This window comes from Stegostoma tigrinum, chromosome 6 (genome assembly GCF_030684315.1).
Source record: "Stegostoma tigrinum isolate sSteTig4 chromosome 6, sSteTig4.hap1, whole genome shotgun sequence".
In the NCBI taxonomy this organism is placed as follows: domain Eukaryota; kingdom Metazoa; phylum Chordata; class Chondrichthyes; order Orectolobiformes; family Stegostomatidae; genus Stegostoma; species Stegostoma tigrinum.
In genome coordinates, this window is record NC_081359.1 from 78,231,769 (window position 1) to 78,520,126 (window position 288,358).

At 41.3% G+C, this 288,358-nt stretch overlaps 2 protein-coding genes across 7 annotated transcripts; one reads left to right on the plus strand and one right to left on the minus strand.

Moving 5' to 3' along the window:
* Positions 1-32,704: 32,704 nt before the first annotated feature.
* Positions 32,705-158,113, minus strand: lnx2a (ligand of numb-protein X 2a). 6 transcript variants are annotated; one of them, XR_009445853.1, is made up of 11 exons: positions 157,977-158,113; positions 117,994-118,511; positions 75,619-75,863; positions 52,394-52,593; positions 49,349-49,717; positions 46,539-46,688; positions 43,568-43,745; positions 41,061-41,292; positions 38,471-38,629; positions 34,943-36,964; positions 33,431-33,525 (listed from the first exon to the last, which is right to left on the minus strand). XR_009445853.1 is itself a non-coding variant. In XM_048532412.2 (10 exons), exons 2-10 carry the CDS (start codon positions 118,392-118,394, stop codon positions 33,390-33,392), a joined length of 2,070 nt encoding a protein of 689 aa, XP_048388369.1. In that variant the 5' UTR covers positions 118,395-118,511; positions 157,977-158,113; the 3' UTR covers positions 32,705-33,389. The 6 variants fall into 6 exon arrangements, 5 of the variants coding, with proteins under 5 accessions (XP_048388369.1, XP_048388368.1, XP_059502668.1 ...); XM_048532412.2 differs by lacking the exon at positions 34,943-36,964 and having other exon boundaries at positions 32,705-33,525; XM_048532411.2 differs by lacking the exons at positions 34,943-36,964; positions 157,977-158,113 and adding an exon at positions 156,986-157,101 and having other exon boundaries at positions 32,705-33,525.
* On the plus strand, positions 157,266-191,485 carry si:ch211-140b10.6 (protein POLR1D-like). Its single transcript, XM_048532415.2, has 3 exons — positions 157,266-157,698; positions 180,148-180,222; positions 190,463-191,485. Exons 1-3 carry the CDS (start codon positions 157,673-157,675, stop codon positions 190,746-190,748), a joined length of 387 nt encoding a protein of 128 aa, XP_048388372.1. The 5' UTR covers positions 157,266-157,672; the 3' UTR covers positions 190,749-191,485.
* The last annotated feature ends 96,873 nt before the right edge of the window (positions 191,486-288,358 follow it).

Sequence of the window (288,358 nt, forward strand, 5' to 3'; positions counted from 1 at the left end):
TCTTGTTAGTGAAAATGTTGCTTACAAACAATGACTGGAGAAATACTTCTCACACGAAGGACTTTTGCACTCAGATATGCAGGAGAGGTCATGTGAGATGGGGATGTAGGAGGTGAGTTACAGAACAGGTTGCTGAAGGTAGGGAAAGGAAGACTTTGACATATTTCTTCAGAATCCTTTTCTCATTCCTTCAGAAGATGAGTGCATCACCTGGTTGGTTTGCATTTATTGGCCATCCCTAATTGCTCAGAGAGCAGTTGAGTCAACCATATTGCTGTGGGTCTGACATCACATGTAGTCTAGACCAGATAAGGATGGCAGTTTCCCTCCCTACAGGACATTAGTGAACCAGATGGGTTTTTATGGCAATTGATAATGGATTCATGGTCATCATTAGATACTTAATTCCAATATTTTAAAAATTGAATTCAAATTCCACCATCTGCTGTGGCAGGATTCGAACTCACATCGCCAGTGCATTATTTGGGGTCTATGGATTAACAGCCCAGCAATAATACCACTAGGACATTGCCTCCCATTTCACATGTAAGAAAGATTTTATCATTTTTTAAGATCCTAGAAACTGGTTTGGAAGAAAGAGAAGTGGTCAAAGGGACAGCAGAATCTACTCAAGATTTGCAACTCATGCATTATCCTCAAAACACCAACAGTAAGTATCTAACTCACTCCCAAACATTAATTAATTAATGAGCTATGGTACAGATGTATTTGGCAGGGCAGGTTTTAATGAGGCATTTGGAGGCCTGCTGCAACCAGAATTCAGAAAAGGATTCTGATTATTTCTCCTCAATTATTGTTATTAAAAGCAATTGGCAGCAAGCCTCTGGCTTGTGTCTCTTTATATTAATGAATCTCTACCTCCATCTTCATCTTCCTCCCATCTTGTGAGAGGATGTTGAGATGAAGGACTCTCCATTTGCTTCATATTCATACTCCAGCTTGATACCGTACATAAATGGGTGTGGCCAATTACTTTTTTCATCCTTCCAGTGAGAGCCGTAGTATTCAGGCCCTACTGCTGCCTTTTACCATATGAATAATATTGAAAACAATTCCAGATATTATCTGAGATAATAGGAACTGCAGATGCTGGAGAATCCGAAATAACAAAGTATAGAGCTGGATGAACACAGCAAGCCAAGCAGCATCTTAGGAGCAGGAAAGCTGACGTTTTGGGCCTAGACACTTCATCAGAAATGGGGGAGGGGAAGGATGTTCTGAAATAAATAGGGAGAGAGGGGGAGGTGAATCAAAGATGGATAGAGGAGAAGATAGGTGGAGAGGAGACAGACAGGTCAAAGAGGTGGGGATGGAGCCAGTAAAGGTGAGTGTAGGTGGGGAGGTCGGAGGAGATAGGTCAGTTCAGAGAGGACGGGCAGGTCAAAGGGGCGGGCTGAGGTTAGTAGGTAGGAAATGGGGGTGCGGCTTGAGGTGAGAGGTGGGGATAGGTGAGAAGAGGAACAGGTTAGGGAGGGGGGGATGAACTGGGTTGGTTTTGGAATGCGGTAGGGGGAGGGGGGATTTTGAAGCTTGTGAAATCCACATTGATACCATTGGGCTGCAGGGTTCCCAAGCAGAATATGAGTTGCTGTTCCTGCAACCTTCGGGTGGCATCATTGTGGCACTGCAGGAGCCCAGGATGGACATGTTGTCTGAGGAATGGGAGGGGGCATTGAAATGGTTTGTGACTGGGAGGTGCAGTTGTTTATTGCTAACTGAGCGTAGGTGTTCTGCAAAGCGGTCCCCAAGCCTCCGCTTGGTTTCCCCAATGTAGTGGAGGCCACAACGGGAACAGTGGACGCAGTATACCACATTAGCAGATATGCAGGTGAACATCTGCTTGATGTGGAAAGTCTTCTTGGGGCCTGGGATGGGGGTGAGGGAGGTGGTGTGGTGGCAAGTGTAGCACTTCCTGTGGTTGCAGGGAAAAGTGCCGGGTGTGGTGGGGTTGGAGAAGAGTGTGGAGTGGACAAGAGAGTCACAGAGAGAGTGGTCCCTCCAGAAAGCAGACAAGGGTGCGGTGGGAAAAATGTCTTTGTTGATGGGGTCGGATTGCAGATGGCAGAAGTGTCGGAGGATGATGCGTTGGATCCGGAGGTTGGTGGGGTGGTATGTGAGGATGAGGGGGATTCTTTTTTGGATATTATTGCGGGGACGGGATGTGAGGGATGAGTTGCGGGAAATGCGGGAGACATATTCGAGGGCATTCTCGACCACTGCAGGGGTGATGTTGCAGTCCTTGAAAAACGAGGACATCTAAGCTTCAAAATCTTCCCTCCCCCACTGCATCCCAAAACCAGCCCAACTCATTCCCACCTCCCTAACCTGTTCCTCCTCTCACCTATCACCTCTTCCCACCTCAAGCCGCACCTCCATTTCCTACCTACTATCCTCATCCCACCCACTTGACCTGTCCATCCTCCCCGGACTGACCTATCTCCTCCCTAACTCCCTAACCTACACTCACCTCTACAGACTGCATCCCCGCCTCTTTAACTTGTCTGTCTCCTCTCCACCTATCTTCTCCTCTATCCATCGTCTATCCGCCTCCCCCTCTCTCCCTATTTATTTCAGAACCCCCTTCCCTCCCCCATTTCTAATGAAGGTTCTTGGCCCAAATGTCAGCTTTCCTGCTCCTAAGATGCTGCTCGGCCTGCTGTGTTCATCCAGCTCTACACTTTATTCCAGATATAATCCCTTTTGCCAGCAGCACAAAGGAGCTGCTTCATGAGCATGGAGCCTGAGTATCATTAATATACATTGCACTCACGTATTTCAAAAGAAACATTTTTTTTGGAAATGGGGCTAATATACTCTACCTGATAATGAATCGCACTTAACTTCAGATACTGCTGACAGAACAGAATCATTCCCAACTAGGTGGACCACTTCCCTAATTAACACCCTGTAAAGAAAGAGAATTTATCTGTCCTTGATGCGTCCCAGGTGCCACATCAAGAAGCCTTCTGGACCATAAGGTCAGAAAAAGAAAGTTATAATGGTATTAAGTTAAGCCTCTGACCACCTCAAAACATCCATGATGTTTATTACGAATAAGGCACTTCTGGTGTCATGGAAATGCAGCAACCAATCTGCACACAACAAACTCTCACAAAGAGCAATGTGATAATGGCCAGATCACCTGCTTTAGTGATGAGGATTCTAGGATTAATATTGGCCACAATACTAATTTAATAAAGTTCTCCTTTGAATGAATGTCATAGGATTGCATATGTCCACCTGAGAGAATGTTAATTGACTGTGTTCAGTTTGTAAATATCCATCTACACATCATGATTGGCATTCAAATCTGTTCCACAGTCAAATAAATTTTATTAATACCTGTAAATAACATCATGCACAAAGTTCAGCTATATGACAGGATCATTTGGAAACATATGATGTAAGGAGTTGTTGTTATAGACAAATGTTTCACCTCTCAGCAATAAACATGGCATATAATTCAGCTGAAACGCAGCAACATTATCTCACAGATAATAAAATGTGAGGCTGGATGAACACAGCAGGCCAAGCAGCATCTCAGGAGCACAAAAGCTGACGTTTCGGGCCTAGACCCTTCATCAGAGAGGGGGATGGGGAGAGGGAACTGGAATAAACAGGGAGAGAGGGGGAGGCGGACCGAAGATGGAGAGTAAAGAAGATAGGTGGAGAGAGTGTAGGTGGGGAGGTAGGGAGGGGATAGGTCAGTCCAGGGAAGACGGACAGGTCAAGGAGGTGGGATGAGGTTAGTAGGTAGCTGGGGGTGCGGCTTGGGGTGGGAGGGAGGGATGGGTGAGAGGAAGAACCGGTTAGGGAGGCAGAGACAGGTTGGACTGGTTTTGGGATGCAGTGGGTGGGGGGGAAGAGCTGGGCTGGTTGTGTGGTGCAGTGGGGGGAGGGGACGAACTGGGCTGGTTTAGGGATGCAGTAGGAGAAGGGGAGATTTTGAAACTGGTGAAGTCCACATTGATACCATATGGCTGCAGGGTTCCCAGGCGGAATATGAGTTGCTGTTCCTGCAACCTTCGGGTGGCGGAGGCTTGGGGACCGCTTTGCAGAACACCTCCGCTCAGTCCGCAACAAACAACTGCACCTCCCAGTCGCAAACCATTTCCACTCCCCCTCCCATTCTCTAGATGACATGTCCATCATGGGCCTCCTGCACTGCCACAATGATGCCACCCGAAGGTTGCAGGAACAGCAACTCATATTCCGCCTGGGAACCCTGCAGCCATGTGGTGTCAATGTGGACTTCACCAGTTTCAAAATCTCCCCTTCTCCTACTGCATCCCTAAACCAGCCCAGTTCGTCCCCTCCCCCCACTGCACCACACAACCAGCCCAGCTCTTCCCCCCCACCCACTGCATCCCAAAACCAGTCCAACCTGTCTCTGCCTCCCTAACCGGTTCTTCCTCTCACCCATCCCTCCTTCCCACCCCAAGCCGCACCCCCAGCTACCTACTAACCTCATCCCACCTCCTTGACCTGTCCGTCTTCCCTGGACTGACCTATCCCCTCCCTACCTCCCCACCTACACTCTCTCCACCTATCTTCTTTACTCTCCATCTTCGGTCCGCCTCCCCCTCTCTCCCTATTTATTCCAGTTCCCTCTCCCCATCCCCCTCTCTGATGAAGGGTCTAGGCCCGAAACGTCAGCTTTTGTGCTCCTGAGATGCTGCTTGGCCTGCTGTGTTCATCCAGCCTCACATTTTATTATCTTGGAATTCTCCAGCATCTGCAGTTCCCATTATCTCTAACATTATCTCACAGGTCAGACCTGATACTTCAGAGCACCTTGCCTCATCAAAGTAGCATTACCTCACACATTTTGTCACTAGCATTTAATCTCAAAAGGAGGATAAGTTTTAACTAGGAAACTGGTAAATAAGGAAATAGTAAAATATTATGCTCTGCTATGGAGATACCTCCACCGTTGGAAATACGTTAGTCAAATTTCATAACTCAAGAAGTTTTCAACCAGCTCAGAAGGAAATATACATGCAAAAAAAAATTGCTACAAAAGCCCAATAGGTCTGGTAGCACCTGTGAAGAAAAACCAGAGTGTTAACTTTTCAGGTCTAGTGGCCCAGTTCTGAGGAAGGGTCACCGAACTCGAAACATTAACTCTGATTTTTCTTCACAGCTGCTGCCAGACCTGTTGAGCTTTCCCAGCAATTTTTGTTTTCTTTTCCCGATTTACAGCATCCACAGTACTTTCAATTTTTATTAGGAAATATATGCAACTAGTTTTGCATTTTAAGTACATTTTTACATTTTAATATGCATTTAAACCACAATATTTTATTTTAAGAAGACTTCTGATTTCAACTTTAGTTTGTTCTAATTTCAAAAGCAAAGTTTTCCCCAGATTTGTATCAATTGAAATTTGAGATTGGGTAATTAGTGAATTCAGATGTGCAAAACATAATGTCCTCAGATAAAATTAAGTCGCCCTGATGCTTAAATATTGTAATTCACAACAAGTACATTTCCACTGAATATTTCAAAATAAATTAAAAGTTCAAAATTCTCATTTCCATCAGACAGTTGGAATTACTCTGAAAGAGGTGACAGAGGATCAATACAGTACACTTGTATTCATCTCATTACACAAAGGATGATCTTGTTTTCGAGAGGGTTCAGCAGAGATTTACAAGAGTGTTCCCTGGACTTGAAAAATGTAGTTATGAGGGTAGATTAGATAGGCTGGGATGATTCTTTTTGGAATTGAGAAGGCTGAGGGGAGTTTAATTGTTTTATATTGTTCGAGACATAGAAACCATTGCCTTTTGTTTCCCATCCCTAATTGCCCTGGAGAAGGCGGTGGTGATCTGCTTTCTTGAACGGCTAGAGTCCATAGATGTAGGGATACCCACAGCACTGTTGGAAAGGGAGGTAGGTCCAGGATTTTGACACAGTAACTCAGAAGAAAAGGTGATATATTTTCAATTCAAGATGGTATTTAGTTTGGAGAGCAAGTGGTGGATCTCTATTGCATCTGCTGCTCCTGTCTTTCTTGATGGTAGACATCATGGGTTTTGAAGGTGCTGTTGAACGATGTGTGTCCTGACATGTGCCTTTTAGAACGTAGACAGGGAGACAGTATTTAAGCTAGGATCCACAGCACGATTCCTAGCATCTGAACAGCTCTTGTAACCACATTATTTATATGGTTAGTCCAGTTCCAAGTTCTGATCAGAAGGAACTTGCTGAATGTTGATACTGGGTCTCAAAAATGATTATGCCATTGAATGACATGAGGCAATATTTAAATTTTCTTTTGTTGGAGATGGTCATTGCCAGACACTTGTATGGTGGAAAAGCTGAAAGAACTATCGATGTTGTAAATCAGAAACACAAACAGAAGTTGCTGGAAATGCACAGCACATCTGGCAGCATCTGTGAAGAGAAATCAGAGTTAATTTTTTCGGTCTGGTGACCTTTCCTCAGAACTGATGGTAGTTAGGAAATTGTCAGTTTATATGCAGAGGCTATTGTGGGGGGAGGGGGTGAGAAGTAAATGATAGGTGGGGACAGAACCCAAAGGGCAGAACAATTGGGCAAAGGAGTGGATAACAATCTGGCTAGGAGGGTGAATAGCTGTTCATGGGGATTGTTAGTGGCTAACAATAGGTAGTGTTTAATGGCAGAACTGTGTGACAACAAAGCCTAGTGTGTGGGGTGGGGGGCTAGCTCATGGGAGAGTTCAGGCCCTAAAATTATTGAATTCGATATTGAGTTTGGAGGGCCGTAGGGGGCCCAAGTGCAAAATGAGGTGTTCTTCCAGCTTGTGTTGAGCTTCACTGGAACACTTCAGCAAGCCAGAGACAAAGAAGTTGGCCGGGGAACAGGGTGGTGTGTTAAAATGGCAGGCAACAGGAAGCTCAGGATCATTTCTGCAGGCGGAACATATATATTTTGTGAAGCAGTCACCCAGTTACACTTTGTTTCCCCAACGTAGAGGAGACCACACTGCGAGCCATGAATGCAATAAACTAGAATATGCGCAGTGCAGGTAAAGTGCAGCTTCATCTGGAAAGTATGTTTGGGTCCTTGGATACTGAGGAGAGAGGAGATAAATGAACAGGTGTTACATCTTTGGCAGTTACAGGGGAAGGTGCCATGGGGCTAAAATATGCAGATGACATAACACTTAGAAGAAGCAGCTGAAGATGGTTGGGCCTAGGAAACAACGTTGAGCTCTTGCACTGATGCTCTGGAACTGAAATGACTGACCTCAAACAACCACAACCGTTTTCCTTTGTGGCTTTGTATGACTCCAACCAGTGGAGAGTTTTTCCCTGATTTGCATTGACTCCAGTCAATGGAATCTAAACTGAGGTACACAAGGGTTTGGAGAGCTGGACACAAGGATTGGGAAAGATCTATCTTCCTTAGCAAATTTTAATCATTGACTAATGGGCGCCAGTTTAATGGATTGATAGAAAGATTAGAGGAGAGTTCAGGGATTTCTTTTTACCCAGGGGGTGTTTAGGATCTGGAACTCACTATCTGAAAGGGTAGCAGAAATCCTCAACTCATTGAAAAAGTGTCTGATAGTAACCTGAGTCCTGTAATCTCCAGTGATTTGGATAAAGTGCTGGAAAATGCAATTCGTCTAGATGGTTCATTTTGTATAAGGTACAGATATGATGGGCAGAGTAACTTCCTTCTGTGCCGTAAGTGCTTCTACATTTTGCAAATACTCCAAATATCTGAAAAGGAAAAATGTGCAGGCATGTAGGGGGAGGGGACAGGAGCAGAAGTTTGTAAATTGCTCCTTAAGAGCGCCAGCAGAGTCACAATGAGTCAAGTGGCCTTCTTCTATGCTGTAGTGAGTCAATATGTTATAATTAATTTAAGAAGGGGAACAATTCTATTCCTTGCCCCATTCCTCTTGGTTACCACAAGGTATGAACTGAAAAAGAAGGTGATATTGCATATTATATATACATAGAGTGGAATCTTACAGGGATCTGAGTGATGTGGGCTGGGGTAGGATTGATGGAAGAACTGGATTAGAAGCCTGATGAGGCCTATCTTGACATTGGGAGCACCTTGTTGCATCTTTATGCTTTTCACAAGTGACATGTGCAAGATTCTGGTTAGGTGAGTTGCTAATTGATTGTGATTAAAGCTTGTAAAAGCGTTGTTGACAGTCCAAATGATCTCAGTTATACTTAGATTTCTGCCTTAACAAATATGTCAAACAACAGGCATTGAGAAAACTCAACATGCAAACTAGAGCTGGTAATTGGTGACTTCATTTTACAGCATTTTCGAAAGGGCCTGCATGTTGGATTATAAATCTTTGGACTCTGGACATCAGAAACATCTCAGGGGCCTCCTCACCAAGCCCCTCCAATCACTCCAGGTATATACAACATAAACCCAGTAACATGCATGACGTAGGTCTGAAGAATTATTATAGATAGCAATAAGAAACAAACAATATCACAAAATTTAATGCCATAAAATAAAACAGCAAACGGTAAGGCTGAAAATTGGTGTCTGTATAGTTAGTTCCAGCCCTATGCGAGCTGATTCAGGAGTTGAAGGTGGTAGCCAGTTATTGACTACAGTTTACATAGCTGATGTTACCATGGATTGGAATATACAATGTGCAGATTACAAGTTCAGTCGGTGGTAACATGGATTTGATGGTATACTTACATTTTGGGCTTTGCCACTCTCATTATCAATCTCTAAAAGAAGCACAGACGACCATTCATTTAGTTGAACAAGGTAACCTCCAAGAGCTCCTTTTAAAGAGATCACCATTCAACTTACAAGAGATCTGCTTCTAGCAATCTACTTGAAAGCACTGAGTTAATGATAGTATGATACAGTTGGACGAATCTATAGAAGTTCTTTCAGTTAGAAGAGAATGTTGCTGGACCTTTGGATGGAATAGCATGTTTTGAAAAGCATCTGAATACACCATCTGCCAACATACAGTTGCAGTTTACCTTGGGTGGTACAAGAAAACTGGGAACAGTCCCTGTATTTGAAAATGGAGGCCAATAATTTTAATGCGTTGGTCTGTCTCCTACCTCAATATTTAGGGGGAACTCATTTGCATAATTAGCTCTCCAAATGGGAATGTGCGATAGAGAGTCTATTGCCTCATCAGCAAATGCTCTCAGATAAACCTTCATTGTGGAAGAATAGCAGGAGGATGACTGAGACAATGACAGGTAGTAGGAGTACAGCAGAATGATTCACTTGACAAAAACAAAATGCTTTTACATATCTTTATGGTACTGGCCACTGGTTAACTATCTATCCCCTAAATGTCTAACTGGAGCAAACAGCACAAAGATTCAAGGAATCCTAATTTTTTTATCAGGCTCCTTTAACAAATTTCTCGCCAGTATATGCAGGTATTTAATTTAACCTCAATCTCATTAAGTGAATTGGAGAAGGCAATGAGGAGGGCAGTTAGGTAGGAAACTAAAGAAAGATGAAAATCCAAGGCAGTGTGGAAAGGGGTGAAGCAGGCTAAGGCAGTTAATCGAACGATCTTGATCTTAGTGACAAAGAAGGAATAAGCAACTTGCACTTACTGGAAGAGGTAATGTTGCAGGAAAAGGGGAAAAGAGGCTGAAGAAGGCAATTTGCTCCAGAGAAATTAAATGAAGCATTCTCTATGCAATCAAGGATGTCAAAAAGTTTTCATAGCATGGAAAAAAGACTGTTGCTGCGTGTATCCATACTAGTCATCTAGCATTTGTCTATGCTGATCTTTTTTTCTGCAATGTCCTGTAGCCTTTTATGCATTGGCCTTTCAAGTAGTGATTTAAATACTTCTTAAATGGCTTGAAGGTTCTTGTCTTTACCACCCTTTTAGAGAACAAGTTCCAGATACCCACCATCCACCCTCCGAGTGAAAAGGCTCTCCCTTCTATTCCCGGTAAACCACTTGTTCCTTACCTTAAACCTGTGCCTCAGGTTATTAATGTTTCTACCTGGAGGAAAGGTTTCTCCCTGTCTACCCTATCCATGTCCATCAGAACTTTGCATACCTCAATGCATAGTCATCTTCTTTCAATACGTCACATACCCCTGAATATTTTGTTTCCAGTTTGATCTATTTGTAATGGCTATAAGATCATACTATTAATTTGTATTTGTGCTATTAATTCAATTTTTTTCTGTATACTATGCAAATTCAAGTAAAAAGCCAGTAATTTTACCTTTTTACCATTTCCCCCCTTGGCCCTATTTACTACTGTTTTTCTTTGTTTCTATACTTTGCTCCTTCCTGTACCACATTAGGGATTGTTATTTCAATAGCTGTCATATAACGCTGTCATATCTTCCAGCTTTGTCAGCCTACATTTCTCCTCTTTCATACAGTCCCCCACACCTAATTTGTTTAAAGGCCTTGAATGTTGTGTTTGTGCTTTTATTTGAAGTAAGTTGTGGTATTGAATTGTCAATTTGGACATTCTTTTGGGAGCTGTTATATTTTGTAAATAATCCTTTACTGTGTACACAAAAAAAAGTACCAGATTGGCTGATTAGACGTATTCTCACCTGAGTCAGAAGATTGTGAGTTCAAGCCTTGTTGCAGGACTTCAGCTTAAAATCAAGTTGATACTTGCTTCAGTGCAGTGCTGAGGGAGCGTTGCATTGTTAATGGTGACATTTCTTTGGTAACATTTTAAAATGTTAACAATTTATTCAAATTAATTTGAAGGACCCAATGCAAAAACAAAAGTAGTGAATAAGGGGCAGTACAGTGGCTCTGTGGCTAGCATTGCTGCCTCACAGCGCCAGTAATCCAGGTTTGATTCCAGTCTTGAAAGATGTCAGCGTGGGTTTTCACATTCTCCCTGTGTTTGCATGGGTTTTCTCCGGGTGCTTCAGTTTCCTCAGTCCAAAGATGTGCAGGTTAGGTGGATTGGCCATGCAAAATTGTTCACAGTGTCCAGGAATATGTAGCTTCAGCAGATTAGCCATGGAAAATGTAAGGTTATGGGGAAAGGGTAGAGGTTTAGTCTGGGATGATCTTTGGAGGATGGGTGCTGTTTCGTTGGGACAAATGGCCTGCTCCTGCACTGTAGGGATTCTATGAATCTAAGATAAGCAAAGTTACATAGTGGGCTGGCAGCCAACATAAAAAGGTGTCCCAACATCTTGAATAGACATATTATTAGTAGCTAAAAGATTAGTAGGGACGATTACAGACCAAAGAGAAAATTTACGTGTGGAAGCGGTGGCCATGGCAGAGGTGTTAAATGAATAATTTGTATCTATCTTTAACAAAGAAGGAGATGCTATCCAGGCCATTGTGACAAAGGAGGTAACTGTCACTAGAAAGTTTCAAAATTGCTAAGGAACAAGTGTTGGATAGACTGTTTGTACTTAAGTTGACACAGGACCAGATGACATACATTAAGGGGCATTGAATGAAGTGGATCTTTCAGTTTTCTCTAGAATTGGAGTAAGTGCCAAAAGACTGGAACATTGCAAATGTTACAGCCTTGAAAAGAAAGATGTAATGATAATCACAACAATTACAGACCAGTTAGTTAAACTTCAATGGTGGATACACCCCAAGAAACAATTCATAGTATCCTTACAGTGCAAAAAAGGGCAATTCGGCCCACTCAGTCTGCACCAACCCTCCAAAAAGCATCTCACCTCCCATCCTATCTTCATAACACTAAATTTCCCACAGCTAATCCATCTGGCCTGCACATTCTTGGTCACTACGGGAAAACTTAGCTCGGTCAATCCACCTAACCTGCACATCTTTGACTGTGGGAGGAAACAGGAACACCCTGAGGACACTGACGCCGACACGGGAGAGAATGTGCAAACTTGACACAGACAGTCGCCCAAGACTGCACTTGAATCTGGGTCTCTGGCTGTATGAGTCAAAAGAGCTAACCACTTTGGTGGTACAGTGATTAATCAGCATACATTAGGAGCCACACGGAAAAAGTTCATTAGGAAGAGTCAGTATGAATTTCGGAAGAGAAACTGTACTTGACTCACTTGCTGGAGTATGTTGAGAAGGTAACAGAAAGGTTCGATCAGAGCAGCACTGTTGAAGAGGTGCAAATGGACTTCCAGAATGTGTTTGATACTGTGCCACATAACAGACTTGATAGGAAAGTTATAGGTCAGGAATAAAGTGGACAGTAGCAACGTAGATAGAAAAATTGGCTGACTGATGGGAAACAGAGAGTAATGGTCAATAGACCTTATGGGCTGGAGGAAAGTTTATAGCAGTATTGAAATGATGACTTTGATACATTTTACTGAAATAGGCCTTGGTGTGTAGGGGATAATTTTAAAATTTGCAGATGACATAACACTTGGAAGAACTATAAACTTTGAAGAGAACTCTGTAGAATTTCAAAAGGACATAGACAAGTTGGTAGAGTGGGCAGATAAGTGGCCGATATGTTCAATGCAAAGAACTGTGAGGTGATGTATGTTGGTCAGAAGAACATTAAAAGACAACATAAAATAGGGGCTACAATTCTAAAGGTGGTGCAAGAGCAGAAACATGATGGTGTACATGTGCACAGTTCATTCAATGTGGCAGAAGAGCTGGACAGGGTAGTTAAGAAAACATATAGTATCCTTCTCTCTATGGACATAAAATACACAAACAAGGAAAAAATTTTGAACTTGGATAAGACACCTCTTAAACCTCAGCTGGACTATTGAGTACAGTTGTCCACATGACATTACAGGAAAGATGTGAAGGCACTGGGAAGAGTGCAGAATGATTTTCAAGAATGTTTCCAGAGTGAGGGACCTCAGTAATGAGGACAGACCAAATAAATTGTAAATGTTGTCCCAGGAGAGCCATCTAAACTACTGACTGTGACACTTAAAAAAACGATTGCCTCAATTAGAAACAATAGAGTCATAGAGTCATTCAGCACTGAAACAGACCCTTCAGTCCAACTCATCCACACCAACCAGACTTCACAATCATTTTTACCAGCTTTGGCCCATATCTTTCCAAACCCTTCCTATTCATATGCCTTTTAAATGTTGTAATTGTACCCATCTCCACCATTTCCTCTAGTAGCTTGTTACACACACACACACACACACACACACACCCTCCATGTGAAGAAGTCACTCCACAGATCCTTTGTAAGTCTTAGCCCTTTTACCTGAAACCTCTACATCCTTTAGTTTTGGACTTTCCCACCGTGGGAAAAAGACCTTAGCATTTCGCCCTATCCACGTCCGTCATGAATTTATAAACCTCTATATAGTCACCCCTCAGTCTCCAACGCTCCAGGGAAAAATGCCCAGCTTAGTCAGTGTCTACCTATAGCTCAGGCCTTCCTTGTAAATCTTTTCTGTACCCTTTCAGGTTTAACAATATCTTTCCTCTAGAAGGGTAACTAGAATTGTATGCAGTATTCGAAAAGTGGCCTCACTAATGTCCTGTACAACTGCAACATGACATCCTAACTCCTCTGCTCAATGTTCTGATGAATAATGACAAGCGTGCCAAATGCCTTCTTCACCACCCTGCCTGCCTGCTACTCCACTTTACTATGCTATACAAATGCACCCTGAGATCTTTTTGTTTGGCAACATACCCCAGGGCCCTACAATTATCTGTATGAGTCCTGCCCTGGTTTGCCTTACCAAAATGCCACACCTCACATTTATCTGAATTAAACTCCATATGCTAGTTCTCGTCCCATTGGCTTAGCTGATCAAGGTCCCGTTGTACTCTGAGTTAACTGGTCTAAATCCAAAACAGTGACTTTCCTGCTTCTCAGATGCTGCCTGACCTGCTATGTTCCTCCAGCTCCATTCTGTATTGACTCTGATTCCGGCATCTACAGTTCCTGCTATAACCTTTTTCAATGCCCACTACACCACCAATTTTGGTGTTATCTGCAAACATACTAACCATACCTCCTATATTCACCTCCAAATAATTTACATAAATGGTGAAAAACAGTGCACTCAGCACTGGTCAGGTGCCTCAATGGTTAGCACTGCTGTTTTTGCATGGGTTTCCTCCGGATGCTTCAGTTTCCTCAGTCCAAAGATGTGCAGGTTAGGTGGATTGGCCATGCAAAATTGTTCACAGTGTCCAGGAATATGTAGCTTCAGTGGATTAGCCATGGAAAATGTAGGGTTATGGGGAAAGGGTAGAGGTTTAATCTGGGATGATCTTTGGAGGATGGGTGCCGTTTTGTTGGGACAAATAGCCTGCTCCTGCACTGTAGGGATTCTATGAATCTAAGATAAGCAAAGTTACATAATGGGCTGGCAGCCAACAGAAAGAGGTGTCCCAATGTCTTCAGTAGATGTGTATTATTAGTAGCAAAAAGATTAGTAGGGACGATTACAGACCACATAGAAAATTTACATGTGGAAGCGGTGGCCATGGCTGAGGTATTCATGTGCCAGGGACCCAGGCTCAATTCCACCGTTGGGTGACTGTCTGTGTGCAGTTTGCACCTTCACCCCATGTCTGTATGGGCTTTCTCCCACAGTCCAAAGATTTGTAGGTTTGGTGGATTGGCCATGCTAAATTGCACATGGTGTCCAGGGATTTCCAGGCTAGGTGGCTTAGCCATGGGAAATGCAGGGTTACAGGGACAGGGCAGGGGGATGGGTCTGGGGTGGGATGCTTGTTGGAAGGTTGTTGTGTACTTGTGCTGAACGGCCTGCCTCCGCATTGTAGGGATTCTATGATTCTCTGATCCTTGTTGCATATGCTAAACAATGGATGAAGCTTAAAAACAGCCTGAGTTGTATTGAAAACAGGCAAAAATGATAACATACTAGCTGTATACAGCAGAATCAATTATCAACTGAAGGCACATACGAAAGACCATTGTTTTGTTTGAACAAAATCTCGATTAAATTCTCTTAATAAAAAGTGAAATACTGCTATGAATATAATGAAACAGAATTGGCATGTTAGAAATGGTGAGGTAATGTCTTTAGGGGTAGACAAGTGATAGAATGTGAAGTTATGCTCTTTATTTAGTCAAAAGGCAATTCAATTACCCCGTGATTAAATAGTATGCTCTTTAGTCATATTAAACCATGAAAGATTATCTGACAAATAATTTTGAAACGATTGATGGATTAGCATGCTATTTCTAGATAGTAAATCATCATCTTTATTCCACAAACTTCTTGTATCACCAGTTTATGAGCAAAAATGAAAGTGAAATGGCAGCAGAAATATGGACCCATAAATTGTTTTCTGACATCTTAAACAATAAATTGTTCTGAAGGCACAAGAACAAGCACAATATAACGTGATAGTGCCAGGATTAGGATATATATCATTTCACATAAGTACAGTATGACTTATTAATAAGAACATATCAGGCAATTGTTGCAAGAACGAATCCACAACTACACAGAAATTAAGTAATTACATTTATGATTCATTAAATATGGAGTACTATCAAATATTCCAAGTTTGTATTAATAATTTTCAAGATTTTCTATAGAAATATCATTAATTGCCAGTCAAACAGTATCTGGCTTTGAATAAAGGAAATACTTTATACCTATACTTGGCTTAGGTTCAAACTACAATTTGAATCAACTCTTAACAGCATTAGAAATATACACTGGCCAGATATTACTAACTTCTAATGTTTTTATGTACCTTAATATTTAACTGGGTTGAATCTCGAGATATGACACATCGCAGAATTTTCTGGAGCTACTAAAATACTGGATTATCATTTCTTAGCACCTGCTCAAGGCTGGCTGCTCCATACCTGTTAGTAGAAAGATTAGGATTTACCATTCAATTTTGTAATTAGTGAATTTAATTCTATCAGCATGATTGTGTTATAACTGTTCTGGAGACCTTTTGGTGAAATAACACTTTATTAAAAGAATAAGAAAACAATTGCCTTGTTGCTGGAGGAATTTTTTGTCTCAAATTTGCACTGGCTGAAAATGGAGCTCCCATGATGGATTGTTTTGTGACTAACGAGTTTTGAGAAGATTTGTAGCTCAGGTTGAGGTTCTGGATGTAAGTTTGCATGCTGAGCTGGAAGGTTAGTTTTCAGATGTTGCGTCACCTTTTTTTTATTTGAAAAAATATACTTTATTCATAAGATGTACAAAAAATTAAAACATATTTATACACCTACCCAGTCATGCAAGCCGCTCCGGGTTACCCAGGGGGTACGTACACCAACTAAAGGAAAAAAACAAAGAAGAAAAAAAACAAAGCAAAGAAAATACCCCGGCAGTCGTCACCCCGCACAGTCCCAGTTGGCCCCCGACCAGTTGGGGAAGGCGCCAGCTGGGCCCAGTTACCAGATAGGGCCCCTTTTTCTATTCTGGACGATGGGTTTCATACGGTGATCTTTCCCCACCGCACCTTGGCAGCGGCTGCCCCTAGCTTTAGCGCGTCCCTCAGCACGTAGTCCTGGACCTTGGAGTGCGCCAGTCTGCAACATTCGGTTGGGGTCAGTTCTTTCAGCTGGCAGACCAGCAAGTTGCGGGCAGACCAAAGAGCGTCTTTTACCGCATTGATGGTCCTCCAGGCGCAGTTGATGTTGGTCTCAGTGTGCGTCCCGGGAAACAGCCCGTAGAGCACGGAGTCCCGCGTCACGGAGCTGCTTGGGACGAACCTCGACAAATACCACTGCATCCCCCTCCTGAGCAGAGGCACACTCCAGAGGGAGGTGATCGACAGTTTCGTCCCCCCCGCAGCCACCTCGAGGGCAGCGTGCGGTGGCGCAGAGATTCCGGGCATGCATAAAGGATCTCACTGGCAGAGCCCCTCTCCCCGCCAGCCAAGCAATGTCCTCGTGCTTGTTTGAAAGTTCTGGCAATGAGGCATTCTGCCAAACGACTTTGGCAGTCTGCGTGGGGAACCACACGACGGGATCCACCCTCTCCTTTTCCCGAAGGGTCACGAGGATACTACGTGCTGACCACTGCCTGACGGCCTTGTGGTCAAAGGTGTTTCCTTTCAAAACTTTCTCCATGAAGGACAGGTGGTACGGGACGGTCCAACTACTCGGAGCGTTCTGCGGCAACGAGGCCAGGCCCATCCTTCGCAACACCGAGGACAGGGAGAACCTCAGTAAGTAGTGACACTTGGTGTTTGCGTACTGAGGATCTACGCACAGCTTGATGCAGCCGCACACAAAGGCAGCCGTCAGGGCGAGGGTGGCATTCGGTACGTCCTTTCCCCCATTTTCCAGGTCTTTGTACATGGTGTCCCTGCGGACTCGGTCCATCCTCAACCCCCAAATGAAGTGGAAGATGGCCTGGGTGACCGCAGTGGCGCAGGTCCAGGGAATAGGCCAGGCCTGCGCCACATACAACAGTACCGAAAGCCCCACGCACCTGACAACCAGGTTCTTGCCCGCGATGGAGAGGGACCGGAGCATCCACCTGCCCAGCTTCTGCTTCAGTTTGGTGATACGCTCCTCCCAAGTCTTGGTGCACGCCCCAGCTCCACCAAACCAAACACCCAGCACCTTCAGGTAGTCTGTCCTGACGGTGAAGGGGATGAAGGAGCGGTCGTCCCAGTTCCCGAAGAACATGACCTCGCTCCTACCCCTATTGACTTTGGCACCCAAGGCCAGTTCAAACTGGCCGCAGATGTTCAACAGCCTACTCACCGACCGACGATCGGTGCAGAAAACGGCGATGTCGTCCATGTACAGGGAGGTCTTGACCTGAAGGCCTCTGCTGCCTGGGATAGTCACGCCCTTCAGGCTCACATCCTTCCTGATGGGTGCGGCAAAGGGCTCCACACAGCACATGAACAAGGCAGCAGAGCGCGGGCAGCCCTGCCTGACTCCAGATCTGACGGGAAAACTGTCCGCTTCCCACCCATTGATCGAGACTGTGCTAACGATGTTGGTGTAGAGCAGCCGGATCCAATTGCGGATGCCCTCCCCGAACCCCAATTTGTAAGCATGAGAGACCCTGTTGAAGGCCTTCTCCTGGTCCAGGCTGATGAGGCAGGTGTCCACCTGCCTGTCCTGCACGTAGGCGATCGTATCCCTGATGAGCGCGAGACTCTCAGCAATCTTCCTGCCCGGCACAGCACAGGTTTGGTTAGGGTGAATCACCGACTCCAGGACAGACCTGACCCGGTTGGCTATGACCTTGGCCAGGATTTTGTAGTCCACGTTCAATAGTGAAATGGGACGCCAATTCTTAATTTCTTCCCTCTCCCCCTTCCTCTTGTAAATGAGGGTGATGATGCCCTTCCTCATGGAATTGCACATTTCCCCTGCCCGAAGCGCACTATCGTACACCTCCAGCAGGTCCTGGCCGACAAGGTCCCACAGAGCGGAATACAGCTCAACCGGTAAGCCGTCGCTCCCGGGAGTCTTATTCCTCTCCAAGGACTTGAGGGCTCTGGTCAGCTCGTCCAGGGATATTGGCCGGTCCAGCCACTCCCTCGTGCCGTCGTCTATGACCTCCGTCATAGACGACAGGAACGACTCGGAGGCTGTGCTGTCTGTGGGCTTCGTGTCGTACAGTCCGGCATAGAAGGATCTGCTGATCCTCAAAATGTCGGGCCGAGACGACGTCACCGAGCCGTCGTCCTCCTTCAGCTGGCTAAGCACAGAGCTCTCTTTGTGCACCTTCTGAAAGAAGAAACGCGAGCACGTCTCGTCCTGCTCCACGGAGCAGACCCTGGACCGGAAGATTATCCTGGAGGCCTCCGCGGCGAAGAGCGAGGCTTGCTGGCCCCTCACCTCGCGGAGGTCCTCCGTGACATCGACCCCCATCAACTGCAGAAGGAGCAGGTTCTGCACCCTTTTCTGGAGTCACGACAGCTTTCCCCACCTCTCTCTCGCCTTCCGAACACCCTTGAGGACAAAGAACCTCTTGATGTTCTCCTTCACTGTCTCCCACCAGTCGCCTGGAGACTCAAAGAGGGGTTTCACGGTTCTCCAACCGGCGTACTCCTTCTTAAGCTCCTTGACGTTCTCTGGGGTCAACAGAGTTGAGTTGAGCTTCCACGTCCCCTTGCTGGCCGGCTGGTCATCCTGTAAGTGACAGTCGGCCAGCAGGAGGCAGTGGTCAGAGAAGAACACCGGCTCGACGCTGGTGGACCTGACCGAGAACGCCTGTGACACAAACAGGAAGTTGATCCTTGAGCGAATAGACCCGTCTGGCCGCGACCAGGTGTACCTCCGCTGCGCTCCGTCTGCAGGGGTGCTGAAGACGTCAAGCAGCTTGGCTATAGAGGTGGCCCGCTTCCCCGCAAAGGTTGCAGCTTTTTTCTTGTGGGCAATCCTTTGTAAGGTGTCCCTCCTCCCTGCAGTTGGAATCTGGACGTGACGTCCAGTTGACTCCCCACACCCGCTGTCCCCACGCCGGATCTTTCATCTGCATCGATGATGCAGTTGAAGTCTCCGCCTAGGATGACCAGCCTGGACGTAGCCAGCAGGGGTGGAAGCCGCTGCAGGACGGCCAACCGCTCACTCCGTACCGCTGGGGCGTACACGTTGATCAGCCTCAGGGGAGCGTTCCTGTAGGTGACGTCAGCCACTAGGAGGCGCCCCCCCCACCACCTCCTGAACTTGAGAGATGGTGAAGTCGTGCCCCCGCAGCAGAGTAGCCAGGCCCGAGGAGCGACAGTCGTTACCCCCCGACCAGATCGAAGTCCCACAGGTCCAGGCGCCGGACCATTTCCCGTACCTGCTGAGGTGCGGTATCCTGCACTCCTGCAGAAACAGGAGGTCCGCCTTGACGGTGGTCAGGTAGGCCAATGTGGACACACATCTTGCGGTGGACTTGATGCTGCGCATATTAATGCTCGCAACTTGTACCCCCATTGTGGGCAGTGACCGTAGTATCTTCCCCAAGTCCAAGGTCCAGCTCCACTATCTGTCCCTTCATGCCCATTGCTTGGGCTAACTGCTGGACGCTCTCCGGGCTCAGGAAGCCGTCTGTGCTGCCTTCTGGGTGGCATCCCTCCGTTGGGGGTACGGAGGCAGGAGAGTCCGGCTGTGGGTCAGGCTGGAGATGTGCTGTTTCCTCCTTCCCGCCTGGAAGTTCCGGGGGTCCCTCCAGTGCCCCAGCGGCACGTGACTTGGTGTCGGAGGGAGCCTCAGGACGCCTCCCGTCACCTGGAAGTGTGGTGCTGCTTTCCTTCTCCCTTGAGATCTTTAGCTTCTGCTTCGGGCAGGCCCTCTCCAAATCTACCCTCGTCAGAGGAGCTCTTATAGCCCCCCTGTAGCTGCCTCTTCCCGCCTGATGGTTGTGTTCCTGGGCCCGCTGACGCACCTTCCTCCTCGCTTTCTGGACCGGCGTCCACTCCCCTGGGTCGCCTGTCGCCACCTCCATCGACTCCGGGTTGTCGACGGGGAGCGGAGCCTGCAGGGGCGCTTTGCTGGCCTCGGGCCCATCCTGAGGGGCTGGGCCCTCCTGCACGACCTGGCCCTCCTGCACATTAGTAGGGTCCTTGCAGGGCCCTGGTGCCTTCCTCTCCTCCGGGGGGGCTGGCCCCGCATTGCCCCTGCCGGCGACCTGGGCATAGGTGGTCCCCCGCCGCGGGCATGCCCTATAGAGGTGGCCCGCTTCCCCGCAAAGGTTGCAGCTTTTTTCTTGTGGGCAATCCTTTGTAAGGTGTCCCTCCTCCCTGCAGTTCCTGCAGATGGTGGCTTTGAAGTCGGCCGCCACGTGACCTGACCTACCACAGGCATGGCAGACTTTAGGTTGCCCTGCGTAGGTCAGGTAGCCCTTGCTCCCGCCGATCGCAAAGCTGGACGGCAAGTGTATGATGTTCCCGTCCACGCCCATCCTCAGCGTCACCTTGACCTGCCTCTTACTGGTCCAGATGCCAAAGGCGTCCATGATGTCAGTTAGGTCCCCTTCCACCTTCACGTACCTTCCAAGGAAGGTCAGGACATCAACTGCTGGCACATGCGGGTTGTACATGTGTACAGGCACCATACGGCTCCTCTGCGCTGGCATCACGAACAGTGGGACAGCGGTCAATACAGAGAGGGGGCCCTCACCTCCTTTCCCCTTGAAAACCTCCAGGAAGCGCTCGCAAAGCTTGGCACTCCTGAAGGTCACATCGTAAAAACCTCCTCTGGGGAAATCCTGCAGGCAGTAAATTTCCACAGCAGCGAACCCACAACAGTCCAACAGGACCCTCTTCACGAAGAAGGTGCGGTCCAGAGGTGCACCTTCATCCACCTTCTTCACGGAAACACAGATGGTGTTCCGGACCCCCTGACCTGGGGCACGAGCACTTGCTGCAGCCATCGTTGCAGGTTGGCTGCTCCCCGAACCAGCGTTAGGCCGAAGCCAGCATTAAGATCTACTGGTTGCAAGGGTGCACGGCCAACTTGGCGTCTTCCTTCCACCTCCAACACAGCGCTCTCCTCCTCTCGGTCCACAGAAGAGTGGGTCTTTATTTTGTTCCAGATGTAACCTGGTTCACTGAGCTGGAAGGTTTGTTCCCAGATGTTTCGTCACCTTTTTTTTTATTTGAAAAAATATACTTCATTCATAGAATGTACAAAAAATAAAACATTTATACACCTACCCAGTCATGCAAGCCACTCCGGGTTACCCGGGGGTACGTACACCAACTAAAGGGAAAAAAAAACAAAACAGAGAGAAAAAAAAACAAAGCAAAGAAACCGCCCCGGCAGTCGTCACCCCGCACAGTCCCAGTTGGCCCCCTGACCAGTTGGGGAAGGCGCCAGCTGGGCCCAGTTACCAGATAGGATTCTTTTCCCTTTTCTGGACGAGGGGGCTCATACGGTGGTCTTTCCCCACCGCGCCTTGGCGGCGGCTGCCCCAAGCTTTAGCGCGTCCCTCAGCACGTAGCCCTGGACCTTGGAGTGCGCCAGTCTGCAACACTCGGTCGGGGTCAGTTCTTTCAGCTGGCAGACCAGCAAGTTGCGGGCAGACCAAAGAGCGTCTTTCACCGCATTGATGGTCCTCCAGGCGCAGCTGATGTTGGTCTCGGTGTGCGTCCCCGGAAACAGCCCGTACAGCACGGAGTCCCGCGTCACGGAGCTGCTCGGGACGAACCTCGACAAATACCACTGCATCCCCCTCCAGACCTCCTGCGCATAGGCACACTCCAGAAGGAGGTGATCAACAGTCTCGTCCCCCCTGCAGCCACCTCGAGGGCAGCGTGCGGTGGTGCAGAGATTCCGGGCATGCATAAAGGATCTCACTGGCAGAGCCCCTCTCCCCGCCAGCCAAGCAATGTCCTTGTGCTTGTTTGAAAGTTCTGGCGATGAGGCATTCTGCCAAACGACTTTGGCAGTCTGCGTGGGGAACCACACGACGGGATCCACCCTCTCCTTTTCCCGAAGGGTCCTGAGGATACTACGTGCTGACCACTGCCTGACGGCCTTGTGGTCAAAGGTGTTTCCTTTCAAAAATTTCTCCACGAAGGACAGGTGGTACGGAACGGTCCAACTACTCGGAGCGTTCCGCGGCAACGAGGCCAGGCCCATCCTTCGCAACACCGGGGACAGGTAGAACCTCAGGAAGTAGTGAGACTTGGTGTTTGCGTACTGAGGATCTACGCACAGCTTGATGCAGCCACACACAAAGGTAGCCGTCAGGGCGAGGGTGGCGTTCGGTACGCCCTTTCCCCCATTTCCCAGGTCTTTGTACATGGTATCTCTGCGGACCCGGTCCATCCTCGACCCCCAAATGAAGTGGAAGATGGCCCGGGTGACCGCAGCGGCGCAGGTCCAGGGAATAGGCCAGGCCTGTGCCACATACAACAGTACCGAAAGCCCCTCGCACCTGACAACCAGGTTCTTACCTGCGATGGAGAGGGACCGGAGCGTCCACCTGCCCAGCTTCTGCTTAAATTTGGAGATACGCTCCTCCCAAGTCTTAGTGCATGCCCCAGCTCCACCAAACCAAACACCCAGCACCTTCAGGTAGTCTGTCCTGACGGTGAAGGGGATGAAGGAGCGGTCGTCCCAGTTCCCGAAGAACATGACCTCGCTCTTACCCCTATTGACTTTGGCACCCGAGGCCAGTTCAAACTGGCCGCAGATGTCCAACAGCCTACTCACCGACCGACGATCGGTGCAGAAGACGGCGACATCATCCATGTACAGGGAGGTCTTGACCTGAAGGCCTCCGCTGCCTGGGATAGTCACGCCCTTCAGGCTCACGTCCTTCCTGATGGAGGCGGCGAAGGGCTCCACACAGCACACGAACAAGGCAGGAGAGAGCGGGCAGCCCTGCCTGACTCCAGATCTAACAGGAAAACTGTCTGATTCCCACCCGTTGATCAAGACTGCGCTAACGATGTTGGCGTAGAGCAGCCGGATCCAATTGCGGATGCCCTCCCCGAACCCCAATTTGGAGAGGACGTCCCTCATGTAAGCATGAGAGACCCTGTCGAAGGCCTTCTCCTGGTCCAGGCTGACGAGGCAGGTGTCCACCCGCCTGTCCTGTACGTAGGCGATCGTATCCCTGATGAGCGCGAGGCTCTCAGCGATCTTCCTGCCCGGCACAGCACAGGTTTGGTCAGGGTGAATCACCGACTCCAGGACAGACCTGACCCGGTTGGCAATGACCTTGGCCAGGATTTTGTAGTCCACGTTCAAAAGTGAAATGGGACGCCAATTCTTAATTTCTTCCCTCTCCCCCTTCCTCTTGTAAATGAGGGTGATGATGCCCTTCTTCATGGACTTGCACATTTCCCCTGCCCGGAGCGCACTATCGTACACCTCCAGCAGGTCCTGGCCGACCAGGCCCCACAGAGCAGAATACAGCTCGACCGGTAAGCCATCACTTCCGGGAGTCCTATTCCTCTGCAAGGACTTGAGGGCTCTGGCCAGCTCGTCCAGGGATATCGGCCGGTCCAGCCACTCCCTCGTGCCGTCATCTAAGACCTCCGTGATAGACGACAGGAACGACTCGGAGGCCGTGCTGTCCGTGGGCTTCGTGTCGTACAGTCCGGCATAGAAGGATCTGCTGATCCTCAAAACGTCGGGCCGAGACGACGTCACCGAGCCGTCGTCCTCCTTCAGCCGGCTAAGCACAGAGCTCTCTTTGTGCACCTTCTGAAAGAAGAAACGCGAGCACGTCTCGTCCTGCTCCACAGAGCGGACCCTGGACCGGAAGATTATCCTGGAGGCCTCCGCGGCGAAGAGCGAGGCTTGCTGGCCCCTCACCTCGCGGAGGTCCTCCGTGACATCGACCCCCATCAACTGCAGAAGGAGCAGGTTCTGCACCCTTTTCTGGAGTCGCGACAGCTTTCCCCGCCTCTCTCTTGCCTTCTAAACACCCTTGAGGACAAAGAGCCTCTTGATGTTCTCCTTCACCGTCTCCCACCAGTCGCCTGGAGACTCAAAGAGGGGTTTCACGGTCCTCCAACCGGTGTACTCCCTCTTAAGCTCCTCGACGTTCTCTGGGGTCAACAGAGTCGTGTTGAGCTTCCACGTCCCCTTGCCGGCCGGCTGGTCGTCCTGTAAGTGAAAGTCGGCCAACAGGAGGCAGTGGTCAGAGAAGAACACCGGCTCGACACCAGTGGATCTGACCGAGAACGTCCGTGACACAAACAGGAAGTCTATCCTTGAGCGGATAGACCCGTCTGGCCGCGACCAGGTGTACCTCTGCTGCGCTCCGTCTGCAGGGGTGCTGAAGACGTCGAGCAGCTTGGTGTCCTTCACCGTGCCCATCAGGAATCTGGACGTGACGTCCAGTTGAATCCCCCCACCCGCTGTCCCCACGCCGGATCTTCCATCTGCATCAATGATGCAGTTGAAGTCTCCGCCTAGGATGACCGGCCTGGACGTAGCCAGCAGGGGTGGAAGCCGCTGCAGGACGGCCAACCGCTCACTCCGTACCGCTGGGGCGTACACGTTGATCAGCCTCAGGGGAGCATTCCTGTAGGTGATGTCAGCCACTAGGAGGCGCCCCCCCACCACCTCCTGAACTTGAGAGATGGTGAAGTTGTGCCCCCGCAGCAGAATAGCCAGGCCCGAGGAGCGACAGTCGTTACCCCCCGACCAGATCGAAGGCCCACAGGTCCAGGCGCCGGACCATTTCCCGTACCTGCCGAGGTGCGGTATCCCGCACTCCTGCAGAAACAGGAGGTCCGCCTTGATGGTGGTCAGGTAGGCCAATGTGGACACACATCTCGCGGTTGACTTGACGCTGCGCACATTAATGCTCGCAATTCGTACCCCCATTGTGGGCAGTGACCGCAGTACCCTCCCCAAGTTCAAGGTCCAGCCCCTCCATCTGTCCCTTCATGCCCATTGCCCGGGCTAACTGCTGGACGCTCTCTGGGCTCAGGAAACCGTCTGTGCTGCCTTCCGGGTGGCATCCCCCCGTCAGGGGTGCGGAGGCAGGAGGGTCTGGCTCCGGATCAGGCTGGGGACGTGCTGTTTCCTCCTTCCCGCCTGGAAGTTCCGGGGGGCCCTCCAGTGCTCCAGCGGCACTTGACTGGGTGTCGGAGTGAGCCTCAGGACGCCTCCCGTCACCTGGAAGCGGGGTGCTGCTTTCCTTCCCCCTCGAGACCTTTAACTTCTGCTTCGGGTGGCCCTCTCCGAATCCTCCTCGTCAGAGGAGCTCTTATAGCCCCCCTGTAGCTGTCTCTTCCCTCCTGATTGTTGCGGTTCCTGGGCCCGTCGACGCACCTTCCTCCTCGCTTTCCGGACTGTAGTCCACTCCCCTGGGTCGCCTGTCGCCGCCTCCATTGGCTCCGGGTTGTCGGGGGGGATTGGAGCCTGCAGGGGTGCTTTGCTGGCCTCGGGCCCATCCTGCAGGGCTGGGCCCTCCTGCACGGCCTGGCCCTCCTGCACATTAGTGGGGTCCTTGCTGGGCCCTGGTGCCTTCCTCTCCTCCGGGGGGGCTGGCCCCGCATTTCCCCTGCCGGCGACCTGGGCGTAGGTGGTACCCCGCCACGGGCATGCCCTATAGAAGTGGCCCGCTTCCCCGCAAAGGTTGCAGCTTCTCTCTCGTGGGCAATCCTTTGCAAGGTGTCCCTCCTCCATGCAGTTCCTGCAGATGGTGACTTTGCAGTCGGCCGCCATGTGACCTGACCTACCACAGGCATGGCAGACTTTAGGTTGCCCTGCATAGGTCAGGTAGCCCCTGCTCCCGCCGATCGCGAAGCTGGACGGTGGGTGTGCGACATTCCCGTCTGCGCCCATCCTCAGCGTCACCTTGACCTGCCTCTTACTCGTCCAGATGCCAAAGGGGTCCACCATGTCAGTTAGGTCCCCTTCCACCTTCACATACCTTCCGAGGAAGGTCAGGATATCAACTGCTGGCACATGCGGGTTGTACATGTGTACAGTCACCATACGGCTCCTCTGTGCTGGCATCACAAACAGTGGGACAGCGGTCAATACAGAGAGGGGGCCCTCACCTCCTTTCTCCTTGAAAACCTCCAGGAAGCGCTCGCAAAGCTTGGCACTCCGGAAGGTCACATCGTAAAAACCCCCTCCGGGGAAATCCTGCAGGCAGTAAATGTCCGCAGCAGCGAACCCACAACAGTCCAACAGGACCCTCTTCACGAAGAAGGTGCGGTCCACAGGTGCACCTTCATCCACCTTCTTTACGGAAACACGGATGGTGTTCCGGACCCCCTGACCTGGGGCACGAGCACTTGCCGCAGCCATCGTTGCAGGTTGGCTGCTCCCCTGAACCAGCGTTAGGCCGAAGCCAGCATTAAGATCCACTGGTCGCAAGGGTGCACAGCCAACCCGACGTCCTCCTTTCACCTCCAAGACAGCACTTTCGTCCTCTCAGTCCACAAGACAGTGGGTCTTTATTGTGTTTGAGATGTAAGCTGGTTCACTGAGCTGTAAGGTTTGTCCCCAGATGTTTTGTCACCAATCTAGGTAACATCATCAGTGAGCCTCCAACGAAGCGCTGGTGTTATGTCCCGCTTTCTATTTATCTGTTTAGGGTTCCTTGGGTTGGTGATGTCATTTCCTCTGTTGGTGATGACATTTCCTGTGACATGTTTTGTGACTCTACCTTATGCATGTGGCACCATTGTCATTGACAAAGTTGGATGCCAACACCATGGAAACAACAGCAACATTTTATGGAAAGTGGAGGTGTCATTGCAGTCAATTTGACCAACAAGTGTTTCAGGCAGAAGAAGGCAACCCAACTAATACTGAGCACTGTCAACAGGACATGTACAGTAGGTAACCATTAAATCTAATTACATTAAGGATGGGGAAGTCTGGGCAAATCTGCATCATTTCATTGTTTATCATTGTTCAAGTTGACACCTTTAGCTGTTATTCTGATAAAGTCAAAATACTATTCAAAATTGCTGTACAAGCACCAGATGCAGCACAACAATGTGCTCATACTACTAAATTCATTGGGAAATTTGTTGAAAAGAAATTCACAATGAATGATGGCAGATGCTGGTTAATATACGTGTGAAGTAACAAAATCAGAAATTACTGAAAAAACTCAGCAGGTCTGGCAGCATCTTGGAAACATATTTAACATTTTGAGTACAGTGGCCCTTCTTCAGAACTGATTGTAGCTAGGAAAAGGTTGGCATATGGGGAAGATAGGATGAGAGGAAGGGGAAATGAATAAAGGACAGGTGGATACGGGGCCCAGTGAGACAGAAAACAGCTGGGCGGAGAAAGGAATGAGTAAAGATCAGCCTGGGAGAATGAATAATTGCCAATGGAGACCATTAGTAGCTGACAATGGGTTATTAATGTAGTAGCCCATGTGATGACAAGGCCTGTTGTGTGGGGATTGGGGTAAAGACATGAGATAAGATTCTCAGGGCCCAAAATTATTGGAAGTAATATTGAGTCCAGAAGGTTGCTGGGTTCCCAGGCAAAAAATGGGGTATTGTTCTTCCACCTTATGCTGAGCTTCTCTAGAACACTGTAGCAAGCCAAAGACAGAGAGATTGCCCAGGCAGCATGGTGGTGTGTTGAAATGGCAGACAAACAGAAGCTCAGGGTCATTTTTGCAGACAGAACATAGATGTTCTGCAACGCAGTCACGTAGTCTGCGCTTTGTTTTCCCAATGTAGAGGAGTCCACATTGTGAACAGTGAATACAGGAAACTAGATTGAATGAAATGCAGGTAAATTGCTGCTTCACCTGGAAGGTGTGTCTGGGACCTTGGATAGTGAAGAGGGAGTAAGTTAACAGATAGGTGTTACATTTTCTGCAAATGTATGGAAAGGTGCCATGTGGCTGTGGGGAGGTATTGGAAGTGAATGAGGAGCGTATCAAGGTGTCTGGAGAGAATGGTCCATGCGGAAGACTGACAAAGGAGGGAATGGGAATGTGTGATGGTGGTATCCAGCTGCAGGTGGCAGAAATGGTGGCTAATGATCTTTTGGATTTGGATGACAGTGGGATGTTAGGTGAGGATGAATGGGACCATAATGCTGTTGTGGGAGGGACGGGGGAGAATGAAGGCCAAAGTGCAGGAAATGGGTAGCGCACAGCTAGGGGCCCCATCAACCATGGTGGTGGGGAATCCTCAGTCAAGGAAGAAGGTGGACATTTTGGATGGCCCCTTGTTGAAGCTGGCATCATTGGAACAATTGAAATGGAGATGGAAAACTGTGAGAATGGAATGGAAGGAGGCATGGTGTGAGGATGTATAGTCAAGCTGACTGTAGGAGTTGGTGGGTTTGTAGTAGCTATTGGTGGCTAGCCTACCCTCAGAAATTTAAACACAGATGTTGAGGATGGATAAGACGAAGGTGAAAGCAGGGTAGAAATCGGAAGCACTATTGATGACTTTTTCCAATTCCAGTTGAAAGACGGAAGCAACACTGATGATGTCAAAGATGTTCTACAGAAACAGTTGTGAGCGGAGGCTAGAGTAGGGCTGGCACATGTGAAGAACCTTTTCTCAGTATTATGTGCATGATATTCTCTACTGAAGTTAGGACATGTTGCTAAACTGATGATACTTAGAATATAGAACATAGAACATTTCAGCACAGTACAGGCCCTTCAGCCCTCGATGTTGTGCCGACCTGTCATAGCGAGCTCAAGCCCATCTAACCTACACTATTCCATGTACGTCCATATGATTATCCAATGACGACTTAAATGTACCTAAAGTTGGCGAATTAACTACCATTGCAGGCAAAGCGTTCCATTTCCTTACTACTCTCTGAGTAAAGAAAATACCTCTGACATCTGTCCTATATCTTTCACCCCTCAATTTAAAGCTATGCCACCTCGTGCTTGCCATCACCATCCTAGGAAAAAGGCTCTCCCTATCCACCCTATCTAACCCTCTGATTATTTTATATGTTTCAATTAAGTCACCTCTCAACCTTCTACTCTCGAATGAAAACAGCCTCAAGTCCCTCAGCCTTTCCTCATCAGACCTTCCCTCCATACCAGGCAACATCCTAGTAAATCTCCTCTGCACCCTTTCCAAAGCTTCCACATCCTTCTTATAATGCGGTGACCGGAACTGTACACAATACTCCAAGTGTGGCCGCACCAGAGTTTTGTACAGCTGCAGCATAACCTCTTGGTTCCGGAACTCTATCCCTCTATTAATAAAAACTAAAACACTGTATGACTTCTTAACAGCCCTGTCAACCTGGGTGGCAACTTTCAAGGATCTGTGTACGTGGACACCGAGATCTCTCTGCTCATCTACTCTACTGAGAATCTTACCATTCGCCCTGTACTTTGCTTCTGGTTAGTCCTACCAAAGTGTATCACCTCACACTTGTCTGCATTAAACTCCATTTGCCACCTCTCAGCCCAGCTCTGCAGCTTATCTATGTCTCTCTGCAACCTACCGCATCCTTCGTCACTATCCACAACTGCACCGACCTTAGTGTCGTCTGCAAATTTACGAACCCATCCTTCTACGCCCTCATCCAAGTCATTTATAAAAATGACGAGCAGCAGTGGACCCAACACCGACCCTTGCGGTACACCACTAGTAACTGGTCTCCAGGATGAACATTTCCCATCAACTACCACCCTGTCTTCTTTCAGCAAGCCAATTTCCGAACCAAACTGCTATATCTCCCACAATTCCATTCCTCCGCATTTTGTACAATGGCCTATTGTGGGGAACCTTATCGAACACCTTGCTGAAATCCATATAGACCACATCAACCGGTTCGCTCTCATCTACCTGTTTGGTCACCTTCTCAAAGAACTCAATAAAGGTTTGTGAGGCACAACCTTCGCTTCGCAAAACTGTGCTGACCATCCCTAATCAATTTATTCTTTTCTAGATGATTTTAAATCCTATCCCTTATAACCTTTTCCAACACTTTACCAACAACTGAGGTAAGGCGCACTGGTCTATAATTACCAGGGTTGTCTCTACTCCCCTTCTTGAACAGGGGAACCACATTTGCTATCTCCAGTCATCTGGCACTATTCCTGTAAACTTAGACATAGCTGTGCCTAGTTAGTAATTTTTATTGGACAATGTTGCTCCAGATACTATTTTCAAGCTGCTAAATTGTGATGTACGATTTGCAGCCTCAAGTTATACTTCTGGTTGTACCTTGCTGTTACCTCTGCAGCAGTGCAGTATTATTTTTCCTGAGTATACTAGGAGTAGGAGGGTGCTTCTGTTCTCCACCAGTGTTGAAATGAAATGAAATTACAAAGAATCCAGGTGATTTACTAATCTAAATAACTAATTCTTAAGTGGAACTTTACTGTTGTGTTATTTCTACTGCAAAACTTCAAGTGGTTAGAGACTATACAGTTCTGCACCTGCTTTTAGTGTAACGTGTCAGACTAATGGAATATATTTCTGCATTGATACATATCCAAAACTGCTTTGTATTGATGGGAAATGTGACATGATGGCACTGCACATCTGCTTCAATATGTACTGACACCTGTTACTGAAAAATGCCTGTTTCCCATTTTATTTTAAAGCAATGTTGATTTGGTGGCCATCTTGTTTACTCGTGATAGATATCAACATTCCTAATATCTAATTTTTCCTGCTGCATTGCATGATCTTTGATTCATTCAGGACTATAAATGGACTTCCAAAGACCCACTGTAATAATAAATCTGCAGAACTTTGGACCTGTTTTCTCTCTTGGAATTTATGTATTATTTTTGCACTTACATTATTTTCTGATATAAATACAGAATAGTATAATTGTTGGAATCTACATACATTTATCACATATAAATCAAACATTCAACAATCCAGGTCCTAGTAAGTGAGTAAAATAAACACAAAGCTTTAAATCATTGTTTTTCCATTTTAAGTTCAATTGGATTAAAAGAAGCAGCTGGAATGAAGGGTACAATCTTGTACTCCTGAAGGTGGCAAGCTTGGAACCAGGAAGGGCACTCAATTAGGCAAGATGGTGGTTTACCCCAAAGTCTGCTGTGTTATTAACTCCAGTTGAATTAAAGTGGCACTTTGAGGTCGATATTTGTTTGTCCTAGCTGCTACCGTTGAGGTCCTTAAGTAGCCAATTAAGGATACATAGAGTCCTCAACTCAGCTGGGATTAATCTGTTGCAAGTGGGTTTGTTGCCATGCAACATTCCTGACAGGTCAGTTGTCCAATAAAAATAAAACGTTCTGGAGAAAGATGGAAGATTGGAAAACATTTGTGGAGAAAAACCCAAAGTTAAAATTTCAAGTCTAATTTAACGTTTCCTTGAAATATTAACTCTGTTTCTCTCCACTGAAGTTGCCAGACATGCTGAACATTTCCAACACTTTCTTTTTATTTTAGATCTCCAATATTCACAGCATTTTACATTTATTTTGTGTCAATTGTGCATTCAGCTTATCACCTTGGTGGTGCTGCTTCTGTCTTGGTTGACAGGAGGGAACTGCAGTGGCCTCTGATCCATCTAATTTTTCTTCCTGCGAAGCCAGATCCCCAGAAACAACTTTACCCCACCTCATGAACCCTCAAAAGAATCAGTTACCTGATTATGGAATCCTCCATGATCATGGGTGATCTTCCATCAGCAGCCATAGCCTCCTCTGGTGGCCTTACCAGTGCCTGATTGGTGTTAGATTGGGTGTGGGCGTTCCTTAGAAGAGGCACTGTGAGTCTCTTGTTGGCTGTTCAGTTGGCTGATGAGACTCCTATTGCCCCAACAAGTTTCCATCTGAAAGTTCAGCCACCAATTGCATTCTGCTTTTGTGCTATTCTTACAACATGAAAACTTAGAGATGGAGAAAAAAATTCTGAATGTAAAATGTTTGAAATAAAAACTGAAAATTCTGGAACATCAAAATTCAATTAGCATCTGCAAATGAAGAAGATTTTGCACAGGACCCCTGGAAACTTAGAATATCGGTGTAGCAGTAGGTCACTTGGTCTTTTGAGTCTGCCTCCCCCATTAAATGTGATCATGGCTTATCATCCAACTCTGTATCATGTTCTTTTTACCTCCACGTATGCTTTGATTTCCTTAGTCTTAAGAACTATATCTACATCTTTCTCAAAAGTCTTCAATATTTTGGCCTTCGCCGGGATATAAATAGAGTAGGTTCTGGTGAGGACCACAAATCAAATGTTAACCAAACATTTTTAACTCTTGACTGAACATTTTTGTTCACTAGTTTCCAACAGTTTCTATTTTGTTTCCCAATGGAAAGGATACTTTATAAGTAATATTGCAAACAGTAAACTTAATCAAATAAAGGCACAGATATAGTAACAAAACAGGTTTTCTGTAACAGATATAATTGAAAAGTATTTATTTTGGATCAAAATTTTTGACTGTAAAATCTCCCTTTCAATATATCAACAAATAAAATGTTAATGTCTTTAAGCCAACTGTTTTAATGAGGTAATAAGACAGCAATATATTTAAGAAATAGTTTAAAATAGAAAACAAAAAAAAAAGGCACTCTTAAAAGCTTGACAGTAAGTGTAGGACTTTGAACCTCAAAGACATTCAATATTGAAACTGGATATAATATCTGTGTACATCCGAATATCTCACATAGACACATATCCTACACCAAACAGCCTATTTTGGAATCTTAAGAGCTTTTAATGCAAGTGTTGCTAACAATTTCATTACAACAAATATGTACTGTAGTAGGAAGTAAGTACACCTTAAACATTAGCAAAATTCTGCAAGATAAATTAAGACATTAGCTAAAGGCTGCTATTAAAATGCATTTGACACGAAAACCGCACTCATGGTTATAAGATGTTTGAAAGTCACTGGCTGTGCTGTGGCTGTCTGATACTTGTTCAGCTGGTAAGACTTTTTAGATCTATGCATAATGATAGTATTTGATTACATAATTTGTTGTAACCTTAAATCAGCTTATCTTTACTTTAAAATTTTACCAAAGAATACATCATAGTTTTATATCCTGCTGGTCACTGATTGATAGAAATAGTGAATCTTTTCATATTTGAATCCAACATTCTTGCACAATCATTATTCTTAATCATTTGGCTTAATTTAAATAAGGCTTCCAGGCCATGATATCACTGTTAATGTAACTTTGTTTCGCTGTTCTTTCAGCATTGGGACAAGCGCTGAATGGCTCATGCCTGTTGTTGAGAGTCCATTCACTGCTACAATCATATCACCACACCTACGGGAAAGAGAACAAATAAAAATGAATACCTGTGAAACCTGATCATTTATAAGGAATGACAGGTTGTAGCATTGTAGGCATACTAACAACTGCACTCAGCTTCCACATAGATAATGTAATTGTATTATCCTATTGGCCAACCTGGGATAATTTAGAAATCTAGGTGTATTTACTCATTAGTTAATGCCCTTTGTTTTCTGGCATCTGTGCGGTCACTTCCAAACTAATGTCCTGCCAAAAATTCCGTTCAGTAATAGCGCTACATAGAATCTTACCTGTACAGTGGGTGACAGTTGTTTGGAAATCCTGCTTGCCACACAAAGTGAGTTCCTGTATATACCTAACATACTTTAGTAGCAGAATTCAAAATGCTTTTTTCCCCAAACTGAAATGAAAGATTAGTCTTTAAATTTGGAAAGAAACAAATAGCTTGGGAAAATATGTACATTTATATAGAAATGCGGCATTCAGGCCAATCTGTCTATTCTGGGTATTTTATACACCATGTTAACTTTCTCCATCTGTCTTCCCCTACCCCTACTGGCATAATCCTCCCTTGTTTTCTCCCTCGTGCACATACCTAGCAACCCTTTAAATGCATTTATGCTATTTTTCTCAAGTATTCTTTGTGTTAATAAGTTCCATATTCTAATTACTCTGTGGGGAAAAAAATCTCCAAATGTTTAATTGAAGTACTAAATGATTAATTTTATATTTAGAGTCCCTCCTTTTGGTCTCTTCCACAAGTTGAAACATCTTTTCTCTGCCTACCCTTTCAAAATAGTAAAAACTTCTACCAGGTCACTGCTCAGCCTTTTCTTCTATAGAGAAAAGAGCTATAGCTCTTAAATCTTTTTGGATAGGAAACAGGAACAGATAAGTACACAGCACGTGTTTAATTTGAAAACTGTTACTACGCGCCTTCTTTGTAATAAGATTATGGATAGATGATGGCAAACAGCAAGTTACATTGTTCATTGAAATACATACTAGCTCCATCCAAATATTACTGATTGATGAACAATCACCGCACTTGAAAAGTTTACTCTGCTTTCTTCCATCAGATGCTGCCAGACCTGCTGATTCTGCGAGCAATTCAGCTTTTGTTTCAGATCTCCAGCATTAACAGTTCTTTGTTTTATAAAACTAACTGACTAATGGAATTGGGAGAAAAATTGCATTATTTCATAAAATGCTTTACTTAAAATTTAAATGTGAAAGCATACAATGTATCAAGTAGTCACTGATTCACTGACACCCTTTGGCTCTCAGGTGGGAGAGCATATTAACTTACTGATGGGTATGGTGTTGTAGTAGCAAACAGCCACAGATTTTGCTCTTTTAGAAGGCTTCCCTCAGGCACAGGACATTATTGACCTTAACCTTATCATTTTACGAGCTCTGTTTTACCAACCTGACACCTTCACTAACAAGAAGTCCTTACGTTTCCTCAATGTGCAGGTTGTTTGTGATCACCATATGTTTTTTTGCAAGTCCGTGCATAGTACCCTGGTTGCTTCCATGAATCATTCATACTGAGGAATTCCCATTCGACTCAGCATTTTCAGTCACTGAAAAATATTCATACTGGTGTCCAGGGTACTTGAATATACCTCAAGGAGGTGGCTAATTTTTTAATTGTAAAAATACACTTTATTCATTAAAAATACGTAAATGTATTTTTATATATGTACACACAGTTATTGAAGCATTTTTGTACAGTCCCTTTACACACGTATAACAAACAAACATTGGATTTTGGCATTCCCTACAATTGCAAAAAATTCCCAAGGCATTTCTTACTTATAAAGGACTACATTTACATACTTTTGAGGCACTGTGAGGGCCTGATAACTAAACAAACCCCCAATGAACTTCAGCAGAAAGACCTTAAGCAGTGGTCTTTCCCCACTGGGCCTTGACAGCAGCTGCCCCAAGCTTTAACGTGTCCCTCAGCACGTAATCCTGGACATTGGAATGTGCCTAACTGCAACTCTCGGTTGAGCTCAACTCTTTGCTCTGGAAAAAAACATGTTTTGGGCAGACCAAAGAATGTTTTTCACCAAGTTGATGGTCCTCCAGGTGTTTTCGAATATTTGTCTTGGTGTGCGTCCTGTGGATCAGACTGTAGGCCATAGAAACCGGTGACACAGAGCTGCTCAGGACAAGCCTCGACATAAACCACTCCATCACTCTGCAGACCTTCTTTGCAAAGGCACATTTCATTTTCAAGGGTAGTGTGCAGTGGAGGAGTGTCTGGGCGTGCATTAAGGACCTCACAGGTCATGCCCTTCTCACCACCAGCCAAGCAACATCTTGGTGTTAAAAATCGAAAGAACTGCAGATGTTGTAAATTAGGAAATAGCAATATCTTGATGTTTGTTGGAAAACTCCTGTGATGAGGCATTCTGCCAAATTACTTTGACAGTCTGCTAAGGGAACAACTTGACAGGATCACCCTCTCCTTTTCTCACAGGGGTCTCAAGGACACTACATGCTGACCACTATCTCATAGGCTTATGGTCAAAGTTATTTTTCTTTACACATTTTTTCACAAGGGACAGATGATATGGAACGGTCCAACTACGTGGAGCATTCTGCAGCAAGGCCGGGCCCATCCTTCATAACATCAGAGATAGGTAGAATCTCAGTACATTGTGACACTTAGTGCTTGCGTACTGAAGGTCTATGCACAGCTTGATACAGCTGCACACAAAGTGACCATCAGGATGAGAGCGGTGTTGGGTACGTTCTTTCTCCCTTATCCAGAATCTTTTACATGGTGATCCTTTGTATATAGTCCATCTTTGACCACAAAATGAAGTGGAAAGTTGCCCAGGTGACTGCAGTGATGCAGGGTCAGGGAAAAGGGCAGACCTGCGCTACATACAACAACACTGATAGCACCTCACACTTGATGACGAGTTTTTAACCTGCAATGGAGAAGGAGTGGTGCTCTTATCTGCCAAGTTTCTGCCTCACCCTGATGGTAAGCTCCTCCCAAGATGCTCTGACACCTCCGAACTATATATCCAGCAACCTTAAAGGAGAATACTGCTGATGTCCTCCAGGTCATCGGATGCCTTTTGTTAAGTTTTGTTTGGGCTCCATTTGTCACTAACTAAAATGGGGGAGAAACTTGGAAATTGCATGTCCCTCCCTTGAATATGGCATTTTCCATTTTTGCAATGGAGTCAGATCATGTTTCTGGCATGCATGGTCATGGAGATAGTTGGCCATTTAAATCATCAGCTGTCTTCATTCAAGTTATATTTTTGCAGCCCAGGTCTGTGAAGTGTAAAGCTTGTAGAGTGTACACAGTAACATGTAGGTTTAATCTTTGTGCATTCCTTTTGATCGCAAGGTACCCCTTTAGGGAGGTAAGGCATCTCTTTGGATATGGTCCAGAACACTTCTGGGGTTGGTAAGGTGCCCTCTGGAATTGTTAAAAGTAGGCATAAATACATAAACTCATTAAGTGCAAACTTACTGAAAGCATCAACTATCCTATCCAAGTTAACTGTCAATCCCAACTGCCAAGAGGACCTGTAATTGTCCTGCCCTTGAAATCTTTGGGAAATATATACAGAATGATAAACATATTGTTGTTTGCTGTGTCACTCTAATTGCTGGCATAAACCTGTGGGCTTCCAACACTAGATTAGTACTGCCTGAGTGATTTCATAATCATCCATTAACATAGCAAGGTGCATTCTGTACCCTATTTTGATTCACAGTCCAAGCAGTTGTTGTATTGTTGTGGGAACTGGGAACTATGAATTTCCAAAGCTTGATGTTATAAAAGATTATGCATTTGAATTAAACGTTTGTTAGTCTAAGGCATCATGAAGTTGAAGAAATATAAATGCAATGTCATGAATGACAGTATTATTTAAAATGTTGTGAAGTCTGCATTTGACACTTAGAAATTTATTTTATCTAAGTTCTGCATGGATCCTGAGGCCTGCCCATTTTGAAATACTGAATAAGTTCATCTTGTGGTATAACAGCAAAGGAGCTATAAAAGGGCCACCGGAGTGGGTAGAGGGGCATAAATTGGGAGGGAGGGTGTGAATGGTCCTGCAGGGGTATGTGTAGATCATATGGTGCTATGGTCATGGCAAGTGTGGAGAGTGAGGGGTGAGGGCTGAAGGAATGTTTTGCGCTTTAGTTTAAACAGTGCCAGAACTCCACGACAGGTTTTTCACTCAGCTGACCTCTGGACCCGGTCTCCTCCTCACTACTTCTGGGATTACAAGCCCAACTGCAAATACATGTCACACCTGCAGACTAAAAATCGGATATCTGGGCAGTCATTGTTACAGGTCAGATTTGCGTAGCCAGGAATTCTCCTGATTCTGTATGCACCCAACTTAGAAACAAAATTACAGGACTATGAACCAGTTAGAAAATTCAAACATAAGCTACAGTTACAAAAATTTTTACCACATGATCCTGAATAAGAATATTGTGATTTTGCAGCATAAGGAATTTGAAATGCTGTTGATTATTCACTAGGAATAAATTTGAAAGTTTCTAATACTCAGTATTATGAATTAGGTACACGATGTGATGTTTCAGAAAATCTGTGCATCAACTAATTTTCATGAAAGATCACATTAGTTGTATTGCAACACTTTAGGAAACAATAGTAACTGATGAGTTTTTACATAATGCTCTTTTGTACTAATTTTAAGCAACAATTTCTTGTAAACAAAATATATGCAAAAAGTGTAAGGAGGGAAGGGTCGTTTTAATTTGATGCTTAAAAATTTACTTTATATCATTACTCAATTATTAGTGCTATTGTAAAGAGGAACACATTTGGGTGTTTATTCTGCCTCAGCAATGAAAGAGCTAATCACATGCAGAATTTTTAATTTTAAAATGGAGGCTTTGCCAAGGTGATGGTTCCAAATAAAGACAAAGAAAGCTTACTCACCTCAGTCTTCCATCATAAAAAGCTGGTGTCCCAAATACAATTGTTTTTATAAAAAATGGCTGATTGCAATGATTTTCTTCATAACCACCAACAATACTGAAGCCCCAACTTCCTGAGTTACTCCTCCGAAGAACAATATCATGATTAGTATGAAGGGTGCTGAAAAGAAATGAAACATTACAATGAATACTAACGATAGCTCCATTATGTTTTCACTTGACTGTTAAATATTCCGTATCCTTGACATCTAAGTCAGTTTTCAGGAAGACAGGAAGGAAAAACAAAGCACAAACAGGAAGAAAAGAAATGCGTCTCTTAAGTGAATATTAAGATTCTGGAAACTGGAAAAAAAATTCAAAATGTAAATCATCCTCAGCTGAGTGATTTAAGCCATAATTCTTTCTTTCAGTGTGCAGATTGCTCCATGAGGCAACTTTGTGGCTGTCCTCAACTGAAATCTACTTTACGTTTGCTGATATGATAGCAAATCTTAAGGAGTATTTTTTACAAAGGCATTCTACCTATCACAGAACGGCAAAGAAAAATAGATTGCACCATGATAACAAAGTGTGAAGCTGGATGAACACAGCAGGCCAAGCAGCATCTCAGGAGCACAAAAGCTGACGTTTCGGGCCTAGACCCTTCATCAGAGAGGGGGATGGGGAGAGGGAACTGGAATACATGGGGAGAGAGGGGGAGGCGGACCGAAGGTGGAGAGAAAAGAAGATAGGTGGAGAGTAGAGTATAGGTGGGGAGGTAGGGAGGGGATAGGTCAGTCCAGGGAAGACAGACAGGTCAAGGAGGTGGGATGAGGTTAGTAGGTAGGAAATGGAGGTGCGGCTTGGGGTGGGAGGAAGGGATGGGTGAGAGGAAGAACAGGTTAGGGAGGCAGAGACAGGCTGGGCTGGTTTTGGGATGCAGTGGTGGGAGGGGAAGAGCTGGGCTGGTTGTGTGGTGCAGTGAGGGGAGGGGACGAACAGGGCTGGTTTTGGGATGCGGTGGGGGAAGGGGAGATTTTGAAGTTGGTGAAGTCCACATTGATACCATTGGGCTGCAGGGTTCCCAAGCGGAATATGAGTTGCTGTTCCTGCAACCTTCGGGTGGCATCATTGTGGCACCTCAGGAGGTCCATGATGGACATGTCATCTAAAGAATGGGAGCGGGAGTTGAAATGGTTCGCGACTGGGAGGTGAGGTTGTTTATTGCGAACCGAGCAGAGGTGTCCTGCAAAGCAGTCCCCAAGCCTCCGCTTGGTTTCCCCAATGTAGAGGAAGCCACACCGGGTACAATGGATGCAGTATACCACATTGGCAGACGTGCAGGTGAACCTCTGCTTAATATGGAAAGTCATCTTGGGGCCTGGGATAGGGGTGAGGGAGGAGGTGTGGGGGCAAGTGTAGCATTTCCTGCAGCACCCCTGGATTGCACCATCCCTGGTTTAGTTAGTCTAAGTCTTTTGTGCCATAGACCTCAATCATTGCTGAAACACATAGAAAGACATGATTGATATGAAATGTTGAAAGTTTCTGATCATCAGTGCAGTAAGAAGTAACATTTTGATTTGTGAGGAAGGGGTTTAATGTTGGTATAATACTACCCTGTCAAAGGACAAGCAATAATAACACTTTGGGAATCAACTTCTACTAAGACTTAACCATACAACTATTGTGATAAATTAATGGCCAGTAGCAGAAGCTCACCATAGAAAATTAGTTTGTAAAAGTTTAGAAATTCCTGTACAGGATACATTATTCATGAAGAAACAGAACAATTATTGAGTGCAGGAATGAAATTGAGTTTACCCTTCGAGTTCATAAAGAAAGAAAACAAGGACGATCCCCAATGAAACTTGGCAGAAGATTATGGCAAGTTGCTACTAAGCAACATATAAATTTGAATGGAAGCAAAATACTAATGAATCAAGAATGTCCATGAGCCAAAGGGCTAACCCACTGAAGAAACATTATTGGGGTGGATGCAAAACTTTCAACACCAGGCAAGGACAAGAGTATGAGATAACAAGGTGTAGAGCTGGAGGAGCAGGAAGGCTGACGTTTCGGGCCTAGAACCTTCTTCAGAAAATTTCTGAAGAAGGGTCTAGGCCCAAAACGTCAGCCTTCCTGCTCATCTGATGCTGCTTGGTCTGCTGTGTTCATCCAACTCGATACCTTGTATTCTCAGATTCACCAGCATCTGCAGTTCCTACAATCTCAAGGACAAGAGTATTTTGGTTTGTCCGCGGTCAGTGTTCTTTTCCTCTCGTCACAATTGGAGTCTTGGTTAAAACACATTGATGGGGAGTTGTACCAAATGTACCAACTTGGCAAATGCAATCCTATGCTTGAATATGTCAAACAAATTGAAAATCCTCACCATGCAACAAGAAATACCAATTTCATGCACTTCCTTGATATGTAGCAAATATTGAAAATGAAGAACTGGAGAAATTTAAGCAACCATATACCATTCAAGGAGTCTTTATACTTTTTGGGCAGAAATGAATTTATAGAAAATTTCTTCAACGTTTCTCAGTTAACATTGAAAAAATCTGATCATCTGTTTAACTTGATTGAACACACAACTCACTCACCTTGGCAATCCTAACCACATGACCCATGATGGTGACCAAGTGGTATCATATTCATTCTTAGTGTTTGTGCTGAGTTGCTCATCTGCAATTTGACCCTGCTCTTCTATTGTTTGTACTTCTAGTGCCTTTAGTATAACAACTGGCGAAGCAGCGCTCGTTTTTAGTGTGGCCACGGCTTCACTGTGACTCAGACAGGTTAGGTCAATGCCATTGATGCTTAGTAGTATATCTCCTGTTAAAATAACCAGACTTACTTTCAACTTTCTATGTATGTTAGCTTTGGGATACTTGCATTAAATTACACAAATCTTAACTTTTCATGTCTTCTGATATTTTCACAAGATCATTCTAGAAAACATTTTGGAACTTGCATCAACAAAAAATAGTTATCCACTAACTTGGGAAAATGTTACTTTTAATTTTTTACTGTGACAGAAACAAGAGCTGCATTGTTGCATTGATTCCTTTGGAGAAATGAGGAGCTGATTCTTTTCTTAACAGTCAGCATAATCGACTCAACAAATACATTTCAGAGCAGAAAAGCTGATCTTAATACATGGGGCTGTATTTTACACATATTCAAGATGTATTGGCAGTGTCAAAGTTAGGGCAGGTTCAGTTGTTGGCATGTCCCATACCACTTCATGACCATCAGGCCAATAATCAGGAAGAAAGTTCTTCTTACAATAGCTACTGGCCAGTCAGAAGACCAGCAGCTCTCTTCTGCCAGCAATGCCACTGACAGGGGTCCTGCTGCCCTGTAGAAGATGAGCCAGCGGAGCTTGGATGTAGGTAAATATGCACCGGAATAGCAGGTGTGAGGGGAAGTGAAATGTGAGTGAGGATGGACTCTGATGGGGACAGGTTTCCAACAAGTCACTCTGCTCTCTCTTGCATCTCTCTCGGCTTGCCAGCTTTTACTAGGACATGGCACTGGTGTCCCATCACCACAGGCAAGTGCTGAACAGCACTTAAGGACTTCAATTGGCATATAGGCAAATAGCTACCCGCCGCAATTCCCACTGCAGGTAAAATATACTCCATAGGAATGAAAGATACCAGCCATGACCTCAGTCCTCATTATCAAGTTTTGGTGTACACTGTAACAAATGAATGCTCTATCAGCCTTTACAACAACTGCTGAAAAATTGCATTAACAAAAGAAAAAATTGCAAATGTCAATCACAAGCAGCCATTCAAAACAAGGCTTGTACAATAATAATGAAGGGCATGGGACCACTCAATTTCTTTCCCTGTTCTCAATTTCAAAATATGTTGGGTGAGGCATAGTTTTGTTGTAATGTCACTGGACTAGGGATCCAGGGATTCCGGCTAATGTTCTGGGAACATGGGTTCAAACTACACCATAGGAGATGGTGAAGTTGAAATTCACTGAAATCTGTAATTAAAAGCTAGTCTAAAAGGTGACCATGTAACCATTGTCAATTGTCATATAAAAAACATCTGGCTCATAATGTCCTTTAAGCAAGAAAATCTGACCTTACCTGGTCTGGTCTGGTCTACTTAGAAATGTGGATTCTTACTTCCATTTTAACAGTTCTTTCAGAGCTGATAGAGGAAGGCAAACCATGCCCCTTTTCACAGCTGTCAGCACCTGTATTCTCAAATGCAAAGGTCTTGACAGGCACTGGGAGTGTACTGGGAGGGCAGGGTACTGGGAGGATAGGGTGCTAAATAGGTATAGAGCTATGAAAGTAGGGTGCCAGCTGGGGATGGAGTAGAGTACTAGGTGGATAGGTTGCCTGGGTAGGCTTGTGCTAGGTCGCAAGGTGGCAAGGGGGCAAGGGGTGCAGAAAAATGATGCATTCTTCATAGTAGATTAGGATGTGCAGGAGAAATCCAGTCAGAGGGTAGGCTGGAGTTGGGAGTAGAGGGGAAGATGAGTGAGGAGGGTGGGTGTTGGGCCTGAGGTTTCAGATCTGGCAGCAGGAGGGGGTTAGGTCATATTAACCCCCTGTGCAGGTGCAAGGGGGTTTAGGGTTCATGTATTTGGCAGCCTGTGAGCTACATATGGGGTTTGTTTAACAATTAGTCATAGTCTAAGCTTTCCTTGATAACTAGTTTCCTCAATTTCATTGGGCCCATCCAAAGTCTCTGGTTAAATGGAGAGTTTGGAGGTAGAGGAATTGCAGAAGGTCCAATTTCCTGGGCAATTCCTCTATGTTGGAATAGTTCCCTATATATATCACCATGTACACTGGCATAACAATAACTATCTGGTTAGTGGAAAATCTGCCCAATACTTTACCAGGCCTACAGAAGTTATAGAAAGTGAAATTCATACATACATAAAAATCTTGAGAATAGGAGGGTTAGTCAGCATTGTAATTTCTTTGAACTGCACTCAAATTCTAGGGTTAAGCATGGCAAGCAGAATTTGGTCAATTCCTACTCTGCATGGTGTTAACAGGTATGCTACATAATGTAGATATTAAATTGAATCACCAACTAAGTTCCTGTGGAGCTCTGGCAGTGTGTAATCTTACCACGTTTGATCCTTCCTTCTCTGTAAAGGCAGCCATGTGGCTGTACACTGGTGACAAAGATTGGCAATTCACCATTTTTGCTGCCCCGTCCTCCTGCTACAGTCATTCCTAAGGATTCATGAGGTTCTTTCTTTACATTGATCTGTTTTTCTTGACAAGTAACACATTGGGACAGGTCCTGCGGAAATAGGGAAAACTTTTGCTTTCATTCAATGTTTTAAAATATTAAAAACAGGGGGGCATCATGAATGAAAACAGAAAATGCATGAGAACCTCAGCAGATCTGGCAGCATCTGTAGAGGGAGAAATAGAGTTACATTTTTGAGTCCAATTTGATTTTTCTTCAGAAACCTCCGATATTCGCAGTACTTTGTTTTTATTTGAATCATCATGAATACATTTTTACAGATTCTAAATTATTTGAATTCTACCTTATTTTTACAACTGCTTTATTTAACTCAGGTTAGGAGAGGCAGTGACATCATAGGAATGTCACTAGACTAGTAACCAAGAATGCTAGGCTAATGTTCAGGGGACATGGGTTTGAAGCCTACCATGGTAGATGGTGAAAAATGAATTCAGTAATATCTGGAATTAAAAGTTGGCCTCTTCGTGACCATGTGACCACTATTAATTATTGTAATAACCCATGTGGGTCACTAATGTCCTTTGGAGAAGGAAATCTGGTACATGCGCCTCCAGATACACAGCAATGTGGTTGACTCTTAAGTTCCCTCTGGGAATCAAATGTTAACTGAGCTATCAATGCCCACACCTCATGAGTAAATAAAAGAAACTCGTTGATCAATTCTAATGGCTCAATAAACTATCTGCAGCTTTTCTTGTGGTTGACCACGCTATCCTCCTCCAAAGCCTTCCTAATGTCAAAGTGGGTGAGATTACCTCCTCTCGATTATATTCCTATCTTTGGACTAGACAATCTCCAGCATTAGCCTTTTCTGTGAAACACAGTTCTTCTGAAAGGTTGCCCAAACATATGTTCTTGATTGTGTCCTATTTCTCATCTATACAATGCATTTCAGTGACATTATCTGAAACCACATCAGCTTCATGAGTACACTAACAATACTCAGTTCTACCTACTAATAATTCTTATGACTCCAACATAGCATCATCTTTGTCAAATTGTGATTCTGACATCCAGGACTGAATGAGCAAAATGACCTTCAATTAAATACTGGCAAGACTGAAAGCAATGTTTTTATGTTGCGAAGTCAATTCTTAGAATCAAAGAAACCCTACAGAGTGGAAGCAGGCCATTCAGCCCATCAAGTCTGCACTGACTCTCTGAAAAACATCCCGTCCAGACCCACACCACTACCCTATCTCTGTAACCCTGCATTTCCCATGGCTAATCCACCTGGTCTACATATCTCTGGACACTATGGGCAACTTAGCGTGGCTAATCCACCTAACCTACATATCTATACATTTAGCTAATAACTCCATACATCTTTATGGCCACTGCTTGAGGCTGATGCAGATCTTTCAATACCTTGTCATCCTATTTGACACTGAGATGTTGTTCTGACCCAGTATGTGTTCCATCACTAAGGTCAACTAATTCTACCATGACATTATCTGTCTCCCTTTACCTCAGCTAGGTGTTAGGCGATGGCCTAGTAGTATTATTGCTAGACTATTAATCCAGACACCCACGTAATGTTCTGCGGACCTAGGTTTGAATCCCACCATGGCAGATGGTGAAATTTGAATTCGATAATAATCTGGAATTGAGTCTAAAGATGACAATGAAATTGTTGCTGGTTGTCAGGGAAAAACCCATCTGTTCACTAAAGTCCTTCAGGGAAAGAAATCTGTCACCCTTACCTGGTCTGACATACATGTGACTCTGGACACACAGCAATATGGGTGACTCTTAATGGCCCTCTGGGCAATTAGGGATGGACAATGAATGCTAGTCTAGCCAGCAAAGTCCACATCCCATGAATGAATAAAATAATACTAAACTTTGTACCTCAAAATGTGTTTATTTCAAGACTCTTCAGTCATCTGCCAGCTTTCTCATTTTGTGAACATGAGCACACACAAAACTCCATAGCATGTATCCAAATTCACATCAAGATCTATTGGCTCATCATTGTCTACAATTGTGCACTGCTGACCTACACTGATTCCTAGCCCAGCAATGCGCTTGAACCCTTCCAGTCCTGTAGCCTTCCAACATCTCTGTGCTCCTTGAATTTGGTCTTTTGCAAATCCCCAATTTTCATTACTACACCATTCATTGGAATGCCTTCGGCTGCCATGATACTAAGCTCCTCATTTCCCTCTCTGAACCTCTTTTCTACTTTCTCCTCATAAAGATACCTTTTAAAATCCAACTCTAATAAGCTTTTGGATATCTGTTCTAGTACTCTGTTAGATGGCTGGTATCACATTTTGCTTGGCAATAGTCCTGTAAAGTGTCTTTGGACATTTTCCTAACTGAAAGGGGCTATGTCAATATAAGATGTTAATAGTTACTGATTTTTTATTTTATGGCCCATTCTCCCTGTAAAGGGGATCATAACTGTCAGCTTTCCTAACAAAATTAAGACTAAAAGAAAATTTAACCAAAGTTCAGTTATTTTTAAGTTTGGTATTAGAGAATGCAGGACAGGTTCTGAAATAATACTCAAGTATACAGTGATATTCTATAGATCACCATGGACACACAAGTTAGATTTGAGCAATGAAATGTATCACATTGGGAACTGTAAAGTAATTCCTAATGGATGAAGAATATTATCTTGGATGATTACAAATTTGAAGTAAATAATTTTAATTGAATATTTAATATGAAGTGATTGTCAAGCATACTAAAGCTAATTGAGATCATTTCAGAACCATTTTTATAATGCAGCTAATTAGTTAACATCTAACATGTTCATATACTATATATCATGCATTTTAATGAAATTGATCACTGAATTATTTTCCCACTCACCTTTTGAGTACTAAGTCTGCTGTGGTACAAGAGCTGGGTGTGCTGGGGCAAATGCTGATTACTTGTGAGAGATCCTGGCTCTCGAATAACATTAGAAAGCTGTTCATTTGTTCTTCTACAGACTATGAAATGAACTCTCTCGCCACTGGACTGATAAATATGGAAATAAAACATTTACTTATGTATTATTATATTTAATTTTCTGTACTATTCAATAATTCTTAGAATGAAAACATCTTGCAAGTGATGATAAAAGACAGAAAAAGTAAAACATGAAATTATCGTAATCCATTACATGCCCTTCCATCTCAAACACAATAAAAACAAGATTCAAGTTGCAACGAAAGCCTTTTCTGACTCTTGTACCATTCCAGTTAATATGAATTTTGGAGGATCAATTCAACTCCTAATTGACGTAATCCTCCAATGCTAGGAGTGGAAGTTTATTTTTGAGGTGCGTATTGGGAGCTTGGCCTTATCGGTGGCTCAATGGTTGGCACGCAGCCTCACAGCACTAGGGACCTGGGTTTGATTCCAGCCTCGGGTGACTGTCTGTGTGGAGTTTGCACATTCTCCCCGTGTTTGTATGGGTTTCCTCTGGGTGCTCCGGTTTCCTCCCACCGTACAAAGATGTGCAGGTTAGGTGGATCGGCCATGCTAAATTGTCCATAGTGTTCAGGGGTGTGTGGGTTATAGGGGAATGGGTCTGGGTGGGATGCTTCAAGGGGCGGTGTGGATTTGTTGGGCCGAAGGGCCTGTTTCCACACTGTAGGGAATCTAATCTAGTCTAATCTAATCTAAACACATCAATGCCTGCCCGCAATAGCTTCATAGTGGAGAATCAGGATGGGCTGCAATCAGAGATGGCGTTCTTGTTAGCAATCCTGAGGCAGAAATGGAAATTGGCAGGGTGGCAATGCAGCTAGGTTAAAACAGCTACCTGTGTTCTGTGGCACACTGGACCAGTTCTGGTGATGGCTGAGACTTCTCATCTTCCTCACCTGTGAAACTTCTCCTCATCATTGAATCCCCTTGAAACTCCCATAACTCCTCAGTCCTCTAACATCTGTATACCACTCATTCCCAATACCCCCATAACTTCCCATTAAAAATAATCAATCACTCAGTATCTACCATATACAGATCACACATGATTTATTATAATATTGGGAGGTACTTGACAAGCTCACAAAACTGTCAAAATAAACCATCGTTCAAAAGCTCCTTAAATAACATTGCTGCCATAACTACTCATAAATCAGCCAAAATGATCAAGTACAGTCTCTTGAACATGTGTCAACACCCTGCTGAGCAAAATTCATAAGTGAGCTGAAAACTGCCAAATAGTCATAATGAAATTTGACTGTATAACTGTACAAACAGCCTCCGATGTGTAGAATTAAAGGTTTGAAGCTCAGCCAAGCATGCAGTATCAAATTCCTTTCAATAATGATTGTAACTGTACCAATAAAAGCTCCACAGCTGATTACATTGAAACATTCAGAGCCATCTTAAAGCCCAGCCTTCTGTCTAAGCTCAGAAACAATCAAAGAAATTTGACTGTTAATACAAGATGAATGTCACTGAAAAAATGAAGGCAAAGGGGAGAACTGACACCGTTACTTCTGAAGTTTAATGATGTGTAATGCAGAAGATCATTAAGTTACTGTTCAATTTAGTGGTCACCTACCTTTTCAAAACAAAGCCCTATCATCAACTATTGTATTATAAACATATATTACTTATCAGGCAGCATTTAATTAAGACATACAAATTCCTGACTCAAAACCAGCAACGCCCACCAACAGTTCATAATATTCTAAGCTGGTGTGAAGTACAGTGCCTTCAAAAGTTGGACCAAAAACATGACAATTGAAGAAAGTTTTGAAATGAAAACTGCAACTATGGAGCCAGTAATGTCAGGATAGCAAGATGTGGGCTCACAACCAGCCTTCCTATTTAATGATGTAAAAAAATTGCGTGTAATGGGAACGGTAGCAAGAAACTCAGAATCAAGTTCTGCCTGCTGTTTTCAAAAGCCCATCCAAAGTGGGTCTGGCATGGGAAAATCTAGCCCAAAGTGTCCACTTGCACGATCAGTGCATTTCTCATAGTTCAAATAGCTTTTGGCCTATTTCACAAAATATATTCTGTTGTCTTCTTTATTATCTCAAACTGAAAAGGAAAAAAGAAACTATGCTGTAAGTGTCCAAATTTTAACAGCCTTGTGGATTTATTGGAAGTAAGTCAGTGTATCAGAGTGATTGAATCAATATAGTTCATGTAAGAAATGTCATGCTGGTACTACGGGAGGTACTTTGCTGATGTTAGGACTAATGTATAATGTAGGGACAGAGTGGAGTGAACTTCAATCTACATCTGGTTGTACTAACACTGTTCTAGAGATTGTTTTGTGTGCTTAATCCTGCCCTGGGAATATCAGGATACCAACACTCAGTATCATTGATTTACAGAATAATTCATTAGCACTTATAATTCATTAGCACTTATGTCTCTTGGCTTGATGAGCACAAAAAATGCTTAAAAGAAAATAAAATTACTATTAAAAACCTGAACAATAGTTGCACCAGGTTTTACTTCACCATGTTCTTATTGTTTGTTTATTATAAAATCGTGTCATATTTTTGTAAAACTTCCAATTACACAAGATTATACTTTTGGTTTTATTTTTGTCATTGTTCAGACCATAATTACAAGTAGCACTGCAGTGTGGAGATGAACATCCATGCAATGTCAAGCTAATTATGTATGTATACACCCACATATCTGATGCAATAAAATAATTTTACCTGTATAATTTGAGCTGCAACTTCAGGTGTTCCATGCTTCAAGTCATGTCCATTTATGGCAAGTACCTGGTCATTGCTGCACAATCTCCCATCCTGGGCAGCCAAACCACCTTCCAGAACATCCAGGATGAAGATGCCTGCTTCATCTGTCCTACGAACTAACTTAATACCAAGTTGTTCACTAGAATCTCTTTTAAACAAAGTCACGTGTAAGCCATTTTCTCTCATGCAGCTGCCATCAGGGTAGATATTTGTTCGAACACCAAAGCGTCTCTCCCTTAGAACAGTGAGATGTAGAGTAGAGCAAGGCTGTGTAAACACAGACCTCGCATAGTTGTGAGGTACATTGCTGATATCAACACCATTCACCTGGAAAAATGTTGAAAAAAGTTTGGCATTCTATTTCATGCTTACAGGATATTAACAAAAGCATGATCAGCACAATAAAACATAGCAATTATTGCCTTATGAAGCCGTACATATATCTCATATCACGTTTGTTCAGTCTAAAGGTAGGATTTTGGCTCATTTTCTGCTGATTTTGTTCATTTGGAAGGGAGAACAAAATGAACAGTATAATTTAATGGAGTAAAACTGCAGAAATATACAAAGCAAAGGGACTTGTGAATATCTGTGCACAAAACACAAAAAGCTAGTACACAGGTGCAGCAGATAATCAGGAAGGCTAACAGAATATGGCCCTTATTTCAAGGATGAGAGTATAAGAGTAGGCAAGTCTTACTGCAACTGCTGGTAAGACTACATCTGGAGTACTATAAACAGGTTTAGTCCCCTTATTTAAGAAAATATACTATTTTAATCAAGACAGTTTAGAAAAGGTTCACTAGCCTGATACCCAGGTTGGAGGAATTGTTTTATGAGCAAAGGTTAAGCAAGTTGGGAGTCTATTCAGTGGAACGTAGAAGAATGATAGGTCAACTCATTGAAACATATAGGATTCTGAAGGGGTTTGGCAGGACAAATGCTGAGAAGATGTTTCTCCTTATGAAAGAGGGTACGATTAGAGGGCATAGTCTCAGAATTAAGGAGTACCAATTTAAGACTGAAATGAGGTGGAATATTTCCCTTAGAAGGTTTAGAGTCTTCAGAACTCCTTGCCATAGAGAGCTGTGATTATTTTGATAAAGAGATCAACAGGAGAATCATGGATTATGAGGAAGGGGGAGGAAAGTGGACACGAGCGTTAGATCAGCCACAATCCTGTTGAATGGCAGAACAGGCTAGAGGGGCTGAATGCCCTACTCCTATTCCCATTTCTTAGGTCTTATGGCCTTTTAGTCCTGTGTCATTTTCTTACAGTTTTTGTCCTGGTGACTTGCCATTGCCTCTGCTCTCAGCGACAGATGAATGAGATGAGTGTCAGGTCTATCTTAGCTGGCACAGGAATCAAACTAGCCCTATTGGCACAGTTCTGAACCATACACTAGCCATCTGAGCATCTGAGCTATCAGTAAAAAGTTATCAATTTATAACCTCCAACCTGTAGATGGGAAAATAATTGATGAGGAGGATGTAACAGAATACAAAGGGATATAGATTGGTTGAATGAATGAGCAAGAATGTGGCTGATAAACTACATTGTAGCAAAGCACAGAGCTAACCATAGTGTGATGCAAAAAAAATTAAATTTACATCAGGTTTGACTGTCACAAAAAAAAGTCAGAAAGTCAGCTATTTCCTATAATGGATAACCAATCTGCAACAGTTTTGCATTAGGCAAAGTTGTAAATTATGTCTTGGTTTCCTCATTTTAACATTGATTTTCGTCTCCAAATCTAATGTAAGAAAAACAGAACTGCTTTAACACATGCACAATTGTATGGTACATGTGCTAAGAGGAATGTCATGCCTAAAGATCAAAAGCACTTATTGGAGTTTCAAGGCTGCTTTATGTTTCAAAGGGTTACATCTAGTTTTATAGCCTAGCCAATATTTTAATCATCATAATTTCTGAACAAATATCTTTTGGTCAGCTTTCAACAGGTTTGTGCAGTTTAATTAGTGTAGGAAGTTTTAACTTTGTTGATAAAGTGGATTTAACGGCTTGGGACAGAGTGGGGTAGAGGGGTAGTGGCATGATAATTATGTCACTTCAATGGTAATCCAGAACTCCAGGTTAATGCTCTGGGTACATGGGCTGGAATCTCACCACTGCAAATGGTGAAATTTGAATTCAATACAAATCTAGAATAAAAAGATAGCGTAACAGTGAAGATTGTGATAAAGACCCTTCTGGTTCACTAATGTTAATTAGGAGAGGAAATCTGCTATCCTGACCTGGAATGGCCTACATGTTACTCTATACTTTAGAGAATTAGGAACGGGGAATAAATGCAGACTGTGCCAGCATCAGCCACATCCTGTGACTGAAGAAAATGACTTAAATGTGTGTGCGAGAGATTGAGTCTACAGTTTGCTAATATGAAAGTTTTATAATTCACCTATTTCTCACCTCATTAAAGCATTCACTCGTTGAAAGGATCTAATCTGATATACTGCTCCAAGTAACAATCTGTTGACAAGGTAATTTCTAATTAATTGGGTGCTTGGTAATTCGGATATTCAAAATGATAGTTCATCATAATGATAAGGCAATGATTTAAATTTACCATCGTTCTAGTATCAAAGGGAACATTAGAATATTTATTTTGACATCCTAACTGGAAATTGGTTGGAGCAGTTGATAAATGGAGAAAGTGTTCTTGACAAAACATAGCAAGAATATTGAGTTTAACTGCATCTTATCCTGAAACAAAAATAGAGATTGCTGGAAACGCCCAGCAGGTCTGGCAGCATCTGTGAAGAGAACTGAGGTGTTTTGAGGAAGGGTGACCAGATCCGAAACATTAACTCTTTATTTCTTTTCTCACTCACTGCCAGACCTACTGAGCTTTTCCAGCAACCTCTAATTTTTATTCTGATTTACAGCACTCGCAGTACTTTCAGTTTTTACATCTTATACTGAGCCTAATTTACTTTCAAACAATTCAAAATAGATCATGTAAACAATTTTTATCTCATTACCTGCAATATTTGATCACCAGAAAGAAGCCTTCCATCTTTTGCAACAATACTATCTTGGTAAACTTCCTGAATTACGATATTTATTAAGGGGGTTTCATTTCCACCTACAATACTCAGACCTAGCTCCATACAGGGATCGACTCTGTGGATTTCAATACTGGTAATCTCTCCTTCAGGCAGACTAGGGAGCTTTGATAGCGCTGCAATTAAAAACAATTCAAACAAGTACAATTAAACTACTAACTCAATTTTTTAGTAAATTATCACTCAGTGTTTTTAAAATTCTTTCTATGAGTAAGTTTATACTTATAGTTTAACTACACAGCAAAGCACATGGGATGGAGTGGTAGTTTATGTTTTTAAATTAGTTGCTTTCCATTTTTTGGACATATATCCAGAAACGTACCATGTGCAAGTCTAATTCTTTGCCAAGCACAAGGAAGAGAGGTTATAATGTAAATTATCACAGGACATAATCTTAATTAATTTGGAAGAGTATGCAGAATCATAGAATAGAATGATAAAATCACTACAGTGCACATAGAAGTGTAATAAAATATTCTGCATGAGACTTGGAGAGCAAAATTTTTAAAGCTATTGGAATAGAAGAGATTACAGTGAAATAAATAGGACAACACAATTGGGAGTGAAAAGAAATGAACATAATTATGACAGATTGTGATATGTAAAATACAATTTTACAGTGGGCAGGGGATTAAAAATATTAAGAGGTTAACGTTGTGTGGAGCTGGAGGAACATAGCAGTCCCAACAGGAAATGTCAACTTTCCTGCTCCTCTGATGCTGCCTAGCCTGCTGTGTTCCTCCAGCTCCACACTGTGTTATCTCTGACTCCAGCATTGTCAGTTCTTACTATCTCTGAGAGGGTAATGTTAGTCTTTTTCTTTAGAAATTGAAATGTACCAGAATAACTGTACCAGAATTGAATGGAAGTATGTGAATGCTCCAGTATGTTAACTAAAATCAGGCAAGCAATAATAGCAAAATGATAAGTGACATGATATAATAGCATTTACAGAAAACAGGGATTAAACATGAAAAGTACTAGGAATTTAATACTTCTGGATGTAACAGCCAGATTTTGAGGTCAGCATCAAAGAGACGGCACTTAAGCTGATAGCAAAGAAAACTCCTCACAATGATCTTTCCCAAAATCAGTTTGAATCTGGTGCCAAGTCAGGGTAATATCCAAGGCATTAGATTAGATTACCTACAGCGTGGAAACAGGTCCTTCGGCCCAACAAGTCCACACCGCCCCATGAAGCATCCCACCCAGACCCATCCCCCTACACCCACACACTCCTGAACACTATGGGCAATTTAGCATAGCTAATCCACCTAACCTGCACATCTTTGGACTGTGGGAGGAAACCGGAGCACCTGGAGGAAACCCACGCAGACACGGGGAGAATGTGCAAACTCCACACAGACATTAGGTCCACATTAGCAACACCAATATCAGAATGCAGCATAGTTAGGCAATCACACTGACGTACGCTAACAAATAGTAAACCAGAAAGCAAAAACAACTGAAATTTTCCACTTTTGATTAAAATTTTACAGACAGCACAACTGATTATTAAGGACTGGACTTGGGATTGAAGCAAAAACAGAAGTGGACTTTTAAATGAAATTTTAAACAAATATTTTCATGATAACAGAGAAACTTAATATTCAACAAATGTAAAATTAGTTTTTCACGTACAACAAAGCTGTTCAGCAATTATTATGCACATAATGGGCAAAATCTTATTTCTTTCAGATTAAGTGTGGATAATCAATCAATGTGGATTACGTTTTTGCCACGTAAGTATGATTATCTAAACTCATCATATATGTGTGCATAGTAAAAACATGAAATTTTACAAGCAGTACTGAACCCACACTAGGACATTCTGGATTCTAACTTAAGGACGCATGGTTTAAAGGCATTCAGAAAACACCATACTGTCTGCAACCCAGAGTATCATTCAACCTTTGCTTATCATTCTCATGCACCCCTGAAGTTGTCAGAGGCCAGGTAAAAATAGCACCACACCAAGGAACACCTCTGTAGGAGGTTCTACTGAAGGCTATCCAGGACACAAGGAAATTTATTTTTGTCAGGGATGACAATAGGAGGCCAACCTGACTGATGAAGCCAGTTTGATCAGAGGTGGTTCTGGGGATCAGTGGTTCATGAGTACAGAAGAGAATTTGCTTCCAGTGCCAGAAGAGGATGTATAATCTGCTGTGGTCCACCAACATTTGTACAACTGTCTACTTGCTATGTCATGTCAAGTTTGCCCGACCAGAGGACTATCACACACAAGATTAAGTGCCTGGGATCTACATCAGATGCCTCATGTATAATCAATCTCTGTCACTGCACTGCAGCTACCACTGTAGCTTGACTGGCTCTACAGTGGTACTGTCTCTCACACATCTGCTAGGATCTGGACTTAAAACACAAAGCAGTTAAAACATTCAACAGCTCACGTGTCAACATGTCACTGATCTCGTTTCACAAACAGGAGTGCATACACATTGAGAGATAATAGGAACTGCAGATGCTGGAGAATCCAAGATAATAAAATGTGAGGCTGGATGAACACAGCAGGCCAAGCAGCATCTCAGGAGCACAAAAGCTGACGTTTCGGGCCTAGACCCTTCATCAGAGAGGGGGATGGGGTGAGGGTTCTGGAATAAATAGGGAGAGAGGGGGAGGCGGACCGAAGACGGAGAGAAAAGAAGATAGGTGGAGAGAGTATAGGTGGGGAGGTAGGGAGGGAATAGGTCAGTCCAGGGAAGACGGACAGGTCAGGGAGATGGGATGAGGTTAGTAGGTAGATGGGGGTGCGGCTTGGGGTGGGAGGAAGGGATGGGTGAGAGGAAGAACAGGTTAGGGGGGCAGAGACAGGTTGGACTGGTTTTGGGATGCAGTGGGTGGAGGGGAAGAGCTGGGCTGGTTGTGTGGTGCAGTGGGGGGAGGGGACGAACTGGGCTGGTTTAGGGATGCAGTTGGGGAAGGGGAGATTTTGAAACTGGTGAAGTCCACATTGATACCATTAGGCTGCAGGGTTCCCAGGCGGAATATGAGTTGCTGTTCCTGCAACCTTCAGGTGGCATCATTGTGGCACTGCAGGAGGCCCATGATGGACATGTCATCTAAAGAATGGGAGGGGGAGTTGAAATGGTTTGCGACTGGGAGGTGCAGTTGTTTGTTGCAAACTGAGCGGAGGTGTTCTGCAAAGCGGTCTCCAAGCCTCCGCTTTGTTTCCCCAATGTAGAGGATGCCACACCGGGTACAGTGGATGTGGTATACTGCATCCACTGTACCCGGTGTGGCTTCCTCTACATTGGGGAAACCAAGCGGAGGCTTGGAGACCGCTTTGCAGAACACCTCCGCTCAGTTTGCAACAAACAACTGCACCTCCCAGTCGCAAACCATTTCAACTCCCCCTCCCATTCTTTAGATGACATGTCCATCATGGGTCTCCTGCAGTGCCACAATGATGCCACCCGAAGGTTGCAGGAACAGCAACTCATATTCCGCCTGGGAACCCTGCAGCCTAATGGTATCAATGTGGACTTCACCAGTTTCAAAATCTCCCCTTCCCCAACTGCATCCCTAAACCAGCCCAGTTCGTCCCCTCCCCCCACTGCACCACACAACCAGCCCAGCTCTTCCCCTCCACCCACTGCATCCCAAAACCAGTCCAACCTGTCTCTGCCCCCCTAACCTGTTCTTCCTCTCACCCATCCCTTCCTCCCACCCCAAGCCGCACCCCCATCTACCTACTAACCTCATCCCATCTCCCTGACCTGTCCGTCTTCCCTGGACTGACCTATTCCCTCCCTACCTCCCCACCTATACTCTCTCCACCTATCTTCTTTTCTCTCCATCTTCGGTCCGCCTCCCCCTCTCTCCCTATTTATTCCAGAACCCTCACCCCATCCCCCTCTCTGATGAAGGGTCTAGGCCCGAAACGTCAGCTTTTGTGCTCCTGAGATGCTGCTTGGCCTGCTGTGTTCATCCAGCCTCACATTTTATTATCTTGCATACACATTGAATAGCTTCTCACCAAAGGCTTGTACAGGGTAGGGCATGACCTCAGAACATGGTTGCAGGAAGAACCCCTCATAGAACCTTAGGCACATGCATTGTCTAACAATTTAGTGGCTTGCATCAACTGTAGTTCTGCAATGACATGGAGCTGCCTTTCATTAAGAACACTTTGATACTTAACATTACCCATTCCACATTGTTCTTTTCTTACTAAGAACACACCAACAGACAATTACTACCTGTATCTACAAATGTAGCCATAGTGCTCACATACCATGCTAATGCAACAACACTGCTCTTCTTCAGGGGAGGAATGTGCATACCAATACCCCAGCACAATGCGTCTGGAGAGTAAGTCACATTTTCATATTGAGGATACCTTCCGTTGTGTTGTGTGACACAATTACCATGCCAAATGGGACAGACCTCAATCAGAACTAGCAATTCAAAACTGGGCAACCATGAGGTAACGTGGGCCATCAGGAGGAGCAGAATTATATTGAATCATAATTGTTAATCAATCTCCCACTCTACCAGTAGTGCCATCGAGTTGGGCAATCAAATCTGATTCATTGAGGGGTGTAGGAGAGCTTGCCAGGTGCAACACCAGGCATACATAAAAAATGAGGTGTCAGCCTGGTGAAGCTACACACAGGACAACTTGCATGCACAACAGAGGAAGCAGCATGGAATAGACAAAGCTGAACAATCCAACATGCAGATTACATCTAAGCGTTGCAATCCCTCCACATCAAGCAATCAAAGGCAGCAGTCATTTCCATAAGTACTCCCATTCTTAATAATGGGAGAGCCCAGTAATCAATGTAAAAGATAAGGTGGACACATTTGTATCCATCTTCAGCCAGAAGTTTCACGTGGATGATTCATCTTGACTTCCTCCTGAATTCCCCAGCATTACAGATGTCAGTATTTAACCTTTTCAATTCATTTCACATGACATCAAGAAATAACAGACGACACAAAATATTGCTCCTTTAAAAGTTCTAGGCTGAACAACACTCCAGCAATAGAACTGAAAATTTGTGCTCAAGAATTAGCTGGGCTCCTAACCAAGCTTTCTCTGCACAGATACAACACTGGCATCTACCTAGCAAAATTGTGCAGGTACGCTGTGTCCACAATAAACAAGACAAAACTAACCCAAACAATTGCTCCCCTACCAGTCCACTTTTGATCAACAGTAAAATGATGAGAGGTTCACTAACAGTGCTATTAAGTGGCACGTGCTCAGCAATACACTGTTCATTGGCCCTGGTGAAAGCTAAACTGAACAGCTCTTAGTTCATGACTTCTTTACAGCCTTGATCCAAGCATGGAAAAAAGAGCCAAACTCCAGAGGAGATATAAGAATGGCTGCCTCTGACATTAAGGCAGCATTTGACTGAAAATGGTATCAAGAAGCTGTTGCAAAATTGAAGTCAATGGGAATCACTGGGAAAAATATCCTGAGAGCGCAGAGGGATTCTGTTCTTGAGCATGAGTCTCAAAAATGCTGTCCAGCCAGCATCATTGAATTTTTTTTTAAGCTGGTGATGGACTAATTTTTTCTTACAAGGTTACGAAGGTTATTAGGGATAGTTGGAAATGTGGTAAAAACAGAAACAGATTGACCATCATCTTACTGAACGGCAGAAAGGCTCCAGGGCTTGAATGGTCAACAATGGCTCTTCATTTGATTGTGATCATAAAGTGGGGAGAATGGGGTAGTCAGTTGTGAGAATGTATATTTTACCTTAGAATTTGGAAAATAGTTTGGAACAACAGAAAAAAAATGGAAAATAAGTGATTTTGATTTTTGGATAAATCATATACTTTTTCCGAACTACAACGTGATGAATAGATAACACAATGCATAAATCATCAAGTAAACATGGTTATTTTTCAATTCTCTATGGGAGTGCTAACAAAAAAGATGTTTTAGTTAGATTGTTAGACTCACTCTCAGCCAACAACTCTTCATTTCTGATTGAAATAAAAAATATTTCCTGTCAATTTGTCACCTGGTGGCTGAGCACCTGTCACTTACCCATCAGCCACACGCCAGGAAATCAAACTTGGGTCAACAGGAAGTGGAGAAGAGCATGTCAGAAGAAATAGCAGGGATAGTTAAAAATAATTCAGGAACTTGCTGAAGCTACGAAACAGGACCACATGCATGCTAATCAACAGGTCCAGAATGCTACCAACAGAGCTAAGTTATCCCACAAGCAACAAATCTATAATAAAAATATTATTGTTATGTAAGTATAACTATCACATGAAATGTCCCAAGAAGCCTTACCAGAGTATTTTCAAAGAAATTATGTAATAAGGAGATATCCAGTTAGATGACCAAAAGGTGACCAGGAAAGGACAAGGCCAATCGAGGCATTAAATATTCTTGATTTGCTGACAGTGAGAGAGGTTTGGGGACAGATGGAGGGTACGATCTGATGGAGATGGTGGAAAACACCCCTAGTCTTCCTGGCTGACAAGCAGAGCTACAAAAAAAAACAAGTCATCTATTGCATCTGACTGCTCCTCTCACCCTTTAGTTGCTGAGTTTACTGAGAACTAGCTTTAAATTTAATTCACTGCCAAGATAGCGAGAATGAAATCTCATTGATCTCCTTAGGGGAGAGAAGATCAGGAGAAAATCATGAAGGGCTTGGACAGAGTAATTAAGAAAAAATGGATTCCAGAGTTAAAATGAATGCCAAAAGAATTGGAAGCAACACAACAGCTTTTTTACAAAATGAGTGGTTAAAGTTTGAAATGGTCTGCCAGATAGGATTTTGTAAAGGAACAGAATTAGCTTTATTGCTCTTTGAATAGTAATACAAATTCATGGGCTGAAGAGCCTCATTTTACGCTATTCTCATCCATATCAATCTGATTTGTGGATTACAATTATGGATCTGCCTTTGTACAGTAGATTACTTTGGTACTCCAAAACACACTGCAGTCAAAACAGAAGTAGACATGTTTAAGGTGAGTTAAAACATAGGTTTCATAAGAATGCTATTCAACTCCCCAAACATCTTCTCACTCATCATGAGTTCTGGGGTTGAAATTCTCCTCAGAATTTACAACACAAAAATTGGCTATTGGTTATGACTGTCACGAATCATACATTTTCATCTAACCCCAAAAAACTTATGCTTCAGTCAGGAGTATGGTAAAACAGACAAAGTAAAACAAATAAAACATTACCACAATATTCCAACGTATTGAGAGGATTTCATACTTGCTTGCATGTTGTGCTGAGAATTGATTTGATAGCAAACTAGACTTTTTTCCAGATTGTGAGAATCAAACTAGATGATGCACCACAGATTTAACGATGAACCATTTCTGATGATTACATTGTTGAGGATCTTGTTATACTTTATAGTAGGCATTTTTAAAGTCAGAATCTGATTTGAGTCTAAATAATATGTCTTTAGCTTATAGCTGAAGCAAGAAACATTTTACTGGAAGCAGTAAACACATGGTATACAGCAATGTGTTCAAACGACGCAGATACTTACAGATCAGATAAGATTGAATCTCAGAACTGGTGGATATTCATCACTAATTACTGGAAAACATGCAATGCTACTTGCAAAAACAAAATGCACTGTTCATACTTGGCTAACCATTAAAATTTATAGCAGGCCATGATTTTCTTTCAGTTTGCTACCATGCCCAAACAAAGCACAAACAGTATTCAATGAGAAATTGTGTGAATTGTCAAAACATTAATTACTATTACTATGTGCAGGAGACAAGAATTCTCTAAACATTTAAGCACTATTTAGATGAGCACTTGAAACACCACAAGGCTAAGTGTTTGAAAATAAGATTAGAATAAAGGATGTGAATAGCCTTGTTTGCTATCTTTGATATTTTTCACCAGATACCAGTAAAGCTCCATGCATGTTGAACTCATGCCTTCTTTGCACAGCAATTGCTATGGAGCTTTAACACTCTGCCACCATAGTATTAGTCATGTTCTGGATAAATGTATGGACAGCTGAATGTGGTAAATGTCCCCTTGGGTGGTTTGGACGGATCCTAAAATATGGAAGTCTCAGTCTGTTGTAATTTTAATTTCTATGGGATGAAGTTGTCCAGTCCAGCTATAGTCAACAATAGCTGGGAAAAATCTAATAGTTTGCCTGTGAAGCATAGATCGTGATTCTTCACCTGCACAAAACTTTTCTTCCACTTACACAATTAATTCCCTCTCTTTTCTTACTCAGGCAAGGCAGCACACAACAAATCTTCACAAAGAGGCTGAGACTCTCAGTTCTGTCTGTGCTTCTGAGGAGGACACCATGAAATTCTCACAGAATAAATTGCTAAGTCTTCCACCAGCTCAGAGACTTTCACCTCAATGCATATTCTATCGAGATTAGATTCAGGAGCACATTCTGGTGAGCACGTAACTGAAATATCTGTGCAGCCAGTAGAGGAAGAAATGACCCAGATCTCTGGTAATCTGAAAACTGCCAGAGAGCAGGCACCTGCTCAGCTCCAGGCAGAAGGGCTCCCATAGTCTTAGCCATTATTGACTTTGTCAAAATGTACAAATAGGCACAGGAGTTGCATGCGTGTTTGTCAGAGACAGTCAGCAAATTGGATCAAAGGATGAAGAAGTCCACTAACATCACCTGTACTGTGCTGGCTTCAGCATTATTGCATCTGACTGACCCAAAATAGGCAGTGATGCTCACCATGGAGAGACAATATCAACCACTCAGTCTGCCAGACATATGCACAAACTGACACTGCATTATTTTGGCTGTAGGTGCTCTGCAGCAATGACAGGGAGAGAAGAGGCGAAAGACCTCAAATTCACTCCAGGTGTCCTTTCCTCTCAGAGATGGGGTGGTATCAACAGGGACTACAAACAAACCAGAAGCTTCTTTTCAGGACACTCCAGAGGTCTCTGGTCCCTCCACCTCCCTCAGGACTATGTTTCAGAAGCCTGCTGAAATCCAAGTTAAGAAGAATGAACCTGCTTTGGGCATACAGTGTCTATGAATTTTTTTGTTGAAAGAAACAACGTATTCTACAGATTGAATGTATTCATTGAACTGCTGTTGTGTCTTTTTTTATTAGTGAAGTCTCAGTTCTCTCCCAAATCTGGAAGTTTCTGCCTGATATTTTTGACCAAACTTGATTTTGAGAGATTCGTTTACCCAACTTGACAATATCAACTGTTTGGATAGTGATATTTATCTTTGCCTTTTACAGTTATTGCCTCATAGCTTTCTTCAGATAATTCTTGATTTGTATGGCTCAGTATTACAGTAAGGAAAATTCCATATTTCTTTCTTATACATAATAGTAAGGGTGTAAAAATTGGTCCAAAATCACTTGCAAAATCATGGTTTAATAAACAAGATATTGTCACACATATTGGTATTGAATAGTACATGCACACTGCAATGTGCAGAAAGCTGAACTAAACCCAATAAGACACAAGAAATTTTCAAATTAGGAAGTAAAATCTGTTAAGTATTAAATTTAATAAAATAGAACACATATTTCATTGTGACCTACTTAAGCATGGGTTTTAATGCAAAACATATTTCAAATATAAGGCTTCACATTGTAAGATTCCCATTAGCTATTACACATTGTTACAAATACTGAGGTATTTTTCATGCATTTTTTTCCTCGGTAACTGACATTGCTAATGTCTAAAATAAGGACTTAAACAAACAATTACACATTATTATATGCATTTATTCAATTCCCAGTTGCATCACAAATTTTTATGTGTACAATTTGGTATTCATCGTAAAACCTAAGCTTGTACTTGATACTTGTTCCCAAACCTGATTTAGCGAGTATATTTCATCCAATACCACAGATTGCATCAGTATAATTCAGTCAGCTGTACTATTCAGATATCTTTATTTTCCTCAGAGTACATGGGGAAGGCAATGGCCTGGTGGCATTATTGCTGCACTGTTAATCCAGAGGCCCAGACAGCATTCTGCAGGCCTGGGTTCAAATCCCGCCACAGCAGAAGGTGGAATTTGCATTCAATGGAATATCTGGAATCAAGAATCCTATGATGACCATGAATCCATTGTTGACGGCCAGGGGAAAACTCACCTGGTTTACTGGTGTCCATTAGGGAAGGGAACTGCCGTCCTTACCTGGTCTGGTCTACATGTGATTCCAGATCCATAGCAAAGTAGTTGACTCTGAACTGCCCTCTGGGAGATTAGGGATGGGCAATAAATGCTGCCTAGCCAGTGACACCCTCATCACATGAATGAATAAAGCATATCATTTCCAATATTTTTTTCTCAAAAACAAAGAGTGGATTTTAAAAGCTTTGCTGAGGTATTATTTGCAAATTACTTTTGATTTTAATCAGAGACACTTCTGTGTGAGACAGGAAAATGACTACTCTCATTACATACTTGTTATGGATCTTGTTTTCCGTACAAAAGTGGATTAAAAATAGATAAGGAAAAGAGGGGTAAAAGACAGAAACTGCTAGAGTTGAATAAACAGTAGAGAGAAAAAAAGATGGTAATTCTAACCCAGTGCTTGATAAACTGGAAGCTTTATTGCTGCAAAGGACAAATATTACCCTGCAGAAGGATTTAAGGAGTTAATTGCAGGAAAAATTATGCTTTAAACAGATAGCTAATCCTGAATGTAACAAGGAACAGGGGAGCTTCTTCTGATAAGAAGGCAAGTTACAGGCTTGAGGCCTCCAGAAATAATAATCAATGTTGGGGATAAAAGAATCTATTGAATCACCACAAACTTGAAAGAGAAAACATTGTATAATAATCCCAACACCAGATCAAGTCAGTTGCAGAACTTTAAAGATCAACACTGCATAAGGATTGAACTCTGGACACTTCTAGAGGTGGATTGCTATAAGTGTAATCCTGGCCAGAGACCATTATTAATCAGGTAATAGCCCCAAGTTGGGTTGTGAAGCTTAACCTGTTTACTTGAGAGGTCTTATTTTTGCTGCTGTATGCCATTAAGTACAAACTGTTTCAGTACCTGATTGTCTATAAGATTTTTTTAATAAGTAGCCAAATTAAAGGTCACTATGTGGTGATTTACCCACAGCAATAACTTAATTTAAAAGATCTGGAAATCAGTCAAGTTACTTGATCAAAATAGGAACGAGCTTTCTATTTAATTCCATCAAACTAATATACTAGTACCTTTGTGCAAACAAAGCCTCCTGATTTCACATTAAGTAATCTAATTCTGATTTTATGACTGCAGACTGGGCCTTACGAAGCTAACATGGATCCCACTATCGGAGCCGAAGGCAGTTGGCGATTCAGTTTTAGTGGAAGCCATGCTTTACAGGTCACAGCCAATTAACTGCTGCCACCTTATAATGGTCCTGCTGAACTGGGACCTACAAAAGGTTCGTGAACACAAAACTTGAAATAATTAAAGGGTGATAGATGAAAGGAAATCCCTCTGTGGAAATCATTTGAGTTGAGGTGTCAGCCTTCCCTGCTCATGTTCCCTTGTTGTTCTCCTACCAGGGTTGCTGCTGGGAGGCCGACTTCATGTAGCTGATGGCCTCCTCACATGTTGGAGATCAACACTGTGTTGGTATGTTTTGCTGACAAACTGTTAAAAGGCTGCAGTTGAGCTTTTAATCATGCAAACTGGCTGATCAATGAAGGAGTTGGGCAGTTGACTTGCTTCCAGTCTTGTTGTAGGTAAAATGATGGCAGGATCATATTGGGAAGCTGATCCAATGCTACTTCCTGCCGGTTTCATTCTCCTGTCTCCTGGAGGCCAGTATCGTTCAGCTCATATCTCGTTCATTTTTACCACAACATACCAAATAATTCTGCAGTATCTACGCCACTGAATCACTATTATTTTAAACGTTAGATTGTATTTAAACACATATTGGATTACCTCACCTAGTAAAGTTCAAGGCTATGAGAAAACAAAACATTGCAGATGCTGGAAATTTGGAATAAAAACAGCAAAAGGTGGAAATGCATAACAGATCTGGCAGCATTTGTGGAGACAGAAACAGTCACTAACATTTTGTCTTTGAAGTTTCATCTGACTTTATGCAACCTGTGCGAATAGGTTAATCCTTGTTGTATTTGTTGTTAGTTTGCTTAAGAAAGGCAAAAAGGATAATCTGGGAAATTACAGGCCAGTGAGCTTTACAGGAGGGAAATTTTGGAGAAGATTCTTACAGATAGGATTTACTCACATTTGGATAAATATGGACTTATTTGCAATAGGCAGCATGCTTCTTGCGGGGAAGGTTGTGTCTGAGAACTTGATTCAGGTTTTGGAGCAAGTGGCAAAGATGATTTATGAGGGCAGGCAGTATATGTTGTCTGTATGAACTCTAGCAAGGCTTTTGACACCGTCCCTCATGGCAGGCTGATACAAAAGGTGAAGTCACAGGGGATTCAAGATGAGTTGATAAGATGGATACAGAATTGGCTTAGTCATAGAATACAGAGATTAGCAATGGAAGAGGTTTTCCTGATTGGAAATCTGTGACCAGTGGTATTCAGCAGGGATCAACGCTGAGACCACTTTTGTTTGTAATATATATACGCACACATGATTTGGAGAAGAATGTAGATGGCCTGATTAGTAAATTTGTAGGTTACACAAAGATTGTGGGAGCAGCAGACAGTGAGGATTGTTGCCTGAGAATACAGCATGATATAGATAGGCTGTAGACTTGAGTGGAGAAATGGCAGATAGAGTTTAATCGGGCAAATGCCAGGTGATGCGTTTTGGAAGATATATTGCGGGAGGAAAGTATATGGTAAATGGCAGAACCTTTAGGAGCACTGACATAGAGATGGATACATAGGCAAACAGGTCCACAGTTCCCTGAAAATGACAACACAAATTGATAATGCAGTCAAGAAGGCATATGGTATGCTTGCCTTCATTGGCCAGGGTATAAAAACTGACAAGTCATTTTGCAGTTGTACAGAACTTTAGTTAGGCCACATTTTAAATATTGTATATGGTTCTGGTCGCTACACTACAAGAAGAATGTGGAGGCTTTGGAGAGGGTACAGAAATGCTTTACCAGGATGTTGCCTGCTTCGGAGGGTATTAGCTGTGAGGAGAGACTGCATAATCTTGATTTGTTTTCACTTGAACATCAAAGGATGAGGGGGTGACCTGATAGAAATTTACAAAATTATAACAGGAATAGATTGAAATGGATACCTGGAATCTTTATCATAGGGTATAAATTTCAATTGCTACGGGACATAGGTTTAAGGTAAATTGGGGAAAGTTTAAAGGAGGTGTGAGAGGCAGTTTTTTTTACACGGAGGGTGGTAAGTCCCTGAATGCACTGCCAGGAGGAGGTGGATACAATAACAATGTTTAAGAAGAATTTTGACATATATGAATAGGCAGGGAATAGGGGGAGATGGACAGCATTGAGGCAAAAGGTTTTTTGTTTAGTAAGGCATCATGAATTGGCGCAGTCTTAGTGGACTAAAGGGCCTATTCCTACGGCGTACTGTCCTTTGTATTTCCCATCTAGCATTATCTGTAAACGTGAAAAGCTATTCTGTATTCTTCCTTCTAGTCATGAGTATCTATACAAAACTGAAGCCTTAGTAGAGATGTTTGAAAACTTCACCAGAAAACGTATTTCATTCTTAATCGTCATTACCTCCCAATCAATTTGCAATCTATGGTACAAGATTACCTCAAACTTCGTACATAAGAAGCAAAAGGGTAACTAGAGAAAGGGTTGGCCCACTGAAGGACAAAGGAGGGAAGTTATGCGAAGAGTCAGAGAAAATGAGTGAGATTCTAAATGAGTACTTTGCGTCGGTATTCACTGAGAACATGGACATGACGGATATTGAGGTTAGGGATAGATGTTTGATTACTCTAGGTCAAGTCGGCATGTGGAGGGGGGAAGCGTTGGGTATTCTAAAAGGCATTAGGGTGGACAAGTCCCCAGGTCCGGATGGGATCTATCCCAGGTTTCTGAGGGACGCGAGAGAGGATATAACTGGGGCCTTAACAGATATCTTTGCAGCATCCTTGAGCAAGGGTGAAGTCCCGGAGGACTGGAGAATTGCTAATGTTGTCCCCTTGTTTAAGAAGGGTAGCAAGGATAATCCAGGTAATTATAGATCGGTGAGCCTGAAGTCAGTAGTGGGGAAGTTGCTGGAGAAGATACTGGAAGAAAATGGGCTTATTAGGGATAGGCAGCATGGCTTTGCACAGGGATGGTCATGTCTTACCAACTTGATAGAATTCTTTGAGGAAGTGACAAAGTTGACTGATGAGGGAAGGGCTGTGGATGTCATATACATGGACTTCAGTAAGGCGTTTGATAAGGTTCCCCATGGCAGGCTGATGGACAAAGCGAAGTCACATGGGGTCCAGGGTGTACTAGCTAGATGGATAGTGAACTGGCTGGGCAACAGGAGACAGATTAGAAGGGGTAAATTTAAAATAGAAATGAGACGACATTTCTTCAGCCAGAGAGTGGTGGGCTTGTGGAATTCATTGTCACGGAGTGCAGTGGAGGCCGGGACGTTAGATGCCTTCAAGGTAGAGATCGATAAATTCTTGATCTGAGTGGAGAGTGCAGGGAAGTGGAGTTGAAATGCCCATCAGACATGATTTAAATGGCGGAGTGGACTTGATGGGCTGAATGGCCTAACTTCCACTCCTATGTCTTATGGTCTTATGGTTTTAAAAACTATAATTGTGATACCACTATTGAATAAATGAGGGAAAAGTAAACAGAAAACAATTGATCAATAAGCTTGAAATGTGTTATAAGGAAAATAACAGAACCCATTATTAAAGCAGGTAGTGGGATATTCTGAAAACTAACATATTCAAGCAGAATCAACATTGTTTTATGAAAGATAAACTGCATTCAACAAATTTATTTGATACTCCGAGGATGTACCAAGCAGAGCGGATAAAGGGGCAATTACTAGATGTGGCAGATTACAAATTCTAAGAGGTGCCACATTAATGGTTATCACATAAGAACATAAGAACTAGGAGCAGACCAAATGGCCTGTCAACCTTGCTTTGTTATTTAAAACAATCAAGGCTGATCTTGGGCTTCAGTTCACCTCTCTGCTTGCACCGCATTTCCTTCAATTCCCTAAGAGATCAAAAGTATGTCTCTCTCTGCCTTAATTCCATCGATTCTCAGTGACACGAATTTTCACGTATCAGTCCTAAATAATTGGCTCTTCATCCTATGACTGGCTCTGTATTTTAGATTCCCCGACTAGTAGGAACAATTTTTCAGGATTTGGCCTATCAAGCCCCTTCGGAATCTTGTAGGTCTCAATGCTTCTTATTCTTCTAAGCCCTAGAGAATAAAGGTCCAATTTCGTCAGCCTTTCAATGTACGCCTGATCCCTAGGATTAAGTTAGTGAACTTTGCTGTACCACCTCCACGTGTAGAAAGAATGTAAATGTCAGTTCAGGCAACTCAGACTTTTTAGGCAGTCTCACTGGTCTAACATTAGCTACTGAGAACCTCAAAAGAATGAGCAATCTCTGTCAGCATTTATTGCTTAAACAAGCACTTTTCTCTGCCAACTTGATGAACAGGTGCTAACCATAAGAAGAAGTTACAAAAACATGCCTTGTTTCTGGTACTGTACAGAGACAAATTTTGGCTGATATTCCACCAAGTTACAGTAGGGGATCAGAACAAGCATGGTGAAACTTCTAGGTGACATCCCAATGACATAGCATTCCCACATCCCATATCACGAGGTAGCTACCCAGTAGTCTGCACAGGACCGTATTTTCATACATTCCTCATCAAATAACAATTTAGATATAGAAATAATTCGTGCTTAATTCATCCCAATTTTAAGTGAATAACACCATAAATATTTAATTGTGTAAGTGAACTATTTTGTCTTTAATACTCAGGGCTTTATCCATGTTAGTTTATCTGTACCAACAGCTATCTAACACCAGATTAGATTTCTTTAAATGTAATAAGAAGGGGTCTTTATTAACTGCTTTGGAGAAAAGTTTGGATATGTTTATTCAAACATGCTGCAATTATGCATTATATTTTGGAACTGTCTATAAGTTAAGGTAAAATGATGTGTTCCAAAGAACCGTCATATTGGCTCGAAACATTAACTCTGTTTCTCCACAGATGCTACCTGACTTGCAGAGTTTCTCCAGCAATTTTTGTCTTTCTTTCAGATTGCCATTAAAGTTCTGGATGTGATTTGCTCGCTGAGCTGGAAGGTTCGTTTTCAGACGTTTCGTCACCATTCTAGGTAACATCATCAGTGAGCCTCCGATGAAATGCTGGTATTATGTCCTGCTTTCTATTTATCTGTTCAGGTTTCCTTGGGTTGGTGATGTCATTTCCTGCATTGGTGATGTCATCCTGTTCTTTTTCTCAGAGGGTGGTAGATGGGCTCCAAATCAATGTGTTAGTTGATGTTGTTCTGGTTGGAATGCCATGCTTCTAGGAATTCGCGTGTGTGTCTCTGTTTGGCTTGTTCTAGGATGGATGTGTTGTCCCAATCCATCCTAGGACAAGCCAAACAGAGACACGCACGAGAATTCCTAGAAGCATGGCATTCCAACCGGAACAACATCAACAAACACATTGATTTGGAGCCCATCTACCACCCTCTGAGAAAAAGAACAGGATGACATCACCAATGCAGGAAATGACATCACCAACCCAAGGAAACCTAAACAGATAAATAGAAAGCGGGACATAATACCAGCATTTCATCGGAGGCTCACTGATGATGTTACCTAGAATGGTGACGAAACGTCTGAAAACTAACCTTCCAGCTCAGCAAGCGAACTTATATCCAGATCCTCAACCTGAGCTACAAATCTTCTCAAAACTCACTACTTATTAAAGTTGCTGTGATTTCTGGTTATAGGTTTATCTGTAATATTACTGAATATCAAAGACACGGTCTCTAGATATGGGGTAGGCCATTTAGGAATAAGGTGTGGAAAGACTTCTTCACTCAAACGGTATAGAACTTGTGGAATTCTCCCTGAGAAACGGCTGTCGAAGCTAAGCAACTGAATATTTTAAGAAATAGTTGTTGTACCTCAAAACAGCACCAGATTGTGGCAACCAAACACTTTAAACTGCATCTTCAAGATATATGTGATAATAAATAAATCATTCATCATTCATATGTGAATAAAGTAATAATGAGAGAGAGGATCAGCCATGATCACATTGAACAGCAGAGCTGGCTCAAAGGGCTAAACGTCTACTCCTGCTCCTAGTTTCTGTTTCTATGTATGTTTCTTGATCTTCCAGTGTCTGGGAAAGAAAGAGCAGTGGACAAAATTCACTGTGGTTCGTCGTGTCAGGCAGAAGCTTGTGCTTGAATTGAAAAGACCAATGTCAGATTTTTTGCCATGACAGCCAGCCTCTCTGTTGTGGTGAAAACCATAGAATTTGTACATAATTATTCTGTCTCCAGACATGGCATTTCCTATTTTGTGGAGTTGGGGGCATTTCATGCATGCACATCTTATGGAGGCGGCAACCCATTTAAATTTGTAGGCAGCACAAAGCTGTATGGGACGGTGAGCTGTGAGGAGGATGCAGAGATGCTTCAGTATGATTTGGACAAGTTGAGTGAGTCAGCAAATGCATGGTAGATAAAATATAATGTGAATCAATGTAATGTTTTCTACTTTAGTAGCAAAAACAGGAAGGTGGATTATTATGTGAATGGCAAAACATTCGGAAAGGAGGAGCGTCTCCTCATATACCAGTTGCTGAAAGGAAGCATGGAAGTGCAGCAAGTGATGAAGAAGGCAAATGGCCATTATAGAGAGAGGATTTGAAAACAAGAGCAGGATGTCTTGCTGAAATTGTACAGGGCTTTGATGAGACAACACCAGGAATTTTGTGTGCATGTTTGATCTCCTTATCTGAGGAAGGATGCTATGGTAATGGAGGGAGTGCAAGGAAAGTTTATCAGACTGATTCCTAGGATGGCAGAACTGACGTATAAAAAACAAACCAAATCTGCCAGAACTATATACACTGGACTTAAGAAGAATGAATGGAGACTCTCAAAAGTGGGAGGAGGTGGACTACTGGTATTATCACTGAACTATTAATCCAGAGGTCATGATAATATTTTGGGGACCTGGGTCTGAATTCCACCACAGCAGGTGATGGAATTTGAATTAAATAAAAATCTGGATTTAAGAGTCTAATGATCACCACAAATCCATTGCTCACTGTCAGGAAAAGCCCATCTGGTTCACTAATGTCCTTTTCAAAAGTAACTGCCATCCTCACCTGGTCTGGCCTACTTTGGCTCTGGACCATAGCAATGTAGTTAACTTTTTACTGACCTGTGGGGAGTTAGGGATGGCAATAAATGCTGGCCTAGCTAGCAATGGCTTCACCCTGGAAATTAATTTTAAAAAAAGTTGATAATTACCAGAGAGTCTAGAACCAGGAAGCTTATTCTAAGAATACAGGGTAGGCCATTTATAACTGAGATTAGGAGAATTTTTTTCAGCCAGAAAGCAGGGAGTCTATGGAATTCTCTGCCACAGAAAATGCTTGAGGACAAAACATTGGCTGATATCACAAACGTCTAAAATATACTTCTTAGTACTAACAGGATGGGGAGAAAACAAGAACAGGGTAAGAGTTGGATGATTAGTCATGATCATAGTGAGCGGCAGACAAGCCTCAATGTGCCAAATGGCCCACCCCGGCCCCATTTTCAATGTTTTTATCATTAGCTGCTTCCACTAAAGTGGAATTTTGTCAGCTTTTCAGTAGGAAACCCTAATTGTGCAAATTAGGCCAGCCAAGAGCAGCTCTGAAACTTGTGATATACAGCATGAAGCTGGAGGAACACAGCAGGCCAGGCAGCATCACAGGAGCAAGAAAACTGACATTTTGGGTTGGGACCCTTCTTCCGACCCAAAACGTCAGCTTTCCTGCTCCTCTGATGCTGCCTGGCCTGCTGTGTTCCTCCAGCTTCACATTGTGTTATCTCTGACTCCAGCATCAGCAGTTCTTACTATCTCTGAATCTTGTGGACATGTTTGGAGAGCTTAGATTTGGAGAGGTGAAATATCCTTTTGGGTCTGGTCTCAGGATATGATTGGCAGATGTTTGGTGCTTTTGAGGTGGGAAGGGTGCATCTTGTAGAGGCCTTTAGAAGTCCTACTCTTTAAATCTTTGAAAATGAAAGTTCTACTTCACTCTGGCTATTGATGTATGCCTGAGGATTTCGATTACTGGACTACTTCAGTATGACTGATTCCACAATTCCACATGATTACATTAGGGTGTCTTCCATTTGTTTGCTTGACAGATGTGGTTAGAGATGATTTGACGTGACAGTGTGAAATTCATTGCTTGTTATTGGAAAACTTGAATGTTAGTCACAAAGTGTTTTTATTTATTTATTGTCACATGAATTATCATTATATTTGTAACAAATACATGTAACAAAAGTGTTGAACAATGTTGGCACTCTCCAGCATCATCTTAAAACACAGAAATAAAGCATAAAGGTAGAGAAATAAAGCACAAAGTTAGGAAAATAAAGAAATAAAGCTAAAAGTTCAAATTGAAAGAATTAACATTTGGAAAAATGTTTTTTAAATGAGTGACAGTGTGGTTTTTCAACTTGATCAAATCTGCTGCAGAAATTTGCAAATTTATGTAATCGAACCCTGTCTATCTTATCTCTCCATCAATCCTGAGATCAGCCCGTGGTGGATACTAGGTGATTTGGCATGGTTAGCATAAAAGAAACGTCTGGTATATAGTGTACATCAGTTGCATGAGTTGGGAGGGGTGTGAAGATGGGAGGAATACTATTTGTACTTTTAAAAATTAAATTCAGTACAGTCCTGTAACCCTGGGAAAGCCTTCCATGCAGGCCACCTGCATATCTCGCAGCCTCTAATCTTGTTATGGAGTCGCTTGGCCTGTCTCCCAGAAAATCCCACAAATTCAGAACAAAAATCTGATCTCTCAAGCTATCATCTCTTGGATCATGGATCAGGAGATGTCTCAACTTTGCACTCTTGATCTTGGAGTGAAAACCCACACCCAATTTTGAGAGGAGTTGAAATAAAGTAGGAAGATTCAGCTGTCTTGCACTGGAAGCAGGATCTCCAGTAATATAATCACCATGAAGGACAGTTTGGAGTTAGAGATTACTGGACTGTCAAAGAAAAAGATTTGAAGTAAACTTTTTGGAGCTAAGAATTATTTTTTGATTTATTCTAAAACAACTGAACACTATTTAAGGAACATGTGAAGAAAGTTCAAAATATGTCACTATTGCTTGAGAACTGGTTTCTAAAGTGGGTGAATAAAACAGCTTTAAGTTTGTTTTTTTCTGGTTTCATTTCGGAGTTCTGTAAATCCAAGTAGGGGACCTGGGAATCTGTTTCAGGAAACACATTTCAATGAATTGGTTAAACCCTTGAGGGGAACAGTTCAGTCCATGAGGGAAAAAATGAGGAGAGTGAAAAATATAGTTGCTGATGTTCATCAACAGGAATTCAGTACACTAAATGCTTGCTATCCGTGGGGATTGGGGCATGGACTTCCCATGGACAACGAGAAATGTGGATACCGTTCCTACGTACTGTGCCTCAAAAGATTCCATGATCAGAACAGATGAATGAATGAGAAAAACGGTCTGGGCTGGACCTTGCAAGTATGTGGATCCATGGGTAGGGAATTAGTGGATAACAAGGAGTGAGTGTATCAAAGAAGGAAGGAAACATCCAGAAGTGATTGGGCACTGTGCCTGCTCATCCAGATAGCAAGGGTCAAAACAGCAGAACAGTTAGGGGTGGGGAAAGTAATTCTTAGTTGCTTAGAAAGGAACTCCAGATGAGAAAACAGTGGAAGACATGAGCTTAAGAAACCCACGTTAAATAAAAAGTTGACTTTCCTGCTCCTTTCCTTTTCCTCTGATGCTGCTTGGCCTGTTGTGTTCATCCAGCTCTACATCTTGTTATCTCAGATTCTCCAGCATCAACAGTTCCTATTATCTCTTAAGTAAAAAATTAGCTGTTTGTTTGATCAACGAAAGAAAGTTACATTGATAGAAGGCAACTGAACGAGGAACTTTATAGACATGGTGACCCTTCAGTGAGATTTGAGTATCTGTAAGTTAGTTGTTGAAGGTAAAAGGGTTTGAATCTATAATTCCGATATTTCTAATAAGACTCTTTAAAATAATTCTTGCATAGTCATAGTTTGTGATTTTTTTTGTTCTGGGTAATGAATTTTTAGATTTTCTTTTTAAAAGGTACATTGGCAGTCTCTTGTGAATATTTTCAATAACTGGCTACTGTTGTAAACAAAATAGAACCAATGATCAATTAAACCAGGACTAATTCTGGGCTCTACCTTGTTCATTACCACAAGGATCGGTGCTGGGACCCTTGCTGTTTGTTACATACATTAGCAACTTGGATGTGAATGTAGAAGGTATAATTAGTAAGTTTACAGATACATGAACATTGATGGTGTTGTTGATTGTGAGAAGGATGGTCTCAGACACTTGAGGCATTCTGGAAAGTCTAACAAGGGAAGGATACACACAATAAATGGTAGGTCCCAAGGAAGTACTGAGGGAAACAGTGACCTTGGTGTACAAGTCCATAGATGCCTGAAGGCGTTAGCTAGGATAGTGAAGAGGGGCATATGGGATGCTTACCTTCATTAGCCAGCCCATAGATTTTAAGAGCAATGAATACTTCTTGCACCTTTATAAAACATTGGTTAGGCCACTGATGGAATCCTCTGTGCAGTTCTGGTTACCACACTATCAAAAGGATGATTGAGAGATACAAAATTATGAGAGACACAGACACATTAGGTCTTGAGACTCTCTTTTCCATAGCAGACATGTCTACAACTAGACAGAATAAATTTAATGCGAGGAGCAGCTGGTTTACAGGGGATCCGAGAAAACGCTTGTTCATCCAAAGGATGGTAGAAGTGTGGAATGCTTGGCCTGAGAGAGTGGTAGAGGCAGCACATTTAACATGCATCTGGATGTGCACTTAAAACACCAGGCTATGGCAGTAGGCTACGGAGCAAGCACAGGTAAAAGAGATTAGTCTAGTTTGATGTTTATTGGTCAGCATGCACACGGTGGGCTGAAGAGCCTGTTTCTATGTTGTATGATGACTTTATTACTCTGCAGCCATTAGCTTGGATCATAAGGCAGAGGAGTGGAAGTAAGTAATGTAACAAAAAGTGTATCCATGAATCAGCTTTCTTATAGTGGTAGTAAAAGTAAATAGGAAAAAGTTCCTGTGGTTAGAAGTATACTTTGCCAATAAAAGTAGTGTTTAGTCATTGAAACATGTATCTTGTTATGTAAACAATTTAAAAACATAATTCTCATTGGGACAATTTTTCAGCTATTAAATGAAAGTTCGAATTTCTCTAAAAATAGTTATTAACCTCTTCATGGGTCATAACGAAAGTTATAGTCCTGCTGAATATTTCTGTTGAGATTACTTGGGGGTTCTCCAGACTGACTGTTAACATTAACAGAAACTCCAGGTAGACACATAAACAAGCTTTCTACCAACCTTCCACTGAAGTTAGGCTAGCAATTAAGACAATTCCAGAAGAAACTTGAAATGCTGACATCAAATGTTTGGTAGAATATACATGCATTGCTAAAAGTTTGTAGTGCTGTCTGGAGAGCCACTGCAGATTTGAACAGTTGCACAGCTCAAAAACATTAAGAAGTATCATTAATTGGCTAATTTGGTCCAAGGAAGTGAAGTCTCAGCTAGGGTTTAATGTACATGCATTGATAAAATTAAAATTGAAGGCAAAATTTACTGCATTATTCAGACATAATGGAAAATTGTTATCTAAATGTAATCAATAGTCTATTCAATATAGAGTCATGAATCATACAGCATGAAAACAGACCCTTCGTCCAATCAGTCCATGCCAAACTTAATCCCAAATATAATTTTTATATATTCAGAAACTGGAGTACAGAAAGCCCATCAGCTCTTTAATCTCAACAAAAATGAAAATAATATAAAACAAATGGTAAAACTATGATTCTAAATTAACCAAAATTGCTATAATTGGCAATTCAAATCTGCGACTGCTTGACTATACTCACTGTTTTCCTCAGTGCTTCCTTCAAAGGCAAGATTCTCTTGGCTTTGCTCATCTGCACAGAAGGATGCGGCTGAAGCAACATTGTATCCCAAAGTTGCCATTTCAATCTTAAATTGGTCTGTATCCGATGATGCATGCTTTGGCTGCCCTGCTACAGTGGAACTGCTATCCTTTCCAGTCTCATTTTGTAATCTGCAAGACCTGCGTACCTGTAAAGCAGCTCTGTGTTTTGATGCTCCAAAACACCTTAAAAGAATAGAATAAAAAAATTCAGCCAGTTTTTGAAAGATAGGAAATGCTGAAAACCACAGGGTTCCTAAAATTTCAGACAAACATGAACTGTAACGTATAAAGCAATGAATGGATTGGTTAAAAATCAACTCGCAACCATTTAATTTCAATGGCCATTGTAAAAATATGATAGAGCCAAGTAGAAATTAGCAAGTTAACATGTCTAAGTATCTGCAGGTCTGCCTCCAACCCAATAATTCCGAACTAAGCTGCAAGATTCAGGAATGCTGGAATACCTGCTGCAACCGTGAAACAGCACTTGTCTGGCCTCCTTAATGTTTTAACTACTTAATCATTTTATTTAATTACTTATTCCTTCTTTTTATATGCTTTATTGACCTTACTTCAGTTCTTATTCTATTTTAAGCCTTAGGAATACAATACACCGTAATCACTTCCTAGATACTCACTTAACAGATAGTTTGTTCCCCTGCAGTAGGGTAAGAACCTCCCACAGAGTGAAAAAATAAGTAAATGCGAAGGAGTATTTCATTCTCCTTCTCCCTTAACTTGTATTGAGATGCTAGTTACATATTCCGAGACAGATAAGTCACAGGTACAGGCAAGCTGGTCAAAGTTGCTTTCCTTCATTAACTAACATAAGCTGCTCTCAGCTAGAGATTTACTTTTTGCCTTGTTTAAAGCTGAATGAAATTTAGAATTTAACCAGTAAATTGCTGTTAAATAGTTAAATGTGAAAGACAACTAGAATTAGAATTTTAGAAATAGATTAAGATTTCCCTTACCCAACTCTTAGCACTCTGATCAGTTGTGGTCAGTATTCTCTGCGATCACAGAATCATAGAACAGTACAAGACAGGAGGTTGTTATTTGGTCATCAGGCAGAATCTTTGTTTTTGGAGACTATTTCACTCAAAACAGGTCAGGGGTCACTGATGAGCATCTCATGGTCTCAGTCAATTGAAGATGAAAAAGACAGAAGCAAGCTCCATGCAGAAATGAACTCCTCTGCTGAAAGATAACTTTACTGAACTGGGAGTTGGGGATTTAGAAGTCAAGTGCATTTGGATACCTGTGAACTCAGAGAAATTTGAGCAATTAGTAAGCAGCTAAGTGTTAGAGTCAGGGCTCTGGAAAAGTCCTGGTATCCATGAGGAATCAGAAGATGCCGTGTGGTACCAGTAGTTCAGTGCAGCAGAGAGTGAGGGTTGAAAGCTCATGAATAGTAAATGTTTTGTGTAACTTAGTCAGATTAGAGCTCAGTAAACAACTTACGGACATTACTAGCATTGTAAAGTTCAGCTGCAACTGCCAAGGCACAGCAGAGAGAAAGGATTGAAGAATGTTGAAATCTCTTTGGATGCATATCAAGGTTACGTAAAACCAAGCACAGTACAAATATACACATTGTATTATATTAATACAATCTGTTTGTGTGTGTTATGGTTTTTGATTCATCCTGTTTCTCTTCTACCCAGTCTTGGAGGACACTGAGCATCAGGGATGTTCACAGGTACATCATGTGCCTGGAGAACTCAGGATGCTAGTCTCTGCTGCCTTCTGAGAAGAACATAATCTCTGGCAAGCAATCAAAAATGAGATGCATGCATTTGGTGTCTGCCTCAGCATTGTACAGGGCTCTATGTCTCTGCAGTAGATGAATGCCATTTGCCCTCTGCTGTTTTTGGAAAATATGTATAATTCCATATTGATGCTCTACTAATATTTAAATAGGAAATAATTGGAATAAAGCTCACAATAAAGTTTTCATTGAATTTTCTTTTATTTATTTATGAGAAGGCAGCTCAGTGGTTAGCACTGCTGCTTCACAGCGCCAGTGACCCAGGTTCGATTCCAGCCATGGGTGACTGTCTGTGTGGAGTTTGCACATTCTCCATATGTCTGTCTGGATTTCTGCCAGGTGCTCCAGTTTCCTCCCACTGTCCAAAGATGTGCAGACTGGGTGGATTGCCCATGCTAAATTGTCTGTAGTATCTAGGGATGTACAGGCTAGATGGATTAGTCATGATGTATGCAGGGTTGTGGGGATAGGGTGGGTCTGGGTGGGATACTTTTTGGAGGGTCGGTGCAGAGCTGCGGGGCCAAATGGCTTCTATCTGCATTGCAAGGATTCTAACTTGGAGCAAGTTAAGTTTAAAATGGAAGCTTAGTTAGCTGTGCTGGCACTTATTACCCATTTCCTGGAAGTGTTGAGCTACTTTCGTGAACAGTTCAGACCATTTGTTGTAAGTACACCCACAACACGGGATGCTAAATGAAGGAGCATAAACTCTAAATGTTAAAAATCAAACATTCTTTTCAAGGCAGGAATATCTCTCTGCCATAGCTAGCTTCTAGCTCTGAGTATCCACATGTGTTAGTCCAAAGTTATTTTCTTCTTAAATCCAGCCATTATTAAGTACTTTTCGGCTCGACTACCACATTTCACAATTGCCCTGACTTCTTCAGCAGTTATATTATCAGATTCACCTCACTTTGCATCTACATCAGACTCCCCTTGTTTCTTGTCTGAGGATGGTCCATATACCCCTTCACTAAGTTGTTACCCTGTTGTTGAACAAGATAATGATTATTTGCTGTCTACAATCTTGAAGACTACGGGAATACTCCTCCAGGCTGGTCCAAGCAACTTCAGTAGACCAAAGGGTGAGTACAACAAAGGGTCACCAGGCTGTTTCAGGAATGGCAAGACTGACAAATGAAGAGAAACTGGAACGGTTAGGACTCTACACACTGGAGTTTTGAAGAATCTCGAGAAAACTAAAAAATTCTAACAGGGCTGGACACAGTAAACATAGAAAGGATGTTCATGAAGATCGCAGAGTCCAGAGTCAGGAGCCACAGTTACAGATATGGATAGGCCACTTAGGACTGAGATGAGAAATTTCTTCACCCAGAGAATGAGAGCCTGCGAAATTCTCTGCCATAGAAAGCAGTTGGAGCCAAATCACTGAATGCTTTCAAGGAGAACTCAGATATAGTTTTTCCACATAAATCTATTACTGACATAAAGGATGAGCCTCTGGTTCTCTGAACAGTTCTGCCAGTCAAATATCAGCAAATTTGACAGGCTAACTATGTACTTTTAGATTGTTTAGCTTACAATACAGAAAAGTAACTTCTGTATAGAAGCTCTGCATGTTTGAAATGATAAAACTGATTCTCTCAAACCAGTAGAAATGGATACTTTTACACACCAAATTAAATATGTTCCATTGAGAAAGTCTACAAGGACATAATTATTTTAAACGCCAATAGGTTTCAGGTGCCATGAATACAAAATAAACTGGCAGGCCTAAGCACAGGATCTGTTAGCTCCTGACCAGCAGCTGGTCAGCCACAGCTCTGAACTGAGCAAAAGGTGTTAACTTGTAAGTGAACAAAAATTTAGAAAGCCACAGCCAAAAAGTGATTGTTGTGCAGGATTTTGGGAAGGGCTTATGAGAAAGAAGGAAAGACAGTTTGAGTGTCATGAGTGATAGTTTCATGACTTCCCAACTGAAAGACCTAGCCCAGCACTCCAAAAATCTTAATAGCCCAACAGTGTACATAAAATGGTTTTAATAATGTGGCTCTTCAGTGTAGTGCAAAAACACAATAAACACCAGCATACTAGAAGCAACTTAATACATATAAAATCAAATCTTAAGCATCATATAAGACTTGCAACATACATTTCAAGAATTTTGAGAAATACTTTGCAAATGCTGCTTCATTCCTGCCAATTGCTGTCCATACACTCACCTCCACTTTGTACATGAGGAAAGATAGGACGTCTGGCTTAGTTGCCAACCACTTCCTCATTACGGACATTCAATTTTGAAGTCGTCCTGTATCCCAAATTGCTAACTGAATTCATTTACTTGGGCAATTCCTCCCTCTCTTTCCTCCTCTTGCACAGCATTAACATTTTCCAACTAAGTCAGCAGCTGGGCAACAAGAATCCTTATAAACACTGACAATGGGTTAAGAACTTGTGTTTGTTGGCAACTGGAACAGGGAACTCCTTCGATCAATGAAATTTGCTGCTGCAGTGTCAATCATTGGCGCTTTTGTGAGATCTCCAATTGTGTTGAGTGCAGCTGCTTGAGTTTACAGTGAGAAAAGCAGCTGCCAATGATTTTGTGTTCAGACGCAAGCAAGTGCCACAGTTGTCAACAATCATGGAAACTCTGTTGTCTTGCAATGCCAGGGTGCCAGGATTCAAAAAAAGACGAATACTCATGCTTGCCTTTCCATTGTTATGTCATGCTACAGGGAGAATAATGCCAACTTAAAAAAAAGGCCTTTCAAAAATGAAGAGTTCTCAATCACCAGTAGTTTTCCTTTGTACCAGCCAGCCAGAAAAGAGCAAAGTGCAGTCATAAAGCATATAAACTGGTAAGGTGGGGTAAGAAAAGTAGAGCAAAAATTCTTTGTTATGGTTTTGGTCCACTCAATTGTACTTTATATGCATATTTAACTGTGAAGATCTGAAAAGTCTTTGGACTCAAATCTACATTTCTCTCCACAGATCTGCCTGACAAACAGAGCTTTTCCAAGAGCACTTGGTGTTTTTATTTCAGATCCCCAGCATTTGTTGAACTTTGCTTTTATTTGAGCAGTTAGAGATGTTAAGTATGCGGCGGAATTATATCTTATTGAGATGAGATCTCTCAAATAAACTAACTGTAATGAGAACGGTAATTTAAGATTTTTCACTGTCTATTCACTCGTACACTTTGGTTACTGCTTCAGATCCATATTTATCACTTCCATTTCTGTTGATTACTTGTACTCTCTTTTTACCACACCTCTTTCTCTTTCCTTCCTACACTCTTCTCTTCATTGTTTTGATTCCTTTCATTTCTTCCCCTTGAGTACGCTGCCTTTTAAAATCTTTACATCTTTGCTTGGCTCCCTCTAAAATAAGCCTAGAGCTTCTGTCTGTGCCTCATCTAGCATTCTCTGATGGGCCTATTGAGGCACGTGCAATTGCCTTTTCTTTTGCAGCAACAATTCAATTGTCTGCTGTACTTTCTTACTGACCTACCCAGCATACTAATTAGGGGGTTGTTCTCCCAACCTCCTCCTTCCCAAATGCTGACCACATGCGGTCAGCTTGCAGATCAATTACCACCAACCATAATTCTGCATCTTGTTCCAGAACATCCAATTATTGCATGAGAAATCATAGTCTATTGTGGATGACTGATGCAACAGCTTGACTAGGGTGCACTAAGTTCTGGAGTACAAGTCTTCAATACAATTGCCAGAATGTTGTGAGGATCCATAGGCTTTGCAGTCTCCAGTGCTTTTCGCGGTTACTTGACATCATACAGAGGGAATCAAATTGGTTGAAGACTGGAATGTATGATTTTAGTGTCCTCTGGACAGCATTGAGATGGATCATCTCTTTAGCACTTCTGGCTGAAGTTTGTTGCAAATGCTTCAGCCTTATATTTTGCACTGATGTGCTTAGTTTTCGTGTAATTGAAGCTGGGGATATTTGTGAAGCCCCCACCTCCTGTTAAACATTTAATTGTCCATCACCATTCATGACAAATATGGCAGGGCTGCAGAAATTATCTTTGATCTTTCCGTTGTGGGTTTGTTAAGCACTGGCTATCACATACCGCTTATACTGACATGTGTTGTAGCTTCACCAGGTTCACACCCCACTTTTAAGTATACCGAGTCCTGCACCTGGCATGTCCTCCTGTATTCTTCATTAAAGCATCACTGAATCCTGGCTCGATGGGAAATGTAGAGCAGGAGATATAGAGTCACAGAGTTGCACAACATAGAAAGAGGCCCTTTGGCACATCATGTCTTCTCTGGCCATCAAGTACCTATCCATTCTAGTCCCATTTTCCATTGATAGGGTAGATAGGAAGAAACTTTTCCCCTTAGTGGAGGGAGAATCACCAGAGGGCACAGATTTAAGGTAAAGGGCAGGAGTTTTAGAGGGAATGTAAGGAAGAATTTTTCCACCCAGAAGGTGTAGGTATCTGGAACTCAGTGCCTGAAAGCGTGGTAGAGGCAGGAACCATCACAACGTTTAAGAATTATATAGTTGATCACTTGAAGCACTGTAGCCCTTGGTCCACAGCTGTGTGTGCCCCACAGGAAATCAATACCCTGGTGATTTCAGGTAATTGAAATCACCAACTATCTCAATACTACTTCTGCAGATTTCCATAATCTGCCTACAGATGATGTCGTCTACTTCCTCCCCACTATTTGGAGGTCTATAATAATTAAAAAAAAGGTGTCAGCTCCCTTCCTGTTTCTCACCACCAACCACACTGAAGGTAGCAATAGATTCTAATTCAGGAACTACAACTTGATCAAGGGCGATGATGCTATCTGATCAATACTGCTATACCTCCTTTTTACCCACCCTGTTTCTACTAATCCTCTTAAAGAAATTTCTGCTTCCAGTTTCCCAATTTTGTTCACGATATTCTCTGCATTTACTTCCATACAATTTAACCCTGCTCTTATGTCTTTTTTGCCCAGTGGAAGACAACCATTTCTTTATTCACTATTAACATGCAAGCCTTCCCTCACTTTTTTTCCCTCTCTTCCCCTTCTCTTGTTTGCCTCACTTCCAAAACTAGGCCGATTAGCCAACCAACTCCCCTTAGCTCACAAGTTTAAATCCACCTCCAATATACTATTTGCATTCCCAGCCAGGAAATTAGTCCCATTTCTGCTCAAGTAAGACCATAAGACATAGCAGCAGAAATTAGGCCATTCAGTCATGGCTGATAAGCTCCTCAACCCCATTCTCCCACTTTCTCCCTGTAATCCTTGATTCCTTTGATAAGTGTAGCTCATCTCTTCTGAATAGCTTTTGTCTTTGCCAGAAGTGATCCAAATATCCCAAAAATCTAATCCCTCCCTTCTGCACCACCTGTCATGCCACACATTTACCTCCTTTATCTGCATTTGCTCAAATTGTGAAGCTTGTGGCACAGATAGTATTTCTGAGATTACTACTTTGGAGACATTTCAACCTACTCCTTAACTCCTGAACCTGCTGGTAAGGACTTGTAAGTTAACAAGAAACAGCTTTTCTTCCCAGAACTCTCAAAGTTCCATTCTCTAACTTTTTTCTGCTATAAGATGTTCTCGAGTTTGTTTAACTGTCAAAACTAACAACTTTTTCTATTTTCTATTGTTTCACTGCAGACATTTTAGAAATCATTAAAATAAAGAACTGCAAATGCAGTTTATCTTTTCTTCATTGAATATTTCCTTTTATTCATTCATGGAATGTGGGTGTTGCTGGTTAGATGGGTTTTTATGACATCTGATTTGAACCCAGGACATTAATCTAGGATTCTAGATTACCAGTCCAGTGATGATATCACTAATTCACCACCTCCCCTTGCATGGTGAATTGGAAACTAAAAGCTTGCGAATCATTCACCCAGTTGTGATTTTACTTGAATTGGCCAATCAATAGTCAAGGTGCAGGCTTGTCTTTGGTTGGCAAGGTCTTGAAGCTGGAGGACCAAAAGGAACACCTTAACATAAGAAGCAGCAGTATTTGTTATTATGTTCTGTGCTAAGTTACTAATTTAGTGTAAATTAAAATGGGAGTATTGAGGTTAACTAAGCTGTTATGTTTTGAATATCAGAACTTCATTATTGGCTATGGTTCTATTACAATTATTATGCCAAGGTGTTAAGAAAGTCTTTAATTTTGGATAATCTGACTGGCAAATCTGAAGCTTGGCAGTTTTGAATTTTAAATGCCTGATTATGAGAGTTGGAATTAACATTGGTTGTTCCTGATTTACAGCATCCACAGTTAATTCGGTGTTTAATTATCCTGGTTGAACCAGAAAAAGTAATCTTGGGTGTGAAACCTCCTATAAAACCTAAAATGTTTGGGATGACTATAGTCAAATCTGCAATGCTGGCGGTGTTGTTTGGGGAAAGCGGGCTAATAAATTCAATTCAATGTGTCTACGCCTGAACAAACAAACAACCTCAAATGTCACATTAATGGCAAAAGTAATTGTTTTAAGACATATATGTGCATTGAAACTTGAATATTTTTTGTTCAAAGTTTGGGTATAAAAGGTGCTTAAATATTAAAATGCATTCTAGTAGGGTAATAAAGGTTGGTGAACATGCAATATTCTACATGATAAATTTACAACGCTGACTTTTGGTGTAGGTGATGCTGATACTGGGTACTCCAGTGTAAAGGAATTATTTAATTCCCCAACACTGATATAACAACCTGACAAGAGCACACAAGTACACCAAGAGGTAAAGGAAAAAGCACAGACAATAAAGAACAAGTAGCTACAAGAAAAGGATTTGCGGAAAAAAAAATCATGTGGCAAAATGTTGATTAAGGTATACAGCAAGGACATGATTTCAAAATTAGTGGAGTTATCAAATACATTTGAGTACAGGGAAGAGGAACAAGAAATATCTGACTTTGCTGCATGCCTTTTATGCTAGGAGGGCAAGTCATATGCATGAGATTATAACATCACATCACAGCATCTTTAAACAGTCGTTGCAATGGAATTTCCTAAGGGCTGAGGACCTTGCAACATGGTGAATGAGAGGTCAGAGGCCTGGAAAACATCGCCCAGTTGCAATTTTACTCAAATTGGCCAACTACTCGTGAAAGAGCAGGCTTGCTGTCTGAATGAAGTTCTTATATGAAGCCGGAAGGCCAAAAGGAATGCCTTAACCCAAGAAGCAACAACAGGATTGTAGGGACTGCTGCCTGGTTCACTGTTCGTCAGCTCCCTAGTTCTGACACTGGGTTTATGTACGGAATGTGGTGTGGTGGAAAACACTGAAGGCAGATGTTTCCGAGGCAAAGAAAACTGATTTTGTTGAACAAACAAGCAAAATGTAATATACTTACAGAAAACAAGTAGGTAAGTGAATATCAAAATTAGAACCCTCTTGTCTCTGATTGAGACCTTGAGCCCCCAGTTAAGCCTTGCAGCTAAGACTTAATATGGAGGGTAAAATAGTTACAGTGGGTGACTGTTACTTATGCTAATAGGGAAGAGAGAAGAGAGAGTGCGATCAAGAGAAAGAAATAACTAGCTGACCCCAAGCCCTATCTCTCTTCCCTTCTGTTTATCCCACACCATTCGCCTCAAACTGTCCCTTCCCCTAAGACTAACTAAACTGGGTTACAGAGTCTCAGTGACCTTAGGCTCACCCCTAATGTGAAAATGTGATTTTGAATGACTCTTGTCCGTAGTGTGGAGCGGACGAGGGAGTCATGGAGCTCCACAATCCCCTCCAGCCCCACCACACCTGGCACTTTTCCCTGCAACCGCAGGAAGTGCTACACCTGCCCCGACATCTCACCCCCATCCCAGGCCCCAAGAAAACCTTCCACATTAAACAGACGTTCACCTGCACATTTACTAATGTGGTAAACTGTATCCGCTGCTCCCAATGTGGCCTCCTCTACATCAGAGAAACCAAGCGGAGGCTTGGAGATTGCTTTGTGGAGCACCTACTCTCGGTTCGCGACAAATGACTGCACCTGCCAGTCGTGAACCACTTCAACTCCCCCTCCCACTCCTTGGATGACATGTCCATCCTGGGCCTTCTGCAGTGCCACAACGATCCACCCAAAAGTTGCAGGAACTGTTCCTCATATTTCACTTGGGGACCCTGCAGTGCAATGGTACCAATGTGGACTTCACAAGCTTCAAAGTTTCCCTGCCGCGCACCCCCCCCCCCACCTCCCCACACCCCCCACAATCGATTGCATCCCAAAACCAGTCCAGCTTGTCCCCACCTCTCTGACCTGTCCGTCTTTTCTCCCACCTATCTGCTCCTCTCACCTGCACCCCCACCCCCCCCTCCTACCTACCAGCCTCATCCCCGCCTCCTTGACCAGTCCGCCTTCCCTTGACTGACCTACCCACATCCTGATTCCCCACTTACACTCACTTTACTGGCTCCATCCCTGCCTCCTTGACACGTCCATCTCCTCTTCACCTATTTGCTCCTTTATCCATCTTCCATCTGCCTCCCCGTCTCTCTCTCTCTTTATTTCTGATTCCCCCCCCCCCCAAATTTCTGAAGAAGGGTCCAGACCTGAAACGTCAGCTTTCCTGCTCCGCTCATCCAGTTTTACACGTTGTTATCTTGTATATTCCTCAGTCTGGCCCAGCCAGCCTCCTCCTCGCTCAGTTGCTGCCCATAGTTTCTGGAGTCTCAGTGACTTTAATCCAATATAATTTCCACAACTTCTGCCTTCAGAGGGCTTTTAAATCCAGGGTGTGTCCATAAACTGATGGGGATTTTTGCCCCACCTTACAGGATGTTTTTCACATCAGAACCTAAAAATTCAGCCTGTTGTCTTTATCGTTGAGAACTCTTAGAAATGTGTGCAGAAGACAACAAATAATGAGTGACCTCCATTTGGCAAGAAGCTTTATGTAAAGTAAAAATAAATTAAACAAACCCAAGAGGTTTTCTACAACAATGTATGTGTTCTTGACTGATTGTAGTTAAAATAAATAATACTTTAAATCTCTCTCTGCTTTGCTATAGTATGCCTGGACTAGAATGTACCATGTGCCAAACTTTGGAAATTTAATCTACTTTCCAGTGTTGATGTTTCTTGCTTGGATAAGAATCTGCAAGAATACTGCATAATCAAGATATTTTATGTAGCTTCTTTCTCTTCTCATTCAGCAAAATAACAAACTAGATATTCATATCAGTATTGCACTAACATCTTCAAGCAAAACCTTCACATGAATTAGTCTTCAATAAAGGTCGTGTCCTTCCAATACAAAAATTTAGCAGTACCATTCAGTTTGGATGAGTTTTGTACAACTGCCATTTTTAGTTTTTGTTGATAATGTGGACTTGCTAAATATTGAAAGCTGTGGTGAACTTCTATTTTGCTGAATGACATGACGGAGAAATGCCCCCCCATCTGAAGTACTTTCTTAGGAGATGCAACAGGAATTTGAAAGCACCTTGAGCCTTTTTGTGTCTTTCAGAAAAATTTCTTGATTGGATTTACAATTCTGAGATGGGATCCATTAAACCTGCATAAAGTAAGGACCCCGTAATCACCAGTGACATAAATAACTAAAACTATTTTGGTTTGGATGTAAGAACCGAAGACTACAGGGGTCAAACAGAAACAATAAAAAGAAACGGGGAAAAAATCTGCCCTCATATCACAACTTTCACATTGTCAGGACATAAAGTCCGCAACTTGAAGCATTTCCGTCTAGTTACGACTTAATGTGCGAAAAAGCTAGTATAACAAATGTGCTGAAAACAATGTAATTTTTGTCTTTAAAAATTAAACATTATTCTGCAGTGCTATAGATGAATTATACAACGGACTGATTTTAGGAATGTTACGTCTGATATTGATGCAAAACAATTCAGTCACTGAGTTACTGGTCATATTGTCTAAAGATTTGTTACCAGCTTCAAAATTATTACACATTGGCAAAAATCAATAAAGTCAATAGTTCCAGATGTTTGGTATGTATCAACATTATTTAGTCAGCTTTTGTATAGCATCAGTGATATAATGCAGTGTCTTCAAGTTGAGTAACAAATAGTCAACAAAATACAAATAACTTTCCAAAGAGGCTGATTACAATTGTTGTTTGTTTCCTCAAGTACAAAGTTCACATTAAGTTCACATCTTAAAATGATCTCAAATAATCTAATAACAACAATATCCTTTTGTTGTTCTTACATCCTACTCAAGCCACTTGTAGGCAAGGGTTTCATTAACAAAGTCCAAAATGATGCCAAACTCTAAATTTTAAGGGATGATTTTAAAAAGAAGACAAATAGTTGATTGTCTGACACAATGGATTACTGCATTTGAACACCCTTGAAAAACATACAAGTAATACAAATTGATGCTGCTGTTTTCTCTCTCTTCTCTCACATTTTTGACATTTTAATTTACAAAACTATTTGATCAAACATTATCACTTTAAACCTTAGTTTTAAAAATGCATTCCATTATCAAACCCAGAGCAGCTTCCTTCCCTTGTTTTATTTCTCAGCTCTGAATGTAGATTAATGTACACAGCAGATACATACATGTTATAAATGACATCAGAATCTCATTACTAGTTGGAGAGATCTGAAAGGAAGCAAGAGCTCTAACGACATGAATGTATATTTTTAGCTAATATATGAAGTGTTCCTGCAAAAGAAACCCTGGACTCCAGCAGCATACTGTTGGAGACTAATTAGTCCTAAATAACCCTCTAGGCTAGACCTTATAACAAAGCAGAAAAGCAGCGGAAAATGCATTTCCTAAGAAAGTGCTTGAGATGGGGAGCACTTCAGTGTCATGTCATTCACCAAAATGGAAGTTCAACACAGCTTTTAATACTTGCAAAACCAGCATAATAACAATAGCTAAAAACGGCAGCTGTACAAAACCCATCCTAATTGAATGATACTAACATTTTGATGCAAGGCAATTAATTCACTTAGTTATTGGTCATATTTTCTTTATTGGACATAAAGAAGTGACAATGCTTATACTTAAAGAAAATCTCAAGGTTACCTGACGCAAAATAAAACAAAATCTAAGACTCAGCAAGAAATTAGAACTTCATGAGAGAAGCAGAAGGCAGCTGGAACACAAAGTTGGAGATCAGACTGCAGCGAGCAAAGGCCCAAAGCCACTTAGTGGTGAGGAGGCAGTAGCAAATGACAAATGCTTCCACAGCTCAGAAGCATGGAACCCATCCTACTACACAAGGAAACATTCCTGGCTTTGGAAAGACCATAACAGGTCTAGGAATGGGAATAGTGTAAGAAAAAAGTTCATCAGCTACAGAAGTGCTTCAGACTTGGATACCAAGACCAGAAAGGAGCTTAGTCAGTGCGAGGGAGACTTCACCTCAGTGGGACAGTGAGAGAGCATATCTGGAAATTTGGTTCAAAGTAGAAATTTGATGCATTGAAAAGAAGAGTTGTTTTATTTAAGGATTACCACAATTGCTAAAAATTTACAGAGTGGGGTATACAGTGGAGGCTAAGGAGCAAGCTTTTTCCTACTAATTTTGTTTTCAGTCTCCAGCATTAGGTTCTTAATTTTGTGCAGCACAAAGAATAGGCAAATTAGTGAGTGGCATTGCTAGAAACTATGTGTTTTATCATTATTTTATTACCTGGTTTCATCCTTTATATAAAGCATTTTGGGAGGTGAAGGCTATGCTAATTATAAGTTAATGAGTCAACAATTACTTGGATTTTGGTAGTCCAAAATGAGGATGGGAAAAAATTGTGACTATAAGACTTGCTTCCTTTTAGAGGTGTTTTCAGTATTGGAGTTGATTTCCTCAAATTTTAGGAGCAATAATTGCTATTTTATAAGCTGTTGCATTGTTTTGGAACGTTGGCAAAAAAGAAAGACTTGAAAAAGGAGAAAGATAGAGAAGGGCATTGATCACTTGAGAAGTGAATCAAATGGAGAAATAGAACTTCACTGCTGTCTGACCCAGCATTGAATCTGCACAGCTGACTGTTCTGCTATTTGATTTCAAGTATCTCTGGATATCAGAGTTCATTTATGCAAAAATAACAAACAGCAAGATTCACAGCTGACCTTGAAGAAACCTCTGTGGGAGAGCTCACAGTAGGGAAGGAGCTAAGTGGCTGTTTAAAGAGTAACATTACTTTTTTTTAATCTGCAACAGTGAGTAGAGTGGGTACTTTTTTGATTATATGTTTTATTGAGATCTGTCTCTTGATTAAACTTTTAAAAATATAAAATATAGGTACTAAATTAGCATGCAGCAGTACTTTTTAGAGCAGTAAGATTATGCTGTTTTCTGGGTCTGTAGATCATTAAGGTGCAAAAATGGATTTTAATAGAGCGATGTGCTCTTCCTGTCGAATGTAGGAGATTAGGGAGAGTTCACTATTACTGATAATGTCTGCACAAAGAGTGTTTTGTTTCAAATCCCATCGGATCGCATGGATCAGCTGAATGGCAGTTGGAGGCAATGAGGAATTTACAGGAGCTAGGGGTGTGACGGATGGCAGTTGTAAGAAAGGAGATAAACCGAAGATACAGTGAGATCATGCAGGAGTTGCATGTGGCAATCCCCATCTCAATCAAGTATGCTGTTTTGGCAAATGTAGGCAATAATGGACTCCTTTAAGAATGTAGCACCGACAGCCAGGTTTCTGGAACTGGGACTGGCTCTAATGTAACGAGGGGTACACCGTGTTCCAAGTGGTCAACTGTGATAGGGGACTCTCCAATCAGAGGCATAGTCAGATGTTTCTGCGGCCGACAATGAGGCACCAGAATGGTGTTTTGCCTCCTTGGTGCCAGGATCAAGGATATCTTGGAGAGGGTGCAGAATATTCTCAAAGGGCAGAAGGACAAGCAGACGGTCATTTTATACAATGGAAGCAATGACATCGGAAGAGAAAAGATGAGACTCTGAAGACAGAATATAGGAAGTTGGGCAGGAATTTAAAAAGGGGGTCCTTGAGGGTAGTAATATCTGGATTACTCCCAGTGCCACGCTAGCAAGTGTAGGAATAGTAGGATAGAACAAATGAATGTGTGGCTTAGGAGCTTGTGCAAGGGAGAAGAATTCACATTTTTGGATCACTGGAATCTCTTCTGGGGTATAAATGGCCTGTACAAGAAGGACTGTATCTGAATTAGAAAGGGGCTAATATACTGGCAGGGAGATTTGCTGGAACTGCTTAGGAGGATTTAAAGTAGTAGAAATGGAGGGGGTGCGGCCCAGGGAGATAATGAGAAAAGAGATCAGTTTGGCACTGGTAGAGTTGGGAAAAGGAGCCAAGCAGTCAGGGCAGATAGAAATAAAGCAGAGAACAAGAGAGGACTGATAAATTAAACCACATTTATTTTAATGAGCGAGGTCCAACAGGTAAGGCAGATTAACTCAGGACATGGTTGGGAACATGAGACTGGGATATCATAGCAATTACAGAGACGGTTCTCAGGGCTGGCCAGGATGGCAGCTTAGTGTTCCAGGGTACAGATGCTATAGGAAGGATAGAAAGGAGGGGAAGAGAGGAGGGGATGTGGCGTTTTTGATTGAGGATAACATAACAGCTGCATTTAGGGAGGATATTCCTAGGAATACGTCGAGGAAAGTTATTTGGGTGGAACTGAGAAATAAGAAAGGGATGATCACCTTAGTGGAATTGCACTATGGACCTCCCCAAAAGTCAGCAGAAGAAATTGAAAAATGAATTTATAAGATCTGTTATCTGCAAGAGCAGGTAGGGTGGTTATGGTAGGTGATTTAAACTTTCCAAACATAGACTAGGAGTGTCATAGTGTTAAGGGCTTGGATGGAAAGAAATTTGTTAAGTGTGCACAAAAAAAAAATTCTGATTCAGTATGTGGATGTATCTACTAGAGAAGGTGCAAAACTTGAACTACTCTTGGGAAATAAGGCAGGGAAAGTGACTGAGGTGTCATGGGGGAGCACTTTGAGGCTCATGACCATATTTCTATTAGATTTAAAAGGTGATGTAAAAGGATAGACTGGATCTAAAAGTTCAAGTAATAAATTGGAAGAAGGCCAATTTTGACGGTTTTAAGCAAGAACTTTCAAAAGTTTATTGCAGGAGGCAGTTACTTGCAGGTAAAAGGGACAGCTGGAAAATGGGAAGCCTTCAAAAATTAGAATACGACAGTTTAGAGATGGTATGTTCCTGTTACGGTGAAAGGCAAGGCTGGTAGTTGTCGGGAATGTTGGATGACTAGCGAAATTCAGGTTTTGGTCACGAAAAAGAAGCAAGCATAAGTCTAGTCTAGATAGCAGGGATCGAGTGAATTCCTTGAAGCAAATCCCTCGAGTGAATCCCTAAAGACAGTAGCAGTATACTTAATAGAAAGATCAGGAGAGCAAAAAGGGGACATGAGATAGCTTTGGCAAATAGGATAAAGGAGAATCCAGAGTGAATTTGCAAATACATTAAGGACATAAGAATAACTAGGTAGAGAATAGGGCCCCTTAAAGATCAGCAAGGCCACCTACGTGTGGAAATGCAAAAGATGGGGGAGATACTAATTTAGTATTTTGCATCAATGTTTACTGAGGAGAAGGGTATGGAAAAAACAGAGCATGGGGAATTAAATAGCGACATCTTAAAAAATGTTCATATTTACAGAAGAGGATGTTCTTGGCACCTTAAAAAGCTTAAAGGTGGATAAATCCCCAGAACCTGATCAAGTGTACCCAGAACTCTATCGGAAGCGAGGTATATGATTGCTGAGCTTCTTGTTGAGATATCTATATCATTGATAGCCACAGGTGAGGTGCCAGAAGACTGGAGGTTGATTACAGTGGTGCCACTATTTGAGAAAGGTGGTGAGGAAAAGCCAGCGAACTATAGACCATTGAGCCTGATATCGGAGGTGGGCTAATTGTCAGAGGGAATCCTGACGGACAGGATTTACATGTATTTGGAAAGGTAAGGACTGATTAGAGATGGTCAACATAGCTTTGTGTGTAGGAAATCATGTCCCTTTAATTTAGTTTTGTTTTTTGAAGATGTAATGAAGAGGATTGATAAGGGCAGAGCAGTGGAAGGTAGCTATATGGACTTCAGTAAGGCGTTTGACAGGATTGCTCATGACATCAAGGTTAGATTAGACAGAATACAGGATGAACTAGCCATTTGAATACAGAACTGGCCCAAAGGTAAGAGGACTGAGGGTGGTGGTGAAGGGTTGCTTTTCAGACTGGAGGACTGTGACCAAAGGTGTGTCATATGGATTAGCGCTGGATCCAGTGCTTTTCATCATTTATATAAATGATTTGGATGTGAACATAAGAGGTAAATAAGTTTACAAATGACATCAAAATTGGAGGTGTCATGGACAGTGAAGAAGGTAACCTCAGCGTACAACGGGATCTTGATCAAATGGGCCAATGGAGTTAAATTTAGATAAGTGTGAGGTGCTGCATTTTGGAAAGGCAATCATGGCAGGTTATATACACTTAATGGTAAGGTCCTGGCTAGTGTTGCTGACCAAAGAGACCTTGGAGTGCAGGTTCATGGTTCCTTGAAAGTAGAGTCTTAAGTGGACAGGGTAGTGAAGAAGGCATTTAGTATGCTTGCCTTTACTGGTCTGTGCATTGAGTATAGGAGTTGGGAGGTCATGTTGTGACTGTACAGGACATTGATGAGGCCACTTTCAGAATACCATGTGCAATTCTGGTCTACCTGCTATACAAAGGATGATGTGAAACTTGAAAGGGTTCAGAAAAGATTTACAAAAGGTTGTTGCCAGGGTCGGAAAGTTTGAGCTATAGGGAGGGGCTGAATAGACTGGGGCATTTTTCCCCCTGGACCATCAGAGGCTGAGGAGCTAGGTTTATAAAATCATGAGGGACGTGAATAGGGTAAATAGACAAGGTCTTTTCCCCGAGGTTGGGGTGGGGAGGGGGTAGGGGGGCAAGAGTCCAAAACCAGAGAGTATAGGTTTAAGGTGACAGCGGAAAGATTTAAAAGGGACCTACAGTGCAATTTTTACATACAGAGGATGGTGCGTATATGAAAAGAGTTTCCAGAGGAAGTGGTGGAGGCTGGTACAATTACAACATTGAAAAGGCATCTAGATGGGTACATGAATAGGAAGAGTTTATGGGGATTTGGGCCAAATGCTGGCTAACAGGACCAGATTTAATTAGGATATCTCATTGGCATGGACAAGTTAGATGGAAGGGTCTGCCTCTGTGCTATACATCTTTATGACTCTAATAGATTTACTTTTAAAGCACATAATGTGCTGAGATTGCAGAATGTGCAGGCTCCTGGATGCTAATGAGATCTAGGGCAAATACATCTGTGGCAATTGTTTGTGGCTACAAAAATGGATTTAATCAGTGGTCAGGGACACGAAAGTTTAACTGTAGGTGAGGCAGTAAAGGGTCCCAAATGGTTGGAAAACAGCAGTCTCAGTCTTTGCAACTGTCCAATGTGTTTGAAGTTTTCTCAGCTCATTTTACTGACACTGAAGGCTATAGACCGAATGAGGTAATTGGGCATGTACAGGAGCCATTCAAGTGGGGGAGTAAGAGGGAATGTAGCAGTAGTAGGGGGATAGTGAGGGTGATGGATGTTGTTTTCTGCAGCAACAAGAGTGGTTCAAGAAGACTGCGTTACCTACCCAGGGTTTGGGAATATCTGCTCTTGGGCGGAGAAGAATGTTCAGTGGGAAGGGGAAAATCTAGTGGTCATGGTCAATGTCGGTACAATGAGATAGGCTGAACAGGCAAGTGGTTCTGATGAGGGACAATGAGGAGTTAGGTGCTAAGTAAAGAGCAGAACTTCAAAAGGTAATGATTTCTGGGTTACTGCCTGGATTCTCAAGATGGAGGTAGATTGATTCCTTTGCATAACAAGAATCTAAAAGGTCATTGTGAACAGATGGGAATGCAGAAATTGAAACATGAATAGACTAATTATGGTCTTCTTGAATGGTACAGCAGGCTTTAAAGGATTAAATGGCTTACTTCTGCCTCTAATTTTAATGTTGGTAAAGACCATGCGAGTACATTACGTTATGTGCTGAGTATCTTTGCTCGTGGTATGTTGGGCAATGTAGGGAGTGACGAGACAACAGTGCCATTGAAGAAGTAATACAGTCACTTGACTCATATTTCAAAGATCATCAGAATTTAATCTTCAAACATCCTAAATATAATAAAGACTAAGTATAAGTGAAAACATGGATTTTGCTTTCAATGACCTTTATATTCTGGCAGAGAAATGCACTTATGTAAGTTTAGAAAACAAACTGACGGTGATCTGACCATTATTAGAATTATTTAAAAGTAGAGAAAGAGGATCAAATCATGAGACAAACTGAACTGAGAAAAATAGAATCAGATATTTGTGTGTGGAAAAGATGAAGGTCTATGAAGGCCGCCATGTGAGATAATTCTATTTCTGGGTCACAAAGCTATCAAAACTGAGGAAAATGTGTCAAGCATAAGTTGCACAAATGTGAGGGATGTCAATTTTTCTTTTTGTGGAGAAATAAGCAACAATAAAGCAGCTGATATTTGACAATGCTGACAGCCAGCAAAGGGTGAAATTCATAAAGCAACACCACGCAAAGGAGACATAGAATCCATGATCGAGAATAGAATGGATTAGTTGGACCGAAGAGGCTATATCCATAAGACCATAAGGCATAGGAGTGGAAGTAAGGCCATTCGGCCCATCAAGTCCACTCTGCCATTTAAATCATGGCTGGTGGGCATTTCAACTCCACTTCCCTGCACTCTCACCGTAGCCCTTGATTCCTTCCGAGATCAAGAATTTGTTGATTTCTGCCTTGAAGGCATCCAATGTCCCGGCCTCCAATGCACTCCGTGGCAATGAATTCCACAAGCCCACCACTCCCTGGCTGAAGAAATGTCATCTCATTTCAGTTTTAAATTTACCCCCTCTAATTTTAAGGCTGTGCCCATGGGTCCTAGTCTCCCCACCTAACGGAAACAACTTCCTAGCGTCCACCCATTCTAAGCCATACATTATTTTGTAAGTTTCTATTAGATCTCCCCTCAACCTTCTAAACTCTAATGAATACAATCCCAGGATCCTTAGCCGTTCATCATACATTAAACCTACCATTCCAGGGATCATCCGTGTGAATCTCCACTGGACACGCTCCAGGACTACTATGTCCTTCCTGAGGTGTGGGGCCCAAATGGGGCCTAACTAGAGCTTTATAAAGCCTCAGAAGCACATCGCTGCTTTTATGTTCCAACCCTCTTGAGATAAACAACAACATTACATTCGCTTTCTTAATCACGGACTCTACTTGCAAGTTAACCTTTAGAGAATCCTGGACCAACCTCCCAGGTCCCTTTGTAGTTCTGCTTTACGAATTTTCTCACCATTTAGAAAATATTCCATGCCTGTATTCTTTTGTCAGAAGTACAAAACCTCACATTTACTCACATTGAATTTCATCAGCCATTTCCTGGACTACTCCCCTAAACTGTCTAAATCTTTCTGCACCTTCCCCACCTCCTCAGTACTACCTGCCTGTCCACCTATCTTCGTATCATCGGCAAACTTCGCCAGAATGCCTCCGGTCCCTTCATCCAGATCATTAATATACAAGGTGAACAGCTGCGGCCCCAACACTGAACCCTGCGGGACACCACTCGTCACCGGTTGCCATTCCAAAAAAGAGCCTTTTATCCCAACTCTCTGTCTTCTGTCAGACAGCCAATCCTCAATCCAAGCCAGCAGCTCACCTCGAACACCATGGGCCCTCACCTTGCTCAGCAGCCTCCCCGGAGGCACCTTATCAAAGGCCTTTTGGAAGTCTAGATAGATAACATCCACTGGGTTTCCCTGGTCTAACATAATTGCTAACTCTTCAAAGAATTCTAACAGGTTTGTCAGGCATGACCTCCCCTTACTAAAACCATGCTGACTTGTTCTAATCTGACCCTGCACTTCCAGCAATTTAGAAATCTCATCCTTGACGATGGATTCTAGAATTTTAGCAACAACCGAGGTTAGGCTAATCAGCCTATAATTTTCCATCTTTTCCCTTGATCCTTTCTTAAACAAGGTGGCTACAACAGCAATTTTCCAATCATTTGGGACTTTCCCTGACTCCAGTGACTTTTGAAAGATCACAACCAAAGCCTCCGCTATTTCCTCAGCCACCTCCCTCGGAACTCTAGGATGTAGCCCATCGGGGCCAGGAGATTTATCAATTTTTAGACCTGTTAACTTTTCTAGCACCTTCTCTTTTGTAATGCCTACCATACTCAACTCTGTCCCCTGACTCTCCCTAATTGTTGGCATACTATTCATGTCTTCCACTGTGAAGACTGACGCAAAGTACTTATTAAGTTCTTCAGCTATTTCCTTATCTCCCATCACTAGCCTTCCAGCATCAATTTGGAGTGGCCCAATGTCTACTTTTGCCTCTCGTTTGTTTCTTATGTATTGAAAGAAGCTTTTACTATCATTTCTAATATTACTAGCTAGCATACCTTCATATTTGATCCTTTCCTTCCTTACTGCTCTCTTTGTTATCCTCTGTTTGTTTTTGTAGCCATCCCAATCTTCTGATTTCCCAGTGCTCTTGGCCACTTTATAGGCTGTCTCTTTCTCTTTGATATATTTCCTGACTTCCTTTGTCAGCCATGGCTGCCTAATCCCACCCCGGATAATCTTTCTTTTCTTGGGGATGAACCTCTGTGCTGTGTCCTCAATTACACCCAGAAACTCCTGCCATTGTTGGTCTGCTGTCTTTCCCTGCTAGGCTCTGCTTCCAGTTGATTTTCGTCAATTCCTCTCTCATGCCCCTGTAATTACCTTTATTTAACTGTAATCATTACATCCGATTTTGCCTTCTCTCTTTCAAACTGCAGACTGAACTCTACCATATTATGATCGCTGCTTCCTAAGTGTTCCCTTACTTTAAGTTCTTTTATAAAGTCTGGCTCATTACATAGCACTAAGTCCAGAATAGCCTGCTCCCTTATGGGCTCCATCACAAGCTTTTCCAAAAAGCCATCCTGCAAACATTCCAAGAATTCCCTTTCTTTGGGTCCACCGGCAACATTATTCACCCAAACCACCTGCTTATTGAAGTCCCCCATGATCACCGTGACCTTGCCTTTCTGACATGCCCTATCTATTTCTTGGTGCATCTTGCACCCCTGGTCCTGATCACTGTTAGGAGGTCTGTACATAACTCCCATTATAGTTTTTTTGCCTTTGTGGTTCCTCAACTCCACCCACACAGGCCCCACATCCTCTGACCCTAGGTCATGCAGTGCCGTAGATTTAATTTCATTCTTAACTAACAAGGCAACCCCACGCCCTCTGCCCACCTCCCTGTCTTTTCGATATGTTGTGAATCCTTGGCTGTTTCACTGCCAGTCCTGAACTCTCTGCAACCATGTCTCTTTGATGTCTGCCACATCATAATCATTCAAGAGGATTTGTGCTGTTAATTCATCTACATTGTTGCGAATACTACAAGCATTTAAATAAAGTGCATTAATGCTAACTTTCTTATCATTATTGAGAGGTTGGAAATCCTAAGATGTCTTATGCTATCCTTCCTTTTTGCTGTATTCCTAGTCTGCCTCGAGCTTAAATCCACCTGTACACATGCTATCCTGTTGCTTATCTTTCCATTCAACTCCATACTCCCTGTCTCTTTCACTTTCCCTTGCCCCCGACTCAGAAGTTTAAAGTCCTACTGACCACCCTATTTATCCTTTTCGCTAGAACATTGGTTCCAGATCGGTTCAGGTGGAGACCGTCCCAACAGTACAGATCCCCCCGGTTTCAAAACTGACGCCAATGTCCCATGAAATGGAATCCCTCTTTCCCACACCAATCCTGTAGCCACGTGTTTACTTCCCTAATTTTCTTTTCCCTATGCCAATTAGCATGGGGCTCAGGCAGTAATCCAGAGATTATGACTCTTGAGGACCTGTACTTCAATTTCTTTCCTCGTGCTTCATAATCCCTGAACAGGTCCTCTACCCTAGCTTTGCCTATGTTGTTAGTCCCAACGTGGACCACAACAACTGGATCCTCCCCCTCCCGCTCCAATATCCTTTCAACCCGGTCGGAGACGTCCCGCACCCTGGCACCGGGCAGGCAACACACCATGCGGGACTCCCGATCCGGCTTGCATAGGATACTATCTGCCCCCTAATAATAGAATCCCCTAGAACAACTACCTGTCTTTTCTCCCTCCTCTTGAATGGCCTTCTGTACCACGGTGCCATGGTCAGCTGGCTCATCCTGTCCATAGTCATTTTCCTCATCCGTACAGGGAGCAAGAATCTCATACCTGTTGGTCAAGGTCAAGGGCTGAGGCTCCTGCACTCCTGAACTCGGAATCCCCCTACCTGCCTCACTTACGGTCACACTTGTCCCTGAACACTTTCTGAATTTGAGTTATTTAATCTACCGGGTGTGACTGCCTCCTGAAACAAAGTGTCCAGGTAACTCTCCCCCTCCCGGATGTGCCGCAGAGTTTGAAGCGCAGATTCCAGATCATTTAGTCTGATCCGGAGTTCTTCCAGCAACCAACATTTGCTGCAGATGTGATCGCTGCCATTCACAATGGGATCAGCCAGCTCCCATGCTGTTTGACTCTATAATTAGTAACCACACGTAAAAAGATGGGTTGTTAGGGAGTTTATAAAGGGGAAATCGTGTTTAACTAACTTGCTGGAGTTTTTTGATGAGGTAACAGGAACGGTTCATCAGGGAAAGGCTGTTAATAGCAGTGGACATGCAGATTACATCGGTCTGCAAGCTAGTTAAGGGAATGGGCAAATATCTGGTAGATGGAATACATCATGGAAACACGTGAAGTTGTTCATTTTGGCAGGAAGGATAAAAAAAGCTGAGCATTACTTAAATGTAGAATTCACTGCAGACTTCCAAGGTGTAGAAGTATCTAGGTGTTCAGAATTGCTTATGTGCATGTGCAGCTTGCATTTACCCTATCTAGTTCTGTTAGAATTTATTTTTCTAATGAGATCCCCACCTTATTCTTCTAAACTCCAGTGAATATAGTCCTAATCAATCTAGGGTCTCTTCATGCATCAGTCCTGCCATCCCAGTAATCAGTCTGGTAAAACTCTTTTGCATTCCCTCCATAGCCAGAACATCCATCCTCAGCTAGGGACATCAGAACTGTACACAGTACTCTATGCATTGTATCACCAAAGCCCTTTACAATTGCAGCACGTCAACCCAGCTCCTGTACTCGAATCTTACTGCTACGAAAGTTAATGTACCATTTGACTTCTTCACCTTTGCTGCACCTATATGCATACTTTCAGTGATTGGTGTACAAGGACACATGGGTCTTAATGCAAAACCCCCAGCTTTTCCAATCTGTCACCATTCACATAATAATATGCCTTCCTGATTTTGCTACCAAAGTGGATAACCTCACACTTATCCACATTATATTTAATCCGCCATGCATTTTCCCACTCACTCAACTTGTCAAGGGCATTCTATTTTCTAAACTGGATGCTTGAAGTAGATTTTGGCAGTTATCCCTGTTGAAGAATCCGGATAGCTGACCAGATTCACAGCACCCTACAAATGCTACTGTTTTACTTTTTCAAACCATTTTGTAAGCAATTTTCAAAAAATCACATCCAATACAAAAAAAATGGGAGAAGAAGAAGATACCTGATAAAACAGTGTGATGACTGGGGAAAAAAAAATCTAAGAATGATGCTGGAGAAAAGGTCATGAGTTAATTAGATGCTGAGCAGCTACTGTCAGGGATTGAGTTTCAACTCCAGTAATTTTGAAACATGTAAATTCCTAATCTCTCACATTGGAAGCAAGAATTATAAGCACAGGAAGGACACGCGATAAGATAGTGCATACAAGGCTACTCAGTATGATAAAAGGCCATTTCTGTTGGGGGTAGTATACTAACATGGATAGAGGATCAGTTAACTATTAGAAGACCAAATAGGATAAAGGTGGTATTTTCAAGATGGCAGTCTATAACAAGTGGAGTGCCACAGGAATTACTGCTGGGCCACAATTATTTCCAATATACACCAATGACTTGAAAGAAGAAAGTAAATGTACTATAAGCAAGTTTGCGGATGACACAAAAATTAGTGGAAAGACAAGAGGTGAGGAAAACTTAAAGTCAGCAGAGGGATACAGAGGTTAAGTGGCTGGGCAGAAACTTGGAATAAAAGTTAGAAAATGAAAGGTTATGCACTTTAGCCAGAAGAAGAGGAGCTGAACAATGTTCAAATGAGGAAAGACTGTTGAAAGCTGCAGCACTAAGGGATTTGGGGGTCCTTGTTCATCAAATCAGCCAAGTATATCAAGTGACAGTGAGGTAACAGTGATCATTAGATAATAATATTTATGACAATGGTCAAAAATGACATTGGTCAATCCAGAATAATAGCTTGCTAACATACAGCTAACTTCAATGCGCTAGAATAGTGCAGCACCAGATACAATGAAAACAGAGGTTGGTGGGAACATAGTAACTGAATGTAGCCCATTGTTCAAAGAGATGCTTGGGCACAATTAAGGTACATTGCTGCAAATGGGAAAGGTCGGATAAGCAAATATAGAGCTCCCTGAAAGACGACGCAGATAGAAATTAAGTGAAGGAAGAAAAAGTGTGCTTATGACTGGTGTTTGATCGCAAACACAATTGAAAACCAAGCTGAATGGAGAAGGTTCAGAAAGGAGATGAAAAAGAAAATGAAGGAAGTAAAGAGTGGTTACGATAAAAGACTGGCAGCTAACATAGCAGGTAATCCCAAAGTCTTCTATAAAGGACATCAAGAATAAAAAGGTGGTAAAAAGATAAGTAGGTATGATTAGGGTCGAAGAAAAGGGTTTACACTTGGAGGTAAAATATATTTGTGTCTGTCATTACCTTGGAGATGGAAGTTGCCCAGGTTGTAGTGCTAGGGGATGAAACTTTGTCACTAGAAAGATTTGACATTGATAAGGAACTATTAAATAGGTTGTCAACATAATGTTATTATGGCACTAGGGCCAGATGAGATGCATCCAAGATAATGAATTAAGTGAGAGTAGAATTCACAGGGGCACTCACAATTATCTTTCAATTTTCCTAGGATTCAGGGGTAGTGTCAGAAGACTGGCGAATTGCAAACATTTTGCCATTGTTCAAAAGGTTGTAAAGATTGGTCTATAATTGCTGTGTCTGTCAGTTTACGCAATCTGCAACATGGATAACTTACTGATACATGCATCCATGAAAGAAGATTATAACCAAAAGACCAGAATAGGCCTAAGAGAGCTACAGGACACAGAGGTTTGAGAATGTTTGAAATTTCCTTCTTCAAAAGACAGGATGCAGAATCTTTATGTATTTAAAGGCAGAGGTACATAGATTCTTGATTACCAAGGGGATGAAATATTATTGGGGGCGTGTGGGAATGTAGGGTTGAGGTTGAAATTACATTACCCATGATCTTACTGAATGGTGCAGTAAGCTTCAAAGGACAGAAAAGCCCACTCTTGTACTTTATTCATATGTTTGTAGACCTAATGCATAATCAAAAATGTGAGTGGCAAAGCGCAGAAGTTAACTTTTTTTGTCATATTATTCACAATACTGGAATCACAGTGAATTCCAAAAGAATGTTAAGTGAATTTCCATCACCTAGAAACAGCACAGAACTTCAAAGATTCCTTGATATGGTGAATCAATTCTGCGGGCTACTATTGTATTTGGTAGAGGTCAACAAGCTCTTGAGATAGCTTTAAGATCGGGTCAACAATGATGTTAGAAATTGGACCAGCAAAGTGCTTTTGAAAAGATAAAAACAACTCCTAATCTCTTCAGAAATCTTAGACACCATGATCCATATTTTATTCACTGTGTGATGCTGGATGCATCATCTATAGTACTGAGGTTTATAATAGGTTTTTTCAAGTTCATGAAAATTCATTAGTTCGAGGGATGTGATTATCACTGGCATGGACAGCATTTGTTTCCCATCTCTAAATGCTCTTGAACTGAATTCCTTTCTGGGCCAATTGAGGGCAAACATGAGTAACCATGTTACTGTTGATTTGGAGTCACATTTAAGCCAGGTCAGGTAAGGAAGTGGATTTCCCTACATTAGTGAATCAGATTTTTTAAAAAACAATAATTATTGATAATTTCATTGTCAGTGCTACTGAAACTAGTTGGAAATTCCAGAATTATTAACTGAATTCAAATTTCCCCAGTTGGTGTGGGATGTGAACCCAAATCCCCAGAACATTAGGCACAGTCTATGGATTACCAGTTCAGTGACATTCCCACTATGCCACATGCAGTTTACTATGCCACCAGATCACCAGTTGAGACAGAACAATATACATCACAATTGGGAAAGAAACATTCACAACACTATGGGCATGTGACTTTTTTTTTAGATTACCTAAGAAAAAGATTGGTGAAAACTAATGTAGGTCCCTCACAGTCAGAAATGGGTAATTTATAATAGGAAGATAGAAATGTCTGATGAACTGAATTCACGCTTTGCTTCTGTCTTCACAAGGGAGGAGATGAATAACATACCAGAAGTGATGGGGAACTCTGTTTTGTGAGAGGGAGGAATCTGTATTAGTAGGGAAATAATGTTAGGGAAATTGATGGGATTGAAGGTATAAATCTCCAGGTGCTGACAATCTATATCCCAGAGTATTTAAGGAGTGGCCCTAGAAATAGTGATGTATTGGTAGTCATCTTCCAAGACTTGAGACTCTGGAGCACTTCCTATATATTGCAGGTTAGTTAATGTAACCTCCCTATTTAAAAAGGGTGGTAAAGATAAAACCAAGAAATTATAGACAAGTGAGTCTGAAGAAGGATCTTATCCAGAAACATCAACTTGCCTATTCCTCTGAAGTAGCCTGGCCTGCTGCATTCCTCCAGCTCCACACTGTTATATTTGAGTCTGATGTTGGTAGTGGGAAGATGCTAGACTCCATTACCAAGGATGTTACAGCACAGCACTTAGAAAACAGTAGCAGAATCAGATGCAGTCAGCATGGATGCAGAAAAGGGAAATCATGCTTGATAAATTGACTGGAAAAGTCCCACATTAGAAATTAATGTGTAAATTAAAGTGCACAGAATTTGAGTAGTGTATTGAGATGTATAGAAAATTGGTTAGCTGACAGGAAACAGAGAATAGGAAAAAAAGAGGTCTGTTCCTGAATGGTAGGCAGTGGCTCGTGAGGCACTGCAGGGATAGCTACTAGAACCCAGCTATTCACAATAAGTTAATGATTTAGATGAGGGAACGAAATGTAAGATCTCAAAATTTGCAGATGACACAAAGCTGGGTGAAAGAGTGAGCTGTGAGGAGGATGCAGACATAGCATATTATGATTTAGACAGTCTGAGTGAAGGGTCAAATGCATGGCACATGCTGTATAACGTGGATAAATGTCAAGTTATCCACTTTGGTAGCAAAACTAGGAAGTCAGATTATTACTTGAATGGCTATAAATTGAGAGACTGGAATGTTCAATAAGACCTGGGTGTCCTCTTGCACCAGTTGCTGAAAATAAGTATGCAGATGTAGCAGGCAATAAAAAAAGCACTTTGTAGTGAGAGGATTTGAGTAAAGGAATAAAGATGTCTTGCTACAATTGTAGATGGCATTGGCATCACCACATCTGGAATATTATGTCCAGTTTTGGTCTCCTCAACTGAGAAAGGACGTTTTTGCTACAGAGGGAGTGCAGCAAAAGTTCACCAAGTTGATACTTGGGATGGCAGGACTAACGTCTATGGAGAAATTGTGTCAGTTAGAACTGTATTCATTGAAGTTTAGAAAAATGAGGGGAGAATCTCAGAGGCCTATAAAATTTTGAACAGGAGTAGACATGTTAAATGCAGGAAGGAAGTTCCCAAATGTAGAGCGAGTCCAAAAATAAGGGTGAACCTTTTGGAACTGAGATGAGAAGAAATTTCTTCACCCAGGAAATGAATAGCCTGTTCAAAGGTTGAGGCCAAAAATATTATGCGTTTTCAAGGAGGTAGATACAATTCTTGGGGCTAAGCGAATAAAGGGATATGGGAGGACAAGTTGGATTAGAGTATTGAGCTCTGATGAAGGGTCCAGGCCCGAAACGTCAGCCTTTGTGCTCCTGAGATGCTGCTTGGCCTGCTGTGTTCATCCAGCTCCACATTTTGTTATCTCAAATCCGAAAGATGTTGTCTGGAAGGACAGCCAAACTACATTGCAAACAATTCAATAATATGCCACTATTTTGAACAGTGCAAACACTTCACTATTGTGATGATTTACTAATCCCCAATCCTAATCCTCATACTGAGAGCCCTTCTGCTGGATACACTTTAAAGAATTACCAAGGCCAATTAAGAAGTGCAAAGTGTCACGTGAAGCCACAGCAATTAGTCTGGTGTCCAGGCATTATTCACTCTATGGATGAAATTATTTCTAACTGTACTTGTGCCATAAAAAGCCAAGAATAAAAGAAACCACAATTACCTTCTTTTTCATCAAGATCATGGAAGTGACCGAGAATAATTTTTTTTAAACTTTAAGGGAAATATTTTTATTATTGTCATTAAATATTATTGAAGTGGACTAAAGTGAATTATTTCCATAACATTACAGCAGGAATTCCTGTAGAGAATTTGTTCCTCAGATGGGGGATCCTACACATTTTGTTTGTTTTTTTTGAGGTTTATATAAATAATTTAGACTTGAATGTAGACTAGTTGACCAGCAAGTTTGCAGATGATACAAAAATTGTTGGGATGGTAAATAGTGAGGAGGATAACCTTAGACTACAAGAGGATGTGGACAAACTAGTCAGATGAGCTGATCAGTAGCAAGTGGAATTCAATCCAGTTAAGTGAGAGGTGATGCACTTGGGCAGGACAAACAAGGCAAGGGAATACATATGAATGGTAGGACTCTTGGAAGCACCAAGGGTCAGAGGGATCTTGGTGTGCATGTACATCAGTCTCAAAGTATCAGGACAGATGCATAAAGTAGTTAAGAAGGCATGTGGTATACTTGCCTTTACTAGAAGAGGCATCGAATTAACAGCAGAGAATTGTATAAAACGTTGGTTAAGCCACAATGAGAGTAATGTTTGCACTTCTTGAATCCACAGTATGGAAGACGGTGCAGAGGAGACTCACCGGGGTGTTCCCTAGGCTGGAGAGTTTCAGTTATGAGAGATTGGACAGACTTAGGTTGTTTTCCTTACAGCAGAAAAGACTGAGAGAGGACATGATTGGGATGTTTAAAATTATGTGGGGCATAGATAGGATAGACAGGAAGAAACTTTTACTCTTAATGGAAGGATCAATGACCAGGGAGCATAAATTTAAGGTAAGGGGCAAGAAGTTTAGGGGAGACACGAGGAAAAAAATTTTTTCTTCACCCAGAGGGCGGTGAGAACCTGGAACATACTGCCTGTAAAGGTGGTAGAGGCAAAACCCCTAATAACATTTAAGAAGTATTTAGTTATACACTAGCCATGCCAAGGCATACAGGGCTACAGGTCAAGTGCCGGAAAATGGGATTAGAACAGCTCGGTGGTTGTCTTTTTAACCAGCGTGAATGCGATGGGCTAAAGGGCCTTTTTCTGTGTTGTAGATTCAATGACTCTATGATGCTGAAGTGTCTGCAACAGGCCACAAATTGCAAAGGAGAAATTCTAAAGTTTTGCAAACAAATATGACTTTGTTCATGCTGCCAGTTCATATTGCTGTCCTTAAGCAAATGAACAAGGTGAAAGAGGGTCACAAACAATTAAACTTTATTGAGCAAATATGAAAATTGTGATTTCACTTGAGTTCTTGATCCTCACCACTGCAGAGCAAATTATCACTGTTACAGTTGGTGGTAGATCGGTGATAGAGGCCACAGGTTCCATTCGTCTCACACATACTAAAATGTACTGCTACAAAAAATAGCCAAAGGATGGTAAGGTCCAGCAGAGACAGAGACAATCAGGTCTGTAACCTCAACTGCAAGCACAGAGCACATAATGTGAATGCCTGGGTAGAGAGTCAGGGACCAACATAAGGAAGATATAATCCCAGAAAGATTTCATCCAGCTGAGATCATATTATCATGTGTGCTTCTGATATTAGCTCACTATACTACCACGCACACACAGACATGGGCCTTGCAAAATAACAGACTTCACATAGTATTACAACTTTGAACCTAGTGCCTTAATATCCTTAAGCAGAAGGCCAGTAGAAACACTGGCTTATTATTCAAATCAAGAAGGAGACTATACCGAACCTATAGTCACCTAAGAGAAGAATGTTCACACTGGCAAATGTATCCTCAAGCTTTTAAATGTCAACATGCTGATTGGTAAAGATGCCTGGAGTGAATCCTGTGAAGTCTGATAGTTTGCAAGGTCCGTGTCTATGTGTGTGTGAGCCTGTCTTTGTCTGTCCATGTGCCTGTGTGTGGTAGAATAGTGAGCTAACATCAGAAACACACATGATGATGTAATGTTGATGTCAGAGTCACAAGATTAGTGCAATTATTTGGGTAGATGCAGAGCACTAACTTTGTGAAAGTCCTGTATACATCTTTAGTTGTAAGTAAAGGGTTCTTGCAAAAGAAATTATAGAAACCAGCAGCACCCTCTTCATTCGTAAATAATCCTCCACACTATATTCACATGGCAAAACACTAAACAGTAAATTCACAAGGCATGAATAAAACAGCTAAAAATACAAGAACTTGGCCAGTCACTGACGTCGAGTAACATGTGAAGCTCTGCAGTCATGTCTATTTATAGTTTTAAACGATTTCAATATTATCTCAATAATCCATTCTTACAAAAATCACTGCAACAACTTACCAAGATCACTTGGACAGCATCACCAACACTTGCAACCTACATCCATTAAAATAGCAGCAGCAACTTTGTAGATACACCCCCAACAAAACCCCCTAAAAGTCTCACAGCATCCAAATTGAACATATTTTTCCTTCATTGCTTCTTGTTAGTATTTCTACTAAGCACCCCCTCCACTACTAACAGACTTTGGTAGCAGTGTGTACCATCAATAACACTGCAACAACTCACCAAGGCTCCTCATACAGCACTTTCCAAACCAGCGACCTCTAACACCTAGAAGACGAGGACAGCAGTTATACGGAAACACATCTACCTACAAAATCTCCTTCAAAGCAACACACTATCATGACAACATTGCAGTTCCTAGGTCAAAATCCTTGAACACCCCTCCTAACAGTGCTGTGTGTGACCCTACACCTCAAGGACTGTAGTGGTTCTCGAAAATAATTTATCAATATCTTCTAATGGACAAAATGTGGATGGGCAACAAATGCTGGTTTAACCAGTGTTACTACATACCATGAATGTATTTTTTAAAAAATGCCAGTGTAACAGAGGGATCCAGCACACGCAGTCAGTGGCACGTGATGAAGGGCACCACAGGAGATTGCAGGAGTGGTTTGAGTTGGAGATACATATATACATCCCCCTTGGAGAAGGGTGGAAAGTCACTTTGATGCTTTCTTAAGGAGTGCAGAATTTGGAGTATCAGCAATCATTACTGAGTGGATACAAGAGAAGCATGATACCCTTCAAAGAGTACAAGGCTTACTCAGTAGCCTTGGACAGTTTGCTCAGAACATGACCACTGACATCCGCAAAATACATGAGGAGTTATGTTACCTTATCATGACATTTGCATCAGTGGCATACATAGGACAGACCGTAAGAAACTTTTCCCCTCGATGGAAGGATCAATGACCAGGGGGCATAGATTTAAGGTAAGTGGCCAAATGGGTGACTGCAAAGTGAAGCAAAGGCAGCTGCACTTTGAATGTGCCAGTGCCTCTGTGAACAGTGCATTTGTGAAATAACACCCCCAATCCCTTGCTCTCCCTCCAAAGAAAATGCTGGATGCCAGATATGGGGGTGGAATTTCCAGATTGGGGCAGTGGCTTGGTGCTGTGAAAATTCAGGCCCATGAAGATTCTCAATTTAATTTAAATTCACAAAGGAACTGTTCTCCTGGTGTGGGCAACACACATCCCTCAAACAATGGCAGTAAGTAGGTTATCTGCTCAATTATTTCATTGCCTTTCATAGGTGTTGTAGTGTGCAAACTGGCATAATGACTGTCATTAGATATAATGATAGGCATGGCTTTGTCAGGGGGAAGATTATGCCTGACAGATTTGTTTAAATTTTCCAGGAAAGTGACTAGGTACGTAGATGAGTGTGGTGTAGTGAATCTAATTTACGTGAACTTTAGTAAGGCTTTTGACAAATTCTTGCAAGTCATCCTGATCAAGGAGGTAAAACCACTAGTGTGAAAATGAAAAAAAACACTTCTAAAGATTTCCCCATTTTTATGTACATTCACCCTGCCTGTAGTAGCCAGCAATGCAATATATGCAGTAATGTCTCCTTTCTCTAGCATAGACAATGTTCTGCATTTATCAACAAACAATGGCTATTATTTCTGAAAAAAAAACACATGCAGTGTTCAGCTTGATGCTGGTCCTCTTAAATCCACTTTAAAATGTAGAGATGACTGAAAGTTGTTTTGTGATTGAAAGCCTGTGTCCAGTGGCATACAGCAGGGTTTGGAGTTGAGTACTTAGCTGCTTGTAGTGTATATTATTGATAAAGATGTGAATTAGGAGATTTGATCAGTATGTTCACAGATGACATGAAAATTGGCATTGTGGTAAACAGCATGGAGGAAAATGTTAGACCATACAACAAAACAGATGGACCAGTCAGGTGGGAAAACTGTGGCAAATGGAATTTAATCTTAAAAAGCATGACGTGATGCATTTTGGAAAGACAAACAAGGCAGGGGAGTACATGATAAATGGCTAGATCCCAAGATGTACAGAGAATCAGAAGGACGTTAACAGGAATGTCCATGCTTGAATGCAACAGGACAGGTCAATAAGTGGTTAAGAAGGCATTTGGAATAATTACCTTTATTAGTTAAGGCATTGATGACAAGAGGGAGGAAGTTATATTGGGCTTGCATGTAACATTAGTTAGGCAACAGATGGAGTACGGTATGCAGATCTGGTCACCACACTAAAGGAAGGATGTGTTTGTACTAGGGAGGTCGTAGAGGAGAATCACAAGAATGTTGTCTGGTTTAGAGATTTCAGCTTTGAAGAAAGAGCAGGTAGGCTGATTTTGATTTTCTTAGAATAGAGAAGGTTGAAGAGATGCATGAGACAACAGTAACAGCAGAACGGTACTAAACCACAAGGACCCGTGGCCCTCTCTCACCTACCCAGAGGACATTAGTGAAAGACAGCCTCAGTGGTCTATGCATTGCTGCATGTAATGCGTATGTGAGCATCTAGGGTGATCATCATTGAAAAAACGCTCAAGGTCCTTTGGTCCTCTCTCACCTAGCCAACAAATGAATGCATCCATGGCATGAATAATGAAGTAAAGGACCTCATGCAGATGTTGATACTTCTATCAAACCTGGCTCTCCATGGTACTTGTAACTCATTATGTGGAGGCTTCCATATCCTCGTATACTGGAGTTAATACCTGAGCAGCCTTCTTTGGCCTTTGCTCAAGTCTGCCATTAATGGTCAAGTCCACGGTCTCAACACCTTTATTAATTTCCAGCAGTCCTCCAAATGCCAGAGACCTCAGCCAATTCTTCCTCTTCCAACTACATACATCAGAGTTGTGCTCATCAGAATGTGCTCTCTAGGTGGGCTCTAGATACATTATCCGTTGAGGTGAATGACTATGTTGGTCGAAGATGGGGACTAAAGCCCTTTAATGGTGCATCCTCTGAGATTTCTGATTGTATTTCCTCAGAGGTATGCTGTAATGTGGTGGTAGAGATGGAGCCAGGGAGTTGGGCTCTTATTCTTTTGATCCTGGCTTCAGAGTAGAATCCAGAAATTGCATAGCAAAGTACAGACTTTTTTTAAGGTTGTGAGCCTTTACTTTTTCTCAACCCTTCATTAAGATCTTGTTTTATATGCAACTGGGAGTGACTACTTGGAGGATTTTTTTACTAGGTGGCCACTGATATAACGTTCCCTTCAGCTGAGGCCTATTCCCTGCACTCTTCTGCCAGCATGGCAGTGTACATTTTGAGCTGGTTGAGAAACTTTATGTAAAACATTTAATAAACACTTGGTGTTTATTAAAATGTGTCATGGGAACGTTCCAGCAAGGGAAAGAACTTCGTGCTCACCTGCACATAAATAAAAATTCAATGAGCCAATTCAGTGAGAAAAACTACCCAGTTCAAGTCAGGGATCAGTGAACAGGTCAAAAGTCAAATTTTAGTGTTGGAGCAGGAGTCAGAGGCGGTGATTCCATGGGTGGTCAGAAACAGCTGCAGCAGAAGGCTGCTACTTTCAGACTACTGATCAAACAGCTAGTTAGAAACAGCAGGAATAGTTATAAGGAAGCAGAAAGGGTATTGTTATCATTTTCTAAGCATTCAGGGCTCAGACGAAATCCTGAGGAGTTGAGATAGCTACAAAATGCCACTGGCTCTGTATTGGAGAGAACTGGGGGTCAGACGAAATTTTGGGAATCATTGATAGTTCAGTGCAGCTGACAGTCTTGTAAAGCAAGTCCATGGCAGTGGTTAGTCCTTAGTAAGGGGCTCACCTTTGTCCCCCTACAACCACACATCAACGAACTTCCACTGACTGAGGACAAACGGTCAGTCCTTAGTAAGGGGCTCACCTTTGTCCCCCTACAACCACACATCAATGAATACCAGTCACGGTTGGACATGGAGCAGTTTTTCCGCCATCTTCGCCTCCATGCCTACTTCTTCAACCGGGAGCCTAACCCTCCGTCCACTGACCTCTTCACCCGCTTCCAACACAAGTCCTCCTCCTGGGCACCACCCCCAGGCCTCCTACCCTCCCTCGACCTCTTCATCTCCAACTGCCGTTGAGACATTAACCACCTCAACCTCTCCACCCCTCTCACCCACTCCAACCTCTCCCCCGCAGAACCGGCAGCCCTCCGCTCCAACCCCAACCTCACCATCAAACCCGCAGACAAGGGTGGCGCAGTGGTAGTATGGCGCACTGACCTCTACATCGCCGAGGCCAGACGCCAACTCTCCGACACCACCTCCTACCGCCCCCTCCATCATGACCCCACACCCGAGCACCAAACCATCATCTCCAACACCATTCATGACCTCATCACCTCAGGGGACCTCCCACCCACAGCCTCCAACCTCATTGTTCCCCAACCCCGCATGGCCCGTTTCTATCTCCTTCCCAAAATCCACAAACCTGCCTGCCCTGGTCGACCCATCGTCTCAGCCTGCTCCTGCCCCACCGAACTCATCTCCACCTATCTGGACTCCATTTTCTCTCCTTTGGTCCAGGAACTCCCCACCTACGTCCGTGACACCACCCACGCCCTCCACCTCCTCCAGGACTTCCAATTCCCTGGCCCCCAACACCTCATCTTCACCATGGACGTCCAGTCCCTATACACGTGCATTCCGCATGCAGATGGCCTCAAGGCCCTCCGCTTCTTCCTGTCCCGCAGGCCCAACCAGTCCCCCTCCACCGACACCCTCATCCGCCTAGCTGAACTCGTCCTCACCCTCAACAACTTCTCTTTTGACTCCTCCCACTTCCTACAGACTAAGGGGGTGGCCATGGGCACCCGCATGGGCCCCAGCTTTGTCTGCCTCTTTGTAGGTTACGTGGAACAGTCCCTCTTCCGCACCTACACAGGCCCCAAACCCCACCTCTTCCTCCGGTACATTGATGACTGTATCGGCGCCGCCTCTTGCTCCCCAGAGGAGCTCGAACAGTTCATCCACTTCACCAACACCTTCCACCCTAACCTTCAGTTCACCTGGGCCATCTCCAGCACATCCCTCACCTTCCTGGACCTCTCAGTCTCCATCTCAGGCAACCAGCTTGTAACTGATGTCCATTTCAAGCCCATCGACTCCCACAGCTACCTAGAATACACCTCCTCCCACCCACCCTCCTGCAAAAATTCCATCCCCTATTCCCAATTCCTCCGTCTCCGCCGCATCTGCTCCCACAACAAGACATTCCACTCCCGCACATCCCAGATGTCCAAGTTCTTCAAGGACCGCAACTTTCCCCCCACAGTGATCGAGAACGCCCTTGACCGCGTCTCCCGTATTTCCCGCAATACATCCAACACACCCCGCCCCGCCACAACCGCCCAAAGAGGATCCCCCTCGTTCTCACACACCACCCTACCAACCTCCGGATACAACGCATCATCCTCCGACACTTCCGCCATTTACAATCCGACCCCACCACCCAAGACATTTTTCCATCCCCACCCCTGTCTGCTTTCCGGAGAGACCACTCTCTCCGTGACTCCCTTGTTCGCTCCACACTGCCCTCCAACCCCACCACACCAGGCACCTTCCCCTGCAACCGCAGGAAATGCTACACTTGCCCCCACACCTCCTCCCTCACCCCTATCCCAGGGCCCAAGATGACATTCCACATTAAGCAGAGGTTCACCTGCACATCTGCCAATGTGGTATACTGCATCCACTGTACCCGGTGTGGCATCCTCTACATTGGGGAAACCAAGCGGAGGCTTGGAGACCGCTTTGCAGAATACCTCCGCTCAGTTCGCAACAAACAACTGCACCTCCCAGTCGCAAACCATTTCCACTCCCCCTCCCATTCTCTAGATGACATGTCCATCATGGGCCTCCTGCAGTGCCACAATGATGCCACCCGAAGGTTGCAGGAACAGCAACTCATATTCCGCCTGGGAACCCTGCAGCCTAATGGTATCAATGTGGACTTCACCAGCTTCAAAATCTCCCCTTCCCCTACTGCATCCCTAAACCAGCCCAGTTCGTCCCCTCCCCCCACTACACCACACAACCAGCCCAGCTCTTCCCCCCCCACCCACTGCATCCCAAAACCAGTCCAACCTGTCTCTGCCTCCCTAACCGGTTCTTTCTCTCACCCATCCCTTCCTCCCACCCCAAGCCGCACCCCCATCTACCTACTAACCTCATCCCACCTCCTTGACCTGTCCGTCTTCCCTGGACTGACCTATCCCCTCCCTACCTCCCCACCTATACTCTCTCCACCTATCTTCTTTTCTCTCCATCTTCGGTCCGCCTCCCCCTCTCTCCCTATTTATTCCAGTTCCCTCTCCCCATCCCCCTCTCTGATGAAGGGTCTAGGCCCAAAACGTCAGCTTTTGTGCTCCTGAGATGCTGCTTGGCCTGCTGTGTTCATCCAGCCTCACATTTGATTATCTTGGAATTCTCCAGCATCTGCAGTTCCCATTATCCATGGCAGTGTTTGCTTGGTGCAGCTGGGAAATATGGGAGCCAGGTTCAGTGGCAGCTTCATGAAGATAATGATACTGTCTGCGGAAGGCCTGCAGTTAAGTCCTTGAGTAGAGTGTAGAATATAGCCTCAGGAGTCCAAAGCATCGCAATCTTAGGGAAATATGTCATCAGTCATCGAGGAATTTTGTAACAGTGTAGCATCTAAGGGAGTTTCAAAGTTAGATCCTCTAAAGTGCTGAATTAGAATCCCTTAGGAATGAGACAAAGTTTTATTGGTGACCCAGTGTTAGTACTGTCTTGGTGGGTTGCTGAGAAATCCTAAACACATTTGGTATTCCACATACACTGGGAGGTGTTCAAAGCAATGTTATTTATTAACTCATATTCACCTAATGTAAATCACAGATGTTAAAGTAAAACTTGTTCATTCATTGTAAGTTGTTTTACTATCCCAAACTTGTGTAATAAGGTTTAGTTATTTGTTCAAAGTCATGGAATCCTGCAGCTTTATTCTCTTAATCAGCACTTGGGATCTCAAAGTTAAACTTCTTTACACTGGACATGAAAGGTTACTTGTCCATTACCATATCATCACTTAATTTGGTCATCTTATCTGGAGCTGTAACAAATATAATGCTGGAAAAACTATTTGTCAATAACTTAGTTTAGCAAAAGGATAGATTGTTTTTTTTAAATAGTACTTTGTCTTTAGACTACAAAATAGTATTTGACAACATTCAGCTAAATTGTTGTGTCAACAAGGCCATATAACATATATGCTTAATGTTCATTGAATTATGTAAAATCTGTTCTTTGTTAAAATAACGAAAAATGTTAACAAAGCAGATGTCACACAGTAGAAAGCAGCCATTAATTGCCTCATTGTTAAACCACAAAACCTGGCAGCTAACAAGTATCTAAATTGATCATGTCAAGTTGTTTCTCTTCAGTGGAAGTAGTTGGTGAACTATGGATGAAGAAAAGGATCATTCCAGCAGTATACAATAGGTTGTCTTAATATGGTTCACTGTTTCTAACACATTTACTAAAGTATTTGAATATCCACATGGTTCTACATTAGATATAATCATGCCATAAAACGACAAATTTTGTTTATGATCTAGCAGATTGCTTGATTTGATTTAAATAGATTAGCTTCTTTATACAGTCACGATTTAAATTTTTCAGAAGTTACCAGTAGTTACCATTAGTGCCTTGCCATGATTCATACAAATAAACCAATCACATGATCAATTTCAAAATCAAAATGAAGTATAAACCAACAACATTAGTTGTGTACATACTCAGCGAATCAAAATCCAAATTATCATTTGTTCTCCTCTAGGCATGATCCTAGAGTTTCAAACTGATGCTTAAAAATGTATTGATCATCATCGCCAGACCTTGGACTAACATAATAACCGGGGCATATTAGTAAGTACATTGTACAGTGGAATCTTAAATAATTAGTAGCCTCAAATATTGTGATCTATTATGTAAAGAGATACGTGCTGCAGTACTAGTTTATGGTGAATAGACTACGGATTAAAGTGGTCAGGATTCCTTTAGATCAACTGTGCCTCTAAATACAAGACACTACTTCATTGTCATTTTTTCACAATTCGAACAAGCACTATTCAGGTTTATTAGTATTTAGGCTTTATCAGCAATAATGATGTTGCAGTGCAAACATTCCTAACCTGAAAAATATAGAATAGAAATCATCTTAAAGCAGAATCTGTCTGTCTTTTCTTCTGTGCTTATTTCCAAGGCTGGACCTATTCTTTCATTGGATTGATCTATGCAATGGGTAAAGTATTTCAGAGGTTTGCCATTGCTTTCTGCAAGATCCCACTGATACAGCCTGTCATTGTGGATATCATAAGAAATGTTAAAGATTGAAAATCAATCTGCTTGGCTAAATTATATATGCAACTTCTAAGGGCAACAAGTCCTTTCAGAGGACTCAAACCTGGAGTTTCTGACTTGAGGTACAGATGTTACCACTGGGCCACAAGGACTCTTCCTTACAGTACAGCATGTCTGCAAATATAGTGAAAATATATCAATTTAAATTTTTACAATATATATACCTTCATTAACTAACTTCAAATTAAAAAAAAATCAGGACCTTGAATTCTAATGCATTGGTTTTTGCTTTGCATTGTATAGTATTCTAGATCAGTGACACAAAGCATCTCTAACTTGTTAATGTTTTGAATTTTTACTGTATTATAGTCAGTTATTTGTAGTTAACAAATTTCACCAAAAAGGAAGAGCATGGTTAATGAGATTAACACAATTTAATTACACACAAAATTGATCAATATTTTTCTTTAGGCGGAATTAGCTATTTTAATTAAGTTTGTAGGAAAATTAATCATGGATAACACTACTAAATTATATATTGAATAAAATTACTGTTTAAAATTACATCCACCATACTCTTCTGTTGCCACATGCCTAAAAATATCAACCAAAAATATCAAACAAGCATTTAGCCATTTCTGTTTAAAGTCATGCCAGATTTCATCTTGGTAAAGGAAAGCCTTTATGTCAGATGGTACTTTGTTAAAGAGATGACCTTTACCTATATATTGTGGCATAGTAGCACAGTGGCTAGCACTGCTGCTTCACAGCATCAGGGACTGGGTTTGATTCCAGCCTTGGGTGACTGTCTGTGTGCAGTTTGCTGGTTCTTCCTGGGTCTGCGTGGGTTTCTGCCAGGTGCTCTGGTTTCCGCCCACAGTCCAAAGATGTACAGGTTAGGTAATTTAGCCCTGGTAGTGGAGTTAACAGGGATATGGTAGGGGTCTGGATCTGGGTCTGATGCTCCTCAGAGGGTAAGTGTGGACTCAATGGGACAAATGGCCTCCTTCGGCACAGTTGGGATACCATGATGAAGCAGACATTAGTCTATTTACAAATGGAAGTAAGAGAAATTAAAGCCAGCTTCTGGCCCTTCTGCAACCTCGGTTTGCCTTAAGGCAATCAGTATCAGCGCTCCCAATCCAAATATCTTTAACTTCACACTCTAGTACAACCATGCCCCATTCCTGACCTCCTAGGCTGCACTTCCCAACATAGTTCCCTGGCCCAACTTTCTTCCTGAATTCTGCACCATTTCTATCCAATAGCACCCTCCATAACACGCCAACAGCACTCCCAAGGCATGTAATCTTCCTACCCAACCACACTCCAACAGTACTATAAAATTGAAAGAAGTGCGGATGCTGGAGATATAAAATAGGGACAGTAAGTTGCTGAAGAAATTCAGCAGGTCTGGCAGAAAAATAAGGTTGAAATTTCAAGTCCAGTGACCCTTTAGACCATAAATGTAGGAACAGAATTAGGCTATTCGGCCTGTTGTGTCTGCTCAGCCATTCAATGAAATCATGAATGACTTGACAATTCTTAACTCCACTTTTCTGCCTTATCCCCATTACCATCAATTCCTTCACTGATTCAAACATCTGCCCATCATAAGGATGCTTGCAGACACACCGCATTTCACTAGAACATTTTGTTTTTGTTCCCAACAGTCCTCCCTAGGCCACAAAAGTGGAGCTAAGAAAGCACAACAAGTCAGACTGCATCCAAGGAGAAGGAAAGTCAACTGGACATGAAAGGTTTCAGCCAAAAATGTTGACTTTCCTGCTCTTCGGATGCTATCTGACCTATTGTGCTTTTTCAACTCCCAGATTTATTGATTCTAGCTTCCAGCATTGGCAGTCCTTTCTGTACCTAGGCCAGCAATTTCTTTATCTAACCCCCAATAACAGTATTTGTGAGGACTACATTTAACCTATCTAAACTCTCAACCTAAACTCTTCCTCCGGACTACTATCTTCCTACCTATCCCCAACAGTACTCCCGTTTGTAATCCCTCTCTACAATCCCTAAGAAACCCTGACCACCCACTCCAAGGCTCACTTACTCCTTCTCCAGATCTCACATGATTCAATCCAAGTACTCCCTGGAAACTGGGGCACTAATCAGTGTGGACTCCGGCATCAGCACTATCTACATTATGATATGTTGAAAGGTCTAAAATCCAGGGCTCATCAGACTTCTCCTACTGAGCACAGGCGGTTAACATTATTGGGTAAGGTGCCCAAAAGTAGACACGCCTGAATTTCCAATGATCGTATTTAGAAGTTACAAAAATTTTCCCATACCAATATTGATATGATGATAATATATGCAATTTTTAAAAATTACTGTTCATATACTGCTTACCGGTGTTTAAGATGTGCCTCCAAATCACAGCGTTGCATCACTTCTTGACAGTTACTTTCAAAAGGGCAAGAGACCAACAGTTTGTCTAAAAGTTTGTGAACAAGAATGCTGGACCTTTTGCACAGTTTAAAGTGAAGCCTTTTGCGGTCCAATGGGCAGAAGTTCTTCTCTCGCAAGAAATTACGGAGGCACTTGTAGCAAAATGTGTGTCCGCAGGGAGTATCCAGTGGTTCCAATAGAGGCTGCAGACAAATGTGACAAACAAGGTCATCATCTATTTCATGCTGGTAGTTATACAGATGGTTCTCTCTTGTCCAGTGCTGTTGGCCACACGCAAAGCATAATGGATTTAAAGGAGATTCCTGTTCCTCTGGATTAGCGTCATCATTAGTAGTGCTCATGATAACTCAATTTGGCACAGTTGCTGTCAATCAGTTACTCATCTACAGTCATTAGTTCATAGTCAGATATTCAAATGCGAACTATCCTGGTCCGAGCAATTTCAGAGTCTCATTGTTCTGTAAAAACAAAATTCAAGAAATTCATCTTCCATCAAAGCAAAAGCATTTTGTTCAATTATTTACCATTTTTCATGAACTGAGGAAGACAAAGTTTAACTGGATCAAGGGATGCTTTGATGAAAGACAGTTCAATTGTTCTGTACAAAAAGAGAACAAGTAATTTTACTTCAAATCTCCTGTGGATAAATGGAACCTAGCTCCAAAAAATTACCTTTCTTGTAAGAAATTGTTCACTTGATTAAAGCCCTAAAATATAAAACGATCATGTATGATCTCACAAAACTTAATTAAACTTGAGTAAAATTTTCAACTTGCTGCCTTGACAAAAACCTGGCATGCTGATCAGTTGCAATTTCTGAACTGGGAGACGAGGGCTCAAGTCCCACCTGCTCCAAAAATGCGTACTATCATCCCTGAACAGATTGCCAATGACCAAGCCGGTGAATCTTATGATCAGAGTAGGTTACTCAAAGACAATAATTTCTACAATGTCCTTTCTCATCATTACTCCATTTCCTTCACCATCCTCAATGTGTCAAGAAAATTATTCTTACAAATTAGTGTTCCCGGTGACCAGCTTAAAAGTAGCCTTGTCTCTACAATGATGATCTTAATTGCACCAGGTACAACAGTCATTCTCATGATCTCAAATCTGGGCGTTCACGCATTATAAAGTGGCCTTTGGATTTGTCTTAGTTTATGGTTACTAACACAGTTGTTCCCTCCTCTCACTCAAAATTTTAACGTAACCACTTGGTTTGCATTCGGTGTGAATGAAGTGTAATTTTTATATAAAGCTTAATTTTTCCATTTAATTAACAATTAACTAAGTGTTACCCTTTGAGAGAAGTTGCAACTTATTGCAGCCTTAAATCAAGGTTACACAAGCTCGGACAGAAGCTGTAGATAGCTCATTAGTGGATGGTTTAAGTAGTTTTTCCCCGACTTTTCAGTTGTTTTCGGGAAGCATAAATATAGAGTGGACTTGGTACAGGTTTTTGAAGGAAAATTAGTGACAATTCTTTGAGAGACATTCAAATTGAGATTATACAGGCAGAGTGTAGATTTGTTCTTACAAAGAAAAAGAGTGGTACTGTCAAATCTGGAGCCTCATGGATATCCAGAGGCATACAGGGTAAAATAAAGCAGAAAATAGAGATTATGCCAATCTTAGAAAGGAGGCTTAGAGGAGTATGGAAAATACAGGTGTGAAGTGAAGAAGAAAATTAAGAAAGCAAACAGGATAATAAAAATTAAAACTAAGGAAAAGGCAAACACATTTTATCAGTATATTTAGAGCAAAATGATGACTTAAAGAAAGATTAGAGCCATCAGAGGTGTCTTTGGTACCTTGTGTGTGGATGCAGACATGTGGGTATTGTTCCAAATGAAGAACACAAAGGAGAGGGATGAAGCAGACTTCATTAATTAAAAAGAGTGAAACAAGTGATGAGATATGCATAATGAGAAGTACTCGAGGGACTAACTTCCTTTTGAAGGTAGATAAATCACGCAGGGCCAGATTTATTGTATCCCAGGCTGTTCAAGAAACCAGGAAGGAAATAGTAGATAACAAAGTGTAGCTCTAGATGAACACAGCAGGCCAAGCAGCATCTTAGGAGCACAAAAGCTGACGTTTCGGGTCGAGACCCTTCATCAGAAAAGGGGAGAGGAGAGGGTTCTGAAATAAATAGGGAGGGGGGAGAGGCGGATCAAAGACGGAGAGAGAAGACAGGTGGAGAGGAGACAGACAAGTTAAAGAGGCGGGGATGGAGTCAGTAGAGGTGAGCATAGGTGGGGAGGTAGGGAGGGCATAGGTCAGTCCAGGGAGGACGGACAGGTCAAGGGGGCAGGGTGAGGTTTGTAGGTTGGAAATGGGGGTGCGGCTTGAGGTGGGAGGAGGGGATAGGTGAGAAGAAGAACAGGTTAGAAAGGCAGGGATGAGCTGGGCTGGGTTTTGGGATGCAGTGGGGGGAGGGGAGATTTTGAAGCTTGTGAAATCCACATTGATACCATTGGGCTGCAGGGTTCTCAAGCGGAACTCAGTTACAGAGCACAGATACAAGGTGATTGATCAACGAATCAGAAGGGACATGAGGAAAAAACACTTTCAGCCAGAGGCTGAGCAGTCGCTGCAATTTTTGGTCCAATTTGGTGGCTTGAGGTGGAAACTGTCAATTCATTCAAAAGGAAGCCGAGTGCTCTTACCTGCACGGCAACAGACCAAGAGCTGGAAAGTGGGATTGGAACAGGCACCTTCTTTATTCAGCTGGCAGAGACACAATGAGCTGAATGGCCACTTTCTGTGCTGTAACTTTTGTATGGTTGTAACAAGTCTTCGCCAACTTCAAATGGTTCACCAAAAACTCCCAAACCACTTTCTCTGGATGAGTTTACCTTCACTTACATTACAAGAACGAATAGCTCACAAACATTTGTGCCTTTCTCAATTAACTTGTGAGAATGAGAAACTTCTAGCCAAAGCAGTTGATTTATTTCCTGTGTAGCCTGAACTTCAAATGGTTTGAAAAATCAAACCTTGTATAATACTATGAGCTTATAATGAAAGAGATGCAGTCACTTAAAAGGTAAGTGATCATATGTGAAACTAAAATATGGTGAAGCCTTTTTGATGAGTAAAATCCTGGGCTGATTTTAATGGGAATAGGGCTGGAGTTGGGTGGAGGCGGTGTCAGTTTCCTTAATGAAATAGCAGTCAAAAAGCAACCAACCAGAATCACATCCATTCTACAGTGACATTACTCTGTGGATGACATTAACAAGGTGACAGCGGGACGAAAAACCCTTACTTGGAGAAAGTCCACATGCCAAATCTCCCAGCCAAACTGAATAACTATCAGGTCTTGCCATCCCAACAGTACCAGTGCTTGGTTGTGGGCATGGTCAGGACTGCAAACTGGCTGACAGGAAAGACAGTCAAAGATCCTAGACCAAGGTGAGTCAGCAATATTAGGGAGGGACAGGTTAGAGCTGTTGGGGAGGTGGAATTGCAGGTGGAGGAGATGGATTTTGCAATATAGCTGGGGAGAAAGGAAGTGAACTACTATGTTCTGGGTGGGTTAAAATGCCTGAAGGGTGGCCCTCAAAGGAAGTCTTCCTTTCTTTCCTACCACTTTAAAAACATTTGGGGAAAAACAATATGGGCCACCCATTAAAGCCTGCCTGGACCACATTGCCATATCCGCGTAACATTAAAAGTTAGTTTAACGCCAAAAATGCTGACTGATCTTTGATTATTTGTTTACATACGCTGGGTAGCTATGCCTACCTGCTGCTGCTTGGGGAATGCTTTGTGTATTAAGATGTGAAACCATCCAGAATAAGGTAGACAAACTGACAATGTAAATCGAGGCACATGGATATGATCCCATAGACAGTATGGAAACATGGTTATAAGGGGATCAAAACTGGGGACTTAACATTCAAAGGTATTTGACCTTTCAGAAAGACAGGAGGGATGAAAAAGGTGGAGGGTTGTAAAAAAATGAAATGAAGACAATTGTGAGAAATTATCTATGAGGCTTAGGCACTGTGAAGTCCATTTGGGTGGCGGTAAAAAAACGGCAAGAAAAAGAAGGCATTGATAGGAGTACAGACCTTTAAACAACAGTCACTTTGTAGGAAAGAATATAAATTAACAATATGAGCATGTAAAAAGAGTAGAGCAATAGTTATGGGTGACTTTAATCTTCATGTTCATTGGGTTAATCAAATTGGAAAGGGTAGTTATGATAATGAATTGATAGAGAGCATCATGGATAGTTTCCTAGAGCAATATGTCATGGATCCAACCAGGAAGGAGGCTATCTTGGGTATAGCAATGGACGATGTGGCAGTTTAATAAATGACCGCATACTAAAAGCTCCCTATCATAACATGATAAAATTTAATATTCAGTGGAGAATGAGACACGTAGGTCAGAAACAACTGTGTTTAACTTAAATGAAAGGAATTACAATGAAATGAGGATAGAGTTGTTAAATGGACTGAACAAACAGATTAGCAAGAATGACAGTTAGCAAGCATTTAAGGAAGTAATTAACGATTCTCAGCAAAAATGTATCAGTAAGGAGGAAAGATTCTAAGAGAGGGATATACAACCATGGCTAAACCGAGGTGGTACGGGAGAGTATTAAATTGAAAGAAAATGCATATAAGGAGGCAAAATTCATGATAGCCCCAAAGATTGGGATAAATTCAGAATCTAGCAAAAAAAGACTACAAAGGTAATAAAGGCAGAGAAAATAAACTACAAGGGCAAACTAACAGAATATAAAAACTGACAATAAGAGCTTTTCTAAACATATAAAGAGCAACTGAAAGGTCCGAGTGAATACATGCCCCTTAAAAATGTGGCTAAATTCTCAGAGAGCTCAAAAATAGATGGAAAAGCAAGTTGTAAGAAGGATACAAAAAGTTTACAGGGAGATATTAATAGGTTAAATAAGTGGAGAAAAAGTTGGCAAATGGAGCAAATGCATGAAAATATGAAGTTGTTCATTTTGGAAGGGAACAAAATTATTTAAATGGAGAGAACTGCAGAGAGTTGCCACACAAAGGCATGGATGGGGGCATGAGAGGAGGGAGGGGTGGGAACACAGAAAGCCAACACAGGTGCAGCAGGTAGTCTATATGGATAATGGAATGTTGGGCCTTATTTCAAGGGGATTGGAATAAAAGAATAGGGAAGTCTTACTGTAACTGTACAATGTGCACATCTGAAGTACTGTGAGCAGGTTTAGTCCCCTTGATTAAAGAAAGATATTATTTCACTGGAGGCAGTTCAGAGAAGGTTCAGTAGGTGTGGAGGGATTTTCTCATGAGCAAAGTTGGGACTCCTGGAATTTAGAAGAAAGAGAGGTGATCACATTGAAATGTATAGGATTCTTTAAGGGCTCAATAGAGTAAACATTAAATGTTTCCTCTCATAGATGAGTCTAAGACCAGTGGGGACAGCTTCAGAATTAAAGGGTGCAAATTCAAGATTGAGATGACGAAAAGAATTCTTCTCTCACAGGGCTGAGTCTTTGCGACCCTTTGACATAGACATTTGCAGGGGCACGGGCAGAGGCAGAGGCCTTGTACATGTTTAAGGCTGAGAAAGTTAGATTGTAAGGGCTAAGTATGGGAATTAAAGGTTATGAGGGCAGGAAGAGGTGGACTTGAAAACTGTCAGATCAGCCATGATCCTATTGAATGGCGGAGTAGGCTCAAGAGGCTGAATGGATAACTGCTGTTCCTATTTCTTAAGGACACGGCTGTACACGGGCTCAGAGGTCTATGCAGCCAGTAAGAAAATTAGCGAGAACATTGGTGGTATTACCATTCCTGAATCTCAGCTATCAACATCCTAGGGAACATCATTGATTGGATTGCCTGCCACACTGGGCTAACCAAAAAAATACTGTGGCTACAACAGCAGGCCTGAGGTTAGGAAATCTGTGCTGAGTCACTCACCTCCTAACTCTTCAAAGCCTGTACACTATCTGTAGGGCACAAGTCAGGATTGTGTTGGAATATTCTCCACTGGCCTCAATGATTGAAGCTCCATAAACTTTCAAGAAATTTGACCCCAGCCTGGGCAAAGCAACCCAGTTGATTGGCACACTATCCACCATTCTCAACAATCACTTCCTTTACTACTGATGTGCAGTAGCAGTAGCAGTAGTATATATATCTATAACATGCACTGCAGTAACTCACTTAGGCCATTGACCGCACCTTTTAATCCCATGGTCTCTACCACATAGAGTTCACAAATGCATGGGGGTACCACCACCTTAAAATTCCATTCCAAGCAATGCATTGACCAAACTTGGAACTATGGCACCAGTCCTTCACTATTGTTGGGTCAAACTCCTGGAATTCCCTTCTTAAGTGTATTGTAGATGTACATAAACCATCATGGATTGCAGAGGTTCAAGTGCTCATCAAAATTTATCTAAATTCCTACTAATCCATTAACCAACACTTTGTATCTGTGAAGCCTGATTATTGAGCTCTTTGCTAACAAGAATAGACTGGGTAGGACAAAACTATTAACTGCCATTTGATTAACCAGTTAAATCACTCAAGCTCTGGTATTCCTTTATATTCTTCCCATGATACTCCACTTCAGCATTATCATGGTATCTGTGGGTGTTGATTAAGATTTTCTATTTTAAAAGCTACTGATACCTTCAATGCTATGTAAAGGAACAGAGAAACGGTTATTAAGTCTCAAGTTATTTACTGATATTCATAAACCTTACTGCTGAATTTTAGTCATTTAAATCCTTAATTGGAATCAGAAACCTGGCAAGTCTTTCCATTGTAACTATACTGCTGCTATTATCAAGAATACAATTTTTATTTTCTCAAAATCACTACACTGTTCGTTGATATACACTCAGCTGTTGTGCCACCCACAGCAGTATATTTGTTTTCAAATGATGAATCGTGATTTATACTCCCACATTGTGTGAGTCATATTGCTGTGCAAAGGCATTATAACATGCAAGTGATGTATGCACAGTCTGATCAGAAGTCAGAAGATGTAACTGGACAAAAAAATCCCTTGCATGTCATTTATCTCAGACCATGCACAAGTCAGTTTAAAAGGTGATGCATCACCTTCAACTTTAAAAACATATATTAAGACAACAATTAGGCAGGAATTACAATGCCAAATAAAAAACAAAAGAACTATGGATGCTGTAAATCGGGAACAAAAACAGAAATTGCTGAAAAAGCTCAGCAGGTCTAGCAGCATCTGTGAAGAAAAATATCAGAGTTAACGTTTTTCAGCAATTTCTGTTTATGTTCAGGAATTACAATGCCCTTCTGTTGTGACCAATGTAGAACATAAGCTTGCTCTAAAGTCAGGTTTTGACTCTCAGAATAATCTTCTACATAAAACTGTATTATTGCTAAGTCTGCAGAGTGTTGTACTGCCATAAGTTTCGCAACCATTTTTTTGAGAATAAAACAAGTCAAAGTAATATTTAAACATAACTATTCTTGGCTGAGTGACAGTAGAATCCAGTACACTTTTGGCAAATACCTTCAGTAGGGGTCTTGTTTGTCATCGGTAATCTGCTGATTTTTAGGTGGTTTGAATCACCCCTAGATCCCTGGTTCTGACAATGGACTTATTTAGGAATGTGAAATAAGAAGGCAGGAGACAGGTGTTTCAGGGCAAAAGAACCTCTGCATTTATTAAATAAAATAGGTGAGTATATTACAAGAAATAAAGACAAATATAAAGTAGTGAAATTGACACTATCAATAATAGAGGACAGTGCTTATATACGCTATTAAATTAAACAAAAGGTTAAAACATTTTAGAAACTAAACAGTGGTTTTAATCACAGACACTTTAATCAGACTTCCTAACCTTGGGGTGCCCTGCACTCCACCCACCTTCTCCTCCCTGCTAGCTACTTTGGGGTCTCAAGAATATAAGCTCACCACTGAGAATAAACACTATTTTGAAATACAGCTGGCTGTTACCACTTGCTGTGCCTGGTGCTTTGAAGAAAACTTTGAGTGGTGTAGGCCTTCAGTCAGGGTCGTGTCTGCTGATGTGGTAGGATGAGTTTTGGATTTAATGGGTGTGAATTTGGTTTTCCTTGCACTGTGGTGGTTCAGTGGGCCGGTTTTAAACTCAGGACGTGCCTGAAGCTTCATCAGTCGGGTCGGTGGTTTGGGGAAGTTGTCGGTTGTTAGGTCTGCTGGACGTGTTCCGTTGCCGTTGGGTCCCCTGGTATGGAATGGGCCTGTATTGGTAGATTTTGGGATTGTTGTTGGGGTCTTCCGGAGGCAATTTTTCAGGTAGTTCTTGGGCCGAGTTGCTTCAGGTGAGGTCCGGGACCTGCAATTATACTAATTGCTGGTCTGTTACCTTTATGCCAAATCTGCGCTTCCCATTGTGCTACTGCTGTTCTCTTTTGAGGCAATTGGCTTCCTGATGGTTAAGAGTAGGTGAAAATGTATTTTGATTAAGTGGAATGTCCAGTAGCTTGGTGCATGAATATTGATAAAAAGTAGAATGTCTGGCTTCTACAGAGGGGCCCATTCGTCTAGGTCAGGTAGGGTTTAGGCCTGATTGATTGGTCTTTTCGAGTGGATATACGAATTGGATTTTCGGACTGACCAATGGTTCTAAGCACCTATCTCTGTCGGTGTAATTTTCCCAGAATGTAGCCCAGCTGCCTTTTTTTTCTGATCTGTGACCTGTGGGAGTGTGGCCTCCCCTGGAGGCACTGGGTAACTTTGTGAATCCCAAACTATGAACTGGCTAACCTGCCCTGTGAGGCAGTTCACCTGCCGAGGCCCAGTAGCCTGTGGGGCTGCACTTTTTCCTAGGCCTTGATCTGCAACTTCGGTAGGCTGTTGGCCACAAGGATGTGGAGCCAGCGGGCCCGGTCATTCCCCAGAGGTTATTCCCAGTCCAGGTACCCTCCACAAACAGGCCACAGCCTGTCAGTAAGTGCCTGCGGGGTTCGTAGGTGAAACTGTAATGTATTCTCCACTCGGGAGAATAAGCTTCCATCATGGAAGCCCATGGCTTCCAGGATTTCTTCCTGGATGGTGGCAAATGTACTTCGCTCCTTCTTGCTGTCAGCCAAGGTGGGCTTGTACAGCCTGCTGTCCAGGGAGAACAGCAGCATCTTGGCCATCTCGGCATCATCACAGCCATTTATATCTCTCACCTGAACTATTTCCATGAAATGTACAGATGGGTCCCCTTTGCATGAGAGCTTCTCCAGGATGGGCTACCATAGCCCCAAGTTGCTGGGTTCCGTGTGGGGGCTCAAAGTGATTCTCTAGTTCCCACTGCTGCTGACCATCCCGGGCGCACCATACTTCTGCTGCTGCAGTGGGCACATAGGTCCTGGTCCCAGCCCTTTCTGTACTGGCCCTGCACCCCCATCTATCTGCTGCCAAATTGGGCCTGTTGTCAGAGCCAGTGGCAGTGATCCAAATCTCCCCCTGCCCTGCAGTCTATCCGCTCTCACTGCTGCCTCATGGGGTCCTCCCCGCTGGCATTAGTGACTGAGCGTCCCCGACTGCCCTGTCATCCACTCCTGCCTCATGCCCTTGCTCTTCCCTGCCTGCCTGGGCCACACCAGGGCTTATCAGGCAAACCATGCTCCTGGCCTGGGACAGCGCTAGGCTCAGCTTTTGGATCTGCTCCAGGCAGAGACAATGCTCTCCCCTACTGAACCCCTTACTGAAGGCTACCCTACAGGCTGCCTGTATATCGTACAGCTTCTCCTCCTGCACTTTAACTTGTTCCCCCAGGTGGCTGTTCTCTTCTTTCAGTGCCTGCTCACTTGTCTTGGCTTCTGTAACCTGACACCACAGGTAATCCAAGACAACAAGGTGTAGAGCTGGATGAACACAACAGGTCAAGCAGCATCAGAGGAGCACGAAAGCTGATGTTTCAGGCCTAGACCCTTCTTCGGAAAGATCCTTGTTATCTCAGATTCTCCAACATCTGCAGTTCCTACTATCTCTGAAACCATAGGTAATCTTGCTTGTTTCTGTACCTTTCCTCTGTTTGCCACCTTTCTTGCCGCTCTCACCGCAGTTCTGCATACAGCATATCTCCTAGACAAAACAGTTATCAGCCCAGGGCTCTAACCCGAAACATCAACTTTCCTGCTCCTCTGATGCTGCCTGGCTTGCTGCGTTCTTCCAGCTCCAGCATCAGCAGTTCTTACTATTGCTCAGCATTTCTCCTACCCTGGTCCTCATGCTACAGCCTTCCTCTGCCTCTCTTAAGTCTGCTTTCAGTTCCCTGATATTTGTGCCCAGTACCCTGGACCTGTCACTGAAGGCAGAGAAGCCAGAATGCTTTCTCTATGGAGCGCTTATGCTCCTCGCTGCCAGTCTACTGGGCTGCTGCTTCTTTTGGGCACTCAGCTCTCAAGAGATCAAGACACATTTCTTCGATATATTCACCTTTTTGAACACATAGAAGGAGATCCTCTCCTCCATCAGAGGCTTTGCTTCTGTAAGATCTTCTATAGCATCACATTCCTTCTGCCAGGATCCTCCTTGGCTCGCATTCTGTAGGGGTCTGGTTTGCAATCAGTAATCTGCTGATTTTTAGGTGGTTCAAATTACCCCCAGATCCCTGGTTCTGACGCTGGACTTATTTAGGAATGTGAAATGAAGGCAGTAGACAGGTGTTTCAGGGTAAAAGAATCTCTGCGTTTATTAAATACAAATAGTGAGTATGTTACAAGAAATGAAGACAAATACAAAGCTGTTAAATTGACACTATTATACAGAGGACAGTATGACACCACAAAATTAAACACATTAAAAAATATTAGAAGCTAAATAGCAGTTTTAATCACAACATTTTAATCAGACTTCCTAGCCTTGGATTTCCCTGCACTGTCACCACCCACGTTCCCCTCCCTGCTAGCTAGTTTGGAGTCTTGAGAATATAAACTCATCATTTGGGATAAACACAATGTTGAAATACAGATGGCCATTCCCGCTTGCTGTAGCTGGTGCTTCAATGAAGACTTTGGATGGTGTAGGCCTTAAGTCTGGGTTAAATCCGCTGATGTGGTAGGCGCGTTTTGGATTTAATCAGGTGAGTACTTGGTTTTGCCTACATTGTGGTGGTTTTTGGAGGTTGTCAGTTGTCAGGTCTGCTGGTTGTGGTCAGTGCCGTTGGGTCCCCAGTATGGAACAGGCCTACGTAGGTAGATTTCGGGATTGCTGTCAGGATCTTCCAGAAATAGTTTTGCATAAAGTTCTCAGGGTGTAGCTCCTTCAGATGAGATTGGGGGCCTGCAATTACACTAACTGTGGGTCTCTTCTGTTCATGCCAAATCTGCACTTCCCATTGCGTTACTGCTCTTTCCTTTTGAGGCAATTGGCTTCCTAATGGTTAAGAGTAGGTGAAAATGCATTTTGATTAAGAGGTCTGGTAGCTCTGTGCATGAATATTGATCTAAGGTGAGTGTCTGGTTTCTGCAGACCCCATTCTGTCTGGATTGGGTAGGGTTTAGGCCTGATTGATTATTCTTTTAGAGTGGATGTGTGAATTAGATTTTCAGGCTGAACAATGGTTCCAAGAAGCCATCTCTGTGTCTGTGTAATTTTCCCACAGCATAGTGCAACTGCCTTTTTTTATGAAGAAGTTATTTGAAAAGTCCAGGATTTTGGTCCACTATTTCAGAATAAAGGGATTTTTGCTCAATCCTACACTCCTTCATATCTAGCAAACATTTAAATTAGTCTGAAATATGCAAATGTTTCCAAGATTCCACAGGTCCTTATATAAGGCACCCATCTACTCCTGCAGTGGTGTAAATGGGAACTGGGCTTGATTACTCCTAACACTAGGACTTTCTCGCTCCATTGTCCCACCTGAAATCCAGATCATCATTGATCCAGGCTTCTCTAATGGCCTTGATCAAAGAAGCCTTAAGGATAGCACAATTTGTTTAAAAATTATAAGTAACTTTACGTAAAGGACAATCATAGAACATAACAGCACAGTACAGGCCCTTCGGGCCTCGATGTTGAGCCAACCAGTGAAACCAATCTGAAGCCCATCTAACCTAAACTATTCCATTGTCATCCATATGTTTATCCAATGACCATTTAAATGCCCTTAAAGTTGGCGAGTCTACTACTGCTGCAGGCAGGGTATTCCACGCCCTTTCTACTCTCGGAGTAAAGAAACTACCTCTGACATGTGTCCTATATCTATCACCCCTCAATTTAAAGCTACATCCCCTTGTGCTAGCCATCACCATCTGGGGAAAAAGGCTAACTGTCCACCCTATCTAATCCTCCGATATCTTGTATGCCTCTATTAAGTCGCCTCTTAACCTCCTTCTCTCTAACGAAAACAGCCTCAAGTCCCTCAGTCTTTCCTCATAATACCTTCCCTCCACACCAGGCAACATCCTGGAAATTTCCTCCGCACCCTTTCCAATGCTTCCACATCCTTCCTATAATGCAGTGATCAGAACCATACGCAATACTCCAAGTGCGGCCGCACCAGAATTTTGTACAGCCCCAACATCACTTCATGGCTCCGAAACTCAATCCCTCTACCAATAAAACCTAACACACTGTATGCCTTCTTAACAACCCTATCAACCTGGGTGGCAACTTTCAGGGACACCGAGTTCTCTTTGCTCATCCACACTGCCAAGAATCTTACCATTAACTCAGTACTCTGTATTCCTGTTACTCCTTCCAAAGTGAATCACCACACACTTTTCCGCATTAAATGCCATTTGCCACCTCTCGGCCCAGCTCTGCAGCTTATCTATGTCCCTCTGTAACCTGCAACATCCTTCTGAACTATCCACAACTCCACAGACTTTAGTGTCATCCGCAAATTTACTAATCCATCCTTCTACACCCTCATCCAGGTCATTTATAAAAACATTTATATTGTATAATTTATAACATTTATAAAAGTTTCGGCAACATGACGTCATGTTGCACCTGTACAAAACTCTGGTGCAGCCACACTTGGAGTATAGTGTACAGTTCTGGTCCCAAAACAGATTCTTGCGGTACAGCACTAGTAACTGAACTCCAGGATGAACTTTTCCCATCAACCACTACCCTCTGTCTTCTTACAGCTAGCCAATTTCTGATCCAAACCGCTAAATCACTCTCAATCTCATGCCTCCGTATTTTCTGCAATAGCCTACTGTGGGGAATCTTATCAAACGCTTTACTGAAGTCTATATACACCACATCAACCACTTTACCCTCATCCACCTGTTCGGTCACCTTCTCAAAGAACTCAATAAGGTTTGTGTGGCACTATCTATCCTTCACAAAACCGTGTTGATTATCCCTAATCAAATTATTTCTTTCTCGATGATTATAAATCCCATCTCTTATAATCCTCTCCAACACTTTACCCACAATCGAAGTAAGGCTCACTAGTCTATAATTACCAGGGTTGTCTCTACTCCCCTTCTTGAAAAAGGGGCATTTGCTATCCGCCAGTCTTCTGGCACTATTCCTGTCGACAATGACGACATAAAGATCAAAGCCAAAGGATCTGCAATCTCCTCCCTAGCTTCCCAGAGAATCCTAGGATAAATCCCATCCGGCCTAGGGGACTTATCTATTTTCACATTTTCCAGAATTGCCAACACCTCCTTCTTATGAACCTTAATCTCGTCTAGTCTAATAGCCTATTTCTCAGTATTCACATCGACAACATTGTCTTTTTCCTGTGTGAATACTAGCGAAAAATATTCATTTAGCGCCTCTCTTATCTCTTCAGACTTTACGCACAACTTTTCACTACTGTCCTTGACTGGACCTAATCTTACTCTAGTCATTCTTTAATTCCTGACATACCTATAGAGAGCTTTAGGGTTTTCCTTGCTCCTACCTGCCAAAGAATTCACATGTCCCCACCTGGCTCTTCTTAGCTCTCTCTTTAGATCCTTCCTGGCTAACTTGTAACTCTCAAGTGCCCTAACTGAGCCTTCATACCTCATCTTTACATAAGCCTCCTTTTTCCTCTTGACAAGAGATTCAACATCTTTACTAACCCACGGTTCCCTCACTCGACCACTTCCTCCCTGCCTGACAGGTACATTCTTATCAAGGACACGCGGTAGCTGTTCCTTGAACAAGCTCCACATTTCAATTGTGCCCAGCACCTGCAGTTTCTTTCCCCATCCTAAATCTTGCCTAATCACCTCATAATTGCCTTTCCCCCAGCTATAACCCTTGCCCTGCAGTATACACCTATCTCTTTCCATCGCTAAAGTAAACGTCCGAATTGTGGTCACTATCACCAAAGTGCTCACCTACTTCCAAATCTAACACCTGGCCTGGTTCATTACCCAGTACCAAATCCAAGGTGGTCTCGCCACTTGTTGGCCCATCCACATACTGTGTCAGGAAACCCTTCTGCACACATTGGACAAAAACTGACCCATCTAAAGTACTCGAACTATAGCTTTTCCAGTCACTATTTGGAAAGTTAAAGCCCCCATAACAACTACCCTGTTACTTTTACTCCTATCCAGAATCAGCTTTGCCATCATTTCCTCTACATCTCTGGAACTTTTCAGAGGACTATAGAAAACTCCCAAAGGGTGACCTCTCCTTTCCTGTTTCTAACCTCAGCCCATACTACCTCAGTAGAGAGTCCTCATCAAACATCCTTTCTGCCACCATAATACGGTCTTTGACTAACAGTGCCACACCACCCCCTCTTTTACCACCTTCCCTGATCTTACTGAAACATCTAAATCCCGGAACCTGCAACAACCATTCCTGTGCCTGCTCTATCCATGTCTCCGAAATGGCCACAACATCGAAGTCCCAGGTACCAACTCATGCTGCAAGTTCACCCACCTTATTCCGGATGCTCCTGGCGTTGAAATAGATACACTTCAAACCACCTTCCTGCCTGCCAGTACACTCCGGCAACCTTGAAACCTCATCATGACCTCACTACTTTCAACTTCCCGTACACTGGAGCTACAATTCATGTTCCCATCCCCCTGCTGAAGTTTAAACCCTCCCGAAGAGGGTAGCAATCATTTCTCAGGACAGAATTCTCCTGTCATAGTTTGCAGTCTCCCAGTGCCATTGCTACGAGATTGACCTGGCCTCCACTTAATCATGCTAATGTAAGTTGCACTGGCAGTAGCAGTCCTGGATGGATGTGCTTTGGTACTGGTACACATCATTCCTCTGACTTTAGGTTGCAACTGCTTCAGTTATTAAATGCTAAATGAAAAGCACATGGGTTACTTTCATTTACCGTTTACTCAGAACTAAAACAATTATTTGTTTTAGAAAGCTCTTATTTCATTTGTCAAATTTCTCAAATTCATTAAAATCAAGTCATTAAAGGTTTTGTGTCCTGTATTTGAAAACTTCACACTTGAAATCACTAAGCATCTGTATGTTGAAGGTTTAATGGATTCAATAACTACTAACTTGTTGTGAGCGAAGAAAAATCCAACTTACTCAACAGTTCTGATGAAGAGTCAGCTTGCTCTATACAGATGCTGTGAGTTGGTATAAGGGAGGCATTTTCAGGATGATAACCTGGAGTGCCACACAGATCAATGCTGGGACCACAATTAGTTTACAATATATATGAATGACTGAGATGACAGAAGGGAATGTACTGTAGCCAACTCTGCAGATGAAGTAAAGCCAGGTGGAAACACAAATGGTCAGGAGGATATAAACAGTCCACAGAGTGACATAGATAGGTTGAGCGAGTCAGCAAAAACCTTAGCAGATAGAATATAATGTCGTAAAATGTTAGGTTATGAACTTTGGCAGGAATGGAAGAACTGAACATTATTTAAAATATAGAAAGACTGCAAAAAGCTTCATCATAGAAGGATTTAGAAGTCCTCAAACATAAATCACAAAAACCTTGCATCCAGGTGTGATGGGTAATAGGAAAGGCAAATGGGGTATTGGCCTTTATTTCAAAGGAAATGGAGTATAAAAATCTGGAGGTGTTGCTAAAGCCGTAGGCATTAGTAAGACCACAACTAAAATACCGTGAACAATTTTAGGCCCCATGTTTAAGGGAAGATATACTAGCATTGCGGGCAATTCGGAGAAAGCTCACTGCCATTTAATTGTGGCTAATATGCTTTTCAACCCCATTTTCCTGCCATTTCCCCATAACCTTTGATCCCCTAACCAAACAAGAACCTATCTCTGCCTTAAATGCACTCAATGACCGCCTCTACAGCTTTTTTTTGGCAATGAGTTCCAAAGATTAACCATCCTCTGGCTCTTTATCTGTAGGCAAAGGGTCTCTTACTGTGCTGTAGACCTCCACGACTCCAATACAAAGACAATACCACAGAAGAGAGGAACAAGTGAGGCCACACAGAAATGAAGAGGTGGCGAGGTTCAACCTGGGAGGATGGCCTCTCAAAGGAAAGCAGCAGCAGTCAAATCAATGGCACCATGATTGGCACCATTGTACAACACAGAGGGTTGAAGTGTAGGCAAGCAGTCATGACAGGGGATTCTACAATCAGGAACAGACAGGCGTTTCTGTGGTCATGATTGAGACTCCAGGACGATATATTGCCTCTCTGGTGACAGGGTCAAGGATGTATCTGAGAGCTTACAAGACTTTCTGATGGGGGACGGTGAGCAGTCAGAGCTTGTCGTCCATATTGCTACTAATGATAAAGGAAGTTCAGGGAATTAGGCAGCAAAAGCAGGGTTGTGCTTTTGGGATTATGTCCTGTGCTATTTGCCATTGAGGTTAGGAATAGGAAGATGGTACAGTTAAATGCATGGCTAAAGAGCTGGTGAAAGAGGACTTCAGGTACATGGATTATTAAGATGTCTTTCAAGGCAGGTGGGACCTATATAAGAAGGATGGATTGCACCTAAACTTGACAGGCACCAATATCCTGGCAGGAAGGTTTGTTAGTTCCACTCCGGAGGGTTTAAATTAGTGCGGTGAGGGGCAGGAACCAGAACAGTATGTCAGCAAGTAAATTGACTGAGGAGAAGTCAGAGACTAATGCCAGTAAGTCTAAGAGGGAGAACTGACAGGGAGGGATTACTGAACCTAGTAGGACGGGAAGTCTGAGGTGTATTTGTTAATGTGAAGAATATGACAAGTAAGGCAAATGAATTTAGATCTTGGATTAATATGTATAATTATCATTTCGTACCTATTATAGAGTTTTGTTGGAGAGAGTTGAGAGAAGGACAAGGCTGGCAGCTTAATATTCTGGGATTTAGATGTTTCAGATGAGATAGTGAGGGATGTAACAGGTGGGGGAGTTGTGTTACAGATGAGGGAGAATATCACAACTGTACTCACGGAAGATACATTGGAGGGCTCATCCAGTGAGGCCATATGGCTAGAGCTCAGGAATAAGAGGGTGCACACTTTAATGGGATTGGTACTACAGAACTCCCAACAGCCAGACATGTGGACAGATCACAGAAAATTATAAAACATAGAGTTTTTGTGGTGGGTGATTTTAACTTCCTCTTCATCGAATGACACTCACTTAGAGCCAGGGGATGGATGGGGTATAATTTGTTCGGTGTAACCAGGGCTGCATTTTGAAACAACACATAAATAGTCTAACTAGGGAAGGGGCCATACTAGACCATTCATTTGTCTGCCATTTATATAAATGATTTGAATGAGAATATAGGAAGCATAATTAGTAAATTTGCAGATGACACCAAATTTGGTGGCATTGTGCACAGCGAAGGAGGTTACAAAAACAGTGTTGCTGGAAAAGCTCAGCAAGTCTGGCAGCATCTGTGAAGGAAAAAAACAGAGTTAACATTTCAGGTCCAGTGACCCTTCCTCAGAACTGAGTGAAGGAGGTTATCTGAGATTACAAGAAGATCTTGATCAATTGGGTCAATGGGCTGATGGAGTGGCAGATGGAGTTTAATTTACATAAATGTGAGGTATTGCATTTTGGTAATACAAACAAATAACACAGTTAATGATGGGACCTGGGTAATGTTGTAGAATGGAGAGGCCTAGGGGCTCAGGTGCATAATTCTTTGAAATTTGGGTCACATGTAGACAGGATGGGTAAGAAGGTGTTTAGTAGACTTGCCTTCATCGCTCACACCTTTGAGTATAGGAGTTGGAACTTTATGTTGAGATTATGAAGGATGATGGTAAGGCCTCTTCTGGAGTACTGAGTGCAACTCTGGTTGCCTTGTTATAGGAAGGATATTATTAACCCAGAGAGGGTTTAGAAAAGATTTACCAGGATGTTGCTGGGAAAGGAGGGTTTGAGAAATAAAAATAGACTGGAAAGACTGGGAAATCTTTCACAGGAGCATAGGAGGTTGGAGGGTGATCTTATTGAGGTTTATAAAATCATGAGGCACACAGATAAAAGGGTGTTTTCCCTGTAGTGGAAAAGTGCAAAACCAGGGGGCATATTTTTTAAGATGAGAGGAGAAAGAATTATAAAAGGACATGACAGCAACTTTGTTTACACTGACACTCTTGTGCATGTGGAATGAACTTCCAGAGAAAATGGTGGATGCAGGTACAGTTACAAAATTTTAAAGACATCTGGATAAGTTCATGAATCAGAAAGATTTGGAGGCATATGGGCCAAGTGCAGGCAGGTGGGACAAGTTTGGTTTGAGAACATGGTTGGAGTGGATTGGCTGGACCGAAGGTCTGTTTCCATGCTCTATGCCTCTATGACACTCAAGGACAAAAGGAAGGAATTTACACGTGGACCCAGAGGCTGGTGAGTCTTGGGAGGTGTATGTTGATATTCTAGGGCATGTCAATTTTTTAAAAAGTGTTGGCTTTTGAAAATTTATAAGTTAACAGGTCCCCAGGACCGAGTGAGATCTATCCCGGAATGCTGAGGGAGGCAGGTGAGGAAATTGCTGGAGCCTTTTATGAAATCTTTTTATCCTCTTTAGTCATAGTTACAGTAGAAGTCTCAGAGGATTAGCACGGTGACTCAGTGGTTCACACTGCAGCCTCACAGCGCCAGGGACCCAGGTTCAATTCCCGCCTCAGGCGACTGTCTGTGTGGAGTTTGCACATTCTCCCCGTGTCTGCGTGGGTTTCCTCCGGGTGCTCCGGTTTCCTCCCACAGTCCAAAGATGTGCAGTTTAGGTGGATTGGCCATGCTAAATTGCCCGTAGTGTTCAGGGGTGTGTGGGTTATAGGGGAATTGGTCTGGGTGGGATGCTTCAAGGGGCGGTGTAGACTTGTTGGGCCGCAGGGCCTGTTTCCACACTGTAGGGAATCTAATCTAATCTAATCTAATTATCCCGTTATTTAAGAAGGGCAACAGGGATAATCTGGGAGATTACAGGCTGGTGAGCCATACATCTGTGGTAGGGAAATTAGAGAAAATTCTTCAGGTATAGAATTTATTCATGTTTAGAAAAATATGAACTTATTAGCAGCAGGCAGCATGCTCTACCCAGGGAAGGTTGTGTCTCACAAACTTGAGTTTTTGAAGAAATGAGAAACGTTAATGAGGGCAGGGCAGTAGATGTTGTCTAATATGAACTTCAGCTAAGCTTTTGACAAATTCCCTCATGGCAGGCCAATACAAAAAGGTGATGTCACATGGGATTCCCAGTGAACCAGTAAGGTAGGTACAAAACTGGCTTACGCATAGAACACAGAGTAGCGGTGGAAGGGTAATTTTTCTTGAGTGGAGATCTCTGACCAGTGATATTCAGCGGGGATCAATGATAGAGCCCCTTTTGTTTGTAATTTATATGAATGATTTGGAGGAGAATGTAGATGGACTGATTAATAAGTTTACAGATGACACAAAAACTGGGGGAACTGTGGATAGCAAGGAGGATTGCCAAAAGATAAAGCAGGATATAGTCAGGCTAGAGAGTTTGGCAAAGAAATGAAGATGAAGTTTGATTGGACAAATACATGATGATGCATTTTGGAAGGTCTAATGCAAAAGTGAAGTATACAGTAAACGGCACAGCTCTTAATAGCATCAACTTACAGACTGATCTAGGTATACAGATCCACAATTTCTTGAAAATGGCAACATAAGTGGTTAGGTGGTCAAGGCGGCATATGGCATGCTTGCCTTCCTTCAGTCAAGGCACAGAGTATAAAATGTGGCAAGTCATGTCGCAACTGTACAGGTTTTAGTAAGGCTACATTTGGAATACTGCGTACAGTTCTGATTGTCGTAATTCAAGAAGGATGTGTAAGTACATGAAATGGTTTACCAGGATATTGCCTGGTTTGAAGGGTATTAGCTACGAGGAGAGATTGGACAATCTTATTTCTTTTAATTGAGTGTCAAAAGATGATGGGGTGACCTGATAGAATTTTGCAAATTTATGACAAGCATGGACAGAATGGATAGTTAGAGTCTTTTTCTCAGGGTAGAAATGTCAATACATGGGGATGCAGGTAAAAGGGAGTAAGTTTAAAGGCGATGGATTTAAAGGCAGGTTTTTCTTTTACATAGAGGGTGATAAGCGCCTGGAATACATTGCCAGAAGAGATGGTGGAGGCGGGTACAAAAGCAACATTTAAGAGATATCTTGACAGTTTACCAAAAACCCAATTAATCAAACAACAAATATTGACAAAACAGACAAATAATACCCATCAGGAGTAGTCTAACAAGAACAAAATCAAAAAAAGGGGAGGAAATGAGATGGCAGGGAAAGAGAACTAAGTCAAAGTTATGGAGGACAGTAAACATCACAGCACCTTCTGTGCCAACCTTTATCTAAAAGCTTCAAGCGTATTAATGGAAGCTACATGCTACCTCTTCAAGGACAACGGGGCACAGATGTACCCATAGAAGAGAAGCAGTCAGCCAGGAAATACGAAAATACAATGTATTCCTCGACCAGTAAGAGTTCAACAAAAATACACAAATAACAAATTACTACAGACACTGTCCACCAGCAACACTGTAACAGTAACAAAAATTTAAATAAGGAGCAAACAAGGATGGACCAAATTAAAATTGAGTTAAGAACCTAGTTCTTTTTATTTTATAAACCTGCCAACTTATCTAAATCACCCAACTAACAGACAACAAATTACAAGCACTCGGAGTAGTGTAAGAAATCAGCTATTTTTGCAATTAATCAACCTGTTCAGTCACGTTTTGACACATCTCTGGAGCAGTTGAGACTTGAACCTGGACTGCCTGGCTCAGAGGTAGAGACATTACCACTGCACTGCAGAAATCGGCTTTCTTAAAAATAACAATAAACCAGACTAATCATTGATGACTGACAAATTAAATAGTTTCCTATGAATAATGCTTAGACTTAACAATTTCTGCATTTAATCAAATCAACAGATTGAAATGGAAAACAATTCTGCATAGTATATCATCACACAAAATTGCTACAAATCAGCTCTTCCACCATTTTTCCCCTAAAAGAATTCTCTTTATTTAAAAGGTAAAGTACTCGAGAAAATGTGTGCCTTATATGGATGGTTAAATACAGAGCTCCAACTACCTGCAATGGTTAGCATTTAGTAAGTACAAGTAAATATTTGGAGTTCATATTGTTAAAGTCTTGCTTTTCATATAATTTGGTTATGTATATCCCTACGAATAAGTAAAATAAATTTTCTAAGCATAAATTAAGTACAGTGCCTAAACTCTCCCAGAACAGCCTTGTCCCATTATCAGTGTTAAGGTGCTTGGTGTCAGTGGCATAGAATTTCAAAATGTATTGTTGTTCTGAGGAACTACAAATCAGATACACCAAATTGTACTTTAAGTTTGATTCCAGAAATTTTACAATTAAATTTGATCACAACCTCTACAATGTAGAAGAACATTGGTCAATGAAAGACAATTGCTTGACGTAGTTACATCTAGAGTCTCAGGAAAAGAAGCTGATATTCATCAATTGCCTATTACAAATTTCTTACTGGCCACAGGAATTACTGCAGTGACACAGATTTAACTACACAATAAGTTTAGGAGAAAATGTCATAGGATACTCATGCAACACAAATGAAAATGTAGATCATGTGTATGTACGCTTAATATCCACTGCATTTCCATAACCAAGAAAATACTTCACCCATAACGGTCAAAAACGTTCATCACACTCTGCAGTCCTACGATTGTATCAATAAGATAAGCACCGTCACATGTTGTTTATATATAAGTATTGAGATCCCAGACCAAGTTTTTCTGTAAAACAGAGGCTACAATGTAAATTGCCAGAGATTTGTAGTATGAAATTATGCCCCATAAGTTGTGAATCAGCATGAATTGCTGGAAAATTAGCAAATTAGCCTGCTCCATAGTTAGCTTCATAAAAATAACTTGCACTTAACTTCCATTATTTTCATCAAGTTGACATATTTGCACATTAATGCACATTAAATGCAATACCGAAAACAATTAACAAGTGCTCTCCAAACTACTTAACTACTTCATGACTGTCAGTCAACTTTTGTTCAGAAAACAAATTGCATGGCATCTGGTTTCTCTAGAATGTGAATTGCTTCAGTAGATTGTAAAGTTTTTCAGAAAAATACTAGCATTTCAAGTTCTGAAATCTAATTTTCCTTTTCCCTCTTATGTGCCAATTTGATAATCTAATTCTGATTCAGTCTTACTCTCAGACTTTCCAATACCATACATACTTGACTAATAGCCCACCCTGTGTAAAAAATTAACACTTGATTTTTAGTCAAACTCTTTGTACTTACCACTTGCTCACGCAAAAATACTAGTACCTAAGATGATAACATAACAACGAACATTGGGGAAAATGCATCTGTTCTTAACCAATGAGTTTAAATAACTGAAAAATACCATATATATTCATGTAAAAGTTGAAAATAGACACACCCTGGTGCATACGTGATAAAAACATTGAACAGCATAGCATTGAATATAGCTGCTCAGCCACATATTTCAACATATGCTGTCAAAATACAGAATACTTCTAGCTCCTCGTGCAGTACATTTCAGAGGTAGGTCGGCTGGAATAGTATCTGAATTGGCAACTCTGATAGTGAGAGATGAGTGAGGATGAATTTCAACCTCTCCAAAAAGCTTTCACTCATTCTGGAACCAACCCCTTTCACCCACTCTGAATCCTGCAACTTCCTTGCCACCACTACTCCACCAGTGGAGTTGACATTTCCTTTTCAATCTGATTCTTCCTCTACTTTTGTCTGAGACACTCAAGTCGCTACTGGATCCCACCCTCTCCAGGACCAGCCAGGCCCAAAATCTCCAACTCATCCAGGCCAGGCCTGAACACTCCATCACTTATGTGGGTGCCTTGCTACCTTCTGCCTTGCCCCCTACTTACCTGCAACTTACTACTTAACACCTTAACTGCACCCCTCTCCTCCCCATATTTTGATGCCCTGTGCTGCAGAGGGACATCCCATCCACTCTACCTTCCTGGCATCTTACTCTTCCCAGCATCCAAACCTCACACTTGCCTTTTGTGCATACTTTTTGACTGCAGCTGTCAAAGTGTCCATTTTCTGCAGCTGACTGCTTTACCATTTTGTTTACTGTTCTGCACTATGTCCAAACTGCGAAGTACAAGTACTGCTCCACTTTCTGAAGGAGGCTTGATCAGTATGTCACATCAGAATTATGGAGCTCTTTCATTGTTAGATCGGAGTGGAGTGGCAATCTGTATGAGGCTGTGCAATTTGGAATTGTAGTCTTAGAAGTGCAACTTTTGCATGAGTACATACAGTACTTATTATTGTCATTTAAACTTATTAGTTGAAGAGAGATGTTTTCTTCCCAGCATTCTGTCCTTCACTAATATATTATTATGATATATCATACAGACATCTGAGAAATTTGACCTAAAGTGAAGAGTATCGTTCAGTGACTGTCTAATAAAGTACTACGACCAAAGAATTATGGCTACATTCTTTTTTTGGAGCAAGCAAAATTGTTTTTTTCAAATTTTGTTTCACAGCTGGGAAGTAAGACAATATAGTAGTAGCCATGCCAGATAAAACTTCTGAAAAATTCAAAGTACCTCTCCAGAAAAGATCATGCCATCAGATCTATTGATTTGCATTCTAAAGTTTGTGGCAGGAATCTGGCAACATGTTGAAAATTTCTTAAAAATATTAAAAGACGTGACCAGAAAATGCAAATATAAGAAATTAGGTTAAAGACTCCTTAATCAACTCATTTGGGACTCTGCACACCCTGAATCATAAAAAAAAATTGATTGGAAAGGACAAGTTCGTAATGTTGCACGGTGTAGACACTGCTAAAACATAAAGACTTGAACAAACAGATGGAGAACTGACACCAGAATTTCAGCTATTTAACTAAAATTAAAGAAAAAGGCAGCAAGGTTGGCTTATCTGGCAAAATTTCATGAAAGCTTTCATAATCCTGTGCTAGTAATCCTAGCACAGAAGCTAGTATCCTGTCAGCAAGTCATTTATTTATGTGCGCACAGTACGTGAGCTCTGACCAGTCACTCAGAGCCAGTCTCTAGAATAAGGAGATCGTCTGAATCTCCTGTTTACATCTGTTAGCCAGGGATCCCTGATTGGCCCATGTTAACAACCTCAATTAAGGATGTCGTAATCAATGGATCCACCTGGCCACGGTTCCAATCACTACATTCCTCCCCCACCAAGTCTGAGGATATAGGTCTGTTGTTCTTCTTGTCACTTCTCCAGGGACATTTTCGCCCCAGGTCCAGTTCTTCTGACTTGGACCGGGGGCGTGTAATGGACCAGAGCCCCTCTCTGGCATCCAGTGTGCCTCGGGAAGGTTTCCTCCTCTTCCTCAGGGGGTAATGGTATTGAGGTTGTATCCATCTTGACCTCTGGGGTTTCTTGGATGCTAGACAGAGAGGGAGAACTCACTGTTTCTGATGGCCTGACGGTTCTGAGGGGCCAGATATATTTTGCTGCTGCCCCATTTGCAAAATGGCAGCTTTCCTGTAACCTACATGTTGGTCCAGGACTGTTTCACCTGCTGGGACTTCGTATGTCACAGGACCTGAACTCATACTGACCTCACCTTGTACACATGCAAGGATATTTCCATGGTTTCAACACAAACTTCATCCCCAGAAATAAACTCTCTCACTTAGGAGGTGGCAATTTGCTGGCATTAGTGTTCCTGTTGCTATTTCATCCTTCCCCTAGGCCCACGAATATCAAGTTTAACCTGGTGTGGAGACTTCTCCCCACAAGAAACTCTGCTGGAGCTGCACGAGAGATGGTCCTATAATCTGACAGGAACTGGAACAGTTTAGTACTGAGTGAAGCTGAAGGCAGTCTCTTTAAGCCTGCCTTCAATATTTGGATTACCCTTTAGATTAGATAAGATTCCCTACAGTGTGGAAACAGGCCCTTCGGCCCAACAAGTCCACACTGCCCTTTGCAGCATCCCACCCAGACCCATCCCCCTATAACCCACATACCCCTGAACACTAATGGGCAATTTAGCATGGCCAATCCACCTAGTCTGCACATCTTTGGATTGTGGGAGGAAACCAGAGAGCCCAAAGGAAACCCACGCAGGCACAGGGAGAATGTGCAAACTCCGCATAGGCAGTCACCCGAGGCTGGAATCGAACCCGAGTCTCTGGTGCTGTCAGTCAGCAGTGCTAACCACTGAGCCATGTGCTGCCCAGACTATTGGACAATGGATGCCAGTTGGCTTTAGGGAATTCTCATATCCTGGCTGGTAAATGAGTTTCCATTGTCTGTGACCAATACTTTTGGGATTTCATGTATCACAAACAATGCTCGCAGCTTTTCAGTCGTCATCCCAGTGTTTGCGGAATGAACTCTATACACATCCAAGCACTTCGAATGGGCATCCACAATGACCAAGAACATTGAGCCTATGAAAGGACCAGCAGTGTCGACATGTGATCAAGTCCAGGGTTTAGCTGGCCATTCCCATGAAATGTGCAGCGGTGCTGGTAATTTTTGTCCTTTTTGGTACTGTGGGTACAGCTCCACTAACGCAGTTATTTCAGCATCCAAGCCCGGTCACCAGACACAGCTTTTTGCTGACATTTTCATTTTGGAAACCCTCTGGATGATTCTGGAGGAGCTCAGCCTGTATCTGGCAGCGACCTTTGCTCAGGACAATCATTCCTGCTTCCCATAATAATTTGCTGTCCTCTACGATGATCTAGTCTTGCCGGGTTCAGAAGATTTCAGTCAGGTGGTGCTGACATGCAACGCCTCCCTGTATGGTATCGGAGTAGTGGCCCAATGGAGAAACACACGATAACACATCCATCTTGGACTTTGGCTGATGCCGAACGTAAATATGTCCAGATGGAGAAAGAAGGTTTGGTGGTCAGTGAGAAAGTATCACCAATTCCTTTATGGATGTAAATATGTTATATAATAACAGACTACCTGTTTTCTCCATCAGCACCATCTGTTTTAGCTTTGCTTTGAGACGTTTTCGTGTCCACAATTGGATCTCATTAGCAGTGATCGGAAGGTTGTCCAGAGAGATTAAAACAAGAATAAATTCTTGTGGGGAGGCACTAGCTGTAATATATCTGCCAGTGGGAGTCAGCTCAGGGCATCCACATTTGTCACTTGGCTTCCTGGACGGTGTTCAACCTGTAATTGTACAAACTGAGGTCTGTTATTATATAACAAATTTACGTCTGTAAATGAATTAGTGAATTTCGGTAATCATTCGCCAACCCAATGAAAGACCTAAGCGCTGGAACAAACATGGGAGTTGGGGCATCTCTGATTGCTTTTGCTTTACTTTTCAACAGTGTAACCTGATCTTGTCAACTCTGTAGCTCAAATAGGTCACTTGGGGCGCCTGGACACTCATTTTTCCCTTACAAAGCATTTGCCGGACTGGCAGAAATGTTTAAACACAAAGTCCAAGTTCTCCAAGTGTTCTTTATTAGACTTCCTGGTTATTAGCACATCATTCAGATAAATGGCAACCTGGGACAGACTTTGTAAACTTCTCCATTGACCACTGGAAAAGGGTGAAGGCTGATCATATCCCAAAGGGCAATTTTTTATATTGGTACAAGCCCTTATGGATATTAATTGTCCCAGAAGTATGCAACATCTTAACCTCAACTGCAGGTACACATGGCTCATGTCTAGCTTTGTGAGATACAGCTCCAATCACCCTCCCCAGTTTTTCATATAAATCTTCTAAGCGAGGGGTTGGATTTTTATCCAGCTGCAGGAAGCAATTTACTAATTGCTTAAAACCCCCACAAAGGTGAACCAAACTATCAAGCTTCACAATTGGTATGACCGATGCTGCCTATTTTGCAAACTGCACTGGTCTGATAATTCCTTCGCTTTCCAGCCTCCTGATTTCTGCATCTACTTTTGCCCATAAGGCAAATGGCAATGGATGGGCCTTGAAGAATTATGAATTGCTTCCAGGCCAACAAGTAAAGTGACCTTGGCTCATTTGATAGTCCCTTTTCCTGAAAAACCTCTGGGTATTTAATTAGGACTTCACTCAGGCAGCCATTTTATAATTGATAAACGTTGAGCCAACCAAGGTGGTTTTTCCTTAACAAATTCTGCCCCATCAAGCTTGGGACCAAGCCTTTTACTAATATCAGTGGTAAATGCACAAACTGCTTCTCATTGGAGACTGGAACCAAAATCGTACCCTTAATCTGTAACAGTTCCATGTCCTCTGTCTGGCCAAGGTCTTGTGCAAACTTAAAGGCTGGAGTCCAGACTGACTCTTGTTACAGACTGGTTCTGCAACCGCTGATATGGCTACACTAATATTAACCACCATGAGAAACAGGTGACCATTTAACATGACATTTATTTTGATTGGTTCTGATTTGGATATTGCTAAGCAATTTAACTGTTCCCAAACACATGTAGGTGGACTTTCCAGGGTGTGCACTCTCCTGGGTACCAACCTATGAGTTCTCTCACTTAAGTCAGGCCTTCTAGGATTCCTTTACTGCTTCGAGTCCGCACACCAGCAGCAACTACAATGACCTGCTGGCCCAGATCCTGAAGAACATTTTAGCCATTTGGCAAGGCTCGGCTTTGTTTGGAAGTTTTGTTGTGGGCTGACCCAGGGTCCCTCTGTTCAGGATATGCCCTGCATGAAGCTCTGAGATTGCCTACAGTCAAGTGAGTGGGTGAGGGTGTTCATTTTCACTAAGATGCCCTGTAACATACATGCCAATTGCTGCAATTTCTAATGACAAAGCCAGTTGTAATGCATGTTTGAAGTCGGTGCTTTCGCATTGTTACATCATTAATCCCACATACCAAACGGTCTCTTAGCATCTCATACAGGGTTAACCCAAAATCACATGCTTCTGCCTGTCATTTTAACTTCATCAAAAATCCTCTGGGTCTTAAACAGCCGTAAAAGAACTGATAGTGTCTCTGCCTTAGGAGGTGGTATGGGGTTGTAATATTCCTTAATTAAATCTGTTAACTCTTTAAAATTTTTAGTATTTAGTGCCTCAGGGAAAGTTAGGCTCCAAAAAGCCAAACATGCTGCAGGCTGACGAGTAGTCAGAAGGATTACACATTACTTTTCATCTGCCCCAATGTCCATGTGCCCAGAAAAAAGTAACACCTTCTTTCTAGATACTGGGCCCAGTCTTCAAAGACAGGATTGAATGAGTCGAACTTCCCAAATAAAGGCATGATGTCAGAAATGCTTACCCTGACTCAAAGATGACCGTTGCAAGCTAATTTTCTTTAGGAGCATACTGTTTTCTCCCATTCCCACTGAAATAACTGTATAGAGGCCAGTATTCCATCACCAAGTCACCCTTTATTTACATGTGCACAGGACATGGGCTCTGACCAGCCAACTCAGAGCCAGTCCTTAGAACGAGGAGGCTCTCTGAATCTCCTGTTTACATCTGTCAGCCAGGGCTCCCTGGTTGGTCCAGGTTAATAATGCCAATCAAGGATCTCATTGTCAATGAGATCCACCTGATCCTAGTTTGAGTCACTACACTGGCCAATAAAGTTGTTTTAGTATTTTACCTATATTTTCCTCATACCTATGTGACCTGCTATGGAAATTTGAGAGCTGTTTTGAAAAATTTAATTGTGATACTCAGATGGGACTACCACCTAAAGGACTACTGCCCATTCCTCATCAGCAGGCTTTTAACGTTTAGATACTAACTTAATTTCTGAGAAGCCTGATTGATTTAACTTCCTCAACTCAGGATCCATCTGTCGCATTTCTGTTAAAGAAGTGGGTAACTTCATTCTTTTTAAGTCTTGAAAGGTAGTGTCAAATAACCAAACTTCCACGTGATCTTTCTTTTACATTGATTCCTCCTCTTCCTGTCTAAACTGTACAGTGTAAGAACCAGTCAGGAACTCATAGCCAGGAAACAACCCAGGATGTTTCTTCTGTAGCATCTCAGATTATTTTAGGTCTGCTCGATTTCCAACACCCTCAATTAGGCCAATATTTTTAAAACAGCCAGGTAACTCCACAAGATAAAATCAATTATTTCTATCAAGATTTGTTGCACTACTTTGACTGCGACTTCTACATTTATTAAGTTGTTAGATAAACCAACCAAATAAAGGTGCTGATTTGTAACCTCAACTTATAACTCCATTTAATGTTTATTCCTTCATTAGTGTCACTGAAAGAAAAATTGTATCATCAGCCAGCATCAACAACTGACTTGGTCCAATGTATCCCAATACTTTTATTGCTTTACCTCCTGAGAAGAAAAAATAAGAAAATACCCCTTCATTTGAGATAAAATATTCAAAACTTACAGTAGCAAGATGTTTCCTTGTCAATAATCATGGAAAAAAGATTCTTGGCTGTCCAACTCCCTTCCTAGTAGGTTTAAGTAGAACCTGCTCCACCTGTACTACTACAGTTTTAATACCCACGTTCTTTGTGATGCACCCCTTACTAAGGCTTGCTTAGGTGTTCCTATTACTGCAATAGGTCTCCCATTTCGAAGTAAGATTCACACTTCTCTCAAGTTCAACAAATTTCTAGCCGAGCAAGAACCCACACTTTGTTACAATCCACAATGATGACTAGACAAGTCAGATCTCAGAATTTGGTTTGGTATATCTTAGGTTTTATTTGTACAGTTTCAAGAATGTGGCACTGAGTCACTGACTGTACTCACACAAGGTTCCGAATGTTATTTTAAGAAGAACCCCAAGTTCATAACATTCTCGAAAAAAAGACGATTTAGAAAGATCTTGACACAAACAGCTGAAAAGGTACAAATTCTTTCCCAGCAATATCGTTTAGAGTCATTCAATCCCAGTGAAATGTCACTCTTATTGTTAACTCTTTAATTTCTTCCTAAACTGAGGTTGCAAGCATTTCCTTTCAGTGACTTTCCGTACATTACCAGATATGATTCTCTCTATTAATCTTGTATTCCAGGGACACAAAAACACAAACTAAATCACAACTCTTTCTTGTGAATCTTAAGAGGGCCTTTTCCTTGAACTGCTGAAATAACTAAGTACGTCTTTCCAAAATGATCACTTCACAAACTGCCCTTCTGCTGACATGAAACTGTTTATCTAAATTGAAGCCCGATTCTGGCCACTGACTATTTCTCTTTCTGTAGTCATTCTGTAGTTCTATTTTTTAAACATTCAACAATTGACCTCCCAGGTATCTGGTCAAGTCACTTTGCTCAATCAAATGCTTTCTTCGAAATCTTTGAAAGTCTATGTTCGAACATGACTTGTTGAGCTTTTAACAAAAAAAAATTGCACAGAAATGAGTAACTAATCATTTTTTTCCCTCTGGGATAGAATCCCATTTCTTAATTGACAAGAACATATTATATTTTTTCCATCCCAAAACAAGGTATCCTTATGAGGGATTTTCAACTTTCATCAAAATTTAAGTTCTTGATATTCCTATTTCACATTGACAGTAATAACCTGTTTACATTTAATTTACAAAGGTTTTTAGTACAGCAATTTTTATACAAGTTCATTTTGATCACAGATTTTATTTTCTTCCATATTTGTTCTTGATGAGGCATCAGCTATTATATTATCTTTGCCTGCAACAAGAGCGATTTTCAACGTTGTATGATTGTAACATTAAGCTATAATTAAACAGTCTTAAATTTTTGTCAAGGAATCTCTCGATTCTGGAACAGTTCCTACGGATTGGAGGGTTGCTAATGTAATCCCACTATTTAAAAAAATTTAGGAGCAAACAGGGAATTGTATAATGTAGATTTTAGACTGTTTAGCCTGATATTGGTAAAAGGGAATTGGTAACAGTCCATTAAAAAAAATTAATAGCAAAGCACTTGGAAAACAATGACAGGATCAGCGAGAGTCAGCATGGATTTACAAAAGGGAGATCATGCCTGAAAAATCTACTGGAATTTTTCTGAGGATATAATTAGTAGAGTTGATAAGGGAATGCCAGTGGATGTGGTTGACTTGGACTTTCAGAAGGTTTTCACATAGAAGAGATTAACATGTAAAATTAAAGTGCATTGGATTGGGAATGTGTATTGACATGGATAGACAACTGGTTGGCAGATAGAAAACCAAAAGGAGCAATAAACGGGGCTTTTTCCAATAGGCAGGCAGTGACTAGTAGGGTAATTACCGCCCCATCAGTCTTCTCTCGATCATCAGTAAAGTCTTGGAAGGTGTCATGAACAGTGCTATCAAGCAGCACCTGCTCAGCAATAACCTGCTCAGTGATGCCCAGTTTGGGTGCCGCCAGGGCCATTCATCTCCTGATCTCATTACAGCCTTTGTTCAAACATGGACAAAAGTGCTGAATTCCAGAGGTGAGGTGAGAGTGACAATCCCTGATATCAAGGCTGCATTCGACTGAGTGTGGCATCAAAGAACCCTGGCAAAACTGGAATCAATGAGTATCGGGGGCAAACTTTCCGGTGGTTGGGGTCATACCTGACACATAGCAAGATGGGAGATAATGAGAACTGCAGATGCTGGAGAATCCAAGATAACAAACTGTGGGGCTGGATGAACACAGCAGGCCAAGCAGCATCTTAGCGGCATAAAAGCTGATGTTTCGGGCCTAGACCCTTCATCAGAAAAGGGGGGATGAGGAGAGGATTCTGAAATAAATAAGGAGAGAGGGGGAGGCGGATTGAAGATGGGTAGAGGAGAAGATAGGTGGAGAGGAGAGTATGGGTGGGGAGGTGGGGAGGGGATAGGTCAGTCCGGAAAGGACAGATAGGTCAAGGGGGTGGGATGAAGCTAGTGGGTAGGAAATGGAGGTGCGAGGAGGGGATAGGTGAGAGGAAGAACAGCTAGGCAGGCGATGCAGTGGGTGGTTGGAGGTGGGGCGGGGGGGGTAAGATTTGAAGCTGGTGAAATCCACATTGATACCACTAGGCTGCAGGGTTCCCAAGTGAAAAATGAGTCGCTGTTCCTGCAACCCACTGCCAGCCAGTGATGCTCAAATCCCACAAATGAATTTTAAATATTTGCAGGGATCAGTGTTTGGACCCCAGCTATTCACAATATATATGAATGATTACATGAGGGAACTAACTGTAAAATCTCCAAAGTTGCAGATGACACAAAGCTGGGTGGAAGGGTGAACTGTGAGGAGGATACAGAGATGCTTTGGCGTAAATTGATCAAATTCAGTGAGTGGGCAAATGCATGGCAGAAGAAATATAATGTGAATAAATGTCAGGTTATCCACTTTGGTAGTATAAAGGAAGGCACAGCATTATCTGAAGGGTGATGAATTGGCAAAGGGGGAGCAGCAAGAGACCTCGGTGTCCTTACATACCAGTTACTGAAAGTAAGCATTCAGGTGCATCAGGCTGTGAAGGCAAACGGTATACTGTTCTTCATAGTGAGAGGATTTGAGTACAAGAGCAGAACTATCTTGTTGTAATTGTACAGGGCATTGGTGAGACCACACCCGGAATATTGTGTATAGTTTTGTCTTTTTATTTGAGGAAGGATGTTGTGGCTTTAGAGGGAGTGTAACAAAGGTTTATCAGACTGATTTTGGGGATGACAGGATGGATGTATGAAGATTGACTGGATCAGTTAGGATATATTCACTGAAGATTAGAAGAATGAGGGAAACATATAGAAACCTATAAGATTCTAACGTGCCTACACAGAGTAATCACAGAAAGGATATTCTAGATAAATATGGCGTCCAGAACCAAGAATCAGTCCAAGAATTTGGTCTGGTATAAGATGAACCTGTGAAATTCTCCACTACAAAAGCATTGAAGTTAAAACATTGAGTTTTTTTCAAGGAATTAGACATCATTCTTAGGGCTAAAGGGATCAAAGTGTATAGAGAGAAAGCGGGAACTGGTTACTGAACTGGATGATCAGCCACAATCAGATTGCATGGTGGCTTAGGTTTGAAGTGACAAATGGTTTACTAGTGCTCCTACTTCTATATTTCTATATAACTAATGCCAGTGGCTGTTTACCAGAAATATATCCTAGAGAAACCTAGTTTACCATCACTGTAATATAAAATACAGATTCTCTACAGAAGTTTATGGGCCAACACAGCACAGATGAAACATTTGGAGACCCTACAATTTGGCTAAATTGTGTAATGAAGAAAGAGAAACCAAATGGATTGCTGAGATTTTGCGTGTTTCATAAAGATTGTAAACAGCCAAAGAAAAAGAGTAATCATTCCCTTTACCAACACTATAAAAGATCATTCCACTACTGGAAGGGGAAAAGGTTTTTATCAAATTTGCTGCTGGAAATAGTGACTGGAATATGAAGATTGATGAGGAATCTTCATTGTTGACAATATTCAATACACTCTTTGGTCAGTAAAAATAATTACATCCACCTATTAGCCTTAAAGTGAGCCAGGATGTGTTTTACCAGAAATTCCACAAGGTCTGTACAAACTGAATGGTTGCCAGCCAACAGAACTGGGACCAATACACTTGCAGGGGTGTTTGTCAGTACAGTGAGGTTAAACGAGAGGGGCAGAGGACAGGACCTAAGTGAGAAAAAGTGAGGGATAAAAAGATGGTTTTGAAATATAGAAAAATAGGAGTGGAAATCAGAGGAAACAAAGACTAACAGCTAATAGGGCTGGAATACAATCTAAGCCGTACAAAAATGTTAGACAAGTTCAAAGTTACTACATCAGAATGCATGGTGCATTTGCAATAAGGCTGATGAATTAACAGATATGATTAAAATTACAGAGTCATGGCTGTAGGGTGTCCAGGACGGGAACTGTTTTTCTTTTGATTTTAAAAATTCAAAGGAAAAAGAGGTGGGTGGCATTGTTAGTGAGGTGAAATCAATGAAAGGATACTGGCTCAGGAAACCTAGACGTGGAATCAGTCTGGATTGAGCTTCAAAGCAACAAAGGACAGAAAACATTATTGGGAATTGTCTATAGTCTACCAAACAGTATTGATCTTATTAGTGAGATGAAATCAATGAAAGCATATTGGCTCAGGAAACCTAGATGTGAAATCAGTCTGGATGGAGGTACAAAGGAACAAGAGGCAGAAAACATTATTGTGAATTGTCTAGTCTTCCAAATAGTATTAAGTAGGGGATGATATTAAATAGAAAATTAGACATGCATGCTACAACTGTGTTTGTGCAATCATGGGTGATTTTAATCTACATATAGACAAATCACCATTTGCAATGGAAATGTGGCAAATGAATTCCTTGATTGTATATAAGATGAATTTTTAGATCAGAATGTTCAGGAAGCAACTTAGGAGCAGGCTGTCTGAAATTTAATTTTGTGCAATGGGAAGGAGTTAATTAATGATCTTGTTGTGAGAGGTTAGAAGAAAATGTGACATAACGTGATAGAATTCTTCAGTGGAATAGCAAGTGAAGTAATCCAATCCAAATTTATAGTTCTCAGCTACAAAGATATGCAGAGTAAATTGGCTGTGACAGACTGGGTAACCTAATTAAAAGGCATGGCGGTGGACAGGCTGTGGCTAATATTTAAGGAATGAATGCATGCATTGTACCAGTTATACATTCGTTCTGGGTAAAAGAATGCAACAGGCAAAGTGTCCCAACCACGCTTAACAAATGAAATTAAGGGTAGCATTATATCCAAATGGAGTCATATGAAGTTCCTGATAAAAAGTAGCAAGCCCAAGGACTGGGAGCAGTTTAGAATTCATCAAAGGAAGACTAAAAGTTTGATTAAGAGGGATAAATAGAGCATGAGAGTAAGGAACATAAAAGTGGATTGTAAAAGCTTCTGTAAGCGTGTAAAATGAAAAAGGTTAAAGGTTAGTGAAGACAAATGAAGACAAACTCACAATCTGAAATGGGAGATTTGGTCATGGAGTAGAAGAAACGATAGAGCAATTAAGCCACAACTTCTGTTCTGTCTTCATACAAGACAAGAAAATAAAACTTCCCAGAAGTGCTAGGGAAAGAAGGGTCCTTTGGGTATGAATAATTGACAAAAATTACCATGAAGGAAAATATTTCAAGAAGAATTAATGGGACTGCTAGTTGAAAACTCCTCAGGGCCTGATAATCTACATTTCAGGGTACTAAAGGAGTTGGCCACTGAAATAGCAGATATGTTGGTTGTTATCTGCTAATAATTTACAGATTCTAATTAGGTCCCAGAAAATTGGAGGATGGCAAATGTAACCCCAATATTTTGAAAAGGAGGAAGGGAGAAAAGTGGAATTTAGCCTAACATTAGTTGTAGGAAAAATAATGGGAGTCTATTATGAAGGATGTGATAAACAGAACATTTAAAAACTACCAACAGTATTACACAAACTTCAACATCAGTACCACATTTCCAAACAGGACAAAGATTTACCAATAAACATGTCCAGGTGGGTACTGGAACCTTCAAGAAACAAAGGAAGACACCAACACACTTATTATCACACTGATCTATAACTCAAGAAGTTTTCACAAAATTACTTCTAGAGTAATTGAACGAAAGAAAGTACAGGACTTCTTCCTGGTCACTTGGTCAATTCACTTAATCACAGGTAGGAGGAGGCCATTACTTCAACAAAAATGTTACATCTATGCCTAAGTAATTGCAAGGGAAAACTGTACATATATAGAATCCCAACATGAAACTCCAGAATCCTGACCTGGAAATGCAGAAAACTTCATCAACAATGCCAGCAACTGACACAATATCAGTAACATAGAGTACAATTACTACACAACAGGAGTAACAAAAACAATAATGCATGGCCATTCTTTACTGAAAACAATGAATGTGAAACCACAAGATGGACACACAACATTCCATCACCAAAGCCATAATAAAGTCACAAATAATCCTTTTCAGACAGTATAAACTGAGCAATAAAATATTCTTGTATGTTCAATTTATTTATAAAAGTTAATTATCAAACTACTGTAGTTAATAGAAAAAGTGTTAATTGTTGGGATTGTTATATTTGCTTAGAGTCTTTCGAGGAAGAGGGAGGATATGCATTTAGATTATTCATAAAGAACTTGTTATATAAATATATATCTAAAGGCGCTGCATTCAGTCACATTACAGTCATGTGCTGAGTAACAATGTATCAGTCTGTCAGTCTACAACCATATGGGGAGCTGAAAGAAGAAAAAATGCAATAAAGTTGAAGCATTCTTGAATCTAAAGTGTAATCGGCCTGAGTCTTTTGAGGATTGGCAAGTGCTGTTATATTGTCACTCCACTCATAATTTTCTCCAACTTGCCAGAGCTCCACTTTTCTGGCCCTGCTTCTGTTTCAAGATTCTACAGAAATTTGGAATGTGTCTGAAATGGAACTGCTTTAAATGTAGCATTGGATTGTCAAGATAAGACATGCACAGTAGCTGTGTTCTGCAAAGCTAACTTTTCCAACCTTTCCCTGAAGAGCACAGAAAGAAAGGTAAGTGTGAAAGAGGGTGAGTGTGGGTGGGGTAAAATTGTAGTGTAAGGGTGGTCGGTCAGGTGGTTAAGGGGATAGGTTTACTGTGGATGTATGGTAGGTGAGACAAATGGTTGAGGAATGGTTACGGTAGCACATGAATGCAGTGGATAGCTTGGAACAGTGGGCAAGATGGTATGAAGGTAGTCAGGTTGGCAACAAATGGATTGGGTCAGTTGGGCATGAGTCAGGGTGATTTGAGGATTAGGCAGGGTAATTGGAGTGTCAGGAGGAAAGCTTGTACAGTTGCAGGGGTAACTGGGGGGAAATCAGTGTAAGTGGCTGGGAGGTAAGGTTGGGGAGACAGTTGGATAGCTACCCAGGAGTGAGACCAGATTTTGTCCTGTTCCAACATTTCCTGGGTAAGTGTTCAGCAAATAGATGTATATGATCCAAAAAGTCTCCTACTATACCTGAGAATTGGAAACATTTTCGGAGGGCCCCAGAAACAAGGCATTGCAGACCAAAAGTTCAGATTCATCAAGTCCGGTGGAGTCCTTCCACTGGGACTTCTAAAGAATTCAATAACATACAGACTGGGCTTACTCCAGAAAATAAGTAAATGAAGACCAGGAGATCTGGGCTATTATTGCTAACTTATGGAAACCAGATGACATCAAATCAGTATTTATTTCAGTCATTTACTTTCATAAATTAAAGAGGTGCATAAATTGTCCCAGTGTTCAGCAAGGTATCATTATCTTTTTGATCTCACTGGACTATTATCAGCTGGCACTTCCAGTAATTTGACGGCAAAAAAACTAAACTTGCAATTGCAAATCAAGCTAATGGGGGAGACTGCAAATTCCTTGTTCCAGACAAATCTGATCCCACTGATCCAACAATGATATATATCTCTTGTTTCTTATTTACAAAAATTGCAAGGATTTCTAGTAGCTATATGTACATCACAGTACAGAATAACAGGGGGTTTCACTGATCAATTTTGTTACTGCTGAACAAAGCAATTCTAAGTACAAAAATGAATATATAAATTAACATCCTCACAAGTACCCCTTAAATGAAATTTTTGGTGCGCAAAGTGTTAACATTTCAAATTAAAATAAACATATTCAAAACATTCAGATATTTTTCTTTGCTAAAAGTACACAAACAAAACTCAATCCAGAATTATTAAGTGATTGTAAAAATGACTTTTTATTAAAAAAACACAATATGGCAGTATTTAAAAATCAATAGTAAAATCGTTCAATTCGAAAGACGTAAAAAACATACGATTAAAATTGTTTTAAATAAAAACTGCTTATCTTAGGCTTTTCCATTAATTTAAAATGATTGCTGTTGAGATGTCATAAAAATATAAGTAAATCACAAAACAAGTGAGCTCTACACTTTACCAACGCAAGAACGTTTTCTAAACTGACCACTTCTACTTCAAATATTTGCAAGGTTAAATAGAAACTTGAGTCAATACTTGATGCATGGACAAAACGACCTGAACGACTGAACAAATTAATAGATTAACGAGAAGTACATCAATATTACAGCGGTGAAATGAAATTTCATTGTTAAATATCAACGTATTATTCGCCTTTACAAAAACAAATTACTGCGGATACTGGAAAACGGGCAGGTGGTGGACAGAATCAATTAAACATCTGTTTGTTAGTGCTCTCAGAGTGGCAGGTTTTATGTTGTCCATAAACAAGCACATATAGATATATATAAATATACACATACGTCTCCCTTCTGAGCGCAATAACAAACACTCCTGAAAGCATGGCGAGACGTCTAAAATGCACGAAGTCAAATATCAAAGCAGCCTCAGCAATCTATGCAACAAGCGGCTCTCCCCACATCTCAATCCAGCAGCTTCCCAGATAACGGTCACATCAAAAACGTTCTCCTGCAGACTCTGATTTATACCAGCGAAGCGGTATGGGAAAAATAAATCAATCACCGGAGTAGGAAGATTTCACGTTAAAAAGACTGAGTTGGGAGGGGTAGGAGGCGCCTGCATTTCTCTCACACACTCCCTCCAAGATTCTTCGTCGTCAAGATACCAATAACTGCGAAATAAATATCAAATGGGTTTTCCTTTACGTTTACTTTACCTTTCGTGGTGCAGACAGCAAACACTAACCATACAGCGCCATACAATTCCAAGAAATCGTGCAAGTAACTGAATGTTTCAAGGCGATTGGTGAACATTCACTGCGAGAACTTCGGTTTTAGTGTTCAAGATTTGTACAGAAGATTACCAGTCAAATAAACTTGCTTAGTCGGGGAGCCACATTGACAGGACAGACATCCAATTACAATTCGAGATGCCACAAAGATCTGCCCACCGACGAAGGCAGGCGTGAAAGGCAAACCAATCAAAGCGCACGACAATGTCACCGCTTCCCCTCCTGTACCCCCAAAATTGCAGCAAGTTAGTGTGAAGCCGACCTGAGGAAACCTTTCTGTCTCTTAACGTTGCCTGCACGAATGGGGAGAGCTGTAGGTGGTTTGTATTTACGAAGGGGAGACAGAAATGAAGAGACAAAAATAATTTCCTGGAGGAAGTGAATGTTATTTCCCGTCATTATTCACAACGACCATGTTTCAGTCAGCTGTTTCTTTCGGAGCACGTATGATCAGGCGGCTGAGATAGGCCATCCTGCTGCGGACAGTGGAGGGGCGGGGAAAAGCTGGGCTTTCGCGGTCTCCGCGGCGGCTCGCTCCGAGACGCGGCTTTCAAAAGAAACCGAAGAAGTCGCGAGCTTCAGAGCAGTGTTAGAGTCGCGCGAGAAGTTGTCATGGAGAAAGATGGCGAACTCGAGAGGTAAACAATATCTAATGACTTCAGCCAGAGACTATGTTAATGTCATTATCAGCAGCACAGGGGCTTACTGGCCCTGTCCTGTGTGCGGTGTCTTGGCAACCGACTCTAAACAAACCCGATTCAAATTTTGTGTAAGAGATAATGGGAACTGAAGATGCTGGATAATCTGAGATAACAAAGTGTAGAGCTGGATGAACACAGCAGGCCAAGCAGCAGCTTGGGAGCGCAAAAACTGACGTTTCGGGCATAGACCCTTCATCAGAAACCTTTCTGGTTACCTGTTCGATATCGCGTTTGTTGCAGGCCTCCTCGGGCGTAGCGTATTCCCAACTCTGTATACAGAATGTGTATATCTGTAAAAAACATACCAGCCCGGTGTGACGTGTTCCGCCTCGCAAATCTGGCATGTCATGGCCATTCCCCTCCCGCCCACAACCTCAGCAAGGGTTATGGGTCAGCTAGTGCCGACATAAAATTCAGGCTGCCCTCTGACTATACATGCCAGAGAATATGCTAGGGTTCAGAAACCTGGCACGTTACCATCCATGATAACAAGGTGTAGAGCTGGATGAACACAGCAGGCCAAGCAACATCAGATAAGCAAGAAAGCTGACGTTTCATTTTCTGAAGAAGGGTCCACACCCGAAACGTTAGCTTCCTTGCACCTCCAACGCTGCCTGGCCTGCTGTGTTCATCCAGCTCTACACCTTGTAATCTCAGATTGTCCAGCATCAGCAATTCCTACTATCTCTGAATCAACTTTACCATCAATGACGTTACCATGTCGCTAGCCTCGCAACTGGAACATACTGTATGAACAGCACTATGCTTATCACGATCCTTCAGTTACTGCTCATATAATTTTGAAAATCAAATCAGCACGTGGAATAACACTACAGGTATCCTAATTGCATTTTTTTTGGAATGTCTATTCAGAGTTAAACTGAATTTGTTGCACTTGTAGCACCTAACATAGCAACTGAAATGAAACAAAGAACTGTGAATGCTGGAGATTTGAAGCAAAGAAAAACAAAAGAGCTGGAGAGACTCAACTGATTTGGTGGCATTTGTGGAGTGAAAGCAATGTTTTGAGTCCAGTGACCCTTCTTCAGAACATAGTAATTACTTAATTTCATGTGGGATGTAAGGCCCACTATGACATTGTCCAAGTAACATGTATTTGCTTGACCATTTGCAGTTTTTATTGTTTACGTAATGTGCCACCCCTGGTCTACTCCAAGGCTGGGCAACTTGAGGTTGGCAGTATTTACATTTTGGTGTTCTTAGGGACATAACTGTTGTGCAATATCTCTGCCCAGGAGACCTCGGTTCGAGGTCTCTGAACCTCTGAACAAGTTGGTTAGAAGACCTCTCGAGGTGTAATATGCCCAAGATTTGTGGGGTGGTCAACACCACAGCAAGGAACTCAGCAAATCGCACCAATCTGGCCACCCTGGGCTGTATTATCTGCATACATCTGTTTCAGTTCTTTTCAAGGCCTGTCTTGAGATTTTTTTGAATTTCAAAGTCTACTTTGTTCATTTCCATTAACTCCATTAGATGATACATTCATGTGATAACATGACTGTCTGTGTTGGTGTTGATTTTTTTTCTTCAGTTTTTATGTCATTTTAGTAATCCAAATGGAAAGATTGCAGTACACAGCAGATTTTCCAATTTTAAGACAAGGATTAATTAGTTCAAAAGAGCATGGTAACCATGTGTCAATGCTATAATCTGAAGTGCTATTCCCCATTCCAAATTACCCTTGAAAAGCTAGTGGTTAACTACCTTTTTTTGAGTACACCTGAGTAGTTTGCTAGTCACTTTCAGACGTCTGCTAAAAGTCAATTACATTGCAGTGTATTTGGATTCACACGTAAGCCTGAATGTTTAAGGTTGATCTCTTTCCCAAGAGAACATTAGTGCATCAGGTGTTTTACTTTACAACAGTGCAGTTGTTTCATTTAAGTTTAAATTCCCTTGCAAGAAGGGAATTTAAAACATAAAAGTATCTTGCCACACATCTGTCTTCACTGCTCCATGTTAGATGCCTTGATATCTTATGTCTTATATTAGAACCCAGATACCATTTGCTGTTCAGTGCTTAACCCACATGGAGGCTGCATTTACATTGCAGAGTCAACATGAGGTTGCTCTGACACTAATTACAGTTAATGTGTGGCCAAAGCAGAGAAACACCAGAGTGAAGTGGAGCAGAACAGCCTGTAGGAGGGCTTTTGAATCAGTCAGGACGCAACGTGGACAGCTCAGTTTAAAATTCATGACAAAAATTAAAACTGATTTCTAGCAATCTTGAACTTTACTACAAATGCATGCTTAGCAACAACCTAACTAAAGTCAGTAATAAATTTAGGGTAAAAAACACTTAAAGATGTGGCATCAGTATAAGGAAATGGATTAACAAATTAAGTTGTTTGGAGTGTATGATCCACTATTATCCAGGTTTAACAGTTGGAAATGATGAGGCTACAGCTTTGAGGCACATGCCAGACAGGGAATACAATGTGCATGTCTTGTTTGCACGCTTTAGTCTTTATCACCATATCACTCTCCTCTTTCCTGGCTCAGGCTCACCACAGCTTACTAAGGCCACAGTGCCAGAAGCTGGGCTTCATGCACACACCATCCTCATTCTATCTCTCCCACATGCGGGGATGACATTTCTCTCATTTGTCATCCCTGCATTGACTTTTTTTTTGCAGTCTTTTTAGGGCTTTTGAAGGCAAATTCATCCATTTTTTTATAGTATTATAAACTTTGATAAACTTGGTTCCATCAAGCATGTTAAGCACGAGCTGAAATTTTATTACTTGATTCTGTGCCCTTTAAAGCTGCATTATTTTTATTTCCTAGCCATCAATGTGGATCAGTTCTCAAGGGACAATACTTTTTTTCTATCTATAGACACTGTTGAGATATTTTCTGAATTGAAGGTCATGCATTGAAAAGTTGTACCGTATATAAAGGGGAAAAAATCATTATTTTTGAAATGTTATCATAGTTATGCAGTCAAAATGTGCAATCATGAGAGACAATATTAATGCCTCTGAAGCATCCAGTGCTAATAGTAAAGAGAACTGTTCGAAGTAGTTTCCTAAACAATAGAAAGATAAATTTGCATCAATAATTGGAAGAAAATGTCCTTTGTCAAAGAGCAGAAAGCTGCATTATACAGGTGTTAAAGGGCTTATACAATTGGCACACTTGCACTGCCCCTGAAAAATTGCATAGTTGACAACAAGATAACGTAATTCACAATTTCCTGAGATTAAAATCATTTGTCTAAAATATTAGTGCTGATTTACTGAAGTTAGTTTATATTTATTATAAACAGCACAGTTTCTATAATTCTTCATTAGCTTTCATTGTGTGAACCGATTTGAGGTTTTGTTGTTGAAATAAGAAGTGTTGTTTTTATTCAAAATGTGGAATTTATTCTTCTTTTCTAAAGGTTTTGGAGTAGATTTGTAGCGCGGGTTGTGGGTGTTGAGGTTGGTTGACTGGCCGAGCTGGTTTGATGTTTCATTACCCTGCTGGGTAACATCATCAGTGCAGCCTCTGATGAAGCGTTGGTGTGTTTTCCCGGCTGGTTTTTAAAACTCTGGAGTCCGGTGAGCTGGATTGCCTCACTTCCAGTTTTCCTTCGTAGTGGAGTGTATATGGTGGGACAACACCAAAATCCTGGGTAAGCAGAGACATGCACAGGAATTCATAGAAGGCTGGTACTCCATGAAGTATCAATAAACACGTAGAATTCGACCCCCCACATACACGCCACTACAAAGGAAAACCGGAAGTGAGGCAATCCAGCTCAACGGACTCCAGAGTTTAAAAACCAGGTGGGAAAACACACCAATGCTTCATCAGAGGCTGCACTGATGATGATGTTACCCAGCAGGATAATGAAACGTCTGCGGAACAACAAACCAGCTCAGCAACCAACTTCAATTTTTTTTTCTGTATTGGAAAGCATAGGATTATGTTTACCTCGTCAGCAAGTAGCTCTACAGGACATTTTGATTTATATCTGAATGTTAGTTTTATCAGCTTTGACATTAAGTCGATGCCATGCCCACTATTTCAAGTGAATGTAAAAGAAAACTGTCATGCCAGTCCTTCATGGGAAGTTCTGGTCAATATTTGTTCCTCATTCAGTACCATTAAAAATACAGATTTACTAAACATTACCATATTACTTTTTCTGGGGCTGTCACATTTCCTACATTCCAATACCTGTTTTGCTAGGAAGAAACAATGTTGAGGTTCTTAAACAGTGTAAATCACATGAGGGCATGAAATGTGCTGTAAATGCAAAGTTTTCTTTACCGCGCGTAGATTCAACTTTTTACTATCTTTTTCCCAATTTGGATATGTATTTGACATTTAGGGTGACTGCTGTAACATTGATTTAGAAAATCATTTGCTTACCAAGTATTCTACATTAGCTGTACTGTTCCAAGAAGCAAAGAGGTGCTGAAATGGAAAATGCAAACAATATCATTTATATCCTTTTGGCTTGTTTTATATATATATATACCGGTTTTTAACTGTGGCTAATGCAAGTTTAAGAGTGGAAAATATTTAAGTATTTGTCCAGTGCTTTCATGTTTGACACAAATTAGTTTGTAGCAAAATAAAGTTGCAACTAACTTAAAAATGATATGTAAACCTTCACCTAGAGTGGCTTAGTAACACCGTTGTTGACCAAGCTGGCTGGGTCCTAAAGGAAAAAGCAGCCTGATATTATGTTGTCTGCCATGTTTTTGAAACATAATGTGGGAAAATGTGAGTTTATGCACTTTGGCAGGAAGAATAGAGCAGTTGGATATTATTTAAATAGAGAAAGACTCCAGAAAACTGCAGCACAGTGGAGATTTCAGTGTCTTCATGCATAAGTCACCAAAGGCGTTCATTGGGTAATAGGGAAGGCAAATGAATTGTTGGCCTTTATTTCCCAGGGAATGGAGTGTTAAAAATGAGGAAGTTTTTGCAAAAACAATACAAGGCACTAGTTAGACCACATCTATAATACTGTGAACAGTTCAGCTGCCTTCACTCAGGAAAGAAGCAGCAAAAGCGGAGAGGTCCCTAATGTATACACCAGCAGTAGAGCTGCTTCCACAAAAAGAAGTGTGACATCACAAGAAAGCTGGTACATAACTTGTGAGCATTTCTCTCATCTCTTGTGACTGGATATTGATTTAAATTGAAGCCATAAATACATCTTACAAACTTTACATAAATAATTAATATTTTAGAACAGCAAAACTGAATTTCTTCATTTGATAGATTTAGAGTTCTGATTATTTTGTCTGACATAAACAAGAGTAAGATTTTACTCATCTATTCCTAAATTGGAGTGTTGGTAAAATAAAAGCGAGTGCATGTTCTCTTCGGTTAAGCTATATCTGGGAAGTGCAAATCAAGGATCTGAATATCCTGCATAATGTGGGAAATACTAGACATTCCTGGCTGTCTGGATTACCATGTGTGCAGGAAGTGCTTGCAGGTGGAGCAACTGAAGCTCCAGGTTTTAATGCCTGAATGGCAGCTGGGGCGCTGTAGTGTATTCACAAAGCCTAGAACATGCTGGCAGGGACAAATAATATCTAGCCCTGTCGTGGAGACGTGAAACAGCATCTAGGAGCAAAAAGCAAGAAAATATTGATCATGACCTACTTTCTGACAGTAGTCCTGATTTTAAACAAAGTCCCCCAAATATCTTTTATAAGGTAAAAATTAAAACTTCAGAACTGTAGAGAAATATCACCAATAAAAACAGTGGCCTGAATTTTGCAGTGGTAAAACCATTTGTTTGGCCACTGAAGCTGAAAGCAACAGGATGTATAACACAGATAGCAAAATGTTGTTGCTAATGATTCTGCATTCCTCCAGAGGAATGCAGTGTCCTTCAAAGGTGCAATTACTAAGTAATCAGTGAGCATCCGTTCTTATACTGTTAATTTCACAGTAAAAGCCCTTGAAAAACCAATTTTTGAGTAAGGCGTTACTGCATTTTTAAACATTGTACTAATGTTTCAAAAGTACCACTAATGACCTCTGGTCCTGAGAAGTTTATTTTTTTTCTTGAAGAAAAAAAATCTTGATTGTTAAACTTTTTAACAGTATCATAGATGATAAAAATTTGACAATTTTTCAGTTGCCAAAGTTTTGGATTTTGCTGAGCATGGTTAAGCAGGAAGAAAAACAGCATACTACAAAACTTCGATATAGGTATGGCCTCAGTGAGACTAATGGATAACACCAACAATGTAGACCCAACCAAAATCAGTCACTTCATCAAAGTAATTTTGTATTCAGTTTTGTGGCTAATAGGCCAGGGCTTGAAAATGGGACTGGTGTGGTCAGATCTCTGAGTGGCACGAACCCAATTAACCAAATGGTCCTTTGCGCTCTAAACATCCATGAGTCTGAGATGGTTTCCCCTTGAGGAAGAGTCTAGGATCAGGGAAATAATTTCAGAGGAACTGCTGCCCATTTAAAACAAAAAATGAGGAAGAATTTCTTCTCGGGGTAGTGAATCAGGTAGCTATTTAGGCTGGTTGTTAAATATATCCATGACTAAGATTTTTAAGAATTAAGGGGAATCAACGTTAATGGGGAAAAAACAGGAAAGTGAATTATTAAATCAACAGTGATGGTATTCATAGAACATATAGAACATAGAACATTACAGCACAGTACAGGCCCTTCGGCCCTCGATGTTGTGCCAACCTGTCATACCAATCTGAAGCCCATCTAACCTACACTATTCCATGTACGTCCATATGCTTGTCCAATGACGTCTTAAATGTACTTAAAGTTGGCAAATCTACTACCGTTGCAGGCAAAGCTTCCATACCCTTACTACTCTCTGAGTAAAGAAACTACCTCTGATATCTGTCCTATATCTTTCAGCCCTCAATTTAAAGCTATGCCCCCTCGTGCTCGCCATCACCATCCTAGGAAAAAGGCTCTCCCTATCCACCCTTTCTAACCCTCTGATTATCTTGTATGTCTCAATTAAGTCACCTCTCAACCTTCTCTCTAACGAAAACAGCCTCAAGTCCCTCAGCCTTTCCTCGTAAGACCTTCCCTCCATACCAGGCAACATCCTAGTAAATCTCCTCTGCACCCTTTCCAAAGCTTCCACATCCTCCTTTATAATGCGGTGACCAGAACTGTACGCAATACTCCAAGTGCGGCCTCACCAGAGTTTTGTACAGCTGCAGCATAACCTCATGGTTCTGGAACTCTATCCCTCTATTAATAAAAGCTAAAACACTGTATGCCTTCTTAACAACCTTGTCAACCTGGATTCAGTCGTGGAGCAGACTCAATGGCCAGATGGCTTATTCGTATTGCTATGTTTTGTGCTTGGCGTAGGTGGTGAGGGAGTCAATAAGAGTGAAAAATCTACTTGACATCATCCCTTCCAATCAACCTGATAGTATCAGCAAAAGTAAACACCACTCAGTTATTGTGGTGACCAAGTGCAATCTTCACATTGAGGATGCAGTCCATTGTATTGTGTGGCACCACCACTATTCTAGGTTGGGCAGACTTCAAACAGATCTTGAAACTCCTTCCACCATAGTCTGTTGCCTCATTGCCGGGCAGATATCAAATTGTGCCATTGCCACCAACAAATTAAGAGATCATCCATGTTCAATGATGTGTGCAAGAGTGCATGCCAAGTGAAGTAGCATCTAAAAATGAGGTGTCAACCTGCTGAAGCTACAACTCACGGCTACCTGGTGTACTAATTTATGAGCACCGTGCACAGTTGACAGATGAAATCTCTGCAGTCAGGAGAGCTTGCCAGTTGGATACAAAATTAGTTTTATAGTAAGAGATAGGGTGGTGGTGGAATGTTGAGTAGGAGCTGGGATATATTGAGGTTGTATGGGACACTGGTGAGGCCGTGTTTGGATTACTGTGTAACAGTTCTGCTGTGGGAAAGATATATATTATCAAAGTGGAGAAGGTTCAGAAAACTTAAAAGGATGTTGCTAGGATCAGAGGGTTTAGTTTTTAGGAAGCGGCTGGGACTCCTTTCCCTGGAGCGTAGAAGGTTGAAGGGGTGACTTTTATAGAGGTTTATAAAATCATGAGGGCATAGACAAGATGAACATGAAAGATCTTTTCCCTAGGTTGGCGATGTTCAAGACTAGGAGGCATTTATTTTAAGGTGAGAGGAGAAAGATTTGAAAAGGACCTGAGAGACTACAACTTCCTACAAGGGTAGTTCATGTGGAATGAACTGCCAAAGGAGTGGAAGATGCAACATTTGAAAGACATCTAGATGAGTACATGATTAGGAAAGGTTTGGTGGGAATATGGGCCAAATGTGGGTAAGTGGGACTAGTTTATTTTGGGAAACTTGGTCAGCATGGACGAGTTGGACCGAAAGGTCTGTTTCCACACTTTATGACTTTGATTCTGTCTGGTCACGAATGATGTAGACAATAAAACAACCTGCAGGAGGAATTGGTTGCCCAAATATGGCTATATTCATCATTGGGGACACCCAGTACATCAGTGGAAAAAGTCAAGGCTGAAGTATTAGCATCCAGCACACAAATGCCAAGTCTTCAACCATTTCAATTCGCATCACATGACATTAAAAGTTAGCAATCAGGTGCAGGAGTAGGCAATTTAGCCCCTCCAACCTACCCCACCATTCAGTACACTGAATCTTGGCTTCAACTACACTTGCCTGCCTGTTCTCCATTATCGTTCAACCCATTACTAATTAAGTATCTGTCTATCTCTTCCTTAAATTTGCTCAATGTGCTGGCTGCAATGCATTCTGGGGTAGCAAATTCTAGATTCTCAGCTCTTGGATAGAAATAATTTCTCCTCATCACTGTTTGAAATCCGTTACCCCTCAACCTAAAACTGTTACCTCTTGTTCTAGATTCCTCCTGTGGGGCAAACATCTTCACTACCTCAACTTTGTGAATCCACTTTCTCATCTTGTGTATCTCATTTAGTTTTCCCCTCAGTTTTTAAACTCTAGAGAGGTTAGGCCAGAACTGCTCAATCTGCCCTTGTAAAACAAAACTTTGGAATTAATCTAATGAATCTTCTCTGAACTGCCTCCGTTGCAACTACATCCTTCCTCAACTAGGCGACCAAAACTGTACACAGTACTCGAGGTGCCGTCTCACTCACGCCTTGTACAGTTACAGCAACACTTCCCTACTTTCTTTCATACTGTCTTCCTTTTAGCAATAAATGCCAGAGCTCCATTTGCCTTCCACATTACCTGCTGTACTTGCATACTTGTTTTCTGTGATTCTTGCATCAGGAAACCAAGATCCTCCTGAACTGAAATGTTTTGAAGTTTCTCTCCATTTAGATAAGAATTTGTCTTTCTGGTCTTCTGACCAAAAGGAATAACCCTTCCGCATCTTAACCGTCAAGTTTTAGTCCATTCACCTGACTTAGCCATGTCTATTTGTAAACTTCTTATTTCTTTATTGCAACATAACATCTCACCGGTTTTAATGCCATCTGCAAATTTGGCTATAGTACCTTTTTAATCCTGCATCCAAGTCATTATAATAAATTGCAAATTGTTGGAATCTGAGGATCAAACCCTGTGGCACCCACTAGGTATATCCTGCCAACCAGAAGAAGATCTATTTATCCTGACTTTATGATCGTGAGCCAATCCTCTATCCAAGCTAATAAATTACTTCTAACCCCTGAGATTTTACCTCTGGTATTAATCTCTTGTGTGACACCTTATCTGGACTTCCAGAAGGCATTTGATATAATACATCTACTGAATCCCCGTTATACACTTTGTCACATTGTTGAAGAGCTTTAGCAAATTAGTCAAACACAATGTACCCTTCATAAAATCATGCTGACTCTGATGTATTGCGGTTTGACTTACCAAATGTCTTGTTGTTACTTCCTGAAGGATTCTGACAATTTCCCAACAATAGATGTTAAACTAACTGCTTTATAGTTTCCTACTTTGTGCCTCCCTCCTTTTTTTTGTTAATAAGGGTGTGTATCAGCAATTTTCCAATCCACATCCAGGAATCTTGAGTATTCTAACTAGTGGATCCACTATTTCTGCCATTTCCTTTAAAACTGAAATGTGAGTTATCACTCTGCCTTCAATCCCAATAGTTTGTTTAGTACTTTTCCACCAGTGGTGGTTGTTCTAAATTCCTCCTCTTCTATAAATCATATGGATCTACATGACTGAAAAGTGCTGTTCAGTCCATCACGTATGTCCTGGTCAGAAAACAACCTAACCATTCTAATCCCATTTAATCGCACTTGGCCCATATCCTTGTATGCCTTGACAAGTAATGCAAGTAACCTCTGTGTTGCCTGTTATTATTGGAATGATGCTAGTGTTCCCTGCCATGACGACTGAATCACAATATTGATTTAGTGTCTCTGCCATTTTTGTGTTCCTCACAGTTAACTCCACAGTCTCATCATCTGAAGGACCAACATTCACTTCAGTTGCTCTCTTCCCTTTCACGTACTTAAAGAAGCTTTTGCTGTCTTTTCTTTTGTATATTTGCACTAGTTTTCTTTCACAATTTACCTTTGGTATCCTTCCAGCCTCCTACTGATCTTTGCAACATGGTACACCTTGGTTTGTTATCTTTAACTTTCTTGCTTAGCCATGAATGTGTTTGTGTTTTTTTTTAATCCCCTCTTACAACTTATTTCCCTAATATTAGTTGGAAGAAATTGAATGTCTCCAGATGACTGAAAGCATTGTATACTGCAAAGCTGTGGACCCTAACGATATGCCATCAATCCTACTTGAGATTTGTGCTCAATGGTTAGCCATGACACCAGCCAAGCTGTTTAGTATAACTACAATGTTGGTGTCTATCCAACAGCATGTAAAATTGCTCAGTTAATTATTGGTTTATTCTTGATCAGCAAAGTGATGGAAGGGATCACCAACAGCATTATCAAGTGGCACTTAAAAAATAATTACCTGTTCATTGACATTCAGTTTGGATTCCGTCAGGGTCATTCAGGTAGTAATTTCATGACTATCCAGATCTGAGCATGAGCAAAAGAACTGAACACCAGAAGTGAGACAACATTAATAAGAACAGAAATTGCTGGAAAACTCTGTGATTCTGGCAGCATCTGTGGGGAGGGAAACGTTTTCAGGGCTGTGTGTGTGTATATTGAAACAATTAGCAGAAGGAGGAATAATCATTTGGGCCTCAACATTAACTCTAGTTCTGTCTCCATAGATGTTGACCTCCTAAGTTTCTCCAGCACTTTTGTTTTCAAATATTTCAGATTTCCAGCATCCACAGTATTTTGCTTTTATGTGAGGTAAGAGTGACTACCCTTGACATTGAGGCAGCATTTGACCAAATATGGCTTAAAGAAATCCAACAAAAGTAGGAATTAAGGAAATATTCTCCACTGATTGAGGTTATACCAAGCACAAAGGAAAATTGTTGTGGTTGTTAGATGTCACTCATCTCAGTATAAGGAAAATGCTGCAGCAATTTGTCAGAGTAGTGTTCAAACCCCAATCATCATTTGCTGCTTCATCAGTGACCTTCCTTCCCTGCATCATGAAGTCAGAAATGGGAATGTTCACTTATCATGATGCAGTGTTCAGCACTATTTGCAGCTTTCCATGTACAGCAAGACCTGAACACCAACCATGCTTGGATAATGAAATGACAGGTAATATTGAACAGCATTTGTGTGACATGAATGTCCATCTTCAACAAGAGAGAACCTCACCATCACAACTTCATGTTCAGTGCATATGAAAATTTGAATTAAAAACAAGCGTAATTCATTCAGCAATTCGTGGCTCCTCTGCCTTTCAATAAAGTCGTGGCTGATAATAAGCTCAAATCCACATTCCCACCTACCATTCATAAGCTTTCGCCCCTATCTTAGCAGGGATCTATCTATGTCTGCTTCAAAAATATTCAAGGAATCTCCTTCAACCAACTTTTCAAGAAGAGTGTTCCATGTACTTCCTGTGAGGGAGAAAATATTGCTTAATCTCTTTTTGTAAATGGGTGACCTGTGATTTTTAAACATTGATTCTAGTTCATTCTCACACAAGAGAAAACATCCTCTCCACATGCACCATATCTAGATCCCACAGGATCTTGTGTATTTCAATCAAGTCACCTCTTAGCTCTTCTAAACTCCAGTGGATGCAAGTATAACCTGTCAAAAGTATCTTCGCATGAAAACCTACTCATTCCACGTAATATTCTGATAATGTTTCTCTTAAAACAAAAAGTGACCGGTGCTGTGGTCAACATTATTACCACTGCTGCATTCCCCACTATCAACATGCTGAAGTAATGTTGTTTGGGGAAATAAAATTGACTTCCAAACATTCTTCACTTGTAAGTGCCCTCTGAACCGAACTAACAAGCTACTCAATTATACTACACCATGGTAGAGAGTTCAATTAGACTGCCTACCCTCAACCTGTTAAAGGCTCCAGTATTCACATCCCAACGTTGAATATGCAGTACTTAATGTCAAGATCAAAGCATTTCCATGTAATATTTCCTATTGTAGCAACAATATAGGGCTATGTTTCACACTCCCAACAGTTTGATGTGCTGCTTCTGAATTATGGCTGAAGAGAGCCTGAATGCTTCCTCCTTTTAGTGTGCTCATGATTTGGAGATGCCGGTGCTGGATTGGGATGGACAAGATCAAAAATCACATGACACCAGGTTATAGACCAACAAGTTATGCCTGAGTAAGAGGCTGAGCTCCAAAAGCTTGCGTTTTCAAATAAACCTGTTGGACTATAACTTGGTGTCATTTGATTTTTGACTTTTTAGTGTGCTAGTCTGCTTCTCATTTTTAATTTACTTTTACACCATTTATAATATGACGCTGAACATATGTGAAGCAAGATCGGAAGAAACAGCTCAAGGTGTAAGGTAGCATGACTGTGATGGATCCTATAATTAAAACTAAATGATTTCATTTCTTCGATTATAGAGTGATGTGAGACACAATACTCGGAATGCACTAAGACTGTTTTTCAACCATGTCCAACAGATTAGAGATGGGTCTTCCACTGGCCACTGTTTACAACTTTCCTAGAACATCCAGATGCCCTTCCAAATAGATAATACGTTTTTTTGATGAAAAAGGCAACAGGCCCATCAGTAATGAAAATTGCTCTACTGAAAACAAAAGCAGAGAAGGCTATCACTGGCTGCAATAAACATTTGGACAGATGGGGTTAACACAACATCATGTAGTCTAGAGGAATCTTCAGAAACCATAGAAAGACTGGCTGTAATGGCAGTGCTGGAAATAAAATCCGTGGTGGAGAAAATAAGTAAGCCATCAATTTACTTGCAATAGGCAAAGCACATCAAATATAGGAAACTGACACTTTTTGCAGCATCTACTCAAACCTGTCTCTGCTGGAGTGAGGGGACAGTACCCATAATATGCGTGATCCAAAGATTGTGACTCTGCAAGAACAAAGACAATTGCAGCAAATGCAGCAGCTGTCAAGACATATCCCTGTTGAGTACTAGAAAAATTATTTACCTGTGTTGCCTTTATCAGATTGCAGATCTTGGCTAAACACATTTATCCTGAATCCCAATGTGCTTTCAGAACTGAAGGTCAGCATTTGGCATGTTTGGCTCAGTGCAGCAGCTGTAGGAGAATTGCCAAGTGAGCAGATGCAGCCTGTTCACACTGCTGAAGAAAATTGGCTTCACTTTGAAGCTGCTACATGTGATCTCCTTTTTCCACGAAACGATGAATGAGATAGCTATGATGTTTTCTATTTTTATTGGATTTTGAAATTGTATCTCTTTTATCTTTCTTCTTTTTTCCCCTTCCCAGTGTCTCTCTTCACCCCCAGGCCTCATTAGGTATCTCCCCATCTGACTTCACATTATTAATTGGATTGTTTAAATTTTGAAAGTATCAATAAAGCACGTAGTAGTTTATCTTATTTCATAAATTTAATCAAAATCAAACTACAATGAAACTCTTGTTCTGTTTTTCTTTTCCTCAAGAACTTAACTCATTTTAGAAACTCTGTGATAAACAAAAATATCAAGTACATGTTCATGCTTTGGAAGAGGCTAAATTTTGCAAGCAAAAGCTTTGTAGAATGAAGCGAAACAAAAGGCAATTTGCATACATTTAATTATGGTACTGTAATATTACTTTATTTAAAATCTTATTTTGAACATTGACAATGTTAGTGTTGGTGTGAAAGAAGTTATGATTCTAATTGGTTCATCACCCAAACCATATGTAAATGTATCAGTGATAATGGGAACTGCAGATGCTGAAGAATCCAAAATAATAAAATGAGGCTGGATGAACACAGCAGGCCCAGCAGCATCTCAGGAGCACAAAAGTTGATGTTTCAGGCCTAGACCCTTCATCAGAGAGGGGGATGGGGTGAGGGTTCTGGAATAAATAGGGAGAGAGGGGGAGGGGGACCGAAGATGGAGAGAAAAGAAGATAGATGGAGAGGAGAGTATAGCTGGGGAGGTAAGGAGGAGATAGGTCAGTCCAGGGAAGACTGACAGGTCAAGAAGGTGGGATGAGGTTAGTAGGTAGGAGATGGAGGTGCGGCTTGGAGTGGGAGGAAGGGATGGGTGAGAGGAAGAACAGGTTAGGGAGGCAGAGACAGGCTGGACTGGTTTTGGGATGCAGTGGGTGGAGGGGGAAAGCTGGGCTGATTGTGCGGTGCAGTGGCGGGGAGGGGACGAACTGGGCTGGTTTTGGGATGCAGTGGGGGAAGGGGAGATTTTGAAGCTGGTGAAGTCCACATTGATACAGTTGGGCTGCAGGCTTCCCAAGTGGAATATGAGTTGCTGTTCCTGCAACCTTCGGGTGGCATCATTGTGGCAGTGCAGGAGGCCCATGATGGACATGTTATCTAAAGAATGGGACGGGGAGTGGAAATGGTTTGCGCCTGGGAGGTGCAGTTGTTTATTGCAAACCGAGCGGAGGTGTTCTGCAAAGCGGTCCCCAAGCCTCTGCTTGGTTTCCCCAATGTAGAGGAAGCCACACCGGGTACAATGGATGCAGTATACCACATTGGCAGACGTGCAGGTGAACCTCTGCTTAATATGGAAAGTCATCTTGGGGCCTGGGATAGGGGCGAGGGAGGAGGTGTGGGTGCAAGTGTAGCATTTCCTGCGGTTGCAGGGGAAGGTGCTGGGTGTGGTGGGGTTGGAGGGCAGTGTGGAGCGAGCAAGGGAGTCACGGAGAGAGTGGTCTCTCCGGAAAGCAGACAAGGGTGTGGGTGGTGGGGTCGGATTGTAGATAGCGGAAGTGTATCATAAATGTATCATTTAGGTTTTCCTGTTACAAAAATGGTATGTGTTGGAATTTTCCATAATATGCTTTGTTGTGGAAAAAACTGGTATTACAGTTTTTTTTTTGAAAGTGTTTACCATATCCATGATTTTTAATAAATATACTAATTTTGAACCATTAAATGTGAGCATTTAATTTAGCTGCATGAGATTAGGCATATTTTTCATCTGTTTTCAATTAAAAGTTAGAATTAGTTTGTTAATTATTAGTGAGACTAGTAAGACAAGTCGGGCACTGACATTTCACACGTGGCACTGAACGCTAAAGGTACCTGTCCGTTTCCTGTATTGCTATTGTGGCACCATGTGGTAATCCCAAATAGAGTAGAATTTGGGAGTAGATGTAAGTAGACTAGCCTGTGCATTAGAAGTGTGGACGAAGAAAGGGAAGGTATGAGAAAGCATATGAGTAAAGGGGAGAGACACTTGAGAGGTTAAGTAGGTTGAAATGTTTTAGAAGAATATCAAAATTTGCCAGTGATACCAAACTTAGGTGTGGACGAAATAAACTGACTCCAACTGGACATAAGCTGGTAAAGAGGTGACGCAGAACTTAATACGGAGAAGTATAAGGTAAGGCATTTTGGCACAACACATAGGAAGAAACAATGTAAACTTAACAACAGTTCTAAAGATTATGCAGGGACAGAGACTTGTGGATTCTTGTGTACTGAATTTTTAAGGTAACAGGATGTGTTGAGAATATAATTAGTAAAACATGTAGAATCTTAGTTTTCATAAATAGAGACATTGATTACAATAAATTATTGTTGTATTTCTGAAAATCATGACTTCAAGTGAATAAATAGAACATTACAGCACAGTACACGCCCTTTTCTCCATTTTATATTCACTTCAATGTGGTGTTGACCCAATGACTTGTAACAATGCAAAATGATAGTAATGCAAAACAAAACAAAATAATGGCACATAACAAAATATTTGCACATGCAAAATAACGTTAAATGTAAATTGAAGGTGGAAGTTGGGAATACCGATCCCCAAACTGAACCCACTGAAAGTGGGCTGACTTAAAACAATTATTTACTTACAAAATTAGGGACATTACTCTGAATACTAATAAAATTTAAATTAGACCATAACTAATCAAATCTAGTTCTGATCATATTAAGGAAGGATATGAGGGTCCTTGAGTGGCTGCAAAGGTGATTTTAAGTAAATGGTTCCAGGGATGAGGGATTTTAGCAACATTTATGTTGAGAGATTTTGCTTTTTCTCCATTGAAAGAGATGATTTGAATCACTATTTGATAGAGGCATTATTTTTTAAAAATGGCAACTTTAGATGAGGAAAGCTGTTCCCTTCAGCTGATGGTAAACGAGCTAGGAAACAGATTTAAAGTTTGGGCAAGATATACCGTGAGAAAGGGCTCTTGAAAACCCCATGTTAACTACCTGAAACTTGCAGCCAACTCAGTGTTGGAAGTGGAGGTGATCACTAGTTTCAAAAGAAATGAACTTGGTCTGCAGAATTAGAGCCATGGAGGGAGACAGGCTATATTGATTTGCACAGAGCCATAATACTCCAGGGCTAAAAGTATCAAAGAGAAACGTTTCATCTATTCATTGCTTGAGGATTGTACTTAGCACTTCATCAGAGCAGTGAGGGAGAAGAGAATCACTGACAGCAACCACTGCATTTAAGCTTTATTTCTCCAAAGTTGCAGTCAGTTTCAATGAAGAAATGATAAATGCTGACAATATCTGGGCTATATTGTTACATATTCCATCTTTGGCAAGATGTCTTATCAAGACTAGAAGACTAATAATTTCGATGATCGTGAATTTTGAATAATTGTATATTGGAATAGCAGTCAAATTTTTATTGTTATTGTCATGTTTGCTAGTTTTCATTTCTGAGCTATTGTGTGAATTGCCTAAAAATTAGTTACCAGTTTTGAAATGGTAATGTTTCAAGATTGAGACTTGATTTATTTCAGGGCCAGGGAAGGAGTAAGGGAAATAAGACACGGCACTAGATATTGGACGTGCTTATATACGTCAACTAGCAACTTTAAAGGTCTAACATTAGATGGGTTAATAAAATTGAATTAAATTTGATTTCATTACTGACATTGTTTCAGACAATCACAATATCTCTTTGCTCACCAACTTCTAAAATTGCAGCATTAATTTTAGTGATTGGGTAAGTTTCTAATTATAACAAGTGATTACAGTTAGTGATGTACAACCAAACTCCACTTGCATAATGATTTTATATTATAGGAAATAACTTTCAGAGATGTTCTCTACAATTATGAAAACTAGTTTTCTTTATATTTGTCGGGAGACAGAGTCTTAAAAACTAATAGTGTTGATTATGAGAAAAGAGCATTTGTGGATCTTATCAGAAAATAATCTGAAATAATTGTTAATGATACATTCTCTTTCAACCATAACAGTTAACAAAACTGCAACACACTACTTTATTTAAGTAGATAAAGCAGTTGTTGAAATGTATCTAGAAAATAGTAACTGTTGAGTCTGGAATATGACTTCAATCACGCATTGAGAGATATCTCCAAGTTTAGATTTTCAAATTCTTGTCACCTTTAAAGACTATAACTAAGAAGTTCAACAAATCTAGATCTTGTTAAAAATACAGAAGTCCATCTTGTGGTATAGCATTTAATTCTCTTGAAGCAGACAATTCCCAGGCTTGATTACTGTTCATTAGGAGATATTCTGGCACCTGTACCACTGGTTGGAATTATAGGATATCTTTGAGAACTTCTGGATGTTGGCAGCATTCAATGAAAACATCAATAATAACATTAATAATAATAACCACAGAGTGCAAGGTGTGGAAATTAATAGGCCCCGATAAACCTAATAAACAGCACTCTCAGTCCTTGATCATGCCTGGGGCCAGATAGCGTTCAACTAACTGTCACAAAATATTTTGTCATACAACCATTCATCAGTATCTAGAATGACCTTCTGGATTGAATAGCTGAAGCATTCAAGAAGCAATTACATGTTGTCAAGGAAGTACCATATCAGAATAATCAATTGCAATCAGGCCAACCTTTTGCCACTAAACAAAAGCCAAAAAAGGCTGGGGGTGCTGTAAATCAGGAACAAAAACAGAAGTTACTGGAAAAGCTCAGCAGGTCTGGTAGAAAAAAAAATCAGAGTTGACATTTTGCGTCAGTTCTGAGGAAGGGTCACCAGACCTGAGATGTTAGCTCTGACTTTTTTTTCTCCACGGATGCTGTCAGACCTGCTGAGCTGTCCCAGACACTTCTGTTTTTATTTCAACCTTTTGCCACGGTGTACATTTAACCCTCTGTTCTGAGACTGATTTTTAATACTATGAATTTGTTTTTTGTACTATATGTATGGTATCTATAAAGATTTTTTTCAAGATTTGACAGTCTTTTACTGTATTTCAGTCGTCTGATCATGGGATTCAGAGCTGGAGCTTCTCTGTACAATTTCAAGACTTGATGGTTCTCTTTATAGCTGTGGAAATTAAACTCCCTTCCTTGCAGCAAAGTAGACGTACGTAAGCTGATTCCAGAAGGTGGTGTGCCACCATCATCTCGAGGGCAATTAAGGATGATCATCAAATGCTGACCTTGCCACTAATGCTCAAATCCAATGCAAGAGTTAATAAAAATGGAAGTGTACTTAAAGCACGCGGGAGGTGGTGGCATATTGCCACTGGACTAGTAATCCAAAATCCCCAGTAAATATACTGTGGACAAATGTTCAGATTCTACCGTGGCAATTGGTAAAATTTTAAATTGAATATTTTTTTAAAAATTTAAAAGCCTTGGGAAAGGGAAAAAGAAGCTAGCCTAATGGTGACCATGTAACCATTGATTGTTTTAAAACCTCATCTGGTTCACTCGTACTCTTTAGGGAAGGAAATTTATCATCTTTACCCAGTCTTGCTGGGCATGACCGTGCTGTTAGGGATTTGCACGAAATGCTGGCTGAACCACCTACATCCCTTGGATAAACCCTTTAAAAAGTGCAGTTTGACTTGGGCAGTTTAAACATGATGGCTTCAAAGTTGCTCTCAGAAGGTGGTAGCATATTGCCACTGGACTAGTAATCCAAAATTGATTTGCCTCAATTTAGCAACTTGCATTTATATAGTGTTATAATTTAGAAATTGTTAATATTTAAGGAGAAATCTAAACCTCATTTTACCCAATTGTAGTACTGAACAAGATTTTGCTTTTGCTAAATAAATGAAGCTAATTTTAATGCATATAACAGAATTAAGCCAAACCAGCACTATTAACTTAACAATGTAAATAATCATTTGGTAGCACTGAACTTAAATATTGCTGAGAAAAGACACATTTTGTAAAAGCTTGCACCAATCAGACAAATTGTAAGAAATGCCAATATAAGGAAAATGATAGTTACGCTGTATGAGAGCAGGATGCTGATTGATTGGCAAGTGGACAATAACTCATCTTTTATCCTTTTCATTTAATAAGTTCAACACCGTACCATAAATTTCATTCAAATGTACTTTATTTTGCATTTGCCTGTATTGAATTTTTTTTTGTAGATCTTTCTGTAGTTCTTAGGCTGCACCCTTCTCATAGACTAGTATCACTTATCAATTTAATACAGTTTCATTTCCAAGCATCATTAAATTGATGGAATTTTGTTTCAGCTTGTTTTCACTAACATCCAAAGTTATAGTAGATGGAGACTAGAATGCTCGGTTTTAGTTTGTTACCTTATGAATTTAAATGTGAAGTTGATTGTTAGTTTTTGAAGAAGAATCCCCACCTGAAACGTTGGCTTTGTTCCTTACACAGATAGGTAAAGTCACTGTAGTCCCAGAGGACCACAGGGCTGCTCTCTCATTGGCTAGAGATGATTGGTGGTGATTTTTAATCTGGGAATCACCACTTCTCAGGCAAGTGTTGAGATTGGGAATAGAGGACCTAAATGGTAACTTCAGCCAGTATGGGAATTGAACGAATGCTGTTGGGTTCACAATCGCATCGCAGACCAGGTATCCAGCCAACTGAGTTAATTGACCCATGATATTGACTGACTTATGACAGTATTTTCTGTTGTATAGCATTAGTGTAGTTTTCCCCATAATTTGTTTATTATTCACTTCTTTGACGTGGTTGCTACTGGCAAGGCCTGCCCTTAATATCTACTTCTAATTTCCCTTGGGCAAACGGTAGTCACTGGAATCACTGCAGTCTGCCTGGTGTATGTACACCCAGAATGGTTTGGTCAGGGAATTCCAGGATTTTTATCTCGCAATGATGCAGGAGCAGCCATCTAACATGAAATCAGGATGGTGTCATTTGGATGGGAAATGACAGGTTTGGAAGGTATTGTTGAGGGGTTGGTGAATTGTTATAGTGCATACAATGATGGTGGAGTGAGTTAATGTTTAAGGCATACTTCTTGCTTTATATCAACTCCAATACAGAATAGCATTTTCTTCATCAGCACGTTCTGTTATTTCCTCCAAAGAACTATTAATCAGTGCTGTCTTTGATTAACCCGCATTTTACTAATGAGTCCCATTTTGTCCTGTATTATGGTTTTAAAAAGGTTAACAGCTGATGTTAGGATAATAAATCAATCAAAAGGTCAATTGCCATTTTAACTTACTAAATGCATCTATTGTTAATATGTAGAAAATTCCTTAGTTGCAAGAGATCCTCAGGGGAAAAAATCACTGCATCTGATTATAGGAATAGTCAGTCAACGACTGCCACTTTGTTCATAGATGCTCACGTTGAGGTGGCATGCTTGCACAGAAAAATTGATTGACGATAATCCATAAAGCAATTCCCAAGGTTGTTAGAACCTTAAATTCCTATTGATCCTTTTGTTGCAGAAGAGGGCAACTGGAAACTTGGTCAGTCAAGATCTATGCAAAACATACTTAATCATTGGATTCAATGTCTTACTGTTGGGAAATTCAAGTACTTTAGATTGAAGATATATTAAGAAACACAGGAGTTATAGTATTTTTCTCTGCTAAATGGTAAAAGTGTCCTATGCCAACATCTTACAACTAGACAACCTGTAAACACAGCAGCTTTGTAGCAGTAATACACCACCATAATTGTAAGTAAGACATTACAATATAAATAAACTATGAAAATAAATCACTTAATTTCCACAAAACAATTCACTAAGATCCACATGAAGTCAGTACTGTTGTTACTCCTGATGGAATGAATACACGTACTGAGTAGCAGAAGCTTAGAATAGTCTTCAGATGATCAATGCTGAAACCACTGTAAATGTGAATCCCATTTTTCTTTGTTGCCTTCAGCAGTCTTCATTCATGCTGACTGCCAACCAAAACTTAAAAGAATAGCAACATGTAGAATAGGTCAGAAGCATTTAAGAATTTATAGTTATTGTAAATTAACTCATAAAGTTTCTGTTCTCAGTGCCAACTAAGTTAGCCTTTGTAAAGTTAGAAGAATGATGCTGTGATTTTGGATTTAGCCTTCCATCATCACAATAAAAAAACCTGAAGAACCACAGTACTAAGAAGCAGTTTTCTGAATTCTGATTTGATCTTAGTTTTAAAACATCTGGCATGTTACCAAATATCTCTATGACGTTGCATCATTGTACTTTGTTAATTCCAATTATTTCCTACTGTAAATATTTTAGCCTTTAAATATGCAAAAGAATTAATTTAAAAAATTAAAGATTTTGCAATGTTAATGACGTTAGGACTGTTAGCATTCACCATTATTATTACAATAAGAGTGTGCAGAATAATGCAATAATCCAGAAGTTGCGGCGAGTGATTCTACATTTGTTGATTGGATGTACCTCCTAGGTCCCCTTGAGAGTAATCCCAAAAGCCATCGGTCAATTGATGAAGCTTCCACTGCTGACCACAAATTTCAGCCCTGTATCTTGTATTAAAAAGGTACAATGTTATACCAGTACTAAAAAATGAAGAAATCTTCAGCAAACATGTCAGGGTTTGAAGTATGGTAGAAGGAACGATGGTAGGAACTCAATAATTTACATTTATTTATAATTTCCATCAATTAACATTTTTTGTTTTAAAATAGAAAGGCTGTGGAAGAACTTCTTACAGAGGCAAAGCGTGGGAAAGCCAGAGCTGAAACCATGGGACCTATGGGCTGGTAAGAATATACCTAAATATATCTGCTAATTACAAAATAATACAAATAGAAGCATTAATATAATACAAAATGATGATGGGATCTCATAGTGCTGTACAACATCTGCATTACACCTATTCATTTTAATAACATTTAAACTAATTTTTCCCTATAGGTGTGAGTCAATTTTCAGATTGCTTCCCTAATTTAATTGTCTGACTAACATGACTTAATTTCAAATGCCTATTTTACTCTTTTCTAATCAAAGATTGAATAAATAACTCTGGGAAGAAGACGAGCCCACAATGAGATTGTTGTTAAGAGAGGAAATTTGTGTCATTACAACATGAAAGTTATTGGCCAAAGTAATGAGGGCACACCGTTAGAAAGATCCATTAAAATAGAGACTTGCTACTAACATCTCATTATTAAGAAAAGAAAAAAAAAGGACAAACTTGGAAAGAAAAGGTCTAATTATTCTCATTTTGGTGCTGAAGAAGTTATTAGAATTTTGCAGGACAGAATTATGGGGAGCCAGAGGCCCTGCAAAGAGAGTTCAGGGAGCTAGGCCGTAAGTTGAAAAGCAGGACCTCCAGGGTTGTAATCTTGGGCTTACTGCCCGTGCCATGTGGTAGTGTTGCAAATAATGGTAAAGTAGCACCGCTTAACACATGACTAAAGGGCAAGTGCAGGGGGGAGGGTTTCAGATTTTGGATCATTGGGGTCTGTTCCAAGGCAGGTGGAACCTGTCTTTAAAAAGAAACTGCATTTTCACTGGAGGGGTACCAGCATCCTGACAGGCAGGTTTGCTTGTGCAATTCAGGTGAATTTAAACTCATAAGGCAGGAAGTTGGGAACCAAAGCAACATGTCAGAAAGTGAGCAGAAGATAGAGGCTAACAGAATAAACAGTCTAACGACCATGGTGAAGGATAGAATCGTTAAAGTTCAAAACATGAATTGAAAGTTGGAGTAAATGATAGAGGTGAGGCTCATTGTTATCAGGGCTTGATAAGTAAGGATGGAGTGTGTGGAAAATATGGTGCACAAGAAAGTACCAGGAAGATGAGCCAGTAGAACTTTCTTAGAAACCTTGCACCTAAATGCACGCAGTGCATTCAGAATAATGTTGACGGCACAAGTAGAGACAAATGGGTATGACCTGATGGGGATTACTGAAACATGGTTACAGGAAGATCAGGACTGGGAGTTAAATTTCCAAGGATACTTAATATCCCCAAAGGATAAACAAAAACGAGCAGAAGGTGGAGCTGCTTTATTGCTTAAGGATGATATTAAGGCTGCATTAAGGAGTGATGTTGGCACTAGAAACCAAATGTTGAATCAGTCTGGGTGGAAATAAAAAAATAAGGGAAGAAGCAATTGGTAGGAGTAACTTACAGGCTCACAAACAGTACTTCTGAAATAGGGCATTGCATAAACTACGAAATAATAAGAATGTGTGAGAAGTGCACAGTGGTAATTGGTAATGCGTGATTTGAACATGCATATTGATTAGATTTAATCAACTTGGCAAGGGTAGCCTTGAAGAAGGATTAATATCATAGAGTGTATGAGAGATTATTTGTTTCTTAGAGCAACATGTCTTGGAGCCAACTAGAGAACTGGTTACTTGTAGATTTAGTATAGAGTAATGAGGAAGGATTGATAAACAGCTTTATGGTTAAGGATCCTCTTAAAAGGAGTGACCACAACATGCTAAACTTTCAAATTCAGATTGGAAGAGTGAAGATGGAGTCGCATACAAGAGTTTTAGCATTAGGCAAAGGTAAATGTGCAGGCCTGAGGAAGGAGTTGACCTGAGTGGACTGGGCAAAATATTAAAGGGCAGTTGAAGAACAGTGGCAAGTGTTTAGGGAGATTCTAAATATTTCTCCATTCAAGTGTATTCCTGAGAGGAAGAGGAATTATAAAAAGGTAAGAAATCATCCATGATTTAGCAAAGATGTCAAGGATAATGTAAAGGCAAAAACTAGAGCATATCACACTCCAAAAGTTAGGGGCACTCTAGAAAACTGCAGGAACTTTAAACATTAGCAAAGGGTTACTAAAAGCAAAATCATAAGATGAGCAATGGAAGGAAACTAGCAGGAAACATAATCACTGATATCAAAACCATCAACATGTATATTTGAAGGAAGAGAATAGTGAAAATAGTGATAATGGGAACTGCAGATGCTGGAGAATCCGAGATAATAAAATGTGAGGCTGGATGAACACAGCAGGCCCAGCAGCATCTCAGGAGCACAAAAGCTGACGTTTCGGGCCTAGACCCTTCATCAGAGAGCTCTCTGATGAAGGGTCTAGGCCCGAAACGTTGGCTTTTGTGCTCCTGAGATGCTGCTGGGCCTGCTGTGTTCATCCAGCCTCACATTTTATTATCTTGAATAGTGAAAATACATGTTTTATGAAAATGATGAAGCAATAATAGGAAACTCAGAAATGGTGGAGAAACTAAACCAATATTTTGTCTCTGTTTTCACAGTGGAAGATAATTTCTTCCCAAAAGCATCAGTTACAATAGAGGAACTTGGTGAAATTGCTATAACCAAGAAGAAAATATTAAGTAAACTGATTGGATTAAGTGCAGATAAGTCCCGAGGACATGATTGCTTGCACTCTATGGTATTAAAGGGGATGGCAGCAGACATAGTGGGTGCATTAATTATTATTTTCCATTCCCTGGATTTTGGAAAAGTACCAGCAAATTGAAAACATGCTAATGTTCTTTCCTTTAAGCAAAAAATGGGAAACTATAGACCAGTTACTTTGTCTTCAGTAGTGGGGAAGTTGCTGGAGTCAATCATAAAAGAGGAGATAACTAAACACTAGGAACAACAAGGCTCAATTCACCAGTGTCAGTTTCGTGAAGAGCAAGTTGTGCTTGACAAACTTACTGAATTCTTTGAGGATGTAACCAGCAATGTAGATAGTGGGGATCTGATAGATGTGGTATATCTAGACTTCCAGAAGACAGTTGACAAGGTACTGCATAAAAAAACTAATACAGAAGGTTAGATCCCAGAGGGTTAAGGGTAGATAGAGTATTGGCTTAGAGAGACAATTGGCTGACTGATAGAAAGCAGAGAGTGAGGAAAAATGGGTCCTGCTGTGGTTGGCAAACTATGACTAGTTCGAACCTGTTCTTTTTAGAATCTGTATAAATGATCTGCACGCAGGGACAAAGTGTAACATAGCCAAGTTCACAGATGTTACTAAAATAGGTGGAAATGTGATGAGATACAGTTTACGGATAGATGTTGATAGACTTGGAGAATGGGCCACAATCTGGCAGATGGAGTTTAATGTGGATAAGTGTGAGAATGACCATTTTGGCTGGAAAAGCAAAAGGACAAATTAATATTTAAATGGGAAGCAGATTCAAAGTGTATCAGTGTGGAGGAATCTGGGTGTCTTTAGGCATGAGTTGCAGAAAGTGGGTATGCAGGTGCAGCAAATAATAAGAAAGGCGAATAGAATCCTGGCATTCATTACAAAAGGACTGGATTATAAAAGTAAAGAAGTGTTGTTACGATTATTTAAGGCCTTGGTGAGATCACATCTGGAATGTTGTATCCAGTTCTGGTCTCCTTACTTCGGGAAGGATGTGGTAGCACTGGAGTCAGTTCAGAGAAGGTTCACAAGCTTGATTCCAGGGATGAAAGATCTGTCCTACGAGGAGCAGTTGAATAGCTTAGGGTTATACACGCTCGAGTTTAGAAAAATCGGAGGGATTGATCAAGGTATAGAAGTGCTAAAGGAATTGATAAGGTGGATGTGGAACAGAATTTCTGCCTTGTGGGATAGTTTTGAACAAGAGGGCATAGATATTAAGTGAGAGGAAGTAGTTTCAAAACTGAGTTGAGGAGAGACTACTTCTCCCCGAGGGTTGTAAATCTGTAGAACTCACTGCCACCACTGCACTCTGTGCCAATCAATCAACAGATAAAGGCTAATGGGAGCAGGCAGAAAGGTGGAGTTGAGACCAGGATAAGATGTGCCATGAACACGTTAAGTGGCAGAGCAGGCTCAAAGGGTTAAATTGCGGTTAGCACTGCAGCCTCACAGCACCAGGGACCCAGGTTCGATTCCAGCCTCAGGCAACTGTCTGTGCGGAGTTTGCACATTCTCCCCGTGTCTGCGTGGGTTTCCTCTGGGTGGTCCAGTTTCCTCCCACAGTCCAAAGATGTGCAGGCTAGGTGGATTGGCCATGCTAAATCGCCCATAGTGTTCAGGGGTGTGTGGGTTATAGGGGGATGGGTCTGGGTGGGATGCTCGAAGAGGCGGTGTGGACTTGTTGGGCCAAAGGGCCTGTTTCCACACTGTAGGGAATCTAATCTAATTGTTATGTTCCTATATCTGCACTTATAGCAACATGGATTAATTGGAAATGGTCGGCATAAATTTGCAAATGGAACGTCAGATTTGAAATATTTGATTACATACAATTGACAAGATAGCCAAGGATATTAATGTTGATAATGCATTTGACGTGATGTAGATGGACTTTTTAAAGGGCTTTTGATAAGGTCCCTCATGGCAAAATTGTCAAGAAAGCAAGAGCCTGTGGGATGCAAAGCAAAGTTACGCATTGAATCCAAAATTGGCTGAGAGGCAGGAAGCAGTTGACAAGAGAGGGCTATTTCTGTGATTTAGAAGCCCATTTCCAATTTGGACCCTTACTGTTTGTGGTGTGCATTAATATTTTGGACATAAATGTAGGAGTTATGATCAAGAAGCTCTCTGCTGACAAGAAAATTGATAAGGTGGTCGTAGCGAGGAGGACAGCTGGAAATTTTAAGAGGATGTCAATGGACTGGTCAAGTGAGCCAAGCAGTAGCAAATGGAATTTAACCTGGAAAAGTGTGATACAATATGTTCTGAAAGGCAAGAGTTTACACAGTGGGGAAAGGGAACTGGAATAAATAGGCTTCACTGCGAAGCCTCTTCCAGGGATGCCTAACCTGAAGAAGTTACCCTCCTCCCTCCGGACCAACCTCAGGGAATCTCTCTGTCCATCTTCGGTCCGCCTCCCCCTCTCTCCCTATTTATTCCAGTTCCCTCTCCCCATCCCCCTCTCTGATGAAGGGTCTAGGCCCGAAAGGTCAGCTTTTGTGCTCCTGAGATGCTGCTTGGCCTGCTGTGTTCATCAGCTCCACACTTTGTTATCTTGGATTCTCCAGCATCTGCAGTTCCCATTATCACTTATTAAAAGACACATCTTTTAAGTTGAATGACTTTTGCCAATTGTTTGTAATTATTTACTGGAAATCACATGCCAGTGTGATGGCTGTCAAGAGATGGTTTTCATTTTGGATACAGTTTGGGGTTCAGCCTGCAGAGGAAGACAAGCTACCAAGCTGTTCCTCTATCTTTCTAACAAAACCCTTTCGGGACTCCAGCATGATAACCGAAACGTGATCCACCCATTCACCTGAAAAGCTTCTGACAGAGTTTTCTCAATGTTTTCTGTGCAGATGTCCCAGTTACAACAGCCTGTGTTTAGTTATACCTGTCATGTGTGCCAGGACACTGACAGCAAGCTATCTTGAACATTGCCTGTTTTATCCCTTTTGCTTCAGGAAATAACTATTACTAGCCAAAATGATTTTTAACACAAGAATGGATCTCTGCAGGGAAGGTGTTTTTTTTTTTTGTTGTTCACATGTTTGGAGGAGTATTTAGAAAGGTAAATATGTAGAATTTCATATTTCAAACAGTGTGCTCATCATTTTCATATCTTTGTCAAAAATCTTGCTTCATAAGAAACTAATCATTTGCTGTTCATTAAATAAATGTGATAAATGGATATTCCCAGATTAAACCTAATGTACTAAGGTACATAATTTACTATAACTGTAACTGAATAAAATATTAAAATTTTTATTGTGACCAGTGGAGTACTGTGATTAGAGGGAGAGTGCATTTCTCCAACTTCAGCCACGCTACATCTCAGGATTTGTTCTCTGCAGATGTGGGATGTGACAGAGGTCATGGAGCAATTTTCAAGCATTTCACCTGCCTGAATTTCTGCTTCTTTTTCCATCCTCTGAGTGCATCATTTCATCATTGATAACAAATACATAGAAGTACAAATAAATCCCTTATCTCTGAGTACTTTCAGATTTGGTCAGGAACCAAGGTTATGTTTGAGCCCTATGCAGGTGAATGCATTCTGATGAATGATGAAATAAGTAGAAATTGCAAAACTTTTCCATTTGTCTAATATTAAACTGAATAATAGTTTCTGTCTGCTGCCCTACAATGTGTTTGTTCCACGTTTCATATATCTTGAAGGAATTCCAACCTATTTTGAAAATCTATGCTAAAGGAGCAGGTTTTTCGATCCTGCTGTATCTGTCAAAATTAATTATCTCTCTCGCCCTGAGATTTAACTCTTGAGTGGCTAGAAAGTTTCTGTAATTGTTTATTGGATGCCTGAAACATTAAAATGCTCAGACATTCGAATGAAATAGATGACCAGTAAGACACATGTAAATTTATGAAAACCATAAATTTAACACCTCCATTCAAGAAAGGAGGAGATAGATTCCTGCTTTCTGTCGACCATTTAGACTAACATTTGTCTTTGGAAAAATGCTGGAAACTAATATGAAGGAACAGGGCTAGACAAGATAAACATAGGAAGGATGTTCCTGATGACCAGGGAATGCAGAAACTAGGGTCACAGTCTAAAAATACTGGATCAACCAGTTAGGACTGAGCTGTAGAGAAATCATTTCACCCAGAGAGTGGTAAGCCTGTGGAACTCTATGCCACAGAAAGCAGTTGAGGCCAAAGCATTGAATATTTCCGTGAAGCAGCAAAATACAGTTCTTGGGGCTAAAGGGATCAAAAGGAACGGGGTACTGAGTTGTATGATCAGCCATAATCGTTTTGAATGGCCTACTCCTATTTCTATCTTCTGTGTTTCTATGGAAGCAATAAAAGTTTGTTTAGAAAAATAGAAATACAGTTATCAGTCAACGTGATTTTCTGTACGGGAGATCAGGTTTGACACATTGATTGGAGTTCTCTGAGGATGCAACAAGGAGAAAGGATAAAGATGAATCGATGAATAATAGTCTCTGTCTGCTACCCTACAATGTGTTTGTTCCATGCTTCATATATCTAGTATACATCGAGTATATGGATTTTGAAAAGGACATTCACAAAGCACCAACTAAAAAAAATTACTACAGTAGATTACAGCATATGGTGACCACATCTGGAATACTAGATACAGTACTGGTTTTGGTTTCCTTGTTTATTTGCATTGGAGGAAAAGTTTACATTGATTACTACAGTGACAGAATTGCTTCATGTGGAAAGGTTGAGCAGTTTAGGCCTACATTCATTTGAGTTTAGAAGAATGTGTGGTAATCTTATTGAAACATAATAATCTTAATACAGGGCTTGACAACATAGATGCTGAGAGGCTTTTTCCCCTCATGGTGTATTGGAACAAGGTGGGTCATGGCTTCAGTATAAAGGCCCTTCCATTTTGTCTTAATCTTTGGAATTCACTATCGAAGCAAAGCAGTGGAGCCTGGTCATTTAATACATTCAAGGCTAAGTTAGACAAATTTTTGATTTACCATGACATTGGGACACCAAACAGAAATGTGAAACTAGAGCCATCGTCTGATCAGCCATGATCTTATTGAATAGTGGAATAGATTCAGAGGACCAAATGGCCTACATCCACTTGTCTTTGTGGAACAACCCTCATTATTTTTGGGAATTGCAATTATGGTGACTCCTTTTCCCTGCATAGCACCTTTGAAATGTGTTATTATCTCCTCTACAAATATAAAAGCTGTTAGAGCTTGTGGAAGTATCATTTATGATTTATAACTTTTAAATATTGAAATTTGCATTTCACAAGGACCTACTTACTTGTGATGTTTTGCATTCAAATAATGGTCTTCAGATGGATGCTGTGTCAATGAACATGAATTGCCCCTACTCAATTAAAAGGATTTAATTGGTAAATTGTGTATGTTGTGACATTATATAGAGGTTATCTTAGTGGAGCTATTATCTTTAGCTATCCCCTTGAGTAGAATTGGTGAAAAAATATGTATTGTATGAAATGAAAACTGTATCCATCAGAGGAAATGTCCAGGATCATGCCCTGTGATAGTTTTCTTGATTAAATTTAAAGAAAATAGCCCTTGCAATTGTAATTTTTTAAAATTATTGAATGGTTACAACAAATGGATGGACGATTCAGTAGTTTGAGTCTGTCGACTGTCTGTAAGAACAATTCAGTTCATTCCACCGCTGCACACTTGCGCTATAGCACTGTAGTTCTTTGACCCATTTAGGTGCTTATCGAAATCTCTTTAGAAAGCCTTGATTGGCTCCAGCGTGTTCTTGTAGTGCATGCTACATGTGATCATTCATTGCAAAAAAAAAATTTTCCTCATGACACCTTTAGTGCTTTTACCGATCACTTGCAATCAGTGCCCTCTGGTTCCACCATTAGGAATGACATCTGTGTTAGTTCTGTCTGTGCCCTTAATGACTTTGAACACCCCTATCAAGTCTTCCCCTCAGCCTTTTCTGTGAACCACCACCCCAGCTTCTTCAGCCTACCCTGAAGTTTCTTATCCTTTTAAATCTTTTCTCTATCCTCTCAATAATCCTTCCTAATGTATCATGCTTAGAATTGAACACAATATGTCAGTTGAAGCTGGGAGTAAAAGTAAATCATGATTTCCTTGCTTTAGTACTCTTGGTCTGTTCGTAACACCCAGGATCCTGTATTCTTTTTGCCCACTATCTTAGCCTGAAATGTTCATGCATGTCAAACTCACAAGTCTCTTATTTCGTTTTGTAAAATTGTACTCTTTAGTATAATGCCTCTTTTCAGTTTTCAGGCCAAAGTGTATCACTTCCTACTTATCCACATTAAATTTCATCTGCCAAGCGTCAGTTCATTTCGTCACCTTATGTCCTCTTCAAATCCATCACAATCTCTTAAAAATCCACAATACTGTGTCATCTATAAATTTTGAAATTGTGCTCTACACACCTAATTTCAAGTCACTGTTATTTAATGGTCCTAACATGTAATCTCAAGAACTTCCACTTTATATCTTTCTCCATTCGAAAACACAAGCATTCACACTGGTCCCTAATTCTTGCCAGTCAGACAACATAATACCCAACCTTCTCTCTGTCCCTGTTATTCCATGACAATTCCGTGGCAGCCCTACTATGTGACAATTTATGGGATGCATTGCCCTTATCAGTACTTTTGTTGCTTATTATAAATATTCCTGATTTTTATTTTTGTAATAGTTTGTTCAATTAGTGTCAGTGGTCTTAAACTGGACAGAAAAAATTGTTTCGAAGTACTGAACAGTTTAAGGGTCTTGGAAGTCAACACTAGAAACACAATGTCTAATCTAAAATGTTGCAAAAATGGAAAGGTCAGTTCTAAGGACAATGACAATCCAGGACTGAGAGAGATCAACTTTTAAGGAGTTTAAAGTGGTGTATTCCCAAAAAAGGAAAATCTGTAATGTGTTATTTATACCCCAGATGTATGCAATATCATTGACCTACAGTCTTGAAACAGAACTTTGTTGGTTCCCAGGCTCTGTTATGCAAATCTCAACTTGTCCTTTACAGCCTTTATCCTATACTACACGAATTGCAGTGTCACCGTCACTCCAGTTCTTGTAATCTTCACTTGACTCTAAAACCTATAGAACAAAACTCGCCACCCACAGAACACTTAAGTTTTTTTAAAATCTGTACCTTTGTGTATATGGGACTGTTCCCGTCCTACCTCAAGTTTAGAACCAGCTGCCCTGCACTGAATTTTTTTGTAAAACTCTCTAAATTCCCTACACAAAATTAAAAATTTTGTCAAAACCTACCTTATCTGACGTTGATCAACTTCCTCAATCTGTTTTTCTCACTTTCTGTATGTTATCTATTACTGGTTTTACGAATAACTTAGAAATGTTAACTTTGTTAAAGGTGCTACACAAGTATAATTTCTTGAAGTAGATTTAGCTTCAGTGTAAATTGTTTTGAAAGAACTAAGATGCTCCACCAACTTGGTAATTTACTCAATGTCTCTTTAACAACTTAAGGAGAAATTTGAAATCTTGTATGGAACAGAAACCTAAATTAAGATGCACTTTTCAAATGGTTTAATGTAATCATTTATATTTCACCTTCTCAGAATAATAAAATACCTTACTTTCCACTTTTTTAAACAGGATGAAGTGTCCTCTTCCAGGAGCCAACAAACGGTTTCTCATCAACACTCTTAAGAATACCATACAGTCGCAACGACAAACGTATGACTTGAGACAAAGGGAAGAGGTTAAGAATTCGGCTCTCTCTGAGAAGGAACTAAGGAAAAAGGAGAAGCCCCACAAAAATAGCTTTCAGCCTTACAAACAGGGATCAAAAAGTAGGATGAAGACTAGAAGGTCTCCTTCTCCACGGGGAAATGAATCAAAGAGAAGCATCAAAACCTACAAGAGTACAAAAGATTATTGAAAACCTGGTGCATCAACAGGCATTTAAGATTATTAAACTATAAAAGCAAGTTCAGGTTAGAGCGGAAATTAGTTCTTGCTTTAAATAATTTCAGACATTGACCCAAAACAGCAACAACCGGTGAATACTTTCTTCTTGGACAGCCTTCTAGCTCACCAGCCAGATTAACCAAATTACATTTCATGTAAACATTACGCTTATTTGTTCTGTATAGTTGCGTTGGTAGTCAATGTCACATGAGGTGAAGCAGTATTTGACACAAAAACAAAGGTTTGGTTTCTCCCATCAATAGTGGCAAAGAAGCAGAAAGTATAAAAACAAATGCAGTGATGTTCTGTAGATAAAGAAGTTCTTAACATTCTACAAAAATGGTACCAGTGGTTATTTATTAGACAGATAAGTGTTTTTATGGTAACATTATGGGGTTTGTGAATACACTTTGGATTAATGAAGCCTAAAGTGATTTTTAACTGGAAGAAAATTCTGTTGTACACATTGACCTAATCTTGTAATTCTATACTTATCACCTTACAATCTTCATCTTGCTCATTTTGATGAAAAGAAAATTTGTGAGCTGTTTAATGTGGTGGTGGAAAATTCAATCCATTGACTAAATTTTCAATCATTGGTAATGGTTTATATTTCCTACAAAACTTTCTATCAATATAATTTTGCCAGACTGATAGATTCAGCATATAGGCTTTGTTTACATTAAAACATTATACAATTACCAATAATTCAGCATGTCATCATGTAATACATCCTTTCACATTGATATTGGTTGAAGATGAGGAGTCTTCGGATTGTCACAAATGTTCCTGTAGACTCTACTGCTGAAGTTGAACATAGTGATTTTACCAGAAGCCATATACAACAGTTAATAAGAGTAAAAGCTCTTAGCAAAACTTAGCTAATGTAATGTTTATCAGAATATTGAAGAATTATTAAATTGGGACTTTCTTAATATTGTTTAATATTATCTAGGTCTAATGTTGTCAACTACATACAGACTTTTATATTAAGAACTTTGAATTAGAGGAGGAAGAGCATCCAGTTATTGTGGCCCATGTAGAATCTAAAATGAGGTTCTGTGGAGGGAGTTTGAGCAGTATGTTCTGAGGTGTTGAATAGAACCTTAGAAGTAATAATCCCCGATTATCAACTACATCATTGGAAATAACTTCAGGATTAAGACATTTAAAAGTTAAATGTATGGCTCAGTGTATAAGGAAAGCAGCTCAAGTCATTGGGCACCAACATAACCACTGGAAAAATAAGTATATTTTTCCTGTTGGGATGGCTTCCGCTTAAAGTGAGCTGAGATCCAAGACGTGATAATTGAATAACCAGGGCTGTAGTATGGCTTCAGTCTGAAAGGGTGAGAAAGGATGAGTGTGAAAAGGGAGAAATCTAAAACTTTAGAGGCAAGATTTGGAAAAAAGGGGCTGTGTAGCAATTTTGATCAATTGCGCACCATTTGATAAGTTACAAGGAAAGAATAATGGTAAAATAATTGAAGTTGTAGGCTCTTTCAGAATGCATAAGTAATGAAGTAGACAGTTAAACAAATGGCACAAATAGATATAAATGGATTTCATCCTGAACACCATTATGGAGCCATGGTTTCAAGGTGACCAATGTTCAGACCTAGATATTCTGAGATACTTGATAATTTTAAAACTCAGGCAGAATGGGGAATGAGACAGGGGTGGGAAAGTCTTAATAAAGCTGGAAGGTTCTTGGTTCAGAATATCAGGAGGTTCAGTTAGCATAAGTGTTGATGACATTTAATACAGGAAAAATCATTGGTGAAAATAGGCTAAAGGATTGATAAGTTATTCAAGTGACCACAGTATTTATCAAGAAATAAAAAAAGAAAATGGAAAAATTGTAAGCGTTTTAAATAGGCATCTAGAATAGAGAAATCAAAATGGCAAAGGTGGCCTGGAGGTTGAGTTCATAAGACAGTTTAAAATAATTTCCTAGAAAAAGATGTCATGGTAAACAGGAATTAAAGCTATTTTAGACTGTTTTGTAATGAGGTGGGGTTACTTAGCAACATTAATATAAATGATCTTACAGAATAATCATAAAATGACAGAATTTCACAAGTTGGAGCACAACATATTTAAGTCTGAAACAAGAGCATTAAACTCAGCCATTTCCAGAGGTTTGAGGGGTCAGTCAGCTAAATTGGGAAAATGAATGCAGGTTTTGGAAGTAGATAAGTAGTGGAAACATTTAGGAAATAATTCAAAACTTCATTTTGTAATTCACAAAAAGTTGACAGTAAACATAATGCAGTTGCACACCAGACTGTTGGGGTACTGTCACAATAAAGGTGGCATTTTCCAGTCCCCTCCCATCTTTTGTTGTGTGTTTTTATACCAACATTTTATGCATTAGGTTAAGACAGACTCATCTAGGAGAAGGCAACTGTCTTCAGGCCAACACTTTATAGCACTGTTTATTACATATAAAGAATAATTACTGTAATACAGGGTGTTGATAGATATTCCTCTGGCTCTCACCCTGTTATTACATTGAAAAAATATTCCATGAGCTCTCCCATCTAATGCTTGTTGGACTTCTCCACATGCTGCTCTACAAGCATTTCCAACATACACATGGTTAGACCAGCCTTCTGCCTAGATCTTCATACATTTCTCCCTCCTTACCCCCAGGCAAGAAGCAAAAAAAAAATCATTTTCACAATTGTGATACTTAAATGATTAAGTTCATCACCTTCAGGTGCCATGTTGAGTGTTTTGTAAAATGTTGTGAGAAACCAATCTGCATGATTTGCATCTCATTAATACTGCAACTCACTGGAATTAGCCATCTTCACAATTAACTCCTACCCAATGAAACATGTAAGAAACCTGAAAGGCAAGAACAAGTGTGTACCTGGAAAGTGGTAATCTTCTTTCATCTCAGATGGAGTACTTACTTGTCTGTCTTCGTAATGATATGGCTTTAAATTATGCTTATAGTATTTATTCTGTCACCAAGTCTCCAACCACACTCAATGCATCAAAGTGGACAGAAAGAACAAAAGAACAAGAGCAAGAAAGAAAGAGGACCAAGGCAACTCATCACCCTGACCATGTCCAAGCCCAACTAACATGGGGCAAACAGAGCTTATGGCGCAAGAGCATATTGTAGCGCACTCTGTACAGGGCTACTTATGGCTGAATCACATAGCGATGCAAAAGCTATAAACAGAATAGCAATGTCTGAACAGCACAGAACTGTGAAACCATTGAATGGACCGGTGTTGTTTGAACAGTATCAGATTTGTGAAAGCAGCGAATGGGTTAGTACGGGTATTTGGTCAACAGTGTGTCTAGATATTGTTAGCCTGCAATCAGTATGGGTGGTGAATTGTCTGTTTAAAGTGCAAGCCATATTGAGGCCAGTTCTTGTCTAGGACTCATTCTTGCAAAATGTAAAGAATTGTCACAGGAACAGGCGGCAGTTGGATGTTGGTGATTCAGAAAGTCAAAGGCAGGGAATGTACAGCCCCATGGGGCAAACATCAGGGTGCAGGTGCCTTTGATAAGGAGAGGGGTAAGGCTCAGCATTGGCAATGGAGTATCAATGTTGAGGGGCTCTGGGAGAAAGTTGTGAAGCTTAGTGCTGACAACAATTGCTGGAAAAGTAAAGCGGGTAGGCCAGGTGCCACGTTGGGAAATGTGGATGGCAAGCTGGTGATATTGGAACAATGTGGGGGATAGGGTACTTGTGAGCCAATGGTGGGCAGTGTTGGTAATTGAAGAGTCCAACATGTAAGCTGAATCTCACTAGGCTGATTGTCTCAAACTTATGGCGCGCCACTCTAACAAAATAGGAATTGCTGCAACTAAAGTGGGAAGTATTTTTATTTGAGTGTAGTAGAATTACGTGTTGCAGGTTTTGACCAACTAAAGGTGGTCCTCAATTACACAGGAGTCCAGTAGATGGAGAACCAAAACTAAAACAATGAACTCCAGTGCTAGAAAAGTTGGAAATGTTGGAGAAACTCAGCAGTTCTGGCAGCATCTGTAAAGGGAAAATCAGAGTTAATGTTATGAGTCCAGTGACCCTTTTGTCAGTTTCGCCCAATTCCTATTGCTTCTAGTCTTGCTAGTGCTCTTTGATGCCCCGTTCAAATACATGCTATGCCAATGTCAAAAGCCATCAATCACCTTCTGGAGTTCAACTCTTTTGTTCATGTTTGAAACAAAGTTGTAATGAGGTGGGGCCTGAGTGACCCTCATGGAACCAAAACTGAGTGTCGGTGAGCAGTGACTGTCAGTTGCTTGGTGCAGCTTGGTAGCATTGATGATGGTCCCTTTTACTGCTTTGACTGTGCAGCACAGGGGAATAGGCTATAATTGATCATATTGGATTCACACTGTTTTTTGTGTATAGGATACAAATAGAGGTTTCATTGTCATGTTTGGCTTGATGCCTTGACACATCCTGGAGTCTGGAGCCAGTGTTGTGGACTTCCAGGGCAACTCCGACCTGACTGTGCTGCCACCTCTCCTGGGTCTGTCCTACCAGTAGGATAGGCATATCCAAGGATGATGATGGTATAATAAAAACAGAATATTCTGGGAAGTTCAGCAGGTTCTACAATCTCTGTTAGAAGAGAAATAGAGGTTTTTTTGCAGTCAAAGCTGTATGACTTCTTTAGAATTTGGAAGCAGTGAGAATGTCTTCCCTGTAAATACAATAAAAGAACCTGTCTTTAAATTTTTGAGCTGTATAAAATTATGGACCGAAATGGGAAAGAACTACTTTTTAAAACAAATGTAGTAAAAGATTACTGAATGTTTTGAAAAGCAAGTTACTTAAGCTTGTAGGAAGTATTATGTAAACAGCTGTTTGAACCAGCAATTGAAGTGATTGCAGGCAAATTGGAGCCAAGGGGTTATGTAAACAGATGCAGCTGGATGGAGACAAGGTTACTGGATTCTGAGAGGGCATACAGGCACATGCATTGCTGAAGCACTATGTATTTGTTGGAACCACTCTTAAAAAGAAAGGCCATCTGGGGTGATATTCAAATTGTCCCCTCTTGCCTTACCACTGATGACCAGAACTTGAGGGATGGAGTGCATGTAAAATTTGCATATCTAGCAGCTACTGAGCATTGTGCTCTCTCTGGGTCTTCAAAGCACCTGTGACTATATACTAGTGACTATGGGCCAGTTATTAATGAGAAAAGCCTTTTACCAAGCAACATCCATGTGATTGGGTTTCAGGTAACTGTAATTTGTAACTGGGAACAAAATAGGGAGAAGTGCTTCGATGTGCACCGGCACGGAGGCTGTTTTTCTGTGCAGTCAAATATGTAATCTTTCTTTTATCCGTTGTTGTAAACTCTGATTTTAACTGATAGGTCAAAGACGTTTTATAAGTAAACCAGTCATCTTGTGTCTCTTGCAAATCAATGAAAGGATCAGAGAAAAGATCAAAGAAAAGCAAGATTCTGACCAGCGTAAGGACCATCTCAGCAACCTTTGAATGTGAACTGCTGAATTTTGTCAGTTTTCCACAGCCCATAACCTATTTTCCTGTCTGTTTGTGTGTTTCAGTATATGTGTGTAAACAGGTGTATATGCTGTAGATTTTTAACTGTTTACCTGTAGCTGGAACACGCTTGGAACAAGAAGAATTATTATTCAAATACAAAAACCTCATCTGTGCTTTCTATCAACCTGGGTCGGAAAACCAGATAAATTGAGGAATTTTGTGTACTTTAAGCATTCTTGTGATGACACTATAAATGGCAGGGTGTGATTTCCAGTGTGTCATCACACTATGGCTTTGCCAGGCTGTTGCTTAACCAGTCTATGAGACGGCTGTCCCAATATTGGCACTCGCCTTCTCATCTTAGGAAGACTTTGGCAAACGTACCTGTGTTGAATCTGCAATGTGGTTTCCCGTACCTCAGTTGATGCCAGGTGATCTGCCTGGTTTCATATTTCCTAATATATTTTAGACAGCTTGGTACCTTTTAAGTGGCTGGGTCTGGAGATATTTAGACCAAAACAGATAAAGGCAGCAGTTTTCCTTCAATGAAAGACATTAGTGAAAACCAAATGGGTATTTTTTACTTTTGACAGTCAACAATGGTTGCATGGTCACCATTAGACTTTTAATTCTGGACTTGTTTGTATTTGCATTTCATCAAAAGCCTTGGTGGGTTATAACCCTGGTTCCTCAGACCATTACCTCTGGGTCTCTACATTACAAGTATAGTGGAAGTGCCACTCTGCCATCATCTCCCTATTCTTCCATCTGGGCCAATTGGAACAGACGACTGGGATCCTGAAGATGAGATTTAGGATTCTGATGTAGTACCTCGCAAACGTCTCACAGATTTGACTAATGGAGATGTTGGGAAGAAATGGAGAAGTGAGAGCTCTCTGAGGAGGAGGCTGACACTGAGAATGTTGAAATGACCCAGACATCCCTCATACATGTTAGGTTGACAAAGCTGTGATCCATTGAGCTAAAGAGGCATCTCTCAGTCTCATAGCTATTCACTTCTGGGGTGTTGATGATGTACATGGATTTGTTTCTCTTGTACTTGTTATGGAACAGCCATCACGATGTCACAGTGATCAATTCAACAGATCAGACTGACCAAGATGTGTTTCATTTTGCACTACTGTTTGGAATAAAACAAAGTTCTTTCATCTCCTTGTGATGTGATAACTTTGAATCAAATAAGTCAACTGAGAGGCCTTTTAGGCTATGTGCTAACTGCACGTACCAGTAATAGCAACACAAATACCCCCTGTCAACAGGCACGCGGGGAGAGCTGCATATTTTGAGACACCCATCCATTAAAGAGAAGGGAGAAAAGGGAGGACTTAATCTGAAGAAAATTCCCCAGGCCCACGATATCCTGGCTAATGTTATTAGTCCCATTCTGCTCTCCATCTTCCTGCATAACGTTAAACTCCTACATTACTTTTAACGCTGTGCATCTTCAGTAAGTGAGCTTCCAGCATCATAAGGTAGACAAATGCCAACACTTCTTACTAACACAAACACACACATACAAATACAGCCTGCTACACGGATGTCCCCATCCCAACATCCTGCCATTGATCTAATGGGACAAGATATAAGTCCCTGAATGCTAACTTTGTTGTTTTAACTGCACTGTCCAAATGCTAGGCTCATGAGTTATGAGAGGACATACAAGCATACACATTGCTGAAGCGGTATGTACTTTTTGGAGCCACTCTCTCCTTAAAAAGAAAGGGCATCTGGGGTAATGTTCAGGTAACTTGTCTCCTGTTGCCTTACCTCTGATGCTGAGCATTGATGGCTGGAACACTAGCGATGTAGTGCATGTAAAATTGCATGTTCAGCAGCTACTGAGCATTGTGCTCTCTCTGGGTCTTCAAAGCATCTGCCACCGTTTCCATGGAAGTATCCAAGTGTTTACATGCTGGAGCCAGCACAGTAGACAGAAGATGGGAGGACTCCTCGATCTTTCATTCCAGTCTCATTAGGCTTTCCAACACACTTGCCTGATGTTGTCCTGCCTTTCTCTGCAGTTCACCATGTTACTTATAGTTAAAAACAGAGGCACATCTCCTGTATGGTACTGAGCAGCTACCTGGTCTTTGGTAGTCCTGTCACATCAGAGAATTTGGGTGTTTCTTCCTTCATGGGCTATGAACATGTGACAGTGATATGCTTGCCAGATTCTCTCCCTGAGTCTACACTAACTAGGGTACCTACTGAGGTGATTGTCTTAGTGTTGGTGGGGTGCTGGTGAATGTCTTGCAGATATATCCTTTGAGGTCTCACAAGCTTCACCCTTAGAGCTGCAGGTGCTGCACAGCCTCTTCCATTTTGCTGTCTGTTTGCTGCTTGTATTTGTGGAACAGAATTAGTTGGAGAGCAAGCACAAACTTTATATGGAGGGATGTGTGAAAATGGCTATGCTTCTGAGAAAAGAAGACAAGAACATTATTCAATAATGTTTGCCAAGCTGATTTTTCCATTACCACTGGACCAGTCTTGATCCTTACCTGCGATCTGGACCAAATCTTTCTCAAAGATGATGAGGATGATTAGATTTGGAAGGTCTCCACCAATCAGGGCTCTTTCCTTCCTATTGTTGACCAGCCAACCCTGCAACATGAGAAAGAGTTGAGTGTGATGGAAATTGGTGAATCAGCTCTTGGTGATTGTGCATAACCCTGCAGACAGTGATCCCTCCTAGTGAGTAGGACACATGAGATAATTGTTGATGTGAGATACTTGAGAGCTCTTCAGTGCACATTATACACGTGATGATGAGTTGAGCATGTGAATGGAAACCCAAGTTCCCCAACACTATTTCCCTCTGTTACGGACCATCTCTTGCCAGAATGTTGGCAGACTGATAATCTTAGTAGTATCCAGTGTGTTCACCATTCTTTGCGACTACATTGCATGAATCATATTGTCTAAAGATTGGCATTTGTGATGCTGAGGACCTCATGAGGTTGCAGAGGCAGGTCATCCACCTCTGGCTGAAGATATTTTCAAAAATAGCTTCAGTTTTGGCTTTAGTCCTCTTATTGAGGATGATGATATTTATGGGGCCTACTTCTCAGTTAATGTTTAATTATCCACTACTATTCATGGCAGCTCTACAGTGTATAGGACCCCTTAGCTCTGTCTATTGTATCATGATTGTGCTGTTTGGCATGTAAGTAGTTCTGAAATGTCACTTCACCAAGCTGAGAACTCATTTTGGGTATGTCTGGGACTGATCCTCGTATGCCTTCCTACATTCTTCTTGACCCAAGGTTGACCCCTGTCTTGATGGTAAAGAGAGTGTGGGGACATATCAGGCTATAAGATTGCAGAAAATGGTTCAAAATATTCTGTTGCTGCTGAGAATGCCCAATTTTGAGCAGCTAGATCTATTTAAAATATATCCCTTACTATACAGTGGTGGTGCCACACAACACAATGGAGGGCATCCTCACTGTGAAGACACAACATTTTTTTTTATTTGTTCATAGTAACTTTTGCAGTGATGTCCTGGAACTGAGATAATTGATCTTCAACAACCATAACCATCTTCCTTTGCATTACATATGACTTTAATTAGTTGCAGCTTGCCCCTGATTTCCATTGACTCCAGTTTTGCTAGCTCTCCTTGATGCCCTACTTGGTACAGTATGCTGCCTTGACATCAAGGATAGTCAGTCTCACCCCACGCTTGGAGTTTAGCATTTTTGCCCATGTTTGGACCAAGAGTGCAGTGAGATCAGATGGCTTTGCTAGAACTCAAACTGTGAAGACTCAACCTCTGGACTAGTTTACTTGTCGATTATAATTTACAATTGGCTATGGCAGAACTGCAGGGCTTAAATTTGATTGGGTGGGATTGTGAAATACTGTCAATTGCATACTGCTTCACCACTAGGCTGATTCCTAGGATGAAGGGGTTGACATATCAAAAGCAGCTAAACTGCTTAGGCCTTTATCTGTTAGAATTTAGAAGAATGAGGGGCCTTTTTTTTATTATTCATTCATGGGTTGTCACTGGCCTGGCCAGAATTTATTGCCCATTAGGGCAGTTGAAAGTCAATGGCATTGTTGTGGATCCAGACTTGAAATCAAACATACAAGTTCTGAGGACCTGTATCAGGGTAGATGTTACCATGTTTCCACTAATGTGAGAATTTTGAACCAGCAGATGTCTTTACTTAAAAGTGAAATGTGAAGGAATTCCTTCTCTCAGAGGGTAGAGAATGTTTGGATTTCTCTGCCCTAATTGATTGTGGAGACAAGACCACTTAAAGCATTTAAATATTAGGTAGAATTTTGAAATACCAAAGAGTTGAAGGTTATGATAAGCTGGCATGAAAGACAAGTTGAAGCCAAGATCTTATTGATGGTAGTGCATCCTGAAGGAGCCAAGTGCCATACTCCTGTTTCTATTTCTTCTAATCCTGTTAGCACCAAAATAAATTGCAAAAATGCCTTTACACAAAGATTTAGGCTTAGACTGATGAAATGTCACTGTGATGTGGCCTTTATTCCAGGCAAAGCACAAGTGACAGCAGGTACACTCTTGAGACGAACAGTGGGTTGAGCAGAAAAAGAAGATCGTACTCATTGTAGAAGAAATAATATCTTATCCTGTAGATATAACTTCTCCAGTGACGTCAGGAAGTCTAAGAGGAATTCATGAAACCAAAAATCTGACAAGTTGTGCAGAAAAGTCAGACAACTTCATCTGCAAGCATGTTTGAAATATTGTCTAGCAGAGCAAGTGCTGAAAAGAGCAGAAACAGGGCAGTACAACTATTCCAGACACAATACAACACTAGATCAGGATGCCTAAAGCTAATAGGAACTGCAGATGCTGGAGAATCTGAGATAACAAGGTGTAGAGCTGGATGAACACAGCAGGCCAAGCAGCATCTCTGGAGCGGAAAAGCTGACATCTCAGGCCCAGACCCTTCCTCAGAAATGAGGCAGTGGAAGAGGGTTCTTAAATAGGGAGAGAGGAGGAGGCGGATCGAAGATGGTTAGAGAAGAAGGTAGATGGAGAGGAGACAGACAATTTAAAGAGGCAGGGATGGAACCCGTAGAGGTGAGTGTAGATGGGGAGGTAGGGACGAGATAGATCAATCCAGGAAGGACGGACAGGTCAAAGGAAGTGGGATGAGGTTAGTAGGTAGGAAATGGGTGTGCGGCTTGAGGTGGGAGGAGGGGATAGGTGAGAGGAAGAACAGGTTAGGGAGGCAGGGATGAGCTGGGCTGGTTTTGGGATACAGTGGGGTGAGGGGAGATTTTTGAAGTTTGTGAAATCCGCATTGATACCATTGGGTTGCAGGGTTCCCAAGCGCAATATGAGTTGCTGTTCCTGCATCGTTGAGGCACTGCAGGAGGCCCAGGATGGACATGTTGTCTAAGGAATGGGAGGGGGAGTTGAAATGGTTTGCGACTGGGAGGTGCAGTTGTTTATTGCGAACCGAGCGGAGGCATTCTGCAAAGCAGACCCCAAGCCTCTGCTTGGTTTCCCCAATGTAGAGGGAGCCACTACGGGTACAGCGGATGCAATATATCACATTGACAGACGTGCAGGTGAACATCTGCTTGATTTGGAGAGTCTTCTTGGGGCCTGGGGTGGAGGTGAGGAAGGAGGTCAGGGGGCAGTTGTAGCACTTCCTGCTGTTGCAGGGGAAAGTGCTGGGTGTGGTGGGGTTGGAGCGGAGCATGGATCGGGCAAAGGAGTCACGGAGAGAGTGGCCCCTCCGGAAAGCAGACAAGGGTAGGGAGGAAAAGTGTCATTGGTGGTGGGTCGGATTGCAGATGGTGGAAGTGTCAGAGAATGATGCGTCAGATACGGAGGTTGATGGGGTGGTACGTGAGGACGAGGGGGATTCTCTTTTGGTGGTTATTGTTGGGACGGGGTGTGAGGGATGAGTTGAGGGAAACGTCGGAGACACAGTCGAGGACGTTCTTGGCCACTCCGGGGGGGAGGTTGCGGTCCTTGGAAAAACGAGGATATCTGAGATGTTTGGGAGTGGAATGCCTCATCCTGGGAGCAGATGCGGCAGAGGCGAAGGAATTGGGAGTAGAGGATGGCATTTTTGCAGGAAGGTGGGTGGGAGGAGGAGTATTCTTGGTCGCTGTGGAAGTCGGTGGGCTTGAAATAGATATCGATTTCTAGGTGGTTGCCTGAGATGGAGACAGAGAAGTCTCTCCCTATTTATTTCAGAACCCTCTTCCCCACCCCCATTTCTGATGAAAGGTCTGGGCTCGAAACGTCAGCTTTTCTGCTCCTAAGATGCTGCTTGGCATGTTGTGTTCATCCTTGTTATCAGGATGCCTGATCAGGGTTCCAAATTGTCTCAATTGGTGAGATTGGACTTTCAGGGGGATAAGAAAGGCAATGGTCATAATGCTGATAACATTAATTACGGTAATGATGTTAACAAACAACATTAATGATTACATAAGACAATGCAAGTAAGTAAAAGTAAACAATTAAATAATCTGGATCAAGTAGGGAGAAACTTGAAAAATGCAGCACAATAAGATTCATGTCAATCATGTTAATGTAATTAATACATGATTCTGTTATCAGTAGAATAAACAAGCAAAGACAGAGTTCTTGTGCAATGCACAAGAGAACTGTATTTGATAACCTCTATGTATTGTTATGACTCGTTAGATTTTTGTGCTGGAAATCATGCCCTGCTATTCCCAGATTCACTGGTGGTGAAAAACACAAAATGGCCAGGTCATTATAAAAAGCTTCTAACTTTGCAGTTAAAAATCACAGCTTATGACACTGCAGGAAAGATGAGCTGAGCTTCTTCAGGTTTGCAGTGAGTTTTAATAGCAGAGAACAGAAAGACAAATCCTTAGTTGTGATAGGATTAAGAGTTTTTCTCTCTGAATAACTTGGTCCCAGCTCTAAACTGTTCAGTTACCTGAAAGCAAATCACAAAGTTGTTGACAGGCAAAAAAAAGTATCTGTCATTGATCTACAGTCTAGTGACCAATTGTCAATTGGCACTTGTTGTCAGCAAAAACTAGATGGTATACACCCTCAATTAAGTTAGTCAGAAAGGATCACCTCTAGCATATCTATGCTGACTATCACTAATCAATCCCTGCCCCTCCAATGCTAATCCTGTCCCTCAGAACTTTTTCCAATAATTTCCCTACCACTGATAACAGACTAACTGGTCTGTAACTACTTGGCCTATTCCTACTGCCCTTCTTGAACAAAGGAATTATATTTAGCTATTGTCTAGTCATTTGGCACTTCATCTGCAGCCAATGAAGTATTAATTTTTTTCAGCCAGGGTCCCAGCAATCTCCTCCCTTGTCTCCCATAGCAGCCTGGGATACATGTCATCAGGCCCTAGGGATATATGCACCTCTATGTCTGAAAGAATAAATCTTGTAACTGTTCCTCCTGAAGCTGACTGCTGTCCTCAACAATGCACTGCTTGCAACAATTAATGGCAATGGGACCAGAACCAGGAATTGTCCAATGACACCTTTGCCCAATTAATCCACTTACTCCTGTAACAGGTAGCGAAAGGTCTGGAGCATGTTACTCAAATGCAGCCATACTCTTCTTCCCCCCTCCACCCACCCCACTTTGTTCATTCATTCACAGGATGAATAACCCACCCCTAATTGCCTGGACATAAGTTCAGAATCAACCTCATTGCTGTGGGTCTGGAGTCACACGTAGGCCAGACCAGGTAAGGATGGTAGTTTCCTCCTCTTTAGGACATTGTTGAACCAGATGGGTTTTTCTTGACAATCAGCAATGGGTTCATGATCATCATTAGATACTTAATTCCAGATTTTTTAAAAAATGAAATCATTTGCCATGGCAGGATTCAAACCTGGGTTTCTGGATTAACAATCCAGCAATAATATCACCAGGCCATCACCTCCCCTGGTAAGGGGAGGAGACCTTTCAAATAGAAGAATGGCTGCAAACTCTTGCCCTCCAATCAGGCAACATGCCTTAATGACTGCTGCCTGATGACTGACACCCATCAATATGAAGTGCTTTGATAGAGTAGCATTGGCACACATCAACTCCCAGGATTCTTACAATTCACTTGCTGTCACGATAAGACAACAACAGATGCCATCTCCCTGGCCTTACTTTCACCCCTAGAACTTGTAGATAACAAGGACACCTACGTCAGACTCCTACTTATTGACTTTAGCTTTGCCTTCACCACCATAAATCCAACAAATCTCATCTCCATACTCCTGAGACCTAGGACTCTGCTCCCCTTGTGCAACAGGATCCCTTACTTGCTGACCCACAGATGCAATCATAAGGATAGGAGATAACACCACCTCCACAATAATCCTCAACACCAGAGCCCCACAAGGCTGCGTATTCAGCCTCTTGTACATTTACGACTATGTGGCCAATTTCAGCTCTCACTTCATTTATAAATTTACTGAAGACACCACTGTAGTGGGTTTGATCTCAAACAACAAAACAGAGTGCAGGAAAAAGACAGACCGCTTAGTGGCAATGGTATAATGACAACAATCTCTCCCTCCATGTCAGCAACATGAAGGATCTGGACATTGAATTCAGGAAGCAGAGTGGAGGGCATGTCCTTGTCTGTATCAAGAGCTTCAGATTTCTAGGAGTAAATATCACCAGCAATTTATCCTGGTCCATTGATATCATTGCTACAGTTAAGAAAGCACACCAACGCCTCTACTTCCTCAGAAGTGTAAGGAAGTTCGGCATGTCCACAATGACTCTTACCAATTTTTATAGAAAGCATCTTATCCAGATGCATCACAGCATGCTTGGCAACTGCTCTGCCCAAAACTGCTAGAAATTAGAGTTGTGAATGCAGTCCAGTCCATCACAAAAGCCAGCCCTCCTTCTGCACTTCCCGCTGCCTTTGGAAAGCAGCCAACATAATCAAGGACACCTCTTACCCTGGTTATACTTTCTTCCACCCTCTTACATCAGACAAAAGATACACAAGTTTGACAGCATGTAGTAACAGATTTAAGAACAGCTTCTTCCCTGCTGCTATCAGACTTACAATTGAATAGAATATCTTTTATTGTCATGTGTCGTCAATGCAAAATACAGTGAAAAGTGTATACTGTCACCATGCACAAGTGGCATTCACATTAACTTAGAATAAAATAATAAAACGATAACATAAAGAAAGTCCAACTTCTCCTTCTCTGCTGCTACAGCATGCCACCACCAGTGTCCCACTCCAGAATTTCCAATCTATGCCATGCCACCGAGACTTTCCCACTCCAGAATTCCCAACCCTCGCCACGCCACCGAGAGTGTCCCACTCCAGACTTCGCAATCCATGCCATGCCTCTGAGAGTGTCCTGCTCCAGGCTTCCCAACCCACGCCATGCCGCCGAGAGTTTCCCACTCCAAGCTTCGCAACCCACGCCATGCCGCCGAGAGCGTCCCGCTCCAAGCTTCACAATCCACGTGAAGCACTCCAGGCTTCCCAAGACAACCGAACAACTCTGTCGACACACTGCATCTGAAGACACTGCCGTCAGTCCGGAGCCCATCGAAGCTTGTCTCTTGCCAAAGAGTTGTCTTATGAACAGACCTCTCACATCTTAGAATTGATCTTTCTCTGCACCTTCTCTGTAGTTGTAACACAATATTCTGCATTCTGTTCTATTACCCAGATGTACTTATGTAAGTTTAGCATGCAATACAATACTTTCTACTGTATCTTGGTACATGTGACAATCAATCAAATCATCATCATCATCATAACAACAATTGTACACAGACTTGGTCTCATTCAAACTTGAAATTGCAGACAACTTGTAAGTCTGTGGGTCTGCACAGAGGGGAAAGTCACATTGTAGAATTCCAAGAGATGAATAAGTTGAGACCTGTTAGCTATTGAGCCTTATTTTGTTGAGAAATTCCATCTGGTGGGGTAACAGGTTGGATTGGATCATCCTTCGCTCCGAGCCTCCTCAAGCGGTGATGGTTTTGGCTTAGTAGTTAGCAGTGCTACCTCATGGTGCCAGGGACCCATGTTTGCTCCCGGTCTTGAGTGACTGTGTGGACTTTGCATGTTCTCCCTGTGGATTTTCTCCAGGTGTTCTGGATTCCCCCCACTGTCCAAAGATGTGCAGGTTAGGTGGGGGATTGGCCATACTAAATTGTCCATAGTGTACAGGCATGTTTAGACTAGGTTGATTAGCCATGCTAAATGTGGGGATAGGGTAGGAGTATGGGTGGGACATTCTTTGGAGGGTTGGTGCCCAGCTGCTTGTAGAAGAAATGCATTATCTAAACACATTATTTCGAAGGAGTTTTGACGTACAAGATCAAAAACAGAAATGATTGTCTAGGTGAAAACATGTGTCAATGCCCAAATACCCTCCTAACAGAACACCCAAGAACATAGCAACAACCCAGTCAGAGGAACCTTACAAGGCTGTGAGTGACATGAGCTATAGTGAGATGTTCAGCGAGGCCCATCTCAACATCAAATAATCTTTGCTGCTTCTTGTACATTTTTACAAGTGGTGTGGTAAGATACTCAATAGGCAGCATTGAGTTTCCAATTAGTGATCATTATTGCTTGTTAAACACTTTGTTAGCAGCCCAACTTGTCATGGGTTGTGATCTTCCCAAACTTGACATCTAAACTAAGTATCAGAAAAATTCAACAAGGAAATCAGAGTGGTTCTTTGTGAGCTCAGCTCCAAACAACCTCCTTGGTGGGTGTCAGGTACCAGTATCTCATGGCATGATTCCTGGGCACAGGCCAGTCCCACCCTACATCTATGAGCATTGGCATCCAACGTGTGCCAGCCTCTAACAATCCTTGTGGAACATTTCTGGACCACTCACGAGATTCTTCTGCACTTTAGTTCTGCACCTTGAGCTGCATTGACAGCTATCATTGCAATGCTGCTGCAAGGACATTGTGTCCTCAATGACACAGTCCCAGTGCATGGACTGGCCAAGGTTGTATCTCCAGGCTGTCTGCTTGTCGGCACAACATCGAAGGCTGAAGGGCCTATACTGTGCTGTAATGTTCTGTTTTATAACACTGATTCTGAGCTGACCTGGATGCTCACCACATCCCCTTGGGGAGATAACCTTCACTCAGGAAATCTCCATACAACAAGTCAAGGGCAGCTTCCAATAGCAGTCCAGGCCCTGCTCAGGCAGTCAGAGTCAGGATCGTCTCCTCACTAGGAGTGAGGAACTGAATGATGTGTAATACATTACTTGATTGAAATCTTTTGAGTATTTTGAGTTGTTAACCTCTTGGAATGAGAGAGAGCCAGGTATTACAGAAAATGAAATTGGGTGGCTTAACTATGAATGTTAGTGTAGAAGGAGAGGTGTCCAGACCGAGTGTGCAGATGGTTCAGAGGAAGTGCAGGGTGAAGGTGAGAGGGGTTGGGGTGGTTGAGAGCAAATGGGGTTCAAAGTTGCAGACAATGTTGACAGTGGTAGAGCATGTGCATTAGTGGCAGAGGTTATGTGAGCGTGAGGTACTGGAGAAAAGATGGTTGCCCTTAGCTAAGTGGAGTGGAGAAGGACTTTCTACCTACACTGTTGTGCATTCCTTGAGGTGGCTGAGAATGCTTTACTCCAGGTGGAAACCTCGGACTAGGCTAGCTTGGTGTTGTGTCCTGACCTCCATTGCTGGCTGTGGGGTAACTGCAAGTCCCACTTATGCTCCACACCATTCAGCTGCATTGGCTGAATTTCCCTGTCTGTCACATCGGAGACAAGTGTCAGGTACTGTACAGTGCAGTTCTGGACTGACAGAGCTTGTCTGAATGCACAGCAGAGTTTTAAAATTGATGCAAGTGCAAGGGATGCTGGTGAATTCCAGGGTATCTGGTGAGTTGTGAGTTATTCCGGGAACAGGTCCAAGGCAAGATGGGGCTGAAATCATATGTGATACTTACTATGAGGGCTGAAACATCAATTAATGTGGCAGGTTTGGTAAGATATGGTGAGTAAATTTATTTGGTCTTGCAGTGAGAATCACTCCACCACACACAACGTAACTTGGACTTAACCAATAAAACTGTAAGACCCAGCCTAAACTTTGTTTTCCTTATAGAAACTGATGAACTTACTCAGTACCTTTGCAAAAACCAGGGAGAGAGATCAAGTGAGCAAACAAGACCACAACATAGAGGCTACCATCTGATTAATGAGCAGCACATAACCCTTTGGGAGACCACTCAGGAGCAGACCTTTCCAAAACCATAGATGAGCAGTGACTTTAGTTTTCAGTTCTCACCAGTTTTACAGTCAGACTTTCTTCGCAGGGCTTTTGGTAGAGGAGATGAGTGTCATCACAGGAAAAATATCTGACCTCCTGTGATAGGAAGTATACCTGCTACAAGCCCATCAGAAGTATACAAGATTTTTCCCAGTTGATCCTTGAGGAATGTGTAATTGAGTACATCTTCTAACACTTGAATATGCACAACTTCTCAGATAAATAGTTGTATTAAACTCCAATGAAATGGCCCAAGGAATTTTGTTCTAAACTTTTCCAATAATTCAAATGGGTTGTGGTCAGATGAGAGTAACATCTCCTCTGTACCTTTGGTCATATATCCTAAGGTGTTTTGAAGAGCTGATACATAATTCAAATTCCTTCTCTGTTGAGAACTTTCTTTTGATGCTTATTAATTTTCTAAGAGAGTTCTCTAACTGACCACTTGAAGGCAACCTCAACATCTTGGAGCGGCTGTGCCCCAATGTCTATGTCACTGCATCAATGGCCATTTTGAATAGTTACTTAAACTGGTACTGCCAGAACTGGCTCATTTATCAAGAAAGTCTTTAACTTCCTGAAAGCCATCAGTCAGGAGTCTGACGAGGTAGACCTCATGTTTTTTCTGCAACAGATTTGTTAAGTGGTGACCGCCATGTTGAAATTAGGGCAAACCTCCTGCAGAACTTGCACATACTCTGGAATTGTGTAATATCTCCTTTTCATCTCAAGAATTTGAGAAATATTATGGCCTGGACCTTGGCTTTATGAAGTAACACTTTACCTTGACCCACAATGTTAACTGAAAAAGTGACCTTACCTGAGCAACCTGACTTTTGTCAGGCATATACAAAAGTTAGTGCTGGACAGTCAGTCAAATTAGGTTCCAAATGTCTCAAATGATCATTCAAACTATTACTGCATCCAAAGTGGACACCAACATACAACACACAATTACTCAACTGAGCAATCAACTGATTATATGATCATTAAATTTTAAGATTTTTGTAGCCACTGCATTAGCTTTTCAAAACCTTTCTTGAAACTTCAACACATAATTCAGAGGGTAGTTTCATCGTCATGTGCCAAAACTCTCCTTAATCAATCTTAAGGGGACCCCTAACCTCATGACGACAGACAAATTCAACGGGGCTGAAGCCAGCCAATTCACTTGGCGTGACTCTGGTTGTACACATCAAGAATGATATCCACACAGCAAGGGATACTCAGCCAGGGGATACTCAAACTTTAATCATATTCTTTAAAGTTTGGAGCTATCTCTTCAAAGCTCCTTATGATTGTGAATGATTAGCAGATGACTTCAGCTGTTTTATTTCCAAAGTCCACATGATTTCCTGAAATGTATACATGAACCTTCACCCCTGGTTATACTGAATTCCTTTTGGCAACCCATAACTAGTAAATAAAAGGCTGTATTAATTCCTTCTATGGTCTTTCTCAAGGTATTGCCTTTGAAAACCAAATGGATAAAGTCTTGGCAATACCTAAACTGATATACTAATCTTTAAAAGTGTCTCTAAGGATAGCAGAATCATCTATCACAGAATAAGTGAGAAAGCATTAAGGTCAAAGTTTAAAGAAAAACCAAAAGAACTACAGTTGCTGTAAATCAGGATCAAAAACAAAATTGTTGGAGAAGCTCAGCAGGTCTGCCAGCATCTGTGAAGGAGAAAACAGAGTTAACGTTTCAGGCTTGATGACCCATCCTCAGAAAGTTTGAGGAGTTTCATATAAATTTTGTAGTCAGTTACCGGTAGCAATACTTATCATATTTCTTTTCTGGATATTGTATGTTAGAAATCGGCCTTGGGCAGTGGTACAGAACCAGCAGTGTTGAATCAATAAACCATTTAATGCATCATCTGATGAGTAATGCAATTGACTGTAATATAATTTGAATATCAGTTCCATTGCAATCAATGGAATGAGGTATCAGGTGGTGAACAACCTGCTCAATCTTCTGGTCCCCTTACTCCAAATGTTCAAATAGTTAATAACTGTAGATCAAATAATAATTTCTTCTATTTGATTTAAATTTTACCTTCATACTATCTATTGCCATGTAAATAGGAAAATGTTTCCAATTAATATATTGTACCACGCATGCCATCAAAGATAAATGACTGTGCAATCGATTCAGGAAATAAATATATGCTGCTTTTAAATCCTCTTTTGGGGTTAGTCATATTGAGAAACAGTACTTTACTTATAGTAAGTACTATTTCAATCTCAATTTTCCCATTATACATTCAGGCATTACATGTCTGACATGAAAACGAAATAAAAAATAAAGTTTTAAACAATGAGTGTTTTGCCTTGGCCCTGAAAGCAAAGCAAATAAACAACCACTTTTAAATTGTAATTAAAGTACTCACATAATGTTAGAAACTTGAGTTTGGTTACAATACAGAGTGCAACATTGTGAAATAGTTGCCTACTGGTCAATTTATTTATTCTGCGTTCTGCTTTTACTTATTCCAGATTAAAACTTTGAAACCTCGATTTATACATGCACTCAGAAATAAAAAAACTATTTTGTGTTAGCTTATTTAGAAAACATTGATAAACTACATTTCATACTTGAAATGGGCAATGTTTTAGGTTAAATAATTTGAAGTAAGGCAAATTTAAAATGAATTGCTTACTGGATGAGTTCTAAACTTTCATCATATTTGTAGAATACAATAAATTAAGTTATTATAATTGCAGATAAATATAGTTCTCTTTAGCAGGTGTCTAATAAATTATACTTATGCAGTTTTATAAGAATTAACCACCACAGAGCTCTTTCAGACAGCAAAATTAAAAATTGAACCGTCTACATAAAGAAAAGCTAATCATGTGAACTTAGGGGTTGAAATGTGCAGCTGTCAAAGCAATAAGGTAAATGGGTTTTATACTGCAGTGGTTTTGCTGTAGAACTCATATTCTTTTTTTCAAAAAACGGACAGTGAACTATAGCACCATCCGTACTGTTGCTTCGTAAAACACCATTTAGGCTGACTGGGTGGTCTTAAGTCCATTGCCACAGTGGTTACATAGCCGATACCAATCAAGGCCCAGCAGCTGAGGCCCTCTGTGACCTGTTCCAAAAGCTTGTCAAACCCCAATTCAGATTCATTTGTGTGGGGATGCTTTTTTCTGGTGTTTTATTTATGGGATTACATAAATGAGCCATTAAAAATGTAAATCTTCAAAACACTGAGTGAATACAGCTTTAAACAATAAGCTTAGTGCAGTACAGTATATAAATGCATTAAACCAGGAGTATCACAACCCCGTGTCTATGGCAACAATACTGAATTAGGAAAAAATGAAACAGCTCCGTATCACAAGAGAAATTGGAGCTAAAGATAGATTTGTTTCCAGCACATATATTAAAAAAAAATGAAATCATGTCATTTGCGGTAAATAGAAAATGCCAAATCAAACTCAACTGGTTCAGGTGACAACAAAATGTATAGGAATCCCTGTTTTAAAATAAAAATAACTTCAAACTAAAGGGCTTTCAAATATTCAATGTCAATGAGATTCCCTGCTTATGATGGTGAAAACTAATTAACTACAAAAAGATAGTTCAAGTAAACTCCAGTTTTAATGGAGATGTTGTGTTGATTTGTTGAAATAAAATACTCATTTGCTAAGTTCCAAAGATCAGAATTGACAGCAAAATGTAAATGTACCCTTTAAAATAATAAAATGGAATAATTATATTGCTTTACTTTTAATACTTATTTTATGCCATATATTTTAATGCAGATCATTTTGAATTCATTGCCAATAAAAAGCTGATGCTGATAAGATTACATTAAATTCATAACATCATGGTAACATAGAGAGTAGAAATGGATGATTTATATTTGAAATACTGTGCTGACAACGTTTCTTTATGTTTACTTACTGTAAATCATTTTATTGTAGCATGTGCCACTAATATCTAACTCAAACTATCTTCTAAATCAAAGTAATCTGCAAGGAATATCTTTTATCTTACTTTGTGATGTTTTATTTAACGTACCTTTTTTGTCATATTTTAGGTACAGCTACTCATGCGAGAGCCATGAATAAGGAAGATTAAATCATCATGTGGAACTATCATTCACTACTATGGTAATAATAAAATAAAATTCTAATCTACTGAAAATCTTTTTTAACTAAAAATTTTATAAATTGTTCCCCCAGCCAAAGATAATGCTCATTCAATTGCCACAGCTAACATTTGTCCAAATGTGCAATTAAATTCCATGAAACCACGAAAGTTTATTTATAAGTATCTTATTTCTAGTCATTTGGTAGTACAGAACTTAAATATTACTGAAATATAGACTCATCATGCACTCATTGGGACAAATTGCAAGTATGCTAATGTGAAGGTAAACAACATTTTTACGTTGTACAGGGAAAGCTTGCTAATCAGTTGGCATCTAGTTTCTAGTTAATAATGGCATTACCATGGAGAATGCATCAGGTAGGTGATTACTGACTGTTAATTGTCAAGCTTCATTTAAATTAAATGAGGTAAGTTGTCACTGATTGATCAAGGAATTGCCCCGAGGAATTAGAGAATAGCAACATTCCCCCTGTTCTTTTTCCAAATATATGGACCTCTGAGCTCTGTATACAGCAGTGGTTTCAGGAACCAGACCTCAATGCATCAGCAAGCTGATCAGCATGCATACTACAAATGCAGATCCTCCAAGTGGCCACATAGCTCAGGTGAAACACTGGAGAATAGACAGCTGCTTATTTTGTTCGGTTGAAACAGGTACCATGTACAAAATCTTTTTGCCTGCAAAGAACAGGACTTTGTATATTATCATATGTTTCTGCTAGTGCTACAGATCCAACTGACAGTCTCATTTCGGCTGTCATCATAATTTCTGGCACAATATCAGGATTGTTCAACGAATATTATCCAAACTGGGGATCACAACCAAGCTCTGGCTGGTTGGATACAATCAGTACATTGCCAATGCAAACAAAGAGAACTATATATCATAAAATATATCATTTTATTCAGTCTGCCAGTCTTTGGGATGTACAGCCTACATAAAAAGCATCACACTGGCACTTAAATTCAGATACCACATTATTCATTTATGCGACAAGCAGAATAGATTTTGGCTTCACGGTACCATCCTGTTCGCAGAAAAAAAAACACTCAAATTGTTCTGGCATAGTAGAAGCATGATACAGCTAGTTTCACCTATTGATCAGATTGTTTTGAGAAACCTTATCCTTCCATGATAATCTGAGCTAGACTGGGCACTCTGCAGGACTGAAAGTTGTGGCCTTAGGCCTGTTCAAAAATTTGTGTGATATGCTGTGAGAAATGATCTGATTGAGTATTTTCATAGCAGGGCTCTAAATTGGTGCTAGTGGTTCATCTGTCCATTGTAAATGCTCAATCTTCCTCTCTGTTGCGGTAAATGGAAAGGAAAATTTTGCAGAGATGTACCAACTGACTGATCTAATACCACAACATTTTGCACTCCAGCTGAAGGTGCATTTTATCCTCATAAAATTTTAAATTAATTAGTAGACGATTTAGGGCATTAGCCCAGTGCTGGCTCTTAGAAAAGCTCTTCTTTCAATTATAGCTTTTAAAATCCCTATTCTAATTAACTTATTTTTGCAACTGTCTTTCAATCATTTAACTGAAAAGTTATTACAACCTTGTGTAATAATGACATATTGTGGCCCTGCACTCATAGCAGTTGCAAATTAAAGCATGAATCTGAAGGGGCTAAAATTTTAACTTAGCCTAAATATTTCCTTAATCATTAATTATTAATGATTAGGTCCCAATATTGCTAGGCTATTCAATTTCTCATACTGTTCGCTGTTTTTAGAAAAAAATTCACAATTTTTTAAAGTAGATCTTTGTTTGGCTAATAAGTGGCATTCATTATGTTATTTGCTCGATTCTGTTCTTCCCAACTTACTGGAGAATAGGATAAATAATGATGGCCATCAACCCATCAGCAGTTCGGAAATCTGAAATGAGGCATGGAAACTATCAAATTATGAGGAGAGATTTGAGAAGACAGTATTATTTCCATTGACACAGGGAAGGTTGCAAGGAGATTTAATTGTGTATTTTAAAATTATGAAGAAATTTGAGAGGTTCACAGGCCACAGGCTAAAATTTGATGTTAGCCCACTTTTATGGTATAGGCTCATTATCCAATACCTTTCTGTGCCTATTCAGATTGCTGTGTACAGCACACAAACTTAATATATAGCAGGCAGCCAGGAAGGTCAGCTTCTGGAGTTCAGATGCCAGTATCTGGCAAAAGTGCCAAAAAATCATCTAAGTGCCTCAGGAGGATGGTGAAGGTCAGTGAATTATCCTTTACCCAGTGATATCTTTACCCATCACCATCAACCTTTCCTTGCTGCTCAATCCACCACAATCCCGTCACTTGACCAACAAGCACTCTGTGGCACTCAGAACTTTTTGCTAAACATTCACATATTCCATCTGACTCTCACAAACCTATCAATGCTCAGGCAACTTCTATGTATTTCCAGCTATTCAGTCGTGGCAGGTATATCACGCAAACACAGTGCTAAGCAATCACTGACATTTTGTCATCTCTCATGACAAGTTAGCAACCAATAGAAGGGAGTCTAGCAAAACTGGAGGTGAACAAGGATGCTAACTTCTCCTGAGCTAAGTGGAATAGACGACCCTTTGCATCATGGGATCAGCCGCAACAGAGCCTCGGGCATCCAACCTTGGTGAGAACATTGAAGATGATAACATCTACCTGTCTTATGTCCTTTCTCACTCCAGTGTTCCACATCCTATCATCTGGTATGACAAGATTGTGAGACCGTGAACACCTTGCTTTCTATCTCATATGCCTTCCTCTTCTGAGTCTTTGCTTACAAACACCCAAGAACTGCCCACTCACAGGAGCCCGAGGAGGAGGGGCAACAGCAATCTCAAGAGGCTAATGAAGAGAACCTATCACTTGACCTTGTCTTGATGATATAAAACATCGATTATTGGACCTTGGAATTCCTTCAGCTGATTGATTACCTGGAACTTTCATTGATAGAACCGGTTTTAAAAATGACACCAAAAGACCAGTTTAAAACAGCCACAGGGTTAACCTGACCCACACTGTTCATGAAACCGAAGTTGATTAGACTGGAGACAGTTTGAACTGAAACTAGCTTTTTCTTCAAGGAAGATTAAATCAGGCCACACTGGAAGCATAAAAGATTCCCATCCCCTATGTGATTTGCACCATTCCCAGAACCCTAGTATGTTGGAAATGAAGCATCCACTGCAATTGCTAATCTGCTTGTGACCAATTAAAGACAGAGGAGGGGAGCTGGTTCATCCCTCTCACATGGTCATAGCAGTCTATGATGGACTGAAGCCAAGCAAATCTTAAAGGATGGTTTGCTAATGATCTTACCAGAGGGTAGGATGGGTGAGTTTTACCACAGGGGCTTCAGATGAGCGTCTCAATATGAAAAGATGCTATAAGGATGCCAAGATGCGAGGTGCATTGTCTGGCATGCCCAATAGTCTCCTGTCATTACCAAGGAGTACGGAGACGTCTGAATGCAATTTAAAAGGCAGCGTTGCACAGAATTCTCTGCAGCCTCTGTCGTTTCCCTGTCATACAGTAAAAATTGCTAAAAAGGACTTTTAGAAAGACTAGCTACACATGAAATACAATTTCCAGGACTGTTTAAAGTAATGATGGACAATGAAGAGGAACTTAACATAATCTTCCAATTCTCCCTTAGATTAAAGCTGATTTCAGAATAATTGAGAATTGAAAATATTACACATTTAGTGGCTGGAAGCTATGGGTACCAGAAGTGATATTTGACTGTTTGCCATAGCTGGGACTGTAGGCACTCCTAAAGATGATGAGGGGGGTTTCATCTTGACACTAGTGGGAAGGAAGTATAATCATGAGAGGAAGGAATCCAATAGGCACAGGGCACCCCCCAAAGTAGGTCCACCCACCCTCTTTATTGCCTGAAAGCAACACACACAGGGAAAGCTGCTGGGCTATCTCTCTGGCCAAGCATAAAATAGTGGTGGAGGTAGAACGACTCTCTTAAGTGGCCACTCATTGACCAGGTAAGGGCCCCTGAATAGGCCCAACAGTCTAACGGCCTGAAATCTTTCCCTCTCACTCTAACATGGAAGGCAGGTAAGGGGTGGAGGGGATGGTGTTGGCAACGCCATAAATTTCATTTTAGAAGGTCCTCCTCTCCCTACCACCTTCCAATACAAGGGCTGTATTATCAAATCCTTTCTGTGGACACACCATCTACTCTTGTGCCATCTGATACCTGGCAAATGCAGGTATACATCAAAAAGCACCTCAAGGAACTTTCATACGCATTGCAACAAGAAAGCGTTCCAAGAAAAGATTATCACTTGCAATCTGAGTGCTTTTAAATAATGCTACTAATTGGCCCATCTTGCCACTTAATATCAATTTTTCTTGAGTGAACATTTGCTGCCTCGATATTTGCCCCTCAAAGTTGGGACAGTTTATATCTTATCAGCCAGTTCAGCTATATCATGTCTGGATAGCACCTAATCAAACTTTTGTGGGATGTAAACAGGTAACATTTTCTAGGAAAAGGTCACGTGATCATGCAGGAAGTGGACAACAGTATAGGGTCATGGTAAAATGATTTAAAGCCTCTGCAGAGCTGCCAATTTTGTGTTCTATTTCCTCAAGTTAGGCAGTCATCAATAAGGAGGCCACCAACTTAAAACTGGCATTGAGACGGTGAGATGAGGTTACGCAGAAGTTATTGAAACAGGGTTGTAGTTGTGGTGGACACATTTCCATGGCATTATTTGTTCATTTATTCAGGAGAAAATGATTACATATATGACAAAGAAGAAGGTTCTGTATTATGAAGACTGGGGCTGGATGGTGGGAATAGTTTTGAAATGCTTTAACAGAACAACCAGTAACATAGCAATAGTGAAATACATACTTGGGGGAACAAACAGGCATTTCTGCAACCACAGACATGAATGAATATTGGATGGTATGTTGACTCGTCAGTGCTGAGGTCAAAGATATCACTGAGCAGCTGCTAGTCCCTCTAGGGGAGGGACTGCTAAGCAGCCAGCACTCAAGATCTATATGGGTAATAAGGGCAGGTAGAAAAAAGAGGAAGTGTCTGCAGGCAAATTTTAGGCAGCTAGGAAACAAGCTAACAGCACCTCAAAGGTAGCAATTGCTGAATTACTAAGTGTAGTAAACCACAAGCTAATCGGAACATAAACGTGGGATTATGTATAGGAACAAAACTGCTAAGAAATTAGACAGAGGTTCAAAAATGTGAATAATGTGAACAAAAATGTATAATGGGGAACTTAATGATCCTAGTATGCTGTAAAGAGAGGAGAAGTTATCTTCAGGAGAATCTTCTACATCAGTACACTTCCAATCCAGCAAGGAAGAGGGGATTTGCTGGACCTGGTTCTGAGGAATTAGGTGAGTCAAATGAATCAAGTGCAAATAGGGAAATCTTAAGAGTATGATAATACTCTAAGGTTTGGATTAGCTCTAGGAAAAGATGTGGGGCAATTCAGAGTAGCATGGAAATGCAAATGCCCATGTTCAGTGGAGGGATATAGAACCTATCTCAGATAAATTGAAATCAAAGTTTGGTGGACAAAATTGTGACAAAATAATGAGTTGCCTTTGACAAAGAGATGGTTCAGTTCCATTCAAGATGCATTCCTAAAAGGTGGAAACGTCGGACAAAATCAGATTCACCTAGAAAACAAGAACGCCTAAGAGTAAGATAAAGTATGATTGGCCAAATGGCCTCCTTTGGTGCCATAACAATTTCATGATTCTGTAAAATAGAATATGACAGATGTTATATCCATATGACATATGTAGATTCGCCAACTTTAGGTACATTTAAGTCGTCATTGGATGAACATATGGACGTACATGGAATAGTGTAGGTTAGATGGGCTTCAGATTGGTATAACAGGTCGGCACAAAATCAAGGGCCGAAGGGCCTGTACTGTGCTGTAATGTTCTATGTTCTATATTCTATGTTCTATGGTTATTTCAAACAAGAACAGGCTGAACGTAGAAAATTCAGAAAAGAAATGAAATGAACGTAAGAAGAAACTGGGGTAAAAATTGTTAAAGAGGACTTTTAGAAAGACTAGCTAGCAAGTTTTGAGAAGATTTGTAGCTCAGGGTGAGGCTTTGGATGTAAGTTTGTTCGCTGAGCTGGAAGGCTTGTTTTTAGACATTTCGTCACCATTCTAAGTAACATCATCAGTGTGCGTCCGGTGAAGCGCTGGTGTTATGTTCGTAGAAACCTAAACAGATAAATAGAAAGTGGGACACAAGCAAACTCACATCCAGAACCAGTCCAACCTGTCTCTGCCTCCCTAACCGGTTCTTCCTCTCACCCATCCCTTCCTCCCACCCCAAGCCGCACCCCCATCTACCTACTAACCTCATCCCACCTCCTTGACCTGTCCGTCTTCCCTGGACTGACCTATTCCCTCCCTACCTCCCCACCTATACTCTCTCCACCTATCTTCTTTACTCTCCATCTTCGGTCCGCCTCCCCCTCTCTCCCTATTTATTCCAGTTCCCTCTCCCCATCCCCCTCTCTGATGAAGGGTCTAGGCCCGAAACGTCAGCTTTTGTGCTCCTGAGATGCTGCTTGGCTTGCTGTGTTCATCCAGCCTCACATTTTATTATCTTGGAATTCTCCAGCATCTGCAGTTCCCATTATCTCTCACATCCAGAGCCAGCCCAGTTCGTCCCCTCCCCCCACTGCACCACACAACCAGCCCAGCTCTTCCCCTCCCCACACTGCATCCCAAAACCAGCCCAGCCAGTCTCTGCCTCCCTAACCTGTTCTTCCTCTCACCCATCCCTTCCTCCCAACCCAAGCCGCACCTCCATTTCCTATCTACTAACTTCATCCCACCTCCTTGACCTGTCCATCTTCCCTGAACTGACCTATCCCCTCCCTACCTCCCCACCTATACTCTCCTCTCCACCTATCTTCTTTTCTCTCCATCTTCGGTCCGCCTCCCCCTCTCTCCCTATTTATTCCAGAACCCTCACCCCATCCCCCTCTCTGATGAAGGGTCTAGGCCCGAAACGTCAGCTTTTGTGCTCCTGAGATGCTGCTTGGCCTGCTGTGTTCATCCAGCTTCACACTTTATTATCTCACATCCAGAAAGATTAGCTACAAATAAAATTGAATTCCCAGGATTGTTTATGGTAATGATGGACAATGCAGACGAACTTAACATAATTTCCCAATTCTCCCTTCCATTCATGCTGACCTCAGAATTGAAAATATTACTTTAATCAAAGAAATACATAAGAATAAGCCAGACAATTTAAATATCAGCGATGGGAAAGCGTATATGAATAACACAAATAGTCAGACAAATGTGTATTGATTGAGGAAAGCTTGTTGAAGGCAAGCCATGTTTAACTAATTTGATTGGGATTTTCATTGAGTTAACTGAGAAGTGTGATGAAGGCCATGCAGTTGATGTGGCGTACATGAACTTCCAAAATGCATTTTATTAGTGTGCAATGGGGCAGGTTGGCCAGTGCAGTTAATCCCATGGCATAACCTAAATAGCAGTGACATGGAAAACAAGGATATCTAAGTGACAGGAATAAGAGAAGAGTGGTGAATATCTTACCTCTTACCTCGAAGCCAGGGGGTCCTTTTTGCAGTGGAGAGCGGCGCGAGCTGGGCGGACGTGAGGTCAGGGCAGAGAGGCAGTTGGGAAGGTAAGTGAGTGCTATTTAAGTACTTACCTCGAAGCCAGCAGGTCTTTTTTGCAGCGGAGTGCTATTTAGGTAGGTGTGTTCTCAGCCCCAGGTCCTACACGGTAGGGCCTCCCTTCCACCCTCCTCCTCTAACCGAATTCAGAGTCCATAGACTCACAGCAAACACACAAGGGCTGAGGGAAGTGCCTGGTGAGTAAAGTGCGAGTTTTTGGTGAAGAGGCTCAGTGAGGAGATTACGCCACTTTTGAAGAGGGTGAAGACATGATTGCCAAGCTGATTCAGTGTGCTGCATGCATGATGTGGGAGGTCAGGGACGCTGATGGTGTTTCTGGCTCCTATAGCTGTGGTAAGTGTGTACACATTCAGTTTCTGAAGGACGTTGTTGCAGCACTGAAGAAAGAACTAGAAGACCTCAGACTCATCCGAGAGATTGAGAATTTTCTGGACAGGACCTTCAGCAAGGTCACTAAACCGAGGATACCAGAAGAGAGAAGGGGATGTCGATGACAAAGGAAGACATGAATGAAGTACAAGTGACCCCAGGGGAAGCACCTACTGTAAACAGGCTGACTGTCTTGGAAACTGCCGAGGCAGACGACACTGCCAGTCCGAGAGGTGGACAGGTCTGAGAGTCAAAAATTGCTGTAGAGGCAGAGCCGAGAAGTCAGACATCACGGAGAGCTGTGGTAATAGGGGACTTGATTGTGAGAGGGACTGACAGGGGTTTCTGCGGCAACAGGCAAGATTTGAGGATGGTGTGTTGCCTTCCTGGTGCCAGGATCCAGGACGTCACTGACAGAGTGCAGAGAATCCTCGAGGGTGAAGGTGAAGACCCAGAGGTGGTGGTGCATGTCGGCACTAATGACATCGGGAAGAAAAGGAGGAGCATTCTACAGTGGGAATTTAGAGAACTCGGAAGAAGGCTGAAAAGCAGGACTTCCAGGGTGGTTATCTCTGGTTTGCTTCCAGTTCCTCGGGCTGGAGAGGGCAGGAACAGAGAGATAATGGACCTGAACGTGTGGCTGAGGGACTGGTGTCGGAAGCAAGGATTTAAATTCTTGGATCACTGGGGTATGTTTTGGGGTAAGAATAAATTGTACAGGAGGGACGGTTTGCATCTTAACAATCGGGGGACCAGCATTCTGGCAGGCAGGTTTGCCACTGCAACACATTTGTGTTTAAACTAAGTAGTGGGGGGAAGGGTCTAAGCTGGAAATTTAAGAATGAAATTAAAGGGAAAGTGAGAATAAGAGAGGTTAAGAAGGACAACAGAATCAACAGAGCAGAAAACTCAAGAAGGGATCGTACAGTATGGCCAAGTGAAATAGGGATTGATAGGAAGGATGAGGGGAGAAACAAATTAACAATATTATATATGAATGCACGAAGCATAAGAAATAAGGTGGATGAGCTTGAGGCTCAATTGGAAGTTGGCAAGTATGATGTTGTGGGGTTAACTGAGACGTGGCTTCAGGTGGACAGGGCCTGGGAAATGAATATTCAAGGCTATACGTGCTATCGAAAGGACAGACTGGTGGGCAGAGGGGGTGGGGTAGCCCTGCTTGCGAGGGGGGGCATAGAGTCAGGAAATGTAGAGTCAGTATGGATAGACCTGAAAAATTCTAAGGGTAGAAAGACCCTAATGGGAGTTATCTACAGGCCCCCAAACAGTAGTCAGGAGGTAGGGTGCAGGTTGAATCAAGAGTTGAAATTGGCCTGTCACAAAGGTATCACTACAGTTGTTATGGGAGATTTCAACATGCGGGTAGACTGGGAGAATCAGGATGATACTGGACCCCAAGAAAGGGAGTTTGTAGAGTGCCTCCGAGATGGATTCTTAGAACAGCTTGTACTGGAGCCTACCAGGGAGGAGACAATTCTGGATCTGGTGTTGTGCAATGAACCGGATTTGATCAGGGACCTCAAAGTAAAGGAGCCATTAGGAGGTAGTGACCATAATATGATAAGTTTTAATCTGCAGTTTGAGAGGAAGAAGGGAGAATCGGAAGTGTCAGTATTGCAGTTGAATAAAGGGAACTATGGAGCTATGAGGGAGGAGCTGGCCAAAGTTCAGTGGTACAATACCCTATCAGGGATGGCAGTGGAACAACAATGGCTGGTATTTCTGGATACAATGCAGAAGGTACAGGATCAGTTCATTCCAAAGAGGAAGAAAGATCCTAAGGGGAGGCGGGGGCAGCCGTAGCTGACAAGGCAAGTTAAGGACTGTATAAAAATAAAAGAGAAGTATAACATAGCAAAGATGAGTGGGAAGCCGGAGGACTGGGAAGCTTTTAAAGAGCAACAGCAGATAACTAAAAAGGCAATACACAGAGAAAAAATGAGCTATGAAGGAAAACTGGCCAAAAATATAAAGGAGGATAGTAAAAGTTTTTTTATGTATGTGAAAAGAAAAAAAATGGTTACGACTAAAATTGGGCCCTTGAAGTCAGAAACGGGTGAATTTATTATGGGGAACAAGGAAATGGCAGATGAGTTGAATAGGTACTTTGGATCTGTCTTCACTAGGGAAGACACAAGCAATCTCCCAGATGCAGTAGTGGCTGGAGGACCGAGGGTAATGGACAAACTGAAGGGTATTTATATTAGGCAGGAAATGGTGTTGGATAGACTGTTAGGTCTGAAGACTGATAAGGCCCCGGGACCTGATGGTCTGCATCCCAGGGTACTTAAGGAGGTGGCTGTAGAAATTGTGGACGCGTTGATAATTATTTTCCAAGGTTCTATAGATTCAGGATCAGTTCCTGCGGATTGGAGGGTGGCAAATGTTGTCCCACTTTTCAAGAAAGGAGGGAGAGAGAAAACAGGAAATTACAGACCGGTTAGCCTGACGTCAGTGGTAGGAAAGATGCTGGAGTCAATTATAAAAGATGAAATTACGACTCATTTGGATAGCAGTAACAGAATAGGTCAGAGTCAGCATGGATTTACAAAGGGGAAATCGTGCTTGACTAATCTTCTGGAGTTTTTTGAGGATGTATCTATGAAGATGAATAAGGGAGAGCCAGTAGATGTAGTGTACCTGGACTTTCAGAAAGCCTTTGATAATGTCCCGCATAGCAGATTGGTGAACAAAATTAGGGCACATGGTATTGGGGGCAAAATACTGAGTTGGGTGAAAATTGGCTGGCTGACAGGAAGCAAAGAGTAGTGATAAACGGGTCCCTTTCGGAATGGCAGGCAGTGACCAGTGGGGTACCACGAGGTTCGGTGCTGGGACCGCAGCTGTTTACGATATATATTAATGATATAGACGAAGGCATTAGAAGTAATAATAGCAAATTTGCTGATGACATAAAGTTAGGTGGCAGTGTGAAATGTGAGGAGGATATTATTAGAATACAGGGCGATTTGGACAGGCTAGGAGAGTGGACGGATGCATGGCAGATGCAGTTTAATGTGGATAAATGTGTGGTTATACACTTTGGTGGCAAGAACATGAAGGCAGATTACTGTCTCAATGGAGTCAAGTTAGGTAAAGGGGAAGCACAACGAGATCTAGGTGTTCTTGTACGTCAGTCAATGAAAGCAAGCATGCAAGTACAGCAGGTAGTGAAGAAAGCTAATAGCATGCTGGCCTTCATCACAAGACGAATTGAGTACAGGAGCAAAGAGGTCCTTCTGCAGCTGTACAGGGCCCTGGTGAGACCGCACCTGGAGTATTGTGTGCAGTTTTGGTCTTCCAATTTGAGGAAGGACATTCTTGCTATTGAGGGAGTGCAACATAGGTTCACAAGATCAATTCCCAGAATGGCGGGACTATCATATGTTAAAAGATTGGAGCGACTGGGCTTGTATACTCTTGAGTTTAGAAGGTTGAGAGGGGATCTGATTGAGACGTATAAGATTATTAAGGGATTGGACACTGTGGAGGCAGGAAGCATGTTTCCGCTGATGGGTGAGTCCAGGACCAGAGGACACAGTTTAACAATAAGGGGTAGGCCATTTAGAACAGAGTTGAGGAAAAACTTCTTCACCCAGAGAGTGGTGGATATATGGAATGCTCTGCCCCAGAAGGCAGTGGAGGCCAACTCTCTGGATGCTTTCAAGAAAGAGATAGACAGAGCTCTTAAAGATAGTGGAATCAAGAGTTATGGGGATAAGGCAGGAACAGGATACTGATTGTGGATGATCAGCCATGATCATAATGAATGGTGGTGCTGGCTCAAAGGGCCGAATGGCCTACTCCAGCACCTATTGTCTATTGTCTAATATTGATGTTTCTGGCAAAAGGAAGGTATAAAATGTGTTTCCTGAAGGGTTTTAGCCAGGCCTACTGCTTTTCTTTATTGTATGGTTGACTTATGTTAGATGTTCAGGGAACAATTCCAAAATTTGCAGACAACACAAAACCTGTATTGCTAACTATGAGGAAAATACAGATAGACTTCAAGAGGACATAAACAGATTGATGAAATGTACAGGCATGTTGCAGATGATATTTAATGCAGAGAAATTTGGACTGATAAATTTTGGTGAGAGGAATGAACTAAAGGGCAGAATTATAAGGAGATGCAGGATCAGAGAGATTGAGCGATCTAAGTGCACAGATTGTTCAAGTTAACAAGTATGTTGAAAAAGTGACTAAATCAGCACACAGGCTCCTAGATTTTAGCAATAGAAGCAAAAAAAAAACAAATGCTTCATAAAAAATAAGATCATTGACTCAGTTCAGAATAACTTACGATTTGGAAAGAACAGTAGAGGGCTGAGAGATAATGGGTGGCATTTTCACAGTCAATGAATTTAGCTGTGCACAGAGATGAAAGGATGGAGACAAATCCCCATGCAGTTGTTCAGGACAGTAGCTAGAATTTTTTAGACTTATTGTAGATTTCTTACATGTGTAAGCAGACCATTCGGCCCAAAAAACCACACCACCGCTCCAAAGAGCATCCCACCCAGACCCATTCCCCTAATTTGCTGTGTCTAACCCACCTAACCTAAACATCCCTGGGCACTACGGGCAATCTAGCATGGCCAATCCACCCAACCTGCATATCTTTGGACTTTGGAAGGAAACCGGAGCACCCGGAGGAAACCCATGCAGACACGGGAAGAATGTGCAAACTCCACACAGACAGTTGCCCGAGGCTGGAATTGAACCCGGATTCCTGGTGCTGTGAGGCAGCAGTGCTAACCGCTGAGTCACCAGTCACTAAGTTCAGTTTTAACCCAGCATTAACAGAGCGCAGACCTATTTCTAGAATTGTGTTGAACTTGCCTGACTGACGAAGTGCATATATGGAAGCCTTTCATCAGTGAGACTGAAGAGCTGTAGCTATGACCAGCTGAGATGCTTTTACTTACACCCTCCTTTGCACTGACAGGGACTGCCATATTCTTTGAAGCCACTTCCACCATCTCTCACTTCCCTGCTCCGAGCCTTCACTACAGTATGGAAGTATCTTATGTAGCTTGAACTTACATCTCTGATGAAAAACAAGAGGAGCAACTACATTATTATCAAGCCTGACTGCTGTTGAAGGAATGGCTCCAGCAGCACGTGCCAGCTTCTACTCAGCTACGAGCCACACTGCACAGCAGAGGGAAAGGACAAAGAGACCAGCTCAAAGGAGGAGCTGCTAAACAGCCAGCACTCAAGATCTGTCAGCAAAGGATAAGCTCTCAACACATGTGAGAACCAGTGTCCCAGGAGGCTTATGTTTTCATGGCAGGTTGATGCTGACACCTGTAGATTTCTGGAACAAGCCATTCTGCCAGTCAGCCAGGTGGACCCACACTGCCAGCAGTTGTCAAGACACCTGCCACTAGAGGGATAAAAGTATCCTCAGTTCATTGGCACTTCCCAAGTTGTATGTTCATTTCTCCTGCCAGGAGAGAAAACAGACAGGCATGCACTCATGATAGCTTCTGTAGGTAAGTGAAAGGACAACGTTTATGAAGGGTGACTGTGATGTCTGAGTGCAAGACGCAGATGGAATGAGTGTGAACACTGGTTGCTAAGATGGGAATGCGTGGAGCGAGGAATAAGTGAGGCTAGAAGTTGCGAGGACTACTGCACAGGAGACTGCTGGGCAATTTAGCATGTGAAAGTGTTAAGCCAGAGATAACAAGGTGTGGAGCTGGATGAACACAGCAGGCCAGGCAGCATTAGAAAAGCATGAAAGCTGACATTTCAGGTATGGACCCTTCTTCAAATTTTCAGACCTGAAATGTCAGTTTTCCTGTACCTCTGATGCTGCCAAGCCAGTTGTGTTCATCTAGCTCCATGCCTTGTTATCTCAGACTCCAGCATCGGCAGTTCCTACTATCTCAAAGTGTTAAGTTAACTACCTTAATCCTCTGCCTGAGATCTTGAATCTTCTTGGTGTGTTGTCTTCATCTGTAATGGGTTATGCTTCTGCTGCTGATTTCCTCAATCATATCTATACATGCCTGCTCTTCCCCCTCTCCCTCTTAATTCCATCCTTGGGCAAGATAACATCCTTATAGCTCCCGCAGCAAGTTCCCTGCTGTCTTCTCCAGTCTGTGGCTGTAACATCCATGTGCAGGTCAGTCGTTGTAAGCTATGCCATGGCCCCTTTAATTGGAAATCTTTCCTTTAGCAGCACAGACACATTAGCCCATCAGACCTCAATATTTGGTTGGGATCCTGGAAGTCGTTCCCAATGACTGAGTTAAAGAGTCACACAAAACTTACTGTAGATTCCCAGCCCACTCTTGGTCTAGTTTCATAAGAGCAATCATCTTACGAATTCTCCAATTGATATACAATTAATTGAAATAAGTATGTGCATTGAAATTGTGTTTAAAAATGGCAATTACTGATGTTAGACATAGTTCATAGGACAGTACAACACAGGAATGGCCCCTTTGGCCCGCAGTGTTGTGTCGAGGATGACACCAAATTAAACTAATCCTTTTGATTGCCCTTGCTCCATATCCTTCCATTCCTTAATAATAATTATTAATATTGTTGTTATTTAAATATTCAGTCAGTTCTTACCAAATGCTTGTCATTATTATTTTAACAAGGATCTTAATCCATTTAATATTATTTCCATTGCATCATCTAGCAATCATTCTCTTCTCTATGTCACTAAACAAATGCTTTATCTGTGAAAGTTATATCCACTGTGTTATTAGAATTACATTTAACAACATCAAATAATGGAAATTACAAAGCAGTTTATTTCAAATATACTGATTTAGTAATATTATCAGTTTGTCAGTTAAAGAACATGATTTGATGCAAAAGCATTAAAAGTTACACAATTTTTTGAAAAAAGACAGTCATCTTCCTAATGTTAAGAACTGTGTATTACACATGGCATGTAGGATTTAAAATGTTAATGGTTTAAGATTTCAAAGTGTAGATTACTGTGAAATGTTAAAATGACAACATAGATTTGTAGTTGTGAACCATAACTTGTTTGTGGCAAGTTTTAAACTGTTGCATATTCTTTTCAATGTACCATTTTAAAAATCCAGTAACATTCATGTTGTGTTTTTTTTTGTCTGCATTGCTTAGGATTCAGTGCCCCAAAAGGGATTTGTTAGGCATAATGCCCAGAACTTTCCTTACTTCTTCCCAGAACTGAATGGTTACTGAAGACAAGCCTGCTGTTAAATTTTTGTTTAAAGATTCTTTATCGGTCAGCATTTAGCTTAGCTCATAATGACAAGGCATTGCAAACTGGGAATCAAAATATTGCTTCATGAAGATTATTTTAATTTGTTTTACATTAATAATTAATTAATCTTAGTTAACAACAAACCCTTTCTCCCATTTAAAATGAACTATTTGGACAAAGGTGGGCAAATTATTTCTCCAGCTGAACAAGTAGAAGAATAAATTGCCCTTCAAATCAAGGTGTCGTTGTGCACCTCCTAGTGGCTGAGTGGGGGGTCATTTTCACAACTTCTGTCCCAGGTTAAGTGTACTTGAAAGAACAAACTGGAGGAGAGAAAAAATATTGTTTAAGAAGCTTACCAAATGAGTTAACAGTAAAATATTTGTGTAATTGTATTGTGAAAAAATTAAAAGTACCTTGAAAAGGATTGCATTAAGCAGTGACCTCAAGCAATATGTTAATGTTGTATCATTTGGATGAGAAACAAATAGTTAATTATTTAACTCTGAAATATTAAGCACCATATTCATGTCATTTTGCAGCTGTAGGTATAACATTTATATGTGTGTGTGCACCTGTATATATTATAGGATTTTCTGAACGAAATTTAGATTGATAGGGAAATATACTATAATCAGTTTTTCAATCTATCACATGGTACACTAGTTAAACAATTAAACTGTCGACTCGAAAAGCAGCAGATGTTTTATCGTGAACAAAATGGATACAAATGGGTATTATTTTAAGGAAAATACTTGATTTTAATTGAACCAAACATATTGGCCTCTGTAACCCTAAGCCACACAAGCTACAATCTCCAGTAGAGGGCTTGATTGCACAGGAAACTATATTAACTTGCCATTGCCCACTTAAATGACAAGCAGCGGGCAATGTTCTAGTTACTATGGTAATCAGCAAATGGAAAGGTCTTTTCTTCTTTCCACATCTCTGCATGTCGCCACAGACTGCTCCTGAATAGTCTGCATCTGCAAAAAAAGTTTTAGCACGGTACTCAATAAAGAAAGGAACCAAAAATGGGCACTGACCCGTTTCAAAAAAATGTTGCAAATTTTACATATTAGAACTGAGAAGCTGTTCCACTTTGCACAAGTTACGTCATAATGTGGAGAAAAAAGATAAAAGCGAATGAAAGCTATTGCTGTCAAATATAGAGGGAAAGAAGCAGCAGTAAATGACAGCTTTAATGCAGAAAAGTCAAAGATGGGTGACAGAAAGTTACTGATCAATGAAAACGTAACACATTTTCAAATAAAACAGACAAAGTCTTCGAATAAAATGAAAATCTAAAGAGATTCGATTGGGAATAAATCTTTACCCAAACAGATCCATTATCAAAGCATAATATAAATATATGTGCAATGTTTACTAAATACTGTTTTCAGCTTATTTTCTGTTTCAAAAAATACTATTTTTGCAAAAGAATTAAAAGCATCACATGTTGTTTCTGACAAGATTGGAGTTAGCAAAATCAATAATAATATTAGTTGCCCATTTAAGAAACAGTCGCTGTTTGACAATGTTGCCAAACAAGTCAAATGATTTTCTGAACCCATTTCTGAAGAAGAGTCATGGCCCGAAACGTCAGCCTTCCTGCTCCTCTGATGCTGCTTGGCCTGCTGTGTTCATCCAACTGTACACCTTGTTATCTCAGATTCTCCAGCATCTGTAGTTCCTACTATCTCTGAAATGATTTAAGTAATGTTTCAATATTGTGGAGACAGAAAGTCCAGGCAAACATGGCATATATTTCTGTGTCCCAGTTACAGAATGTAAATTCAGCTCAATGACCGTGATGATTATTTCACACAGTGACTACACTGTTCATGTCTGACCGTTTAACACAACCACTTAAGGCTGCAGCAACCAGAGAATTGGAACTGTGACCTGGGAAAACTGCTCTCCAGGTTTCATGCACACACGTGATGGTCCTGGGGAAAAGAAGAGCATGAGGAAGAGGAAACTTCTAGATTCAAGCCATAGTGGATGGAAGTTGCCTGCAGAAGAAGTCAGCAACAAGACTATGCTCTCTCCAGCTGGGATACAGTGCCTCTAGAGGATTGATGAACTCAGGAACACAGGAAAGGTGAGTGCCATAACACTTTCAGGGGCCAAACCTGCACAGTCAGACTTTCCTGTCATTTTCTTGCACAATACTCTTCAGAACAGCAAACATTGGAGCTACAATCACTCGTCTCCCTACAATTGCCTCACATTCTGCACACATTGACTAAATTGACCATGCCTGAACATTTCAGACACAGTGGTGCGATTTTTTGGGTGGAATTTAATAGTTGCAGTGGTGGGCCACCTCGTTCCTGGAGACATATCACTATAGTCACATGGCTATAGCCATATCCCAGAGTTTCACTAAGACTGGATTCCAAACAGACAACTGCTGCCTGCCAACAGGTTTCCTGGCACCTGCAGGATGGATTTCCTGCAGCAATGTCTCCTGTAGGCAGAATGCCTTCCCTCAGAGAACTGCCAGATGATGTGAGGCTGCCAGCTCTCCGGGGACCAGAGTGCCACTGAGAGGAATGGTCATTGACGATAGTACAGTTGGATTGAGGGTGAAGATTATTGCTGGACCCCCTGCACTGAGATATTGATGTGGAATTACCAGGGTTAGTCACAGAGGCCTGGCAAATGTGGAGTAAGGGAGTCTCAGTAAAACACAGAATATGGTTTCCTATGGATCACCCCCTTGCCGCAAGCAAGTCTCTCTTCTGAGCACAGCTAACAGGAGGGACCACCTGCCAGGCTGCAGGCATGCCCACCAGCGTTTGTCGGTTTGCCCACCTGACTTGCACCCTCACCTCATCTATTGAATAGCCATCCCATTATCAGGGCCCAACTACTTCCCTGCCCACTCCAGAGGTGTGCAAGAACTTTAAATTCTAAAGATCATTTCTGGCTTTTCGGCACATCATAAACACGTTGATTATTTCTGAAATTAACAGTGTATCTCAACTAACCACATCTGAACATTTAGCACACCAAGCAATATAGGACTAAGCCATTCAGTCCCTCATGCCTATTTCACCATTCAATTAGATCATGGCTGATCTGTGGCCTAACTCCGTACATTTGCCTTTGGCACATATCCCTTATTACCTGTGCTTAAAATTAACAACTGATCTAGCATCATCTGCTGTTTGTGGAAGAGAGTTCCAAATCTGTACCACTCTTTATGTGTAAAAGTGCTTCCTAATTTTTCTCCTGAATGGTCTGGCCCAAATATTTAGACTATGCTCATCAATTTTAGAATCTCCAACAAGGAGAAACAAAAAAATCTGTATCTATCCTGTCTTTTCTTGTGAATATCTTGAAGACTTCAATCAAATCACCCTTTAGTCTTCAAAATTATAGACAAAACAGGCATAATTTGTTTAATCTCTCATCGAAACCTAACCCATGAAGTCCAGGTATCATTCTTGAAAATCTATGCTGTACTCCCCTCAAGGTCAATATATTCTTCCTAAGGTGAGGTACCCAGATCTGCTCAGGGTGTTCCAAGTGGGGTCTAACCAGGGTTTTGCATAGATGCAGCATGATAATGACCACATTAATCATCAGCAATTTATTTAAACATTCACTAATGTTCTCACAGTAGAGAAAAACAATGCAAAATTTCCAAGTATGAACAAAGATTTAAATTAGCTAAAGGAAGAATTTTACATTTGAGAAATGTTACAACTCTCGATTAACTTGATTACTAGCCTTTTAAATCGAAATTTTAAGTAATTAACTTTTGTAAAGTTTGTTCATGATTTTTCAGATAATAGTGGAAATTCAGAGTAGCTCTGTTTGCATTTAAAAAGGAAGATATCCACAATAATCCTTACAGTGTATTCTATTTATATTAACTCTAATTAGGCCAGAATGTTACCATTTTCAGTTAAAGTGTTTTGTTGAATGAGATTTGCCCATTTTGCTATGTTTTAGAATGACTTTTCTCACTCAATCTTCTGCTCTTCATCTCATTAATTTTGCAGCTGAGCTCTTGGCATCTTTCGCACAGAATTATATATGGGAGAGGTTGAAGTGCTCATTACTGCCAGGAGCTGCTGGCTTTAATGGCCCAGAGCCATTTTTAAAACAAAGCCGCACATCACTTCGGATGTTGCAAAGCAGGAATGGCCCAACACACCTTGAGCTTTTATAATCAGGACATAGCCCAGGAGAAAGGAAAGCTTGCTTCCTGCTTTTCAGACAGGAACTGGAGGTCTTGGTGGACAAGGTAGTGGAGAGAACAGTCCCTTTTCCAACTGACCATCACAGGAGACCATGTCACCAGACCAAGCCAGGCCGGACACAGATTGCAGCCTGTGTCACAAGTGAAGTAGAATGTTCAACAGCACAGGAAAAAAGTCAATGACCTTCAGTTCTCTGCAAGAGTGAGGGAAAGCAGAATGTGGTCCTGCAATCAAAACTGAAAAAACTCGGTAAAACTTAATGAGTAGGGCCTCAAATTTAGTCATTTCCCCACTGCCTCAGCATCATGTGAAAGGGAGTACAGAAATTGAAGAATACAAAATGATGAATGCACAGCTAGAAAGATGGTGTGTGAGGGAGGGCTTTCTATTTCAGGGCCACTGGGACTGGCTCTGGGGCAGGTGGCACCTGGACAAGCCAGACGGGTTGCTTCTAAACAGAGCTGGGACTGAGCTCCTTGACGGGTGTTTTTGCTCGTGTTGTAGACAGGACATTAAGCTAACTCTGCAAGTATGTCGGAACAAAGGGAGAATATTAAAGGGAAATATCAAGATATACAAAATATTTGGGTGTATATATACTACTGTACAACTATATGCCACTAGTGTAGAGAACACAAAGTAAATAAGTGAAGTAGGACTAAGGGAGAAAGTAATAAAGTCTAAATTAGGTTTACTGTGTATCTAAGTAAATCCATGGTGTATAGTAAATGAGATCAGAAATAATGGGAACTAGAGATGCTGGAGAATCCAAGACAACAAAGTGTGGAGCTGGATGAACACAGCAAACCAAGAGGCCCGAAACATCAGCTTTGTGCTCCTAAGATGTTGCTTGGCCTGTTGAGTATAGTAAATGAGACTGGATAATTACATGATTGGAGTCTCAATGCATTGACTTCTGGTTTGGGAAGTCACTGAAAGTCACTAAAATAAAGATTTAGAGAGAGTATTAAAAACAGGTGTAGATTGCAGGTTATGGAAATATGATATTGCGGCAATAACAGAGACCTGGCTCAAGGTAATACAGGTCGGGGTGTTAAATAGACCTGATTATAAGATGTTCAGAAAAGAAAGGAAAGACAGAAATGAAGAAAGGGTGACACTATTGCTTACAGAGAACATTACAGTGCTAGAGAAAGAGAAGTACGAAGGACAAACCCATGTATCAATTTGGCTAGAGTGAAGGGTCGAAAAGGGTACAATAATTTTGCTCGGTGTAGTCCATAAACCACTAGTGAAAGGATGTAAAGGAACAAATTTACAGGGAAATTGCAGACAGATGCAATTCTGTAATAGTTACAATGGAGAACTTTAACTACCTGAATGTAGATTGGGTTGATTGTGGGATTAAGGGCAGGGAGGAGCAAACATTTCCAAATTGTGTTCAAAAGAATACTTTGCACATCACTTTGCCAAGGAGGTACATGCAACCCAGGCCATAGTGACATTGGAAGAAGCACTGTCAACAGAGGTGGTGGATAAGGTATCAATAATCAAAGTTGAAGGTACTAGGACCCAATGAGATGCGTCTGAAGATATTGAAGGAAAAGAGAGTGAACATTTCAGGGCCACTGACCATAATCTTTCAGTCTTGCCTGGACTCAAGGGAGGTTCCAAAGGCCTGGAGAATTGCAGACAATATAGCTTTGTTCAAAAATGGTTGTAAGGATAACGCCTGTAACCACAGCCCAATAAGGTTAACTTCAATATTGGGGAAGTTTCTGGAAGCAATTATTTGGGATAGTGTTAACCTTCACATTGAAAAAATTGAGTTGATTAGACAGAGACAGCCTAGATTTCCAAAGGAGAAAGCTTGTTTAATTAACATGTTGGAGCTTTTTTTTGAAGAGGTACAGGGAGGGTTGATGAGGACAGGTCTGTGGGTGTGGTTTACATGGATTCCAAAAAGCATTTGATACAGTGCTACACAACAGATCTGAGAGTAAAGTGATAGATCACAGAATAAAAAGGGGACAATAGCAACATAGATACAAAACTGATGAGTGATGGGAAACAGAGAGTAATAGTGAATGGTTTTTGGGCTTGAAGGTTTTTGTAGAGTGTCCCAGAGGTCAGTTTTGGGATCCTTTCATATCATGATATATATTAATGGTTTGGATCTTGGTATGCAGAGGGCAATTTCAAAGTTTGAAAATGATACAAAACTTGAAAGCATTGTACAAGCCAAGCATTCAATATAGAGCTCCAGAAGGACATGGACAAAATGGTGAAATGGCAGATGAAATTCATTGTAGAGAAATGTAGGTGGCATATCTTGGTAGAAGAATATGCAGAGACAATAAAAAATAAGGGTGCAGGAGCTGAAGGACCTAGGTGTAAATGTGCAACAATCATCAAAGATAGCAGGACAGGTGGAGAGAGCAGTTCATATAGCATATAGTATCTAGGATCTAGTAATGAGGACATAGAGGACTACAGCAAGGAGATTATGCCAAACTTAGATAAGACACATGTTAGATTTTAGCTGGCATATTATATAAAGTTCTGGAAGAATGTGTATGCATTGATGAGAGGGCAGAAGAGATTTACAAGAAACTTCAGTTATGAGGATAAATTGGAGATATTAGGACTGTTCTATTTGGAGAGAAAAAGGCTGAGACGAGATCTGGTAAAGTTTTTCAACATCATGAGAGGCCTGTACAGAATTGATAAGGCAAAAATATGCCACTCCTAAAAGGATTGAAAATGAGACAGCACAGATTTAAAATAATTTTCAAATGTGATCTGAGAAAAAATATTTTCACTCAGCAAGTGGTTTGTGTCTGAAATGCACTGACTGGAGGAGTAAAGTTCAATTAAGTCTTCCAAGATGGAATTAGATTATTATTTAAATAGAAACAAGGTACTGGGTAATCAGGAAAAGGCAATAAATCATAGTGCTCACTGGATAGTCAATGCTGACACAATGGACCATCGGACTGCTGTGACTCTGAGTGTTAGCCCTCTAGATAGTGAGAATAGATGTGAATTAAGGAATATGGCAGGTGAATTAACGAATATTTTGCTGCTGTCTTTACTTCAGAGGATGCAAGAAACCATTCTGAGATAGCTGTAAAACATGAGATGGAAGTGAGACAGTAATTTGATGAAATTACAATTACTAGAGAAGTAGTCCTAAGAAAACCGATGGAAGTGGGGACTGACAAGTCTCTGGATTTTGATTAACTTAATTCTAAACGTGATTCTAGAGTCTTAAAAGGGATGCTGATGGCATAGTCACTGTGTTGGTGTCAATTTTCCAATTCTGAAGGTTCAGGAAATCTACAGAAAGTAGCAAATATAATCTGTCTATTCAAAATAGAAAAGAGGCAGAAAGTAAAAAACTATAGGTCTGTTGTGGAGAACGTGTTAAAATCAATTATTAAAGAGGTCATAGCTGAACACTTACAAAATCTCAGACATTTAGGAAGAATCAGTATAGGTTTATGAAAATGAAATCATACTCTTATAACTTAAAAGGAATAACATGTGCTGTGGGTAAATGGGAGAGTGCAGATAACAGGACTTTTCTTTCCAGAGGGCATTTCGCTAGATAACACATCAAAGGTTATTGTGGGAAATAAAAGTTCATGATGTGGTGCTGAAACATATTGACGTGGAGACAAGATTGGCTGGCTGGCAGGCAGCAAAGTATGCATGAATATCTGATTGGCAGGATGTGATGGGTGAAATCCCACTGAAATCTGTGCTAGGTCTTTAACATTTTACAATTTACATCAATGACTTTGATGAAGTGACCAAAGGTATAGTAACTAAATTTACAGATGACTCAAAGATAGGTTGGAAAGTATCAGAGATAATGGGAACTGCAGATGCTGGAGAATTCCAAGATAATAAAATGTGAGGCTGGATGAACGCAGCAGGCCAAGCAGCATCTCAGGAGCACAAAAGCTGACGTTTCAGGCTCTCTGATGAAGGGTCCAGGCCCGAAACGTCAGCTTTTGTGCTCCTGAGATGCTGCTTGACCTGCTGTGTTCATCCAGCCTCACATTTTATTATCTAGGTCGGAAAGTATATTGTGAAGAGGACATTAGGTGTTGGCAGACAGATAAAGATAGATTGAATAAGTAGGCAAAAATCTGGCAAATGGAGAATAATGTGAGAAAATATGAAATTGTTCACTTTGGGAAAATAATCATAACTTGAATGGAGAACAGCTGCAGAATTCTCAGGTGTAGAAGGATTAGGATGTTCTCACCCATGAGGTACAAAAAGCTAGTGTGCAGATCAGCTCATAATCAGGAGAACTAATTGGATTCAATCCTTTATAACGAGAGGAGCAGGGACATAAATGTAAAGATAAAAACAAAGAATTGTATATTCTGGAAATCTGAAACAAAAACAGAAAATGCTGGGGAATCACAGCAGGTCTGGCTGCATTTGAAGACAGAAAAGCACAGTTAACATTGATTTGAAGAGTTGATGCAAATACAATGTGCTGAATGGCTTCCTTTTATGCTGTAACAATTCTGTGATTCCAGGGCACATGAGAATATGATTTAACATATCATCTGAAGCTGGAACCTTACCCTAATCCTCCCTCGCTCTTGTTGGCTTGCATTGCCCATAATGGGCTTTATGTGTAAATATCTAATTGGCTGCATGGGTGATTTATTAGTGGTGTTTAGTAGTAGGATAAAATGTCACGGCAATTTGGTAATGGTAACGCCATTCAGTATTATGCAAGAGCACTTCCAAATACAAAAAAGAATGAAAATATTGGCACCTTGTGATGTATTTCGATGATAGTGTCCCTCCTTCTGAGTCAGGAGGCCTGTATTCCAGTCCCACCAGCTTCATAAGTGTGTAGTAACAACTCTGAGCAGGTTGATTGGAAAGTATGTCTTTTTTAAGAAATGATACCTTCAACAGATCTGTTGTTTCTTACTGAATTATAGCAAGGAAAGTGAAACTTCAAATGATCATTATTTTTAAAGTATATCACATTTTGACTTAAGTGGAAGATGCTTGATTTAATGAAATTCCAATACATCTAAAATTTTTAAAAACGTAGTAAGAAAGGGATATTGCTTTTATCTAATTTCAGTCACGATATGCAAACATTGCTTTTCCTTTGATCTTTCAAGGGATGTCGGCATCACTAGCAAGACCAGCATTTTTGCCCATCCCTAACAGCCCATGAACTGAATCGCTTGTCAGGCTATTTCACAGAGCAGTTAAGGTCAACCACATTTCTGTGGATTGTGAGTAACATAGAGGGCATCATGACTTAGGCTAACTTTATAGCTTTTGTAGCCAAGCTCTTCAGATATATTATGGCTGAGCAGTACAAGTCAGACTTGAATCCAGACATTCTGGCCCAGACGTAGGATGTTAGATTTGAATCCATGTTAGCAGAACATGAGTCAGAGCATCTAGAATACTAGTTCAGTCATATTGTCACTAAGAAATTGCCTCTACAAGCTATGATGGGCATGAAATTCTAAGAACGTTTTCTGGGGGCTGTAATAAGCTTCGACTATATCTCAGTGCCAATTACTAATTGAGTTTTTACATACTTAGAGTAGTTTCAGTAGAATTTGCGCAATGCCTATAACTGTTTCTAAAGGCCAGTAAACGTAGAATGACTATCAACTTATGACTATGGTCTTATTTTTATCAAAGAAAATAAAGTAACCTGGTGCATATTCTTGATGCAGTTGATTAAAACACTAAGGGCAAGACTTTACCGATAGTATTCTGAATCTGGGTAGAAAACCATATATGTAAAGGCTCTTGTCATGCTTGCATTACATTACACAGCCCTAGCATTATTTAGCCCTATTTTTAATTTTAACAATTAGAAATTATTTCCAGTAGAAACATTCAGGGTGTGGTAATGGGTAAAGCAATATTGGTCCAGACATCACTTTTGATTGAGAAATGTAAAATGGTGCTGCATTGGCTTTGGGCATATTCTTCACCCAGACTGAAAGTCTCTGAGGCAATGTGGGCAATTTTGAAGACAGTGGAAATATTAAGTGGGAGCTATGTAAAATAGGTGGTCAATTCACTATCATCCATTTTTATACAATCACAAAGCAAAATTACATCCTTGGGCTCACGATCTAGGACTGCATGAAAATTTTGGCTTAATTATTAAATTGATAGTTCTGTTGAAGAGTCTGAGCTGTAAGAATATTGATATTTTATCAACAGTACTTATTCTGGTCCTGTACCTATGCTGCATCTAATCATAATTATTACAGTAAATACTTCATCCTCAATCTGTAATTCTGAATTACAGGACTATTATGGAGATTAGAGCACAAACACTGACTGAATTTGGAAAGCTATTGATTGTCTCCTAATATTTGGCAGAGAAGAAGCAAAGGAGGATCAAAGCATTTGGAGAGTTTATAGGGATTTTCTTAAAAGGTCTTTGAAACTTCCAAGTATTTTTGAATGAATGCAGACAAACAAAAAGGGAAAGCTAAAGTTATACTTTTACCAAGTTTGGCAATGCAGTTGCTAAATACACATTTAATAGTGTGTAAATGGGCATGACAACACTGAGAGCTTCCAAGCATTTTATCTTATTTGTATACTAACTACTTAAGGTTCAGTTAAAGCCTTGTGACCTGCACTGACACATTTAGTTATCGGGGTCAGAACGCTAGCCACATCCATTGTGTTAATCTAGCTTCATTAAATTCATTGATTTGACCTGTATTTTGAGAAGTCAATTCATTTAAGTGTATTGGTTCCCATGCAAGAAGCCATTTCAGAACAAAGTACTTTACACCTTATTAAACTATGGAACATGTGAAGAAAGGGCATTATAAAGCTACTGTGAGTAAGCGTGTCGGTCACACACTATTCTAGAAATTGTGCCTTCAACTCTCCAAGAACCTTTTATTTTCTGTAATCTTGTTTGAAGCCTATAAAAGAAAGAAAAATTAAATTGTCTGCAAAAGTTAAAAGTTAGGCTTAATGCATTTTTTAACAAATGCAGAACTGACAACGTATTTTGGGCATCAAGGCCCTAAATTCTAGAACTATTTTACAGGTATGTCTTTTACAGAAGTTTAAAAATCCTGGGAATACTCTGTCCAATGAATAGAGCATACATTACAGTTTACACACTTGCAATTTTGCTGTAAACATGATTTTAGAACATAGCATCTGACAGTTTTCTTATGAGTTGAAGCAATATTCTGAGTCTAAAGACTGCCATTGCCATAATTACATGAAAGCAAAGGTATTGGGTGGTCTTTCTCTTTCAGCTAATCCTCCTTAGATCAAGGGAATCAATGTCCAGTAGATAAGTCTGTTAAAGGGAGCACATTAACTGAGAAAGGAAATAATCTTTTCACAATAAAACAGTCACTTAGAAATGTGAGATAATATTTGGATTAATTAAAATAATAGATGCTTAATCTATTATCTTCAAAAATGTCAAAAAAGTTTGGTATACCCACTCCTGGAGAAATTGTACATAACTTTGGTTTTAGCTTTTAAATTCTTCAATTTCCCGACAGAATACCGTCACAATTTGACTTTATGTTAGACATTGAATTGACATCACAAAAACATGAAGAATGAAAGTCTATTAATGAATAGAAGCGTGGTGTTTAACATTTTAATAACACAATTTCATTTGGATTTGAATAGCATTGATTTGTAATTTGGTATCTCATGATATGTTAGTCAAAAGGATTGATTATAGTTTATCACTGCTGTATATTATTTTCTGAAATGTAGATTAATCTCACTCTTGCTTGCAAACCTCTTCAAATGTCATTTAAACATTTGAGAAAACGTCAGTGATGAAGAGCTTAATTGTGAATCATAGGTCCAAAGTAATTATTTTCCTCCAAGCACGTTTAACCTCATCATATCTCAGATTACTTATAGACGGTATTTCCAAATTCTGTTTTCTGAAATAAATTTATTTAATTGGTACTCTTGAGTTTCGGAACAACTCTCTTTGCTGAAAATGTTTACCTTTCTATTCTTACCAATTTTTATCGACACACCGCAGAAAGCATTATGTCTGGACAGATCATAGCACAAGACCGCAAGAAACTACAGAGAGTTGTGAACACAGCCTAGTCCATCACGCAAACCAGCCTTCCATCCACTGGCTGCAGCTATACTTCCTGCTGCCTCAGGAAAGCGACCAACGTTATCAAAGACCCCACTCACTCTAGTTATACTCTCTTCTACCCTCTTCCATTGGGCAAAAGATAAAAGTCTGTAAACATGTACAAATAGATTCAAAAACAGCTTATTCTCTGTTGTGATTAGACTTCTGAATGGACCTCTCAAATTTTAAATGTCATGTTGATCTTGCATGCACCTTCTCTGAACCTAACATTGTATTCTTTGCTCTGGTTCATTGCCCTGTTTGGTATGATCTGCCCATACTACACACAAAACAAAACTTTTCACTGTACATAAGTACATGTCACAATAATAAATCAAATCAAATCTGGATGATGACTGGTAGAAAATTATTGCCAAGACCATCAAAGACATTACAAGATGTATTTTTAAAAACCCTTTCTGACACATTGGTCCCTTTAGTGACCTCCAAGGTTGAGGCTTATGTCAAGGCTGTGAATCATCTCATTAAAAGGAGTTTGTACAATATTAGTTGTTAGCATTTAATGATGGGAATGGGAATACTTCCTAATAATGTTGTGACTCTAGTAATTATTATCAGTATTATGTGACCCTAGTAATTATTATGAGTATTATGTTCAATGTTAAGGCTTAACAGTGAAAAATGTCTTCTGGTTCTCTAATGATAAAATGGTAGATATGGTCCAGCAATTGGCAGAGGATCAAAACTCATAATCAATGGTCCTTTCAAACCGCGCAGCCATGCAGCAACCTATAATTCCTGTGCTACCCGAACACACGACAGCCTCTTTACACTATTGCATGCCAACAACTGTACAGAAAGAAATTAAAAGGTTTGCACATTGCAAGTATTAATAGGAACTATGTTACTCACGATATTTTTCTTCTCCTCTGAAAACTTGTGGACTTTTACAAATCAATAATGGGACTGTATCATTATAAGTGGCATTCAAATAATACAATTGCCCAGCAATTCCAGCCTATCATATTTTACTTAGGTGCAATTGATTTGAATTTTTATTTGTCACCTTCATTAATTGATTCTGTATGTAACAATGTGTTGCAACATGGAATTTCAATAAAAGGAAATGAAATTAAACATGACATTTAATTTGAAATATTAAGAATTAATGAGCATCTTCAAAAATTAACCTCAAGCACAAATTCCCAAGTATTGTATCATAATCATATTACAGGATGGACCATGAAATCAATTTCTGCAAGATATTAACTAACACATTAAGGAATAAAATTAAACAAAGAACTGTGGAAGTTGAAGATCTGAAACAAAAATTAAAATTTTTCAGAAAGATAAGAGTTGCTGGGCTTGAAACGTTAACTCTGTTTTCTGATCATAGATACTGCCAGACCTGCTGAACTTGTCCAGCAGTTTCTGTTCTTGTTTCACATTAAGGAAAAATTTGATCTTGCTGTTTCAATTACCATGTGATAAGTAATTTTATATTGCTTAAAAAATATCTCGATTAAGTATTCATTGATGTTAGTGTCCTAACTTACCAGCACAAGGCAAAACAATTCAGACAAAAATATATCACTAAGAGTTTCTAAACTAAATGACAACAGTTTAGAATTGTACCAACTGATAGTTATAAGTTGTTGAAAATCAGAAAACAATCAATGGCCGAATTTTAAATTGCAGGAGTATATGGGTTTGAGAGTGGGTGGTGCGTTTCAATTGACAGCTTTTTAAGAACTGACTCCAACACCCCAGATTCTGCATTTACCCAGAATGTTACATTGCATTTGGACTGCATTTTATAGAGGTAACACTTATCTTTTACTACTTTTTTTGATTTGAATCTTAGATGACACCCAAGATAAACAGCAGAAACAAGAGCACCAGCAGGATCTGGACCATCAGCTCCAACAGCTTATCCCTTACAGACCTCCTGCCCCACTCAAGAGACTATAAGAAGGGAGGTGTAACTCACAGGAGACCTATACCCACTACACAGGTGGGTCAGGCATAAGATTCCTATATGTGCCTAAATGTCAGAATCTTGGGAGGTACAGGATCTCAAGTAAGACCATGGCTCACTGTTGTAACGGACTGAAACTAGATCCACCATTCAATGGACCAGATAATTGTGATGCCAATAATGTCAACATCTTTGTTCTGACTGATCCTCTTTCACCTGTGCATGTGAAAACTTGTCACCAGGACATGAGCCAGCAAAGGAGCACTGACATGCTGTGACTTCTGGTGAGAAGTAGAAGCAGAATGAACCTAGTCCCCACTTCCCTGTTCCCTGTTACCATCATTCCTCTCTTTGTGCACCCATGCTTTATCACTAACAACAAGCTGGAGAGCCCTTCCTGCACATCAGTGAGATGATGCCAGATCAAGGCTAGGGTATCATGAATCTTATGTAAAGTGACATTGAAAATTGTGCAGATCACTGGGGAGGATCTACATGCACTTGTTTAATTGCCATACTCCATGCTGGTGATCATTCATTTCATGAACAAACATATCATTTCAGAGACCTGTGACATCATACCTCTTGTGCCTGAAATGGTTTCCTCGTAACTCTCCGTAAATGTGCAACAGAGCAACTAGAACATTTTCCTGTATACCATGTATTCTTTACTGCTACTCCAGAAGTCACCTATTATTATAGTGGTTCCTAAGCTTAAAGTTTTGCTTTCAGTTGAGCCAGATTTGGAGCATTCTGCACCCTCCAATACAGAATGTCCACTGTTCTCCTTGTCTTCACCATTTACTCTTGTTCACTTGTAATGTGTTAGACTTCTGAACAGAATCCAACTATTTTTGTTACTGGTCCCACCTGTGTGTGAACATATGAACTGATGGATAACCTACCTGAGTTGTACGACAGTGCAACCTCTGAGGAGTCATTTTATTCAACCCTCGTTGTAGTAGTGGAATCAGTTTGCTTTGCTTTTCTCTTCTCTTAGCCATTGTATACTTATAAGCTTTGAGAAATTGATACATTCTATCCTTACTAGACCCAAAAGCATTTCTGATTCTCAGAGATCCTTCCCTAAAACAGGTAATTCTTTCAGTGAAAATAAACATGTTTGTGCTGAATATTTATGCTCTTTAAAGATATGGATATTGAAGCTTGAAATGGAGCAATTTTTGCCATAATTAAGTGATACTAATGCACCTAACAAATTGGATGCAGAATGAAGGTAGACTTCAGAAAGATTACCAATGCTATCCACTGCATTGACATTTTTTATTTCTGGCCCTAACAATATTTGTGATCTTTTGAAACTCAAATAAGAGTTTTGAGCTTATTATTGCCCATTGGACTGAGTTGGAATTGCCCAAATGCAATTATAGGTTGCAACAACAGAAAGCTATCGTTCCATCCTGGTCTGTATTCAAACTGAGGTTTCATAGGAAAAATATACATTGCAACCAGTTCACCAGAGAAATTCTCTAAAGAAAAAATATTTTCAATCACAACATTAGGATCATTTATCTGAAAACAGTTCATATTCCTGAATCTGAAATGACTCCTCAGATACTAAAGCAGCCCATGTCCAAGTGGATATGATGTCTTCAGGGCAAAGCAGCTGACTTGATTGACACCATATCCACAAACATCAACCCATTCCACTACCGATGCTCAGTTCCAACAGTGTGACTGTATAGCATATTGTAGAAATTCAGCAAGGGATTTGCTGGGGACATCTCCAGGATTTGACAATCTCCTGCCTTCAGAACTGAAGAAGTCATGTCAAACTCCAAACATTAACTCTGTTTCTTTCTCCAGAGATGGATATCAGTTGTACTATAGTAGCTGAATTCCCATGGATACAAGCAGTCATTGACTATCTATGGCAATCAAGATGCTCTCTGCTCAGGCTATGTTCACCAGTCAGAAGAGATTCCACAACCTACATGTTCAATTAGTTTGTGATCACCAGAAGGTTATTGTATTGTAGATAACTGTACAAAATTTCTTGAAAGCCCCAACATCTCCCACAGGAAATGGTTTCCTTAACTTTCCATTGCTTCCTGTTTTTTGTGCTGCCAAGTACATCTGTATGTGCATGAGAGAGAGATAGAGAGAGAGTGAGGCAGGGGGAAGGTGATGTCGTTGTGTTATGTCTTGCAGCTAGTATGCAGTGTACTTTTAGTGGAACTGTTTGTGTTCTCATTACTATAACAAAGTCTGTGACCCAAGGATATAAATGTCTCTGACTCCATCTTAACTGAGGCCACTTGAAGCATGAAGGGCTAATGTTCATAACTGAATGACTAAGTTTTAACTCAGCCACTGAAGAGTATGTGATTGTAATAAATGTATATATGAGGAGCTATATCGTTCAGTAATACATTACCCATACCTAGTTCTTATGTCATGGAAGCATGTCATTGCCTCATCAAGTACTAATACTCCTTGAAAGGCAGAAGCCCTCAACAAGGTATCAGTTTCTGGTGACAACATGGTAAATAAACAACAGTAGAAACTTATAAAGTAATCTAAATTCTTGGTGGCAGACTCTTGGAATCCTCACTTGAAGATCAGACTTCCCAGGTCTTTAAAGCATTTAGAAAACCAAGAGCACCAATTCCTGTGAGTACAAATCAGCAAATTTAACAACGCAAGGCTTTCTGTTTAAAATATTGATTCTGTTCAGCTAGAAACTCTGTCTCTTATTTTGAAAAACATAAACTGACGGCTTGCTTTCCTCTAGAAAAATCAAAAAATGTAGTCAAATGTTTTCTTACAGCATTATAAGAAAATAATGTCAATCAAAGGCTGTTCTCAGCTTAAATGCAGAACGCCACTATTCAAAAATATGTCCAAGCTTTAAAAATCTGTTTTCTAATCCAAGATAACGTAAAATTTTGCAGACATCAGTTGGGTTCACCATTTTGACTTCCCAGTTCGACACCAGAACATAGGGAAGTCTACATGAGGTTATCATACCTTATTTAAAGGTGAAAAGAAAATAAAGTGAAACAGAAGCAAGAGAGACAAATAAAATGGAAGGAAAAAAAAAGAAAAGAGAAAGGAGCAAGATGTATACTCTTCTACATTGAAAACTAGCAGACTTTCAACAAGAAATAGAAGGCAAACAGTTATTTATGGATTCAGTGGCAAATTATTTATTGATCAAGCAACTTATACCGCATCTTTTTGCAGATCAAATAATAAATGATCCAAAGAAGCAATTTTTGAAAGTCTTATTTGCTATCAGCAAGAAAGAACTTTGCATAATTAATACTTTTGGTCCTTCGACTGAAGGGCATAAGTGGGACTTTCCTGAAGACCTCTCACACTGGTTCATTGAATTAAGAATCACCATTTAATGTCTATGGGAAGCAACTTCTGTGCAATCAATAACATCATATGAACCAAAAGAACTGCAGTTGCTGTAAATCAGGAGCAAAAACAAAGTTGCAGGAAAAGCTTACCAGGTCTGGCAGCATCTGTGTGGGAGAAAACAAAGCTTACATTTCAGGTCTAATGACCCTTCCTCAGAATTCAGGAAGAAAGGGTCACCAGACACAAAACGTTAACTCTGTTTTCTCCTTCACAGACACTGCCAGAACTGCTGAGCTTTTCTAGAGACTGTTTTTGTTCCATTAACATCATAAGTCCTGAAAAGACCAGTTGACGCACTCAAAAAGCTAAAGCCAATACAAGCAGTAGTGTCAACACAGTACATGTTGAAGGACACATACCTCAGCAAGTGCTACTCCGTGCTAAGTCTATGGGAGGCCATCTCACAGCATACAGTGGATCACCAATTTCATGCTTGGACATTATCACAATGCAGTTTCAAGGCACAACCTTATCGTGGCTTCCCAAAGTTTTCTATCTAGTATATGCAAACTGTTTAGCTGTGGCAGGATGTCAAGTATTCGCAGATCTCAGTATGACCACATTTCATCAGATTCAAAACATACATTGTAGTAGAGCAGATCAGGTGTGATGTGATTGAATCAGTCTTAGACAGCTGTACCCAGACAGTTTGTACATTCAGGTGAAAACTTGAGCAGAACTGAATGAGATGAAGTAAAGTGGTATAATTCAAAATGTCAACTACAGCACGGAATCCCGGCAGGATAAAGGGGATCTGTGATGTTAACTTGGATTTTTCAGCTTCTTTTTGCCATATATGGCTAACTTTATGAAAAAGTGGAGAGTTCAGGTGTATGTCTTTAGTGAAATGAAAAGCCTTTTGCTTTTGCCTCAAGCAAGACAATACTCCAATATTGAGCACAAGGCATTAACCCTTGTATTTGGCATCATGCAGTTTAACACCTATTTATTCAGCAAGAAATTCATAGTTGAAAAAGATTATAACTTGCTGGAAATGATCTGCTGTAAACTGCTAATGAAGACACCACCACGTTGCAGCTTTTATTTGTCAAAGTGCAAGAATATGACGTTGAGGTCAGATACTAGCCAGTTATCAGGATGATTGCATTTGATGCACTGAGAAGACTACCCAAGCCACACAAACATCGAAATATTCCTCTTGATCCAAATGTTGATTCTCTGAAGATTCTCTTAAGGTAGCTCTGTTCCTCTTTGGTCATAGCCAGCGTGAACTGTTGCAATCAGCAACTGTCAAAGATGAGCAACTACAAGAGTTGTGAAAGATCATTATACAAAGATTCCCTAACATGATTTCCTGAGAACATTTGTTCATTCTGGCCACACAAATTTGATATATCATAGCAGGTCATTTTCAATGGCAAACACGTTCTAATATCAAAGTCATTATTCAGGATATCATGACCATGTTTTGCAAGGGACACACAGGTATTGAACACACAAAGATACCAGCATGTGAATCTGTGTACTGGCCAAGGATGAAGCAAGAATAACTCATGACTGTGACGAATGTCAAACACACCAACCTCAAAAGCAGAGAGAAAGGCTTCACGTCCATGCAATGTTCCATTTACTCCTTGGATAAAAAATGCAAGACTGATTCACTGATTCAAGTTTAAATCCTTGTGATAAATTACTTCTCCAAATTTCCCATAGCTTGATAACTTAGCAACACAATGATTTCAACCATCACCAACACAATGATACTATTTTCAATTTATTCAGCATGCAAGAATGGATAGTGTTTGACAATGGACCACAGTTCACTGACAAACCATTTCAAGACATGTGTACTAAGTGGATGGAAGAATATCACATTGCTACCCAACATCCTCAATCAAGCAGTTTAATTGAACACATAATGCATACTATTAAATCAATAATTATCAATTATCAAGCAACAAAGCAAGATTTTCACACTGCATTGCTGAATTTCTGTGCAACATCAATGAGGAAGGGATTGCCTTTTTCCACACAATGTATGCTTGGAAGGCAAGTGCAAACAACATTGCTTAAAAATCAATTGTCCAACCATTCTGAGACATGGGGCACTGTTCATTAAAGACAGAAGAGAATGCCAGAAATACAGCACACACATAGGAAACTATCATATAAAAACCGAAAGAACTGTGCATGCTGCAAATCAGAAGTAAAAGCAGAAATTGCTGGAAAGGCATAGCAGGTCTGTCAGCATCTATGAAGAGAAATCAGAATTAACCTTTCAGGTTGAGTGGCCCTTCCTCAGAAAATTACCATGACTGTGCGATGGGCTTAGAGTGCAAGTCAGAAATTGCATTATAGCAATATGGGTACCAGCAAAGGTTTCTAAAAGATGCAACCAGCACAGATTATGCAAAGTCATGACTGATCATGGTGCTATATTGCAAAGGAAGAGAATCAGAGAAGAGATTTAGGTGGGTTTATTAACTATTCATGTGGGGATGTGACACAGTGTTAGTATTGTTCTGATGGTTGATGGTTGAAGCCTGAGGTTTTGTCACCCAATAATGTTGAACCACTCATTGTTCCTGGCTTGGTTAAGACGTTAAATGGCTGGCAGCACTGCATTCAGCTGGAAGGAGCCACACTCTTGGTGTTCAGCCATTTGCAGCAATACCTGGATAATAAAATGTGAGGCTGGATGAACACAGCAGGCCAAGCAGCATCTCAGGAGCACAAAAGCTGAGTCCCCATTATCTCTGCAGCAATACCTGCTTGGTTTGGGCACCTGGATCCTTCCTCCCATCTATAGAAAGCAACATGCCACTTCTACCCATTACCACCCCAAGTTTATTATCCAAGGAGGATTCAAAGCACTGGAGATGCTAATGCTCTCTTTCCATCAGCCTTCATTAGCACTGCTGCTGCAGTTATCCTAACCCCTCACAGGGTTTCTTTAAATAGAAATTATTTCTTTGACATGGAGTGCAGGTCATCGTCACGCCTGTAATCCATCATTTCTCAGGAAACCTGGAAGTAGGATACTAATGCTGTGACTGAGTGGAAGATTCATAGCCAAGGCTGTTTACTGAAACAAATGTATTGGGACCAGATTTCAACCATTCTGCCTCAAGCAGGTTTATTTTAATATAACATCATCCTGCATATCCAAAGTAGTGGATGCAATTTTAGTTTCATTGCATCATGAAAAATAGGGAAAAGTAGGAATCAGGCATTTATTTTACAGAGCTCTTGATTTTATTTTCCACCGAAGTCAAAGGCTGGTCATTCTCAATTGTTTGTTTATATGACTGACAATAAAAGTTAAAATTATTCATAATCATGTGAATGTGTTAAATTATATGGAAGCTAACATTCCTACTGACTAAAGTTTAAGCACAAGCCTATGCAAGTAAATAACCATGAATTAGATAGAAACAATTGTTTATTAAATCAGTTCAGTTTATTTCATTATGTTTACAGTTGAATGGTTTCAATTGTTTATATCAGCCTGTATGCACATTCTCAGAGTGTTTAATGTAACATGAGCATTTCAGAAACTTATCAAAAACAGGAATGTTTTGTTGCAAAGTTCACTTGTTTCTAGCAGTATTTAAGACTGGCAAGACTGACTCACAAAGAATTTTTCATGACAGACAGATAATAGCATATGTAATCCTTCTCCAGACCAAAGGGGACTTAAGGAGATCAAGGGTGAACATTCTATCCAATAGGGATGAAGGGTATATTTCTTTTTCTTTCTTGTTTATAGCTACATGTTGAACAATGCCAATTCACATCGATTTATTTTCAATCAGTCCAGTTTAAACCTGAATCATTCAGAACATTGTCCTTTCACCTCCGGGACCTGAGTTTGAACCCATCCAACAAGAACAGACTGAAAGACTCTTCTCTTTCGTAGCTGTTACGGATTGTGGTGTTTTGGTTTGCATTAATTTAGTTTTCAGTGGACATGAGTCCACAGCATGAAACTTCCTTCAAGTTTGAACAATATTAGCACAAATTTCACAATCTCACCCAGGGAGGCCATAAAAATTAGTTTGGAATGTGGAAAAACCTTGCTAGTGCTGTGGGAGGTGCTTCTCTCAGGTTAAAGGTTAAATACATTTTCAGAGTAATGTGGTGAAGTTTTAATTAATTTAACCTAATTCATACCTGTTACAACAAGTGCAATAACAAGATTGCAATTCCCACTTTGCTTTGTTAAACCAAATAGAAAAACAAGGAATAATTCATTAATGTGTTTTCCATTTGTAGCTTTATCAGAATTTATCATAATTGTTAATCAGAAATTTAAATGATAAGAATGTTTTTCTTTCTTCTTTTCCTCTTCCTTTCGTATTAACACTGGTGCCCCACAAAGATTTTTGCTATAATCGCTACAATACACCAGAAAAAGGTTTTATTAACAGCATTCAGTGTCTAAGTATAGCAAAATGCATTCTTTAAAAAAAATTGTCAAAGAGATTTTATTTTCTCCAGAATTCAAGTCTGCGATTTGTTATAGAGAATATACAGGAATCTGAAACAGTTCAATTCTAATTTGTTTATCAGTAATCAGCATTGGTTCTGATTATGTGATATACAATACAGTGAGAACAAAATAAAATATGATTGCTTGATCCAGTTAACACCTTATTTAACATTACAACATTAAATAGATTTTTTCTAACTACTTCTGGTAGATCTACTTATTTTTGGGGAGCACTGAAGATTTTAAAATAATAATTATGCAATTATACAAATGTAGCTAATACTCCAAACGAATGATATGCCTCAGATGATAAAGAACAGTCCAAAGCAAGATGAAGCAATGTTACAGCAAATAAACAATACAAATATCTGAATACATATTAGGTAATCATGCGGTAAAATAATAAGAAGACATGGAGAAATACATGATTGGAACTAATTTCCAAATCTCACTAGGACTTGCTTTGATAAACTCTACATATGCCAGCTCAAGAATGTGTATGAAACCTGGTGCCATCCAAAGCAGCTTACTTGGTTAGCATCATATCCACCATCTTAAGCATTCCCTCAATCTGCCACCAACTTAGAATGGCAGCAATGGATACTATCTACAAAATGTTCTGCAGAAACTCCTCACAGCCTGTACCACAGCAGTCTGTGAACCTACCATCCACCACTGCTCCAAGTCAAAAGTTATCCTGACTTAGAACTATATTGTTGCTTTCTCATCATCTGGTCAAAAGTCTGGACTCCCTTTCTCACAGGAATGTGCAGTATCACACCAACTGCAGGGTCTCAAGGGTGACTAGGCACAGACAATGTCTAGCCATCGACACTCACATCCCATGAATGAACAAAAAAAAATTACCACTTGTACCATCTTCTCAAGGGAAATTAGGTTGACCAATAAATGCTGGCCCCACCAACAAAGCCTGCATGCTAAGAACTATTGAAAGAAAGAGAAAGCTGTTACTTGTGCTTTGGAAGGTGATTTCCTGAGCCTCAGTGTTTTCCTATATTATCATGGATTTGCAAATGTCAATCTAATCATGCTAAAGTCTTAAACCGTATGCTAATATTGGATAATGGAGCTGCAGTAATAGCTCTTCACACATTTCTTGCATACTAATTCTTACACAGTGTCCCCAATGTGTCAAATAATATGTTGAAAAAATTCCATTGTGAGACATGTATTACAGGAACATAAAAAGACTGATTGTCTTTCAGTAAATTTCAAATGATCTAATAAGATTTATGATACATAATTGCAGCTTTGTCCCTGTGCCTAAATTAACTTGCTTTAAACTCCACTGCATAAACAACCCAAAATTTGGGTCGAAGTTTCTGACAGAGGTGTGATCCCTGGTGGATGTTTATACTGGAGAAACATGAATAAGAACACAGACTGAGCTGAATTTCAGTCTCAGCCATGTGATGCAGCCCACTGCACTACAACATTTTGGGAAAGTCATGAACATTTCAGAGTATCAGAGATAATGGGAACTGCAAATGCTGGAGACTCCGCGATAACAAAGTGTGGAGCTGGATGAACACAGCAGGCCAAGCAGCATCTTAGGAGCACAAAAGCTGATGCTTTAGGCCTAGGCCCTTCATCAGAAAAGGGGGAGCGGGAGAGGGTTCTGAAATAAATAGGGAGAGAGGGGGAGGTGGATCAAAGATGGATAGAGCAGAAGATAGGTGGAGAGGAGACAGACAAGTTAAAGGGGCGGGGATGGAGCCTGTAGAGGTCAGTGTAGGTGGGGAGGTAGGGAGGGGATAGGTCAGTCCGGGGAGGATGGACAGGTCAAGGGGGTGGGATGCGGTTAGTAGGTAGGAAATGGAGGTGCGGCTTGAGGTGGGTGGAGGTGATAGGTGAGAGGAAGAACAGGTTAGGGAGGCGGGGTGAGCAGGGCTAGTTTTAGGATGCAGTGGGGGAGGGGAAATTTTGAAGCTTGTGAAATCCACATTGATACCATTGGGCTGCAGGGTTCCCAAGCAGAATATAAGTTGCTGTTCCTGCAACCTTCAGGTGGCATCATTGTGGCACTGCAGGAGGCCCAGGATGGACATGTCGTCTAAGGAATGGGAGGGGGAGTTGAAATGGTTTGCGTCTGAGAGGTGCAGTTGTTTACTGTGAACCGAGCATAGGTGTTCTGCAAAGTGGTCCCCAAGCCTCTGCTTAGTTTCCCCGCTCCTCCCTTGACTGACCTATCCCCTCCCTACCTCCCCACCTACACTCACCTCTACAGGCTCCATCCCCGCCCCTTTAACTTGTCTGTCTCCTCTCCACCTATCTTCTCCTCTATCCATCTTTAATCCGCCTTGCCCTCTCTCCCTATTTATTTCAGCAACCCCTCCTCTCCGCCTTTTCTGATGAAGGGCCTAGGCCTGAAACGTCAGCTTTTGTGCTCCTAAGATGCTGCTTGGCCTGCTGTATTCATCCAGCTCCACACTTTGTTGACATTTCATAGTAATGTGATAGGAGAGGAGGCCTGATATCATGGCTGGCCATTCTTATTTTCTATCATTGGCACCTAGGCAATGAATACCCATCAACAAAATCAGACACATAGTTGTTAGTCAGACCATATCTATCCACAAGCTGGATCTCAACGGAACATAGAGCAATATCTAAATTCATTCTTATTTGCTGGGCCTGTCAAATGACTGCCTATACCATCTATGGAAATTGGCATAAGGTATATACCAGCCTCCTCAAAGTGCACTCTATGTGCAGTAGGTCAATCCACAACAGTGTCAGCGAGAGAATTCCATGATTTTAACCCAGCAACAGTGAGGGAAGGCCAATATATTTCTCAGTCAGGGTGGTAAGTGTCTTGGTTGGGGACTTGCAGGTGGTGTTCCCATGTGTCTCCTGTCCTTGACCTTCTACATAGAAGCGGTTGTCATTTGGAAGTGCTGTCTCAGGATTTGGTGAAGTCTGGAGTGCATCCTTCAGACAGTACTTACTGTAGCTACTGAGCACTGATGGTGGACAGAGTGGAGGTTTGTGGATCTGGGATCGATCAGCGGACTGCTTTGTCCTAGATGGTGTTAAGCTTTGTGAGTGTTTATAGGAGCTGGGATGCTCACAACACCTCTGCCTTGACTTACTTTGTCTTTTAATGCAGACACAAACTGGGCAATTTGTCATAGTTATCAGCAGTAATCAGTCAAGGGGGTGGGCATGTTGCTTTACATGTGCTACATCAATCTCATACCTGCAGCATGCACTAGTATTGTATGCCACGAACACTCCTAATGGCCATGTCTCAAAGTCTAAAGGTGAGTAGTCCTCAATCGGGTGAAGGGAGATAGCTTTCAGTCAAGGGTTACTGGCACAATAGGTCAAGAGGGTGTTTGGTCTAACTCATCTGTGCTGAACAGACATCCCATTCTGACCTCATTCCATTTCCATGCATTTGGCCAATATCCCTCTAAACCCTTCCTGGTCATATGCCCATCCAGATGCCTTTTAAATGTTGTAATTGTACTCGCCTCCAACACTTCCTCTGGCAGCTTATTCCACATACACAACACCCTCTGCATGAACAAGTTACCCCTAAGGTCCCCTTTAAATCTTTTCCCTGTCACCTTAAACCTAAGGCCTCTAGTTTTGGATCCACCCCACCACCCCCCCCCCCCCCCCAAACACCTGAGGAAAAAAACCTTGGTTATTCACCCCATCCATGCCATTCATGAATTTACAAACCCTCCAGTCCTGGCAACACCCTTGTCTTTCTTTTCAGCGTCTGCTTTCAGTCCAAGGGCTTGGACTCAAACAGTTCGCAGCTTTTGGCAGTCAGGGCCATGGGTCTATAATGCTGCAACCCAAGGTTTGGGCTGTGATCTGTACTGTAGGTTCGGTGCAACCATTCTGGGGTGTCCTATTAAGTCAATTGGGGAATTGTACAGATATCAGTTACTCACCTTTTGGGGCTGTCTGTGCAACTTGGTTAGGGGCATGGACCATTGTCAGTCCTTGGGATCAGCTCACTGAAAGTCAAGGGGCATTATCAGGGGCCAATGCTGTGATGGGAGTTTAGACAACTCTATTGTGGGGATTGGAGGCAGCAAGCTTGAGGAAGGTGAGACAATAATTGGGAAGGGGGAAACTCAACACATAAGTGGAGAGAAGATGGTAGTGCATTTGAGGGCATGGGTTACTGTTGAAGGAGTTCAATGATGGTCACAATCACCCTGGCCTCACCTGGGGCACAGTGCAATATGATAGTTGGCATGACTGAGCTGGAACTTGGGGAATAATTCATTATTCAAGGAGAACAGATGAAAGTTCCATATTAATAGGCTCAACAAGGAGTGCAAGGAAGGACATGGAGGTTTAGGACTCCTAGATTACCAGTCTGAACCTGTCAAATGTGACCTGTTTGAATCATAAATGTACAATGGAAATGGAAAATAGCTACAACAACCCTCTGTCATCACACCATCACACCCCCACCACCTACCTCATCCCTCAACCCAAGAGTGGACAGAGTAAATGTTTACTCTCTGACTATGCAGACTTTACTTGTGTGTGATATCAAGCCGTTCTGAGGGGCAAGTGCCTGAATCTAGCACTTATACAGTGCAGGCTGTAATCATAGAATCCTGCATGTGAAATAAAAGTACAGTCACCATATTCTTAAGAGATCATAGGGCTGCTATCTCGTTGGAGAGAGACAACTGGTGATGGTTTAACCTGAGGATTACCAAGTCTCAGATGAAAGGGAGAGGTTGAGAAAGAGAATTCTTCAAGGTAACGTCAGGCAGTACAGGAATTAAACTCCTGCTGTTGATATCTGCCTGTAAATAAATTGCCCAGCCACCTGAACCATGAGAGAGCAGCCCTATGCAGTGAACAGCTGTGAAGGAGACCACCTACCTTCTGCTGCCGTTTCAAGCAATCTTAACCATATCATTGATTGCTGCAACTTAATCGTCATCTCTGTGAAGCAGAAATCATCACAGGAAACCTTAGAAGTGTCAGCTGCTGGACATATTTCACAAAGACCTTGGTCTGTAAGTATTCATTAATATGTTCTTATATGCAATGCTGTCTTACTTGGGTGATGTGGAGAGTGAGGTCAAGGAGACATGTAACAGTAACCATGCAAAACTTACAATCTGCTATGGTATTTGTGTGACATGTGGTGTGCTGCATTCAGCCTAACAAGGGCCCTATGTCTGAGGCTATGTAAAGACCTGGTCCTCCTTGTCAAAGTGTTCCATATCCAACTGCCTGGAGGGCTGTGCTAAACCATCGTAAGTGTCTGATGCAAATGCTGACTGCTCACATTACTAAGAACCTATTCAGGTTGTGAACAGAAATTATTGTCACTGTGGCTGTGATAGAAGAAAGGTGTAGAGAAATCAAAAAGGAACAGATATGCCAGAAAGCCCAGGGCCAGCGGTTGGTGAACTGCTTTGACATGAGGAGGTCACGGCTGTGGGGCTCCTTAGGATGTGCAAGAGGTGTCTTTGCCATCCTTTCCTCCAGGTATGTGAGGTTTGGACCTGCTGCAGATTGAGGATGTACCAGAACACTATGCCAGAACTATGCCAACCATAGGAGCAGTACATGCATCCTGAAAGGTTAGATGGCCTTCTATGGCAGCAGTTGTCAAAGTAACATCCATGCTACACCTTTATGCAACTATCTGCTTCCAATGATCCACTGGGAACCTGTGTGGAATCTTTCAGTCTTCAACTCAGAAAGGCATCAGAGCTGTTACTGATGTAACTTGTGCCAGATCACACTTCATCTCCTTCCCCAGTGACGAGGTCAGTGCTGCAGCCCAGGAAGTCATTTTTGCCAAGATAGCTGACTACGCCCCAATGTGAGATGCAATCTACTGCATACATGTCACATTGAGAGCACCATCATAATGGGTCAGCCTTCAGTAATAGAAAAGGGCCCCATTCCTTCAATGCACAAGTCATCTGTGATCAGCTGTATTACATTTTACATGGTTGGAGGGTTGTGGCGCTTGCAATTCAGTGTGAAAAGAGTGCACTGCGTAATCCTGGCACGCTGTGCTCTGCACAAGTGGACCAGGCAAACAGGGGATGCGATTGACTTCAAAGAACTGGGAGAAAAGCCACAGTATTCTGAGGATGAAGGTAAGGACATTTGACCAGTGGTCAGGAACAGGGCAGTCTGTGCATGAGATGAGTAAGGGGACCAAAATTCAGGAGCACAGGAGCCTCATCTTTTACAATTGACCAACATATTTGAACTTTTTTTATGGCTTATTTGAATGAGAATGATGAGTTAACTGACAATGGCACCATGGGACAGGAAGACATTCAATCAGTGGGAGCATAAAGGAATGTGGTAGAATTAGGGAACAATCGTTGGCAATCACTTCCTAAAGTGTCTGATTGTCAACCTCGGGAATTCCATGCCACTGATCATGGATCCTGTGTGTTTTTTTGTGACTGACGAGCCCAATCCTGGAGCCAGATCTCTGACCACACATTTAGCTGGTGTTTCTGGGAGCTAGAACTGGTCTTTGTCCTTGGTCTAGGGACTAGTACAGTGAGGGTGGGGGCTTAGAAACTGCTCTGTGCAGCCAAGAACCACAAATTGAAGATGGTTGTGTTGCCTGCCTGGTACTAGAGGCTGCTCAGGGGCTGGAGAAGGACTAGCAATAGGGAAGGAGTATCCAGCGACTATGGTCCTTTCCCTTCCCAGTGACATAGGTAGAATTAGAGAAGAGGTTCTCCTGAGAAAAATGAGAAGCTAGAAGCTAAATTAAGAAGCAGAGCCTCCTAGGTAATGATCGCTGGATTACTATCTAAGCCACATTCAAATTAGGATAAGTAAGATTGGAGAAGTAAACACATGATGCAAAGCTTGGTGTGGCAGAAGTGGGCTTTTGTTCAGAGGGTACTGGCGCCAATACTGGGGAAAGGGGGATGTATACCATTGGAAAGGATTACACATGAACCATGGGATAACGAGGTGTAGAGCTGGATGAACACAGCAGGCCAAGCAGCATCAGAGGTGCAGGAAGGGTCTAGGCCTGAAATGTCAGCCTTCCTGCTCCTCTGATGCTGCTTGGCCTGCTGTGTTCATCCAGCTCTACACCTCGTTATCGCAGATTCTCCAGCATCTGCAGTTCCTACTATCTCTGATGCACTTGAACCATGCTGGGACCGGTTTTCTAGCATGCTGAAAATCTGGAGAAGTAAGTAGGGCTAAACAAGGTGAAGGAATCAAGCTTGGGTCAAATGTAACAAATCAACTAGTGGGATCGAGGCAGAAGAGTAAAATAATAATATGAAATTAGAGCCAGAGAATAGTAGGAACGGTCAGATAAAATAAACCTAAGAATATACTAATTGTCAAATTCAGAAATGGCAAAGATAACCAAAAGGTCAAATTAATTCTTCTATATCTGAATGTACTTAACATTCATAAGAAAGTAAGTGAATAGATAGCATACATCAGATAAGTATGATCTAGTAGTCATTATAGAGACGTATTGCAGGATGGCAAAGATTACATCCCAAGTGACATTCAAGATGAACAGGAAATGAGGTAAAGTTGGAGGGGTTGCACTGCGAATCAAAGAAAGCATTGGTGCAATGGTTGGAGATAACTTTGTTTCAGAAGATCTGGAAGAAGAATCAGTTTGGGTAGAGATGAAGAATAATAGGACAAAGAAGTTATGAGACGTAAACTACAGTATCCATAACGAAGTATGCAAGAAGATACATTGGATGCTTGTGATAAAGGAACAGCAATAATCATGTCTGACTTTAATCTACTTATAAAATGGAAAAAAAGACAGATTTGAAGTTTATTCTAGACAAGGAGTTAATTGATGCTTTTGAGATAGTTTTAGAGCAGCATTTTCTGGAACTAACCAGAGCGCTGATTATTTTACACTTGGTAATTTGCAGTATGGATAGACAGTCCTCTAGGTAGTAGTAACCACAATAACCACAACTAACATCCAGTTTGAATAACAAGTCTAGTATTTTGAAGGGAAAGTTTGTGGGCAGGAACATATGAACATACAAACTAGGAGCAGAAGTAGATCCATCAGGCTCAGCAGATTGTGAGCCTTCCTAAGAAGACAGTGGATGCGCAATCTCTAAATATCATGAAGGCAAAAGTAGATAGATTCTTGATTACATGGGAATGAAAGATTATTGGGGGTATGCAAGATTGTAGAGTTGAGGTTGAAATCAGATCAGCCAATGGTTTTAATGAACAGTGTAGCATGCTTGAAGCGCTGAGTGTGTCCTATCATTGTAAGAAAGGTTGGACAGACCCAGCTTGTTTTCATTATAGTTTAAAAGAGTGAGTGAGGATTTGACTAAAGTGTATAAGATCCTGAATGTTTTGACAAGGTGGATGAGGTGTTTCCTCTTGTGGAGAAAGCTGGAACGAAGGAATAGTGTTTTATCATTAGGGTTGCCCTTCTGCAGTAGACAAGAGAATATTTATCTCTCAAGGCATTGTGTAACTTTGGAACTGTCTACCTCAGAGGTGGTGGAATATTTTTAAGGCAAAGGTAGATATATTTTATGAGCCATAATGGCTATTCGAATTAGAGAGGAATCTGGAAATTGAAACATAAACAGATTATATAAGAATTTATGGAATGGCAAAGCAGGCTTGAAGGGTTAAATGAAATAACAAGGTGTAGAGTTGGATGAACACAGCAGGCCAAGCAGCATCAGAGGAGCCGGAAAGCTGATGTTTCGGGCCCAGACCCTTCTTCAGAAATGGGAGAGGGGAAGGGGTTTCTGAAATAAATAGGGAGGGGGGGAGGCGGATCGAAGATGGACACAGGAGAAGATGGATACAGGAGAAGATAGGTGGAGAGGAGACAGATAGGTCAAAGAGGCGGGGATGGAGCCAGTAAAGGTGAGTGTAGGTGGGGAGTTAGGGAGGAGATAGGTCAGTTCAGAGAGGACGGACAGGTCAAGGGGGTGGGATGAGGTTAGTAGGTAGGAAATGGGGGTGGGCTTTGAGGTGGGAGGAGTGGATAGGTGGGAGGAAAGACAGGTTAGGGAAGTGGGGATGAGCTGAGCTGGTTTTGGGATGCGGTAGGTGGAGGGGAGATTTTGAACCTTGTGAAGTCCACATTGATACCATTGGGCTGCAGGTTTCCCAAGCAGAATATGAGGTGCTGTTCCTGCAACCTTTGGCTGGCATCGTTGTGGCATTGCAGGAGGACCAGGATGGACATGTTGTCTGAGGAATGGGAGGGAGAGTTGAAATGGTTTGTGACTGGGAGGTGAAGTTGTTTAGAGCAAACCAAGCGTAGCCGTTCTGCAAAGCGGTCCCCAAGCCTCCGCTTGGTTTCCCCGATGTAGGGGAGGCCACAACAGGAACAATGGATGCAGTATGCCACATTGGCAGATGTGCAGGTGAACATCTACTTGATGTGGAAAGTCTTCTTGGGGCCTGGGATAGGGGTGAGGGAGGAGGTGTAGGGGCAGGTGTAGCACTTCCTGCAGTTGCCAGGAAAAGTGCCGGGTGTGGTGGGCCTGGAGGAGAGTGTGGAGTGGACAAGGGAGTCACAGAGAGATCAGTCCCTCTGGAAAGTGGATAAGGGTGGGGAGGGAAAAATGTCTTTGGTGGTGGAGTCGGATTGCAGATGGCGGAAGTGTCGGAGGATGATGTGTTGTTTCCGGAGGTTGGTGGGGTGGTGCGTGAGGAGGAGAGGGATTCTGTTTTGATTGTTATTGCAGGGAAGGGGTGTGAGGAATGAGTTGCAGGAAATGTGGGAGACACAGTCAAGGGTGTTCTTGACCACTGAGGTGGGTGATGTTGCAGTCTTTGAAAAATGAGGACTTCTGAGATGTACGGGAGTGGAATGCCTCATCCTGGGAACAGATGCAGCAGAGGCGAAGGAATTGGAAATGGGGATGGCATTTTTGCAGGAAGATGGGTGGGAGCAGGTGTATTCTAGGTAGCTGCGGGAGTTGGTAGGTGTTTCTAGGTGATTGCCAGAGATGGAAACAGAGAGGTCCAGGAAGAAGACAAAGGTGTCAGAGATGGTCCAGGTGAACTTAATGTTGGGGTGGAAGGTGTTGGTGAAGTGGATGAACTGTTCGAGCTTCTTATGGGAGCATGAGGCGCCGCCGATACAGTCATCAATGTCACGGAGGAAGAGGTGGGGTTTGGGGCCTGTGTCAGTGCGGAAGAGGGATTGTTCCACGTAACCTACAAAGAGGCAGGCATAGCTTGGGTCCATGCGAGTACCCATGGCCATCCCCTTTGTCTGTAGGAAGTGGGAGGAATTGAAAGAGAAGTTGTCGAGGGTTGTTGATGCTGCTTGGCTTGCTGTGTTCATCCAGCTGTCCACCTATTATCTCAGATTCTCCAGCATCTGCAGTTCCTACTATCTCTATCCTTGAAGGGTTAAGTGATCTTCTTCTGTTCCGAATTCAGTTGTTTGTATATCCTACCAAAGTCAGAGGATCCATGTCCAGGCAATCTGTGCAGAGCCAGGGTCAGCCTTGCAGTTCAATGTAAGCAACACAGGTTTCATAAGTAGGATGCTATGGAATCTCGTCACACAACAATTGACCCCTATTAAGTAAGTTTACACTGGCTAATATTTACCTTGTGACTGGCTAATGTTTACCTTGTGTAGTATGTATACATTGGCCACAGAAAGTAAGCAAAACTTATGAGGTTACATAGAGCAATAGCCAATGGATATTTTTGGGACTGGAGGAACTTTTGCAATGGAGTTCCCCAGTATTGGGACCCTTGCTTTTCCTGATATACATCAATGATCTGGATCTTGGTGCAGAGTGGACATTTCAAAGTTTGCAATAACACTAAACTTGGAATAGTAACTGTGAGGAGGACAATGTGGAACTCTAAAAGGACATTGATAAATTGGTAGAGTGGATGGATAAGAGGCAGATGAGGTTCAATGCAAATAAGTGTGATGTGTTGCACTTTTGTTGAAAGAGCATTGAAAGGCAACATGAATAGGCGATTCTAAATTATAAAGGGATGCAGGACCAGAGGGATCTGCATGCATGAATCATTGAAAATGGCAGAACAGGAGGATAAAGCATACAGTATCCATGGCTTTTTTAATAGGTGCATAGAGTACAGGAGCAGGAATGTAAAGTTGAACTTGTACAAGACGGTTGTTAGATTTCAGTTGGAGTATTGTGTATGGTTGTGAGTGTCACACTGTAGGAAAAACGTGAATGTACTCGAGGGAGAGCAGCAGTGATTTAGAAGAATGATTCCAGGAATGCGAAACTTCAGTGATGAAGGTAGATTGAAGGGGCTGGGGCTGTTCTTCTTGGGAAAATAGAAGGTCAACAGGGGATTTGATTGAGGTTTTCAAAATTATAACCCAGCTGGATAGACTAGGTAGAGAGAATCTGTTCCCACGTGTGAAAAAACTAAGGAATGAGAGGGCATAAATTTGAAGTGATGTGCAGAAGAAGCAAGAATGATGTGGAATAAAACTTTTTCACACAGAGTAATTAGGGATGGAATGCACTGCCTGTAAATGTGACGGAGGCAGGTTCAACTCAGATAGTCAAGAGGATATTGGATGATTACTTGGATAGGAATAGTGTGCAGTGATGTAGGAAAAGGCAGGAAATTGACACAAAGCAAAAGACCCTGTGCAATAACATTGGTCTGAATGGCCTCTTTCTGCACTGTAATAACTCGGTGATTCTGCAACATGGCAGCTCAATATTGGACTTTATGGAACTTTAGGCCAGCAGCAGTAGCAGTATTCAATTACCATCTGTAACTCCACAACTCAGCATATCCTTCACTCTATCCAGCACAAAGTAAGAAGGTGATAACAAGGTGTAGAGCTGGATGAACACAGCAAGCCAAAAAGCATCTTAGGAGCAGGAAAGCTGATGCTTCAGGCCTAGACCCTTCATCAGAAATGGGGGAGGGAAAGAGGGTTCTGAAATAAATTGTAGTTTTTGGAAATCAATCATCTGAGATCGAGGACATCTCTGCAGGAGTTCCTCAGGATAGTGTCCCAGGCCCAATCATCTTTAGCTGCTTCATCATCAACATCCATCTATCATGAGGTCAGAAGTGAAGGTGTTCCCTGATGACTGTATAATGTTTAGGACCACTCACAAATACTCAGATACTGAAGCAGCCTGTGTCCATGTACAGCAAAAACTGGACAACATAAAGCCTTAGGCTGATAAGTGACAAGTAACGTTCACACCATACAAGTGCTGGGCAATTCACCAACACATAAGAATCAACCAACACCTCTTGATATTTGATGGCATCATCATTATCACTGAAACTACCACTATCAAATTCCTGAGGGTTACCGTTGATGAGAAACTGAACAACCATATAAACACAGTGGTTACAAGAGAAGGTCAGGAGCTAGGAATGCTGCAGCAAATAACTCACCTCCGAACACTCCAAATCCTGTCCATCATCTGCAAGTAACAAGTCAGGAGTGTAATGGAATACTTCCCACTTATCTCGATGGGTACAGCTCCAACGCAAGAAGGTTGACTCCTTTCAAGACAATGCAGCCTGAATGTTTGGCACCTCAACTTCACCTTAAATATTCACTATCTTCCTCATTGACACACAGATCCAGCAGTACATATTATCTATAAGTTGCACTGCAGTAACTCGGCAATGCTTTCCCAATGGCACCTTCTAAAGCTTTGCCTCCAAAACTCAAAGGAGAAGGGTCAACAGGTGCATAGGAACATCACCATTTGCAAATTCCTCTCCGAACATCAAAATCCCGGAATTAATTTCCTAACAGCTTGTGGGTATCCCTATAAATCCCATGGACAGCAACAGTTCAAAAAGGCAGCTCACCGCTACCTTGGACAATAACCATTGCCAACAACGCCCATATTCCATTGGCAGAAAAAAAATTATCACCACGCTGCTGGACAAACACTGGAGGAATGTAGGAAAGAATGTCAAGAGCAGCACTGAGTATGCATGAAAAATGATATGGCAACTGGATGATGCTACAATATCGAATCAGATGCATGCTAACTGGTAAACTAAAGCTCTGCAATCCTGGCTCATCCAATCGTAAATGGCATTGGACAATTAAACAACAACCAAAATAAGAAGTGACATAACAAACATCCCCATTTCCATAGATGGTGAAACCAGGCACATCAATACACAAACAAGGTCAACCATTTATGCTGAGTAGGTGATCTATCCTGGCCTCCTTCTGAGGCTCCCAACAACATAGATGCCAGCTTTTAATTAATTTGATTCATTCCAATGTAATAGCAAGAATTAGCTGAGTGCACAGGAGGCTATGGGCCTTCACTAAATCCCCCAAATAACACTGAAGGAGTAGTAACTAGAATGTGCCAGAAGAAACTGAACCTTAGTTCAAGCTGTTCCAGTACACTTACAAAATTGGCATCTACTGAACAACGTGGGATATTGCCAGGAACAGGACCTGTTCGCAATAGGCAGGTCAAATCTGATCTGGCCAATTAGCTAATTCCACTGGGCTATTCTTAATAATCAGAAAAGCAATGCGGGTATCAAAAGGCAGATACTCACCATCAACCAAACATGGACTATCCAGGACAAAGCAGCCCACTTGACTTGCAAACTATTCACTACCATAAAAGATTACCATGTTTACTACCAGTGCATACTGATTGCAGGATAAGTCATCTCCAAGAAACACAGCTGGAAATCTCCCAGGCTCTTCGACGGTACCTTCCAAATGTGTGACTTCCACCACCTAGATGCAGGAGAACAGCAGACGCCTGAGAACTCCACCATCAGAAAATTTCACTCCAAATCATATACCTTGCTAACCTGGAAGTACACTCTTCCCTCATTGTAGCTAGGTGTAAAACCTAGCACCGTGTCCCCAGTGCACTGTATGTTTACCAACACTGGACGACTGCTGCAATTTAAAGATATATCTCTCTACCACTCCTCACAAATGTTACGGATGGGCAATAAAAGTTGGCCTTGCCAGTGATGCCCAGATGCTATAAATTAATTTAAAAAAACAACTTCCACACTGCTTTGAATTTTTGGTTTGTATCATTAGATTCAAAAGGTAATCATCTGAAAACAATGATGCTTTAATCATGACAGATTCAAGGACTTCCCAAGCAATTTGAATAAGTAAATAGGAGCTGAATGTTTGCTATAGGGTATATAAAAATTATCGTTAAGAAATGTGTACCGCTGCAATCAATCATTTCAATACGACTGAAGATAAATTCCTAACTTAATAAACTTTCATGCCTGTCTTTATTTACATCATTTTGTTCTTACACTTGTTTCCAATCAAGACAGGTTCCCACCAGCAACAGCTCAACAAGTAAAAACACCCCACCACCTCTTTCATTATATCTGCCTTTCTTCAGCTTAATTACTATTGAAGTCCTGGACTATTAAATTAGTTTTTCCAGCTCATTCTGAAATCTTGGGGAAATTATCTAAAAATCATGAAATCAATTCCCTTACGCTCTTTTAATCCTTTATTTTTTTTGTTGCAGAGAGGGATGGGCAAACAAGTGCAGACCGTTGAAAAGTGTGCACCACTACGCTGCTCAGCAGCCTTCTATCGCCTTTGTCGACCATCTGGGTCAATTTCCTTCCAAGTAAATGAAATGCTAATAAAAATTCCAGCAGTTTTTCAGCTGCAGGGTGCCTGGCTGTTTAGCATAACAGAAGCTCGGAGCTGAGGCCTGACCCTGTGCACTTCCCCTCAATCTCATTAAGTTGTAACTCTACCGTGGCCACATTCACAGTGTTTATTGACGCTGAAAGGCGTCTTTATCCAAAACTAGCTAAATTCACATTCAGAGTTTACTTGGAAACCTTGCTTGCTGTATGTATGTGTGAAAGTAAAACCATTGTCCCAGTTTGCATGTCCTGCTGATTCTTCTAAAACTCTTGGATTTCAGAGTTCCCTGTGTCACTCTTAAATGGCTTCACAAAGACACCTATGGCTGATTTTTTCTAAACAATTGATCCTGTAAAATTTTGTAGTTGATTTTTGATTATTTTTCAATTTGTATTCTACTCAGATACATAATAGATATCAGAGAGTAAATAATAAAACTGTTAGACAGATACAGAGAAGGGAGGCATTAAAAATAAATCTGAGACTAATCTGCAAAACAAAGAGCTGGTTATATTCTATAATGTATAAAAATAGGAGCAGGAGTAGGTAATTCAATCTATTGAGATTGCATTTTCTTGCCCTTCACTTTAATCACAGTTTGATCACAGTGCCCTGCTTCTCTGCATCCAAATTCTCTTTTTTTTCCATACTCATGTTAGGATTACCACTTCAGTTTGGAGTTTTGTTGTGGAGGTTTGATCACGTTATGTCAGATCATATGGTTTCTGTTTATACGACATTTGTACATGTTACTGCATTTACATTATAAATGTCAGGGATGCTGGAGTAGAGTGTTTTGCTCATGGTTTCAAGCCAACAGCTATTGATTCAAATCAAGTGAAGAAGGAAAAGGGGAACAAGGAATGAAGAGGAATAAAAAGTGGGGAAGGATTTGTAGGCGTTGTTTAGGCTTGCTAAACTGTATAAGCTGCTTTTGATGATGAAGATTGCTGCTTCATTAGAGCATAAGAATATAAGAAATAGGAACAGAAGAAGGTCATTCTGCTACTCAAGCCTGCCCTAGCATTCAACAAGATCATGCCTCAACTCTTTCACGCCAATCCCTCATAGCCCTCAGCCTCTCAATATCTCAAAAATCTGTTCACCTCCTGTCAATACTTTCATGATCTTGCCTCCAAAAGTCCCTGGGGTACAGAATTCCAAACACTTACCACACTTTAAGAGAAGAAATTACTTCACATCTCGGTTTTAAATGAGTGTCTCCTTTTGTAACTATGCCCACCAGTTTGAGATTACCCAAAAGTGGAAACATTTTCTCATCATCTACCCTGTCAAATCCCCTCAGTCTGTAATATATTACAATAAGATTACCCCATGATTCTTCCAAATTCTAATGAATAAAGGGACAACCTGTTCAGCTATTTTTGATAAGTTAATCCCTTCATCCCAGGAGTCAGTAGAGTGAATCGCTTTTGAACAATCTCCAATGCCAGTATAACCTTTTCAAATCTGGAGAGGAAAATTGAGCACAGTATTCTAGGTGCTGTCTCAACAATAACAAATCGAGGATTAACAAATCTTCCTTTTGTTAAATTCCATTCTCATAGAAACATATCTCTATTTTCCTTCAGAAACACTTGCTGTACCTGCATGCTAATGTTTTGTGTTTCATGCACAGGAACACGCAGACTTTTATGTGCAGCACTGTTTTGAAGTTTCTCTCTTTGTAAATAATAATCTGCCTTTTGACTCTTTCTGCCAAAGTACATGACAAAAATTTTCCTACACTGTCTGCTTAGTTTTTGCCCACTCATTCAACCTATCTATATCTCATTGTCAATTCCTTACATCTTCATCACGGCAGACTCTCCCACCTACTTTTAGATAATCATCAAATTTGGAATCATTATACTCTGCCCCATCCTCTAAGTCATTAGCATAGTTAGAAAATAATTGAAGCATCCATGACTGATTCTTGTGCAACTCTGCTAGTTTTGCATTCCCAACATGAAAAAAAATCATCAAGCCTGACTCTCTGTCTTCCGCGCATTAAATACTTCCCAATTCATGTTAATACAGTATCCTAACAGCATGATCATCTACCTTGTGCAATATGTGGCACCTTATTGAATGCTCCAAATTCCCACTTTGAGTCAGATTCTTCCAGTATTCATTCTGTCTCATCTCGCTTCAACATTACCGGGTCATGCATCACTTACTGTAGGGTAAAAGGATATACGAGCTCAGACTATCAGGAAGTGAACCAAGGACAGTAGCTTTCCATATAAAAAATCTCTGGAGAGAGAGACAGAGGTAATGTTTTGATCAAGTATGACTCTTGATATTGTTAAACTTGTAAGGGTTCAGAAAAGATTACAAGGATGTTGCTAGGACTGGAGAGTTTAAGCTATAAGGATAAGTTGAATAGACTGGGGCATTTTTTCCTTGGAGCATCGAAGGCTGAGGGGTGACCTTAGAGGCATTTATAAAATCATGAGGGGCATAACCAGGGTGAATAGCCAAGATCTTTTTCCCTGGGTAGGGGAGTCCAAAACTAGAGGGCATAGGTTTCAGGTGAGAGGGGAAAGATTTAAAAGCGACCTAAGGGGCAACTTTTTCATGCAGAGGGTGGTGAGTATATGGAATGAGCTGCCAGAGGAAGTGGTGGAGTTGGATACAGTTACGACATTTATAAAGGTACCTGGATGGGTACATGAATTGGAAGGGTTTAGAGGGATATGGGCCAAATACTGCCAAATAGGCCTAGATTAGTTAGGACATCTGGTTGGCACAGACAAGCTGGACTGAAGGGTCTGTTTCCATGCTGTATACCTCTATCATTCTGAGTGGCAGAGCAGCAGTAGTAGATGATTAGTTTCTTAAAATAACTGACAGGCATTTCAGCAGCTATAAACATGACTTCAAGGTTGCATATTGCCTCCCTGGTGCCAGCCTCAAGGATGGTATAGAGTGGCTATAGGACATTCTTTTGAGGAAGGGTGAACAACCAGAGGCTATAGAGTCATAGTGTCATACAGAGTTAGAGCTTTCAGCCCAATCAGTCCATGTGGACCATAATCCCAAACTAAGCTTATCCCACCTGACTGCACTGGGCCCATATCCCTCCAAACATCTCTCATTCATGTACTTATCCAAATGTCATTTAAATGTTGTAGTTGTACTTCTGGAAGTTCATTCCACACATGAACCACTCTTTGCATAAAAATGTTGCCCCTCATGTTCTTTTTAAATCTTTTTCCTGTCACCTTAAAAATATGCCCCGGTCTTAAAATCCCCAACCCTAGGGAAAAGACATCTGCTATTCATCTTATCTATACCCCAATAATTTTATAAACCTCTATAATGTCACCCCTCAACCTCCTGCTCTCCAGTGAAAAAAGTCCCAGCCTTTCCGTCTGTCCCTATAACACAATCCTTCCATTCCCAGCAACAATTTGGTAAATCTTTTCTGAACCTTCCCCAGTTTGATTGTATCCTTCCTATAACAGGGAAACCAGAACTAGACACAGTACTCCAGAAGAGGCCTCATGGTCCACGTTAGTATCAACAACATAGGTGGGAATGGAGATGTGGTTCTGTGGTCAGAATTTAGGAAATTAGGGATGAAATTAGCAAGCAGGATCTGAAAGATAGTCATTGCTGAATTACTGCACCTGCACGTAAGTTCAGAAATAAAAGGATTAAGCAGATAAATGTGTTGCTGGAAAGATGGTGCAACAGGAAACATTTTTGGATTCCTGGGAATGGCTCTGGAAACAATGAAACTCTACAACCTGGGCAGGGGTGACCTGAACAGAGTCATGTCCAAGTTTGTTGTGGATGTCGTTGGGGGCCTCTAAACTAATTTGGTAGGATTTATCAGTTTACCAGACAGAAGGCTATCCAAAACACTGGAGGAGACAGGTAGTGTTAGGATAGAGTCTAGTAATTTTATAGGTAAAGTTCAGGAAATAAGAAATAAATGGGGTCTAAATCAGGGTTATAGTGCATGTATCTGAATGTACAGAATACATTCAACGGAACTGGTGGGTCACACATGTATATTGTCATGTGGAATTGTGATGTTTTGGCTATAAATTGATTCGAGCCAAGGAAAGGCAGAACTGGATAATAAATATTTCTAGTTACAAAATGTTCAGAAAACAAATACATTGACTTCATTGGGACAAGAACAAAACTGAGCCTGTGAACTGAAACCTAAGTTTGGAGAGGAAATTGTAGGGGAACAATGGGCTATCTTCAGACAATTGATGGAGAAAAGAATAGAATTCTCACCTTTATCGTGGCTCTTATGAAGGATATCCCACAATTCCTACAACCAGAACAAAGTCTCCCAAGCTTCTGGTACACTTTAGACCAGGTCTGCTTTAGCTTTTAATCCACTCAACTTTATTGTTTTAATTGCTTGGTACTGTTAGAATAGAGACTAGTTACCGGGCCTGCAATGCTGATAAATATTTATTTCATGGCCCTATACCTCTGTTTCTGTAACTGTGCCTCGTAGTGCCCTCTATAGAAGGAAATGCTTCATTTGAGCTGTTAGTAACGATTTAACTTCTCCCTTTTCTAGCTTAAGTTATAGTGCTATTTTCAAATTTCTCCTGGCCCACAGGATCTTAAGCTTTACTCATAGGGTCACCAAAATAAAACAAAGGACTGTGGATGCTGGATATCTGAAACAAAAACAGAAGCTGATGGCAAAACTCAACAGGAAGGGCAGCAGCTGTGGGGAGAAAGTGGAGATAAAATTTCGAGTCCAGCAACTCTCCATCAGAACTGATAGCAGCTAGGAAAAGGTGGTATTTATCCTGAAAATAAGGTCAGGTGGACAAGGGTGTGGGAATGGGGTTTCAGTGAGATTTGTTGAAGTGGGAGGAGGAGTTGGGTGGATAGGTGGCGATGGAGCCCCGGGAGAGACGGATATGAATGGTCAGTGAGATGAAGGTACTGTTGACAGTAGGACAAAACAGAAGACAATCTGAATAAGTGATAACGAGAGCTGAGAGTAGGAGAAAATGTGTTAGCTGTGCGTTGAAAGGAACCCATGTCATGACAGGGCCGGAGTGGGGGCTAGGTAAAAAAAACACTGAAGACATAAGCAGGTTCTAAAGTTATTCAACTCAACGTTGAGTCCTTGAGGCTGCAGGGTCCCCAAGCAAAAGGTGAGGTGTTGTTCTTTGAGCCCAAGCTGAGCCTTGCTGGAAACACTGCAGCGGGCCTGTACCAGAAATGTTGGCATGGGAACATGATGGTGTGTTGAAGTGGCAGGAAGCTTGGGGTCATTTTTACAGGAACAACATAGATATTCTGCAAAGCAATCACCCAGTCTGCATTTCCTCTCCTCAGTGTTGAGGAGACCACATTGAGTGAAGGGCAAGAAAATCGCTTCACCTGGAAGGTGTGTCTGAGTTGTTGTAAATGGGCAGCTGTTATACCTTCTGTGATAGCATGGGAAATTGCCGTGGGGTTGTGGGGAAGTATTGAAAGTGGAAGAGGAATGGGCCATGGTGTCCCTGCAGAATGCTGACAAAGGAGGGGAATATGCATCCAGTCGTATATCTGGAGGTAGTGGAAATGACAGCTAATGAGCCTTTGGATGCAGAGGTTGGTGGGACGGTAAGTGAGGACTAGAGACACCCAGACATGGGAGGGAAGAGAGGAGGGCAGGGCCTGCAGGAAATGGGTTGGATACAACTAAAGACCCTGTCAACCATGGTAGCAGGAAATCCTCAGTTGAGGAAAAAGGTGGATAAGTCTGAGGCCCCGCTGTGGAAGATAGTGTCATTGGAACAGATGTGATGGAGATAGAGAAAATGGAAGAATGGGACGGAGTCCTTACAGGAAGCAGGGTGTGAGGATGTCCACTCCAAGTAACTGCAGGACTCAGTAAATTACATCTCAAATGTCACTGTTCAGCCCATCTGACCAGCCTGTCTATATCATCCTGTAGTCTAAGGCTTTCTTCTTCATTGTTATCACACCATACTTATCGTGACTTCTGCAGGACTCATCAATTTTCAGCTCACCCTGCTACTGACTGTGCTGTTGGAGCAGGCAACTTAAAGCTGAGGGAAGATCTTACAGCATTGCTCACCATGTTTTGAATTGAAATAAAATCTGCACAGCCACCTGCCATGCTGTATGGACATACCAGTTCACTAGCAGTTTGATTTCTTATGACTGCCCCCTCAGCTTCTTGATCCTTCCACCAAAGGGAACAACTTTTCCAGACCTTCTATCAGGACCACTCAAGATTTTCAATCTCCACTTATCTTCTCATCTTAACTTTCTCCAATCTGTCTATGCAACTGACATCGGTCATCCCTGGAACTATTCCCATGAATCTTAACTGCACTCTCCCTAATGCCTTCATGTCCACTCTGAAGTTTGACGTTCAAATCCGGACACAATACTCCAGTTAAGGCTGAGTCAGCATTTGATGCAGCTTCATCATAATATCCTTGTTTTTGTGCTGTCTGATCATATCTATGAAAGTTCAGGATTCTGCACTCTTTATTAACCACTTTCTGAATTTACCTGCCACCTTCATTGAAGCTTGCGCATGTATCACTGATCTGCATATTCCAGTCCACATTTTGCATTTGTCCACTTTCAATAAACCCACCTCTGATCCCTTCCTATCACCTTGGACTCTAGATCTGTGTAAAGGTGACAACTCTGAACTGGGACCCTTTGTAAAGCCAGTCAGAACATAGACTTCACTGATCAAAACTGGCCAGCACAAACCCATCTGTACCAGGCACAGTTTTCTAATCCTAGCTCAGTGCTAACATTTCTAAACTACTCCATGGATTCAGGCACAATAAAGGTGGTATTTCTTAGAATCCTAGAAAACACAACATGGCAGCAAACCATTTGAATTTGGTCCCCATGCTGCTGCTACTTGTTCAACTAGAGATGTCTCCTATAATTTCAATGCTTTAGGATTATTTGTCAAATACTTATCCATTTCTTTTTAAATGACATGTTCCGTTCTGCCATAATCCTTATTTGTGCAAAAAATTCCTAACAGCCCTCAATGAAGTAGAATCTTTCCTTCCTTTCCTTTTGGTTATTCCAGTCAGACTCCTTAAATTACATCTCATTGCTTCCTGTGCATCAAACAGTGGAAGCAATCTTTCACTATTTACCCTCTGTAAATTTTGTATGTTTTGTACACCTCTTTATTAGCTGGTCCTTACATCACTGCACAGCTTCCATCATGCTGCTGCTGTTTTACTCAGTTTTGCAAAGAATGCTGAGCCCCACACCTACCCAATCCTGCACTGTCTCACTCCCTGTTCAAAACACAAGCCTAGTTCTAATTATTCTGTTTCCTTAGTCTCCCCCTCTCTCTCTCACTTTTTTCCCAAAGTTCCATCTTCTCACACCCAATTTGCCAATCACTCATTGCATTCCCTCATTTTCTCTAGTCTTGATTAATGTGACCATGCAACATTTATTTCCCACTCCGGGTGTCTCCTTTTTGCAATCATCCCCAAACGGGAATGGTTTTCTACTCTTTTAATTGACATTGAACATGTTAGGCAGCTTCTGGTGGAGAACTGTAACAAAAATAACATTCAATTGGCTATTGAAATCCCACAGAACCTGTAACAGAAACATATTTAATTTAAATTAAAATGTCACCACTGGGGGTGATGATGAACTCCAGCAGGGACAGCTTCCCATGCTGTGGCCATAAAGTGAATTGGCGTTCGTGGCAAGATATTTAAGGGTGATGGTTTCTAATGCTGTATGTTGCAGTGCTCAAAAGATTTATTTCCTATCCTGGAGACTTGCACATCGATTAGATGTGTTGTCAAGAGCAGGGGTAGGGGAATGGGTCTGGGTGGGATGCTTTTCGGAGGGGCACTGTGGACTTGTTGGGCCAAATGGCCTGTTTCCACACTGTAGGGATTCTATGATTCTAAGCTTCAAATCCACATTCTCATAATGCCAACCTACCAGTAGCTATAACAAATAAATATCTACCAAGTCACCACAAAGACATAAAAACACAATGAACTGTGTTATAGACCAGTGAGCCTTAGCTTAGTTGTTGGTTATAGACCAGTGAGCCTTACCTCAGTTGTTGGTTTATAGACCAGTGAGCCTTACCTCAGTTGTTGGTAAAGTGTTGGAAAAGGTTATAAGGGATAGGATTTATAATCATCTAGAAAAGAATAAATTGATTAGGGATAGTCAGCACGGTTTTGTGAAGGGAAGGTCATGCCTCACAAACCTTATTGAGTTCTTTGAGAAGGTGACCAAACAGGTAGATGAGAGGAAACCGGTTGATGTGATGTATATGGATTTCAGCAAGGCGTTCGATAAGGTTCCCCACAATAGGCTATTGTACAAAATGCGGAGGAATGGAATTGTGGGAGATATAGCAGTTTGGATCAGAACTTGGCTTGCTGAAAGAAGACAGAAGGTGGTAGTTGATGGGAAATGTTCATCCTGGAGACCAGTTACTAGTGGTGTACCGCAAGGGTCGGTGTTGGGTCCACTGCTGCTTGTCATTTTTATAAATGACCTGGATGAGGGCGTAGAAGGATGGGTTAGTAAATTTGCAGACGACAGTAAGGTCAGTGGAGTTGTGGATAGTGACGAAGGATGCGGTAGGTTGCAGAGAGACATAGATAAGCTGCAGAGCTGGGCTGAGAGGTCGCAAGTGGAGTTTAATGCAGACAAGTGTGAGGTGATGCACTTTGGTAGGAGTAACCAGAAGGCAAAGTACAGGGCTCATGGTAAGATTCTTAGTAGTGTAGATGAGCAGAGAGATCTCGGTGTCCATGTACACAGGTCCTTGAACGTTGCCACCCAGGTTGACAGGGCTGTTAAGAAGGCATACAGTGTTTTAGCTCTTATTAATAGAGGGATCGAGTTCCGGAAGCAAGAGGTTATGGTGAAGCTGTACAAAACTCTGATGCGCCTGCACTTGGAGTATTGCGTACAGTTCTGGTCACCGCATTATAAGAAGGATGTGGAAGCTTTGGAAAGGATGCAGAGGAGATTTACTAGGATGTTGCCTGGTATGGAGGGAAGGTCTGACGAGGAAAGGCTGAGGGACTTGAGGCTGTTTTCATTAGAGAGAAGGAAGTTTAGAGGTGACTTAATTGAAACATATAAAATAATCAGAGGGTTAGATAGGGTGGATAGGGAGAGCCTTTTTCCTAGGATGGTGACGGTGAGCACGAGGCGGCATAGCTTTAAATTGAGGGGTGAAAGATATAGGACAGATGTCAGAGGTAGTTTCTTTACTCAGAGAGTAGTAAGGAAATGGAACGCTTTTCCTGCAATGGTAGTTAATTCGCCAACTTTAGGTACATTTAAGTCGTCATTAGCTAAGCATATGGACGTACATGGAATAGTGTAGGTTAGATGGGCTTGAGATCGGTATGACAGGTCGGCACAACATCGAGGGCTGAAGGGCCTGTACAGTGCTGTAATGTTCTATGTTCTATGAACTAAAGAGCTAACAGCAGTAACCCAATCCAAGAGAAAGAAGAGTTCAGGATTGAAATTCTAGGGGGTGTGCAGCTGAAGCATGGCCTCAATTGTGGAGCATAAGGTCAGCTGAAAGCTGGAACTGGACAGATTAAGAGCACTAACATTTAATATGTGATGGAAAATTGAGAATTAAAGCCACAAGTGATTAAAAAACACAAGGATGAAAATGAAAAAATTTGATTTGTTAACAAATTAGGTCAATGATAAATGAGCAGAATGTGATGCAGATTATCACATGGACAGCAGAGTTTGGATGGACTGAACTGAAGTTTGCAGCAAGTGAAAACTGGGAGGTATTGAGGACACTGTTAAAACAATGAAATCTGGAGATGTTTCAGATATGGATAAGAGACTCAGTGGCAGTTGAGCTGAGATAGGAATGGAGAAAGGCACTATAATAAAGCAATGGTTGTTGAACATATGCTTTGAGTTGAAGTACATGCTACAAGTGTAAAATATTCTGCAGATACCAGAGTAGTTGGAAATGGAATGTGATCGGTGTTGAAGGCACCAAGTTTGTGTAGTAGCCAAAGACAGTGACTTTATTCTTCCTAATATAAATAGAACTGTGGTTGTTCAGGACTAAACTTTTGACAAGCAGTCAGACAGTGGAAAAACTGAGGGAGCTAGTGGAGAGCCATCATCAATCTATAAGTGGAAGTCAAGTCCATGTTTGAGAATATGTCAATAAAGGGCTGAATTATAGATGATTAAGGTGCCAGAATTAAAATATGATGATGTAAACAAATAACATGAAGGGGCTGGAAAACACTGTGGCTCTAATCAGTTAAGTAGAGTGGAAGTTCAGAACAGAGCAAGTGAGTTAGACAGAGAGGAAGACCTGAGGGGGTATGTTGCATCAGGTCATGTCAAAAGCTGTAAAGTGGGTGAGAAAGATAAGGAGGGATAATACATTACAGTCATAGAAAGTGTCATTTCTGTCATTGGCGATGTTGATGTTGTGGTAGTAGCAAAACTTGATGAAATTCAGGCAAACAGTGCTAGGCAAGATGACATGAGCACAAAGTTTAAGTTTAGAGGGAGACAGAGAATGAAGTGGTAGTTTGCACTGACGGGGGCATAGGACAGGTTGCCACAGTTGGATTTTTGCAGGTGGAGTTGATAACAGTGGTTCTAAAAGAGAAGGAAAACAGTGCCTGATGATAGGGAACCATTGTCAATACGAGCCAACATCATTCAGTAAGAGAGGTAGCATAGTCAGAATTTTTTGGAATTTCAGTGCAGAGAGCAACTGGTGAATTTCAAGGACGTCTTGCCTTGTAGTTGATCTTAGATGAAATTGGAGAGAAAAGGCCAGGGAAACGCTATTGAAGCCTGAACCATTACCAAATTGATTAATGATTATGTTTGCAGAAGAATGTTTTGCCATGAATGAAAATTTGAAAACCACAAGTTGCAGGGATTTTTAGAGAATGGAATTATTCTAGCATCTTGGCTAACTACAATAAAAGTCAACAGAGACAAGATGAACCAAATGATCTTCTAGTATGGGGTGTTCTAAGTTACTCACTTTACATACCTTTCAACAACACAAGTGTAAAGTATCACTACCATTTTGTCATTAAGGAATTTCTGAAAGAAAATGAAAATTGTTAAGTAGCTATTTCCTGGTTATTACATGGCACTGATCCTATTATGTGCATATTACATACAGTAAGATGCCCGGTTATTAGCAAAATTATTAGCTTTAACAAAATTAAATTCTTTCAATATTTCTCACTGGCCACAATCCTGTCGTTATTATCTAGCATGTAATCATCACATTTTGTTACAGATGCAAAGCTAGCAAAAGAGAACATAAACTAAGCTTTTATCTAAACTGTTCTTACCAAAAGCCTGGCATTTATAAACAATTTACTGCCCACTAATTTACCTCAGGAATTTGTGTGCAGCTGTTATTATCAGTAAAAACCTGAGCAGTGACCTTAAAGGGACAGGTCAGATGAATCATGATACATTATAGCTTTGCCCCAAATTCCAAACTAACCCTGAGTTATGCTATAGGAGATTTGCTAATTTACAGAATCTGTAATTTATTTACAATCCTAAATCAGCATGTGTTTACTATTTACAAAAAAATGATGTTCTGCTGTCTTGCGTCAGCATTTATTAAAAATTCCTAAATTGTTAATTATAATTGCAATGACTAACATAGCACCTATCCAACAGTACTCTCCCCGCCCCGCCCTGATTATAGGATAATTTCACTCAGTTTCTCTGTTAGTACTATCACTCTTATCGGTTATGGCACTTCCCAGATTATCATATCTTCTATTATGTAACTAAAAATTATATAAAATGTTGTTTAAAGGGACAGAATTTATCATTTTCAAATTGTAACTGATTTCTAGGAGCAAGGCTTCATCCAATTATCCTCGTTCACCAAAGTGTAGTTATAATATTATATAGTTCATAAAGAATCCAAATTAAATGTAGTTGCTTTGTTCGCCGAGCTGGTTCGGTGTTCCACAGATGTTTTATTATCCTGCTGGGTAATATCATCAGTGCAGCCTCTGATGATGCACCATTGTGTTTTCCTGTCTGTTATTTAAAGTCTGGTGTTTGTTGAACTGGATTGCCTCACTTCCGGTTTTCCTTCGCAGTGGAATGTATATGGCGCCATATACCAACATCAATCCTACAACAACTCCTCACCTGAACCAAAGACCCACTGCCCACTATGAACAGGACAATGTCATATACAAGATTCCCTGCAGAGACTGTGACAAACACAAAATGGACAAACAGGAAGGAAATTAACAAGAATACTCGAACATCAATTGGCTACAAAAAGACACGACCAATATTCATCTCTATCCATATGGATGAGGAGAGCCACCAACTCACTTGGGACAACATCAAGATCCTGGAACAAGCAAACCAGAGGCAAGTACAGGAATTCCTAGAAGCGTGGTACTCCACGACGGAAGCCATCAACAAACACATACAACGCGACCCCATATACACTCCATTGCGAAGGAAAACCAGAAGTGAGGTAATCCAGCTCAACAGACTTCAGAGTTTAAATGACAGATGGGAAAACACAACAGCACTTCATCGGAGGCTGCACTGATGATGTTACCCAGCAGGGTAATGAAATATCTGCGAAACATTGAACCAGCTGGGTGAGCCAACCAACTACAATATCCACAACCCGAGCTACAAATCTCGTTTAAAACTTTGGAAATCCAAATTTGGTTTTTAATTAGCTAAGTGTCAATGTTGAGGAGTTCCATGGAGGGTTTCATTTCATGCACTCTAGTTAGTTATCTCATGCAGTTCTCTGCCACTCACCACATTGTGCATGCAACAGCCCTCAGTGGCGCCACCTCGTGCTATTGTGCACTGACAAGAGATGGGAATGTCACCACTGCTGGGATCTTCCAGGGTTTCCACAGCAGGGATCATATTCAAAGATCACCTATGACCAGGTCAATTGCTGCCAGTCACAAACAGCCCTTCCCATTACATGTAGGGAGACTGAAACAATAAAGAAATGCTTCTAAGGGTACATTGGTGGCACATGTAAGACTTCACTGCAAATAGAATTGAAAACGTATTGCTACTTTACATCATCACTTGCTTGACTGGCTGTCATTGTAACTGGCTGCAGGAATGAAACTATACAGGGGCCCCATCTCTAGCATGCTATCATGTTAGAACACTGTCTAAGGGCATGCTTCTTTATCTCTGATGCCCAGTTTGTCAGATCATCCTGTTGTTGTTCAATGTGGCATCATTACATGTTGCAAAGCCTTCAAACTGTTAAAGCCGTTAACTTTTATTGAACAACAGGAAAAAAAATGAGGAAAACCAATTGAAGGGAAGCTGTATTTGTTTCCAGGAACAAACAGGGGCTGCTTGGTTTACAAGTATTGACAAGTTTACAATCAATGAGTGATCACTGCACCCAACTCACATCGATTGGAACCAGGTGTCAATTACATGCGGTCTGGCTAGTAGTGAACTTTGGTACAGTGCTCTATCATGGTGAAGGTGGTGCTCCTCTTGCTCAATATCCTCTTCCTCCTTCTTGGAAGACTGCTGTTAATCTCCTAGCTCTTCAGTATCCACCTCTTTTCCTGTTGCACTTGTACTTCGGACAATATGCAAGGATTACGCAGCACACTCTCTACAGGGAGAATTGCAAAGCCACCCAAGACCCCAGACTGATCTGAGCATCAGGATTTTACCTTCAGGAGGCCTAGAATTTTTCAAGGGCTTCTGTGACAGAGTCATCAGCCATGGTTGCAGATGGTAGCCCTTGTCTCCCAGTAACCATCATTGTAAAGCATCAGAACAAACATGAGAGTTCGCAAGGATATAGGCATAATGGCAGCTCCCAGGATGCCTGATCCAGACATCTAGGATGCGGTACCGATGACTTGCACAATGATGGAATAGAACCCCTTTCTGGTGATGAAGTCAGCCGTTTTATGATGATGCTTTCACCATGCTGGGCATACAGTCTATAGTGCCCTGTATCTGGGGGATGCCAGTTACATTGGCTATGCCAACCAACCAGCCTGCAGCACTGACCTCGTCACAGGGAAATGAAGTGGTGTGATCTCTTGCAAATTACATCAGTAATAGCCTCAATATATTTGTTGGTGGAAAATTGAGAAATTGCACACAGGTCCCCAATAGATGCTTGGAAGCTGCCAGTAATATCAAGTTTAATGCAGCTGTCACCTTCATGGCTGTTGGGATGGGATGGCCACACCCCTTCACGTCACAGGCCCCACTTCAGCAGATAACATTGCTCTGTGACAGTGTCTCAGAACAAACTGCAGCAGCACTATGCTTCACTCATGGGGAAAGTGGCATTGAGGATGATAGAATCTGAATCTGCAGTACCTCCACTGCATCCTGAGGGGATCTTCAGCTGTGACCTCTTCATGTGGAGGCTATTCGGCAGCCACTGGAGATTGTTGCTGGCCCTGGGCTTGCTGACACTTCTGATCCTTCTCAATTTCTCTGCTCCTTCATTGAACTGGACCAAAGTGACAATAGCCCCCTTAAACTTGCTGATATATGCAATTTTGTCTTTCATGGTGATTTGGGGGTGGGGAACAAAGTTTCAATAATCCTTCTGCACTTCCAAAATGTTTTATAGTCATTCATAGGATGTTAGGATCACTGGTCGGGCCAGAATTTATTGCTGAGCCATAGTTGCCCCTGGGAAGGTAGTGAGAAGCTGCTTTCTCGAACCGTTGCAGTCTATGTGCTTAGACTGGAATTTATTAACTATAAACAGGAGTTGGACGAACTTGGATTGATTTTGCTAGAACATCAGGGGCTGAGGAAAAAACCAGATAGAAGTAGCCAAATTTAAGAAATGCATGGATAGCGTGGGAGCCTGAGTCCTTTTCCCAAAGTGGCAATGTCAAATGCTCAGGATCATGGGCTTAAAGCGAGGTGGGGAAAGTTTAAAGGAGATGTGAAAGGCATGTGTTTTACACAGAGGATGGGAGGAGGTATTTGGAACTTTACAGCTTTCTGAACCTGATATTGTAAACCAACTCCCATTTCTTCTATTTCTTTTAGCTTGTTATATTCTGTTATCATGTCCCCTCTCTCCTCTCCCCATCCCATTCAGACTGTCTATCCTTTTGAGTCTGGCAGGAGACACACCATTGTCCTGCCATTCTCACACACCAATCACTTAATCTGAACCAGAAATGTCTTTTCTCCAACAGCACCACACAAACTCTAACCTCACACCACACCCCCAAACTATAACATAAATGCGGCCACCTCCAATCTTCGCTTCAGCTCTGATGAAGAGTCATCTAGACTCAAAAAGTTAGCTTGCTGTCTATCAGTGGATGCTGTCTGACCCACTGATCTCCAGCACTTGTTGTTTTGAGTACAGATTCCAGCATCTATGGTAATTTGCTCCTACCCCTGTCTGTCCAAGTGTCTTTCTTATCTTTGGACTTTGTTTCCACCTCGCATTTACTCCGTTACCTTGCCACCACCATCCCCCGTCTTCAGCATCTAGGCTACCTTTTCTAACTCCTACCAGTTCTGAGGAAGGGTCACTGGCCCTGAAACATTGACTCTGCAGATGCTGCCCAACCTGCTGAGTTTCTCCAGTAACTTCTGTTTCTGTTTTATTATTTCTAACAGATTATTCACCCTTGCACTGAATGAAATTCCGTTAAATTCTCTTTGCAAACGTATGCATCTCACATTTGTAAGTTTACACCTGTGTTTCATGACGTAATCAAAGGTATTGAGGGAAGATAACACAATTGTGCCGAAGGAAATAAAGTGAAGAAGCAGAATCATTGACAGTCTCCATCAATATTGAGCTGCCAGTTCAAACAGGAGCATTGGCAGAGATCTGCATTTCTCTCCGATTGGTAAAGGATGCAAGGAAAATTATTAAAAATGAGGAAAGTAAACAAAACTAACAAAGAAATATTAGGATGAGGAAGATCTACAACATTCTAATGCTTAAATACTTACATTACTTGCAGGCAGTTCTTTGAGAAAACTGTCTTTTATCCACGTAACTCTAAAAATTAATGACTTTTAATGTCATTCACTATTCAGCTTTCCTAATACATTTTGATCCAATCTCTTTTATTGTGATATGACCATGTAGGAAAACAAACAGATCTCCACATGTTCGGTGCAGTTAGAAGTCAATTAAAGTCCTATTTGTAGCGTTAGACAACTTTGAAATACAGGATTGGTCATTTGCAGATAAACAGAATGGTGTTAGTAACAGAAAGCCACCATTTTGCAAATAATTTGTAGTTATTTTTCTCCTCAAAACAAAAATAACAATTCATTGGGAATCTGTTGATGAGTTCTGTGGTCTCACAATTAATTACATCTATTAAGAGAAAGCTAACTGTAAGCATCAAATTAGAATGCTTATCTTCCCTGACCCTACTAATGTTGACTTGGTCTGAGTGATCTGTTGAATAATTATGTGCTTTACCTTTTTCTCAGCTACAGTTAATTTGTTGATAGAATATTTAACAAAATTACTAGTAATTATTCACCTGGATCGAGGAATCAGTCAATTAAGTGTTCTTTTTGTACAATGATTTTGGAATTAAATCTTATTATACAATGCAGCCTCCTTCAGTATGAGTTCTAGAGACCATACCTATTTATTTTTCTATATTTTTGACTATGGACTAAAATGGGAAAAGGCCTCTTTTAACAACCAAGGATTGTGAAAAGAATTACTGCACTTCTTAAAAGAAAATTATTTGATGCTCACTGTAAGTTCTATTTACACGCTATTTATTCAAACACTGGTAGAGGTTACTGCAGATGAGCTGGAACCAGGGATATGTATGAAGGGAGATTCAGCTGGCAACAACTAGCTGATTGGTGTGTAGAGTGGTGACCATTTATTGATGACAAAGGCCTTCTGCCTCCCAACAAGAATGTGATTGGCTCCCAGGTAGCTGTATAGCTTGTGATGTGAATGTTTTGACTTGTAAAAAGGAAGGAGTTATCCTTTCCTCTGTACTGAAAACCATCTAAAGCCTGAAGAAAGCCAATTTACTCTGCTTCATCAGTTACACTTTGGCCATTCACTTACAAGTCAAAGAACATTGTGTGTAAACCAGTCACCCTCTGCATCTTGCAAATGAGTGAAGCAGTTCCTGACAATGCAAAAGGATCTCCTCAGCAAACCCTGTGGGCAGGGCCCACTCAACTGTCTTCTCAATCTTTCCGTCCATCCATGACACTTTTGTGTGAGTGTGTATATGTGTGTGTGTGTGTGTGTGTGTGTGTGTGTGTGTGTGTGTGTGTGTGTGTGTATGTATGTGTGTGTGCGTGTGTGTGTGTTCTAATATTGTAAATACTCACTCTTATTAAGTACAGAATTCTGATCCGTGATTTCTGTCAACCCTTGTCTAAAATGACAGGTAAGGCAGAGTATAAGTTTTTTCATCTTCTCCTATTTCTGCTTAATGTTTGAATGAAATGAGAATGTTACATTTCTGTGTATTACATTTTAATCAACACCAAAAATGGTTAATGAATGTTTGAGAGATAATGGGAACTGCAGATGCTGGAGATTCCAAGATAATAAAATGTGAGGCTGGATGAACACAGCAGGCCAAGCAGCATCTCAGGAGCACAAAAGCTGACGTTTCGGGCCTAGACCCTTCATCAGAGAGGCACAAAAGCTGACGTTTCGGGCCTAGACCCTTCATCAGAGAGTCTAGGCCCGAAACGTCAGCTTTTGTGCTCCTGAGATGCTGCTTGGCCTGCTGTGTTCATCCAGCCTCACATTTTATTATAATGAATGTTTGATATCTCTTTGTTTTCAGACACAAGATTCTTCACTTCATCAAATAATTGCTGCTAAAGGTCTCAATTATTCCCTAAATACATCATGTGCATTACTTTATACCTTTTTCATTGAACATCCTGAGCCTTTATTAGCTCATAAGTTGTTTAGTTGCAAATTATAGAGACCTGAAGATACAAATAATTATAATTCAAAACAAAGCACCAATACAAAGAACTCTTTTAGCTTAGATAATGAAATCTTCAATGATTAGAAATTAGAAATTAAAAATGCTTTCCAGATGTACTGGATACCACTTTATACATCTTGTTCTCATCACTGAATTAGATATAAATAGATATAATTTATTAATTACATATATATTTAATGTATATTAATTCTGCCATTAAAAAAACCAACATATAGAACATATACTTGTTTGTCAAAGTCATGAAATATATCAACAATATTGACAATTGTAGCAAATCTTGACTGGACTACACTTGAAGTATTGTGTACAGTTTACTCTCAGATGCCCAGCTTGTTTTCCACCAGGGCCACATACCTTCTGACCACATTACAGATTTGATACAAGCATGGACAAAAGAGACGAATTCCAGAGATGATGTGGGAGTCACAGCCCTAGACATCAAGGTCACATTGGACCAAGGACCCCTAGCAAAAATTGAGTCAATGGGAATCAGGGGGCAGCACAGTGGTTAGCACTGCAGCCTCACAGAGCCAGGGACCCAGGTTCAATTCCAGTCTCCGGCAATTGTCTGTGCGAAGTTTGCACATTCTCCCCTTGTCTGTGTGGGTTTCCTCCCACAGTCCAAAGATGTGCAGGCTAGGTGGATCGGTCATGCTAAATTACCCATAGGTTCAGAGGTGTGTGGGTTATAGGGGGATGGGTATGGGTGGGATGCTTCAAGGTGCGGTGTGGAATTGTTGGGGTGAAGGGCCTCTTTCCACACTGTAGGGAATCTAATCTAAAAAACCTGCTGGTTGGACTCATCCCCAGCAAACAGGAAGAGCTTGTGGTTGTTGGAGATCAATCCTCTCAGCTACAGGGCATCTTTGCTGGAACTCCTCACGTTAGAGTCCTAGGCCCAGCTGCTTCATTCATGATCTTCCTTCCATGTTAAAGTCAGAAGTGGGGATGTTCACTGATGTTTGCACAATGTTCAGCACCATTTGTGACTCAAGAAATTTGTATTCTCAAGGTCACCTAGAGAAAGGCGATAAATGCTGGCCCAGCCATTGACTTCCACCTCCCACCAGTGATTGAAAAGAAAATTTCTGGTTGCCACAGTTAAAAAGGACATAGACATACTTGATGTCTAGGGCTGTGACTCCCACGTCATCTCTGGAATTCGGCTCTTTTGTCGATGATTATCTGAAAGATCTGAACTAAAACCTACTCTTAATATTGTTACAGGTTGATTAAATAATTCAAGAGAAACAACTACTTAATGTAAAATGTTCTTATCTATGTAGGCAATTGCAACTGTACATTCCATCCCAGCCAGTAGCCTTGATGAAACGATCCTGCGATTGCTTGACTTGCTGAGTCTACATTAAGAACATATTTTACCACGTGCTCTAACTACTAGCAGTCATGTTCTGCAGATCTTGTCAGGGGCAGTTGTTGGCCATTTTGTGCCACTCAGTCATAGGCAGCACTAACAGGTAACATTGGAAAAGCAACTACCAGGTTGGAAAGCAATAGCACAAAACTTTAAAAATTCTGACATTATGTATGCAACACAGAAACTGACTATTCAATCCAATTGATCCATGACAGCACTTATGATACACTAAAGCATGTCTGAGAGAGCCAATTACAGGATGACATCTCATAAGTTCACAAGATATAAGGACAGAATTAGGCCATTTGGCCCATCGAAGTCTGCTCTGCCATTCGATCATGGCTGACATACTCCTTACCCCCATTTTCCTGCCTTCTTCCCATAACCCTTCAAACTATTACCAATCAAAAATCTCCTTAAATTTACTCACCGTCCCAGCATCCACTGCACTTTGGGACAGTGAATTCCACAGATTCACAACTTCTGGAGACGTAGTTGCTCCTCAACTTTGTTTTAAATTTGCCTCCCCTTATCCTAAGACTATGACCCCTTGTCCTGGAATGTCTCATAAGAGGAAGCACCTGCTCTCTGTCTATTTTATCTATACCTCTTCACATCTTGAATGCATCAATTTGATCTCCCCTCATTCTCCTGAATTCAAAACAGATTAGGCCTAAATTGTTCAATCTCTCTTCATATGACAAGCCCCTGATCTCTGGGATCAATCTAGTGAACCTCCACTGAACTGTCTCCAATGCCACTACATCTTTCCTCAAATTAGGAGACCAAAACTGTGTACAATACTCCAGGTGCGGTCTCACCAATGTAACAATATTTCCTTGCCCTTATATTCTATTCCTTCAGCTATAAAAGTGAACATTCCATTTGCTTTCTTTATTATCTGCTGTCCCTGCATGCTAGTTTTCTGTGACTCATGAACAAGGACATCCAGATGCCTCTGCACCGGAGTACCCCTGAGTCTCTCCCCATAAGGGTAATAGGTTTCCTTCCCATTTTTCCTACCAAAGTGCATGACTTCACAATTATCCATGTTAAACTCCATCTGCAAAATCTTGACCCAGCCTCCTAATCTATCTATGTCCATTTGTAAGGTCCTTATTTCCTCATTGCAATTTACCATCCTGCCTATTTTTGTATCGTCTGCAAATTTGGCTGTAGAGCCTTCTATCCCTGTATCCAAGGTGTTCATATAGACTGTAATAGCTGGGATCGAAGGACCAAACCCTGTGACACCCCAATAGTTATGTCTTGCCATCCAGAGAAAAAAAACATTTATCCTGACTGTCTGTCTTCTATCAGCCAGCCACCTATCCAAGCTAATAAATGACCCTTAATCCCACATGATCTGACCTCGTGAATTAAACTTTAGTGCAGCATATTATCAAACGCCTTCCTGAAGTCCAGATATATTATATCTACAGAATCCTCATTATCCATTTTGCTTATTACATCTTTGAAGAACTCTAGCAAATTAGTCAAACATGACTTACACTCCATAAAACCGTGTTGACTCTGATCAATAGTATTTTGACTTTCCAAGTGTCCTAATATTGCTTCCTAGTTAATTGATTCTAACACTTTGATAACAAGTGATGTTAAACTAACTAGTCTGTAATTTCCTACATATTGCCACCCTCCCTTTTTGAATAAGAGCACCTATTATCTCAGCACCACTAACCAATAGTATCAAAGATGGGGGGTGGCGGGGACAGCGGTGGTGGGCAGAGAACATGTGCGCTCTTAGTTTTAACTGTATACAGTCTGAAGTTTTTGTGTGCCTTACTGCAAACAAAATATGAAGGTGTACCAAAATATCATTGTACCTGAATCTACCATCATACTCTCATTGGACAATTTAAGAGCAAACATTAACATATGCTATTAAATCAATGAATCAGCAAATGAAAACTAGCAGACAAAAATATCCACATTGGTCCTTTTTGACAGTCAAATATTATTTGGATAGTTGTACATTGGAATACATGCTCTTCTCCCAGCAATTTCATGGTGCGAATATTAATAATGCGATTTATTGTCCTCACTTGCCAATTAGTCTTATTTTATTTCTCTTGTCCCTAATTCTCTCTGCCTTAATCCAATTTTCCTTCCTTTATTTTCCTTTCAAACCTAATGTGATATTAGTTTATTCCTGATATTTCCTTCTTTATTTCTCTATTCTCAAATTTCATTGTGCAAGGAGATAGGCAATTGGTCCTTGTGTTCACCAAGACCACAGATGCCCCCACTGATCTATTATCAATTAACATTTCCAATGGCTAGCTCTGGTGGTGCATCAGTAATGCTTCTACTTCTGGACCAGGAGGCCAGGGTTCAACCCTAGATGTCATACCATCTCTGAACAGGTTGATTAAAATATATCTCCTGCAATTAGCAGTACAAAGATAATTGTCGCTGAAAGGTAAGGAAAATGAATCTATCTCACAGTATGCGTAGCAAGATGCCCTGCTCTAGTAAATTATAGGCCAATGTGTTACTTTGGATTCCGTCAATCACTGCCTAACAATCCCAACAAAAAAACATTGTGCAATTTCAGTGTAGGCAAATTAGCTGTTTAACTATTACAATACCACTTCACCTTAACAAATTTGGTGAGAAAAGCCTGATTTAAAAATTACATTCAACAGGAATATTGTCTTGTTAATATATGTTAATCCCATACATGTATCTGTGTTTCCTGAGGTTGTCATCTTTCATTCAAATGGGACAAGGAACAAGGTGTTAAAAATGCATTGTGCATGTTCCAGAAGAAAATCAGATTGCATGTGCAAGTAACAAGAAAGAGAACTGTGTAAATATTCATTTCTCAACGTGCACGTTTACTGACTCAGTTTGAATTCTAAAAGTATTCAAAGTGGTTGTTCTTACGTGGAACAGTGACAATAGCAGACAATGCTATAATGTAAGATAACAAAGTGTGGAGCTGGATGAACGCAGCAGGCCAAGCAGCATCTCAGGAGCACAAAAGCTGACGTTTGAGGCCTAGACCCTTCATCAGAGATCTCTGATGAAGGGTCTAGGCCCAAAACATCAGCTTTTGTGCTCCTGAGATGCTGCTTGGCCTGCCTTGTTCATCCAGCACCACACTTTGTTATCTTGGATTCTCCAGCATCTGCAGCTCCCATTATCTCTGAATGCTATAATGTAAATGTTTTGTATTGTACATATCAATTTACATAATAACAGGAAAGAATTGTAATTGGGTGTGTTGGGTGACAGGGAAGGCAAAGCTACTTTGTGCTGGGTTCTGGTTCACCAAAAGTTAAATTCAGTCTCCTGATGTTTACCCCAGAAGATACAGACAACATAATTAACATTTATTTTATTCTTATCTGGGTTATATGCATGACTGGGAAGGCCAGACTTTGACAGCTACACGTAAGGGCCTGTAAGACGTTAATGGTCAGCTGCTTTCTCAAATCGGTGTGGTCCATTTGCTGCAGGTATACCCATTGTGCTGATCAGAAGGAAGGGAGATCCAGAATTTCATCCCATCAGAGAAGGAACAATAGAATAGTTTCAAGTTAGGGTGGTGTTTGACTTGGAGAGGAACTTACAGATGGTGATATTCCCATGCATCTGATGCCCCTGTTCTTCTAAGGTGTAAGACGTCGTGGGTTTGGAAGGTACATGAAGGACGCTAGGTGAGTGCTGGAGCACATCTTCCGTATAATACAGATGCTGCCACTGTTCGTCAGTAGAGGAGGAAGTGTATGTTTAATCAGTAAATGGGCGCTCATCAAGTGGGCTGGCAGTCTTTAGTCTGTTTGATTCATTTCATGTGATATCAGGGAACACTTGGAATCACTGGATACTGCAAACAGTATGAGTCCTGACACATTCTGGCAATAGTACTCAAGATTTGTGCTCCAGAACTTGCCATGCCCTTAGCCAAGCTGTTCCTTCCTAGCAATGTGAAAAAATAGGATAAATCTAAACTGGGCAATGCCTGTCCTACTGGTGTGCTCTCAATCATCAGCCAAAAGATTGAAAGAATTGTTGGCAGTGCTATAGCAGCACTTGCAAAAGAATAGCCTACTCAATGGTAGTGGGTTTGGGTTTCACCAGGACCGCTCAGTTCCTGCCTTCATTACAGCCTTGGCCCAGAATTGAATTCCAGATGTGAAGTGTGCATGATTTCCTTTGACATCAAAGACACACTTCAGTGAGAATAGCATCAAGGAGCACCAGCATAATTGGAATCCCTGGCA

Bases quoted from the DNA above. Each gene is read 5' to 3' on its own strand.
- lnx2a (XM_048532412.2), bottom strand. From the start codon at position 118,394: ATGAGCACTACTAATGATGACGCTAATCCAGAGGAACAGGAATCTCCT. The intron at 49,718-52,393 runs GTAATGAGATAA...ACATTTTTCCAG, and splicing joins CTGGTGATCAAATATTGCAG to GTGAATGGTGTTGATATCAG. The intron at 33,526-38,470 runs GTGAGTAAGCTT...TCTTTCCCGTAG, and splicing joins TTTTATGATGGAAGACTGAG to GTGTGGTGATATGATTGTAG.
- si:ch211-140b10.6 (XM_048532415.2), top strand. From the start codon at position 157,673: ATGGAGAAAGATGGCGAACTCGAGAG. The intron at 157,699-180,147 runs GTAAACAATATC...GTTTTAAAATAG, and splicing joins AAAGATGGCGAACTCGAGAG to AAAGGCTGTGGAAGAACTTC. The intron at 180,223-190,462 runs GTAAGAATATAC...TTTTTTAAACAG, and splicing joins ACCATGGGACCTATGGGCTG to GATGAAGTGTCCTCTTCCAG.